We start from the raw sequence: 243,793 nt of genomic DNA on the forward strand, positions 1-243,793 counted from the left end.
AAGAAGAAGCTGGACGACCAGAGCAGAGAGGAAGGGGAGGGTGGGAGGTCGAAGGTTAGGGCTCTGTGTTCGTGTCTAAGTGCCCACCCTGAGCCAGGCTGGACACACAGCTGAGGCCTCTGAGCTTTTGGGACCATGAGGAGTGAGGCTTGCCAGGGGGCATGTGGAGAAGGCCTACCCAGTGCCTGAAGCTGAGGCAGCGCTTACTACAGGGGCTTGAGAAGGGGCATGGCCGGAGCTCGGGCCTCCTGAGCCGGAGAGGGAGTCAGGATTTGCTTGGGGAGCTGCAGCTCAGTCTTCCCTGAACCCCAGCCTCCTCTGGCTGCAGCATGAAGAGGGGTTGGGGGTGGGGACAAGAATCAAAATGCAGCCAGGGGGAATCTAACGTTGGAGTCAGGATGGCTTCAGAGCAGCTCTCATCCGCCCTGTCAACTTCCCTGTGTGCTGGCTCATTCCCGGCCACCCCCAGCCAGGCTGGCCCTCCAACCCCACATCACCCTACAGCTATTTCTCTTTATAGACTCCTCTTCCTCACTCCCTGTAGAAACAAATCTGGCATAAAAGAAGTCTCACCAAGGTCTCCAGCGTCCTCTGTGTTGCCAAACCCACTCTCTTCTCGAGCAGCCCTGTACTGCCTTCTTCTGGTACCTTCTGGGAGCCCCCGCCCCATCAGCCCTTTCTACCTGTCCTCCCCACTGGTGCTCTCCACCGATCCTCCCCACCTGTCCTCCCCATCAGTCCTCCCCACCTCTCCTCCCCATCAGTCCTCCCCACCTGTCCTCCCCATCAGTCCTCCCCGCCTCTCCTCCCCATCAGTCCTCCCCACCTGTCCTCCCCACTGGTGCTCTCCACCGGTCCTCTCCATCTCTCCTCTCCATCAGTCCTCCCCACCTGTCCTCCCCATCAGTCTTCCCCATCTCTCCTCTCCATCAGTCCTCCCCACCTGTCCTCCCCACTGGTGCTCTCCACCGGTCCTCCCCACCTGTCCTCCCCATCAGTCCTCCCCACCTGTCCTTCCCATCAGTCCTCCCCATCTGTCCTCTCCATCAGTCCTCCCTACCTGTCCTCCCCACCTGTCCTCCCCATCAGTCCTCCCCACCTGTCCTTCCCATCAGTCCTCCCCATCTGTCCTCCCCATAAGTCCTTCCCACCTGTCCTCTCCACTGGTCCTCCCCCAATCCTCCCCATTTGTCCTCCCCAACTGTCCTCCCTACTGGTCCTTCCCACCTCTCCTCCCCACAGGTCCTCCCCCCATCCTCCCCACCTGTCCTCCCCACCTGTCCTCTCCACCAGTCCTCCCCCAATCCTCCCCATTTGTCCTCCCCAGCTGTCCTCCACCGGTCCTTCCCACCTCTCCTCCCCACCTGTCCTCCCCCCATCCTCCCCCCATCGTCCCCACCAGTCCTCCCCCCATCCTCCCCACCTGTCCTCCCCACCTGTCCTCTCCACCAGTCCTCCCCCCATCCTCCCCACCAGTCCTCCCCCCATCCTCCCCACCTGTCCTCCCTACCGGTCCTCCCACTACATAATGGGCCACACCTTCTCAGTCTCTCTCCATGGCTGTTTTCCCTTTTCCCCACCCGGGAGGGCCTGGGTTAAGCCCCATCTACACCCCTCAGGATCCCCCCCAGTCCAGTCCCTTTGTTTTATTTATTTATTTATTTTTATTTTTTTGAGACAAAGTCTTGCTCTGTTGCCCAGGCTGGAGTGCAATGTCACAATCTCAGCTCACTGCAACCTCTGCCTCGCAGTTTCAAGTGATTCTCCTGCCTCAGCCTCCCGAGAAGCTGGGATTACAGATGTGTGCCACCATGCTCAACTAATTTTCGTATTTTTAGTAGAGACGAGGTTTCACCATGTTGGCCAGGCTGGTCTCAAACTCCTGACCTCAGGTGATCCGCCCGCCTTGGCCTCCCAAAGTGCTGGGATTACAGGCTTGAGCCGCCGTGCCTGGCCAACAGTCCAGTCCCTTTAAATGCCATTCCTATGGTGATAGCCCCACATGCATCTACCCAGCTCTGACCTCTCTGACCTCCACCCTGCAATCCTCTGACCTCCACCCTGCGATCTAGATGTTTGTCCGCCCACTCAACACCTCAGCATCTCAACAGCTTACAGGCTGAATCGGACAATTGCCAACAGCTCACAGCAGCACGTCCACGCTGGAAACCTGACCTCCCCTGTCTTCCCATTCCTTCAATAGCCCCCATTCTCCATCTGGCTCTGCCAACCCCATGACACCCTCCTGCCACACTGTGTTCTGCCAGGTTCCCTGGGTCCAGCGTGTAGCCCATTCCCACCCCAGGGCCTTTGTACTCACCATTCCCTGCACCTGTAATGCCCGCCCCGCACCGAGGTATTCTCGGGGCCGCCCCCTCACTGTATTCCACCTCAGCTCAAGCGTCCCCTCCTCAGGGTCCTGCCCTCCCCCACACCCGCTCCCCACTGTTCTCAGTCCCTTACTTGTTTGATTTGCTGTGTAGAAGCTATATTCATGTTCACTAATGAGTTGTCAGTTTCCCTTCCTGGAATTGGAAACTGCACTAAACCAGTGGAGCACTGAGCATCAAAAGAGGTCTCACCAAGGTCTCCAGTGACCTCTGTGTTGCCAAACCCACTCCATTCTCAAGCGGCACCGTACTGCCTTCTCCTTGTCCCTTCCGGGAGCCGCCCCCCCCCCCCCCCCCCCGCTGCTGTCCTCCGCACCTGTCTTCCCAACACACCACCGGCCATATGACGAACAAGATGATGCTCCATCTTGTTCACGTCTAGGTTCAAGGTGAGTTGTTGAATGAGTGAGAAACCGAAGCTGGTGGACACAGGTGAGACACCCAGCGTGGCGTGGGGACATCTGGGGGACCGTGTCGTGTTGGGACATTGTCTCCTGAAGCAGGACAAAGACCCTTTGTCCCCAGCCTTGGCAAGATGGTCCGAGTGCTTAGTGACTCAGTGACTTACCTGAGAGTTGTCAGGTCAGGGGGTGGCACTGTCACTGGCACAGGAAAGGAGGACAGCGCAGGGCCTGAGGAGCGGCCTCTGCGTCTGTGGAGCCTGTGCTTTCAGCCTGCGGGAAGAGCGGTGCGGAGCCGAGGTGTGGTCAAGAGCTCCTGAGGCTGGGCTGGGTGGCATTCCCTGGGAGATAACTTTCTGAGCTGGGAGTGTGAAGGAGGCACCACAGGCGGTGGGTCCTGGGCCCTGGGAGCCTCCAGGGGAAAGGTCCCTGTCCCTGTCCCTGAGCTGAGGCCCAGCTGCCTGGGAGCTTGGGGAGACTGGCCTGCCCAGCACGCTGCCTGGAGGAGGAGCGGTGAGGCTGGCTTCTGGGGCTGGGGGCTCAGCCACGCCTGCACGATGGCTGCAGAGAGTTCCTACCCGTCCCCCTCCAGGAGGGGGCCCCCGGCATGGGGTTTGAGAAAAACAAGTCTGACTCTGGGACTCAGGCCCAAAATGTCAGGGCTCACGGCCCTGTAAAGCAGGGCGCTTGGGGCTGAGGATTATTGGGGGCGGGGTGCACCAATCAGTTCCTGTCCCCTAGTGACTGTGCCCCTGGCCAGTGACCTGGCCTCCCTGAGCCCTGGAATAGGGTCCCACTTCAAACGCTGGCCGGCGCCTGCTGCCACTGAGTGCTTTAAGCAGTAGTCAGAGAGGTGGGGGCGGGGCACAGAGACAGCGAAGACCCCCACTCGATGTGTGCCAGGGTGCCCACTGGTGGGCCTAGGTGACGAGGATCCCAGGTTCCCATGGACAAGGGTGGCCATCTCCTGGCACCCCTGAGCTGCTGGCAGTGGAGACGGTGGATGGCCCCCACACCAGCCTTTCTTCATGAGGCATTTCCAGTCTCTCTTGCCCTCAAGCAGGTTCCAGTGAACATGTGTTGCTTGCTAGGACCTGGATCCCCCAGTCCTAACCCTAACCCTAACCCTAAGCCTACAGCGAGTCCAGCCCAAGTCCAGCCCAAGTCCAGGGAGCCATCTGAGGACTAACAGAGTGACTAATTATTAGAGACACTCAAGGACACCAACCACATCTCCAGATGCTGACTGCAATCCCCAGGATTGCATACAATAAAGGACATTTACGCACTCGGAGAGGGGCAGCTGTGTGGACTCAGGGTGCAGAACTGCCCATCAAACTTATTGTTTGAGCATCAGTGGGAGAAGACCTTGTCACCAACAGAGCCCAGGCTGGGGAGGGAGCTTGTGTGTCCCTGGTACAAACCTCATCTCCAAGAAGCCCCGGGAATGGAGGCTGGTGGCTGGGGTCCCAGGCTGTCCGCTGTGACCATGGCCCTGGTGCGGATGGGCCACAGCTCCCAGGGTCGCCCCAGTTGCAGCCTCCGCTGCAGAGGCTCCCTGGCAGCTGGAAAGAGCATCCCCAGTGGATTTGGAAACCGAGTCTCGGTGCCCTCCCAGTTTCTTCATCGTGTCACCCATGAGCACATTGCAATCATCATTCATGGGACCAAAATGCGCTACAGGGGTCAAAGCAGCCCCAGCAAATGCTGACTCTCCGCTTTCCTTTGTCTCCTTTAGACACAGCCAGAAAACTCTCTGCCAACTCTCTTCTAAAAACCTGTTTGGGAAATTATTTGGCAAGGAAAGTCTTGGCACACGCTGGGGGACAAGCAGGGCAAAGAGCTCGGAGCCTCCGCTCCCAGGTCTGCAGCAACTGGACAGTTCCTTGGGCCCTGGACCTCCCACACCAGCGTGGCAGGGTCTCTATGCACTAGAGAGGCCCCTGAGGGAGCTCTCCTGGCCACGTCGGAGCCAGTTGGTCCCACTGGTTGGAGATTTCCAGTCTCCCCCGAGCTCTGGCCCGTCAGCCTTTCTGCCACAAACCAACCCAACCACGTGGACGGTGTGTGGCCAACAAGGCCGCGGCTCCACAGAAGCCTCCTTCACTGGGGGTGCTCGGGCTGGAGCTGCCTGAACTTGGCAGGGCTAGGCCTGTGGGGCCCTGTGGAAGAGCAGAAGTGAGCCAGAGCCACCACTCAGCGGCCTCCAAGGCTGCAGTGGGTGGGGGGCTGAGACTCGGATTGGTGGTTGGAGAGAAGTCCAGGCGGTGGAGCTGGGAGCCAGAGGCTCACCTTTCTCCTCAGGAGGAGAGCTCGGGTGGCTTGTGCGGAGAGGTGGGGTGCTGGGGCATTCCCTGAGCTCCATGCCACTGCCTTACTTGTTGTGCCTCACTGAAAACATACCATATCCTTGTGGCATAGGCACCCATTTTACAGATGGGGAAACTGAGGCCCAGAGGTGCCATCACTTACGAGCTGCTCATCAGCAGAGTCTGGCCTCCAGGTCTAACGCCTCCTCCTGGCCTTTTAGTTGCTGTGGAGACAGAAGGCAGAGGGTAGGACCACAGGGGAGGACCTAAGAGAGGAGTGACGGTGACTCAGGGCTGGGAGATGGGGCTGCCATTGGAGGCACCCCGGAGTGGGAAGGAGGGTTGAGGTCAGAACGGGGAGGGTGTAAGTCTCTCCCACCCTCCCTGCCTCTCTGCACCTGGGGCTTGCTCTTCCCCGCCTCTCCCCAAGAGCTTCACCCAAGTTTTGTACTCCTGCCCTCACTGGCTTCATACCCCAAGTCTGCCTGGCTGGGGTTGCGGAGCAGGCCACATAGCACGGCCACTGTGGGCAGCAATGTCATTGTCCTTCCAGAATCCTTAGAAGCCACAATCCCACTGCCCTCTGGCCTGGCAAGGGTGTGACTGCCCCCAACCCCTGCAAAGGGGATGACATGTCTCTATTGTTGCTGTTGGCACCATGGCAGGAATTGTCAAGGGTGACTCATTCAGGACCAAATGCACAGCCCAGTGGATACTGCCAAGACCCTGCATTCATCTGCTGGTTGCAGGCGGTGGCGTTTAAGACCCACTTTATAAATCATGCCTGTGTGTGCATGGGGGATGATTAAAAACCCCACAGGGCTTTGGACAACCGTGAATACGTAGGGCAAGGGAGGCTGGTGCCCTTGCAGATTGAATGCGGATGTGCCCTCTGGGGTGGGTGAGGGGCAGTGTTTGCAGCTGGAATAGTCTTCAGGGGCTTTCTGTCCTATGACCTTTGTTGAGCACCTACTATGTGTCAGGTATCACGAGAGCCAGTGTGGGGTGGTGTCAAGACCCGGGGTTCAAACTCCAGGGCTGCCTCTAGCTCCCAAGTAATCACACCCAAGTAATTACACCTGTTTGGGCCTAATTTTCCTAATCTGTAACCAGGGAAGACCATCTGACTCACCAGTAGGACTTATGAGGGGAGGTATAGACACAGCAGCTGGCTCCCAGGCCCTGGGGAGCATGTAGTAAAGGGAATTCTCTCACCTCCTGGCCCCCATTCCCTCCCTTCTTGGGCCAGTAGAGCATGTGAGAACCTGGTCTCTGGCTCAACTATAGGGTGGTCCCTTTGCAACTCCAGGAATGGCCTGGTAGGTCAGCATTTTTCAGTACCTACTGCATGCAGTTGGCTGTGCAACATGCTGGGAACAAGAACGAGGATACACAGATAAGGGTTCTAGGGCTTATTGTCTTTGGGGCAGGGATTGAACTATCCAAGCCTTCTTGTAGAAGTGAGGGCATCTGTGGTACTGAGTGAGGGGCCCCTGAGGGGATAAGGAGGGACATGGGATGTAAGTAGCGGTAGACAGGGCCAGGTGGGGTGCCAATTTAACCCTTGGTGCCTCAGTATTCCCATCATGGGAAAAGGACCTTTCATCACTTTCTGAAAAGGAGCAGGAAGTAGTAGGAAAACCAGAAAGTGGAAGGTGGGACCTGTCTGACTTCAGGTCAGATAGTAGCTTGGCCACCTCCGCCTTCCCCAGTGACATCTGAGGGTGTCAGTGGAGCGCTGCTGTGTGTCCCCTGTCCACACGGCCCCTGCTGCTGGGCTGTCACTCAGCCCCTGCTGAGTGGGGTTGCTGTGAGTATTACAGCATTGAAAAGCTTGTCCTCTGGGAAGAGCATTGTGCCCACTGGATTGTGCCCACTGGCTATTACCAGTGTGCATTTTGTTTTCTCTCATCCTCAGAGTGGGGCTGCCTGCTCTTGCCTGCCCAGGATACTGATCAAGGGACAGAAACACTCAGCTCAGAGAGTGGAGGGTTGGCCTGGAGGTTCCCCAAAACTGGGACAAGAGGGTCTGATCCACCTGGGGAGGGGCCCTTCCTTCTGAAATCCCAGGGGAGGTCAAGGAGGGGCCAGTGGAGAACAGAGCAGAGCCAAGAGAGAGCCAAGGTTCCCAGGCAGTTTCCTGCAGGTAGCACCCCTGGTTTCCAGCCAGCTCTATCCACTGGTTCTGGACTGTGTGGGTGGGAGGAGCCCAACAGAAGGGGAGACTCAGCCCCAGGACAGAATCCTAGGCTTGGGGGAGGGGAAGCAGTGACAGGGCCATGCTATCTGAATTCTCCCCACCCTCATCTCCTGCGTCTGCTGGGCAATGCCGCCTGCACCTCTGGGGAGGGGTGGGGCAGTACAGGAAGACCCCGCCCCCAACCTGGGAGAGTGGCAGGCAGCCCCCAGCCCCGCCCCACATCCGTCAGCTCTTGGTTCAAGGCTGGGGTCAGCCTGAGGTCGCAATGCCTTTGTGTGTGTCTGTGAGGGGTGGCCCCTCTGTGGGCCTTTTTCACGTGGCTGCAGACCCTGCTGGACTTTCTGCCAGGGCCCTGGAGGGAAGGAGGGCTGTGAGCCCCCAGACGCTCCGACGCGGCCCAGGCACTATTCATCAGAGCCGATTTGATTTGCCAGACGGGTTTGGAGGCAGCCGCAGACAGTGAGGGAGGGCTGGCCTCGTGGGCTCTGCCTGGGCAGGTGCTGGCCCAGAAGTGCCAGCTCCAGGAGCTGAGCAGGGTTTTGCGGTGGACGAGGTTTCCTGACGTTGGACTTGTGACATGTGGCTATCTTTACACAAGAGTCTGGGGCTTGAGTAGCAGAGGGGCTGCCTGCCAGGGGCTGTCCCATCCTGTGCAGTGTGGCCTGGGGCGGTCACTTCAGTTTCCATCGGAAAAGGGACTGAGTGACAGCCCCGCAGCAGGGGCCGTGTGGACAGGGGACACACAGTAGTGCTCCATTGATGCTCTCAGATGCCACTGTGGGAGGCAGAGGCGGCTGAGCTACTGGAGACGGGGATACCGAGGCCCCAGTGGGAGCTCAGGTGAGGGGTCCCTTTGTCTCGTGAGAGCCCCTGCCCTCCCCAGCTGAGGCCTCAGCCTCCTCACCACAGGTTGCACCCAAGGCCCCCAGGGTGGGGATTTCTTTATCCCTTTGGGGTCCTCAGGCTCTGTTGTCAGGGAGCCAGCATGGACGGATGGCTCATGATGGGGGGCAGGTGGCCTGCAGCCAGTGAGGACAGACAGACGGACAGCAGCACACCAGAGCTCCTGCCTGGCAACCCTGCCCTCGGGCCAGCCTCCCTCACTTCCCTAACTCCTGATTTTTCATCAAAACAGCACACAGGCTCTTAGGCTGTCCAAGGTCGCGGGGCTGCGAGGGGAGCTGAATGAGGCCATTACGTTGGCTTCTAATGTCCCTGCGGCCGCAGCTTGAAAGCTGCCTCGATCAAGCACCCGGGACACTCCAATTTCCGCCTGTCCCACAGCGATCATATCAGGGCCTGAGTGATCTCCTTGCTGGCGGGCGGCGGAGCTGCAAGGGCAGCCTGTCGGCCAGGAGCCCCCACCCACACAGCCACCCCTGAGCCCAGCCATCCCCTCCCTCGGGAACAAAGGGAGTCGCAGGCCATGGCCGACAGGGCTGAGAAACAGCTGCCTGTAATCATCTCCCCAAGTCCCACCTGGGCCCTGTGCTGCCGTTGGGCTCAGCTCATCACTAGCTGGGCACCCTGTCATTCCGTTCTCTTTCCCGTGGAGGGGCTGGGGGAAGGCAGGAGCAGCCCTTACATGCCACCCACGTGAGGAGGTGAGGGGGCTCGACGGCTCAGGGGCTCAGAGGGGCAGCAGCCCTCCTCGGGCATCCTCAAGACCTCAGGCCTCTGTCACCCCCTTATAAATGGCCCAGGGTTCTAGGGAGTTGGCTGCAGCTGGGCCTCATAGCAGCCCCCAGCCTGCCAACTGTGGGCAGGAGCTTGGAGCCAGATGGCTTGGGGTTGAGAATGTGCCGGTGCCTGGAGGTCCCTGAGCCTGAGCCTCCCCCTAACCCCGGGGATCTCCATGATCGCCCGGATGTCAGCACGCAGTGGCTCATTTGTAAAGAGCTTTGTTTCTGAGCTGGTGGCTGTGGGATGAGAAACCAATTTTTAGAACTTGACTAAGCAAAAACAGGAAACAACCCAGATGTCCCTCAGCTGGGGCTGGATAAACAGGCTGTGGCCTGCCCCTGCAATGGAATACTACTCGGTGACAAAAAGGCGTGCGTCGCCGGAGCTGCCCTGCCGAGGCTGGCTCACAAGGCTGTGCTCGTCGGGTTCTGCTGTCGGCACAGAGCTCAGGCTGCCGTTGCCAGGGCCGTGGGGCTCCTTGGGGGGATGGAGTGTCCTATATCTTGATTATGGTCACGGTTACATGACCACATGCATTGGTCAGAACTCCCAGAGCTTCGGATGAAAAAGCGGCATTTTCCCGTATGTCATATACTGCCGGTAAATAAAACATTGGAAAGGGTTCTTTCTTTGCACGCGACACAGACAGCAGCCTGGAACGGGCCCAGCTGGGCACTGCTGAGAAAGCAGAGGCGGCTCCACGCTCACCGTGACAGCCAGGAGAGGACCTCACGCCGTCTGTCCCTTCATCCCTCAATGGGCCTGGAGCCCAGGAAGGGCTCTCGGGGTGGGAGTCTTCCCTCACAGGCCTGACTGCCCGTGGACAACAGTGGCGCCCTCCCCAGCACTTGCCTGGCCTGGGGGAGAGTGGCCGGCGGGGCGGGCCTCGAGTGGGGACTGGGAGGTGTCCTGGGGCTGAAAGGCAGGACTCCGTGAGGAGGTGCCCTGCTTCCATTGACATAACAACTGGGGAAGTGTCACTAAACTCACAAACAAGCCAACACCAGAAAGGTTAAGCCATGTGGGGGAGTGGGACAGAGGTCGAGGAGTGGCACCTCGGAGCCACTCAGCCCCTCGGCTTCTCTCCCATTCCAGACAGATGCCTTCAAAGGTCCTCGGCGAAGTAAACATTGGGACTCCCATTTCCTCCTGCACAGCAGCCACAGAGATTCCAGGACTGCTCCGGAGAAGGACCGGCTCCCTCCTTTCCTGCAGACTGGCTCCCAGCCTCTCCCCCAGGGCCCCCGACAGCCCTCTGCAGGAATTATCTGCCTGTAAAACAGCCTCTGTGGGTCCTCTCCTCCCTGAGAATCGCGGGCCTTTGCCGTGGCCCTGGTAACATGCAGCTACGTACGCTGGGGCCCCATTATCCTATTGGCCAATTATCTTATCAGCCACGTTAGATTGGACACCTGTCACTGAGTTACTTTCCCTGACAACAGAGGAATGGGGAGCCCCGGGTAGGCTGTCCTGAGGAGGCGCAGGCTGTCAGCTCCTATGACGTTCAGGTCAGGAGAACTGGAGGGAGAATGAAGGCAGAGCCACCCCCACTGTCTGTGGGTGGTTTGGGGCACGTCTGGAACTCATTCCCATTTCGCTGACGAGAAAACGGAGGCTGAAACCGCCCAGATAATCTCCCTGATGGGACTCAATGCATCCAGCCTGGGGACTCTTAACCTCACCTGTTCTGGATAATGCCCCCAGCCCAACCCAGGCTGCTCCCGGACCACATATATCAGTATCCCGGGGTGCAGCCTGGGCACCAGCATTTTGTAACGCTCCCAGGTGAGGGGCTTCCTGGGCCACTGACTTGACCCTCCTCACCCTCCTCAGGCCAGGGGCACTCCCTGTAGCATCTGAAAAGAAAATCATAGCCGAGATAACTCACCTCACACGTAATTTTGCAAAAGCGTCAATATAATGCCCTAACCGTTATATGGAGGAGGAATTAAAGGGAAATTGTATGATAAAATCATACGTTTTGCAATATGTAAAGGCTTGGTTCTGTCTCCAGGGGGAGCCCAGAAGCCCCACCTGAGGCGTGCCTAGGTCATCATCTCCCCGCGCCAGCCCCCACGGCCGATGCAGACAGGCTGGGCCTGGCGTTCCGGCTTCCAGCAGCTGCGCATGTGCCTGCGATGGGACTTTCCCAGGTGGTAAAGTTCCAAACGCAGCAACGCGTCCTCCCCTCAGTGGACACGGGAGATGCTTTCCTGGAAAAGTCAGCGAGGATTAAACGTGCAGCAAAGGTCCCCGGGGCATATTTTCTGAAGTTCTAGCTCAGGTAATTATAAGCAGCCTCGTCGCGTACCTGAACGTCTGGTGAGACCAGGGACGGTGTTACCTGCAGGGCTGGCCTATGTATTTACTGAAGGTCTTTGTGACAACTCAGAACAGCCCTTCCTGAGTTTCCAAAATGCCCCTTGGGGGTGGAGCCACCTAGCGTTCCGCCATTTTGATGTGTCCTGATGACAACAGACACTCTGGGGACAGGAGGAGCTTGCAGGGAGAGTCCCTTGCTGTAGGGCCTGGTGGGCCACCCGTGTAAAGCTTGCAGCCATCAGTGTCCAGAGGGCTGGAGACGGGTCAGGGTGGCAGGAACATCCCACAGAGAGGCCAGCATGGGACCAGTGCGAGGAGAGAGACAGAAATGATGTTTTAATGCAATGTTTTATTTTTTATTTTTTATTATTTTTTATTTTTTGAGGCCGAGTCTGGCTCTGTGACCCAGGCTGGAGTGCAGTGGTGCGATCTCGGCTCACTGCAAGCTCCGCCTCCCGGGTTCCCGCCATTCTCCTGCCTCAGCCTCCCGAGTAGCTGGGACTACAGGCGCCCGACACCACGCCCGGCTAATTTTTTGTATTTTTTAGTAGAGACAGGGTTTCACCGTGTTAGCCAGGATGGTCTCGATCTCCTGACCTCGTGATCCGCCCGCCTCGGCCTCCCAAAGTGCTGGGATTACAGGTGTGAGCCACCGTGTCCGGCCAATGCAATGTTTTAAATAAAGTTAATGCAAAATGAATGCAAGATATCTATGATGAAGGAAATACTGAAGTTTTAGAGGAAAAGGGTTGGTGGTCCTGACGTTCCTTTCTGCCCCAGGCTCTGGGTACAGGCAGGGCGCTGCCGGACACTGCTCTCTGACGGCCTCTCTCCATGGCAGAGGCCTCCTTGGCTCAGGGTAATGGAAACTTGGTCTTCTGTGCATCTGCGAGATCACATCTGGGTGGTCAGTAGCTCCCCAAAGACGGCTGCAGGGCTCTGGGGCTTGGGAAGAACGCTTGCGAGGTGGTTGTCCTTGGTTGGGTGTGTGGCTGACCCTCTTGGGGAGGTTTGCAGCCTTGAGGCCCCTTCAGGCGGGCACAGGGGTGGGAGCCACTGGAGGGTGCCCTGTGGGGCATAGGCATCAGGCAGTCTGGGCTGGCAGTTTTCAGCCCAGCCAGACGTGGGGCTGGTTCTAACCATCCTTTGCCCAGGCCACACTCAGACCAGTAAAATCCAAGTCTCTGGGGGTGGTGTCTGGGCAGGAATGTTTCAGAGTCTCTCCCCAGGTGATTCTACTGTTCAGCAAGGATTGAGAGCCCTGGGGACCCACCTGGCCCGCCTGTCCGCGTCTGGGTGACCATGCTTCTCTGTGGACAGTGCCACTGCCGCCTGTCCCTTTCCCAGAGAGTCCTCATGGCCAAGGTCTGTGTTCTTTTTTCCCAGCGCCGTCACCACCTGTGTTGTCCTCACGTGAAAGGTGGTCATTGAGATCTGCAGGACCGTGCCTAGTTCACAAACGGGGTGCCCACTAACGTTCTTAGAGTCTTCGCCTTGCGCTAGAACTTTCCAAGCGTGTTCTCAAAGCTCTCAGGGGAGCCCCGGGCAGTCAGCACTCTCCTATTGCCCCATTTGATAGACCTGGGAGCTGAGGGGCAGAGGGCCCAAGTCTCCTGGCCCAGTTCCCAGCAGGACAAGGAGAGAGGGAGCTGGAACCCAGGTCTCCATGCTCGCTCCAGCCCCTGCCCCACGTTCTCTCCCTTCAGGGTGAGACCTTTCCGTGCCCTTTCTACGTCACCTGGAGCCCGTGACGCCCGCTCATCTATCTGGCTGGAATCGCCGCCTGGCCCCTCACCACGGTTATTGCCTTTCGTGCCGAGTTGCTTGGGTTTGCTGTGTTATTGGCTCATTTTTCATTCTGCATCTGCAGTAGCCAGACTTGGAGATGAAAAGTGTGTGGCGCCTAACCATGATGAAAGAGGGGCGCGTGCGAGTGCCCGCGTGTCTGAAAAGGACCTTTTAGAGGCGGAGGAGCAGAGGAGGAGAGTGACTGTGGGCTCAGCTGGTCCCGTGGCCCCGTGGTCTGCATGGCGTGGCCGGAGCCTGGCCTCTCAGAGCCGAGGCTTCCCCAGCTGTGAGGCGAGACAGGGAGATTCGCCTTGCAGAGTTCTACGGCGCGGCGCGGAGCGGCCACTCCATAAGCATCATTGCCGTAGCTGTAATATGTTATCACTATAACGTATATCTATGAGTCATAAAATAATAGAACTATTTTATTTTGGAGATCTCTTAGAAAACACAAACAGGAGAAAGAACCGTGAAATGGCTGACTTGAGAATAGCTTCCGCTCCGATATTCAATTACCCTTCCCTCTCTCTCCCCCTCTCTCTCCTGCAATTTGATTATTTCGGGGCCCACAATGCACTTGTGCCAACATCTCTAGGCCTCTCCGGAGGGTGCACACAAGTGAAATAAACAGGCCTTGTCTGCGCCTTCTCTCTTTGGGAGTGGTGTGGGTAAGGAGACCCCCTACAAAGTCATTTTATCCCTCAGGTTCATGGGTGAGCAGGAGCGATGGGGACACAGCGGTAGTCTGTGTACCCTGGCGGTGTTCTCCCCATTCTGAGAGATTAAGTAACGCACACCAGGTTACAGAACAACCGAGGGGCAGGGCTAGGCTTCCAACTCAGGTGTCTGGAACACAGTGTTTTCCGTTTCAATATTCAGTCATCATTCAACAAACAGTGATCACATGGGTTCCAGGGCGCTACGCGTGGAGGGCCGGGCGAGCAAGAAGCCGGGTCCCGTGGCAGCCGCATTGTGGTGGGACAGTCAGAAAACAAACATAGGCCAGGCGAAGGCCCAGGATAACTTCACCACCACCGAGGGCTTTGGGAAGAGGCCCTAAGGGGGTGTGTCAGTGGCGATGGGGTCTGCTGCACGGGGCAGGTGGCAGAGGGCTCCTGGGGAGGGCAGGGCCGTAGACACCCGCCGCTGTCTCAACAGTTTGTGAAGTTTCCACATGGGCTCGTGATGTGGGGAAATGTGTGCCTTGTTCGAGCTACAGAGGAGATTGGGGTGCAGGTGCCAGCTGTTGGTCCGTTCGCCACTGGCCACCGTCTAGCCCTGCCCTTCAGTGGCTAGATCCTCATCAGATACTTGGGTGCCAGGGACCCAGAAGACCTGCCCCTTGCAGTATATGGGAACTCTGTACCTTCCTCCCAGTTTTGCTGTAAACTTAAACAGTTCTTACAAAGTAGAAGGAAAAAAACCCCACAAAACCCCAGCCCCCTAACTGGCCCCTTGGAGAAAATGGTGAGCCCACCCTGAGAAAAGGCCAATGCTCTGGAAATCTCTCTTGTTCTGTTCATGAGGCATCATCATGGGTAGGAAAGAAATGTATAGACGTTTCTGTGATACTTCTCTGCTTTTCCGGGGGGTAAGTACACCCCAAAGGGTATCTGTGCATTTGGAAGGTTTGCAGGTTCCGTGGTAGGCCTATTTCCTGCCAGTCAAGCAAGGCTCCCAATACTGGAGGCTTCCTCCGATCTGGTCTGAGACAAACGTGGTGAGTCCGTCACGGCGCAGCTCCGGGAGCCTCAGAAGCCCCATGGCCCTGGCAGCCACTGAGCGGCGATGCAGGTCCTGCTGCGCCTCTTTCCGGGCTGCCCTCCACCTGCACTCTGGCACCTGAGGTCTGTTGACAGTGTTGCCTCACCACGCATGGATGCTGCCATGTGGCAGGAGGCAAAGGTCTCAGCTTTTTTTTTTTTGAGATGGAGTCTGTCGCCCAGGTTGGAGTGCAGTGTTTTGGTGCATTCGGCTCACTGCAAGCTCCACCTCCCGGGTTCACGCCATTCTCCTGCCTCAGCCTCCCCAGTAGCTGAGACTACAGGCGCCCACCACCACACCCGGCTAATTTTTTGTATTTTTAGTAGAGACGGGGTTTCACCATGTTAGTTAGGATGGTCTCAATCTCCTGACCTCGTGATCCACCCGCCTCGGCCTCCCAAAGTGCTGGGATTACAGGTGTGAGCCACCGTGCCTGTCCTTTTTTTTTTTTTTTTTTTTTTTTGAGATGGAGTCTTGTTCTGTTGCCCAAGCTGGAGCGCAGTGGCGTGATGTCAGCTCCTCTGTCTTCCGGGTTCCAGCCATTCCCCTGCCTCAGCCTCTCGAGTGGCTGGGATTACAGGTGCCCACCACCATGCCCCGCTAATTTTTGTAGTTTTAGTAGAGATGGGGTTTCACTATGTTGGCCAGGCTTGTTTTGAACGCCTAACCTTTGGTGATCCACCCGCCTTGGCCTCCCAAAGTGCTGGGATTACAGGCATGAGCCACCGCACTCAGCTAACTTTTTTATCCCATTACCGAGGTGGACAGAAGCCGAGGAGGCTGGGACGGGGCGCAGTTGGTCAGTGGGGATTCCAACAGCTGAGAGGGATCCTGGGATCCACCTCACTGGTGGTCACGTGTGTCTGGGACCCTCCTCCGTGGCCCCGGGCCGTGGCAGACCTTCTCTCTGGGCAAGTTGCCGTTTACTGTGCAGCACTGACTCACTGGCGGAAATTTGGAGTGGGAAGTCTGGAAGGGATCTAGAGAAGTCAGGAGGGGACAGCATAGCTGGAGGACAGTGGGGAGAGGAGCAGGCCCCCTGCAAGCCTGGGCAGGGGGCGGCTCTGCCCCAGCCCCTACGGGTTGGATCCCACGGCAGTCACTGTCTGGCATCCATGGCCAGCGTACCTGAGAGCTTGTTTGAGCCGCCCTTAGCCGTTTATAACACATCCGCCCCATCAATGATCTCCAGCTTAATCTAGCTTTTCCCGCAGCCCCAGGAGGCAGGCTTCACCACTGCACTTCGGAGATGCACCAACCTGACCCCCCATCCTCCCACCGGCCACGGCCACCGGGCACTGGCCTGCCAGGCTCTGCACTGCCACTGTCAGCTGGAGAGAGAGCCGATGGCTCCTGGCACAGCCTGGAGGGTTAAAGGAGGCGCGGTGTCTGGGGCTGGCCCAGTGGGTGTCCCATGTGTCATGCTTGTGTGTCTGAATTTCCTTCATTAAAGCATTTGTTTTTATTGAAGTGAAATTAACACAGCATAAAATTAACTATTTTAAAGTGCACGATTCAGTGGCATTTAGTTCATTCACAATGTTGTACAATCACTACTTCTATCTGGTTCCAAAACATTGTCACCATCCCCCAAAAGGAGGCCTATACCCAGGAGCAGTCAACTCCTTACTGTCCACTCCTCATTCCCCAAAACCACCAGTCTGCCCCCTCCCTTCCCTTCCCCTCCCTTCCCCTCCCCTCCCCTCCCTTCCCCTCCCTTCCCCTCCCCTCCCCTCCCCTCCCTTCCCCTCCCCTCCCCTCCCTTCCCCTCCCCTCCCCTCCCTTCCCCTCCCCTCCCCTGCCCTGCCCTCCCTCCCCTCCCCTCCCTTCCCCGCCTTCCTGTCCCCTCCTGCCTTTCCATCCCCTCCCCTCCCCTCCCTTCTCCTTCCCTCCCCTTATCTCCCCTCCCCTCCCCTCATCTCCCCTCCCCTCCCTTCCCCTCCCCTCCCCGCCCCTCCCTCACCTCCCCTGCCCTCCCTCCCCTCACCTCCCTTCCCCTGCCTTCCCATCCCCTCCCCTCCCCTCAACTCCCCTCCCCTGCTTTCCCCTCCCCTCCCTTCCCCTGCCTTCCCGTCCCCTTCCCTCCCCTCCCTTCCCCTCCCCTCCCCTCCCCTCCCTTCCCCTCCCCTCCCTTCCCCTCCCTTCCCCTCCCTTCTCTTCCCCTCCCTTCCCGTCCCTTCTCTTCCCCTCCCTTCCCCTCCCCTCTCCTCCTTTCCCATCCCTTCCCCTCTCCTCCCCTCTCATCTCCTCTCCTCTCCTTTCCTTTCCTGACAGCATCTCACTCTGTCACCCAGGCTGGAATACAGTGGTGCAATCTTGGCTCACTGCAGCCTCGACCTCCTGGGCTCCAGCAATCGTCCCACCTCAGCCTCTTGAGTAGCTGGGAGCACAGACACACGCCACCACATGTGGCTAATTCTTTTGTATTTGTGGAGATGGATTTTGCCATGTTGCCCAGGCTATTCGCAAACTCCTGAGCTCAAGTGATCTGCTTGCCTTGGCTTTCCAAAGTGCTGGGATTACAGGCGTGAGCCACACGGCACCTGGCCTGCTTTCTGTCTCCAAGAATTTACTTGTTCTGGTTATTTTGTGTAAATGGAATCACACCGGATTGGCCTTTCATCTCTGGTGTCTTTCACTGAGCTTGATGTTTCCAGGGATCATCCGCGTTGTGGCCTGTGTCAGTGCCTCGCTCCTTCTCATGGCTGAATTGAATTCCATTGCAGGGATGAGGATGGGCCACATTCTGTTTATCCTTCATCCGGGGAAGGGCCTCTGGATGTTTCCATCTCTTGGCGGCGGTGAATGGCGCTGCTGTGAACCTGTGTGTATGTGGAGCTGCCTGGGTGCCAGTTTTCAATTTTCCTGGGTGGGCATACTGTAACCCTAGGGGTGGCACGCTGGATGCTAGGCTGATTCTACGTCTAACTTTTTCAGGAACTGCCAAACTCTTTTTCTCAATCTCTCTCTTTTTGGTAACATGTCTCAAGTTCCAGCTACCGGCTGTTTTCCATACTTTATTTTATCCTCACACTGACCCTATGATGTAGGCGCCAGTGTGGTTCTCATTTGAAGGACAAGGACACTGAAGCTCTCCAAGGTCAGAGACTTGCTGGTGAGCATGGCAGCCAGAGTCTCAGGCTCTGTTACTTCCATCCGGCTGCATTTTACACAGCCCTGGGGCCTCAGCCTCTTCCCGGAGCCCTCGTCCCCTTTGCTTCTGAAATGTTAGCTTCTGAGGGTAAGTTCCTCGGGAGCTGGTGAGCTTGTGTCCTATTTCTTCGCACCCCTCCCCGCCCCCGACCATGCACACAGTAGGTGTTTCATAAATTACTAGGGCATGACTGTTAACGGACTCTACCAGATTCTGGCTGATCCCCGGACGTGGCCTTGGCCTGGATAGACTCAAATCTCTCAGCAGCCACCGTGGGGGACCGGCGCCTGCTGTGGAGTTCGGTGAACTCCGGGTCAGCCCCAGTTTACTGAACCTCTTTCTGACTTAAAGGAAAATCGTGTGCTGTCAGGAGAGCCCGAATCTCTTACCTCTCTCCTGGAAAAATAGATCATGTTTTTTTCCTTCCTCCCGACCTCCCTCCCCCCTCCCCCGACCATAGCAAAGCAGATGTTAACTTTCCAATAAATGGGGGGAAAAAAACAGATGAGAGGCATTTAGCAAACGACAGCTCTATAGCTGAACGGGCTGGAGTTAGCACTCTGATTTCAACTGGGACTATAAAATTTTATGAGCTATTAAATTGTCCTAAACCTCCTTTACCATACAAACTCGAGTGTCTGAGATTACCCATTAAGAAAAAGTGGGTTACATCAGGAGAACTTTTACTACTTACACTCAATTGTGTTCAATCAATAAAACTTTTAACTTGCCGTGGTGCTCTGCGCAGAGCACGGGCCCCGAGGTGGATGGGCGTCCTGGGCAGGCTCCTGAACTTGGCGGAGCTGGACAGCAGGGCTCTCTGATGGGGTGGCTCACCTTTGAACTTCTGGAAGGTTCTGGCTTCTGCTTGGAGTCCCACGGTCATGACATGAATTGAGTAGGAGGTGTAGGCCCAGAGACCAGCACTGCCCATCCAGAATTCGGTAGGGAGCCCAGCAGCCAGACTGAGGCCCGAGTGAGCATGGGGACCTGAGCCCTCCTGAGAGGGATGGGGCCTGCAGGCCGGGGACCCTGACAGAGGGTAGGGTGTGTGCAGAAAAGTCTGGGTGGGTCATATGGTAAGGAGGACAGTGTTGTCACCATCAATGCACTGAGAACCCAGTCATGCACCGGCTTCTTAGGCCCCTCTCCTGTTTACAACAGGGCACTGAGGCCCAGAGAAGGCTCTGGCTATCCCGGGCGCATGACTGATGAACCATGAGCCGGACCCACTCCTGAGCACCAGCCTGGGGTGTTCCTGCCTTCCCGTGTGAGGCGGGGGGTTGGTGATCCTAAGGCTGACTGGGGCCCAAGAAAATCTGATTCTGAGGTGGAAGGCCCAGGAGAAGGCCCTGGATGGTGGAACCCTCACCACAGGAATGAGTGACGACTGGGGGTCCCTTAGGAGTGGGGGCCTTCTCTGAGGATGACCACCCAGCCAAACGACTGTTACAGGGAAGCAGCCCTCCCTAGACAGCTGTCCTGAGCCCTTGCAGAATCACACCTGGAGAAGCTTCTCCCCCTGCAGAACCACACCTGGAGAAGCTTCTCCCCCTGCAGAACCACACCTGGAGAAACTTCTCCCCTGGCAGAACCACACCTGGAGAAGCTTCTCCCCCTGCAGAATCACACCTGGAGAAGCTTCTCCCCCTGCAGAACCACACCTGGAGAAGCTTCTCCCCCTGCAGAACCACACCTGGAGAAGCTTCTCCCCCTGCAGAACCACACCTGGAGAAGCGCCTCCCCCTGCAGAACCACACCTGGAGAAGCTCCTCCCCCTGCAGAACCACACCTGGAGAAGCGCCTCCCCCTGCAGAACCACACCTGGAGAAGCTCCTCCCCCTGCAGAACCACACCTGGAGAAGCTCCTCCCCCTGCAGAACCACACCTGGAGAAGCGCCTCCCCCTGCAGAACCACACCTGGAGAAGCTCCTCCCCCTGCAGAACCACACCTGGAGAAGCTCCTCCCCCTGCAGAACCACACCTGGAGAAGCTCCTCCCCCTGCAGAACCACACCTGGAGAAGCTTCTCCCCCTGCAGAACCACACATGGAGAAGCACCTCCCCCTGCAGAACCACACCTGGAGAAGCCCCTCCCTCTGCAGAACCACACCTGGAGAAGCTTCTCCCCCTGCAGAACCACACCGGGAGAAGCCCCTCCCCCTGCAGAACCACACCTGGAGAAGTACCTCCCCCTGCAGAACCACACCGGGAGAAGCCTCTCCCCCTGCAGAACCACACCGGGAGAAGCTCCTCCCCCTGCAGAACCACACCTGGAGAAGCTCCTCCCCCTGTAGAACCACACCTGGAGAAGCTCCTCCCCCTGCAGAACCACACCTGGAGAAGCGCCTCCCCCTGCAGAACCACACCTGGAGAAGCCTCTCCCCCTGCAGAACCACACCTGGAGAAGCGCCTCCCCCTTTTGAAGAGGCCCAAGGAGGCTCAGGCCACAGCTAGTCTGTCTGACCGGATGCTCTGCCCCCAGGGGCTGTTTCCTGTGCCGGGTCCACTGCCCACCGGAACCGGGTGATCCAGGCTAGCCAGTCAGAAGGGGTCTGAGGCAGGAGGTGCTGCTCTGTTGGACGGTGGGAGGTGGGCAGGGCCAGAGCTTGGCTCTCCCTCAGAGCAAGGCAGATGGGTGCTCAACGGAGCAAACGCTGCGGCTCTGTGCTGTGGTCCTGGCCATGTCCTGTCATCTCCCCGAGTATCAGTTTCCTCAGCTGTCAGATGGGGTGGTGACCCTCGTTTCATGTTGGGTTCCTGGAGATGAGATGAGGGAGGAATGGGGTTGGTTTTGCCCGTTGTTCGAGAGAGGAAAGTGGGGGAAGTGGGTGTTTAATGGTGATCTGTCTGCATTGTGACCCAGGGGAGAAACTAGGGTGCCTGAGACCAGAACAGGATCATGAGCTTGGGGGGCTTCCTGAGGTCGGAGCTGCATTGGTGGGGGCAGGTTTAAGACCCGTCCTGCTCCCCAAGGGCCCACCAAGATGTGAGGAAGATGGAGGTCCCTGCTCATGGCAGGACCCTGTGGGAGGGCTGCCAGGCCCCAAGCCACCCAGGAGTCTTTCCCGCTTCCTAGGGTCAAGTGGATGACACCCCTGGGACCCTTCTGGGAACGAGAAATGGTCCAGCCCTGAGTCCGAAGCTCCATTCTGCCCCATGGCCCAGAGGAACCGGGCATTTCAGCTCCTGCTGTGGGGCTATGGTCTCCCAAACCTTGGAAGCTCCAGGGTGGCTGGGAGGCAGGGGTTTGGGGAGTCGGTTCCACCGGGAGGCCTGGCCCCGGCATTCTGGAGGGCTGGTGGCGCGGGAATTCGAAACCATTGTGACAGACCTGTTAGGCAATTCCCGTAGGGCAGACATTGTCTGCTGGGAGCTGGAAGTTCACATCCACTGTTTGGATAAGCTCAGCCACGGCTCCCTGTCACTGTTTACGCGGCCTGCTCCCATCTCCGCCAGAGCCACTGGAGCGTGCGTGTCTCCTGGCCGCCCAACCCCCTGCCTATTGTGACATCCCTGGGTGGGAAGCTCCCAGGCACCCTGGGGCCTCCTGGCTGGGAAAGGGCTGGGCTCAGAGGCCTCCTGGGGCAGCCCAGGTGGGATGGGGTTGGGTCAATTTGGATTTTGGGGTGTGTGTCGTGGGAGGGTCAGCATGTGGGGCTACACAGCCAGGCCTGCTATCTGAGAGTTTGCTCTGCCAGACGCCAATTAGCCTGGTATGCAGGACGGTGACCTCCTGCCTGCCTGGTGATAGATCCTTGGGATCCACTCCCAGACCCCTTTCTGCCCTCGCCAGACAACTGCTGGAGTCCCACGACCCAGGGACTCCAGGGGGTCAGAGGGTGCTCAGCTCCCCCATCTTAGCCCCTCACGGGGGAGGGGAGCAGGGACCTGCCTGCTGTCCAGACCCCGGGGATCTCAAACGAGTCCTGCCACCACCTCTCTAAGGTGCTTGTGGGGCCACTGGCCCCCTGAGGGCCTTGGTTTTGAGGAGAGAGGGGAGACTAGGGGAGCTTGGAGGTGACATGACGAGTTGGGCAGTGGAGGTTCACCCAGGCTGCCCCAAAGTCCAGAGGTCTTCCTTGGCCCGAAACTCCATGTCTTCAGCTACAGGGTGACTTCTAGGAGCCCCACATACATAGCGATGTGTGACCGGGGAGAATTCACCCAGATCTCCTTGGACATAGCTGCAGGGGCAGGGGATGGTGCTGGGGGGTGGGGGTGAGTCATTGGAGGGGCAGGCGCAGACTGGGAGGTACGCTGTGGTAAAGCTGAATGTCTTGGGGGTCTCTGGGAAGGGGCCCTGAGAGGAGGAGCTGTGACATCTGTTTTGGGAGCTGAGCTGGGAAAGGGTCAGTTCCGGGTGGTGGAGCCTGTGGATGGTGAGTGAGCTGAGCTACCTCGGAACCTTCGTCGGTGTAACTGGGGGCCGAGGAAGGTTGTCAGGCAAGGGGGTCATAGGCTGGCCTCTGTCTTTTAGGAGCCTGCGATGAACTGGGGTAGGAGAGATGGGCGTAGGGCCCTGAGCACTTAAATGACCACTCAACCCTGTGAAAAAAGACTTGGGGTCTTCCTTGGCCTCTGGAGAGTGGCGTCTCCTCTGGGTCACCTGTGGCACTCTCTGCCTTTAGCTGGGTGGCTGTTTGACAGCTAAGGGGCCCTGCCCAGGTGCAGCCACACCAAACCTTGAGCCAGGGGCACCCTGAAGCACCACACTCTGGGGCAGCGGAAGGCATTCGGTAGCCCAGAGCGTTGGAAGCTGCTCCTGGAGCACCAGCCCTGTGGAGGGAGCACCATCAGAGCTTCCTGAGGAAAGGGCCCTGGGGTTCGAGGTCTCAGGAACCTTGGTTCAGGTCCAACCCCATCTTTACTGAGAGACTTTCTGAGCTTTTACTTTGCACCTGCCTGGCCACCCGCCAAGCCTGCTCAACATGCCTTGTTCATCAAAATTTTGCCACTCTGGGGCCCCAACTTGGGCAGGGACCCCCTTAGGGCAAGTCTAGCCTATGCTTGCCTTCAACTCCTAGGGTAGAGCAGGAAGGGAGGCCCTGTCTGTCTGGGTGGGGGCTGGGAGGGAGAGTCTGGCTGTCCAGAGCTCCGAGGCTCAGCACCGAGACTGCACACCCTGCCTGAGCCTCACAGCAGCCTGCGAGGTCCGTGCTGCAAGGGTGGGGGCTGTACACAGCAGGACACTGAGGCACACAGAGGTTCCCCCATCCAGGCGACTGCAGCCTCTCCCCAGCCTGGCCCCTCACAGCCTTACCTGATGTCCACTGGACTGGGAGGAGGGACAAATGTGTACTTCTCCCTCCCGTCTCCGGGTCTGGTGGCCTCTCTGGTGGCCTCTTTCCTTGATGGCCTGGGTCACCCCCACCCCCTGCTCCTGGCTGGCTGCTCTGTCTTTGGGATGCCACTGGGTCCCGGGAGGGCCATTCTGTGGTCACCTCCCAGCTCACCCCCTGGCTCAGTGCTCTCGTTCTCTCTCCCTCAGCAGCCCCCTTGGGGGTCTCTGCCTGGAGAAATTTCCCCGGGGATCCATCTGCCCCTCAGTGTTAATTCTCGTAGGCCCTGGCATCTGAGTGCCCTACCCTTCTCCCCACGGGTCCACCGCCTGAGCAAGGCCGCATTCTATAAGGCAAGGGCTCTGTTGGGTATTTGAGGCAAGGGGTGGGGGTTGCTGGAGTCCCACCCCAGGATGCTGGGCTCCCCTCCCCAAAGGGAGCACCTTCTCCTCCCTCTGCAGGTAAATGCATGGCCTTGGGGAGGGTTGCCAGCCTCACAAAGTCCTTCATGTCCAGTGTAATTGCTGGGGAGTTGACCACCTGGACAGGGCCTTCTGAGGGCAGGTGGGGCAGGACTTGGGGCTGGACCCTGAGGCAGAAAGAACCCCTCTCACAGTTGCAGGAGGAGGAGCTCAGGTGCTGGCCGGGCCTGGCCAATGCCCACCCTGCCTCCTGTGCATGTCCAAGCACACCCCTGGCTGTCTGGCTGAACCCACCTCCCCTTTCCCTGCCACTCCACGCTGGGTCCCTGTCCCCCTTCCTCCTTTTTCCCCTTTTGGGGGGTTTAGCTGAGTCTTTGTCCCTGAGATTTAGCTTTTGGGACCCTGCGTTCAAAGCCCTGCCCCTTTATTGACTATGAGCTTGGATGAGTTTAGGTGACCTCACCTGGTGTCATAGGGCCCAGCTCCTGGGCAATGGGATCTGTGGCACCCAGCGACGGTAGGTCTAGGATGCTGTGCAAGCACTGTGGGCTGAGGGAGGGAGAGCCAGTCCTGTCCCGCGAACCCCTGGTCTGTGGGAGGAAGATGGTGTGGGCCAGGGGTTGGGTCCTCCTGCTGTCTGGTTGGCATGGCTCTGCCACTTTCTCACCTTGTGGCTTCAGCCCACCCCCCACCGGCTGGGACAAGCCTCTCATTGCTCTTTGGGAGGAGAGATGCCCAGGTGTTAGGCCTGTCAGGGCCAGGACAGCGCTGGACACATGAAAGGGTCCTTACTGCATTCCTGTCACCCGCAGTCCACTCAAGGCTTAGGACTTGGGGACAGGTCAGGGCACATCCCCCAGCCCCAGGCCTTTTGCCGTTTTAAGTGGGCTGGGGCTGCTAGAACCCAAACCGCAGTGCCTCCCTCTCTCACTGGCCACTTTAGAAAGTGGATTTATTGGCCTTGTGGTTTCTGAGTGGTTTTGGCTCACAGGTGCCCAGAGCTCAGCCCGGCTGGGGAGTCCCCCGCCCATCACTGGGAGCCAGAGGGGTGGACAGCCTGGCAATCGTAACACTGGCTGGCCCTGGCCGAACACCCAGTTCCCAGCTGCGCCTCTGACTGGACCGTCTCCCGCTGCAGCCGGCCAGGAGGGTGCCCCTCCGCCTCCAGGGCTGCCCCCGACGGTTCGGCTGGGGTCTTGGGGTTGACTGTTCTGGTACCCCCTGGCTCGGGCCAGAGGCCGCTCCTGGTTACAAGCTCAGATGTGGGGAGGCGTCTACCCCATGTAGGCAGAGGCGGGCTGTTGGGAGTCAGGGCTCTGCCTTTCCCAGCTAGATCCACCTCCTCCCAACCACGAAGGCAGGGGAGGGCCTGGTTCAGGTCAGGCAAAGATGGGGGCATCCTGCTCTACGGCTTTCCACCTGCCACCCTGGGAGGACACCCTCTCTCTGGGGCTCGGTCTTCTCCTGTCTCGGAGGGTCCATCCAGTCATTCACCAGGCATTAACTGGGCACCTACTGTGTGCCTGGTGCAGCTCCAGTCCCAGTTCTGGGATGGTCCAGTCCCCACTCCACCTCTCACTTTACCTCCTGCCATGCTTCTCCCTCTGGGGAGCTTTCCTGTCCTCCCCACCCCGAGTTGGGCCAGACATCCCGCCGTGGCTCCCCGGCCCTGCGTGTGTTTCTCCCCATAGCTCAACACCTCCTAGGTGTCCAGGCAGGTCCTGGTCTGCCCGTCCCTGGGTGAGGGGACCGGGCCCACATGGGGTGCTGCTGTGAGGCTCCTGGGTGCTTCTGGGTGAATGATGGTGGGTTCAGGGCCAGGGGGACCCGAGGAGGTTAGCAGGGTGAACCTGACAACCTCAAATAATCAGAGAGCCACCCTAGACCCGGCTGGACGCCCCTGCTGTCGCCATAGAGGTGGGCAGTGCCAGGCACCTTGCCTGGCTGCATAGACTCTGGGAGGGAGGCCACCCAACAGCTGAAGACACTTGGCCTTGGAGGGTGGAGCCACCCACCAGATCAACAGAGGGTGCCGGGGCTGATCTGGCCTCGGGACTGGTCCCCGTCACTAAGGCCGGCCTTGGCATCTGTGCCACACGGAGGCCACGCCTGCCCAGAACCTGGGCGATCCCCGAGCGAGTTCTGTGTGCCCTTGGCACCATCATTACAGTGTGGAGCTGTCCTAGAGGAGCTCAGGACCGCCCTGTGACGAGGTTCTGCCCTCAAAGAGCGCTGCACGCCAGGCTCGGTGCAGCTGTGTAGATGAGGGTCCCGTTCTCCACTGACCCTTCAGTAGCTATCTGTGGAGCCAGCTCCCAGCTCCTTCCCACCCTTGGGGGTGCTCGGCAGCCTGGGCTGAGAATGACGTTAATCAGGGTTTCCTCCTGGCTGGTTCCAGGAAGATTTGGGGTGAGGACGGAGGGGCTGTATCTGCGCTTAGGAGCCGTGCATCTGTGTAGACAACCTGCAGACACAGGCGGACCTGGGGCCCTTCCACGGCGCACACACACACGTGCACCCGCAGACACCACATCTGCCCATGGAGTCCATGGCGTGGGGCACACGTGCCAGTGGGGCTGTGGGCAGCTCACGTGCCCCCTCCTGCCGCCACCCGCCCTGGCAGCTGCTAGCCTCCTTTTGCAACTCTTGCGTTTATTTTACAGTCCTCTATATCGACAGAAGCTTTCAAAACACTTTCAACTTGTTTACCGAGCTGTGCAAGAACACTTTGTCTCCACTCCAACTCAGCCTTCCTTCCAGAAGGATCAGGAACGTGCCCGTCTCCAAGCGGCGCCAGCAGTGGCCCCAGCTTCTTAAAGGGCCTGCTGGGCTCACCTCAGAGGGGGCAGAGGGGCATTGGACAGAGACCAGCAGGCCGGCCTCTTGCCACCCTCAGGAATTGCCGGCCGCTGACACGGGGCTCCCAGGGAAATGAAGTGTTAAAGGGTTGGAGGCTGGGAACCAGCGCTGGGGCGACTGGAGGGGCAGCCTTTCACCCCGGCAGAAGGCTGAGGGGATTGCAGAGAGGACGGCCTCGAGTTCCTATCTTGTAACCTCTATTTGGCAAGATCGCCTCTCCCCGGGCACCCTCCGCTTGGCCGCTCCCTGAAGCAGGGCTGGGGTTATCGGGGCAGTGGGCCTTTTTCTCTGTTCCCATCTGCTGAAGGCCTGGGCCGTGTGAGAGGCCCCTGCACACGGGGCCCATGAGGCAAACCCCTACTGCTCCCCAGGTGACCCCCGCTTTGGCAAGGACCAGCTGACCCCCCCCGTCCCCAGGGCTGCCCTGCAGCAGGGTCTCAGTGGAGGCGGTGGAGGGACCATCCCAAGGGGCTGGGCCTGGCTGCCTGACCCTTTGTGCTGGGGGTCCTGGCTTCCCTGGGAAGGTAGAGCTGCCAGGTGGGGAGGGGCCACTTGTCTGAGACCCAGCTCCCCTCCTGCCCTCCCCTGGGGCTGTTGGTAATTTGGAGGAGTGACCTTTGTCTTGGCTGTCTCACGTGGCATCTTCCTGGAGCCCCTTTCCCTGCCTGGCAATCCCCCACTCCCCTCCAGTTTCCAGCCTTGACAATGGACTGTGTTGACATCCGGAGCTGCCCACCAGCAACGCCATTGAGAGCCCCAGACCTTTCCCTTCACCTCCTCCTGCTCCCCCAGGCCCTGCTGCCTCCTGAGCTCATGGCCCATTTGGACACCAGCCTTGTGGATGCAGTTCCACCGCAGTCGACATTAAGGAAATGAATGTTGAATCCACCACGGTCCTCCAAAGTCTGAGGAGGTTTGCCAGGAAACCACGCATATCCCAGGAAAACACACAGGAGATGGAAAAGCAGAGCCAATCCCAGAGGGCAGGATTAGGTGAGGAAACAAGCAGCATGACCATGCAGTTGGACTTGAGTGCAATGTTGAGCTTCCTGGCAGCCAGGGCAAAAAGGGAAATGTGACTGGAGAGGGGCTTTCCCTGTTCATGAGAGAAGTCTTTTATGGTATTACTTATCAGAGGGTCCTTAACTCCAGGCCTGGAAGAGCATGTAGTTTGAGGGAGATGCAGGCCAGATTCCTCCTGGGGTTCTTGCTTAGAGCAGTTGTGAGCGGGGCTGCCCTCACTTGAGGGTTCGAGCTGTGAGGATTTGCCACCAGCAGGGGAGGAGCCTCTGTGGGGTTGAGGGTCCCTGAAGTCAGAGCCTGGGTGTGGCGAGCCCCTGTGTGTGTGAGCTGATTCACAGTGGTCACTGTGCTCTGGCCCTCCAGGGGCTACTCAAGGACCCCTGAACTTCTCTATGAGATGACAGCCGGGAAGGCAGTTGGTAGACTAGCTTCAGACCCCGCCTGGCCACCTGACCACCACGAGGCCTTGGGTGGGTTCCGCCCCTTCTGGGCTCCTGGGTCCCTCACCCCTGACCCGCACTGTGAAATAGTAAGGGCAACCTGTGCCGACTCTGGCCCTGCTCCCTGCCAGTTTGTGCCCGGGAAGCAGGGCACTGCCTGCCCTCGTGGCTTCCTGCCCCTGCCCACGGCCACGCCGCCTCTCATGTCCTGGCACTCCGCCTCGTGCTGGAGGCGGACTTCACTTTTCCAGAGTTGCTTAAGTAGAAAGTAACTGGCCCGGGTGTTGGCATCTTGTTAACTTCCTTCAGCCCAGGCTGTGATACTGGGAGACACGGGGCCCAGACACCAGAATGGGCAGAGAACCAGTTCTTGGAAGCAGGGAGGGCCCCAGGCCCACCGTCCTCACCCCCACAGGGTGCTGCCAGGAGCCCAGCCTGGCAGCTGCCCTGGTTACCCCCCCGCCTCTGCGGCCCCCACTGTGGTGCAGCCCGTTCCTCAGCAGGGCGAGCTCGCTGTGTCTCTGGGGCCTCCAGACCCTCCTCTGAGGCAGAGCGGTGTGACTCCGCCCTTTCTCCTGGCACTTCCAGCCTGAATGGTTTCGGAAGATCCCATTTCTCCCGCCCGCCACCACCCATCAGGAGCCTTTCCTCTGGCCACCTCCTGTGCGTTTTCTCTTCTAGAAACCGCTGTGGACAACCTGTGGCTGCCGTGACCCAGGCAGATGAGGGTGGCTCCAGAACACACCAAGTCCTTCTCTTTGCCCCCCAGATATGAGCCAGGGTCTGGACTGGGCCAAGCTTCCAGCTCTCCAGCTGCAGTCAGGCTGGCCTGACCTGTTTCCCCGTAAGGCCTCTGGGACCTCCACTGTGCCCAGGAATTGGGTCTGACCTGTCTGTTCACAACCAGCCACCCACACACAGGCCTCAGCCCTCCCGCCTCCTCCTATAAGTGTGGCCAAGCTCCTGACCAGTCCCGAGAGCAGGGGCTGCCCTGCCCGCCTCCAGGGCCCAATTGTGTGGACCTCAGGGTTGATGCTTCAGGGCAGAACACCCGCAGGGGGCCAAGGGCAGAGTCTGTTGGGAACAGAGCCCTTGGTGGGGCACATAGGTCGGGGTCCCTTTCCCCGGGCTGCAGCCTCCTGGGGTGGGTGGCCGTGGGATGCAGTACAGCTCGACACGGCTGAGCCCACAGCTTTGAGTCAGTGCCTGCGCAGGCCTGGACAGGGGGCGCCTGGGCTTCCCCGCTGGAAACGGAACGGAGGTCTGCCCAGCGGCTTGCAGGTGACTGTCAGACATTGGCAGGAGGCCTTGGCTGGGAGGCTGAGGTCTGGAGCAAGCCCATCGATTCCTTTGGGGTCTGGAGCAAATCGGAAAAGCAGGAGCCCTCAGCCCCGCCACATACTTCTTAAGGAGTGGAGCGGGAGCCCTTCCAGAGCCGGGGCTGCTGCGGGCTACTGGAGAGGAGCTTGGTCTGTCCCCTCTGGCCCAGCTGGGGAGGATGCATGAGGAGGAAGCGCTGACTCTTCCTCAGGCCTGGAGTCACCTCCCTGTCCTCCTCGGCTCTCCCTGGATGACAGGTCAACTCCTGGCACCCTCTCGCCTCCGGCTTCCTCTCCTCCTGTCCTTCCCTACATGAATCTGATCATGCCACTTAGGACGGCGTAGCCTCCTATGCCTCTGCATGACCCTCCAGAGAATGACTCCCCAGGAGACCCCACGTCATCCCTCTTCCCGCTGTACCCTTGGTCCCGCCGCCCGCCCCTCTGCAGTTTGGCATACGCACCCCTGTCTGCTGGTGCCCCTCCTCCCCTTCCTGCCCAGCACGCCTGCCTTCTCCAAGTGCAGCTCTGATGTCACCTCCCTCTGGAAGCCTCCTGGGGTCCCTCCCTGACACAGGGGCAGGCCCTCCCCCTGCCAGTAGCGGCTGTGGAGTCCCAGAGGTGCTGAGGGACTGTGCTTTGACTCCCCCTCCCCGTGAGCTGAGAGCCCCTGGAGACCCAAGCCTTAGCCCAAGGTATCCTGGGCCAGGCAGGGACTGTCTGGCTGCCGGGCCCTTGGTGCCAGTCTCTTGTGGCTGGCACTGCCGTGGCCAAGGCGGGCGCCCACCTTCTCAGTGTCTGGGGTCATGCATGGCCCATCTCAGAGGACTTCACTGCCCCTTGCCGTCCCCCCGCGAATGTCTATTTATTTTGGTTTCCATGGCAGTGCCCTGGGAGCCAGGGCTCTCGCTCCTGGGCTGTAATTTTCCTCTTTGTTGCCTCTCCTCCTGCTACCCTGCTGCCCTCCACTGTGCCCAGGCCGGGGCTGGGGGTCCGGGACTGCCCATGAGCCCCAAAGGATGGGGCGCTGTGGATAATCCACACAGTTGTGCCTGGGGCTTCCCTGCCTCCTTTCTCCTGGCTACACAACGCCCTGGAACTGCTGCCCTGTTCTTCCCGCAACCCCCACCCAGTGAAGCGTCACCCCTCCCCGCGGGCCCCTCCTCTATCCCGACCCCGCCTGGTGCTCTGGACTCCCCACCGCCCCAGCCGAGCCTGCGTCTGGCCCTGGACCAGTGGGCCTGGCTTGAAAGCAACGTGGCCGTCTGGGCCTGGGCCGGGGAGCGATGTGATTTCCAGCTGGCCTTGGCGCTGCCCGGCGGGTGCAGGAGGAGGTGTGAGGGTGGGGTGCCCAGAGGGGGTGGGGGGCAGCGCTGTGTGCAATGCCAACAGAGGCAGTTTCACACTTATTTGGTTTCCAAGTCACGGAGTCACTGAGGTGGAGGAAAGCAGTTTGTGGTGAGTTGACAGGAGTCAGAAGCTGTTAGGATGGACCTGCCGGGGGCGGGCAGACACGCCTGTCCCAGCAAGGTGCTTGTGCCCACTGGACAGGCAGATCAAGTGAGGCCAAGAAGGGCTGGCAGGGGAAGCTCACAGGAGAGGGGTCCCAGCTGCAGCCCCCGATTTCGGCTCCAGGCCAGGGGTTGCTGGGCTGCCTCTAGAATGATTCACGCCGCGGAGAAGCTCAGGTCAAAAGTGCCTGGGTCAACTCAGCTGCCCACTCCCTGCAGCCTCTGCCCAGCAGCTGTGGCATCCCCCGAACATGCTGGGGGCCTGGGGAGCTTTGTGGGGGAGCTAGAAACACACTTGCTGTGAATGTTCCTCCCCAGTAGAGGCTGCCGGGGTGTGTCCTCACCCGTTTCTGATTTGTTCGCACAGAACTCCTTCTTCTGTGTGGGCTCTGCTCAGTCCTGATGGGTCTCCCAGGCCTTTTATCTGAGAAACAGGAAGCTGTGAATTTTGCTGGAAGAAAACTAAGTGACCAGCCTTCAGCCATCTGCCTTGAACCTCTGGGTTCAAGTGCCTCCGGATGGGATGCAAGGCCTCTCTGTACCCCCGTGGAGGGCAGGTCGGGGGCAGGGTGGGGACCAGGAGCCCAGGCTCTGTGCTGCCACTCTGGGGCCTCAGCTGTAGGAGGGGGTCATTGAAGGCACCTGGTGGTGCCTGCTGAATGGCCTCCTTTGACCTCTCCTTGGCCCAAACCCAGACCACCCCCCCGGGAGACTTTGGTGCCTGCAGTGCATCTGTCTTCGCTGGCCTGGGCCTGGGTCTCCTGTCCACCTCTCTGGCCGGGTGGCCCAGGCTGTGCCCGGTGAGGGTGGGACCCTGTGGGCCTCCATAGAGAGTGGAGTAGGGAAGGGAAAACAAATTCATCTGCATGTCACAGATGGGGAAACCGAGGCACAGTGACTCAGGGAAACGGAGGCACAGTCACTCAGACGGGGAAACCAAGGCACAGTGATTCAGACGGGGAAACCGAGGCACAGTGACTCACGCACAGGCACAGGGATTGGCTCCACCACAAACACACTCCTGTTTCTGAAGAGTTCTGTTCAGGAAAAGGAGTGGGGGTGCTCCTGGAGGGAGGGAGCTGGGACCACCCTATGTGGGGAGCTGGAGGGCGTCACTATGGTGGGAGGGAGGCCGTTCCCTCTAGGGAGGAGGAGCTGGGACCAGGCCCCTCTTGCCTCCCCAACCCTGCAGGGCAAGGGCAGAGCACCAGGCACCAGGGGCTGCTCTGTAGGGGGCAGTGGGCATTGTCAAGACCCCCATGCCCCAGAGGCCCAGAGGCCTTTGCCCGCAGCATCAGGATTAGTGAGTGGCAGGGGCAGTGTCCATTCTGCCATGGGCCTCGAGGGCCGGCGTCCACACAGCAGCTGCCCAGTGCTGGCACTGTAGCCTCTGATGCTGCAAAATAATTGTGTAGCAGCCCAGCCATGCGTGTGTCTGTGTGTTGGGTAATCTTTCAGAGAGCCGGGGTCCCCCGAGTGGGGCTCACAGGGAGAAGACCCGCATTGATTGGACTGGCTGCTGCCTCCCTCCTGAGAGGGTTAAGGTGTCTGCCCGGAGTCCCCTGCTGCCGTGGTGGGGTGGGCGTGGCCTCTGTGAGTGGCTGTCTTGGGTCCTTCCTGGTTTGGACCCCTCTGACCCCATCCAGTCCAGGTTCCCTGACTGACAGCCGCCAGTGGAACGCTGTCTGGAATTTAGTGGCCCCAGGAGGGGGAAAGGGACTGGAGTGTGACTTGGACCCTGGAGGAATAGCTCTGCTCCATGGTGGGGGTGGCGAGGGCTGACTGTGGGGTCTGATGGGACCACCGCTGCTGGAGGAGCCCCACCCAATCAGGTCGGGCACCCCCTCTTCTCCCTGACATCTGCCCCTCTCTGCCATTCCGTCCCAGGGGGCCCCTGCCCTGAACAACTCAGCCACTCCTGGGGTGGGCACGTGGGGGCTGCTCGTCAGGCCCCCCTTGGGCAAGGCTTGTGCTACTGACCACTCTCAGGTCAAACCCAGAGCCCCAGAAACCGCGTGTGAAATCATCTCAAGGCCAGGGAGGTCTGCAGTTCTAGGCATTCCTGGAGGCGCCTGTCCCTGGCCCCTGGTCCCTCCTGTATCCCAAAGGGACCATTTCCTCACCCCAGTGGTCGCCACGAGCCTGGCACTGAGCCAGACAAACCCGGACAACCGACTCGTGGGGGTCACCTCCCAGCCTCAGTTTCCCCTGTGGAATAATAATTCGAGCTGCACCCTGGGGCTGAGGTGGGGACCAAGTGAGATGGGGTCTGGAAGGAGACGGGGCACTTCCTCTTAGCCACCATGGTGAGTGTGCCTGATGGGCCTATTTCTCAGGCTGGGAAGCAGAGGCCAAGGGGAGGACTCCACTTCCTGGCTCCTGATTCTTGTCTTTTAGCCCAGCACAGGGCAGGTCCAGTTAAATGAAGTCATCATTTAGTAAGTGCCCACTGGAGCCGGCCTTGAGCCCGGGAACGGTGAAACAGACGGGAACAAGCCACAGTCACTGTTCTGGAGGGAGTTAATTTTCAGAAAGATTGCAGTAGGCATCGTCATCAAAGTGGTAGGGAGTTTGGGGTGACCCAGGCAGGAACCAGGACTGCCCGACCTCCCAGACCCACACTGGCGAAGGCAGTGGGGAGATGGGGACAGGGCAAGGGGAATGGGACAGCTGGCGAGTCCTGGGCCACGTCGAAGAATCTGGTCTCTCTTTTTTTTTTTTTTTGAGATGGAGTCTAGCTCTGTCACCCAGGCTGGAATACAATGGCATGATCTTGGCTCACTGCAACCTCCACCTCCTGGTTCAAGCGATTCTCCTGCCTCAGCCTCTGCAGTAGCTGGGACCACAGGCACGCGCTACCATGCCCTGATAATTTTTGCATTTTTAGTAGAGATGGAATTTCACCACGCTGGCCAGGCTGGTCTCGAACTCCTGACCTTATGTGATCCACCCGCCTTGGCCTCCCAAAGTGCTGGGATTACAGGCATGAACCACCATGCCCAGCTAAGAATCTGGTCTTTTGGCTGGGTGAGGGAGGATTACTTGAGTCCAGGAATTCCAGACCAACCTGGGCAACACAGCCAGACCCCCATCTCTATAAGAAATAAAAAAAATTAGCTAGTCTCAGTGGCTCACATCTGTAATCCCAATGCTTTGGGAGGCCAAGGCAGGAGAATCGCTTGAGCCCAGGAGTTTGAGGCTGTGATGAGCTGTAATTGTGCCCCTACATTCCCGCCTGGGTGATGAAGCAAGATCCTGCTAAAAGAAAAAAAAAAAGAAAAGAAACAGAATCTAGACTCTCTGCCAGGGCGAAGGGGAGCCTCGGGAGAGTAGCACAGGAGTAGCATTGCTGGGGTATTTGTGGGGACCACCTGCTGTCCCCTCCTGCTGACTGGGCCCCTCCTTCACCCCTGCCCTGCCTCTTCTTGCCACTCCTGGGTGAGGCTGGCTGCTGCCCTGCAAACAAATGTTCCCTGTGGCCTCAAAGAGCCCCTGGGGCTTGTGAAATAAGAGCAGAGTTTAGGAAGACCCCCCCCCGCAACACCCTGCCCCCAGTGGGAGCCCCTCCTGGCCCGGAAGAGCAGGGGTGCAGTGGCACTGGAGGGGAGAGCCTGAGCCGGAGCCTCACCTCCTCCCTGCCGACCTTGCAACTGGGCATGTCCAGCCCCTGCTTCCTCGGACCTGCCCCAGGATCCCAGGGAGGGGCGTGTTCGGTTCTCCATACTGACTGTGTTCCCGCTGCTGCTCTGTCCCTAAGGAGCATGTGCTTTGGGTGAGGTCTCCACTCTTCCCAGCTGGCCTGAGCCAGGCCATGTCCCATCTCAGAGTGCCCGAGGCTCCTCCGTAGAACGAGTTTGGTGCGGTTGGCTGCAGCTTGAGGCTCCAGGTGGGCTTGTCCCTCCCGCAAAGGCTCACACTCCATGTAATCCCAGAACTTTGGGAGGCCAAGGCGGGTGGATCACATGAGGTCAGGAGTTCAAGACCAGCCTGGCCAGCATGGTGAAATCCCATCTCTACTAAAAATGCAAAAATTATCAGGGCATGGTAGCACATGCCTGTGGTCCCAGCTACTCCAGAGGCTGAGGCAGGAGAATCGCTTGAACCCAGGAGGTGGAGGTTGCAGTGAGCCAAGATCATGCCATTGTACTCCAGCCTGGGTGACAGAGCTAGACTCCATCTCAAGGTACTCCATTACCCAGGTAGGGAAACCAAAGTCCCCGGGGGCCTTCCTGCTTCCGAGGCAGCCGGAGGCAGAGCCGCGGGAAGGGCTCCAGGGTGCCAGGCCTCTGGAGTGGGCAGTCCGCTCACCCCTTCCTGACCGTGCAGCCTGGGGAAGCGCCCTCACTCCTTCGCCTTCATTTCTTCCCCGTAAAACGGAGAGAAATCTTCTCTGTGGGGTGACGGGGAGCCAGTGTGTGGAGGTCAGGGCCCTGCCTGGGGCAGGCTGTGACTCCTCCTGGGGTAGCCATGGTTCCCCTGCCTTCCCACCCGGGAGAGACCTCCTCACCGTTGACATCGATTTCCCTGTCTCCCCCTCGAGACTGGTGGCCCAGGCCTTGCCCCCTGCACCCATGGCCTTCCTCCTGGGCCTCCAGGTGTACCAGGCTCAAGAAACTCCCTTCCGGAGTCTGAGGAGCACAGGGGTCCATCCATGCTCCTGAAGGGCTCAGAGCCTTGGGGAAACGTCTCCTAGAAATGCCCAGGGGAGGAGGCGGGGAGAGCTGGCCCCTCTGCTCATCTGTTTGTGGACTTGTCTGTGCTGTGTGCTTTGGATGCTTATGTGGTGGTTAGAAAGGGCGCTGGTAGGGGAGCCAGATGCCTTTCTGGCTGGGAGCCCTTGCGGGGGCCTCAGCTCCCCAGCACGCTCCTTCTGGGTGGGCAGAAGCTGGAGCCAGCAGGGCCTGGTGGGAACCCCTGAAGTCGGGAGTGAGCCGTGCAAACGAGCCCAGGCCCGAGGGAACAGGAGAGCTTAATTAGACCACAAGCCAAGAGGGAGTTGAGTGGAGGGGAAACTTCCTTCCTAATGAGGCCACAGCTGTGGGTTGATTTCCCACGCTCCGTTCAGTTCAGGGAGGGTTGATGAGGCACCTACTGTGTGCTAGGCTGGAACTGGCTCAGCATTTCCCAGGTGCACTGGCCCAGAAGGGGCTCCGCAACACGGGGTCCAGGCTTCCTGAGGAGACAGGGTGGGAAGGAGGAAGTGGTTTGACCGTCGAGAGACCTGACGGGCGCACCTCAGCCCTTCAGTCAAGGCCAGCACCAACCGCGGCGTGCCCCACTGATGGCGTGTCCCTGATGTGTGTGGGGAGAGGCTGTGTCGCCCCTATGCTCTTCCTCCCAAACCCACCACCCATCGCCCAGCCTAACCGCGAGGCACGCAGCAGACGGATCCCGCCCAGGGATGCCCTGCAGACACCGGAGCAGCGCTGCTCAAAAGTGCCCAGCATTGAAGACAAGGAGATCGGGAGACCAAGGCGATTACCTGAGGTCAGGAGTTCGAGACCCGCTTGGCCAACACAGTGAAACCTCGTCTCTACTAAAAATACAAAAGAAAAAAAACATTACCTGGGCATGGTGGCACACGCCTGTAGTCCCAGATATTTAGGGGGCTGAGGCATGAGAGTTGCTTGAACACAGGAGGCGGAGGTTGCAGTGAGCTGAGATCAGGCTGCTTCACTCCGGCCTAGGCAACAGAGCAAGACTTCGTCTCAGACAAAATAAATAAATAAATAAAAAGAGGCTGGGCGCGGTGGCTCACACCTGTAATCCCAGCACTTTGGGAGGCTGAGGTGGGCGGATTGCGAGGTCGAGAGATTTGAGACCATCCTGGCCAACACGATGAAACCCTGTCTCTACCAAAAATTCAAAAAATTAGCTGGGCGTGGTGGCGGGCTCCTGTAGTCCCAGCTACTTGGGAGGCTGAGGCAGGAGAATGGCGTGAACCTGGGAGGCGGAGCTTGCAGTGACCCGAGTTCACGCCACTGCACTCCAGCCTGGGTGACAGAGTGAGATTCAGTCTCAAAAAAAAAAAAAAAAACAAAAAAACGAAAAACAAAAACAACAACCACCACCACCACTAAGACAAGGAAAGGCTGGGAAACAGTCACAGCCAGGAAGAGCCCAAGGAGAGAAGACATCATGTGGTGTCCGGGATGGGGTTCTAATGGGGTTCTAGACAGAAAAGGGACACTAGGTAATGAAGGAAATCTGGCTAAAGTGGATTTTGGTTCATGATGATGTCCCCGTGCGGGTGGATGGCTGTGACGGGCCCCACGCCAGTGCGGATGAGGATTAGGGGCAGCAGGTCGAGGGGATGTGAGCGCTTTCTGGTCTGTCTTCTCTGTTTTGCTGAAAATCTCAAACCATTCTGAAAACGTACAATTTGTCAACCAAAAAGGGGTTCCAGGGCAAGCACAGGGGGAACGCTGCCCTGCTGTGGAGTCACTGGGCAACCCTGGGTGGGAATATTGGTGTTCAAGGCACTTTAGCAATCACCTGGTTATCAGCCAGGGCTCAGGCTCCAGAGCCCACGTCAGGTGGCTTCATAGGGAGCTTAATATGCAGCGGGTCCGAAGAGAGGTGTGTGGCAGGGTGAGAGTCGCACCCCTTAGGGGCCCCATGGAAGAAGGGGTCACCTGCAGGAAGTGAACCACAGAGGCTGCCCCTGCCAGAGGTGCTGCCTGAAGCAGAGATGCGGGCAGACACCTGGGCCTCTTCCTCCTTCCCACCCTCCCAACCCCGGCTGGAGCCTCTCAGGGACAGAACACAACTAGAACCTGGAAATGAACTTTGCTGGACCAGTGCCCCACGCTACTGAGCAGAGCAGGGAAAGTGCAGAAGGATCTGGGGTTCAGCAGACAGAGCCCCGGCATCCCCAGCGATCAAGGTCATTGCAGAAATGAGGCAGAATCAAGGCTCAGAGAGAGAAAGGACAAGTCAAGCTCACACAGCCAGGGAGAGGCAGAACCGGGACTGGAATCCGGGGCTCCCGCCTCCTCTAGTCTAAAGATGCTGCTATTTTCTTGGTCACCAACCACGGTGGGGATGTGATGCAAACCACAGGCCCTCTTCCTGGAAAAATGCGTGCAGATAAATCCTTGGTGCACAATCTCAAGAGATTCAAAGACTCCCTGCAGACCAGTCTAGGACCCCAAGCAAGGGTCTCTTCGGTGGCCCTTGAGTCAGTTCTGCCCAGAGATCAGAGCAATGTCAGGAGCCAGGGTCAGGTGAGACTAGAGAACTGGGGTCCTGTGGGCCCCGCCTGCACCCCTTTGGAGGAAGGCAGCCAGGCCGAAGCAATCGGGTTCGTAGTGGGGGCCTGAGGAGGACCTGGCCCTGTGCTTTCACACATCAAGTGCTGACGGCACACGCCAGTCTGATCACGACTGGTCCAGACTGCAGCATCTCCGTGGCTCAGGGCTCCGTGCTGCCCCTTCTGCGGCCTCCTCACCGTGGTGGCTGCCGGCTCCCTTATGTTTCAGGCTGCCCATCCTGAAAATAAACAGCATGGGAGAAATCTTCCTGCAGGGAGCCAGGAGGACACAGCAGCTCAGGAATTCAGGCATGTCAGGGCTCAAATCCCGAGTGTCACTTCCCAGCGGACACTCCTAGACCCTCCTCCTGGACTTGCTGTGAGCAGGAGAGGAGAGCCATGCAGTGCCCAGCAGGTGCTGGCTGATGTGTGGACCATGGCGACCATTGCTGCTATTTTTGTTATAATCACAAATATAGGCCAGGCGCGGTGGCTCAAGCCTGTAATCCCAGCACTTTGGGAGGCCGAGACAGGCGGATCACGAGGTCAGGAGATCGAGACCATCCTGGCTAACACGGTGAAACCCCATCTCTACTAAAAAAATACAAAAAACTAGCCGGGCGAGGTGGTGGGCACCTGTAGTCCCAGCTACTCGGGAGGCTGAAGCAGGAGAATAGCGTGAACCCGGGAGGCGGAGCTTGCAGTGAGCTGAGATCCGGCCACTGCACTCCAGCCTGGGTGACAGAGTGAGACTCCGTATCAAAAAAAAAAAAAAAAAAAAAAAAAATCACAAATATAGGCTGGGCACGGTGGCTCACGCCTGTAATCCTAGCACTTTGGGAGGCTGAGGTGGGCGGATCACTTGAGGCCAGGAGTTTGAGACCAGCCTGGCCAACATGGTGAAACCCCATCTCTACTAAAAATACAAAAAATTAGTCAGGCATGGTGGCAGCGTGTGCCTGTTATCCCAGCTACTCAGGAGGCTGAGGCAGGAGAACCACTGGAACTCGCGAGGCGGAGGTTGCAGTGAGCCAAGATCTCGCCATTGCACTCCAGCCTAGGTGACAGAGCGAGAGTCTGTCTCAAAAAAAAAAAAAAAAAAAAGAGAGAGAAATACAGAAGTTGGACAAGCGTCACCTCCGCACTCCAATCTTGCGTTTTGACATCCTACCTTTGGGATGCCTTTACAAACAAAATAATTGGGTAAAAGTGTCTTGTATTTGGACTCTGTAGTGCTGAACATAGTGTACGTGTGTGTATATATATGCATAGATATGTGTGTATATACATATGTATGTGTATATATATGAGATATGAATATAGTTAATTAAAATACCAATTAATGACTATTTCTTCTGGCTGTTATGGAGTAGCCGGCATAGATCAATACATGGACAAGCTGGGTAAAACACGAATGCTCTTTTTGAAGACACTGGTGAGCAGCTGAGCCAATCAGGACTCAAAGGGCTGAGATCTCAGCAAAAGGGGAACTGCGGAGACAGGAGCCAATGCTGTTGCTCGCTCTTCATTCAGGGGATTTCCCAACTCCTGCTGCAAGACAAGAGGCCATAAATGCCCGTGAAGAGGCAGGGAAGCCAGCGGAGTTTCACAGGGCTGACACTGGAGTTTGGACCTGTCAAGGTAGCCAAAAATTGAGTGGCGATCTGAAGATCCTGGGGAGAAAGGAGATGAAAATAAGTGAGTTTGATGCTCAGAGGTTTCCCTTCTAGCCGTTTGGTGGATGAAGGTGTGCAGAGCAAGAAACTAAGAAGCCCAGAAGCAAGCGACTGAGGTGTCAGAAGTTCTAGAGTGCCAGGGAGCCCAGAATTAGAGCTTAGGACTTGCCAAGGAGGAGAAGCTCTAGAAGACACTCCAGGCTCTCAGCCGGGATGCCTGGAAGCTGAATCACTATGAAAGGGAACCAGAGGTATAGCCAAGCCTTCACAAATGTCAAGCAATACCAAGAAACAGGACCTAGAGGAAAAAAATAATGACAGCAACAGCCCCGCAGACTGTTCAGCTAGTGGTAGCATCACAGATGGGCTTTCCAATTATTATTCGAGCAAATGGATGATGAAACAGAGAATTTTGCTAGACAACTGGAATCTATTACAAAATGGAAGTTCTAGAAAAATGCAATGATTAAAATTAAAAACTTAATAGACAGGCTTAGCAGTAGGCTGGGAAATAGAGTTTTAATAAAGTGAAATGATAAGTCAGGAAAAAGCTATGGTGGAACAGAGTGAGCAGAAAAGGATGAGAAACAGACAGAGCACGCCATATACATGGGGTCTGGGGAGCAGCTGCCTCATGCAGGTAACTGGAATTATAGGAGAGAGAGAGACAGAGAGAGAGAGAGAGAGAGAGAGAGAGAGAATAGGGAAAAAGCAATGTTTGAAGATAGAATGGCTGAGGATTTTCCAAAATCGATGAAAGAAAACAAACCCCAGATAGAAGCTCTCCACATGCCAAGCAGGCCAGGTCCAGGGAGAACCCACCTAGGCATATTATGGTAAAACTGCTGTAAACCAAAGACGAAAATCTTAAAAGTAGCTAGAGGTAAAGACAAATGGACAAATTACCTTCAAAGGGACAATAAGATTATTTCTCAGCAGAAATAATGGGATCCAGAAGACAAGGGAGCAACGTGTTTACGGTGCTGGAAGAAAGGAGCAGTCGGTCCAGAGTTCTAGACCCAGAGAGGAAGGACATCCCTCAGATACAAAGGAGACTCATCTCAGATCAGAGTTTTGGATGTGTCCATCTCCACCATGAGCTGGGGAAATCGAGGCAATGGAAACACAACTTGTGCCCCTCCATGCCCCTGGCACGTGGCAGGTGCACGCACACAGTGGAGGGAGACAGGAAGAGTGAGACTAGGGGTGTCCGTCCACCTGGCAGGCTGGCGAGACAAAGCTGAGTGGGGGGCACGGCGCCTGAACTGCTAGCTTCGAATCTCAGCTCTGCTGCTTAGTAACTGTGAGCAATGATTAATCTTACGTGTCAACCTGGCCGGGCGCAGTGGCTCATGCCTGTAATCCTGGCACTTTGGGAGGCCAAGGCAGGCGGATCACCTGAGGTCAGGAGTTTGAGACCAGCTTGACCAATATGGTGAAACCCCATCTCTACTAAAGATACAAAAATTAGCCGGATGTGGTGGCGCACACCTGTAGTCCCAGCTACTTGGGAGGCTGAGGCAGGAGAATGGCTTGAACCCAAGAGGCAGAGGTAGCAATGAGCCAAGATTGCACCACTGCACTCTGGCCTGGGCAACAGGGTGAGACTCCATATCAAAAAAAAAAAAAACAAAAAATAAAAAATAAAAACCGGCCAGGTATGGTGGCTCACGCCTGTAATCCCAGCACTTTGGGAGGCCGAGGCGGGTGGATCACAAGGTCAGGAGATCGAGACCACGTTGAAACCCCGTCTCTACTAAAAATACAAAAAAATTAGCCGGGCGCAGTGGCGGGCGCCTGTAGTCCCAGCTACTCAGGAGGCTGAGGCAGGAGAATGGCATGAACCCGGGAGGCGGAGCTTACAGTGAGCCGAGATCGCGCCACTGCACTCCAGCCTGGGCGACAGAGCGAGACTCCGTCTCAAAAAAATAAAAAATAAAAAATAAAAACCAACAACTTATGTGTCAACCTGAATGGGTTACGGGGTGCCCAGCTATTTGGTCGAACGTCATTCTGGATGAGATTAACGTTTGATTGGTGGGCTGTGTGAAGCCGATTTTCCTCCCGGTGTGAGTGGGCCTCGTCCAATCCTGAGTGGGAAAGCGTGGCCCTGCCTGACTGTGGAGCTGGGACATCGGGTCTTCCCCTGCCCTTGAACTGACGCTGACACCATCGGTGCTTCTGGGTCTCCACTTTGCCTGCTGCAGACGCTGGGACTTGCCAGCCTCCACAGTCACGTGCACAATTCCTTGTTTTATAGATAGGTAGGAATATACACAGGCAGCGAGGTGAACATATATCTCCTATCTGCCCTGTGTCTGCGGAGAATACTCACGAGTACACTGTGTGACCCTGGGCAAGTTACTGAACCACGCTGATTCCACATGATTCCACATGGACAGATGGGGACAGGAGTAGCACCCATCTCATCTGTCTCATAGGAGCTGATGAACAATAACACGTAAAGATTTTTGTTGCTCGATAAATACTAGCGATTGGCCACGTTAAGACCTTTAGCCCTAGACGATCACCAAAGCAAAAATGAAAGCAAAATAAACACTTTTCCAGAAAGATCAAAACAAAGGCAATCCATTCCCAACAGATGTAAACTGCAAGAAATACTAAAGGGGTTCTCCAGGCAGAAGAGAAGTCATCCCAGATAGAAACGTGGGTACCCAGGAAACAGTGAAGAGCCACGGAATGGGTGAGGATCCGGGTCAAGGTAAATAAGTACCGACTTTTCAAATAAGAATGATTTCTTGGCCAGGAGCAGTGGCTCACACCTGTCATCCCAACACTTTGAAAGGCCAAGGCAGGTGGGTTGCTTGAGCCCAGGAGTGAAAGACCAACCTGGGTAACACAGGGAGACCCCGTGTCTACAAAAAATTTAAAAATTAGGCCGGGCGCGGTGACTCACGCCTGTCATCCCAGCACTTTGGGAGGCCGAGGCAGGTGGATCACCTGAGGTCAAGAGATTGAGACCATCCTGGTCAACATGGTGAAAATCCATCTCTACTAAAACTACAAAAATTAGGCTGGGCGCAGTGGCTCACACCTGTAATTTGAGCACTTTGGGAGGCCGAGGCAGGTGGATCACCTGAGGTCAAGAGATTGACACCATCCTGGCCAACATTGTGAAAACCCATCTCTATTAAGACTACAAAAATTAGCTGGGCGTGGTGGCATGTGCCTGTAGTCCCAGCTACTCAGGAGGCTGAGGCAGAAGAATCACTTGAACTCAGGAGGTGGAGGTCGCAGTGAGCCGAGATCGTGCCACTGAACTCTAGCCTGGGCAACAGAGTGAGACTCTGTCTCAAAAAAAAAAAAAAAAAAAATTGCCAGGTGTGGTGCACACCTGTGGTCCCAGCTACTCAAGAGGCTGAGGTGCGAGCGTCACTTGAGCCTGGAAGGTGGAAACTGCAGTGAACTGTGATCGCACCACTGCACTCCAGCCTGGGCCACACAGTGACAATCTGTCTCAAAAAACAAAAGATTTCCTGAGGGCACATCTAGAGTATAGGTAGAATTTAGCATTCATGAGAACAATGCTACAAAGGCAGAAGGTAATAGACATAGATAAAATGTTCTGGCCGGGCGCGGTGGCTCAAGCCTGTAATCCCAGCACTTTGGGAGGCCGAGACGGGCGGATCACGAGGTCAGGAGATCAAGACCATCCTGGCTAACCCGGTGAAACCCTGTCTCTAGTAAAAAATACAAAAAAATAGCCGGGCGAGGTGGCGAGCGTCTGTAGTCCCAGCTACTCTGGAGGCTGAGGCAGGAGAAAGGCATAAACCCGGGAGGCGGAGCTTGCAGTGAGCAGAGATCCGGCCACTGCACTCCAGCCTGGGCGACAGAGCGAGACTCCGTCTCAAAAAAAAAAAAAAAAAAAAATGTTCTAAGTTTTTAGCATTGTCTGGGAAGTAGTGACAGTATTATACTAATGTAACCTCTATTAGAAGGTATTAAGTCCAGCATACATGTTATAATCTCTAGGGTAACCACTAAGAGAATGTTGAACTAACCAGCTAATAATGGGGAAAAAAAGAATAGTAAAAATACTTGATAAATCCTAAAATGTGCATAGAAGTAGAGAAAGCATTACATGAACAGGTGGAATGACTAGAGAACAACTGTAAATGGCAGATATAAACCTAAAGGTATTAGTGAGGACAGATGAGTGAAATATTTCAATTACAAGCCAACACTGTCAGAATGGATTTTAAAGTAAACAATAATATGCTGCATGCAAAAGACACATCTTAAATATATCAGGTCACAGGAAGGTTGAAAGCAGGCTGGGTGCGGTGGCTCACTCTGGCAATCCCAGCACTTTGGGAGGCTGAGGCGGGTGGATCACCTGAGGTCAGGAGTTCGAGACCAGCCTGGCCAACATGGCCAACATCGTGAAACCCTTTGGTCTACTAAAAATACAAAATTAGCTGAATGTGGTGGTGGCAGTGGCAGGTGCCTGTAATCCCAGCTACCTGGGAGGAGAAGGCAGGAGAATCTCTTGAATCCGGAAGGCGGAGTTTGCAGTGAGCTGAGATTGTGCCATTGCACTCCAGCCTGGGTGATGAGAGAGACTCTGTCTCAAAAAAAAAAAAAAAAAAAAAAAAAAAAAAGAAAGTTTGAAATAGAGTAAAAAGGTAGAAAGATGCTTTATGAAAATACTGACCAAAAGAAAGATGTCTCTGTAACACCAGCCAGTATAAACTGGGAGGCAAAAAGTATTACAAAAAATAAAGATAAACTTTTTTTTTTTGAAACAGAATCTTGCTCTGTTGCCCAGGCTGGAGTGCAGTGGCACGATCGTGGCTCACTGCGACCTCTGCCTCCAGGGTTGGAGTGATTCTCCTGCCTCAGCCTCCTGAGTAACTGGGACTACAGGCGTGCACCACCACGTCTGGTTAATTTTTGTATTTTTAGTAGAGACAGGGTTTCACCATGTTGGCCAGGCTGGTCTTGAACTCCTGATCTCAGGTGATCTGCCCACCTCAGCCTCCCAAAGTGCTGGGATTACAGGCATGAGCCACCATGCCTGGATAAGATGGACATTTCATAATAAAAGAATTACACCACCAGCAAAATGTAACAAACTTTTATGCACCTATTTATAAAGCTTCAAAATATGTAAAGAAAAATTTGGCTAAAAGGAAAAAAATGGACAAATCCATAATCACGCTTTTTCTTATAACCAATAGATCAAGCAGACCAAATATCACCAGAAATAAAGGTGATCCAAATATGAGGAACAAACTTGAACTAAATGACAAATATAGAACAAATATAGAAAAATGGTGTCCAACAACAGAATAGACATTTTCAAGTGCATATGAAACATCAACCAATACTGACCAAAACCGGGCCAAAAAAAACTAAAATAAATTTTAAATGATTGAAATCATTCAGAATAGGTTTTCTTACTATAAGATATGTAAGCTGAAAACTCATAACCTTCACAACAAAAAGAAAACTAGAACATATCCAAAGGTTTGGAAATTAAGTAGTAACATTTCAAATGGGTCAAAGACGAAATGGCAATTAAGTTAGAAAATATTGTGAACTATATGATAATTTTTAAAAAGCTATATTAAAACTTATGGGATGTGGCTAAAGCTATGCTCACAGGCAAATTTATAGCCTTAAAATAGCTGTATAAGAAAAAAGGCAGAAAATCAATCATGTAAGGCATTGTAGTGGATGCTATGATGTCCTGTCCAAATGTCCGCTCTAAGACTGAAGTGCCCCTGTTCCCAGCCGCTGGCCGCGTTGCCAAGCTGAGTACTTCTCCAGGAATTGCCTCTGCTGAAGGGGCTGCCTCCCCCAGGTTTAAGTCTGCTTCCTATAACTGGACGATACGGGAGCACAGAGTTCCTTGCTTCAACTGGGGACTCCAGAATCTAGAATGGGTCTGGCCTTGGGACCAACCACAATGGCAGGTCCCTCTAAGACAAAAGAGAAAGTGAACAATTGCGTCTGGCGGGTATATGCGCTCAGTCCCGTGGAGAATATACCTACTTCAGGACATGAAAAGGCGTGCCATGGAGACAGAGAATGCCGTTACCATCTAGACATCTGACAAAAGACACATCCAGGTGTGTAAAGAACTCCTACGGACCTATAAGCAGAAGACAACCAATTGAAAAAGGGGCATAAGTCTGAACAGGCACTTTTAAGAATTGGATTTCCGACAGGGCGTGGTGGTGCACGCCTGTAATCCCAGCTATGCAGGAGGCTGAGGCAGGAGGCTTGCTTGAGCCTGGGAGGCGGAGGTTGCCGTGAGCCGAGATTGCGCTATTGTACTCTAGCCTGGGCAACAAGAGCGAAACTCTGTCTCAAAATAATAATAATAATAATAATAATAATAATAATAATAATAAAGAATTGGATTTCTGAGTGTCCATTAAGCATATGAAAAGTTGCTCAACCCCACTAGGTATGAGGGAAATGTAAGTAAAAGCCCTGTGGTACTGCTAGAACGAGTCAAACCGAAAACATAGACGCACCCAGTGGTGGTGCAGGTGCCCCCGGAGCAGCTGGATCTCACACCGCTGATGGGTGTGTGGGGCCGCTTCAGTCCCCCACTGGAAAACTGGTGTTATTTTTAAAGCTGGACAGGCTTAGACCCCAGGGCCCAGCAATCCCACCACCCAGAAGCAGGCGGACACCGTTGGAACCAGACACAAAAACCGGAATTACGCACGTGTCCGTTATCAGTAGAACTGACACGTTCATCGTGTGTATTCACCGCTGTATACACAGCCCTGAGGGTCGACTCTGTAGCTACTCGCAGTGACACCGATGACATGATGACATGCGGACAGGAAGGAGCTCGGAAAGGACATCGGAGAGGATTCCACGTGCACGGATTCTGAAACCAGCAAGTCTAACTATGGCTTTGGAAATCAGGACAGTGGTTTTGTTGGGGCAGCTGATGGCTGGAGGATGGCTTCCGGTTCTGGTCGCGGCATATTGATCAGCATTTTGTGAAAACCCGTCAGGTTGCCCTGTTTGGGGGCGTGGTGTTCTGTGTGGTAGGTGCGGGTTAGCAGTTACCTGTTAGTGGCTGGTGATCTGGGCACTTGGGCATTCTGCCACCCAGCTCCCTCAGGCCCCTGACTGTCCACTGGCCTGTAACTGGTCCCCAGCTTTCCTGTCTGCGCAGCTGTGGACCTGGCCAGTTTGGGCCCAGTGCGTTTCTGGTTTCTGGCATGGGGTTTCGTGGCCTTGGTGTCTTGGTCTGAATGACCATGGTAGTCACAGCTTCTACTACCTGTTCTGGTGACAGCATCTTCCCCACTGTTTTGGACTGAACTGTGTCCCTCCAAATTCATATGTTGAAATCCTAACACCCACGGTGAGTATATGCGGAGATGGGACTTTTAGAGAGTTATAGTTAAGGTTAGATGATGTCATAAGGATTGGGGGCCCTAATCCAATAGGGCTGGTGTCTTTTAAAGAAGAGGGGCTGGGCACGGTGGGTCACACCTGTGATCCCAGCACTTTGGAGGACAAGGCGGGTGGATCACTTGAGGTCAGGAGTTCAAGACCAGCCTGGCCAACGTGGTGAAACCACATCTCTACTAAAAATACAAAAATGAGCCTGGCATGGTGGTGGATACCTGTAGTCTCAGGTACCTGGGAGGCTGAGGCAGGAGAATTGCTTGAACCTGGGAGATGGAGGTTGCAGTGAGCCGAGATCACACCACTGCACTCCAGCCTCTCTGTTTCAAAAAAAATTAAAAAAATAAATAAAAGAAGAGGAAGAGACACCAGAGACCCCTCTCTCCATGCACACACAGCAGAAAGGGCCTGTGGGGACACAGAGAGAGGGCAGCCATCAAGAGGAGCCCCCACCAGAAACCAACCAGGTCGGCAACGTGATCTTGGACTCAGCCTCCAGGACTGCGGGAAATGAGTCTCTGTTGTTGAAGTCACCCGGTCAACAGTGTTTTGCTGTGGCAGCCCGAGCAGACTAAGACCCCAGACCTAAGGGTGGCACTGGGGGAGCTGTTTCCTGACCCAGGAAGGCAGGGCCCACCCCCTCTGCTCCCACTTCGCCCCAGGTGGGCACCACTCCTCGCTGTGGGCACCAACTTGGGTCTCAGAGTCCAGAGGTTCTTGAATCTCAGCTCCTCCACTTTCTGGCCTCACTCCTTGGCCTCCCTGGGCCTCAATGTTCCTGGCTGTCAGAGGGGCCAATGGCACCTACAGCACCTTCTGTTGAGGATCCGGGCAGATGAATTGCCCCAGGGGAGCGCTCAGTGAATGGGGAGCCCTTGCTAAGTGGCAGCAGGCTGTTGTCTGCCTGATGACCTGAAGGCTGTGCCCCAGGTCCAAGCCCTTCCCTGAAGGGCTATGAGTAGGGGCAGGCACTGGAGTCCGGAAGATTGTCCCTTACCACACCCTTACTGTTCAATAACCCTTACTGTTATTGACTTCCATGTGGGGATGAGAGAAGGGTGGTCGTGCTGCCCATCCTCAGGGACAGAGCAAAACTGTCCGTAGGCTGGGCGCGGTGGCTCAAACCTATAATCCCAGCACTTTGGGAGGCTGAAGCGGGTGGATCACCCGAGGTCAGGAGTTCGAGACCAGCCTGGCCAACGTGGTGAAACCCCGTCTCTACTAAAAATACAAAAATTAGCCTGGCGTGGTGGTACATGCCTGTAATCCCAGCTACTCAGGAGGCTGAGGCAGGAGAATCGCTTGAACCCAGGAGGCGGAGGTTGCAGTGAGCCGAGATGGTGCCATTGCACTCCAGCCTGGGCGACAGAGTGAGCTTCTGTCTCAAAAACAAAAACAAAAACTGTCCCTAGGCAAGGCACAGGGCAGACCATCCTCCCTCTCCAAGTTTTTAAAGGAAGCCATTTATGGCATTGTTGCTTTTTAATTAGGCTTAGCAATTAAAGAACCAGGAAGATTCTATGGGTGGGGGCGGGGGTACAAGAGCGAGTACTCTGTCCTGGCAGGGTGTTCGGTTTCCCGACTCCACTGGGCACTGTCTCCAGGCCTTCCCAGACCGAGTTCTGCCTGCCCCAGGGCCTCCTGTGGGCCCCCATTGCTGGCGCCTGGCCGCAAGTTTCCTCTGCTCAGGTCCTGACTCCAGGAGCCTCCCGAGTGCCCGGCCCCTGGCTCCCAGCCCTGGGGCCCCTGGAGGCTCACTGTGCTTCTGTTCCATGCAGGCTGCCGGGCAGATTCTGGATTTTTAGCTGTGACAACCACAAAGCTGCGCACGATGAGACTGCGGCAGAGACTGCGTTTGGAGTTCTTCCCGTGTCTGCAACCCAGGCACGGATAGACAGCGATGACTTCGGGCTCAGTGTCTTCCAACAGCAAATACATAAGCTGACGAAAGTCACAGCTCTCGGGAGGTTGGTGCAGATTATATTTGTGCACTGGGTGGAAGAGATTCCTCTAAGTTTAATTATAATTTAAGTGTAAAATATGCGGCTTCTGCAGGAGTCTCCCGCCTTGTGCATAATTACCGCGCTGCTCTCTCCCGGCCACAGTTACGACGCCTCGGTGTGCAGCGAGCGATTAATTTATGGGCTGGTAATAGGCTAAAACAATATTTAAAGTCACTTTACCCAATGTAGCTTTTAAGGAGGGGTTGAGATAATTACTTTAAGACCCACTTTGATCCCTTGGTGTGGTTTCTGAGCTACTTCAGCCCTGCTCTTCCCACCCCGGACCCGTGCACCTGCTGTCAGCTGTGCAGGGCTCCTAGCAGCCCTCATTTGGCAGTGATGACGCACAGCCCAGTCAAAGTGGGCACCCAAGAGATAGAGGCCCAGGGGGCGCTGGCCCCTCATTAACCAGTAAGAGCAAAATTTATCGGCCGCATGGGAGGCTGTGGACTCTGAGGCTGGTGTTGCAGGAGAAGACATTGTACCGCCCCCCTGAGTCTTGGGTAAGGGACAGGTGCATTGGGGGTGGGCATGGAGCGTGAGTCCACCTGTCCCAGGAGATGTTTTGTGGCTCAGTCGTGGCCAGAAACAGCAGTGACCGGAAGAGAAATGTTCGCACACTTGCACGAAACCCTGGGCAGCCTGGCAACGTCCACAGGCTTCATCTTCCCTTCCAGAGGGTGTGACCCTGAAGCACAGGCAGAGGTTAAGAAACGGGCTGGGGAACCAGGACAAGTGGGCAGGTCGGGGGTGGCCCTGGCAGGAGGAGGTGTCACAGGGATGCTGCTGGGAGGAGGAAAGCGGGGCCTCAGTGACAGCGGCTTCCGGAGAGTCCCATGACTGCTGGGTTGAATCCGGAGAACATCCCTCCAATGCCCAAGCCTGGGGACTGCCCAGGGGAGGTGGCCCACAGCCACAGCTGGCCCCCCTCAGGAAGGATGTGAGCTTCAGGGCCCCGCAGAGCCGAGACTGGACGCCAGCTTTGCTTCTTACTGTCAGGGTGACCTTGGAAACCTCAGGCACCCTGTGCACCGTGCTGGGGGCGACAACAGTGTGGCTCCAACGTGCTGCCTGGGAACCCTGAAGGACCTTGTGGCAGCAGAGCCCTTGAATGCCTGCATCCCTGCTACCACACGGGCTCCTGAGGGCACTTCATGGTTTGCTCCCTGACAAAGGATGTCAGGGCATCCTCTTGTGCCGAGAGGCCGGTTTGGAGTGGGCTGGGGAGTCTGGCAGCTCCCAGGCAGTTAACTGAGGGTGGGGTTGTGTGGGGCCCACCCTAAAGTGGTTCCTGGAATCTGAACCTGCAGTGTGGACGTGTGTTCCTCGTTGGCAGCGAATACACGGGTCACAGAGTTCAGAGTGACATCTTCTGGAGCATAAGGGCTCCCTGCCCTGCTGGCTACTTCTTGAGGGCTGCGTTTTTATTCTTTGAAAGTCATGATAGGCCAGGCGTGGTGGCTCACACCTGTAATCCCAGCACTTTGGGAGGCCGAGGCAGGCGGATCACCTGAGGTCAGGAGTTTGAGACCAGCCTGGCCAACATGGTGAAACCTTGTCTCTACTAAAAATACAAAAATTAGCCAGGCGTGGTGGCAGGCACCTGTAATCCCAGCTACTTGAGAGACTGAAGCACAAAAATTGGCTGAACCTTGGAGGTGGAGGACGCAGTGAGCCGGGGTTTCGCCGCTGTACTCCAGCCTGCGTGACGGAGTGAGATCCTGTCTCAAAAAACAAAACAAAACAAAACAAAAAAAACAAAAAAACTCATTATAAAATGCTTTGTTTCCTGTATTCTTTTGGCCTTTGATATTCCTAGTGTCTCTGCTTGGTAAATGTTTCAAACAGTACATGAATGGTTAAAGGGATGAATTCATAAATCCTGGCATTGCCTCATTGGCAAGAAATTCTTGTTGGGGATAAGCCGGAAGCTGAGTGTTTGGCCTCCCTTAACTGTGTCCATGACTCAGTCTCAGAGCTGCTACAGCAATGGATGCTGGAGAGAGAGAGAGTAAGAGAGGGGGGTAGAGAGAGAGAAAGAAAGAGAGAAGAGAGAAAGAGAGAGAAGAGAGAAAGAGAGAAAGAAAGAGAGAGAGACAGGAGAGAGAAACAGAGAAAGAAAGAGAGAGAAAGACAGAGAGAGAGAGAGAGAGAAAGACAGAGAAAGAGAAAGACAGAGAAAGACACAGAGAGAAAGAGAGACAGAGAAAGAGAGAGAAAGAGAATAAGAGAGAGAGAAAAAGAGAGAGAAAGAGAAACAGAGCAAGAGAGACAGAAAGAGAGAGACAAACAGAAAGAGAGAGAAAGACAGAGAGAGAAAGACAGACAGAGAGAAAGAGAAAGACAGAGAAAGATAAAGAGAGAGACAAAAAGAAAGAGAAAGAGAGAAAGAAAGAGAAAGAGAGAGAGAAGGAAAAAGAGAAACAGAGAAAGAGAGAGAGAGAGAAAGACAGAGAAAGAGAAAGACAGAGAAAGAGAGAGAAAAGAGAGACAGAGAAAGAGAGAGAGAAAGAAAGAGAAAAAGAGAGAAAGAGACAGAACAAGAGAAAGAGAAAGAAAACAAGAGAAAGAGAGAGAACGAGAGAAAGAAAGAAAGAGAGAAACAGAGAGAAAGACAGAGACAAAGGAAGAGACAAAGAGAGAAAGAGATAGAGGGAAAGAGAGAGAGAAAGAGAAAGAAAGAGAGAGAAAGAGAGAGATAGAGAGAGAAGGAGAGAGAAAGGGAGAGATAGGAGAGAGAAAGAGAGAGAGATAGAGGAGGAGAAAGAGAGACAGGAGAGAGAGAGAGAAGGAGAGAGAGAGAAAGAGAAAGAGGGAGAAAGAAAGAGAGAGGAGAGAGAAAGAGAGAGAGGAGAGAGAAAGAGAGAGAGGAGAGAGAAAGAGAGGGAAAGAGAAAGAGAGAGTCAGAAAGAGAGATGGAGAGAGAAGGAGAGAGAGAGAAAGAGAAAGAGGGAGAAAGAAAGAGAGAGGACAGAGAGAGAAAGAGAAAAAGAAAGAGAGAGCAAGAGAGAGGAGGAGGAGGAGGACGAAGGTGAAGAGGAGGAGGATGAAGGTGAGGGGGAGTAGGAGAAGGAGGAGAGGAAGGGGGAGGAAGAGGAGGGGGAGGGGGAGGAGTAGGGGGAGGAGAAGGAAGAGGGGGAGGGGGAGGGGAAGGGAGGCAGTAGGGGGAGGGAAGGAAGGAAGGAGGGAGGAGGAGTAGGGGGAGGAGGGGGAGGAGAAGGAGGAGGAGGAGGGAGATGGGAAGGGAGAGAGTGGGGGAAGGAGGGGGGGAGGGAGGAGGAGGAGGAGGAGGAGGAAAGGAAGGTGAGGGAAGAATGCCATCTTCCTCCCGCAGGAGGCCAGCCTGGTGGGAGAGTGGGTGCTGTGGGCCAGAGGGCAAGGCTTTTGCCTGGAGGTGAGAAGATTCTGTGTGAAGACCGGGGCACTGTCCCCTTCCTCCCCTGCCCTTGGCAGGACATGTGGTCCACCTTTGGGAAAGTCACTTCCTTTCCTGAGCCTCAGTTTCCCCTTCTGTTCAGTGGGGTGGGAGAGATCATGTCTCACTTGTCTTTGAATTGTCTGGGTTGCTAAGTGCCCATTGACCACGAACATGTAGTATGTATACACCGAGGAATCCTACTCAGCCATATGGAGGAATGAAATGATGTCTTTTGCAGCAGCTTGGATGGAGCTGGAGGCCGTTATTCTCAGTGAAGCAACTCAGGAATGGAAAACCAAACAGTGAATGTTCTCACTTATAAGTGGGAGAGAAGCTTTGAGGATGCAAAGGCATATGAATGATATAATAGGGTTTGGGGACTTGGAGGAGGTTTGGAGTGGGGTGAGGGATAAAGGCTACACATTGGGAACAGTGTCCACTGCTCAGGTGATGGATGCACCAGAATCTCAGAAATCACCCCTGAAGAACTTATTCCTGTAACCAAAACCCACCTGTACCCCAAAACCTATTGAAATAAAAATAAATTTAAAAAAAAAGCAATGACAAGGGGCTTTTAAAGGTATTGCATTTCCACGTGGGTTCTCGTATGCTGAGTTGTAGGCGCCAGACAGCAGCGGTTATGTTCCCACCACCATGCTTGTGAAGGTGAATCTCAACCGGAGGAAACTCAGAGTAATGAAAATCTAGACTTAGAGAGAAAAAAAGAAAATATCTGGTGCCTTCTGCTATATACCTTGCTAAGGGCCAGGAAATACCTTAAGCATTTTATTTTATTTTTTCTCGACATGGAGTTTTGCTCTTGTGCCCCAGGCTGGAATGCAGTGGCATGATCTCAGCTCACTGCAACCTCCGCCTCCCAGGTTCAAGCGATTCTCCTGCCTCAGCCTCCCAAGTAGCTGGGGTTACAGGTGCCATGCCCAGCTAATTTTGTATTTTTAGTAGAGGTGGGGTTTCACCATGTTGGCCAGACTGGTCTCAAACTCCTGACCTCAGGTGATTTACCTGCCTTGGCCTCCCAAAGTGCTGGGATTACAGGCATGAACCACCACACCTGGCCAGCATTTTAGATAGGTTATCTCATTTCTTTTCTTGAACATCCATGCGAGGTTGGCACTGTCACCTCACCTCGGAGGATACGGCAGTTCCTGAAGGCACAGGAGTTGCCTGTGACCACAGATGAATAAGTGAGGGCGGCAGGCTCTCCTTTGCCAGTCTTCCTACATGAACACACTCACTGACTTTCTGAAAAAAAATCTCCGTCATCTGTCTTGGTTGCCCCCTGACACTCTAGGGTGCTGTGGATGGGCACGCAGTAGGGGCTCAGAAATGCTGGCAGTCACTGTTCTTTCAACAAGGCTGTGCAGGCCCGAGACAGGCTCAGAGCTGGTCCCTGCAGGCAAGGAGCATGAAGCACAAGCTTTGACACCCTCCCCTGCTAGCCCCCAGTGTGTGGCTGAGGCTGGGCTGCGGCGGAAGCCCAGAGTGGAGCCTTGGAGCCCAGGGGATTCCGGAAGGAAGGGGGCCCGGTGGTGGTGGGGGGGTGAGGGTTGCTGGTTGCGGGATGGGAGAGCTCAGCAGGGGGTCTGTCTGGAGAGGCCTGTCTGGCAGGGCCTTGTGGGGCCTCATCAAATGCACCTGATCCTGCAGGTGGGAGTCAGGGAGGCAGAGAAAGAGCAGTGGCGACTTTTTAGGAAACCATGGCCCAAGTGAACGCTGGTTGGCCCGGGCCTTGAAGTTAGTTCTTTGTTGAGGACAGAGAGAGATTAGTTCACCTGTCTGCACCCCCAGGCTTCATCCACCCAAGACTCTCACTCCTCTTTGGGGTGAGTTTTGCAGGCCCGGCCTGGTTGAGGGGACCAGCTCCAAGGGGAGACGGGTGGCATCCATGCGTCTTTGGCAAAGAGCCTCGTAAAAGGGACCGGGACTGAAAATCGATTCTCTAAAGCTGAAATCAATAACAATAACTAATATTAATACTGATGGTCCTCTCCCTACTGCACTTTGCAGCGGGGGAATGAATTGTTTTCAAGGATTAGCAGAGGCGGCTCTGCAGTGTGGCTGGGACAGGATCAGCCGGGAGCCTGGTGCTGGGCAGGAAGGTGGACCCAGGGGACCTGTGCAACCTGATACTTCCTCTGCCTTCAGTTCAACTTTTCCAAGAGCTGGCTTCCTCGTCATTGTCCTCAAATGAGTGGGTTCACCAGCTGCACGGCTTTTTGAGCCCTGTGGGATGAGGGGAGCCCATGACCTCAGGGGCTTAGGATCGGGGCACAGTGAAGGGGAAGAGGGGTTTGGGACATTTCTCTGGGGCCTGTGAGCTTCTAGCCTTGGCTTCTGCCTATGAGGCGATGTGAATGATGCCGTAGGGAACCCCGAGGCTGGAGTGGGCAGAGAGGGACGGCAGCACTGCACGGAAGTGGTCACACGGGTCCCGCCTGGCGTCCCGGCTCCCACCTGCTCTTTCTGGGGCTCTCTGCTGGGCGTATCCCGGATTGTGGGGGTCTCTTTGCTGGGAGTGTCTGGGACTTTTGTCAGAGTCTACAGAGAGGGGAGCCCTGGGTGAAAAGGGGGTGCCCAGATTTCAGGCCTTGGGGCCTCCACTCTCCCCACTGAGAGGAGCAATCACTAACTCCCGTTTTCCAGGTGCACAACGGGGAGCTGGGTGGGCCTCCCCAGGACCAGGTGTTTACGGGGCAGAGCAGGATTGAGAGCCACAGCCCTGTGTGCCCCGATGCCCCCAGCACTGTGCACCGGGGGACGCAGCATTGTTGAAAATGGTGTTGGAGCTTGGGGGATCTGTGAGAATAACGAGTTAATATTCACGAGGCAGGTAGGGATGGTGTTATTTTTCAGGGAAGACTCTGAAGACCGTGTGTGTGTGTGTATGTGTGTGTGTGTGTCCATGTGCGAGCCCACACACGGGGACATTTTGAGGACACAATTAGAAATTTTTCCTAGACAATGTTAGGTGGCTGAGTAGCCACTTTCTGTGTATAAGTTGGAAATCTGGAAAACAATATATACTGAAGCGTAGAACTGAAACATGAAAATTGAAGAGAAAGTTCAGGAATAGTCTAGTGAGAAGAGGAAAGAGAATTACCTCAGGAGCCAAAGAGGAGCTACTGCTGTTATTGGTCACTTAATGTGAGTCTGAGCTTCCTGGTAGCCACAGCAAGAAAGGAAAGCACAACAGGTTTTGCAGTTTTTGCCAATAAGAAGATGCACTCAAGATCCCCTAGAGGAGGAATTTTCCTGGTGTGGAAGTCCAGAATTGGTGATCAGATGTATCCTCATAAAAGAGAAAAATAGTCCATGCCTCTGGGGCTTTTTTCTGAGTCCTCCTTAGAGGCAGGGCCAGGTTTAATAAAGTTCCCTTGAGGTGTGGGGGTAGCTGAGCAGACACTGTGGCTTCCTGGCAATGGGGTCCTATGTGGACTTAGAGCAGAGGGAGCCGCAGGGCACAGGGCACAGCCCACCTCACTCCCCACTAGGTCCTTGGACCAGCTCGGTGGCCACGAGTACCAGGTGCTGGTTTAACCATTGTCCCTCCTCCCCCAGGACAGTGAATGAACGAGGGTCATCCCTTGGAGGGAGGAGGAATCATGGGGTGAGGGAACGAGGCAAAGCCCACTGGGGTGCTGCTGGGGTGGGGACTAGGAGAGACATGACAGCTGAGTCGAGGGTTCCAGGTAGGCCTGAGGCTGCCCGGGCTCCTGTTGGACAGGTAAGTGTAGTGGTGCTTTGTGGCCACACCCAGACCGAGCTGCACTGTGCCCAGACCTGGGCTGCAGGTGTCGGGGGCTGTGAGCTCTGATTCCTTCTGGAAATACGGCTCAGGGGGTGCGGGCTGCACTCTGGCCATTTTGTTGGCCAAGCGTCCTCCCCGCTGCCCCATTGCTGGGGCTCACAATCCTCGTCCACAGCCCTCTGGGCAGATGGCAGAGTGGGATGGGCTGTGGCCAGCTGCTCCTGGCATGGCCGGGCCGAGGGGAGGCAAGCCCTCCAGGGCACTGCATTGGTCCTTCTACCACAAACCACATCTGTTTCCCTCAGTGAGAACCATTAGTGAGTCCCTGAGCCCCCAGCCCCCTGACTCCATGGTGGCCAGAGGTACTGGCTGAGGTCTTGGTTTTCTCAGAAGTTTCTGGAAGGCCAGTGCCTGGCAGGGAAAAAGTTCAAAGCAAAAACACTAAAGAGTTGAACCCGGTCTCTCCCCGAAGTTGTTTGGATGACAGCCCAGGTTGGGAGCTCTGGGTGAGATGGGGCTGGAGGTGCAGCGGAGAACAGGGCACCCCACCTCCCCTGGCCCCCCGATCCCCAGCCCCCAGGCTCCCATGCCTTGGGGCTCCCTGTCCACGTACAAGAGGACCGAGCAGGCAGGAAGCTGGTGTGTAGCCCTGGCCCTGCTTCTAATGGGTGCCCGTGTGGTGCCAGCCATTGTCTCTGGGCCCTGGTGTTCCTGCTGTGGGACGGGGGATGGAGGCCATGGTCCCTGGGCACGGGGCAGCCCTGGGGAGGGCCTCTCCTTCAAGACGTGGTGCCCACTCTGGCCCTGGCTGCATCTGGCTCAGTGTTTGCCACAGGCCCAGGTCCCTGGCCCTCGTCCCCAACCCCCGTCCCTGGCTTCTCCCAGTGGGGGCCGCCCCTTGCCCCTTGCCCCGCTAGCCCTCTGGGCTGTGTTTACCCACTGTCCATCTGCCCTGATGTTGGCAAACAGACTGAGGCCAGGCCCGAGACGGGGGAGATAAGGCCTGGCTGATGGGACCAAAGGTGAAAGGGTCACCTCGCTCCCCTCCTGTCAGTTTATTTACTGTCCTCAAACTGTCACCTGCCCTCCTGGGAACACGACAGCCAAAACCATGAGGGTGTTTCCAAGGGCCCCGAGTCTCGGCTCCAGGAACCCTGTGGGCTGCTGAGCTGCTGAGGAGATGCACAAGGAAAACAGAAGGAGGGAAGGGGTTCCCCACTCACTTTGACCTGCACGCTCACGCCAGGCCTGGCCCCGGGCACACTGCTTACCTCCCACTGAGGCGGGTCTCAGGACAAATTAGAATCGTCAGGGTCACCATTTTTCAGATGGAAAAACTGAGACTCAGAGAGGCTGAGCTGCCCGCCCTGGGGCACAGGTGCAGTAATGTATAAGGGTCAGGATTTTAATCCCCGTCATTCTGATTCTGGAGTTCAAGCTCGTCAGGACAGCGCTGTTCTGCCTCCAAGTCTAGAAAGGACAGAGCAAGGACAGCAGCCAGCAGGCATGGACGAGGCGGGGCAGCCCTCAGGACCCGTCTTACACTGGCAGGCTCAGGCAGCGGGCAGCAGCTCTGCCAGGGCCGGCAAAGACCCCGCTGTGCACCGTGCCCATCACACAGACACAGACCAGGACAGAGCTTCCATTAAATACGGGAAACACAGCTTGAATACCCCCAAGAGCTAAGGCCGTCACTTCCCGGCCTTCTGGGCTCATTCTGGGCTTTGGGACTGAGCCTCGGTTTATCCTCTTCCTGGTATTTTCCATACTTTCTGCTTCACCCTCTTCCCAGGGTCCCAGTTGACAGAGGCAGAAATTGCTGAAACTGCTGTGCCCGGGGTCTGCCCATCCCGGGCCTGGGGTGGCTGCAGAGACGGAGGTGTTTAACTGCCAGCAGTGGGGACAGACCCGGGGTGTGGGGCCCTTCCTTGGAGTGACACTGATCAGCCACGGTCGATAGGAAAGCCACACCTGGAAGAAGCTTCTGGAGCGCAGGGAGGATAAGCAGGGGTCTGTCCTATGACCCCCAGTGATACCTCAAGGTTAAGAAACCCCAGCCTCGTCTGGGCACGGTGGCGCACACCTGTAATCCCGGCACTTTGCGAGGGTGAGATGGATGGATCACCTGATGCCAGAAGTTCGAGTCCAGCCTGACCAACATGGTGAAACCCTGTCTCTACTAAAAATACAAAAAAATTAGCCGGGCGTGCTGGCGGGTGCCTGTAATCCCAGCTACTTGGGAGGCTGAGAATTGCTTGAACCCGAGAGGTGGAGGTTGCAGTGAGCTGAGATTGTGCCACTGCACTCCAGCCTGGGAGACAAGAATGAAACTCCATCTCCAACAAAACAAAACAAAATGAAGAAGAAACCCTGGTCTCTGCCATCCGTGCTGGCGAGAGCTCCGGGGGCCATTCCCATCACACACATTCTGACCCCCCTCCCACTCCCTGCTTGCTGGGAGCCCAGAATCAGCCCCTGCTAGGGACAGACCCTGCCCCAGCGTTGCTCATGCTTCATGGTACAACCCCCTGCTCTGGGAGCCTCGATGGAGCTCAGGCCTGGACCCCCCCATCACACTCCACAGAGCCACCGCCCTCGACTCTGCCACCATACAGGAGCCACCGCCAGTGGTCTACAAGACCAGTGAGTGCCCGGCGCCCCCCCATCCAGGTCCTGCTCAGGGTGTCCCGAGGTCAGGCATTCACCTGCCTGCTCCTGCTGTGTGTTGCTGCCTGACCTTTTTTGGGAAGGAGGCAGTCGCCCGACAAGGGACCGTCTGTATATGACCAGAGACGAGGCCCGAGCAGGGGTGGGGACATTTCAGAGATGTGGCAGAGGTTCAGCCAGGCCTGAGCAGGGCCATGGTTTCACAGTGATCCTGCTTGCCCAGTGGGCTAAGGGTGGCCAAGCAGAGCTTACTTCTCCAGAGCTGAGTCCAGCACATATCTGAAATAACTCCCGCGTCCTTTCACCTGAATCCAGGTCCCCGTTCCTGCAAAGGGGCTCTGACTCCCCTGCCTGGGGCTGCAAACCCCAGTGAGAGATGAGGGTAGGGGCCACATGAAGTAGAGCTCCTTCCTACCACTGAGACACGGACCGCTTCTTCCCATCCCTGGCAAAATGTCGCCCAGATGCTCCTCAGATACCTTCTGTGATGGGAACTCACCACCAGCAAAGGAAGAAAGCGTCCCTTAGGGCCAGCGAAGAGCTGCCTCCTGGAGGCTCCTGTCCCTTGGCCATTCCTTTGTGGTTTCGTCCACCGTTTAGAGGGCCCACAGCTAGATGCAGGGAGGGAAGTGAGCAGGCTGAGGCCCTGGGGGTAGAGGTAGTGCAGGGAGCTAGAGGGACATGCGATGGGGCCCCCTTTTCTGGGACATGGGCAGGAAGCCTCTCCGGAAGAAGTGACAGGTGAGTTGACACCTGAAAGGTGAGGCCGGGTTGGGCATAAGAGTTTCCAGCTTAGGGAAGGCAGGATCTGTGGCAGGGTCATGAGACAGCTGGGTGCATTTGGGCGACGAAAACAATTCAGTGGGTCTGGATCCCGAGACAAACAGGCTGGAGGATGCAGAGGCTGTGACCCCAGGCTTTGAGGGTCCAGGCAGGGCTGATGTCTCCCTGAGTTGGGAAACGGCAGGGTCAGGCGGTGGAGAGGAGGTGGATGCCTCGACAGGGCACGAGGCACCCCAAGGCCCTGGCCTAGCCCCACCCTCCTCTGCAGACTTTCTCCAGGTACCCCACCCGCCACTTGTCCCACCCCCACGCTGCGCCCACTGCTTCTAGCGTGGCCTGAGCCCATCGGCTCCTGTCTTCCTCGGCCAGGACATGCTGTGCCCCTGCCTGAAGCACTGCTCTTCTGGCTAAAGTTGGTCCTGGGGTTTGCATTGCCTCCTCCAGGCAGTCCACCCAGTCTCTCAGGCCATTTAGGTGTCTTTTCTGTGCGTCTCACCAGCGTCTGGATTGTTTACTCTTCTGACACCCCCCAACATGCATGTGCGCGCACACACATACACACACAGGCCCTGGGCATTGTCTGCCATGACATGGGCGTGGCATGCAATCCTATGGGGCAGTGGTGGAGCTGCCAGGCTGGGGAGGGTGTCTTGGGGTGCTTGGCCCCGTCGAGGACACCCAGCTACCTCTGTGTGGACAGTGGTCCTCCTCTGTCCCTTTTAACTGAGCAGAGTCTGGAAGATAATGCAGAGGCCTATGGTGACCCCAGCCCCAGGGGGTGCTCAGGGCATCCTTCCCACACAGGGTCGGTGGGAGAATCTCAGAAACCCTCGTTGGAATTGGGGGTGGGGGTCTGTGTTTGCGTCGGCCCCTCTCCCAGGCCACGAGGGGATGCAGAGCAGTGTGTGGCATCTTTTTCTCTGAGAGTCCCCCTCTGGTCCAGCTGACACCAAAAGAGCTCAGTCAAGTTCTATGGGCCGCAGTCAAGTTCCCGCACGAGCCGCACCCACCTGCACCCCTGTACCACCCCAGCTGCCCTCCCACTCCCTGGCTCACAGCTCTGAATGAAAGGCCAGCTCCACCCACGGCCCCTTCCACAGCCTCTCCTCTCAGCTGCTGGCCGACCTGTTCCCAGGGACTTTCAGAAGCTCAGGACCAGGCCACCTGGAGGGGCTGGGAGACGGGAGGATGGGACCCTGGGCCTAGGCTGTGAGCTGGGAGGGAAGGAAAGGGCTTATTTTCACTCTTGGCACATTTGAGCCCCTCCCCTACCCCGAGCCACTCAGCAAAGGGGTGAACAAGGTCCGCTCTGGGGAGCGCTTTCTTTCCAGGGATGTATCAGGGCCAAGCCAGGAAGCCTGAGGCGGGTGGGGAGGGCAAGACAGCGGGAAGGAGAGAAGGAGGAGGTCTGTGGTCTGCAAGTGGGGTTCAGGGCTCGTGGTTTTGCTGTCAATTATTTGGAGTGTTTCTTTCACCTAATGAGCTGTAGTGTTTCCATGAGGAAAGAACTGCGGTTCCTTCTTGAAGAAGATGCTGCGGAGACCCTGGTCAGCCTGGCCGGGGCCCGGGAACAGCCGAGGGACCAGGTCTTGGCTAGAGTGTTCTCTGAGTTTCACGTGGCCGTGATTGCGTTCAGCGGCCCCTCTCCCTCCACTTCTGGATGACAAGAGGGAGGGTTTCTGTGTCAGCTGGAGCGGGCGGCCCTGGGGCTCCCGGCTCCCATCCTGCCCTCCTGTCCTCTATGGTGGCCTCCTTGGGCTCAGGAGAAGGGCAGCCTCTGCAGGTCTCTCCCTGCCCCAAGCTCAGAGTCCTGCAGATGCAGCTGGTAGCTGGAGACTCAGGGAGATGGCCCGAAAAATCAAAGCCCACTCCCAGCTCCACCACCACCTGGTGAGGCCACATGGCCAGGCTGGGCCTCAGTCTCCTCATCTCTGAAATGGGGATGGTGGAGTGTTCCTGGCAGTTTTCTGAGTGAGCAGAGCTAACCCAGGAGCCGAAGGCAGTGACAGCAGAGGCTCACCCGCACAGCCCCTGGCTTGTGGGATCTGCAGAATGGCGGCGGGGGTCACAGTGCCCCCTCTTGGCTTTTTGCATTTCTCTGGCCCCAGGAGGGGTCAGCTAGAGGTGCTGGAAGTTGATGCCCCTGAATAGCCCTCCAGCCAGGGAGCTGACGGGCAGGCGTCCCTCCTGGGGACAATTCCAGGGTGTGCTCTGCAGTCTCACAGAGGCCTGGGGTATGGAGCCCCCTTGCCTGCAGCAGATACCCACCCCATGAAGGCCCGTCCTTGTCCCTGTCCCTCCCCAGCTGCTCCTCACGGCGCTTCTGGGGGTCTCCACCTACACCCGCATCCTTGTCCCGGGGGCTGCTTTCAGGGGAAGCCTGGCTAGGAAAGGTGGTTGCTGGTTCATCACCCTGTGACCCGCAGAGAGTGGAGGTGACAGGACAGTGGCCAGGGCCCAGCCCCGAGAGTGCTGACTCCGGTGGGTGCAGGCAGAGTGGAGTGCCAGCACTGTGGGCGGACTTCTTAGTGGAGGTCCCTTTTGAGAAACTGGGAATGGTGGGTGGAGGAGGGAGTTAGGGGAGGCTCTGAGCTCCTGCGGCCCCCACTGCATTCCCAACCCGAGAAAGCTGGGGAACCAGGATGGTTTTTGACCCCCTGTCCCTGGACTGGGCAAGCCAAGACCCCTGTGGCCAGAGGGACCGTGACGGCTTGGCTGACACCTCACAGATTCCAGGTCGGCTCCTTTGAATGGTCTTATTTGTGCAAGTTAATGTCATGTCATTAGCAGTTGGAAGCCTCACAGGAGATTAAACATTAAATGGTGTGTGTTTGGAAATGTGGTCTCGTGCCCAGGGCCAAGGGTCAAGGTTGTGGCCCTTGGTCTTCATTTAGAGGTTCTCTAACAGACAGATTTTCTAAGTGGCCATTACTGAAAAGTGATAAACCAGCTCTACCTCCCAGGGTGCCCCCCGCAGAGATGAGCCAGTCCCTTGAAGAAACTCCCAAATGCCCCCACTGGGCTGAGAATCCCTGGGGTGAGGGCTGGCTGTGCAGGGCAGGGCCAGGGGCTTTCCAAAGACTTGTCCGTTTCCTAGGGCTGAGTCTGGCAAGTCTCCTTCCCAGGAAGGCGTAAGTCAGTCCCCATCCAGATGCGGGGATCCTGTGGCCTGGGACTGGGGACAGCAGGAGGGCACCTTCCCCACGGACTAGGAGTCATCCTCAAAGAAGGTGCCAGGTGTCACACATGGGTCCACAGAAGAGAGGGAAGGCAGTTCACCAGGCCAGAAGGACAGACAACCAGGGCCCGGAACCCCTGGTGGGTGGGTCACAAAAGGGAGCTCTGTCCATTCCTCCTCCTTCCCTCCCTCCCTTCATTTCTTCCTTCTGCAAACACTTCTCAAAAGCATCGGCTCTTGCATTGGGTGTGTGTGGGGATTGCTGATGTGAACAGGACGGGACAGGTCCCTGCCCCTCCAGGGAGCCCCCAGTCTAGAGGAAACAGACAAAGAAGGCTGTTGAGGTGCAGAGTGTTCAGTGCTTCTCAGGGACACACAGGAAGCATTAGCTTTGGGCTGTAGCTTGAGGACAGGTGGGATTTGGATATTTAGACAGGAGGGAAGGATGTTACTTCAGAACATGCAAAAGTAAGGGGATAGGAAGCAGCAGGGAAGGCTGGCAAGGGGCTCAGCAGGAAGCCCCTCATGAGATGGTGCAGGGACAGTGCACTGCACAACCTCGGCACACGGTCCTGTTGGCTAAGTTCCATCCACAAAGAATGCCTGTACCCTATGTTTCACAAGCATCTGTTTATGTGTCTGTGTCTGTCTTAGGGGCAGACACCAGGTTGGTGCATCGGGACCCTCTGGGACTAAACAGTAAGAACATGATAGGTGCTGAGTGAATTCTGAATGGGCAAATGGATGAATAGATGGATGGATAGATGAATGGAAGGGTAGATAAATGGATACCTGGGTGGGTGGGCGTTAGGATATTTGGATGGATGGATAGATGGATGAATGGAAGGGTAGATAAATGGATACCCAGGTGGGTGGGTGTTAGGATGGTTGGATGGATGGATGGATGGATAGATGGATGGAAAGGATGAACATGTAGATGGATGGATGGGTGAGTTGATGAATTAATGGTAGGTAGATATATAAATGGGTGGGTGATAGGATGGATGGATGATGGATAGAAAAGTAGATGGATAGATGGATGGGTAGGTATTTAGATGGATGGGTTGATGGATGAATGGTAGGGTAGATGGGTGGATAGATGGGTGGATGGATGGTTGGTAGGGTAGGTATATAAATGGGTGGACGGATGGTAGGGTAGATACATAAATGGATGGATGGATGGATGGATGGATGGATGGATCCCTTTCATCCACCATTTCTGTCTAGATCAGAAGTTGCAGGTTTCCACAGAGAGCTGTAAAAACCTACTGCTTAAGTCACCTCTGTTGGGTGGAAATGGACTGCTTGGTTTGTTAGCAAACGTTCTCTCAACCTTAAATGCAACCTCACTGAGGCTGGGTCTCCAGCTACTGAGGAGGGTGACACTTATGGGTCCCCCTGGTCCCCTTCATGGTGGAAGTGGAGCCCTCTCCTTGGGGTGCAGTTGCTGAAATCAGGTGGAGGTGGGCTCTTGGGGGTGAGGGTTCTCCTCCCCAGAGTAGTTCAGCAGAAGTGAACTCCCCAGACACACTCCCCACCCACTATAGTCCGACCAGAGGCTTGGCGAATGGGTTTGTAATCCCCAACCCTTCGGGAACTGGGGGTTCCTTGAGTACCTGCCCATCAGTACTTAGAGAAGCATCCATGCTCTTGTCAGTAGAACCTTCTGGAGAGTCAGGACAGGGCAGCCTTCAGGAAGTGGAGAGCCCATCCCCGAGCTTCCCTCCCAGAAGGAGAAGAGCTTGCAGCCAGAAGGAGGAGCCAGCAGGTGCATGGACCGGCATAGCTGGAGGGGCGCAGGGCTGTCTTCACAGAAGAATCCCTGCCTGACCCCGGGGGGTTGCACCTCCTCACCGGTTGTCTTCAGAACCCCTGGTTCTGCACTCTCATACATATGCCAGGCTGTGGACAAATTCGGGCTCATGTCCACATCTGTTGGCTGGACATGGTGTCAGCAGGCGAGGCCTGGGGTCGCTGAGGGGGCTGCAGAGTGGCCAGGAAGGTGAGACTTTGGGTGCTTTGGAAGAACAGGATGGTGTTCTTATGAGTGTGGCCCCAGCTGTCTTCCTAGGTGTCATAGAATTGACCATGACCTGAAATGGGAGCAGTTTCTGGAATGGGCGGGGAGGTGGTCAGAAGGGCAGGGAGCAAAGGCTCCCGCTGCTCAGGGTCTAACTCCTGTGCTTGTTGCTGTCCAGCCGGCAAGGCCTCCCACCCCCAAGGACTGGGGTCAGGATGGAGGGTGAAGGGCCGGAGCTGCAGCCAGCAGCATGCTACAGGCATCGCACTTCACCAGGTGAGGGCTAAGGTCACCCGCTTACCCTGACCTTGGCAACCGATTGTCATGCACGTCTGCATCATGGGACTGCTGCTCTCCAAGCGTCACTCTTATCAGGAGCCAGCGCTGGAGCACGTGAGGAGGGGCCTGTCATTGTGAAAGGCACCAGCGTCCCAGCTAAGCAGATCCCGGTGGGCTCCCTGCCCCTGCCATGGCCCAGCTCTGAGTCTTGGGCTGGATCATGCTTCTGCTTCCTCACCTGGACACTGGGACAGTGGAGTTTCCTTCTGCAGGTCATGGAAGGATCCAGGAGGGAGTGCTGTGGGCGCCTGTGAATGAGAAGGACCCAGGAGACGGAGGCGGCCCTAAGACTGTTCATAAATAAGTGGAAACCCGATCTCCAAAGCCAACCTTGCTTCTTACAGTGTCTAAACCTCACACACGTCCTGCCGTTTGAGTCTGCAATGAGCTGCCAACACCAAGCCCCTGGTGTTGCTCATCACAAGTGACCCTGAGCAGCTGGTCTCAGGAGCTCAGCTGCAGCCTGAGGGCCCAGGGTCACCTGCATCCTCCTGGTTTGCGTTGGTCTGAGAGCTGGCGGGGCAGGAGGGGAAAGCCCAGGGGGATGGGGAAGTGGCTGCAGCCCTCTACCCCACCTCCGAATCATGTCTCAGCGCAGTCAGACCTGGGCCTGGGAACTCAGCTCCAACACGATTTACAATTCAGTTGTGAAACGGGATAAAAATTTGACATCCCCCTTTGGGCATCTCGATTTCCTTTGTTAAAGCTCCGTTTCCTCCGAGTAAATTTATCTATGTCTAGATGAGCTTTTATGTTGTGTTGACAGGCAAGGGGCCGGGTTGTGGGAGGGTGGTCTCGACTGCTTTCCTTCTTCACTCTGGGAGAGGCTGCAGTGAGGACCCAGGGCTACAGCAGTCACGTTCGCTCGCCACGTGGGCTGTGGCCTGAATGGTGGAGCTGAACAGTGAGGAGGCGGTCCTGGTGGGAATCCCAGCTTCCCCGTTCACAAGCTGTGTGACCCTAGGTGGGTTACCAACATCTCTCCTTCTATGTGAATTGGGAATTTATAATGCAGGTACCAGGCCAGGGGCCAGTGCCTGGGACAGACCCTGAGAGCAGGATTCAAGACTGTGTGTGTGAGTGTGTAGGTCACCACTGTGGGCTACCAGAGCTCTATGCCACCTGGGACCATGTGAACAAGTGCAGAATTGGCATCGCTGCGTTTGCCCAATGCGGAGTGAGAGCTGGGGTGAGTGTCCACCCTTGCCCCGTGAGTGGCAGGCAACCCCTACAGTTCTGGCCTGTCCTGTGCAGGCAGTACTGGCTCATGTCCAGCAAGTGTCCTCAGGCAGGGCTCTGGGGGCTGGTGGTTAGGCCAGCCACAAGGCAATGGTGGGTGGAAAGGGTGTGGGTGGCTTATTGGGCTGCAAAACAAATTCCCACCAGCTTAGAGCTTCGAGCACCTCATGGCTGAGCACAGCCCTGTGGGTCGCCGTCTGGCACATTTTGTCTGGATACTCTGCTTAGGGTCTCGAAGGCTGAAATAAAGGTGTGTCCTGGGCTGTGTTCTCACCTGCAGCCCGGACTGGGGAAGAGCTGCATTCAGGTTGCCCCACGGGGCTGGCAGAGTTGTTTCCTTGCATCTGCATGCCTGAGGTCTATTTGTTTGCTGGCTGTCCACTGAGGATGCTCCCAGCAACTGCAGCACCCCCAGCTCCTTGTCTATGGTCCTCTCCAAAACAGGACATTTTGCTCGCTTAGGCCAGCAGGAGAGGTCTGCCATTGTCTAATACACTGTGACATCCTTTGCCTCTGACCTCCAGATCCAGATTTAAAGGGCTCATCTCCCCTTTGATGATATCAAAATTCTGATTAGAAGCCTAATTACATCTGCAAAGTCCCTCAAGTGTGGGAGGAACAAGTGAGTGTGATGGGAAGCACCCTTCATGGAGTGTCTTCACAGAGTGTCCTCACCCTTCACCCTTCACGGAGTGCCTTCACTCTTCACCCTTCACGGAGTGTCTTCACTCTTCACCCTTCACGGAGTGTCTTCACTCTTCACCCTTCACCTTTCAGGAATGCCTTCATCCTTCACCCTTCATGGGGTGCCTTCACCCTTCACCCTTCACCCTTCACGGAGTTCCTTCACGCTTCACCCTTCATCCTTCACCCTTCATGGAGTGCCTTCACCCTTCACCCTTCATGGAGTGTCTTCACCCTTCACCCTTCACCCTTCATGGAATGCCTTCACCCTTCACCCTTCATGGAGTGCCTTCACCCTTCACCCTTCACAGAGTGCCTTCACCCTTCACCCTTCACCCTTCACCCTTCACGGAGTGCCTTCACCCTTCAGCCTTCACGGAGTGCCTTCACCCTTCACCCTTCACCCTTCAGCCTTCACGGAGTGCCTTCACCCTTCAGCCTTCATGGAGTGCCTTCACCCTTCACCCTTCACCCTTCACGGAGTGTCTTCACCCTTCAGCCTTTACGGAGTGACTTCACCCTTTACCCTTCACCCTTCATGAAGTGTCTTCACCCTTCAGTGAGTGTCTTCACCCTTCACCCTTCACCCTTCATGGAGTATCTTCACCCTTCACCCTTCATCCTTCACAGAGTGTCTTCACCCTTCACCCTTCATGGAATGTCTTCATGGAGTCCTTCCTGTCACACTCACTTGTTCCTCCCACACTTGAGGGAGTCCTACAGGCATCTAGAATCCTGCCAACCACAGCAGGCACCAACCTTGTTTGTTCACATGGTGACCAAACAGCAAAGTCGTGGTCACCAAGATCTCACTGCCCGGTTGTAGAGACAAACAGAAGGTATGCACAAAATGAGATTCTAAGAGGCCTAAGCCTAAGTGGCTGTGAAGGTGAAGAGCAGAGGACCTGAAAGAGGTTGATGCGGCATGGTCAGGGTCAGCAACTCTGGGAGAGTAACTTTTTTTTTTTTTTGAGATGGAGTCTCTCTCTGTTCCCCAGGCTAGAGTGCAGTGGTGTGATCTCTGCTCACTGCAACCTCCGCCTCCAAAGTTCAAGTGATTCTCCTGCCTCAGCCTCCCGAGTAGCTGGAGTTACAGGCACACACCACCATGCCCAGCTAATTTTTGTATTTTTAAGTAGAGGCGGGATTTCACCATGTTGGCCAAGCTGGTCTCCAACTCCTCACCTCAAGTGATCCGCTTTGGCCTCCCAAGGTGCTGGGATTACAGGTGTAAGCCACTGCGCCCAGCCAAGAGTCCCATTGAAACTGAGTCCTGGAGGATGGGAAGGTGCTGGAGTGGGAGTGAGGGAAGGGAGTGTTCCAAGTGGTGAGAGCACTGAACAGCCCGTGCAAAGGCCCCAAAGCAGGGAGAGCCGTGTGCATCTGAGTAACAGAGGGAAAGCCAGTGTGACTGAAAGGGGTGAGCTGAGGGCAGGGGAAGGAATGGGAGCCTCCAGGGACTGGCAGAAGCAGCCATGCAGGACCCTCAGGGCCAACAGTGATGGGGGGAGGGGATACCCACCAGCTTTATCTTGAAAGAACTGAATTAAGGGCCAGCCATGGTGACTCACACCTATAATCTCAGTACTTTGGGAGGGCAAGACAGGCAGACCGCTTGAGCCCAGGAGTCCAAGACCAGCCTGGGCAACATGGTGAGACCCTGTCTTTACAAAATATAATTTAAAAAATCAGCCAGGCTTGGTGGAGCGCCCCTGTAGTCCCAACTACTCGAGAGTGAGAGAAACACCTGAGCCCGGGAAGTTGAGGCTGCCGTGAGCCATGATCGCACCACTGTACTCCAGCCTGGGCAACATGGCAAGACTTGGTCTCAAAAAGAAATGGAATGAAATTCTATAAGCACATCAGGTGCCAGCACACAGCCTGGCACTCCATAGGTGCTTGATGAGGACGGAATTATGAAGTGACCCCCATCCTCTGTGACCCTCTCCCCTAGGTGTGGGTGAACCCTGTAACTTGCTTCCAGCTAGTAGAAAATGGCAGAGGTGAAGGGATTGTACAGATAAATCCCCTACTCTGCAGGATTTAAGTTAATCAGAAGGGAGATGATGTTGGGTGGGCCTGGCCTAATCAGGGGAGCACCTTAGACACGAGCCCAGAGGCAGAGGTTTGCAGGAGCAGATTCCCTCCCCATCTCCCTGCTGCTTTGAAGATGGAAGCATCTGCGAATTCTACAGCCCCAAGGAAACGTGAGCAGGGCACCCGGCTCAGCCTTGCTCGGACTCCCGACCCACAGCAATGGTGAGGTCAGAAAAGTGTGTTCCAAGCTACTGAGTGCGTGGCAGAACAGCAACAGAAAACAGACACAAAGTGTAAGAATTCTTGCTCTTCTGACCACTGCCACTCTGGGGAGTGCACACTGTACCCAAACAGAAAGAGGCGGTTCCTGCTGCTGCCTGGGGTCACCTCACCCCTGCCATCTATGCATTAATTATTGCAATTAAGTTATGCATGCCAGCAACCCGCTGTTTGTGTTCAAACCCTTGCCTGTGGGCCGGAGATGCATGCTCTGCTGTGTCCACTCCACACTCCCACCGTGGCCGTGTCTCTCAGCGGTGCCGCCTGCAGAGCCAGAGTGCACTTCAGCATCCTCCTCAACACCAGGCTCTGGGCGGTGGCACCTGCTCTTCAGAGCTGCTGGAAGATGGCCCTGGTCTGTACCCCGACCAAGACCAAGCAAAGCACTGCATCTGGCACTGTGAAGCAGCCAGAAATGAGGGGACAAGGTCCCGGGGCCAGCAGGCGACCCCAGGAAGGGCAGGTGCTGTGCTCTGGCCCTACAGGAGGGATGGGGGTCTTGAGAAATGCAGAATATAAGCGGGGAAGGGGACTTCCGCCAGGGGAACACCTGCACCCGAAGCAAAGGGGCGGAGCTACAAAAGGGGCCCTTCCTAGGTGGACTGTGAGGTGAGTGGCAGGCACGTTCGCATTTGCTCCTGGTCCTCACAGGTGCAGAATCCTGATGCGGTTTACAAACAAAGAACTGAACCCAGCCTGTGTCAGTGACTTGCTCAAGGCCACTCAGCTGCTCAGTTGTAAATTTGGGGTCAAATCTAAGTCCATTTGACCCTTCAATTTGTGCCGAGAACCAGGATGCCCCAGCCTCCCAGGGCCCTCCCCCAGGCTGGTACAGATCCTGTGATCGAGCCCAGCTGCTCCTTTCCCGCCGCAGCGCCCGGGTCAGCGCAGTCCCTGCCAGCTGCTCGAAGTCCTCTGTAGCTCCCTGTGTCAAACAGTCCCCAGCCCTGGCCACTGCAGCTATTTCCTGCCTGCCACCGCCCAGACCTTGACTGCCCAGACCCTAACTGCCTGCTGTCCTGACTGCCAAGACCTCCTCTGGGAATTCTTTGCCTCCCGCCTCCAGCTCTGGCAGGGAGGCCGGCCCTGAGGGGTCCCGTCCAATGATGGGCCCCTGCGTGCAGGCGTCTGTAGAGTGGCATTCACCCCTACTCTGCATGGGAGGGCTGGAGGGATCCCCTGAGCCTGCTCAGCGCCGGGCCCTGCCCAGAATGGGTGATGGAACAAAGGTGTCCAGGAGGCTGGGTCATCTCCTGAGCTCCTGGACAGAGCCAGACATGCCTGCGCCACTGCCTGCCAGGGGCCTCCAGCCAGAAAGAAGCAGCGATGGCCCCGCGTTCTTCTTGCAGCCCCCACACAGCACCTGAGCGCAGCCCTGGGAACCCTGCCTGGCCTGCAGGCCCCCAGGAAGCCTGAGCTTTGGTGTGATCCAGCCTTGCCCCAGCCAGGAGGGTCCTGACCCTGACTACCTGTGGCTCTGGGACAGACGCTATCCACCTTCCTCACCACAGCCCCATGGGCCAGGGTCCCTGCTCCTGCTGGCTGTGCACTTGGGGCCTGGTGGCTTTGCCGGCACTCTGGGCATCCTGCTCTCAGGGTGGTCTGGAGCGAGTCCTGCCCTGATGCTGGGTTACATTTCGTTCTGTTCATTCACTCACTCGCGGACCCCCTAACCCCTTCATTTGCTCATTCTCTCCCTGGATCATGCAGTACCAGGCTCAGGTCTCCACTCACTGTGGGCTGTTGGGGACTGTGTGACATCTCCAGAACTCTGCCCAGGCCTGGCACACAGAGATGTCGCTGCCCTGAGGACAGAGCCCCAGTTCCTCCTCTGCCCACGCTGACCACTCTGTGCTCTGCCCATTTGGAAGGGACCGGCTCCCTTTGTCCACCTGCCTGCTTTTCCTCTCCTCCTCCTCCTCGTTCTCCTCCTCCTCGTCCTCCTCCTCGTCCTCCTCCTCCTCCTCCTCCTCCTTGTCATCTGCACAGCTCCTCCCATCATCCTTGGTGTCTCTTTTCGGATGCAACTTCTTCCACATAACCCTGCCTGATCTTTTCAGTCTGGATAAGGCCCCCAACATGTGCGCTCTGAGCTCGGCCCAGCCCAGGCCCAGCCACACATCAAAGCTGCCTATTGGTTGACCTGCCTTCCCCAAAGGCCCCAGGACCAAAGTCCTCAGGGGCCAGGACCCAATCACAGTCACCACTGCTTCCCTTGAGCCCAGCGCAGGCCTTCACCAAGTACTCAAGGGAAAATGAATGAATGAGGGAATGAACAAAGTTTTCCAGGAGTGGACAAGAGCTTCCTTTTGGATGCTGTGGGCCAGAAGGGGCTGCCCAGATGCACCTGAGGCCCATGAGATAGGGAGGTAAGAAGGCTACTCAGAGGAACAGGGTGATGCCCACGGGCCTGCCGGGGAGGGCGAGGGCACTCACAGTTGACCAAGTGGAGTGCGTGGCCCCCTGCTTGTCTCACTGGGTCCCTGGTCCCCGTCACAGATGACATGAGTTTGGGGGACACCGCTGGTGTCCATTCTGAAGGCCAGGGTGCCTGCACCTATGGGATCCAGATGGCACTTTGGGGACAGAGATGGGGGGCATTCCCCCAGGACAGGTGTCCCTCAAGGTTCTCACCAGGGACCACCTGACACGTGTCCCAGGGAGGGCTGTGGAGATTGGCCCCAGGACTGGAGTCTGAAAGGCTCCAGCTCACTGTGTGGACTTGGGCAAGTCCCTGTAGGACTTCGGTCTCTCCATCTGTGAAATGAGGGCTCCCTAAGCTTTCTCGACTTCCTTAGAGGGAGGTTGTCCTGTGTGAGCCACAAATCCAGACTCAGGACCCAAGTGGACCTGGGTTCAAATCCTACCTCGGCTTCATTCTTGCTGTGTGACTCTGGGCAGGTGGCTGAACCTCTCTGTGCCTGTTAATTTCTGACTGTGCCTGAGGGGAGGAGGAGCGGCGGGTGTAAGGGCCTGGGCAAAGGAGCTTTCCAGGTCAGAGAGCAGCTGTGCTTGTTTCTGGCTACTGCAGCCTCTCATGACAATAGCCTGAGACTCCTTGAAGGAGCAAGAGGGACTCCGGAAGTTGAGGAAGACCAGGCCCCTCCGCAGGGGGCGTGGCAGACTGGCTTCTGTGTCCCTCAGGGGCTGCCTTGGCACCCTCATTCTAGACGTCACTGGCTTCTTTTTGCAGGGTCCTGGGTTGAATGGGGTGGCTAGGGTCTGGACCTGGCTCTGTGCTAGTGAGGAGCAAACTCACTCATCACGAAGGTAAGCCAATCCTGCTCCAAGCCAGCACCGAGCAGAAGACGCAGGGAAGGTGGCCTGGTGGCCTCTGAGGAGACACAGCAGTTTGCTGTTTGCGTGTTTGGGACTGAGCTATGGAGAGCTCTGGGCGCCCAGTGCAGCAATGCACAGAGGAATTAGAGGGGATCGCAGGAAATGAGGATGGCCAGCGTTCTCCTGCATTTCCACACTGGATCTTCACAGTAACCCCCATTTTATGGAGGGGTCTTCTGAGGAAGAAAGAGGGTACACAGGGTTTGAGGGGAGGAGAGAACTCCTACCCTGCTCAGCGTCTGCCTTCAGGGAACTCCCCGTCTGGCAGGGGGAAAACGGCAAGAATACTAGCTCATCAGCGACCTGATGAACCGTGAGCCGAGTCCCATCCCTCCCTCCACGCAGGGGAGGAGCCCGGGTTTCGAGGTGTAGCCCCACTTCCAGCTTGTGGGACAAGTCGGGGAGGTTCCCTGAAGAGGGCGCCATGCAGTGTCCCCCTCTGTAGAATGGGGACAGCATAGAGTCCCCCACCCCCCAACCACAGGTTACTGCAAGGAGTCAGTGAGGTCAGGCCTGAAAAGCAGGACCCAGGGCCGGGCACCCAGGAGGCGTCTAACTATGGCTCAGCTCTCACTCCTGTGGCCGGATGGGGACAGACAGAAGCAGACACCTGAGGCCCTCCCTTCCGGCCCTGCCGTGACCCCAAACCCTGCAGGGCAGCCCTGGTCCACTGCCCAGCATGGTAGCCAAAACTTCAGGGTTTGAATCCAGGCTCTGCAGCTTCAGGCTCTCAATCTCCTCCCTGTGAGGTGGAGGCAGAAAAGATGGGGAGGGGAGGGGCTGCCTCATCAGTGCAGTGACCAGCAGACAGGACTGAGAGAGGGAGGTGCCTTGGGGATGGAGGGACAGGAGAAGATCCCCGGGTCCCCAGGGCTAAAGAGAACGCTGCTTGGAGTGAGTGAGCCAGACTGGGGGCAGCGGGGGAACCTCAGGGCATTCCCAGCCCCCACATCTCAGGGCAGCTTTCCTTATGCCCCTTCATATCTAAGAATAAGCACATCCGGGATGAAATAAATAGTGCGGGCCGGGCGCGGTGGCTCAAGCCTGTAATCCCAGCACTTTGGGAGGCCGAGATGGATGGATCACGAGGTCAGGAGATCGAGACCATCCTGGCTAACACGGTGAAATCCCGTCTCTACTAAAAAATACAAAAAACTAGCCGGGCGAGGTGGCGGGCGCCTGTAGTCCCAGCTACTCGGGAGGCTGAGGCAGGAGAATTGCGTAAACCCGGGAGGCGGAGCTTGCAGTGAGCTGAGATCCGGCCACTGCACTCCAGCCTGGGCGACAGAGTGAGACTCCGTCTCAAAAAAAAAAAAAAAAAAAAAAAAAAAAGAAATAAATAGTGCAGGGTGAAGGCCTCCCCTCCCCACCCACCGTGCTGCCGAGGGTCCCTGCTCCATCCCCCGGGGGGCCAAGCTTCCAGGGCTCACGATGCCCACTCCCAGTCTCACTGAGGATGGCGCTGGGACCCCGCCGGTATTTTAGAAGGCAGATTGGAAACGGGTATCTGAAGCATTTTCCTTCAGAAGAGTCACCCCAGGAGGTGCCCACCAGCTGTGGGAGGAAGTGAGTCTCCCGCCGCTAGTGGTAACCAAGCAGAGGTTAGAGAGGCATCTCTCAGAAGTCTCATGTCAGATTCAAGGCCACAAGGTAACCTTGGAACCCGCGGCCTCGGCGTTGACCTCACGGTCCGAAGGCCCCACTGCCCAGTGGATGCCCGAGGAGGCCCTCCCTGGCCGTCCACCCCTGCTGGCCCCAGACTCAGGCCTCGTCCCCTCCCATCTCCTCTTGGGAAACCTGACCCTCGGGCTACTTGAAAGAAGAGAGGAACTTGGGTTTGATGTTTTGAAGAAGTGGCTTTTTATCAGAAAGCCCTCTGGGAGTCTGGGGCCCACAACCAGGGACATTATCGCTGCTATTTCAAGGCAGGAAGAAAACTTAGGCTGATGGCCATTGAGATTTATGGCTTCCCCTGAGTCTAATTGCCTTGAATCTTTTTAACAGTTGGGCTAAGTGGTGCTAAGAAGGACAACAATGGCTTGGTGGCGCAACTACTCCCTCTGTTCCTCCCTCCCTCCCCTTTCTCTCTCTTCTCTGTCCCTCCCTCGCTTCCCTCCCCCCCTTTCTCTCTCTCCTCTTTCCCTTCCTCCCCTTCCCTTTCTCTCTCTCTGAGTCTCTCTCTGCTGGGGCTGAGGAGGCACAGGCAGCTACTGGCGTCCAGATGTCCGAATGCCCTGGGCTCGGGGTGCTGTGGCTGGGGGCCTGTAGGAGACGGGGTGAGCGGGCGGTGGCAATCCTGGCCAGAACAGGGCAGGGCTCTGACTTCCCAGTGGGCTGCCCTGCAGTGTCTGTGCTCCTTGAGCCTCCCAGGCCCAGGGAATGCTGCCCATGCTGTTATGCTGCATTCAGCTGGTGCTCAACACATGCACACTCTGGTTGTGCCTTGGCTGACTGAAGATCTGCCTTGTGGGAGCAGAAGTGGGACTTCGGGGCGCTGCTCAGGTCAAATAAGGAAGAGCTTTCTAACGGCTGCCTCAGTGGAAGTGAGACACCCATCTCCAGAGGCATGTAAGCAAAGCCAGACAACCTCTGGCATGGAGGCAAGAGGCAGGGCTTCTGCATCAGGGTGAGATGGAGCCAGACTTACTGGGCTTTGTAAGCCTCTGCTGGGCTCTCCTACGCAGTCGCCATGCCCCTGTCTGCTCTCCTTGTTCACTCCTCAGATAATTCAATGCCAATCACTTTGGCACTTCCCACCCCTCCCTTGCCCTAGAGGCTTCCCGGGCTGTCTCCCCACCCCAGCCTCCAACGTGGACAACGTGGATACCTGGTGGCCAGGTCTGGAGCACTTGGGGCTCTCTGGTGAGGGAGGTTGCTGGGCAGACCCCAGGGTGGAGTCAGGGGCAGCCTCCTCCCTAGGGCAAGCCGTGTTCAATGCCAGGCCCCTGGAGCCAGAGGCAACTTCGTGCCTGGATGGGGCAGGTGGCACTAGGGGGCCATACGGACTCCAGATGGTAGAGATGTACTAGTGCCAGGTGCCAACCTGGTTTCCTTGGTGCTGAGTGGCCGGTGGGTGCAGAGGCAGGCTGAGTACAGGGTCTCCTCCAGGCATGGTGGAGTCTCAGAGGCTCCTGCACAAAGGTCCAGCGGGGGCAGGTGGCGGGGGACCCCCAGACGACATCCTGACCCCTTGTAGCTTCCAAGGTTCTTAGGAGAGCAGGCTTGGTCCTTCGCTGTGGCAGGGCAGGGCAGGGGACTTGGTTTGCTCCTTTACTGAGCAGTGACGGCTCATGTGTCCTGAGCTTCACTCACTGCTCCCCAGTGCCTCATGATGAAGGCAGGGCCTTGGGTACGGTGCCCAGGTCCTCACTCCTCTAATAGGTCACTCCCTGCCTCCCACTGCGGGTGAGGAACTTCCCCGCCCAGCTGTGTTGGGCCTGAGTTTGGGCCTAGCCTGGGCTCAGGGACAGCCAGTCAGGTGAGTGGTGAGGCCGACTGGTGCACGCTTCTGCAGCATCTCACTCTTCTACGCCCTGCTGAGCTGTCCCGGCTGAGCATGTGCCACGGAGCCACTGGTCCAAGGAGAATGAGGAAATACAGGGAGCAGATCTGAGCCCAACCTGCGGCCTGGGGCGGGTCCAGCCGAGCACAGCTGAGCCTGCCAGGGCCACCACCCACCCACAGGCCTACAAGCAAGGAAACCACCATTTGCTGTCGTAAGCCACCTAGTTTTGGGGTGTTTTGTTATGCAGCAAAAACTGACTAATACACATGGGTACTATTATCATCATCCAGTGCCACCAGTGAAGAAACAGGCTCAGAGAGGGCAAGTCACTCCGCCAAGGTCACCCAGTTCTCAAATGGCAGACTGAGAGTCAAGCTCAGGCAGTCCCACCCCTCAACTGTCGCTCAACCTGCAGTTCCCCCTTCCAGGTAGAAGCCTGCCGAGCTCACCAGGCCTTTGGACAAAACTTCAAAATCAGTCTCTGGATTTGAAGGTTTCTGGGCAGACACCAGGACCAGATACATGTATTTGGCAAATGCCTCTCCTATTGCCCCGACCAGGATGGCTTCACTTTGTCCTTCAACATCGTGGTGGCCCCCAGTTGGACCTCGGCTGCGGCCTGCCTCCAGTCCAGCCTCCACCAGCACCTAGGGACCTGCTGAGAGTGTCACTCTCACCCTACCACACTCTGTAGCTCCCTAGCACCGCAGGATCCAGTCCTGGCGCCTGGCATCTTACTGTGGTCCACAAGGCTCTGCGACCTGCAACTTGCACATCAGACCTCGCTCACCACTCACACACATGCATAGCCACACACTCACACACGCTCATTCACACACTGCCACATACTCACCCACTCACGTCACACACTCACACACTTACACACCTGCTCATTCACACACTGCCCCATCCTCACCCACTCACACTCACCCACTCACATCACACACTCACACACACTCACACTCACACACACTCATTCACACGCTCCCACATCCTCACCCCCTACACAGATTCACACGTAGGCCCATTCACACACTCCCTCACCCACTCTCACCCACTCAGATTCACACACTCACACACACTGATTCACACATTCACACTCCTCATATTCCTCCTACACCCTGACACACTCAACCCAGCTCCAGCCAGGCTGAGCTCTTGGCTCCTGGAGCTCCCGGGCTCACCCCGCCTCCTAGCCTTTGTGGCCACTCTTCCTCTGCCAGGCGTCCTCCCTGGCCCTGCTCCTTCACCTGAGCTTGGCTGGTCACCTCCTCCTGGAAATCTTCCCTGGCAGCAGCCCCCACACCCTGCACATCCATCTTGCGTCTCAGCAGACACCCATGCCTTCCCTTCATGGTGACAGGAGCCCGTGCCCAGGACATAGCAGGAGTCCCTCAATGTGGGTGAGTCACTGGTCACCACAGAGCATTGCTGAGAGGACAGCTTGGGCCCCAGCAGCCCCCAGGAGTGGCGAGTGGTCTCCTTTGGAAGGAATCTGCCCGACCCGAATCTGGGGCTCGTGCAGGCCCAGAGGGCTGCTCCTGTGTGTTTATCCTCAGGGTCTCTGCTCCCCGCCAGCTCCCTGTGTCCCCAACCAACGCATCTGAGCCCTCCTTTCTCCCAAGGTACAGACACAACCTAGAAGATTCGTCCCCACTAAGATCCAGACACAAGTGACAAATACATGGAATCAGAATGTCTTTAGGCCAAGCTGCACTTTGCCACCATCGGCGGTCACAGGGGCAGCCATGGCCCCAGGGTTCCATGACTGGGGGTGGGTTGCAGAAGGACAGTCCCATGACCCACGTCCTGGGGGACCTCTGGTCGTACGGAGGCCTCAGGACAGTGGACTCTGAGGGACCCTGCAGGCCCCTGTCCTCCCCACAGAGGCCCCTGGCCCTCCACCTACATCAAGGTACCTGGCCCTGGCAAGGGCGGGGCTGGCAGGATCTTTGGGTGGCAGGAGCAAGGGAGGGGTACAGAGGGTCCGAGGTGTCCCTCCACCGTGGGCCAGGCAGACACACAAGCATGTGGCCACCTACACACAGCACGGGGCCTCACACAGGGCTGGGTGAAGGAAGCCAGACACAAAATAAGAAATTAGCTTGTTTGTTTAAAGCTGGACACAGGCAAAGGCCACCTCAGATATTGGGAGTCAGGAGAGGGGTGTGGGAGTGTGACTGGAATGGGTCCGGGGCGCTTCGGGCCTTGTAGGGGGCGGGAGTGGCTGCCCCTTGCCTGGGTGGTGCTTACACAGACCATGGCTTTGTGACAATTTACTTATTCTCTTTACACTTTCCTGTGTGTTTTCTGCATCTTGATGAAAAAAATAAAGGGTTGCACTTCAAAAGGAGGGTGGTGCCCCAGGCAAGCCCTTGGTGACCTGCAAGTCCCAGTTGCCTTCCCGGTGTTTGGGCTCCAAGCTGGAGCCATCCTCTCTGCCCTAAGACAGGGGTCCGGGTCTGGCCAGGTCTGTCAAGGCTACCTGCCTTCCCCATCTCCAGGCTAGGTCCAGAAACCTCTGTGGGGGCAGAGGTGAGGACGGAGACGGGGGCACAGAAGAGACAATGCCCTGTGAGAGTGGCCGGCCAGGGAGGAGACCCCTGGAATGGCGGGACGGGGCCTCCACCGGACGCTCCTGAGACAGTGTCCCAGCAGCTGCGGTAGAAAAGAACTCCCTGAGTCTATCAGTGCCCTGATTACCGTGGCTGACATCGGAACAGTCCTGGTGCTGGGCACGAAAGCACGCTCAGGTGAGACTGAGTGTCTCCGCCGGGCTCGTGTGTGTGGACGCGCACACACATGCACATTTGTGCTTATGGATGCACATATGCAGTCATGCGTGTGTGTGTGCGTGTGCACGTGTCTGCTCGTGTGTGCACGTGTCCACGTGTGTGTGCGCCGTGTCCCTGCCCAGTTTACACAATGCACACAATTGCCTCCAAAGAAATGGGATGTTCTTTAGAAAGAGGATGCTTTTTTGCATTTCAATTGACCGCCTCAACAATGTCCGTTTAATTAGTGTGTTTTGAAGGGGAAATGAAGGAAAATTATAACTCATCCGAGAAAATGGCTTGTACGTGCTCAGCTCTTCTTGCGGGTTCCGGTGGAGCCACCCCCCCAGGTCCGGCAGAGCCTGGGCCCAGTGCCGTCGACCCAGAGGAGGAAGGGAAGAGCTGGCATGGCATGGTCCCCGGGGGTGGGGGACACGGGGGACAAGGGCAGGTGGACACTGCGATCTATCTGGTGGCCGGGCAGTGAATGGGCTCAGACACAGAAGCTGCAGGTACCACCCCATCCCTTGTGAGGCCGTGTGAGGCAGAAGCAGTGCGGTCCAGCAGAAAGAGGACAGGGGCTCACTCAAGACCTGAGTTCGAATACCGGTTCTGCCACCGTCATCTGCGAGAACCTGCCAAGATTCGGTTTTCTTGTCTGTAAAAACATTTGTAAAATGGTGCTGATGGCTGTGAACTCAATAAAGGGATGACCAAGAAACGGCTTTCTAAGTTGTTGGCCTCAGAAGGATGTGGTAAGAGGCATCTCGAAGGATCCAAGGAAAGTCCCACATTGGAGCTGCGGCTTGGCCGAGGAGGCTCCGTGGCCTGGGGCCTGGGCTCCCTGCGTATACCTGAGTGCCTCCCGATTGCTCAAGACCACCCTGAGCCAGCAGGTTCTGCCCTCACCCTGCCTAGGGCTCCTGCCTTGAGGCTACCTCCAGCAGGGTCCTGAGTGCGGGTATCGGAGAGATCCACAAGCACAGCTCCCGGCCCCAGCCCTGGACACACCGACACTGAGGGCTCCAGTCTCTTCTCCAACCCCCAGGCTCTGGGCTCTCCCCACTGGCCACGTCGCCACCACCTGAGCTCTGGCCTGGGCTGGGGTGGGGAGACTTTCTCTCCTCCCTATACCTGCCCATCCCCTCTGCTCCTCTGAGCTCCCCTCTGCAGAAGCCAGAGGTCTGTGGGCGGCTGTTGCATGACAGGCTCCGGAGATCAGATCACGTCGAGGGGCGGCTCAATGTGAGGGTAGGGACAGTACGGGAACTCCAATTCTGGAAGAGCTGGAGGTGGGAGGCAGTCTGCATTCCCAGGGACCCCAGAACCCCTCCACTGACAACTCCACTGTCCAGTGAGGAAGGTTGCCCCTGCCCCAGCCTAATGGACCCCTGTTCGCTGCCTAATGGAACTATGCCTTCCCCATTTGAAGGTAGGGAAACTGAGGCCCAGCAACGTGGAACCACTGGCCAGCAATGGCACCCTTGGTAATGACAGGTCTGGGTTTAGGCCTCAACTGTCTGACTCCAAAGCCCCTTTGCTGTGTCATCAGGTGGGCAGTAAGAGGTGGGGGCTCCCTGCAGAGCTGGGAACTAGGACACAGACTACCCCAAGCCACTGTTCCCATGTGTGCCCCCTCCCCCCGGCCTTGCCCTCTGGCCCACTAAGTGTGAACGGCTGTGTTGCTGTGGCTGGCGTGCCCGTGCCGCCATCCTGCCCCTCCCCGCCTCTGCTGCCAACCCTCCCAGCGCTGTGTGCCGGCCGGGCCCGTACAGCTGCCTTCCCGGCCGCTGGCTTCCCCGAGCCCCATTGTTGGGCACCTGGGAGGTTTCCAGTTCTTTGGTGTATGAATAGCGTTGTTTTAACCATCTTGGCACAAGCTGTTTCTTTCCCCTCCCGCTCACGTTCTTTCCCTCTTGCAAAGGTTTGGGCTCTTTCCCTGACACGTTCATTCTCTTACTCAGCCAGGAGCTGGCGGGACGCCTCCCAGGAGAAGTTGGCGGCCAACCAGGAGGCCTCGGTCTCCGCCTCTTGTTGCGGGTGAGCCTGTCCTGGGAGCGTGGGGCTCCTGCCTCCTTGGCGAGTGAGTGTGCCCAGCTCTGAGCCCATTGCTTTACACGCACATTGGTTCAGTGAGGCAAGAGCCAGTGTCCCCATTTCACATACGAGGACACTGAGGCTCTGAGAGGTTCAGCCATGACACAGACGATGTAGGAGAAGCCAGACTTGACCCAGGCCAGTCTAAGCAGAGGCCAGGCTCAGTACCCAGACCCTGTCCTTGGGAGCCCCGTCTATACCCACCTGCCCTTGTGCCCACTGCCCTGGGTTCACCCCAGTCTCCTTGCTTCCCTGTCCCAGGAGGCAGGTCCCCCAGGAAACACAGGGGTCCTCCATGCCAGCCTGCACCTCTCCCCACTCCCATCCTAAACTCCTTCCTGGGGCTGGCAGCGAGCCCCCTGACTGGGTCATCTGGAGGTGCCTCCTGTGAGCCACCCATCACGCCTGCTCCAGGGCGGTCTGTGTGGGTGGGGACCTGAGCTCCATGGTGGGCTACAGGGCAGCACTGTGAGGAGCCATGTTGGGAAGCCCACGGCTCCCACTCCAGTGCCTCTGCCTCCCACCGCCCCCAGCCTTGGCAAGAGCTACTCGGATGGGCAGACAGGTGGACGTGTGGACAGATGGACGGGTGGACCAATGGATGGGTGGTGAGAGGATAGGCTGAGAGGCGGTAGGATGTGCCATAGAAGCCTTGGAAAGTGCCACAGGTGCCCTGAGAGGCTGCGTCTGCCAGGAGGGGAGCGCCCACCTGGACCCCATGCTCTGGTAGGTTGCGGGCCTTCTTGGTGACGGAATCTCAGCCCTCCACTGGACGTGGCAAGCCCAGGTCTCCCTACTTGCAGCCCGGCCCCTCCTGTACTGTGGCAGACATGACCGATCCCCCAGGGCTCGCCCTCCCACTGAGCCTGGCTCCCGGCCCTTCCTGGCACGCCAAGTCCCTCGGAGTTCCTCATGTGTTCTGGGATGGCAGGAGATGCCAGGGTGAGTTTCGGACATGTGAGACCAGAAGGAGCAGCTCCAGTGCAGCTCTGGACCCAGGCGGCAGAGGCTGAGCTCTGCCACCCCAGATCTGAGTTTCTGCTGAAAACCCAGGGGCTGAAATGCAAGTGTGCCGGGTGCCACCAGCCTGGAGAGCGCACAAGAGGCCCTGGAGGAGTGGGGCCCAAATTCATTCTCTGGTTGCCCCCCACCCTCCCTGTCTCCTTCACTTCACTTTCCACAAACACTGGGAGTCAGTGTTCACCCTAAAAGGTCCAGGGCCACAGGGAGAGGCCCAGCTATGCGAGGGCATTGTTGGGGGGCTCTGGGCACTGCCCAGCCACGTGAGGGCATTGTGGGGGACTCTGGGCACTGTCCAGCCACGTGGGGGCATTGTGGGGGGTTCTGGGCATCAGCGGGGGTGCTTGGTCCCCATGTGTTTGTGCTGGTGCGTCTGGGGCGGGGCCTGGAAACCTGCATTTTTCACAAGCAGGAGCAGGGGCTCTGGGGACCACCCCTACAAAAGCACAGCCCTGGGTGGTCGGCGCCCTGGGGCCCCAGGATAAGGTGCTGCTCTCCCCCCATGGAAGGTGCCAGCTCCTGGAGGAGTGAGCTGGCCATGGATATGTCCCCTGCAAAGCTCCCCTCGCCTCTGTGTGTCCCCAGGACCCTCCAGCCTGGGGTGGGTGTGTCCTACTACAGAGTCGTCGCTTGAACTTCACGGACCTCAGAGTCCTGCAAAGACCCCCCACCAAGTGCTTCTCAATGTGTGTTCCTGGGGTGGGAACCCACACTGCTACTGGGCCCGGGGCCTTGTCCGTTCCTCTGGGTGAGCCGCACCTTCCCAACACTCTGCCCGCTGTGGGCTCTGTGAGCCTCACTGGACCTGTGTCTGTGTGTGTCTGTGTGTGTCTGTGTGTGTCTGTGTGTGTGTCTGTGGTGTATGTGTGTGTCTGTGTGTCTGTGTGTGTGTCTGTGTGTGTGTCTGTGTGTGTGTCTGTGTGTGTCTGTGTGTGTGTCTGTGGTGTATGTGTGTGTCTGTGTGTGTCTGTGTGTGTGTCTGTGTGTGTGTCTGTGTGTGTGTCTGTGTGTATGGTGAGTGTGTGGAGTGTGTCTGTGTGTGTGTCTGTGGTGTGTGTGTGTCTGTGTGTGTGTCTGTGTGTGTGTCTGTGTGTATGGTGAGTGTGTGGAGTGTGTCCGTGTGTGTTTGTGGTGTGTGTGTGTCTGTGCGTGTGTCTGTGTGTATGGTGAGTGTGTGGAGTGTGTCTGTGTGTCTGTGTGTGTGTCTGTGGTGTGTGTGTGTCTGTGTGTGTGTCTGTGTGTGTGTCTGTGTGTATGGTGAGTGTGTGGAGTGTGTCCGTGTGTGTTTGTGGTGTGTGTGTGTCTGTGTGTATGGTGAGTGTGTGGAGTGTGTCTGTGTGTCTGTGTGTGTGTCTGTGTGTGTGGTGTGTGTCTGTGTATATGATGTGTGTGTGTGGTGTGTGTGTCTTTGTGTATGGTATGTATAGTGTGTATGTGCCTGTGTGGTGTGTGTGTCTGTGTGTGTTGCGTGTGTTGTGTGTGTGTGTGTCTGTGTGTGGTGTATGTGCGTGTGTGTGTGTGAAGTGTCGTGACCCATCTCAGAACCCTCACAAGGTAGAACCCAGGTATGCATATTTTAAAATTCTGAAGTCAGCTGGGCACGGTGGCTCATGCCTGTAATCCCTGCACTTTGGGAGGCTGAGGGGGGCAGATAACCTGAGGTCAGGAGTTCGAGATCAACCTGGCCAACATCATGAAACCCCGTCTCTACTACAAGTACAAAAAATTAGCCAGGCGTGGTCGCGGGCGCCTGTAATCCTGGCTACTCCCAAGGCCTGAGGCAGGAGTATCCCTTGAACCCGGGAGGCGGAGCTTGCAGTGAGCTGAGATCATGCCACTGCATTCCAGCCTGGGCAACAAGCGCAAAACTCTGCCTCAGGAAAAAAAAAAAAAAAAAAAAAAAAAAAAAAATTTATGAACTCTACCCCAATTACGAACCACTGACAATTCAGCTTCCTCATTGTTTTCATTTTATGTTTTTGTTTGTTTGTTTGTTTGTTTTTGAGACGGAGTCTCGCTCTGTCGCCCAGGCTGGAGTGCAGTGGTGCGATCCTGGCTCACTGAAAGCTCCGCCTCCCGGGTTCACACCATTCTCCTGCCTCAGCCTCCCGAGTAGCTGGGACTACAGGCGCCCGCCACCGCGCTCGGCTCATTTTTGTATTTTTAGTAGAGACGGGGTTTCACCGTGGTCTTGATCTCCTGACCTTGTGATCCGCCCGCCTCGGCCTCCCAAAGTGCTGGGATTACAGGCGTGAGCCACCGCGCCCGGCCCATTTTATGTTTTTTATTTATTTATTTTTAATTTTTCTTTAGAGACAGGGTCTAGCTCTGTCGCCCAGGCTGGAGTGCGGTGGTACGATCATAGCTCACTGTAGCCTCGACCTCCTGGGCTCAAGCCATCCTCCTGCCTCGCCTGCTGAGTAGCTGAGACTACAGGCACACAGCATCATGCCTGGCTAATTCTTTTTTTTTTACTTTTTGTAGGCGGGGCAAGGGAGGTCTTACTGTGTTGTCCAGACTGGTCTTGAACTCCTGGCCTCAACAGATCCTCCTACCTTGGCCCCCCAAAACACTGCGATATACCTTCTGTTTATTGTTTTAAGAATGTCATATCGCTAAAGAGAAGTCATGAAAAAATCATGTGTAATCCAACGTCCTGAACACGTGGGGTTTGTTCATTGTTTGCTGCTCAGCATCACTTGCCCCCTGCACCCATCCCCCACCCCCAAACAGTGCCGTCTGTCCCCCAAACAGTGCCGTCAGTGAAGCTTGCACTTGGGGCTTTGCCTGGCAGAACGACCGCCCCCCAGGCTGCCTGCAGCCCCAGGGAAGTGAGGCATTCTGTCCTGGGAGCCGCCTCCCAGGTGGGGGCCGCTGTGCCGTCCGCTGTGGCTGCCCGCAGGCCGCCTCTGCCTGCCAAGCCGGCCACACACAGCCCTTGGCTCCCCCTGAAAGTCAACAGACCCGTTTTAGCAAACGTGGAAGCCACAGAAAAGCAGAAAGATGTCAACAAATTGCCCGTTCCCCGCTCCGCCCCAGCTCCGCCACCCTATGGACTGTCCTTTTCCACGTTGGCTTTTACACAGTCCTAATAAAAGCACCCAGCCCGTCCTCCGAACCAGGGCCATACCCCAGGCCTCTCTATTCTTAGGACAACGTATGAACTGGGTCTTAATGATGATGCTCATTTCACAGATGAGGAAACTGAAGCGCCAGGACAATCTCACAGTGGCCCCGGGGCGGGGGACAGGGAACAGCTAGGGAGATGTGGCTGTGTGTGAACCCCGGTACCCTGAGCCCAGTTACCTGTGGGGCTTGTAGCCACAGTGGGAGGAAACACCTGGGAGAGAAGATGAGCGAGAGGAGAGCACGGGAGACATCTGGGTCTCCTGAGAAGTTCCCGGGGCCCCAGGACCAGGCTGTGGCTCGGGCCGGAGTGTTTCAGAGTCCCTCGTGTGTCCTGGGATGGCAGGAGATGCCAGGGTGAGTTTCGGATACGTGAGACCACAGGGAGCAGCTCAGTGTCACTTGTGCCTCAGTTTCCATATTAGTAAGGTGGGGCCAGTTGTCAGACCTACCTGGCAGGACCCTCAGGAGGACCCTATGAGTTCTGCTGAAAAGCACCCAGAGCTGTGCCCAGGTCAGGCAAGGGCACGCCGTGGCTCCTGCTGGAACTGAAAACGTGTCTTCTGCGGCCTCGCTGGAGCTCGCCACCGCCGCCCCCTCCGCCCCCTCCGCCCCCGCTCCGGCGTCCCTACTCACTGAGGCCAGGTCCCCAGGTTTTCTCGCTCCTACTGCAATGGCAGCGGGTTGCTGCATCCGACTGGGGTAGAGGCAGGGCCTCGACTCCAAGGAGCTCCCATATAAATCACCCCCATGTGGAGCAGCTCAGAGCACCAGGCCTTCAGGGCCCGCAGCACTTCACCCCCACCTTCCGCCCCGCCCTCCTTCCCACCCCTCCCCCAGCCGCCCTCCACTTCTCCCCTGGGCCTGCCTTTGCGGCCTGATCAGCCGGGTGGCGGACACGGCTGTCTTCCAGGTGAACATTCCTCAGAAAAATGACTTCATTATCACCTTCAGTGGCCTAGTGTTGGGGGAGGGATGTGTGTGGCCAAGAGGGGCAGGTTGGGTGGACGTCCCCTCCCACCACTCCTCCTGCAGCTGGGCCCAGGATGGCAGGAAGGCCCGAAGCCCAGGCGGGCAGGGACCCCCATCCGGGCAGGCTGACGGAGACAGATCTGTGGGATTAAGAGGCTGGAGGGAAATATTACATTATGATAGCAAATCACTCGGCTGATTGGAATTTAATTACGTCTCTTTTATCTTGGTGACAGTCACGCACCTGGGCTCGAGGCCCTGGCTGTTGAGCTGGGGCCAGGCTGCTGCCGGGAGGGAGGCCTTGGCCCCAGGGGATTAATGAAGCCGAATCCTCCCCTGCCCCTGCCCCTGCCCCAGAGGAAGCTGCGAGCTAACCCTCCCCTTCTGCTGGAGCGGGCAAGCCACGAAGGCGGCTGTTCCTGCAGAAGGTTGGGATCACAGGGTCTTGGTGCGGGTAGGATGGCCCAGGGGGTGTGGCCAGTCCTGCCCAAGTAAATCCAGGCAGGGCAAGCAGGCCTGGGCCAGACTCCAGGAGAGAGGCCTCCACGGGTGATCCGGTCAGCAGCAGGTATCTATTGGCTATCTTGGATGGATGGTGTGATGTTCCAGGTCCAGGATGGGGACGTGCATGACTTTGTGGCACCCCAGAATGGGGCAGGACAGGAAAGGGGCTGAGCTGGCTCTGGATAGATTGCAGAGGGCCAGCTGGGCCTTCTGGAAGCCCCAACCATGACCCTGCCCTGTTCAGAAAGCAAAATCCTGCTAATAGCCACTTCGTTTTGAGGACAGATGTATCTATGGATTTTTGGGAAATGGCTTTGATTTTAGACATTTTGACCACAGACCCAGTGAAACTCACTATTCTGGAGTTCCCATGGCACTCCCAGGGCCACTTTGTCCAGCAGAGGAGAACTCGCCTCCTGGAATGTAAGTTCACCAGAGATCTTTGCAGGGCACCCTGTCTGGGTCCTTCATGAGTGGTGACCCCTGGCGGGGGGCCCTCCTGGGTCTTGGTCTCCTCATCTGGAGAATGGGGCGAAGATCCTGAGCCTCCAGGTCTGGCTAGAGGTTACATGAGATGCGTTTTCAGTTCTACGGTGAGCCACGGAGCGCCCTCATCCAAGCTGGGCACAGGTCTGGGCGATTTACAAAATGAACTTGCTGAGCCCTTGTGAGGGCCCTGCCAGGTCAGTCTGACACCTGGGCCCACTTTACTAAGGTGGAAACTGAGGCACAGGCTGGTGGTGTCACCTCCCCAAGGCCACACAGCAGTTAAGAGGCAGAGCCAGGATTCGGGCCCAGGGCGTCAAGCCCAGATGTCTGCTCTTGGGGGCAGCTGTCTTGCCTTCTGTATCGAGCTAAAAGCAAGTGTCCCCACTGCAGACGTTATTAGAATTGTCATTTATACAATGATGGTTCCTTCATCAAACTATAGATACCTTTGCTGTACGAGGCAGCAAAGGGGGTCCGTGTAGAAAGGGGTGCATCTTGGGGAGGGAGAACAGGGTTCTCATGCAGGACCCAGGGTATGGATCGAAGACGCCAGGGTGCCCATGGCCCCGGGGACTCCCCTGATCCTCTGAGGGCCCCCTCTTGTGGTGGGGGTGCTCTGGGACTCTTTTGTCCCCCATTCGAGAATGTAGGGTTCAGGAGTTCATCACAGGGGGTGCTGTCCAGGCACTCTCCCTCCCTGTGGGGTCTGGGTTGGGTGTCCCCCTACTCTGTCCTCCCAAGGGTCGGGAGGGAGGCCACGTGGGTCTGTGTTCTGGACGCGGGGCAGCCTGGCAGTGTGCACACTGTTTCACAGACTGGTGGATGGCTGCACGTCATCCGAAAGGCGATCCAACAGCCCAGCTGCTAATGGCAGGGAGGAGAATGGTGTTACTGCGTTGGGGACATGGAAGTGGCAGGGTGGGCCTCCGTCTCCCACCCAGTTCCCAGTAAGGGGTGGACAGTCTCTGGAAGAGAGTGGGGTGGGGATGGGATGAAGCATGATTTGTGTGAGCATGTGTGGGGCACGTGTGTGTTTCTGGGTGCACACGGGTCTGCAGATGTGAGTGAGTATGGGGGTGTACACGGCCCGTGGGGTGCACTTTGAGTCCTAGACACCGGTGTGTTACGTGCCCTGGTGCGTCTGGGGCCATCCACAGGCCTGTGCAAATGTGTGGCCAGAAACATACTTGACATGCGTGCTCAAGGATTTGTACAAGGGCCGTGGACTTGAGGGAGTTTGGGGTACAACTGAGCTGGACAGGGAACCCTAGGTCTGTCACACACAGCCTCTCACCTGAAGACAGTGGACACAGCAGATCTACTGTCACTGTTGCCTTTGCCTTCTATGAGGAGCAGTGCAGAGTCCAGCCCAGTGTGTAGGCTCACAGGCACTTTCGTCAGCGCATGGAGCCGGTGTGATCCTCCTTCAGCTTCATCCACCGCAGCTTCGCTTAGGAGCGTGTGCTGAGGTGGCACACTACTCAGGGCTCTTTGGAGAAACAAAGCCATAGGACGTGAAGAGGCTTATTATAAGGAATCCGCTCACACAATGATGGAGGCTGAGAAGGCCCCATTCTGCAGTCTGCACGCTGGAGACCCAGGAAGACTGCTGGTGGCATTTGATCAGATCCTGATGGCCCAAGAGCCAGGAGCACTAGTGGTGTAAGTCTAAGTCCCTGGGCAGGAGAGCACCGATGTCCCAGCTCAAGTAGGCAGGACAAGAAAGCTCATTCTCCTCTCCTCGGCCTCTGCATTCTATTCAGGTCTTTGGCAAATCGGTGAGCCCACCCACGCTGGCGGACACCTGCTTTCCTCGGTCCAGCATTCAAATACTCATCTCCAGAAACACCGGCATGGACATACCCAGAAATCACTTCAAAAACATCTGGGCACCCCGTGGCCCAGTCAAGTTGATACATAAAATTAACCACCCTACGTGGGTTGGTGCGCAAACACGTGACCACTTGTCCCTGCTTGTGTGGGCTTGGGTGTGGGTGTATAGGTGTGTGCGAGCCCCTCAAGTTTCCTGGAGATGGATGCACGTCCTACTATGTGCAGCTCTACACACGTGTGCATACCTGTCTGCGCTGCAGTGTGTGCTCATGAGTACTGTCCCGGGTGGTGCGTTTGCACACTTCCGTGCTTGTACACCACACCTATGCATGCAGGGGTGTGTGCACACAGGCATGTTCGTGAGGGCCCGGTACAGCATCTCTAGGGACCACCGGCCATTGGTGCGGTCCTTCTCTCTCAGCTCACCAGTGGCCCAGACTTCTCTGTACAGAAGATGCTGTGTGGACATGGAGGCTGAGCTCAGCAGTCCTGGCCTCCACTGGGGTCCTGCTGGGCCTCAAGGTGCCACTGGGGATGGGGATCTCAGCCTCAGACGGGAAGGCTCTACTGGGGTAAGGGATGTGATGAACTTTGGGATGGTCAAAGGACTACCAGCGAAGTGCCCTCTCTGCCCGAGACTTCATTACAGAGTGAGTACAGACATGAATCAGGGTGTCCTGGGGCCCGCCCTATCCCTAGCCCTCAAGGGAGGGCTGGTAGCCCACGGTGGCCTCCTCCACCCGCTGCTGCCCTTCATGGAGGAGTCAACAAAGGCCCTGCCGGGATGGCACCAATGTGTTTGCCTCCCGCCCGTGGTGCTAAATTTGTCCCTGGTGTACAAGGACGCTCAGTCTCGTCGAAGGCTGACAGCCTGCACCTGGAGCTCCTCCCAGAGCCAGTGCCACAGCCACGGGGTGGGGCTGGCACCAAACCTCTCCTCCCCCACGGAGAGACCAGAGACAGCCATTAGCCCACTGGGCCAAGGCTTGCACAGGCTGTTCCGGTTCTTTTCTGAGGGACAGCAGAGGCAGCAGTAGCCTTTTGGAGCCTCCAGCATCAGACAGGGCTGTGCTGAAATCTAGGAAGGGAGCTTTGGGCAACTTGCTTCACCTCTTGGTGCCTCAGTTTCCCCACCCCTGCCTTGGAGACCTGAGGACAGGCATCCGTGTCCACGGTGTGGCGGACCTTGGCCATGGTGCATGCTCTGTATGAGTGGCCCAGGCTGAGGCTGCTGGGACTTGGTGCCTCCAAGTTGCTTCTGGAGGAGAGGCAGGAGGGCAGCCTGGGAGTCCCTTCCACTCTGGGCCTGGGGTTCCTCCGCCTGGGCTGGGGAGGAGTCAGCGAGATGGCGCGGCCGCCAGACAAATGCATGGTGGACAACTGCACGTTGCGTGAATGCGTGAACTCAGGCTCACCGGGCACCTGTGGGAGCCTGGCTACTGTCGCCCTCGGGACCCGGGCTCCACGTCTCCGTCTGTAGGCTGCCTCGTTCTGGCCACCGTGAACTGTTCCTGAAAGGCAACATTGCCCAGGACACATGTGCAGGTGGAGTGTGGCCAAACCTCCGGGCCTGTCCTTACCTTCTGGGTGTGGACCAGTCAGTGTGGACCACCTGGATTCCTCCAGGCAAGATGGCATCTGATGGGGCACCTGCCTCCCTTCCTGTGATGCTGAGCTCCAGGCTCACGCTATGGATGGAGCTTTGCTGGACACCCCGTCCCCGATGGGGGCTTTGGACAGCTTGTCGCCTCTTGGCACCTCGTTTTCCCCACCCCTGCCTTCGAGTCCTGGAAGAGATGTCTGTGGCCGCGGGGTGGTGGAGCTTGGCCTTGGTGTGTGCTCCATACCCAGCCCCCGCTGCAGGACCCAGGGCCGTCCTGGTGGGACCTGGGGATGCCCAGAGGGTAGAGGGGCCTGGCTCCAGTTGCCTAAGCCTGAGGCCAGTGTCTGGGACTGGGCCTTTCTGACAGTACAGGCTCAGCCCCTCAGCACTCCGCCCTCCCTAGTCCCTGCCGCCCCTCTCCATTTCAGCCTCTGTGCTTGTCACCATCTGGGTCCCTCTCTCTTGCCTACTCTATGTAGGTTACAAGGGCAGGGATCCAGTCTGTGTGGTTCACTGCAGGTCCCCAGCCACTGTAGGTGTCTGCGGAAAACTGGCTGAATGAAGGAAGGAAGGAAGGAAGGATTAATGAGCACGTCTGAGTCTGGAGCTTGGCTCTCCTGTGCTGCCTGTCAGTTCTCCCTGGAGCCTGACCTTCACCTTCAGCAGCGCAGCAGCTCCCGGTCTCCACGTGGTCACTACTCACCCCTGAGGCTCAGGCCCGGCCACCTCCGGGAAGCACACCCTCACCACCCAGCAGCCCTGGGGCCCCTGGTCTCTGCTGCAGGTTGTTCCTCCGCCTTGTCCTTGCAGTGAAGGCAGGGGCTCCTGGAGGGGGGACTATCCTTGTGGTTACCTTTGTCTTCATCTCCACTCCCCCCAGAAAGCACCTGTGTGAGCCAGGCCCGGGAGGCAGCACGCGGGGAGAAGGGCAGGGCGCGAGGCGGCCTGACGCTGCTGGACTCTGAAGTCTGTGCTTACCCCAAACACATGGCCAGGTCTGCAGCAAACCCCGAGGCACCGAAGGCAGAACAAAGACTGGCAGGGCAGCTTCTCGGGGGGCTGAAGCCAGCTGGAGCTGGGCCTGGAAGGGTAAGGGCATTCCTAGGGACACAGATAAAGGGGTTGGGGGAACCTGGGTGCAAAGGCAGGGAGACGGAGGGCTCAGTGAGAGCCAGGACCCAGGGGTCACTGGAGCAGGCCCTGGCAGCCTCCAAAGCCATGGGAAGGAGCAGAGGTCCCTGGGACCCCCTCACCTGATGCAACCCTAAGGGGCTGGTGGAGAGGAACCCTGGCCTCAGCCCCACCCGCGGGGGCTGCTTCCGCCCACGCCCTGCCCCCTCCACAGGCTTCTGTCTCTGCTTCCGTAGACTCTGTTGGCTCAGACTGCAGCCCTCGCTCTGCACCAACCCCCCCAACCCAAAGTGGAAACAGATGTGTCTGTTCACGCACACGGAAACGCACACACGAGCCGCCTTCACATCCAAATCCCCATTTCTGGGGAGAAAAATACAAGTGACAATAAGTATAAAGAGAGGAAAAAAATTTCCATTTCAAACAAGCGAAAGCAGTTTGCACTCCAGTGAGCCCGGGAGGAAGCAAGCAGCTGGCGGGGGAACAACACAGCGCCAGCTTCCCAGCGAGCCTCCGCGGGGCCTGGGCCTGGCTGGCGCGCGGGTGTGGCCCGGGGCGGGTTGGTCCGGGGCTGTCTCTTGCTCCGTCTGGGCATCACTTTGATTTCCAAGTCAGTTTGCTCCATCCAGTGAGCTGGCTCAGGGAGCTCCTGCCCAGTCGGTGGACCCCTTTCCCAGGACGCCTGTGAGGAATGTGAGTTGGAGGTTGGGTGTGCTGAGGCAGTTACGTGCCCTGAGGTCCACACAGATGCCGATGCCGCCAGGCAGCTCGGGCCTCACCTGGGCGGCTCCTCGGCCTTCCCTGGCCTGTGCACTGCAGCCTCGTCCACCCAGCACCAGAGAAGGCTCCACGGGGCGGGGCTGGGTCTGCGGTTTGCATCCGGAACAGACACGCTGCCTGCCTGCGGCCACCTCTCCTTCCCAGCCTGGTCACAGCTTCGATGAACTCCCGGTGAACGTGGAGGACTTCACGGCACTGGCTCCCCTGGAAGCTCTCTGAAGGCACTTCTTTGCTCATGGCACCTCTAGGAGGTCAGGGTGTGCGCTGGGCTCCGCCCGTGCCCTCAGCTCCTTTTCCCAGCCTGAGCTGATCGGACCACAGTGAAAACGAGCTGAGGGAAACCTGACCAGGAGGTCAGTGGAAACACCCTGATCTCCTGGAGGTGCCGCGAGGAACGGAGTGTATTTGATAGGTCGTGTGCATGACACGCTCAGGGCGACCTCTGGAACCCAAACCCTGGCTGGAAATGAAGCTTCCGGATGGCTCTCGGGATTGTTTTCACAGCCACCTGATCCCTGAGGACCTGACCCCTCCAGGTGGAGGCGGGCGCCCTGGACGCAGAGGGCCAGCTTCCATCGTTAGGAGGGGGTGTGCACTCGGCGTGAGACGGGCTCGCTTCCTGGCCTTGCTGTGCCCAGAGGTAACCGAGACCACTCTCCAAGTCAGTGGGTCCACGCGGAGAGGGGAGTCCCCCAGGGACTCTTTCAGGCAGCCCTGAACATGGAGCACACGGATGAGGCTCCCCTGCAGGTGGGGCTGAGGGGGGCGGGCAGGGCCTTGCCCCAGGCCCAGGCCGGCGGTCCACATTAGGGAAGGCAATCTGCTTTACTCTGCCGACTGAAACGTCAGTCTCTTCCAAAAACGACTTGAAGAAACCACCGGGGTCATATCTGACCCGGTATCTGTGCACCGTGGGGCCTGGACAGGCTGGTTGATGCCTAAAGTGAAGCAATGCACTTAGCATTGCGATTGGATGACACAAACCCTCTCCCCGCCCAAGGCCCTTACCAGTGCCGACGTTGCCCCACATGCCATCCCGTACCATCAGACAAGTGATTTTCTGAGGCTGACCATGGTGAAGACTTTGGGGGCCTTTACCTGCCTCTTGTGGCCACTTTTGTGACACCTCATAGTCCCCAGTCCCTGAAGACGTGAACTCACGCACAGCCCAGGTGACTGGCTGAGAGTGTGTGAGGCAGAAATCCTAAATCCCTGAGGTGCCAGCCAGGAATGCACCTGCCCCCATGGGTCGAGAGAGGAGGGAGGTTCCTCGGGAGGGCAGCGTCTTCTGGGGAACGGGTCTGGTGGACACAGTCAGGTGTCCTCTCGGCTCTGCTCCCCTTCTCACCTTTCCCCTGCAGCTGCCCAGTGCCAGTGCTCACACCCAGGACTCCACCAGCCTCCAGGTCCCCTCTATCTCTACCGGCCTCCAAGGCTTCTTCACACTCGACCATGGCCAGCCTCCCAGCCCTTCCATGGCTCCGCAGTGCCCTAGGTAAAACCCAGACTCAATGTGACTGACCAGACCCTGTGGGACCCGACTGTGCCCCTCCTGCACCCACCCCAACTCTGCCCACCAGCCAGACAAAGCCACCTGCTGCTTAGGGTGGGCAGCGACGGGCAGCATCCTCTCCGGCCTTTGCACCGGCCATTCCCTCTACCTGGGATACCCTCCCTGCTCTCCTGACCCCAGTCATCCTTTAGGCTGTTACCGCTTCTGACCTCCCAGGCCTGGTAGAGGCCTTGCTTGGAACTCCTCTTGTCCCTGACACGTCACGTCCACTTATAGGGACACAGGTCATATCAAATTAGGGTCCCCCCCCAACCCCAGCATGACCTTATTTTAATGAATCACACCTGCCATGACCCTATTCCCAAAGAAGAGCACTGTCTGATGTACTGGGGGTAGGGGCTGCAACGTATCTCTTCCGGGGAGCAAAGGCACCCCATAACGGATGATTTTGAGGGTTAAAGTGAAAATATTCACAAAAGCATTGCCCTGACCAGGCTCTAGACCTGGGAGGGAAGCTGGGGGTGTCACTGTGCGGTTCAGCTTCTTGATGGGCCACATGGCTTTGTCTCCTGGGGGTGGCACTGGGAGACTCCTGGGGAGCACCCGTCTCGAGGCAGCTCTGCCCTTTCCCGAGCACCAGGACGCAGACCCTGGCTGCCCACGCGCCACTCCCAGCTACTGGGGCCCATCTCCGAAGCTCCATCTTTGCAAAATCAGCAGGACGGTGCCTTGTACCCCTCCCCCGAGGTGTAACCGGAGCCTGCAGCCCTGCCCTGGGTCTGCAGCCCACCTGGCTTGGCACTGGACACCGCCTCTGTAGGGAACTGGGAGGCAGGCACTCCTCTGGTGCTGAGGTTGCTGTGTTATTTGAGGGTGCAAAGGCCGGTGGCGGCGGGGGCAGGCCTGGGGGAGATGCAGCGTCCATGGGTACATCTTCTTCCCACAGTCCCCCGCACTGAGCTCTGCCTTCCCTGGCCCAGGAGCCATAGCCCCCAGGTCCCTTTCATCTTTCCTGTTCCAGGGCTCGGGAAGAAAAGACAAACAAAGGTGTCAGCGGTATCATTTTTCTCCCCGTTCACCCTCTGGTCCACCCTTTTCTTCCTTTTATAATGTATTTTAATAGGGTCGACCAAGATGGATGGCCCCGCACTGGGATGGGCGGTGCCTGTCCCCTCCCGCCCCTGGCCCCTGAGCCTGGCACCGTGCGCCTAGAGCCAGGACGGACAAAGCCAGCAGGAGGAGGGGCGCGGGGGCTGGAGGCAGGGTGCCCGCTCCCTGCCCTGGGGTCTTCTTGAGAACCTGGTCTGTGGCCTCCTGGGGTGCTGGACCCTAATTCCAAACTGCCCCCTCTTCCTGCCTGTCCCAGTAGGGCACCCCAGCAGGCAAGAAGGCCATATATGGGGCTGGAGGTCTGGCCCCGTGCTCAGCCTTAGTGTGGGAGCTGCAGAGGGGACCCCCAAGCCTACTCCTTTCCCTGGCTGAGAGGTGAACTGACGCACAGCACACCCACAGGAGTCTTTGATCTTTTTAGGATGCGTGGGATCCCTTATTTAAACTGTCACGGGCTCCTCGTCCACTCCTAGTGTTCCTTCCCCATCGACTCAATTATTCACGTCTATGTTAATGACACAGATGTCATTATCCCCATTTTACAGATAAAGAAACCGAGGAGCGGGGATCGAGCAGCCGGTGAAAGGCCGAAGCAGCCTCCCAGCCCCCAGCCCCCGAGGCAGGCAGCAAGGAGGATTCACCGGACTCTCGAAGTCCAGGGCCTTCAGCCTCCCAGGCCCGAGGGCCACTGCTGTGCAGTGCTAGGGGCAAGTGGGCCTCCCTGACCCTTGGCTTCTTGGAGTCTTTGGCAGTGTCATGTAACCCCACCCCTCATGGGGAGGCTGAGGCTGGGAAGGACCGGGAACCCGCCCACCACGCCTTTGAGTATCAGGAAAATGGGGCTTGAAATGGCGGCTCGAGTTTCTGGGCCGACCCCGCCTCTTGCTCCAGGAAAGAAACTACTTTTGAAAATCCAAATGGCCGACCGCAAAGGGGGTCAATTCACACATGAAGCCAAATCCAAATGGAAACGCACAGATCGATGTTTCCCTTAACGAGAGAGTTGTTCCTCGGCGTCCGCAGGCAGTTTTCCCTCGCTGGCGTGTGGGGGTGGCTCTGCTCACAGGAGCTAAAAGACAGGAGCAGCCCTCATGTCCACCACCGATGAACGGACCAAGGATGCGTGGCAAGTGGAATATTACTCAGCTATGAAAAGCTATCACATGGATGGATTCTGTAAACTGTGCTCCATGAGAGAAGCCAGACACAACAACCAGTATACTATATGACCCTGTTAATATGAAGTGTCCAGAACAGGCAAATCTATGAAGACAGAAAGGAGATGAATGGATGCCAGGGACTAGAGGCAGGGGAGAAGGCTAAGGGCATGGAATTTCTTTTTCTCTCTCTCTTTCTTTTCTTTTCTTTTCTTTTTCCTTTCCTTTCCTTTCCTTTCCTTTCCTTTCCTTTCCTTTCCTTTCCTTTCCTTTCCTTTCCTTTCCTTTCCTTTCCTTCCCTTCTTCCCCTTCCCCTTCCCCTTCCCCTTCCCCTTCTCCTTCCCCTTCCCCTTCCCCTTCCCCTTCCCCTTCCCCTTTCCCTTTCCCTTTCCCTTTCCCTTTCCCTTTTTTTTTTTGAGACAGAGTCTTGCCTTGTCACCCAGGCTGGAGTGCAGTGGTGCGATCTCCACTCACTGCAAGCTCCGCCTCCCGGGTTCCCGCCATTCTCCTCCCTCAGCCTCCCGAGTAGCTGGGACTACAGACACCCGCCACCACGCCCGGCTAATTTTTTGTATTTTTAGTAGAGACGGGGTTTCTCCGTGTTAGCCAGGATGGTCTGGATCTCCTGACCTCGTGATCCACTTGCCTCGGCTCCCAAAGTGCTGGGATTACAGATGTGAGCCACTGTGCCTGGCCTCTTTTTTTTTTTTTTTTTTTTTTTTTGAGACAAAGTCTCGCTCTTGTCCACTAGGCTGGAGTGCGGTGGCGTGATCTTGGCTCACAACAACCTCCACCTCCTGGGTTCAAGCAATTCTCCTGCCTCAGCCTCCCAAGTAGCTGGGGTTACAGGTGCCTGTCACCAGGTCCGGCTAATTTTTGTATTTTTAGTAGAGACGGGGTTTCACCACATTTGCCAGGCTAGTCTCGAACTCCTGACCTCAGGTGATCCGCCTGCCTCAGCCTCCCAAAGTGCTAGGATTATAGGCATGAGCCACCATGCCCGGCCAGTGCCATGGAATTTCTTTTGGGGATGGATGATGAAAACTTTCTGGAGTTTGATAGTGGTGGTGGCTGCACAACTCTCTGACTATACGCTAAGAGCCACCTGCTTGGTCAGTTTAAAATGGTGGATTTTATGGTATGAAATCATATCTGTGTTTTTAGAAAGCCCTAAGGGGGATGTGATGGTTAATTTTATGCCAACTCGACGAGGCTAAGGGATGCCCAGTCGGCAAAATGTTATTTCTGGGCGTGTCTGTGAGGGTGCTTCTGGAAGAGATTAGTGTTTGAATCAGTAAACAGGGAAAGGAAATTCACCCTCACCTTTGATTGACTGATTGTGGCATCGGTCAATCCACTGAAGATCTGAATAGAACCAGAGGATGGAGGAGAGGTGGGTTCTTTTCCTCTGGTCTCGAGCTGGGACATCCATCTCCTCCCACCCTGGGATGTCAGATCTCCTGGTTCTTGGGCCTTTGGACTCAGACTGGGTCCTACACCATTGGCGTTCCTGGTTCTCTGAAATTTGGGCTGAGACTGGGACTACACCAGCAGCTTCTGGGACCTCCGCCTTACAGATGTCTGACCACGCGGCTTCTCAGCTTCCATAATCGTGTGAGTTGAGTCCCATCATAAGCCTCTTTCTACATCTCTACACTTCTGCCCTGCTCATTTTTTCTCTCCGGAGAACCCTGACTAATACAGGGGAGCTGTGGTCAGCCAGGGCAGCATTCTGTTCTCTGGTGCTTTCGAAAGTGGCGTGCAGGTGCAGCCCTGGCTCAGCCCCCGGAAGGGAGCTCATTGCAGGAGTGGGGCAGTACTCTTGGATGATGGCTTTGGAATCTCAGAGGCTCACAGCTGGAACAGAAGTTCTAAGCTCAACTCCTTAATTTGACAGATGGAAGACTGAGGCCCAGAAAGGGATGACAACTCCATGCAGAGTTTGGAATTCCCACCCCTCAGTCCTGAGCTCTTTCCCCAAAGATTGTGGTGGAAGCTGGGTGTTCTAACAGGTTCATCTGAATACCTAGAATGTGGATTCCAATCCTTCATTTCGTACCATAGGTTTGCATTCGAGTGTATACAAGTTATCTACTGACGAATAAGAAGCTATCCCTCAACACGTAGTAGCTATAATAAAACCAACAATAACCATTCATTATCTTCCACAGTTTCTATAACTCAGGAATTTGGGAGCAGCTTAGCTGGGCAGGGTCTAGCTTGGAGTTTCTCGAGAGGCTGCAGTCAACGTGTTGGCTGGGCTAACAGGACTTGATGGAACTGGAAGATCCAGTTCCAAGGGGCTCACCCACGTCTCTGGCAGACTGGTGCTGGCTGTTGGCAGGAGTCACCAGTTCCTCCCCACGTGGACCTCTCCACAGAGCTGCTTGAGTGTCCTTGCAACATGGCAGCCAGCTTCCCCCAGATCACACGACCTGAGAGAGGGCAAGTCAGAAGCCATGAGGTCTTTTATGACCTAGCTTCAGAAGACACACACGGCATTTCCACAACGTGCTATTGGTTACACAAGTTGCGGGGTCATCCAAGGGCGTGAACACCAGGAGGTGAGGGTCACTGGGGGCCATCTTGGCGTCTGCCTAGTACAAGTGTATTAAGTTTACATTTGAAGCCAAACTCTTTCTGGAGTTGGTGAGTGCCGTCTCTCAAGCCTTTGCTGTCGTTGTTTTTAGTCCTTCCAAATGCATTGATGATAATTCCCTGCGATTGCCCACACTGCACCAAATCTTGTGTGCATCTATCTGCCCAAGGTGGTATTTTAAAAGCTGCCTAACACTGTCTCTTTAGCAGGCGTGGAAGCTGACAAACCTGGGGAGTGAAGGCAAAAAATGTCCTCACGCACATCCTGTCCCGCCCCCAACGGCTCACACGGGACAATAAAGATGGAAGCAGATTGTGGCACTGGTGCTCGCGGGATGGTCCATGCCATGATAATCAACAGTGCTCATAAATCAGTAAGAAAGGCCAGGTGCAGTGGCTCACACCTAGAATCCCAGTGCTTTGGGAGGCTGAAGCGGGAGGATATAGCTTGAGGTCAGGAGTTCAAGACCAGGGTGGGTAACAACATGAGACACTGTCTCTACAAAAAATTAGCCAGACATGGTGGTGTGTACCTGTAGTTTCAGCTACTTGGGAGGCTGATGCTGGAGGATCCCCTGAGCCCAGGAGGTCCAACTTGGAGTGAGCTATGATTGCATCACTGCCCTCCAACCTGGGCAACAGAGTGAGACCAAAATAAAGAAAGGAAGACAGGAAGACAGGAAGAAAAGAAAAGAAAAGATAAGAAAAAAAAAGAAAAAAATAAAGAAAGAAAGAAAAAACAAAGAAAAGAAAAGAAAGGAAGAAGGAAGGAAGGAAGAAGGGAGGGAGGGAGAAAGGCAGGAGAGGGAAGGGAGGGAAGGGGAAGGGAGAGGGGGAAGGAAGGAGAGAGAAAGAGAAAAGGAAGGAAGGTAGGAAGAAAGGAGGGAGAAAGGGAGGAGAGGGGAGGGGAAGGGAGGGGAGAAAGGAAGGAAGGAGAAAGAAAGAAAAGGAAGGAAGGAAAGAAAGAGAGAAAGAAAGAGGGAGGGAGGAAGGAAGGAAGAAAGAAAGGAGGGAAGGGGAAGGGAGGGGAGAAATGAAGGAAGGGGAGAGAAAAAGAGAAAAAGAAGGAAAGAAAGAGAAAGAAAGAAAGAGAATGAAATTAGAAAGAAAGAAAGAGAAGCTGACTGAGCCTCAGGTCATCCTTGGCCTCTTGGGAGCCTCCTTCCTAACCTCCATGTGGCTCTGTGGCCTTGGAGGCTGACCCTTAGGAACTGAATGAACAACTCAGCCCTCCAGCCTCAGAGAGGCGTGTCAGGTATGGTCAGGGTATTGATTTCTCCAGCTCCCTCCCTGAGAGGTCACCTTGGGTGAGCTGCGTCATACCCCCTGCCAATGTCCCCTCCCTGCCCTGTGTCTCCGGGCTCAGGTCACTGCCTCCTTCCCTTCCGCTGGCAAGCCTGCGAGGGAACAGTCCCTCTTTTCTATCATAGCCTTGAGCAGGGCCCAGGCCTTGCAGTTTACTTGTACCCGTCACCAACGCTCCCTTCACCAGCACCTCTCCAGTTCCTCTCTGTGAGGGTGCTGGAGGTTGAGGACCCCGACCGATACGCATCTCAGGGGGAAAATGGGCACGGGGCAGTTGACAAATGGACCCTGCTCAGATAAACTCTGTCTCTCTGCAGGGGGATGCCCGGTTCTGATCAGTTTTGTGGATGGTGAGAATGTGAAAAAGAGGTTCACATACCTGAGTCATAAAAGAACTGAAAACCGCCGGGCGTGGTGGCTCAAGCCTGTAATCCCAGCACTTTGGGAGGCCGAGACGGGCGGATCACGAGGTCAGGAGTTCGAGACCATCCTGGCTAACACGGTGAAACCCCATCTCTACTAAAAAATACAAAAAACTAGCCGGGCGAGGTGGCGGGCGCCTGTAGTCCCGGCTACTCGGGAGGCTGAGGCAGGAGAATGGCGTAAAAACCCGGGAGGCGGAGCTTGCAGTGAGCTGAGATCCGGCCACTGCACTCCAGCCTGGGCGATACAGCGAGACTCCGTCTCAAAAAAAAAAAAAAAAAAAAAAAAGAACTGAAAACCAATCCTCAGCAAAACAGCAACAAATAGCTCTCAAGAATACCGTAAAGGTGGCAGCCGGGCCCTTCCTGAGCTCACCAGGCTGCAGGGATGCCGTGAACACACCTCCGGCCTACAGTTCCCTGGCCAGGGAGTCATGCTAAGAAAACAGCCCAGGACCCACAGAGACGTATGGACAAGGGTGTTTGTCAGAGGAGTTATCTTAGAGAAGAGCCGGGTTAATTGCTATAAATCTGTCTGCCAGACTCCGTTGCAACCATTACCAGTGAGAGCTTACGGGTATTTAATGAGACAATAAAATGTGTCTAATTGAAAATTAATTGAAAAATACTTATTAAGTTAATAATTTGGTGGAAAATGTACACTTGTAATTAATAATGAAATAATCAAATTAAATTAATAATTTAATTGAAAAACAGGGTAGAAAGTGGTAAATATAGTATGATCTGAATTATGTAAAAAAAGTATGAATTTATTCATGATAAAAAAGGCTAACAGGAAATGAAACAAAGCACAAATAATGGTTATTTCTTTAGGGTGAGATTTTTTGATTTTTTTTTTTTGTCTCATCGTTTATTTATTTTTGTTTTTTTTGTGTGTGTTTCTTATCCTTTATTTTTTAAAAATTTCTAAGCTTTCTCAAATGAATTTCTTTTTTCATTTAAAGAGGAAAGGACTTTAAAATTCATGCCTCCTGGGACAACATACATAGAAAGGTCCACTTCAGAAAGATGACCTAACGTGATGGAGATAATACCTCTTGCACCTGTGCCCTGTACCCTACAGTTTACCAATGCCTTGTCCTGCAGAGTCCCAAGGAAAGACTCTGACAGAGGCTCCAGAGAGGTGGTGACAGGTGACCAAGAGCGGAATCAAAACTAAGGAAGCAGGGCTGGACCATGGGATGGATGGGGAAGCCTGAGGTTAGCTCCAGGCAGATAAAGCCCTATAAACATGGTCAAGAGGGTAACCATATGGACCATAAAGAATGGCTTTAGGGGAGATGGTGGGAAATGAAGGTGTGTGGATGGATGGGGGTTTGCTGTGAAGGTGGCAAAGCTGGAACTTCTGCACCCTCACTTGTCGCAGGACCTTTCTGCAAGGCTGTAGACCTAATTTTAGATTCCTAACTTAGTATGCTTTTTCTTTGAGACGGAGTCTTGCTATCTATAGCCCAGGTTGGAGTGCCGTGGCGCGATCTCAGCTCACTGCAATCTCTGCCTCCTGGGTTCACGCCATTCTCCTGCCTCAGCCTCCCGAGTAGCTGGGACTACAGGCATCTGCCACCATGCCTGGCTAATTTTTTTGTATTTTTAATAGAGACGGGGTTTCACCGTGTTAGCCAGGATGGTCTCGATCTCCTGACCTCGTGATCTGCCTGCCTCGGCCTCCCAAAGTGCTGGGATTATAGGCGTGAGTCACCGTGCCTGGCCTTTTTTTGTTTGTTTTTTTTGAGATGGAGCTTCACTCTCGTCTCCCAGACTAGAGTCCAATGGCAAGATCTCAGCTCATTGCAACCTCCACCTCCGGGTTCAAGTCATTCTGTCGCCTCAGCCTCCCGAGTAGCTGGGATTACAGGCGTCTGCCACCACGCCTGGCTAATTTTTGTAATTTTAGGAGAGATGAGATTTTGCCATGTTAGCCAGGCTGGTCTTGAACTCCTGACCTTGGGCAATCAGCCTGCCTCGGCCTCCCAAAGCTTTGGGATTACAGGCGTGAGCCACCGCGTGCAGCCAGTATTCATTTGCTTAAAGAGGCCTGCAGATTGAACGCGCTTTCTGCCTCTCCCGAATCTAGACCTGCTCTGACGTAAACACATCCAAACTCCTGGTGCAGAATCCCTGGCTTAGGTGAGGCAGGTCCTGGGCACTGTCCCCGCCAGCACCCCCGCCCCCGCTCACCTCCATCCTCGGCACCCCCTCCCCATGGCAGGACCTCCTAGAGCCTGGTCCACCCCTCTCCCCTTCTGGATTGGGGCATTCAACCATGTGGCTCCTTCAGCTGGAAATGTGCTTCCCTTCTTTTTGCTTGGGTGCTCTGAGACTTATGCCAAGCCGCTTCTTTAGAAGGCCTCCTCCCTTCCCAGCCTGAATTAGGCATCGCCTCTGCCGTTAAGCCTCTTCCCCCAGCCTAATGTTCACCACCTATCCCTGTACTTGTAAAACCGTCAGCCCCAGGGCAGGAGCAGTTCCTGCCTCAGTCACTATTGTGTCCTCCGCGTCTGGCACTACCCCTGGCACATGAGGGATGCTCAACATTTTTCCTAAATAGACAACAGGGCAAAGGAATGGATAAAACCAGACCCTTCCCAATCCACGTGGCCCAAACAAGTGCCTTGTGCAGGTCTCCTAAGCCCGCAGGATCCCTGGAAGGCTATGTGCCTCTTGCTACAGATACCCTGTCTCTGATCCACCCAGCCCTCCTCTGCCTGCACTTCATACCCCGAGCAGGGCGTGGGCTCTTCAAGAAGCCCATGTCTGGCTGCTTCTTCCTGTTCCCCTGGTCTCCCAGCCGGACATCTGTCTGCCCACTTGGGGTCACTGAGCTGGGACTCATTCAGGCCGCTGGCCACCCTGGGCTTGGCAGAAGGGGCATCTGTTGTCCTCAGCGTGTGCCCTCTCCTCACCATCCGCTACTGTCCCTGGCCCCTGGCCCCTGCGATCATGCCCCCCATTGCAGCTGAGCCCCATGGTCAGGCGGGCCCTGCTGCTTCACTTCTGACTCCTCATTGTCGATAATACCCTATTAAAACTTGAAAATACATTTTCCTCCTGCCGATCTCTTTCCTTTTCATTTAGCAAACATTGATTTTTTTCCCCTCCTGCAGATGGAATAGAAATGAAATCACACACGTCTCTTTGGGGTGATTTAGTTGTCAGAGCCGGAGGCAGTGGGCAGATGCGGGCTGCTCTTGTCACCTCATCCACGGGTCGCTTCGTGACCTCCGACGGTCGTCTGGCCTCTCTCCTCTGCTGTGTCTCCCCACCCCCAGCTAGAAAAGGAGACCTTGGTGCCCCTGGCTGGGCGAGCAGGAGGCCCCGTTCACCAGCCAGAGGAGCCTCCTGGAGAGATTCGGATAAAAGCCTCTGTTAGAAAGCCCAGCTCAAGGTTGTGTCAACACCAAACACCGTGAAGTGGCAATTATCCAATTAGCTTGATCAGTGTAGACAGCACTGCCAGCTGCTGCTCTGCACAGCCCATCCTGTCCGTCTCCCGAACTCAGACAGCTGTGCAGGACCTGAATACTGGACGCAAGAGGCTGGGCCTCCAGGCACACCCGGGCTCGCCCTCTCTGGGCCCTGATTTCTCCACTTCTCGTTTGGGGATAATAAAGACTTCCTCACAGTCTGTGGTGAGGATTCATGGGCTGGCCTCAGCGCAGCCTCTGGGAGACAAGAGGAGCAAGTGCTTTGATGGTGACCACTTGGCCAGTGGTGTGGTGTAGGCCAATTGATACTCAGGGCCCCAGTGCCTCTCTCAGGGTCACTGTGGGCAAGCCACATTGTGACCCGGTTTCTTCATTGGTTCCAGAGGGATTCTGACAGCACTGGCCTCAGAGATGCATAAGCACAGGGTTGGTGCCCCACAGTGAGGGTGATTGCCATGAGGGTGATGATGATGGTGATGATGACCATGGTGGCGATGATGGTGGTGATGATGGCGCTGGTAAGGAAGATGGTGGTTATGATGTTGATTGTGGTAGTGATGATGATGTTGATGGTGATGACAGTGGTAATGATGTTGATGGTAGTGCTGATGGTGATGATGGTAATGATGTTGATGGTGTTGGTGATGGTGTTGGTGGTGGTGATGATGATGGTGATAATGACATTGATGGTGGTGGTGATGATGGTGATGATGGTGGTAATGACGTTGATGGTGTTGGTGATGGTGTTGGTGGTGGTGATGATGATGGTGATAATGACATTGATGGTGGTGGTGATGATGGTGATGATGGTGGTAATGATGTTGATGGTGTTGGTGATGGTGTTGATGGTGGTGGTGATGATGATGGTGATAATGACATTGATGGTGGTGGTGATGATGGTGATGATTGTGGTAATGATGTTGATGGTGTTGGTGATGGTGTTGATGGTGGTGGTGATGATGATGGTGATAATGATGCTGATGGTGGTGATGACGGTGATGATGGTGGTAATGATGTTGATGGTGGTGATGATAGTGATGATGGTGGTGGTGATGTTGATGGTGATGGTGATGGTGTTGATGGTGATGATGGTGATGATGGTGGTAATGATGTTGATGGTGGTGATGATGATGGTGGTAATGATGTTGATGGTAGTGATGATGGTGGTAATGATGTTGGTGATGGTGGTAATGACGTTGATGGTGGTGATGATGATGGTGGTAATGATGTTGATGGTGGTGGTGATGATGGTAATGATGTTGATGGTGGTGATGGTGATGATCGTGGTAATGATGTTGATGGTGGTGATGATGATGGTGGTAATGATGTTGATGGTGGCAGTGATGGTGATGATGGCAGTAATGATGTTGATGGTGGCGGTGATGGTGATGATGGTGGTAACGATGTTGATGGTGGTGCTGATGGTGATTGTTGGTGATGATAATGATGGTAAAGAAGCTGATGGTGGTGGTGATGATGTTAATGGTGGTGATGATGATGTTGATGGTGATGATGTTAATGGTGGTGGTGATGATGATGTTGATGGTGATGATGATGGTGGTTAGGATGTTGATAGTGGTGATGATGATAATGTTTATGGTGATGATAAAACCCCTTTCTCATGGGTTCACTGTACAGCCAGCCAAGGAAACAGACTTGTCAGAGAGCCCTTCCAGAGCAATCCCTCTCCTATTGAGAGGTGGAATCTAATTCCTCTCCCTGTGAATCTGGGTTGGCTCTGTAGCCTGCTTAACCAACAGGATACAGTGGAAATGATGTCACATGATTTTTAAGCCTGGCAAGAAGAAGCCTTGCAGCTCCCCTTCTGAGCCTCTGGGACATTCTGGGAGCTCTGAACTGTGACGTAGAAGGCTGACTACTCCGAGAACACCATGCTGGTTAGGCCATGTGCAGGAATTCTGGGTGACAGTCCCAGCCGAGCCCAGCCTTCTGGTCATGCCGCCAAGGAGCCAGACTTGTGCAGACAGCCCTGTTAGAGCCTCCAGACCAGCTGGCTGCCAGCAAACACCACCCAGTGAGCCTCGTTTACACCCCATGGAGCAGAAGCAGCTGGGTGGACCCCATGGGATTCCTGACCTACGCAACTGTGAAATGTAATGAAATGGCTGCCAGGAGCTACTAAATTTGGGGGCAATGTGTTCTATGACAATCGGCACCAGAACAGTGGGTCTGATGGTTCTGGCCTCAGCCACCTCTTAGACAAGTGCCATGGCCGCCTGGCTGAGCGTTACAGGCTTAAGCCCCAACCTGGGCCTTGTCCTGCTATGGGGTCCACAGTTTCCAAACTGTGGTTGTTTCTTTAGACAAAGAGCCATCCAGACCTCTGACTTCTCAGCATGGGGGAGGCAGGCATGTTGTGAGGCTGGCACTTGCAGAGGTGTACCAAGCCATAGAAGAAAGGCCGTGAAGGCCGTGTGTGGCCCCGGCACAAAGTGAGCCAAGAGCTGCTCCGGGGCCCTGGTGGAGCATGGTCACTCCAGAGCAGGGCAGCCCCGGAAGATGAGGCAGGCTGGAAGGTGCCACCCAGCAGCCCCAGGGGACCCCATGCTACCTACAACTGGGGACTTTCTCCTGCCAGGCCTGCCAATGGGGAGTCACCACAGGGTCCTGGCTGCCGGGGGCTTCCCTGAGAGGAAAAGGGGCATGGGCAGTGGAGAGTGATCAGAGTGGGAACAGAGCAGCCTGCCTGCCCCAGAACCTGCCTGGGGGAGGAGGATTTCCTCTCCCACCCATTTCATTTACAGATGAGAATCTGGGGGTTTGGACTTTGGAGACTGGACTGAAGTCATGCTCCTGGGGCCGGAACTTGAACCTAGGTCTGCCTGATCCACAAACCCGTGCCCTCTGCCTCTTCCCAGGATCACCTCATAAAAAATTGAGGGGTTTATGGTTATAAGGCAGGGTGCTTTCTGAAGCTCTTTTCCTCCTCAGAAGGCTCAATTTGGTTATGGCATGGAGCACAGCCCATTGATCTTGGAGCTAACTGAATCCCGCCCCTTTCAGTGATTAACTCCCCCCACCCACATCAGGTGAAGTTCAAAGTCTTCTCTGATCAGACACACCCAGTACAAATAGCTAATTGTATTTTAGGTGTTGGGGTGGGGCGGGGAGCGGCCAAATGTTGGAAAGCTTAGATGCGAGTCCAGGGGGCCCGGTACAGCCCACTGCTTGCTGTTTCCTGGGGGACAGGAACATTTTTTTAAAGACTCACAGGAGCTGCTTGTGGCCCAGATACAGAGCCAGACCTTGAGCAGGTGAGGACAGTGGAGAGTACGTCGACGCTGGGACCTGGGATCCCAGTGATTTTGATTTTTGACTGCCCTCAGGCCCTCAACTCACATACTACTGGTATGGGTGCTCTTGCCTCTCACTCCAGCTATACCTAGCACTGACAGCTCTAGCTTCTACCAGAATTCCCTCCAGGGTTCTGGTTCTGAGCCCTGGACCACACAGCTAGTCCCTCCCGGACCACAGACTCTCTTCTTAGGCACCCCAAAGCTGTCCAAGTCTGTATGGTTGCCCTGCTTCTTTGCTCTGCTTATGCACTGTCTTCCTGCCTTCACCTGGCACCTGCACCACGGACACCTGCATCATGGCACCTGCACCACAGGAGCAGACACCATGGGACCACACACCACAGGAGCCCACATCATGGAAGCAGACACCACAGGAACCCACACCACAGGAGCAGACACCACGGGAGCAGACACCACAGGAGCCCACACCACGGGAGCCCACACCATGGGAGCCCGTACCACAGGAGCCCACATCATGGGAGCAGACACCACTGGAGCCCACACCATGGGAGCAGACACCACTGGAGCCCACACCACGGGAGCCCACACCACGGGAGCCCACATCATGGGAGCAGACACCATGGTAGCCCACACCACAGGAGCAGACACCACGGGAGCCCACACCATGGGAGCAGACACCACTGGAGCCCACACCATGGGAGCCCACACCACGGGAGCAGACACCACGGGAGTCCACACCATGGGAGCAGACACCACGGGAGCAGACACCACGGGAGTGCACACCACGGGAGCAGACACCACTGGAGCCCACACCACGGGAGCCCACACCACGGGAGACCACACCATGGGAGCCCACATCATGGGAGCAGACACCATGGGAGCCCACACCACGGGAGCAGACACCACGGGAGTCCACACCATGGGAGCAGACACCACGGGAGTGCACACCACTGGAGCAGACACCACCGGAGCCCACACCACGGGAGCCCACACCATGGGAGCCCACACCACGGGACCCCACACCACAGGAGCAGACACTACAGGTGCCCACACCATGGGGACACAACAGGAGCCCATACCACAGGAGCAGACACCATGGGAACCTACACCATGGGAGCAGACACCATGTGAGCAGACACCACAGGAGCAGACACCACGGGAGCCCACACTACAGGAGCAGATGCAATGGGAGCAGACCCCACGAGTGCCCACACTAGTGGTGTCCAATGTGGCTCCCCACTCCCAATCTTGGGAGCTGATGCTCACTGGGCCACTGATCTCTCTCTATGATACATCAGAGTAGACCAGACGGGCTCTTATATCCTCCCTATTTTACAGCCAAGGAAGTGAAGAATTGGAGAGGGGAAGGCACACAGCTAACAAGTAGCAAAACCAAAGCTGGAATCTCCAGGGCCCACAGAACCTTCTGTCTTGCTTCCTTTGGTGACATATTGCAGGAGTAGGGGAGGAAAGCTCCACTCTGAGGGCACCTGCTGTGAACACTCACATGTAACTCTTTCTGAGAACACGTGTCCTAGCGGTGGATGGTTGGGTCATATAGGAGCTGGATATTTAACTTTTAAAAAATTGCCATTTTTTCCCCAGAGTGATGACACCATTGTCTAGTCTTGTGACCAGTATAGAAGAGTTTCAGTTGCTCTATATCCTCCCCACCACGTGGAATAGTCAGCCTTTGATTTTAGCCATTTCAGTGGGTGGGTGGTGATATTTCATGGTGGTTTTAATTTGCATTTCCATAATGAGTAATAATGTTGAGTGTTTTCTGTGTGCTTATCGGCCATTCATATATCTTCTTCTGTGAAATGTATGTTTAAATCTCTTGCTGTTTAAAAATTGGTTGGTTTTCCTACAATTGTGCTTTAAAAGTCCTTTATATATTCTAGATAAAAGTCCTTGTATGGGCCAGGCGCGGTGGCTCAAGCCTGTAATCCTAGCACTTTGGGAGGCCGAGACGGGCGGATCACGAGGTCAGGAGATCGAGACCATCCTGGCTAACATGGTGAAACCCCGTCTCTACTAAAAAATACAAAAAAAAAAACTAGCCGGGCGCGGTGGCGGGCGCCTGTAGTCCCAGCTACTCGGGAGGCTGAGGCAGGAGAATGGCGTAAACCCGGGAGGCGGAGCTTGCAGTGAGCTGAGATCGGCCACTGCACTCCAGCCTGGGCGACAGAGCGAGACTCCGTCTCAAAAAAAAAAAAAAAAAAAAAAAGTCCTTGTATGGGGCCAGATGCAGTGGCTCATGCCTGTACTGTCAGCACTTTGGGAGGCCAAGGCGAGTGGATCACTTGAGGTCAGGAGTTCAAGACAGGACCTGGCCAACATGGTGAAACCCTGTCTCTACTAAAAATACAGAAATTAGACAGGTGTAGTGGCAGGCGCCTGTAATTCCAGCTACTTGGGAGGCTGAGGCACGAGAATTGCTGGAATCCAGGAGGTGGAGGTTGCAGTGAGCCGAGATCGTGCCGCTTCACTCCAGCCTGGGTGACAGAGTGAGACTCTGTCTCAAGAAAACAAACAAACAAACAAACAAAAAAACACAAACCCAAACTCCTCAGTGTGATCTATGTCTGGCAAACATTTTCTTTCAACATGTGCCTTGTGCTTTTATTTTTACTGGTATATTTTGTAGAAAAAAAGTTTTTAATATTGATGAAGTATAATTTACCTTTTAAAAATTGTCATGATTTTTGTACTCTAGCTTACAGTCCTTTACTAGAGATTGCAAAGCTCTCTTTCTATATTTTCCTCTAGATTTTATAATTTTAGGTGTACATTTAGTTCTATGGTCCACTGCAAGTTAATTTCTGTGTTTCATGAAGGGTGGATATTTAATTTTTATGTGGATATTTAGTTGACACAACACCATTTGTTGAAAGCTTTCCTTTCAACCAATTTTCTATCAAATTGCCTTGGCACCTGTGTGAACAATTGATTGTATATATGTGGGTCTGTTTTTAGGTTCTAATATATTCTATTCCTATTCCATATATTGTATACATACATATGTATATGTGTATATGTATACATATGTGTGTGTATATATATAGCCAATAGCAAACTGTCTTGACTAATGTGATTTTATAGAAAGTCTTAAAATCAGGCACGATAAATCCTCCAACTTTGTTCTCTTAAAAATTTGCTTTGACTATTCTAGATTATTTGCAGTTTCATATAAATTTTTGAATTAGACTGTCAATTTCTATGAAAAATCATGTTGGTGTTTTGATTGGAATTGTATTGAATCAAATTGGGGAAATTGTCATCTTATCTGATACTTAGCCCTCTACTCCATGAACATGGTATGTCTATATTTACTTGTGCTTCTTGACTCTTTTCTCAGTACTATCTTGTTCTTTTCAGTACAGCATTCCTGGACAAACTTTGTTAGATTTGCACCTAAGCATTTTACTTTTTTTGTGCTATTTAAGTGGAATTTTAAAGATTTTATTTTCCAATTGTTTATTCCTAACAGATAGAAATAAAATAGATTTTAAAAATATTAACCTTGTGTCTTGCGACTTTGCTAAATTCATTTACTGGTTTTGATTGTTGTTTTGTGCATTCCCTGGGATGTTCTACATAAATACTAATTATATCATCTGCAAATAGAGACAGTTATACTTCTCTTCTGGGCTCTACATATTTTATTTCATTTTCTTGGCTTATAGCAATGTCTAGGATCCCTGGAACAATGTTGACTAGGAATGGCAAGAGAACATCCTTGCTTGTTCCCAATCTCAGGGGAAAACAAGTAAGTTTTTTACTATTAAATATGATGTTTGCTGCAAGGTTGTTGTTCTGTTTTTATTTCATATATTCTTTTTGTCAGTTTAAGGAAGTTTCCTACTATGCTTAGTTTTCTAAATGTGTTTAGTATAAATGGATACGGAATTTTGTCCATGGCTTTTCTGAATCTTTTAAAATAATCATATTTTCATATACTTTTTCTCCTTTCATCTGTCAATATGGTGAAATCTATTGACTGTTTTCCGAATGTTAAATCAACATTGCATCCCATTGGTCATGAAGTATCGCCTTCTTAATTTAATGTTGGATTTAATTTGTCAATATTTTGAAAAAGATCTTATTACATTTTTAAAATATGTTTTTCTTAAATATTTAATAAAAGGCTTGAATGATTGATAGAATTCACCAGTGAAACCATCTGGGCCTGGAGTTTTCTTTTAGGAAGGTTCCTGATAACAAATTCAATTTCTTTAATTGCTGTAGGGCTGTTCATATCTTCTGTTCCTTTTTGTGTCGATTTTGATAAGTTGTCTTTTTCAAGAAATAGTAGAATTTCCTCTACATTGTCATGTTTTTGGCACAAAGTTGTTTTTAGTATTCCCACGTATCTTATTAATGTTTATAGGGTCTGTGATGACAATCACTTTTTCATTCCTGAAAATGACGGTTTTTTTACTCTTTCTTTTTTTCCTTGACCATTCTAACTAAGGGTTAATCAATTTTGTTATTTTCAAAGAACCAGTTTTTGCCTTTGTCAACTTTCTCAAAGGTCTATTTGTATTTTATTGATTTTTTTTTTGCTCTTATCTTTATGATTTTCTTCCTTCTACTCACTTCTGACTTAGTTTACTCCTTTTTTATTTGTTTGTTTGTTTTTTGAGACAGGGTTTCACTCTGTCGCCCGGGGTAGAGTGCAATGACACGATGATAGCTCATTGCAACCTTTAATTCCTGAGCTCAAATGATCCTCCCACCTCAGCCTCCCAAGTAGCTGGGAGTTCAGGTGCATACTACCATGCCTGGCTAATTTTTAAAAAGTTTCTTAGAGACAGGGTCTCAGTATGTTACCCAGGCTGGTTTCAAAATCCTAGGCTCAGGTGATTTTCCCTCCTCTGCCTCCCAAAGTGTTGGGATTATAGGAATGAGCCAATTTACCCAGACTCTTTTTTTTTTTTTTTTTAAAGTCATCTTAAGGTGAAACCTTAGGTCATTGATTTTAGATCTTTCTTCTTTTCTAATATAAGCATTTAATGCTATAAAGTTCCCTCTAAACACTGCTTTAGCTGCATGCCACACATGTTGACATGCAGGGTCATTTTTCAATTGCAATTTTATTCCCTATTTTTGGACAGGGCAGGCTAGATCCAGAGGCCACGTATGTGGTATCATTTCCAGTCACTAGGGCAGAAATAGACCCATGATCGGGTGAATTCTTGCAGTGCTGGCCTGCTATGGGAGCACTGGGTGATATCACGGATTCCTGTACAAACCCCATTTCCCTTGGGCTCCCTCCACCCCAACATCTCAGACCGCACCAGCCTCTTCTCAGCAGCCCATCCCAGCCTCAGAAGTTTCCAACAACTCCTGACTCCCCTTTGGAGCAGGGATCAGTGCCTGTGGGGGATCTACACTGCTTGCCCCAAGCCTGCCTGCAGCCTGACCCTCTCTGTCCTTTCATTCTCTGCTGCTGTGGCATGACCAGTTAGCCCTGTCTTGTCACACCCGTTGTGCCATTGCTCCAGGCCGCTGGTCCAACCCACGAGGTGCCAGAGTCCATTCCTCCCTCTGGACCTCTATATCTTCCTGCATGAACTAGCAGTCTTGGTCCTCACGGCTGGCATGAGTCTCGTCCTTCTCCTTACTTGGGAAGCTTTGTCTCCTCCTCCTCTAGGCTGGCACTTGGTAATCACAGTGGTAGCACAACCCACAGTGCTTTGGTCTCCTCCTCACTCTGGTCCTTGCAGAGACTTTATTGCTCCATTATACAGATGAGGAAAGGGGGTTTGGAGGTGCTGAGAGCCTTGCCCAGGCTCATGGGCACATGACTCATCTACGGAAGCGTGGAAAGCGCAGGACAGGTCTCACTGCTGCCAAGAGCTGTGGCTTCCCAGTGGCAGGGGCAGCTCTTGGTAAGCATCTAGAAAGTTGGCTGGAGGCTAACATGGAAGTGGTGCTGGTGTCTGCTTGTTCTTGCTGGAGCTACTAGCTGGGCCCAGGGCTGGGCCTTCTGCTGTCAGAAGGAGTGCCTTCTCCTAAAGAGGCCCTGGCAAAGGCACAGGCCGGGGAGGCTGGCTCAGAGGTCTGGGACACATGGCTTGAAGGAGAAGAGTCGGCCTCCTTCCTTGGCCACACAGATGAAATCTGGGGCGTGTCTGGGAGTTCTCTTCCCCTCTTCCCACAGTCAAATTCTAATTTTATTAAAGCAAAAGTACATGATTTGCCGTAGATGGGCACTGCGCCCTGCTTTTTGGCCCTACAACTCCCCAAGGGGTGCCACTACTGGTGCCCATTTTACAGGTGAGGAAGCTGAGGCTCAGGGCTGAGACTTGTCCCAGGACACAGCCAGGAGGTGGTGGAGCCCAGATCTGCCCACTCCCATGGGCCAAACCACAATTCCCTTATCACATGGGGCTCTAACCCATCTTGGCATACCCTGGAGAGTGCTGGTAACTGAGGCATGGAGGCCTTGCCCTCTGAGTTCCATTTCAGAGGGGAAAAGCCAAAAGTTACCTGAGGCCAGTGGAGACCAGTCTCAGTCCCTTCGGAGGTAGCCACAGCGTGGATCTCTTCCCAGGACACACTGGCAGCCCCACACAAAGGCCTGAGAGCACGCTGGGGGGCAGTCCCAGTGCTGTGGGCACCGCCTGCCAGGACCCAGCAGACCCAGCACACTGGTGAGAGGGTCCAGCTGAAAGGGATAACAGACTTGTTCCAAGTCGGCAGCATCCTCTGAGGGCTTCGTTCACCCAACATAGCAAGGACATTCAGCAGGTACACAGGACACCTGACCTACCTCCCGATGCCAACAGCAGCCTTTATGGAAGGCCCTGCCACCGAATCTGGAAGGAAGGAGGGTGCCACCACGGCGCTCATTTTGGGCCTCCTGGATGCGGATTTAACCTGAAGTGCTTAGCAGGCCCCACTGGTTCTGCACCATAGCACGGCCCCCAGCAGTGTGGGGAGGGCTGTCTGTCCAGCACCTTCGCCTGCTGGACTGAAATCTAGCTTAGCTAGGAGCAAGGCTGACTGTAAAAGGAGAAACCATTCAGAGCAGCTCAGGCTGGTGGTCCGGGCCCCAGGAGGGGACTCGTGCTAATTCCTCTTCAGACGCCGAAGGGGGTAATCACAGGCGTGGCAAGGCCGAGAAATCCTGTTAGTCCTTTGCTCCCCAGGGCTCCTGTCGAGTGGCTCCCTGACAAAGCAGCTCCAGGGCTTCCTGAGGACAGCAGGCTTGAGGCAGGCGGTGTGGACCCCCCACAGGCACTAATCCCTGCTCCAAAGCAGAGTCAAGGGCTGGGCGGCAGCCTCCCTGGGCTCTAGAGACTGCTGGAAGCTTCTGAAGCTTGGAAAGGCTGCGAAGCCCTGCACACGGGGTGGCATGGGCAAGCCCCTCCCTTCTTCTGGAGCCTCAGAGTTCCCATGTGCAAAACTGTGGGGAGGGGCGGGGTCGGGGAAAGAGAAGACCTCCAAGGCGGTTAGGGTGGTCTTGGGTATCCGAGTCTTCCCCAGGGCAAGGGCTCTGCATTGCTCTCGGGTCCTCTGGAAGGCAGTCGGGGCAGGGTGAGGCCCCTGGCTCCTCTTGGGGTGCAGGGCACCATGGCCCCAGCAGCTGAACTGGCCTGGAGGGTGTTGGGGTGGATGTGTGCGGAGCTCCCCAGCTCCTCCCCTGAGGAGGTCAGGGTAGCTCTGCCCTCTTGGAGCCAGCCCCGACGGCTTCCCAGGCCCCAGCGGCACAGCAGCGGGAAGCAAGTCAGCCCCTCTCAGCACAATAGAGCCAATAATGGCACCATCTCTGCTGGAGAATGAAGCGCCTCAGGTGGCCACACTGGGACGCGCCACCCAAGTGCAGGTCCCTCTGGGCTCAGTATCCCCTTTCAGCAGCCCCTCAGCCTGGGGATCAAGGCCCTTCCAAACCTGGGCCACCCCAACCTCCGAGAGGCTCCCCACTGAGCACCCAAAGCACCTGTGACCCCACACCCTGCCAGTGCCCTTCCGTGCCCACCTGGCCCCATGCCTGCCCTTCTCCTGGTGGACCTGCCACCTCAACACCTGGACAGAAGGCGGCTCTGGTCCCTCATCTCCTTCTCTCCTTTGTCTTGTGCTTCAGGCCCAACCTCCAAGAGGCTCCCCACTGAGCACCCAAAGCACCTGTGACCCCACACCCTGCCAGTGCCCTTCTGCCGCCCACCTGGCCCCATGCCCGCCCTTCTCCCGGTGGACCTGCCACCTCGACACCTGGACAGAATGCGGCTCTGGTCCCTCATCTCCTGCTTTGTGAATGTCTGGTCACTGTGGCAGCCATAGGTTGGCACCCAGAATCTGTGTTGGACACCGGTGCTTCACCTGGTGCTTCCTGGTGTTCCCCTCCTCTGCCCTGTTCCCCTCCTCTGGCCTGTGTTTCCCTCCTCTTCCCTCCCGTCGCCCACAGGAGGTGCCGGAAAGCCTGTGTGGCGTTGGTGGGGTGCTGGGGTCCGGAGGAGCCCAGCCAGTCGGCTGTGTTGGAAAGAGACGGCCCTGAACAAGAGCCAAGCGGTTTCTGCATCAGCTTTTAAAACCACCGAAATGAGCTCACTTGTCATGCTGTGGTCCAAATATTTTGGCCATTTAGATGCAACCTTCTGTGCTTCTGAAATGAGGTGTATTATTAATCTCATCCACCCAGTGACAGGGTGGGCAGATCAGACAAGGATCCTTGCAGCGGGATGGGGAAGGGTGAGCATGTTCTTATCAGTGCAAAGCTGTGATGGAGTGCAGCCTGCCTGGGGGAGGGGTGGCTGGGAACCCCCTGCGATGAGGAGGGCATGGGCACGGGGGTTGCATAGGGAGGAGAAGAGAGGCTTCCAGATACACGGTTGCTGGCTTCCAGGATGTCACATGGGGTGACATGGCAGGGGGTTTCTGCAGATGGGATTCTGAGATAGGGCGATAGGGCCAGCTGGGATTGGCTGCAGGCTCTAGGAGTTAGGTTCCAGATGGATTTCAGACGGGACTTTCTTGCTAACCCTACTTTTTTTCTGATTATAAAAGTAATAAAAACTCGTTGAGAGAAGGAGGCAAAATACAAAAGAGTGTGAAGCCCCCATTGCTCCATTAACGTTCACCAGTGGGAGGGTGGGAGGTGTTTTCCTTCCAGATTTCTGTGTATACATTTATAACTGGCATCCTTTTGTGTGCAATGTTAACTGCCTTTTGTTTTCACTAAGCAATGTATTATTTTGAGCACCCATTTTGGGGGAGTAGACAGCCTGCACCGTGGTCAGCCCGCAGACAGGCTCCACGGATCCAGGCACCTCACAGGCTCCGAAGCCCACAAAGTGACCCCGCCCACGATGTCAGAGTAAGAGCGTGCCTGCTTCGCTAACGTTTCTCTGAACCTGGAGAGCGGAGAGGACCTGTGGCTGGGCTGCTGTGTGTCGGGGACTCTTGAGGACAGCCTGGTGGCCAGCTCCTTGGCACTGGCAGTTGCAGGGGCTAACCACCTTGTGACGGACAGCCCGCTTTCCCCAGGATCTCTTGGCTCTTCCTCTCTGCTGAGTTGTGACAAGGTGTGGGCTTGGTGAGGCAAGAGCTCTCCTCTCTTTCAGTGTCCATGTGGTCACTCTGACAGCAGGAATCCATACTGCCCTCAGCCAGCTCACAGCAGGAATCCATACTGCCCTCAGCCAGCTCACAGCAGGAATCCATACCCCCCCAGCCAGCTCACAGCAGGAATCCATACCCCCCCAGCCCCCTCACAGCAGGAATCCATACCCCCCCAGCCCCCTCACAGCAGGAATCCATACCCCCCAGCCAGCTCACAGCAGGAATCCATACCCCCCAGCCAGCTCACAGCAGGAATCCATACCCCCCAGCCCCCTCACAGCAGGAATCCATACCCCCCCAGCCAGCTCACAGCAGGAATCCATACCCACCCCAGCCCCCTCACAGCAGGAATCCATACCCCCCCAGCCCCCTCACAGCAGGAATCCATACCCCCCAGCCAGCTCACAGCAGGAATCCATACCCCCCAGCCAGCTCACAGCAGGAATCCATACCCCCCCAGCCAGCTCACAGCAGGAATCCATACCGCCCCCAGCCAGCTCACAGCAGGAATCCATACCCCCCCAGCCAGCTCACAGCAGGAATCCATACCCCCCCAGCCCCCTCACAGCAGGAATCCATACCCCCCAGTCAGCTCACAGCAGGAATCCATACCCTCCCAGCCAGCTCGCAGCAGGAATCCATACCCCCCCCCAGCCAGCTCACAGCAGGAATCCATACCCCCCCCCAGCCCCCTCACAGCAGGAATCCATATCCCCCCAGCCAGCTCGCAGCAGGAATCCATACCCCTCCCCAGCCAGCTCACAGCAGGAATCCATACCCCCCCCAGCCCCCTCACAGCAGGAATCCATACCCCCCCAGCCCTCTCACAGCAGGAATCCATATCCCCCCAGCCAGCTCACAGCAGGAATCCATACCCCCCCCAGCCACCTCACAGCAGGAATCCACACCCCCTCAGCCAGCTCACAACAGGAATCCATATCCCCCCAGCCAGCTCACAGCAGGAATCCATACCCCCCCCAGCCCCCTCACAGCAGGAATCCATACCCCCCCAGCCCTCTCACAGCAGGAATCCATATCCCCCCAGCCAGCTCACAGCAGGAATCCATACCCCCCCCCCAGCCAGCTCACAGCAGGAATCCATACCCCACCAGCCAGCTCACAGCAGAAATCCATATCCCCCCCAGCCCTCTCACAGCAGGAATCCATACCCCCCCAGCCCTCTCACAGCAGGAATCCATATCCCCCCAGCCAGCTCACAGCAGGAATCCATATCCCCCCAGCCAGCTCACAGCAGGAATCCATACCCCCCCCAGCCCCCTCACAGCAGGAATCCATACCCCCCCAGCCAGCTCACAGAAGGAATCCATACACCCCCCAGCCCTCTCACAGCAGGAATCCATACCCCCCCAGCCAGCTCACAGCAGGAATCCATACCCACCCCAGCCAGCTCACAGCAGAAATCCATACCCCCCCAGCCAGCTCACAGCAGGAATCCATACACCCCCCAGCCCTCTCACAGCAGAAATCCATACCCCCCCAGCCAGCTCACAGCAGGAATCCATACCCCCCAGCCAGCTCACAGCAGGAATCCATATCCCCCCAGCCAGCTCACAGCAGGAATCCATACCCCCCCCAGCCCCCTCACAGCAGGAATCCATACCCCCCCAGCCAGCTCAGAATGGCCCTGGGGCCCTGCTGGGAGGCACTTCTGTTCCCCTCCTGCCTTTCTGAGTGCAGAACTTCTTAAGAGCTGAGACCCAGGGTCCAACCCAGCCAGGTGCAGCTCATGGTGAAGAACCCTTCAGGCAGCTCCGTGCCCATGGGCTCAGGGTAGCGACCCGTCATCCCATCCATGGATGGACTTGGCCAAAACGGCCCTGGACCCACCCAGAAGACCAGGGACAAGTCTATCAATGCCAGGCCAATCTGGAAGTTTTTGGCCATGCTTAAATTAGTGAAGGCTGGGGCCTGGCCACGGGCAAGCCTGCCTTTTGCACAACTGCTGGACTCCCTGCTGAGCATGACCACGGGCCACGGGGCTGAGATGTCCCCTGATGGAACATGCCTTGGAGAGCCTCACCCTGGCCTGTCTAATGATCCCATTCACTAGGATGTTTATTGAGTGCCCATGCAGGGCTGGCCGGGGCTGGTGACTGTCCAGACATCTCGTTCAAGTCACACAAGGGTGCTGCAGGGTCGGCCCTTTCAGAGGGAGAAACTGAGGCCTGGGGTCTCGCCCGTTGGCCCACGGGGGACTCGGGATCAGAGAGCTCCGACCCCTGGGCCCCTCAAAGTCCAAGATGCCCTCTCCCACCACCTAGCAGGGTCTAGCATGGATATACAGGTGCGATTAACCTGGAAAACACCATATTTTTTTTCTCAAACACTAACTATCCCCAATCACAACAGCAGAACTTCAAACAGCAACCGTGCCACAAAAGCAAAATGAAGTCAGCTGACCCCTGGTGTGTAGAAATCAGATTTGCTTTTGTGGAGTCCGGTCCCTCCCTTGGCTGCTGGCAGGGCAGGGGGAACCTGGGGGATGCTGGTTTCCTTTCCTGGGCGTGTAGAGCCCTCAGCTGTTCCTACATCCCTGAGCTTCAGCATCGCAGGCCAGAGATACGGGGCTGGGGCCCTGTGGTTACTTCCAGGGTCGGGTGGTCTACAACTCTGTGGAATCTAGTGGGTGCCTCAGGGCAGGGGCCTAGTGGGCAGGCTCTGGGGCCCCCAGGTGGCTTCAAGCAGGGCATGACACCCCCATCTGACATCTCCTTTCCATGTTCAGGGGATTCGGGGAAAGGGCCTGGTAATTAAACCCTTTTAAAGCCCACTGACCCTGGGCAGTTGTCCAGGGCACGGGACCCAAGGCCTCCTGGTCCTATCTCCCTTTGCCTTTTCTAGGTCTCTGTCACCCCTGGGCAGGAGGGGACAGTGATGATGGGAAGGAGGTGAGGACAGGGTGACGTCAGCCAGCCCACTCTGAGAGTGCCTGCTGCATGCAGGGGTCCAGCAGGCTCTGCAGGGGAAGCAGGGGAGCCTGAAACCCAGGGATCTGCTGCCCAAGGGAGGCCCCAGCAGGAGGACAGCAAGTCCCTGAGTCTTGGGTGGGAGGCGGAGGGCCTGGTGAGAGCCCCACACGTAGGTGCTCCAGTGGCCAGCCCTGCAAATGAAGCAGGAGGCTGGGAACATGGCGGGCAGGGGCCCGGGAGGATGGGGCCAGGCCTACAGCTTAGAAAGCAGGCACGGATGCTTCTTTTGGCTCCTCAGAGATGCTCCTTCAGTCCAGCCAACGACCTGCCTATGACGGTTGTGCCTCCACCCCGAGGAGTGGCGCTGGGGCCAGGCTGCGGACCCCTGGCGCTGGAGGGCTGCAGGCGGCTGGCCATACTCCTCCTGGGTGATCTCATTTCCAGGGCAGCCCCTCCCCTCCCTGCATCTCAGCTCAAGCGGCTCCTTCCTTGGGGACCCTCCTTAGTGGGAGAAACAAAGGCCAGTTGTCACCAGGACCTGGCGATTCATCAGCCTCTGGCCTGGACTGCCCCTCAGGGAGTGTGGTGGCTGTCTGCTGGGGGCTCGGAGCTGGGGGCGGGCAGGGCAGGAGCTGGTGGCACAGTGATACGGGTGGGGTGAAAAGTGTCCCCCCCATTCTAAACTTCGGGGGAAAAAATATTTTAAAAGTGCTGCCCACCCTCTCCGTCCAGCAGAGATTTTTCTCAGTGTTGTCTTTGGTGCTTCCTACAGCAAAGCTTCCCGGGCTCCCTGGTGGGTAAATGCTCCTAAGCCTTCAAGGGGCCTTCATCCCTGGGGCCACAGATTCATTTCCTGATAGGTAAACCGAGGCCCTGGTAGGGAAGATCATTTTTTCTAAGTACAGAAGGACTGAGATGTCAACAGGTACCCTGGTGGCCCACTAGGACTTGGAGAGAAGCCACTGACCTGGTGGCCGAGCTGGGCCCCTTGAAAACAGTGTCTGGGAGCATTCTGATTCCACAGCTGTGCCTAGCGGGGAAGGCCGAGACTGGAACTCCCAGTTCCTGCCCTCAGCAAGCTCTGACCCTGGGAAGACAGGACCAGCCGAGGGCTAGAGGCACATGCAGGTTGCTGTGGGGTGCAGAGAAGCCAGCCCAGGGACTGTGTGTGTGTGTGTGTGTGTGTGTGTGTGTGTGTGTGTGTTGGGGGCTGGGGTGGAGATGGGCAAACTGCTGAGGGCCACATTGGAGTTTAGGCAGCAAGGAATGCAGAGTGGCCAGGTGTGGACGGCCTGCAACAGCAGCCTCTCCTGTGCTAGCCTGGGGGGCTCTTGTGGGAAGAGCTCCGTGCGGGTAGGCACGAGGGAGATGACGAAGGGAAGGGAGGGAGGGAGGGCCTGGTGAGTTTTGCTCAGGAGTTTGGACTTTATCCCAAGGGCAGTGGGCAGCATGAAAGAGTTTTTAAGCTGGGAGTGCCAGGGTTGGGGGCAGGGGGTGCCGCCTGCTTAGGCCAGGAGAGGCTGGGAGCAGGCTGACGGAGATGGAGAGGGGGCGGGGGCCCAGGCCTTCAGGGACCTAGCCACACGTGGCTGTCCTGAGGCCTCCTCGGGGAGGAGGGCAGCCTCATCAGACCCTGAGCTGCAGCCTGGAGCCATGCCAGGCCCTCCACAAGCCAATGAGTGGAACAACGTGTGCTGGGCTGCGTCTGCCCCCCCAACTCGCTGGCAGCGTGGGGGTGGAGGGAGCCGCATTTTAAAGTACAGTTTCTTTTGATGCAAGCACCAAGGGGCGTTAGGCAAACTCCTGGGCTCGGTTCCTCATCCTTCAATGCAAAACGACTCTTCCTTACGGTCCCGTCAATAACCGCTGCCATCTCCCCGCTGCTGCACAGGCCACATAGATCATATTTAAACCACATTGGTGGATGACAGAGATGTACGGATATTTTTAATCCCAACAGACTATTACGGTTCATATCATGTCTGTCAAATAAATATTATGAATCATTTCCCGTTATCTTTATGGGGGCCGCTCGACTACATCGGGGGGACCGGGCTCGGGGCCTTCCCGCACATCCATCCGCCTTGTATGTACACACATGTGCAGGGGGAGATGTATGGAGAAAGTGTCGATAATAAATGCCCCCGATAAAACACATAATCTCCTCGCCTGATGGGCGTCTGGGGGTGCACGGTGCAGAGGCGCCAGGGAGCGGCGTGCCACCTTCAGAGCCAGGGAGGCTGGGCTCGGCCCCAGGCTGGGAGCGTTGGCCTCCGTGTGTCTCCTTAGCTCCTGTGAGACAGGTTGTCATTCTGTTTCCCTGTAGTCATATTCTTATTTCTGTGATTAGCTGGTTCTTTTCTCTATTTTGTAGAAGAAGAGACTGATGTCTTGAGAGTGCCCTTGTCCAAGGGCCATGTAAGAGTTGGTGGCAGAGCCAGGCTATGGCCTTCTCCTCCTGGTACCTTCCTCAGCACCCTGTTTTCCAAGTCTGTCACCTGTGTCCCTTCCCCCTGGACTTTGGTCTCACCTGGCACCAGCTGCTCAGGCCAGCCGACCTGCGCTGTGAGAAGCAGGGAGGTGGTGCGGCTCATTGGAGGCTGGGGGCGGAGGTCAGTGGTTGTCTGGGGGCTTCCCTGGGGGTTCTGACCACTGACCTCAGCCCTGCATCTGGTGACTGCGGTGCCAGAGTCACCGCGTGGTCTGGAGTCAGTCACTGCTGCTCTCGGCCTCAGTGTTTCCATCTGGGAAATGGGGAAACCGGAGTCTTGGTCAGCCGGGGTGGGGTTAGAGGGGATGGTGCCTGGCAGTGTGCGGCAGACTGGCACCTCGGAGGCAGCTCGGAAACCTCAGGTTCCTCCTCTGCGGACTCTCAGAACTGCTCCCGCCCTTCTCTGAGCATCTGCGACTCCTCACAGCTGGTGCTGGGATTCGGTGGGGTTCCTTGGTGGCTCCTGGAGGGAACCCACTGTCTCTTGTCTGGAGCTGCCCTGAAATCCTGGTTCTTCTTTACAAACCAGCTCCTGTCCCCTTAAGCCTCACTCACCTGAACTCTTTGGCTCAAGCCCCCATTCAGCTCTCCAGAGTTCTGGAAGCAAGACCCCAGCTGATGACGGAGGTGGCAGTTGGCCTACGGAGGACCTCACCTTTCTCTTCCCCTGTACTGGTTTGGGTTTGGGGCGTGCAGGGCCAGCCAGCTGACTGCTACCAGGGCAGACACTGTCAACGGTGACTGCCCTGCAGGCCTGCAAACATTTTACCAGAGGCCCAGACCCAGGAGCAGAGGCGTCCTCTTCTCTTCCTCTCCCTCCCTTCCTGTCCTCTCCTCTCCCCTCCCTCCTATCCTTTCTCTTTCTCTCCTCCGCAGAATAGGCTGGAGCCCGGGTGTGGACAAGTGGCTTGTGTGTTTCCCTCTAGACTGATGGAGAGATGAGCTATGACTGAGAAAGCGGGTTGGGGCTGGGACCCCTGGGCCTAGTCCCAGTTCCACGTGGCCCTGCCGGGGGCCCCCTGCCTCTCTGAGCTTTCGGCTCTACTTCCCAGCTCGAGTCATCATCAGTCACCACAGACAAAAGGTGTTGGTCCCCAGAGGAGCCACAGCGGAGGTGAGAGTCCCCTTAGGCTGAGGTGCTTGGGGACAGATTGGGCCACCTTGCCCAGGAGTGCCCAAGCCCTTGGCCTGCCTCGTTGGAGGCCAAGCTCCCCAAACCCCTGTGAGGTCCTGCTAGTGACCAGCTCAGGACCACATAGAGCCTCTGGAAGCAGCTTAGCACCCCGTTGGTGTCCTGGGAACTTCTGGGAGCAGTCCACCCAGACATCAGCTTCCTCAGGCTCAGCCAGCACAGACACCGGCCTTTAAAAATATTATTCAACAAGCAATTCCCGGGACTGTTTACAAGACTGAGCCGAGACAGGCATACGAAATAGGCCAAAGTACCTTAAAAAGCATCCTTCAGGGAAATTAAAAAAAATTAAAAAAGACCCAAACAAACAAACAAAAAAAAAACAGAAAACAAAACCTTCTTAGATCACAGGTTGTGAATAAATGGATATTACTATAAAAATAGTTTTGGCTGTAGCAGCACATGGTGGGACGGCTGGGGTGTTTTTTTCCATGGCTGGCTCAGACCTGGCCATTTCATATGGGGCAGCCACTATCCTGGGAGGTTTCGTGTAGAATCATTTGCACCAAAAAGTTCCAAACTGAGGGGGAGGATAAAAAATAGTGGCCGCAGAAATAACAAGCGGCATCGTCATTTTCCATCAAGGACCTGGTGTGTTTTCGGCAGCCGAGCACCCAGGTCCCTCTGCCCCATGGAAGAGAAAGGCAGGGCTGAGAGCCACTCACCGTCTGTGGGCACGGAGGCTGGATGTGAGCCCAGATCTGCAGGACTCCGGACTCCGTGCACTCTCCACGTGGTCTCTAGAGCAGGGGATGACGCCTTCCGGTGTTCCTTAGGAACAGAGGGCCCTTCTGGAACCTTCAGCCTTCCCAGGAGGAACCCACGTGGAAATCTGTCTGCGTGTGCCTCCCCGACTCCAAGCACCAACAGCTCCTGAGTCTTGAGTTTTCGGGGACAAGGAGTGAGATGGGGCTGGGGTGGGGAGTACAGCGTGCCACACAGCCCACTGTTGGGAGGTGACCTCAGACACTTCGGCCCAGCCTTCCCACCACTACCTGGCATGTCTTGACTTGCCGGCTGCGACCTGCTGCTCCTTCCCTCCGCAGGCCGCTGCTCAGCCGGCCCTGCTGCCTGGGCGGCCGCTGCCTGACGGAACCTCCCTCCTCCAAAACCTGACTCAAGAATCAGTGATCCCAGAAGGCTGGAGAAGGCCTTGCTCTCCCAGCACTGAGCATACGCAAAGGGCCTGCCTAACTCAGCGTCATTTCATCATCATCATCACAATAACCTTCACACCAAGCTCCTCCTCCTGAGGGCCGACTCTCCATATTATCTCATTTAGTCATCTCAGTGAGTCTGAGGAGGGAGTGGTTGTCCCCACTTTACAGATGAGGAAACTGAGATACAAGGAGGGAAGTGACCCAGCCAGGCCACACGGTTGATAGGAAGTGGACCTGCAATCTGGCCCAGGCCTTGTCCATCTGGGACCTCCCCCCTCCACCTGAGTACAGTCAGAACGGGGCCAAAGCAGTGACAGAGACAGGCCTGGAACCAGCTGGGCACATGGCACTTGCGCAGTGTATGCTGGCGCTTATGGGGGCTCTTTCTCGGTCCTAGCCTATGTTTGTCGCCCCCTCCCTGGCAGGAGAAACTGTTTTAGAAGGGCAGTGGGTTGGGCCGGCATGCCATGTGCAGTGGGGAAGTGGGTTTGTTGTGGCTGTGACCACAGTGGGTGAGGACCAGGTGTCAACAGTGGCCCTCATCCCGGAGGGAGGGGGGCAGGCTGTCTGTTGGACAGGGTGTGTAAGGGGGACAGGGTGGCCTTTGGTAGGGGCCCAGGCATCAGTGAAGAGGCGGAGGAGGAGAGGGCTACCTTGGCCTCTGGCTGTGCTGGGGGTGGACTGCCCAACCAGGGCACTCCTGTCCCAAGTGGAACCAAGACCTCCCACCGGGACAGGCCACCGGACCCCTTGTGGAATCCAGCTCCAGGTGGCCCGACTTGAGGGGCACCCAGGCAGCAGGACACCTCTCTGGCCTTGGGCTGTTTTACCTCTGGGCGGTGTCATGCCTGTCCACACGCGGTCATCACCTCCTCACCTCCCTCCCCATTAGCGTCCCCTGACCCGGGCCACCACGTGTAGCCTGCGTGACTGGTCAGCCCCTGTGCCTCGCAGCCCGGGCCCTGAGGTCTAAGCGGGCAGCAAGCTCGCGGTGGGGGCGCGGAGCGTGGGCGCGGCCGGGCGCCTCGGCGCTTGCTCAGGAAGGCTGGGCTTGGCGGCTCGCAGGTACCTCACACCCAAACCCGAATTCCAGCCGCCTGAGACGGCGGGCAGCGCGCGGCGCGGAGGAGGCCCCAGCTGTCCCGGGGCAGGAGTGCTTCCTTTCGTTTTCAAACAAATCTGGAATTTAAAAGTCAGGCAGAGAACTACCCAGGGTATAAAAATAACCACCGGCCACAAAGTCTATGTCCAACTCCGGGCAGCGCCTGCCCAGCCTGCTGCCTTTGAAGAGGGGTCCAGGAGTGCGGGTTGATGAGGCGGCGAAGCGCGCGCCCCTCCTCGTTCCCGGTGGGCCCATGGGTCTCTCCGTGGGGGCAGGGCGTGAAAATGGGGGGTGGACCGGGGGAGCGTCCGGAAGACGAAACCTTCCCCGGACGAGGAGCTCGTCCTCTGGCGTTGGGGCTCATCGCCACTCCCGGCCTCAGTTTCCCCACGTGTCCGCAGCGGCGGGGTGCGAGGTACGGGTGCCACGGCCGTCCCGCCCCACTCTGCGCCTGCCGGGCCCGGGCCGGGGTCCCCGCGCGGCCACCGCCCGGCCGCTTTGTGTGGCCGCGCAGACAATGGCCCGGCCGCTGGGCTCCCGGCCCGGCTCTCCGCCTCCTCCGGGCCCTGTGCGTGCGAGTGTGTGTGTGCGCGCGAGTGTGTGGCGGGCTCGGGGAGGGAGTTCTGCTCCCGCCCCCGCCCCCGCCCCGCTCCCTCCGCGCCCCGCCCCCTCCCACGCCGCCTCCTCGCGGCTCCCGGGAACCCCTGGCGGAGGCGAACTCGCAAGTTTGCAGGGCGCTCGCAACTCGGCGGCCGGGCGGGCGGCGATCGCGGGGCTGCGGCCGAGGGGGCGCGCTCCGGGCGGGGCCGGGAGGGCGGGGCGCGGGCCGAGCGGTGGCGGCGGCGCTGCGCCGAGTCCGCGCCCGTCGCGGGCCCCCCGCCACCCCCCCGCCGGCGCCGCAGCGCCGCGGTCGGAGCGGGGCGCGGGCGCGCGGCGGCGGGGGCGCGGGCCGGGCGCGCGCGGCGGCGGCGCGCAGACACAAGTAGTTTACATTGTTGGGCGACTTTTGCAACAACTCGCCGCGCCGCGGCCTCCGCGCGCCGCCGCCGCCACCGCCGCCGCCGGCTCCCCGCCGCCCGGGCCCGGGCCGGCCGCGCCGGGGGCCGCCGCGCCCGCCGCCCGCTGCCTGCGCCGCCGGTCGGGCATGAGTTAGTCGCAGACATGGACACCAAACATTTCCTGCCGCTCGGTGAGTGCTCGCCGGGCCGGGCGGGGACGGGGCCAGGGGCCGGCGGGCGGGGGCCGGGGGCGCGTTGCCGGCGCGCGCGGGGGTCGCCGGCCCGGGCCCCGCTTGGACCCCTCGCCAACCTTCGCGAGAGTTCGGGCGCCGGGCCCGGAGGGGGTCGACCCGGGGCAACTTTTCGCGGGGCCCGGGCGGGGCTGGGCAGCGGGCGGGCGGCGGGGCCGGGGGGACGGGTGGCAGGTTCGCCCGGGACGAGGAGGGGTCTCCCGGTCACCGGCGGCAGCCTGCGCCCTGGCGCCCAGCTGCAGCCGGGCCGCGCAGAAACCCGGCCGGAGCGGGAGGAGCAACTTCTGCGCTCCGCGGCTCCGGCCTCCCTGGCCTGGGGACCGGGACGGCGCGCTGGGCCCCGAGCGGCCTCTGCGCCGCCTGCCCGTCGGGCTGCGGCTTCCAGCAGGCCGCTGGCCCTTGGGTGTGTGTCCGCCCAGGAAACAGACTGGGACCCTCTTATCCCCAAAGCAGCCCACGCCCGGGTGGGCAGGGTCCCCCGGGAGCTGTATGAACAGAACGTCAGACGTAGGAAGACCCCCTCCCAGAAATGGGGCCCCTCACTCTGGCAGTCCCGGGTGTTCTCCTCGGTTGGCTCTCCATTTGTGAGCAGGACAGCGCAGAGGGTCAGTTTCCCTCCTCCTCCTGCCATCCCGCCCGGTGGCTTCCTATCCCAGACTGCCCGCCAACTCCAGGCCCAGACCTGCCGAGGAGGAGGAGAGGGCATGACTGGGGCTCCCACCCATTGCCCTCCCAAGGATTTGGAAGCTAGTGAGAAGGGGGAGACTTTATAAATGAGCTCCGGGAAGGGTATTAATTTGGTGGTGGGACGGCAGCCAGGCTGTCAGGCCGGGTGAAGGATTTGTGCTGAATGGAAATTGAAACAGCTGATTATGAATGAAACCCCGCCATCCTTAGCCCCTCCTGCCCACCCTCCTTACACCCTGGGGTGCAGCTTGGCCACCCCAGGAGGTGCTCAGAAGCCAGTGTAGCTGCAGGGATGTTTAGTGAGATGGGACATCAAGGGGAGCCAGCATGGACCCAGCCCCTCCTGGATATGAAGGTGAGAGTCTGAGTACCCCTACTACTCACAGGCAGGTGTGCTGCTCCGTGACCAGGGCGGGGAGTGGGTTCCAGGTTTGTCAGACCTGACACTTACTCCCTAACTCTATCATGCTGGAGTAATGGGCTTGAGGCCTTGAATGAGCTCCAGGGCTCAGCCTCCAGGGGTGGGCGCTCATGCCCATTTTGCAGATGAGAAAACTGGCAGGGAGAGGCTGAGCCCCCAGGATACAAAGTGTTGGATTTGGGATTAGCACCCGCAGCTGGTGGCACTGCTGAGTGCGAGGCAGGAGGGAACGCTGCGCTGTCTGTGACTGAGTGCACTGTGGGGTGGGGGGAGCTGCCTTTCCCCCTTAAAGCTTTGCACTCACACATCTGCACACACACATCCACACATACAGAGCTGCGCTCTCCCAGGCGATTCCTCTGGAACAAGAATGCTCAGCTCAGTGTCTGGCCCCCGGACGTGGCAGGGGCCTGGCTGGTTGCACTTCAGCTGAGTACTGAGAACCGAACAGGTCCCTGTTTTTAATGCCCTGGATGGGACAGGGATAGTCCACAGAGTTGGTGTATGTAGGGTGAGGGAGCAAGGGTGCCCAGTCCCCATGGTGGCTTGCTGGAGTCCCTGTGAAGAGGAGAGGTCGTGCCTCTGAGCCACTGCCCCAGGGATCTCCCTGGGCACTCCCCTGCCACAAGGAAGCTGGGAGTCTTCTGTTCTCCAGCTCTCCCGACCAGCCCATGGCCTCCCAGGCAGCCCACGCCCCAGGGCTGAGCAGAGAGTCCTGGGCTCTGATTACATTTTATTTTTTTTCTAAGCTTGTGACCAGCTCTGAAGTCCAGAGCAGTCGAAGGTCCATTTAAGCGGTTACTTGTCTAAGCCCTTTTGTCAACACAGCCTAATCCCTCCTGGGGGTGAGTGGCGGGCGCAGGGCCTGGCTTGTCTTGGCCCGGCTGGCTGACCAGTCAGACCTGGGGCTGCTGGGGGAGACTCGGCCACCCCTTACAGCTGCCCAGCCACTTTTGGGGTCTGGGGTAGAGAGGGCTTCTTCCTTCCCCCATTCACTGCCGCTGGGACTGGTGGGCCAGGGGAGGATCCCTGTCAGTGCCCACCGAGCCACTCAGTGAGGGCAGGGATGAGTCCAGCATCCAGATCTGGAAGGAAAACAAGGCCGAGGGACTCGCCAGAGGCAGCCCCAGCTTCCTGGCCCTGCTGCCCAGGGCTGGCCGTGCTCCCACGCCTGCCGGGGAGAAGGCCCTGGCTGGCCTTATCCTGAATGGTGGGACTCAGGCGGAGTCCACGGAGTCCAAAGGTCTCAGACCACACCAGACCCCATGTGCCTGTGGAGAGACCCGCTGGCAAAGCTGTAGGCCCACTGACCACTCTTGGAGTCGGGGCACTCAGGGACCTGGGTGAGCTTGCAGCCTGGATGAGGGGCTTCTGGTAACATCAGAGCCCTTGGGACCCAAAATAGAGCACATTCCGGGTCCTCCCGAAATAACAGGGCCATGTGACTCTCAGGAGGCTGGACTTGGAGTCCCGCTCCGGCCTGACGAGGGCGTCTTTTAGCGTGGGCACTGCCTGATGGCCGGGTGTTTGTCTTGGTAAACTCTGGAGGGGCCCTGTTTGTTGACTGGGGAGGTGTCAGGGTGAGAAAAATGGCCCAGTCCGATGGTGGCCCTGGCCTTGCTATCCTCCATCCTTGCCTAGGGCTCACTGCTGGGCCTGGACCCGAGCACGCAGCTGTGACCCTCTGTCCAGATGTGGGTGGGATGAGCTGGGCCCCTAGGAAGGGCTGGTGGGGGGGCGGGTGCTCTGAGTCCCTTGGGGTGTGGGGTGCAGGTTGAGCCGGCAGCCCTGGTCACACGGGCAGCTGCTGTGACTGGCTTCCGGCTCTGCCAGCACCTGGTGGTTCTTCCAGCTGTGCCTGTCCTTCAGGGCCTGTGGGGGGCTCGCCTCCACCAGGAGGCCCCTCTGACTGCCCTCTCTTGACCCCTGCCCGATCTTCCCCGCGGCTGTGCGGAAAGTCTCTGTCCGTGGGCTTTGTTTCCTCCCCTGGGAAAGGGTGCCTGGAGGATTTGCTGTGGAATTACTGTGGGAACGGGGTACTCAGGGGTGTGCCCCTCTGCCCCTGGGGGCTTGTGCGTGTGGGGAGGCTCTGGCATCAGGAGAGAGTAGGACAGACCTCAGCTGCATGGAAGATGGTGTGGGGGTGAGGTGAAAGCCTTAAATGCCCACCCAGTGCCAGTGGAGGCTGCCTGGGAAGTTTCATTTCTTAGGTGACGTTTGGTTTTGCCATGGGTCAAATGTTTCAGGGCTGGGACCTCGGGTGAGCAATGCCTGTCCTCTGGAGAAGAGGGCACAGCTGTCCCAGCAGACACAGGACAGAGGCCCTCCCCAACCCCCAGCTGGCTCAGGGCTGGGGCACTGTCACTGGGACCCGGGCTTTGCAAGCCAAGACCTGCCCCTCCTTCCCTTCTCTGCCGGGCTTGAGTTTGTCTTTTTTAGCTGGCTTTGGTGGCCAGGGCCGTGGGGTGGCCCGTTAATTGGTGTGTTTTCATGGGAATTAGCCATTTGCTGGGCTAGGGGTGAGGCTGGGGTCTGGGGCTACAAGGGTCTGGGGGGCTGGCCTGTGGCTGTTGGGGGCTGGTGTCCATTTGGGGGTCACCTTCCAGACCTTTGTCCTGAGATTCTTAAGCTGATCAGTTTTAGGGTGCTATGGTGTGGGTAGAGGGGTCACTCTCCTCCCCCTGCACCTTACCCACCTGCCTGTGTGTTTCCATTTTATAGGGTGCAGCTCCGTCTTTCATCCTTCCTTCCCCTCCTCTGCCCCCTCCCATTCAGGGCCTTTGTCACCTGCAGGATGGAGGTAATGGTGGTTTTGCAGGGATCCCAGGATCAGCACCTTCCCAGAAAGAGGTTCCGACAGGCGGTGTCCCATTGCTGGGCGAGTGGTCAGGCCACCTGGGGTTGGGCCTTCTATCCTCGCTGCCTGCCTGGTCTGCTCTTTGGCCTCTTGGCTGTCCATCTGGAAAATGGACACACTCGTTGGCTCTTCCAGATGCTGGAGAAGGCAGCCTTGTGTGTCATAGGCTGACTGGGAGTTCGGGGAGTCCGTTCGTGGGTTGTCTCTGCTAGCCTGTGGCTGGGTCCTCTCTGTGCCTCCTGCTTGGGTTAGGGTGGGGCCAGGTTTCCAGCACTGGACCAGAGCGGGCCACGATGGTCGCTGGGACTGTCAGGTGTGGAGGAACAGACTCAGGAATAGAGGACGTTGGGGACACTGAGGTAGCCCTTTCTGTGGGTATAGGCCTGCCACTGGAGAGTTCTCACTGCTGCTGGGTCCCTGGGACCAGCCCTTGTGCCGCTGCAGGGACCCTCCTCAGAGGCCCAAGGAGGCAGGTGGAGCAGGGACCACGGTTTGCACACCCACCCGAGCCTGGTGCGAGATGTTCTGAGCAGTTGTGCCCCAGCGCCTCACAGACAGGGAAATTGCGCCCTAGAGTTACAAAGCAATTGTCTAGCTCAGCAGCTGAATGAGCGTGAAATGGAGCAGAAAGCAGCTAAGGAAAATTGGCCCGGCCACCGTGGGGAGAGCGGGTGCGAACCGCGTGCGGGGCCTGGGTGTGTTCACGCTCTCCGTCGCACACACACGGAGTCACAGGCTCTCACCTGGCACTGCTGGCCACCGGCCCGTGTCCTGGCGTGCCCGCGAGTGAGCCAGGCCTCATGGGGTCCCCCAAGGAGCACGGTGGTCCCTGCAGGATTTGTTCGCCTCCTTTTTTTCTACATCTCGCCAGCTTGTCCAGGACTCACCCTGCCCCCATGAAGGTGCCGATGGCTGCAGCGGGCGCCTGCTGCCTGTCAGGGACTTTATTTTTGGGACCTTTCGGAGATGTCACAGAGACAAGCCCACTTAGCGGATGGGGACACTGAACCCTGGGTGAGGTCTGTGGGCCAGCCTTTGTGTCCTGCTGTGAGGCCTGCTTTTTCTTAGGCACTTGACTAGCGGGGGGCTGCCTTGAGCTCCAGCTGGGAGGACCCGTGCCCAGAGTGGGGGCTGTGCTGCCCTAGGTCCTCCTGCCCCTCAGCATCCTCAGAGGCTGCTCACCGACCAGGCTGGGTCTGTGCCCCATGCTGGTTCCCGGGAGCGCCATTGCTGGTCTTGGCCCGAGTGAGTGACATTTTTGTTATGTGGTGGCACTGGGGGAGGGCTGAGGTCTCACCTTGCCAGCTCTGTGCCCTGGGACTGGGCATCTCGGCCGCTTGTGCTGGTTGAAGGCCCTCTCAGGAGTGGCGATCCCTTGATCCTCTCTCCAGGATTGTCCTTGGCTTGGGGTGGTGGCTGGGAGAAGTCCCCACTCCCAGCTGGAAAGCTGTAGTTGGGTGAGCAGCAGAGGCCCAGCCTGGAAGCTGTGGCTTGCCCACCTTCTCATGCCACCAGGGCAGTGCTGTCTGCAGCAAATTCCTAAGGGACCTGGGGGAGTGGACAGGGTGAGGTTGGACCCCGGGGTCCCAGGGCAGGGCAGGGGTGAGGTTCTTTCTGAGGTCCTAACCCAGCACACGTGGCCCACCCCATGCATGCAGGCGTCGGCCCCAGCCTTCCCAGGGTGACCTGACAGAGCCTTGACAGCCCAGGCTGGGGAAGCCGGGACTGCTGGTGGGTTTTTCCACACGTGGCTTAGGGAGAACCCCCTGGGTGCTGGCGTGGTCCTGCTGCCTGTGGAGGAGGGGTGGGGGAGGGGTGCCCAGCAGTAGGGACAGCAAGTTCTGGCCTGGAGTGGGTGAAGGGGGTGAGGACACAAGGGTAGGGTTGCAGGGCTGGAGCCAGGAGGGGGTTCATGTGGGAGGTGAGGCTGGATAGGGCCTGTATGCCGGGCGCAGGTGCATGGGTGCTTGGAGACCAGGGGATCCCAGCATGGTGCTCCTGGCTGGAATGAGGCCCCCAGCGTTGTGCAGAGGGTGGCTTGGCGGCAGCCAGGTGAGACCTGGAAGGCGGAGGTGACTTTCCAGGTGGCTCACGGGTTTCAGTTGGGCCTTGGGGCCCCTATGAATGGCCGTGCACCCTGGCCCTGGCTGGGCTCCTCAGCGTGGCAGCCTGGGAGAGGGGTGGAGGGTTCCTAGCGTCTTCCTAGGGGCGTAGGCCAGGTCCCTGGGCTGGCCTGGGGCTTGTCTTTCCTGGGCATGGGTATGGGTGAGGCACCTTTTCCCTGGCCCTGGCTCCACCTCCCCTCCCCGGGCACTGGATGAAGTGTGGGGCAGGCTGTCCAGGGGAAGCAGAGCAGCCAGGCCTCTTGTGGCCGGGTCAGGGATGCTGAGACTGTGGAGGGGACCAGACTTTGGGGCTGGGGGGTGAGACATTGAGGGGTCCTTGAGGGGATCAGAGCCTCTCAGGGTCTCTGTGTGAGGAGTTGCCACGGGGTCTGCCCTGCACAGCCCACATCTGTCTTTGATGATTGGCTTCAGCTCCGTCGCCTCTTCCAGGCGCTGCCTGCTGGGGCAAGGGACCCCGGGAAGCCCTTGGTCACAGACCTACCTCTGGGGTGACCCAGAGGCCGTGCCTGGCCTCCCTGCACCTCTGTTGGCCGTCTAAGCCATAGTAGTTTCCAGCTGGGCCTCGGTTTCCCCTGCTGTACCTGGGGCCAGGGCTGGGGGTGATGGGTGTTGGCTCAGACTGCTGTCGTGCGTGCGGGGTCTGGAGCCTCCGGCGCTGAGGGGAGGGGAGAGTGAGTTGGGCCCGGGCCAGGCCGTGTGTAAATCCTCCAGCCGCCATGGATAAACCCTCGGAGTTCAAAGACAACCCCGGGTGCGGCCACCGGCTGTAATGAGGTTACTGATTCAACAGGCTTCCTGGTGCTGCAGCCCAGAATGCAGTGAGGCTGGGAAGCCCCGGGGAGGGATCTAAGTATCCTGTAATTGACCAATTTAGCTTAAGTGTCCACACTGGCCCTGGGCAGAGGTCAGGCAGTGACAGCACAGGTGGCTGGAGTCACTGGGGTGGGCTCCCAACAGCTGCTGTGTTCGAGCCCCTGTGAATCGGGCGCCCCTGGGCCTGGGCCGCCCTGTGCCTCTGCCGGGACTCCCCCTGTCTGCTCTGCCCTCTCCGCCTGTGCAGGCTCAGCCTGCCTCCGCAGCCAGAGCCCACCTGCCGTCCTTGGTGCCCCGCAGCCCCCTTAGTGTGCACGGTATAGGGCTTGGAGTGGGGCTGCGGCTTTGGACTTGTTGCCCAGAGCCTGCGTTCAGCTCCCGCTGGCAAGCCTCCTGGGTCTGTGCCTGACTATTGCCCAGTTTTCTCCCACCCGAGGGCCGTGGGGTGATCCCACGCCTGTGTTTGGCATTGAGGCCGCTGCTGGTGCAAGTGCCTGGCGGGTGGGAGCTCTCCACGTGCCAGCCACCCATCCAACTTCCTCTTTTTTGCCAGGCTTCCTGAGGGCAGGGCCCTTCTGAGGTGTGGGCACCCCTGCAGCACCCAGTACAGATGTGCTGGAAGGGCTCGCTTGACTTAGAGAGTGGAATCAAAAGCACGTCTCCTGCCTGTCAGCAGTGGCTTCAGCACCTGTGCCTGGGGAGGATGTACCTGGTGCCTTGGAGAGAGGCTGGCTGGCCGCATCCAGCTCCTGGTTTCCCGTCAACCCAGGCATGGTGTCCAGAGGACCACCTTGGTGACCGTTTGCTCCTTAGAAGTAGGACTGGGCATTGGGCAGCAGTGTCAGTGACTGCCGCAGTGATAGGACGGGCTGTGGCGGTGGTGGTGTGTGCCTGGCCGTCCCTCGAACTCAGCTTTCTGCATGGTGGGGGCTGCTGTCTGACCAGGCTGCTGTGTAGCCCCAGGCAGGTCCCTTCCCCTCCCTGGGCTTCAGTTTCTCTGGGGGTCCTCTGGCTGTCAAAGCCTCTGCCTTGCCTTCCCGTCACCCTGCCTTTGTTCTGATGTGCTGTTGGCCATTGGTCAGGGTGGCACACTGGGGACCAGCTCCCTGGAACATGGCTCTATGCCCTCCCCAGCTGAGGGGACAGGACCTGGGCTGGGGTAGGGTCTGGGTTGCTGGGGTCCAGGACGCCATGGGCTCTGAGCCAGCCAGGGTGGGTCTGGGTCTGGATGTGTACTGGGCGTGTTGTGGTGAAGCACTTTTGGGATGTGAAGCTTATAATGGGGAAATGGTGGCCTGGGGGCATGGCAGAGCAGAGGCAGTAGGGGCCACTGACGAGTGGCGTCAGTCTCCGTGACGGTTATCACTCAAGGCCAGTCTAGTCCTTCTCTCTTTGGGCACTGACCTCTGTTGCCTGGAACCTTCTATGGTACCACATTGTCCCCAGCACGGAGACCAGGCCTTCACCTGGTGTCACGTGGCTCTGTAGCTTCTCCTCTCTCATTAGGCACCTCTCACTGATTTTCTCATGTCTAAAACTTAACTGGTGAGGTAGGCTGCCCCATGCGATGAGTGAGCGCCCCTCTGAGTCACAGGCTGTATGGCCCTAGGCTAGCAAATTCACCTCACTGGGCCTCAGTTGTCTCACGCGTAAACTGCCTGGGGAAGGTCAGGGAAGCTTCACAGAGGAGGTGATGTAGTTGGGCTTTGAGGGATGAGTAGGAGTTTGTTGGGTGGGAGGTGGGGAAGGAATCAAGGCAGAGAGAGTGGGTGGACTCTCTCCAGGGGGATCTGGTTACAGCCAAGGGTACAGGGAAGGGATGCCTGAGTGGGGGGCTTCCCTGGAGGGTTTCTGAAGGAGCTGACTGTGTGACCAGGCTCCTCTGGCCTGCCCCTTGCTGGCTGGCTTCCAGCTCTGTGCTGGTGCAGACCCCTGTGAGCACGGGGCTACGGTCAGCTGGCCTGGGACTAATTAACCTTGTGAGCAGCTCAGGCTGGGGGTGAGTCTCACTGCAGCCTGGCTGCCCCCAGCTGGCTTGATGTCCCCTCTCCTTCCCGCCCAGGTCTGAAGTGTGACTCCCACTGGTGCCCTTGTGTGGTACCCCAACTCGGGGCTCCGGCTTCCGGGGTGTGTCCACTGCTGGGAGGAGCGGCTGGGGCCCTTCCCCACCACCTATTCCTGTATCCCTTGGTCTGTCCCTGGAGTGTCCTGTGGTCCTGCCTCAGTCCCTGCCTCTCCCTGTGGGCAGCTTAGGCGCCATTTGCCTGGAGGCCCCTGTGTGAGTGCCAGGCTGTTGGATGGCTTCTCGCCCTCTCCCCACCCGGAGGGAAGAAAACAGCTCTGACCATGAGCAGAGTCCGCGGGAGGCGGTGAAGCTGTCCCTTCCCCACCCCTTCGTGGACTTTCTGCCCAGGATCAAGGTTGAGGTGCAGGGCAGGGAGGCGGGGACTTCGTCAGGGGTGCCAGGTCACTCTGGGCACAGACAGTGGTGAGGCGGGCCTGGCGGGCAGCACCGCCCGCACTGTGCCGGGCCAGTGGAGGGGTGAGGACTGGAAGGGCAGCGGGGCCTTCCTCTTCCCTCCCCTCAGTCTCCTGGGCACAAAGTCAGAGCCACCCGCCCTGGTATCCTGTGTGACCCACCTTCTCCCGAGGCTGGGATCACAGGAGGCGCCACCTCTTAGCGGCAACGTAGAGCTGGTCTCCAGGCCCCTGCAGACAGTGGACCCGGGCATTCTCACAGCCTACGTCTTCTCTGCCACATGGACTTTGTGGACTTTGTGGACTTTGTGACTTGGAACACATTCCTTCCTCCCTCTTGGTGTTGATTTCCTCATTTGGAAAATGGAAGGAAGGATACCAGGCAGAGTCCACGGCGGGAAGCGTGCCGCCGTACCCTGTGGCCGGCTGGAGCCTCGGCGGACGTCACCGAATGGGCGCTGCTTCTCTTCCCGTGGGGCCCTCAGACCTCACAGTCTTTTTTAACACAGGGCTGGCCCCAGGCACCCCCTCTCATGGCTGGGAGCTGGCTCTAGGTCTTCGTGGCTGCTGAGCCCACGGTGCCAGGTGCTGTATAAGCCTCGTGAAGTTTGTGGCACGAATCCATGCGGTCAGCCGACTGATCCCCTCAACCCTCAGGTTCAGAAATGTGACGGGGGAGCCCGTTCCTTGCAAAGTTGATTTCTCAAATCATGAACTCCCCTCCTTCTGGAGGCCGGTCCAGTTTCCAGGGAAGGGAAGTCCTGCTGTGTGTCTAGCTCGGTGTTGGTTTCTGGGGGTGGGAGTAGATGGGAGGGTCTGGGACTGTCCTTGAGGACTCCTTGGGCCAGCTGGAATCCCTGGGGGCCCTGGGTGGAAGCTGAGGCTGAGGCTCGGGGCTGGTAGGGGGGCACCCTGCCTGAGGCGAGGCCCCATCGTCGCTCAGTGTGTTTGAGATGTGGCTGTCGCCGGCTGCTGGACAGAGCCTGAGAGTCCTTGAACTCAGATTCCTACATTGAGAGAGGGAGGGGTGCTCGGCCCCAAATGCCTGCTATTGTTGGGGACCTGGCTCCTTCCACCGCTGGTTAGCACGTCTTGTTGACACTTGTAGCAGTGTGGGGGTCAAGGCCAGCCACGAGAGAAGAAGTAGCATGCCTCCCACCTGCCTGCTGTCTGTCCGTCCGTTCATCTGTCTGTCCGTCTGTCCACCCACATCCATCAGGTTCCTGCTGGCCACCAGCAAGGCCCAGCAGAGCCAGGCTTAGCCCTGAAGTGGGCAGTAGTGGTCCCTGGGGTCAGGTGGCCTGAGATGGACCCCAGTGCTGCCACTTGATGGTGTATGGCTTTGGACCAGATGTTTTAACTCTCTTTGGGTCTTAGTTGTGTTACCTGTAAGGTGTCCCTGACCCCAGTCTGGGGTGGAGATAGTGTGAGCATGGTGGTGGGAGGAGGTACTGGAGGCAGAAGGGACATGGAGGAGGCATTAGCGGCTCACCCTGGCATGCAGAGAGTTGGGGCTTTTGAACTGGGTCATGAAGGATGCGTAGGAGTTGGCCTGGGAGAAGCCAGTGTCTCGTCCTCAACACCTGTGTCTTCGCTTTGCGTCATCAAAGGCTTCCAGGGCAGAGCTCGCTGACTCTGCCTTCCCTTGCGTCAGACAGCAGTGCGCCTCCCCCCGGGGGGTCGCCCAGAGACTCTTGGGTGTCCTTGGAGCAGACGTAGAATGCAAAACTTGAACCTCTCTAAAAAGAAACGAGACAGACGGGTTTCGTTCGGTTCAGGTGGCCGCGTGCCAGCCCTGAGCGGTGGCAGGGGAGAGATGGGTCACTGCGCCACCAGTGCTCACGGAGGGCCCCTCTGTCCAGAGCCGCTCTGAGGATGTGACAGGCAGGTCCTTGCCCTTGTGGGCTGCCAGGCCAGTGGGGGAGATAGGCGGTCAGCGGCAGCCACAGACGACGTAGGGCTCAGGAAGGGCATGGAGGGAAACGCTGGGCAGTGACCACAGGGAGGGATGGAGGTGTCAGGAGCCCTGACAGAAGATAGGTGTGTGGTTATGCTGCGCTGTCCCGGGGCCTCCCTGGGCCTCCCTCCGGCTGGCAGGATGGGCAGGTGTGTGGGGCACGGCCATCGCCAGGCATTCGACCCCTGCTGGCTCATTCCTGGCTCCCTGTGGCTGCCGTTGGACGTGGTTTCTGAAGAACAAATGCCAGCCATGGTGGTGGAAGGGCCTTCTCATGTCAGGGGCCCCCTGGCTGCAGGACACAGGCCACTTCTGGTCCCAGATTGATGGGCCTCCAGCCCAAGTGGCGTCTGGGTCCCTCTGACCTGGGCTGGCATCCCCCAGGCCATGAGGTCACAGGAGAGGTCACTGCCACTCTTGCTGGCTGGGAGAGGCGTGTCCCCGCGTGCGTCTGGCCGCAGTCAGTGGCCAGGACCTGCCTGCGTGTGGACAGTTAGGCCTCCTGCCTAGGAAGCAGTGATGCTCGCCGGCTGCTGGTGGGGGTAGGGGAGGGGCTGGCTGCCGGAGTCCACGCAGCCTGGACATGGCTGATAAGCTGCGAAGTCATTATCGGAGGGGGCAGCTGGTGCCCCTCACTCCACAGCCGGCACCCCAGCCTTGCCCTAGGGCCAGACCCCTGCACTCTGCCCAGCCCTGTGGGTGAGGCTGGGGGAGCGAGCAGGCCTCTGTTGGTACTTGGGAGTCTCCAGGGTTCCCCAGAGCCCAGAGATCCTCCCTCCAGGACTCTGGAGACGGCCCCCGTGCTGCCCTCTCTGCTGACCCCTCTGCCCTCCCTCAGGTCTGCCTGGCCGCCTTCCTGAGAACAAGGGGACGATTGTTGTCACCACTGCTGTCTGCCTTCTGCTGTGGACGCCTTGCTTGGCACTGGTGGTGCCCACACCGGCAGGGACCTGGGGACTCGGAGCCGGACCTAGGTTGCCGCCCGTGTGCCTGGCGTCGGGGCAGGGCTGGTGGTCACCTGCCTGGGGTTGGCCCCATGGGCTCAGGGCCCTGCCTGCCTGTGCCCTGTCCATGAGGACCCTCTCATGCCCTCTGGCCAGCTCAGAGGCTCAGCAGCCTGGAGGGCTCTTGGCAGAAAGGCCAGGACTGAGGTGGCTGGCATGGCACCCTCTGGCTGTTCCTTCCTCCCTGCCCGGCCTTCAGGGGCGTGTCATCCTCCCCAGACCCTCCTCTGGGCACCTGGAGCCAGAACAGCATGGAGTGAAGGGACAGGCGGGCTCACTTACGTGTGTGGCTGGGGTTCCAACCAGGGTTTGTGCCTGTGAGCCCCTGTCTGCGTGTGAGCCTGTGAGCCTGCCTGTGACAGTGTGTGGGTGCCATGCCTGTGTGTGTGAGCCTGTGTGTGAGAGTGTGTGGGTGCCATGCCTGTGTGTGTGAGCCTGTGTGTGAGCCTGTGTGTGAGTGTGTGGGTGCCATGCCTGTGTGTGTGTGCCTGTGTGTGTGTGCCTGTGTGTGAGCCTGTGTGTGTGAGCCTGTGTGTGTGAGCCTGTGTGTGAGCCTGTGTGTGAGAGTGTGTGGGTGCCATGCCTATGTGTGTGTGCCTGTGTGTGAGCCTGTGTGTGAGCCTGAGTGTGGGTGTCTGTGTGTGTGTGCCTGTGTGTGAGCCTGTGTGTGGGTGTCTGTGTGTGTGTGAGCCTGTGTGTGGGTGTCTGTGTGTGAGCCTGTGTGTGTGAGCCTGTGTGTGTGAGCCTGTGTGTGAGAGTGTGTGGGTGCCATGCCTGTGTGTGTGTGCCTGTGTGTGAGCCTGTGTGTGAGCCTGAGTGTGGGTGTCTGTGTGTGTGTGCCTATGTGTGAGCCTGTGTGTGAGCCTGTGTGTGGGTGTCTGTGTGTGTGTGAGCCTGTGTGTGGGTGTCTGTGTGTGTGTGAGCCTGTGTGTGGGTGTCTGTGTGTGTGTGAACCTGTGTGTGTATGTGAGTGTGCACGCCTCTGCCCTTGTGTGAGCCTGTCTGTGTGCACCCGTTCGCGTGTGTTCCTCTGTGCACATCTGTGTCCGTGTCTGAGCCTGTGTCTGTGTGCACTCATGTCTGTGTCTGTCTGTCCGTGTCCCTGTGCGAGCGTGTGTCCGTGTGCACCTGCGTCCTCACGTGTCTCCCTGTGCCCGTGCTGTGTCGGCGCGTGTGCCTGTGTGTGCCTCTGTGTGTCTTGTGCCCCACACCTTCTGATGGCCCGCACCTGCAGGTTTGAGACTGGCCACTGCCCGTGTCTGGCTCCCTCCTTAGCTAAGGGTCCTGAGGGCTGGGGGTCCAGGACAGGAGAATGGGGAGCTGTAGGGAGCTGTGGAGGGCTGCAGGCAAATATATGTTCTAGAAAGACTTTGGCTGTTGTGGGGATGGTGGTTTGGGGCAGACCAGTGATGTCCCCCCTGACCTTTCAGCCAGTTCCCAGGAAGTGGCACAGGGGTGATAATTATCAAGCCAGGAGTGAGGGCCGAGGGGCTTTAGGAAGTGCCAGGGAGCACTCTGAAGCAGTATGTTTTGGTTCAATGGGGCTCATGTGGTACCAGCTCACTGCCTGCCCTCTGGCCACAGCATGGCGGGTATCACCGACCACCCGAAGCACTCAGATCCCTTTCTGCAGACACCTAAGCAGATGGTCTCGGTGCCTGAGCCTTGACCCACATCTCGTCCTGCAGCTGCCTGACTGAGCGATGCCGCAGTGCAGAAGCCGCACGCCGTCCAGGCTGGGCGGGTGGATTGGATGTGTGAGCTGTGGCCCAAGCGGTCCTCCCTGGGCCTCGCGCTGGGGTGTCTCAGCTCCAGGAGCAAGGAGCCTGTCTTCTGAGGAATTGTGTGCCCTGGGAGAATGAGCTGAGCCGATCCTGAAGCCAGGGTCAGTCACGCACGCTTTAGTGCGAGTGAGCCTCATGTGAACCCTGGAAAGGCCTCGCAGGAAAGGAGAGGAAGGAAGGCTTCCTCTAATTGTGTGGATGAGGAAATTGAGGTCTGAGAGCGGCACGGCTGGCAAGCGGGGCCAGCTGACAGCCAGGCTGTCTCCTGACCCTGGCCTCGTGCCCTCACCTCCTGACGGCCCACCTTGGGGCGGAGTGAGGGCACAGATGGGAGGACCCTGGTGGGGACAGGGAGAGGTGGGTGGCCGGAGCTGTGACCGCAGGCCCCGCTGTGGGCGGTGGTACCTGGAGCATGTGGTCAGCACAGCGCGGCACGCTCCCTCCCTCCCTGCACCGCAGCGCTGATGAGGAGGCCAAGCCACGGAGAGGGGCTCAGCTCCTTGCCTGATATCATGTGGCCAGTTAACGGCAGAGTCGGGATTCGAATCCAGATTCTTTGAATTCTCTTCTTTGAGCCGCTTCCAGCCTGGGGTTCTGGCACGTGGTTGGAGTTCTGGGGGCTGCTAGGGTCGCGGGACATTCCTCCTCTGGGAGGGACCTGGAGCCGAACCCTCCCTGCTGGCTGGGGAGGGGCCTTGCTTCCTACACAAACAACCAGGCCTGGCTGGAGCCATTTTATTTTTATTTCCTATTTTTACTTCCCCGTTGGCTCTTTTTAGCAACTCTGGGTGAGATAGGCCCCCGCCCTCCAGTCTCCACCCGGCTTCCTGGCCCAGGCCAGGACCTTGGAGGAGGCGTGGGCGTGGGTGGCCCGGGGTTGGGCCGGCTTGCAGCTTGGCCGGCACACACCTGGTGGCAGAGCTTCTCTCTTTCTGGGAGCTCTTCAGGGCGGCTGACCTCTTCCTGCCTTCGGGAAGCACCGTGGGGCGTACATGGTGGCAGGGGAATGTCTCGATGTGTGACTGTTTGTTGCCACCCCTCCTCTGGGTCTTGGCCGGAGGTTGGAGTTTGGGAGGTAGAGGCACTGGGCAGTGTGGCCTGGGAACTGGGCGCGTGACTGGCAGCGTCACTGCCTGGGGCCTGGCTGGGCAGGGCTGGGCTTGGGTTTGTTGAGGCTCTGCCCACTGCTGGCCTGGCCCCACCTGCTGAGGGTCTGCTGTGGTCCAGGGTCTGTGAAGCCCAACCCGGAGGTTAGGGGTGGTCAGAGCATCCAGCCAGCTGGAGCCTGCCTGTGGTGGGTGTTGCTGGCTGGGGGACGTGAAGACCCCGAATGGGGAGGCGTCTCCCTGAAGGCTCTCTGCTGGGCCTGGGGTGGGGGTCCTCATGCTGGCATTTGGTGGGTAGTGGATTCTGAACTGTGAGATCAGACTGGAGAAAGCCCAGGGCCCACTGTGGATCCCAGGCCAGAGTGAGGGCAGGGGCGGGGGTCCGGGCTGAGGACTAGCAAGCCACAAGGCACCAGGTGCTCCAGTGCCAGCTTGTGGCAAGCCCATTGCTCTCCCAGAACTCTGGGGGAGGGAGTTGCCCCCATTTACAGAGGAGGCCTGGGCTCAGGGAGGCTGAACTGATTTCTTCAAGGCCACACAGCTTGTGGGCATGGAGGGGCCGATCCTTGCCCTTTCCCTGCCAGGAAACTGAGGCATAGAGAGCAGGGGTCCCCCAGGTGGTCAGGCCCCAGAGGCCTGCACTTGGGACAGCGTGCTGTGTGGCCTCTTCCTGCCGTCAGCGGGGGACAGTGGGGCGGTGCAGGCAGAGTGGTAACAGCAGGGTGAGGGCAAGGGACTGCTTGGGAGCTGCTGTGAGCCCAGGCAGGTGGTGGGGCTGTGGGGCTGCGGGAGGAGGCCCTTGTGGTTCCTGCAGGGCCATGTGTGGTCTCCAGGGCTGAGATGGCTGGTGTGGACTGCCCTGACCTGGTGGGTTTGGGGGAACCTGGCCCCACAGGAGAGTGGACAGTGCTGTGGAGGAGGCTGCCTACCTGCCTTCCTGGCCCTTCCTGCTCTGGCTGGCTCAGCGGGTGGAGCGCAGGTGGTGGCTGTGGCCCTGCCACCGCTGCAGTGACCTTCCCTTTGGATGTGAGTGGTATGGGTGGCATGGCTGTGGATGCAGGCACGTGTGGGTGCCGGGGATTGTTGGGTAATCCTTTGATTAGAGGCCAGGAAACCCAATCCCACGGCCCCGGCGGTTGGGGGGACCTCCTTCTAGAGAGCCTGCAGCAGATTATGGGGTTTCCACTTGCCCTGCCCTGGGAGGCGTCTCGGGCCGAGAGCATTTGGCCTTGGGAGGTCTGGAGGGGTTTCCTGCCCTGGAGCCCAGGAAGCTGTCTGCGGCCCACCGTTCAGGACCCCACGTGGCCTTTTTACATGCCATGTGACCTGGGGCAGCGTGTTTATCTCTCAGTCTCTACTTTCTCATCTGTGAAGTGGAGTGAGGGTACTTGCTGCCCGGGTGGTTGTGAGGGTTCACTGAAGTAAGGCCTGTCCTTCAGTTCTTGCCTGGGAGCAGGGAAGGGTGCTGGCTGGGGTCCCCTCTGAACCTCTGTATCTTTGTCTGAGGGCTGGGAAGAGGAGTTTCTTCTTCCGGGTTCTGGGGGTCATGCAGGATTGCCCATCAGCATCCTGCAGCCCCTGGAATAGGGGGTGCTGAGTGTGGGGCGAAGGAGTGTGAGGAGGGCATGAGTGTTCTGTCTCACGGGAAGAAGCATTTTCTTGGGAGGAGTGGTTGCAGGGGCAGCTAGTTCTGGAACCATCCTAGGACCCAGAAAGTGCTCAGGGCCAGTAAGTGAGACCAGTCACTGGGTGCAGCCTTGACGTGAGCTTAAGGGGTCACGTCCCCTGTCCTGTCCCCATCTTTCTCAGTGACCAGAGGAGAGAGGCGTGTGCACTTGGTGCACTGTCACGGGCCTGCGGGCCTTGGGACCAGCCCTCCATCTGCCCGTCCCCAGCCGGGCGTGGCACTGAGCTGAGGGAGCCTGCGTTCTTCCTTCAGGCAAAGAGGATCTTCTGCAACTGTGGGAAAGAGTGTTTCCTCCTGGAAGGCGGGGCCGGCTGGCTGGGTCACCAGATGGGCTCCTCCGGCGCCTTCTCACCTTCTGGCCGGTCGTTGGCCCTCGTGACCCTACCACAGTGGGGTGGGCGTGTCCCCATAGACCCTCCCCACAGGACTCAGCCCTTCCTCATGGAGCCTGTCCTGCTGAGGTCCCTGGAGGCCATGCCCCATGTGGCCTCACCTCTGTGCTGCCTTTTACACCGTTCCCTCTGCCTGGCATGTGTGCCTGCTCTGCCCTTCTTTTTCCATCCTTGTAGGCCTGAGTCCAGCGTCCCCTGCCCTTTGAAGCTGGCCCCAGGGACCCGGTAGGCTGGGGCCCATGCAGTACAAATGTGGACAGGTCTGCCCCCACCCTGCCGTGGGCCTCCCTTTCTCCCAGCCCCCTCTGGCACCGACATGTACGGAGGCTGTGGTGTGCCTCTTCCCGGGGTGGAGGAGTGGGGAGGGGCTGGTTCTGCAGCTTGGGGTCTATCTAGCCTGGTATCTGGAGAGACCTGTGGGGTGCAGCTTCCTGCCCTCGCCGCCGGAAGGGGCTGAGATTGGGGTCCCGCCCCTTTGCTCCTGACTCAGCAGCTGCAGAGTGGGGGAAACTGGAGGTTTCTTGGCAAAACCCCCAACCCTGGGCACCCGCCCAAGGCTTAGATTCCTCTTACGAAGGTGGAAGCGGAGTCCTTGGTTCCTTTCTCCGGGGGCTCCCAACAGGAGGTTGGGACGGGGCTGGATCCCAGGCCCTGGGCCCTGGAGCCCTCTCCTCCCCACCTCCCGGGCCTCCGAGGACTGTGCTTCTCTGCTGCGTCGCCCTCTGTGGTTCCCCGGGGTGGAGTTCTCGCTGCCCCCTGGCCACGGACGCCCCTCCGTCCTCAGGAGCCCCCCTCCGTCCTCAGGAGCCAGGCAGGCCCCACCACTGTACCCCTTAGCAACCAGCTTCCCACTCTGACCCGCGTCTGCCTGGGTGCTGCCCTCTGCAGCAGACTTTTTCGGCTCAGGTCCCCTCGACGCTCTGTGGGCACTGGGCTTCCTGTCCCACCACACTGGTGGTAGTGATGGGACCCGGCCTCCGTGCGGGCCCCGTGCCTGGTGTGGACCCAGCAGAGTTGGGCGGCGGATGTGGAGTTGGGGAAGAGGGCAGCAGTGACAGCCATTCAGAGTGGGCTCTGCCTCCTGCACCCCTGCGCCGTGTGCCTGGGGACAGTTGGCCAGAATCGTGAGGCCCGGTGCTCGAGCTGCAGTGTAGACGGGTGGGTTCCCTACCCCAGGCTCCAGCTCTGTCCAGCTCAGCGAGCCGTGGCAGCCCCCATGCTGCTGGGACCACTGCCAGTGGCTGAGAAAATGAAAGTGGACATGCCCTGGAGGTTGTGGGCTCTGGTGTCCCCACCGGGTGAGTGAGGAAACTGTGCCCCTCTAGCTGCTCTGTGGAGGGCCAGTTGTCAGGTACTCATTACGTGTAGCTGCTGGGAAGGAGGTGGAACGTTTGGACCAAAGCCCTGATGGGTTTTTGTGTGCCCTTGGGTGGTCAGCAGTGGGGGTACCTGGTTTGTTCACTTCAGGCCCCTCCCTGGGACTGGCATGGATCCTCGTGGAGGGATCTGGAGTTTGGGGTTGGAGAAGCCCCAGCCTTGGCCTTGGTGGCCTCCATCAAGCAGAGACCAAGGCCACAGGCAGGACGGGGGCTCCGGCGGGAGCTCTGTCACTCTGGCATCGCATGGCTGGCGTGGCCGCACCCACCAGGTGTTCATCCAGGATCTGCTGGCAGCCCCGGCAGCCTGTCCCACCAGCTGCCTGCCTCCGTCCTCCATGGGGACTCGTGAAACCTGGAACCGAAAAAGAGCCAAGGCAGGAGAGAGCAATCGAAGTTGAAATTAACTGTTGCTACATCTCCCCAGCCCCAGCCCTGACACTGTCAGTGCAAAATGCGTGGCGGGGAAGGTGAAAATAATCAAAGTCTTGACTCTCTGGCCTGGTTCATTCATGACTAAATATGTGTCAGTTCCCGGCACAGGTGAACGTGGAATGGGTGCTCCCAGGTGGGACTGTGGCTGCTGCTGTGTCCAGATGTCCCCTCCTCTAGGGAGCCATCCTTGATTTCCCCATTCAGGAGGTCCTCTCCTATACCTGTGTTTCCTGATACACGTGCATCCTACAGTGTCCATGTAGAGACAGTTGAGAGTCAGTGCAGCAGCCTAGGCCACTTCTGGGGGGATGGGGGTTCCAGGCAGGATGTGGCCGGCAGCCCAGGGTGATGTGGTGTTGGGGGCCACGCAGGGTCCCTTGGCTCTACCAGTGCTGGCCCATTCTGAGCACCTGATCAGGACCATGCCGCCCTGCTCTTTAGTTCCTCCCGTTCCGCTGTGGTCCTGGGGGTGGAGTCCCAGCCCTGACCCTGGCATGCATCCTTGCCCTGCCCTCCCTGCCCTCCTGCGGCTTGCTGGGGACCAGCTGTGCTGACTGAGGTGATGTCTTCAACCGTCACAGCTTCGCATTTGCCATCCCCTCCCCCAAATGCCCTTCTGCCATTGCCCCTTCAGGTCTCCCTTGGCTGTTGGCTCCTCGAGGGGCCTCCCTGGACCCCTGGCTCCCGTGGCCTCACCCCAGCTGGTCCCTGTGGCCGGTTCTGCTTGTTCCTTCTCGCACTCCTGCCAGTGGCTGGCCATTTCCGGGCGTGTTGGGGACTCGTTCATCTTCCTGACTAGGACCTGGGCTCTGGGGACTGGGGGTGCCCAGGGACTGCAGGACCTGCTCTGTGTCCTGGCACTGCCCAGCTTCACATTAGCAGGGGAAGGAAGCCTGTGTCTGGGTGCCGTGGGTGGATGCCCCCAAGGGTGGAGCTCCCATTTTGGAGGTGTGCTGAGCCTTCACCCCACTGTCTGCTCGCACTCGTGAGCTGCTGGAGTCTGAAGCCCAGGGTGGGACAAGGAGCTGCCTTTGAGGGAGGGTCCTCCTGGAGGCCCCAGGGGTTTGGGGAGCCCGAGTCGGGACAGTGTGGGTTGGAGGAATCACAGCTGGGACTGGCTGGGACCCCACCAGTGCTTCACTGTTCCCAGCTTACGGAGGGGAAGGGCGAGGCTGGTCGGGGGCAGCTTGAGAGGCTCTGCCTCTGGGCAGCACATCCGGGGCCTGGCCCTTGCGGGGAGGGACCAGCTGTCTCTGTGGAGGTGGCAGGCAGGTGGGAGTGGGGTAGTGGCCTCTGTGTCACTGTGGAGGTGACGGGCAGGGGTGGGATGGAGGCCTTGCCATCACTCTGGGGGTGGCAGGCAGGCGGGGGTGGGGTGGGGACCTCACAGTCATCTGTGGGCAGGATGGGGCAGCCGTAAGGAGAGCAGGTAGAGAAAAGGGTTAAAGGACTGAGGGAAGTAATAATGTTTCTAATTTTCCTGTGTAATTTAATAAAAATGTAAATTGCCCGGCGGATGACGCGCCCTGCCACGGTGTTGACCGAGATTAATTGCGGGCGCTCATGGTCAGCCTGCCTTTGTCTCTGCGCCCCGAGCGCAGCCCGGCTCCTCCGTCTGCCTGGGAGGCAGACACCGTGCCGTCCACCCTGATGGGGACTGCGGTGTCCGGGCTTCTGCCAAGCAGGAGGGGGGCCTGGTCGGTCAGAGCCAGCCCCTGCTGTGACCCCACAGCCCTCTCCGGAGGAGCACGGGGCTGGGGGAGGACATTCAGGGGCCTGTGCTGACGGGCAGGTTCCAGGTATGCAGAGGGTCCCTGGCCAGCATGGTTAGGGAAGGCCCTCTGGGGGCTTGCTATAGGGGGACTTGTGCATGGGAAGGAGCAGCCGGTGGGGAGGTGGAGGAGGACCTGTCAGGCCAGGGGAATAGTGTGGGCAAAGGCCCCAGGGTGGGGCTCACTGGCAGGGGGTGGGGCAGTCAGTTAAGAGCTGGACGTTGAGGTCTGGCAGCCAGGAGGGGGCTAGTGGGTGACAGAGCCAGGCAGGGCATGGCCAATGGTGCTGGGCATGTCCTGATAGTGGTGAGCATCCTTCAGAGGCTGTGAGTGCCGAGTGAGGGTCGTGGCGGCCGGTGAGGACAGACCCTAGGGGCAGGAGGGGAATCCGTGTCCACTCGGAGACGGAAGCAGAGGCAGCCATGGCCATGACTGTGGGGGATGGAGGAGCCGGTTAGAGCCGTGGCCGACAGGCCTGGAGCAGGGGCTTGGGGTGACCCTGTGGTTTGGGCCCGCACAGTGGTACCGTTTCTAGGGACGTGAGGCGTGGAGGGGAGTCGGGGGTGTCAGGTGTGGAGGCAGTTTCGGTTGAGGTCATGCAGGACCCCTCGAAGGTTACAAGAGCAGTGCACATTGAATGCCAGGGCTCTGGGGTAGACCTGGAAGCCTCCCAGGAGGTGAAACCCCGGGGTCTGTGGTTGGAGCTTGGAACATTTTGGTGGCCCCGGGGTCTGTGGTTGGAGCTTGGAACATTTTGGTGGCCCCGGGGTCTGTGGTTGGAGCTTGGAACATTTTGGTGGCCCCGGGGTCTGTGGTTGGAGCTTGGAACATTTTAGTGGTCCCGGGGTCTGTGGTTGGAGCTTGGAACATTTTGGTGGCAGGGCCAGGGTTTTGAGAGGGAGGACAGAGCAGCGTTTGCTGGCGCAGCAGGCATTGTGGTGCGATGGTTTTCAGGATGCAGGGCAGTGAGAGCCAGGTGCAGCTCCTCTGAGCTCAGGCTGGCTGGGAGGGTCCCCGCAGCCCAGTTTTGTCCCAAGGTCCCCCAGGGCCCATGTGGCCGCTTGTCCCCTGCTGCAGATGGAGGCCAGTCACGGACAGAATGTTGATCTGGTCCCGGGGGATGCAGGTGGCCGACACGTGGGTTGAGTCTTGGCTGAGTTCAGCCAGGCTCGAACAGCCATGCTGCTGTGGGACTGTGGTGGAGGGCTGGCTCCTGCTCAGTGCTTCCCGGCCTACGTACGCCCTGTCCTCGGGGTCCTAGGCTGCATGGCACCTGCCCATCCATCCGCTGTCAAAGGCATCACGTGCCCGCTGTGTGCTGTCTCAGGCCCAATGCAGGGTTCGGTGGTCAGAAGACTTCACGTGCCTCCCCCGCATGCTGGATGTCGAGGTGGGTGACACTGGGCCTGGGGTTGCAGTCTCTGAGGGAGAGCTGAATGTGTGTGCGTGGCTTTAAAACACCCAGAACCCCCAGACCTTGGCAGGACCTTCCTTTGGACACCAGCTCTGTACCGCCTGAGTGCCAACCGTGGCATTGCGCCAGCAGGGCCTTGAGACTCGGGAGGGGCTGGCATATCCAAGACCCAGTTCTGTCACTTGCAGTGAAGGGCTGGTCCCCGCTGAGAAGGCTTGTGATGCATGGTAGGTACGCCGCTTCCCGGGAGGGGACCTGTGCTGTCCCTGAATTCACCGAGGGCCAGGAGGGGTCCCAAACACTGACCCGCCTCGTGAGGGTCTGCACAGAGGCTCTTGCAGGAGAGGGATCTGGCTGGGCCTGCAGACCCCAACTCCCTGCCCCAGCCTGGCCCCAAGCTCCTGCTTCCTCATGCTGGGCACCCGGGGAGCCCTGCTGACCGCTGCTCTGCACCTGGACAGCTGGGTGTCGGTGGTGGGCCTGCTGAGGGTAGCTCTGGACAGGGGTGCCTCGGCCTGGTGGAGGGCTTGGCTGAACTTGGTGGCAGGGAGGGAAGGCCTCTCCACGGGGAGCAGGAGGGAGGATAGGGATGGCTGGTTGGTGGGGGAAGAGAAGAGGCTGGCTCAGGTGGGCTGGGGTCTTCGGCTGCCACACGTGGCAGTGGCACTGCAGGGGCGGCTTGGCCCTGAATCTCGTGGCGGGTAGAGCATGCATGAACAGGGACCCAGCCACTTGGCGAGCATGGGCCAGATGGGCAGGGTTCTCAGGTGGCCCCATGCGTGGGTGACATCAGGAGACCCCACATCGGGCGAGGTTACCTGTGTGCCTGCTGACTTGTCTCAGGAGGTTTGGGGACTTTAGTTCCACCTGAATGCCCGTCTCCCTGGAGGCACGGGGCTGTGCACAGGGTTCCCCAGGGCTGGGCCTGCCGGGCGGTGTCCATCCGGGAAAGCTGCTTGGAGGAGGGGCAGAGCTGGGCTGGCTCGGGTGGGCGGACGGGTGCTGCAGGCTCTCCTGGGGTGGGAGTGGGGTGGACGGTGTGCACGATGTCGCCCTGCCTGTGACACCTTCCTCTCCTCCTAGTTGGGTCAGCTTCTGGTCGCGGCTGGTGTCTGGAGGTCCCCAGGCACTGCTGGGACCCCTGCGCCAAGCCCAGGACCCCTGGTTCATGCCTCTTTCCAGAGCACTCGCCGGCCTATGGTCGTGAAGAGCAGACCCGCCAGATGGCTGTGTGTGTGTTGGGGGGGTGGAGGATGGGGGTGCAGCTGCCCAGAGATACCAGGAGATGTCATGCCGATCGCACGCTTTGATTAAACAGCCTGTCTGGGGCCGAGTGGGCAGCTGGTCAGTGTCAGGCTCCCAGGGCAGGATGTATGGAAACCACCGGGGGAGGGAGGAACTGGCCCCAGAAAGCCGGTGGGGCTGGAGCCTCGGAGTAGCCTGAACACAGCGCTGGTGCATCGCCCCCTGACCCCCGCCTCGCCAGCTGCAGCCTTGGAAGGCCCTTTGCTCCTCCAAGCCTCAGTTTCCTTTTCTGTAAGGGGGGATGGCTGTCCTCGCCCCCTGGGTGGTGGCTCAGAGCTGGACATGCCATGTCACATGGCTGGCATACTGGTGACTGGGGTCCCCAGGGGCTGCCCGTGGGTGGTCAGCTCCATTTGGAGGCCTGTGGTTTCTGGCTAGCGTCTTCCACTGGGCACAGCAAGCCCCAGACGATGCTACATGAGGACTGTGTGGGCCCCTGTGCTGTGCCCGGGCTGTGCTCACCCACATGGGGAGCCTGAGGCACTGCCCACTGGGGCCTCCCTGGCCCAGCTCCACTCTGCCCTTCCCCATGGAGAACCAGCCTCCCCCCGGGAGCAGCTCCATCTGGGGCATTTTCATGCCTTCTGCTGAGGTGGGTGGGGGTGGGGATTGGGCCAGTGGCTCCGCTTTCCTCGGCCGCCTGTCCCCACTGCATGAGGAGACGCATTTGAGGGGCTGAGAGGCTGAGCCCGGGGCCCGGCCTGGCTTGGGTGGTGTCTCCCCTGCCACCTTGTCCTCATCTGTACGGAGGGTCAGCGTCAGCACCTCGGCCGTATGATGGTGCGGAGGCCACCTGTCCTGCACCCACAGGAGGCCCTGTGCCTCAGCAAGGGGGGTGCCGAGCTTCCCTCACCTGCCTAAGTGTCCCTTCCTATAACATGGAGCTCCAGCCTCAGACTTCATGGGAAGTGCGTGTGGCCTCGAGGTACAAACACGCTATTGTAAGCCCTCTGAATGCTTTGCTTAGGAAATCAGAACGTTGGGGCCCCCTTCTCCTGCACAGGCCAGGCTTGGGGCCGGCAGAGTCTGAAGAGGTGGCAGGTCTGGGGCTAGGAGGCCTGGCAGGAAATCATGGGAGGCCTTGCGGCAGTGCCTGGCTCTCTGGGCCGCGGCATCCTCCTCAGAGAAGGGACAGTTGGGAGGGTCACTCTCGAGGAGCCCTATGCCAGCAGCGGGCAGAGGGGAGGGCAAAGTGGTGGTCCTGGGCCCCGCAGGCTGGTTGTGAGGCAGACTGGTCTCCAGTCCCCACCTGCATGGCTCTGTTCCTCCAGATGCCCCTGACCCCAGCACCCCAAACTCTGTCTTCCCAGGTGGGGAGCCCCGACAGGGCAGGGATCCTTCATCTCAGGAAACGCAATCCCTTCCCTGGCCTGTGAATATTTCATCAGCAGATTAAAAATTGAAGCTGAACCATCCCTGCTCCTCCGGGAGGGTGGAGGAGGGGGGCCGGCTCCGTTTCAGGCTGGTTTGAGTATTTTTCTTGATAATGGAGCCGCGTCAATTAGAAAATGACATTGCTGGTTAAAATGCCGTTCTGCGGCCCTCTTTAATTAAGGCTGAGACGTAATAACCAATCCGCTGCTGCGAACGCATTTTTAACCATCAGAACGCGAGGTGAATGACATGGAGTTGGGTTGATCAGAGGGGGCGTGCGGGGCCTCGGAGAGATTTATGGAGGCCGCACAGCAGCTGCGGCTCTGGCAGGGCTTGGGGTGTGCCAGTGTGTGTTGGGTCAGGTGGGTCCTCTTTTCTGTGTGCACATGTACGTGCATGTGCCATGTGTGGGTTGGGACCAGAAGGGCCTGGGGGCTGAGGTTGAGAGTCCTACTGAGTTTGCCTGCATGGGCCGTGGTGCTGGAGCCAGAGGGCCCTCTGGGCAGCCCGAGGAGGGAGCGAGGCTGCACAGGCTGCGGGAGTCAGAGGCTGTTGAAGGCAGAGTCAGGCTGGGGTGCAGCAAGAGGAGGGTTCTGGGCATGGGATGAGGACAACAGCGTGGCCCAGGAGCCGCTGTGGGTTTGATGGTGCCTGGTGAGATGAGGAAAGGGGCAGACTGACTCTGTGCCTCCCGGGGTGCCTGGAAAACCCTGGGGAGGTGCGTGGGGGGTGAGGGGAGGGGAGCAGGAGGTGGTGTCCAGCCAGCCCCTCAGGTGTCTGAAGGATGAGCACAGGAAACAGCTGCCTTGGGGACCCTGGATGAGTCCGGGGCATGAAGAAGTCTGAGGAACCGCAGTCCTTCCCTGCTGCTGAGCGGGGGCCCTGCTCTAGGCCCCAGGTGGGCAGCACAGGGCCTGGTGGGGCTGTCCTGCCTTCCCTGCCTCGGCCCTGCCCAGCAGTGTGCAGACGGTGCGGGAACTGGCGTCTGTCGCGACCACCCGGCCTCCTGCTGGTCCTACTTTCCGTGGGTGGGGCTGAAGGTGCACCCTGGCTGAGCCCTGCAGCTCCCGGGCTGCTGGCTTGACACAGGGGACCAGCTGCCCCAGGGAAACAAGGTCAGGGCTTGCCTGGGACTGTCTGGGACGGGCAATGTGGGGGCCAGCATGGGGCGGGCGCCACAGCCGACGGCTCACATGCCTGTCTGGGCCGTGTCGAGTCTCGCTTGAGGTTGGAGCAGTCTCCCTTTGGGGACATCAGGGCTCTTGGGCCTGTCTCTGGCAGGGAGTCAGGAGCCCTGGGGACATGGGAGTTCTCTCCTGCTTCCTTGGTGTGAGGAAGTACGTCCTCAGCCTGCTCTTCTCTTTAGGGACTCTTGGTCCTGCCTTCTGGTGCCCACGTGGAAAGCCAGCTGGGGGGGCTGTGAAGTTTGTTGACACCCTCCCACCACCTGTGCTGTCTGGGCTGGCCTCTGGGGGTGCAGGCTGGGAGGATGAGCAGCCCCAGGTATGGGGTCCCCTTCTGGAATGAGGAGGAGGGGCTGGAACTGGCTGTTGGTGTGGCTGGTAGTGGCAGGCCCATAACTGGCAGGTTCTGGGGCTTGAGGAAGAATCCCAACTTTTGCTTTTGAAACAAGAGCAAACACCAAACTGAGCTCTCCCAGCTGTGGAGGAGGTGGGTTTGTTTTCTTCAGTAGATTTGCTGGAGTCCTTCTCAGGGGTATCCCTGGCGCCCCAGAGGTGGGATTTCTGATGGCCCATGGTTGTAGGAGGCCTCGGGCCAGCATACTGAAGAGTGAAAATGCAGATGGCCTGGGCCGTGAGTGCACGTGTGCATGTGTGCGCACGGCCCCATGCATTACAGCGCATGTGTGTGCACGTTAAGCCGGTGTCCCTTCCTGGGGCCCGGCCACAGGCACCCTTCGCTGTGAGCCAACCCTCGCTTACGTTCAAAGGTGTGTTCACTGCCCAGTGGTGCCCCAGCAGCTTCCACGGCCCCATGGGTCCACGAGCCCCTGCACATCCAACACTCCTCCTCCCCCCAGCTAGGAGGGAGGACGCTGGCAGCTTGTCTGCCTCGTCCCGCTTTCCCCAGGGTGGCAGGGCAGAGGTGCCCTTGGTGCAGGGGTGCCAGGCCCTGGGAGGCAGGAGAGGGACCCGCTGCCTTCTCATGCTGCCCATGGGCCTGGTTGACCTCCAGGCCCGCGTTGGGGCTGTGCCTGTGGGGTGTGTACCTGACCTCTGGCTGAGAATCTGGTGGGGCTCTGGCAGCCATACTCACCCACGAACGCTGCTGGTGATGAGCTCGGATGGCCTGGCTGCATTTGGGGAACGTGTCCCCAAGGCTGGTGGGGATGGGGCTGTGGGTGGATGAGAGCTCGGCTGAGGGTGCCTGGTGGCTGTTCACTGGGGATGGAGGCGGCCACAAGCTCCTGGGGAAAGGGGGCAGAGGCAAAGACGAAGCCTGGACTTCTCTGTTGCCACCGTAAAGTAACACTTGGGTCCGTGCCTGGGAAGGCCTAGAGGTGCGTTCCAGCCTGTGTGTCTCTTCTGACGGGTCGGGTGGGGTGCCTGGGACCCAACAGGGAAGGTGGGTTGGTGGATTGGTGATGTCTGCAAGGAGGGCTGTGGGGCACTCCTGCTTGCGAAGTGCTCCCCTCCTGGCCCTGTGGTCTCTGCGCTAATCTAATGTCACCCTTCTACCGAGAGCTTAGTACCACCGCTGTGTGTGTTCACTGTGACTTCTGCAGAATTTTCTGCCCATACTGCCGGCTTCTGGGTCCCCCTCCTCGGACAGTGTTGGTGTGAGGAGGTGGTCGGTGCATGTGTGGTGGTGGAATGAATGAACTCACCCGGATTGGAGCCAGCCTCACCCTGCCGGGGCTCAGTGGGTCTTACCTGGGCTGCCCATCAGGAACATGTGAAGGTGAGGAACTTTTAAGATTCCTGGTGCCCCGGCCACACCCCAGACCAATCAGATCGACAGCTGTGCGGGTGGTGCCTGGGCACCAGGGCTCCCTGGTGATTCTGTTGTGCCCCAGGGTGAGCCCACTGGTGGAGATGGCCTGGGCTGGGCATTCCTGGGGTTCCTCCTGCAGCTCTGCTGTCATCTGTTGTGCACTGGCCTTTGCCATAAGACTGAAATCTTCAGAGGCCCTGTTGTTGCTTGAAGTTTCAGATCTGGGCCTGCCTCCGCTGTCTTGGGCCCTCCAGGCTCCCCAGGCTGCAGTTGTCCTCGTCCTGGATTCGCCTCTCCCCTTCCCATAGGCCTATGTACTCCCAGTCCCCTAAGAGCGAGTGGAGCTGGCTTAGGGATGGAGGGGCTGAGAGGCCACTGGGAAGCTGTGGTTGGGAGTCAGGGAGCCAGTCTGGAGTTCTGGGTGTCGGGAGCAGAGCGGCTCATCGAGAAGCAGTCAGGACCGTGATCCCAGGAGGCATGTACATCCCATCTCCGGCAGGGATGGGGTGGCTCAGCTCCAACTCTGCCCACGTTGGCCTTTGGGGTTCAAGGCGGGGCTGGGGCTGGGCCACCCCATCTCTGCAGGCAGGAACCTGGCATCCCTGAACCCTTTCCTGTGTCCAGCTCCTTTCCGCCTCACCCCTTGTGGGCACCACCCCTGTGCATGCTGGGGGAGGACCTCGGCTGTGGGTGCTTGCATCTCTGCGTCCCTCTCTTTCCCCTGACCTCTGTCCTCACCTGCGGGAAATGCAGGCCCAGTTGTCCAGGAGCTGTGCTGTGGGTCCCAGGTGTATGAGCAGTGCCTAGTGTGCCTGGGCCTGGCATGGGTATCTCTGCCTCTCTGAACTCCCCAGCTGGACCGGGCACTGTTAACTGAAGAGCAAACAGTAAAAAGTAGCCTGACCCTTGGCCACTTATCCTCGGTCAGGGAGGTAGTGGACAGAGTCCCCGATTCTTCCCAGCCTCAGTTTCCTGATCTGCCGGTCTCCGAAGAGCTGGGAGGGTGAACAGAGATGAAGCCAACAGAGCTCACCTGCAGCTCAGCCAGCGCCAGGAACTGCTAACTGTTATTTTTGGTTAATTTTTCCTTGCCTGGGCTTCACTTCTCAGGGTGGGTTGGGAGGGAGAGGCACCGGCCCAGACTTACAGTGGAGGGGTGGGGTAGTAGAGTCCGGCTGGGAGGGGCAGCGCTGTCCACAGACAGGTTTTCAAAGCTGCCCTCTGTAGCCAGGCTGAGGACCCAGAGGCCAGGGAGCTGTGTGCACCCCCGCTGGGTGGGGGAGGTCCTGGGCCTGCTCCTCTGGAGTGTTCAGCTTGGAACGCAGCCTTGCCACATGTTGGAGGCAGGTAGGGACCTGGCCCATTGTGCAACCTGCAGCTGTGCAGGAGAATTCCTCCCAGGGCCCTGGGCTCACCCTGCCCTGGAGTCTGCATTCTTCAGGAAGCTCCGCAGGTACCCTCTCAGTGGGTCAGAGGCTTGGAGGAGGCCGGGGTCCGCGCCCAGGTGTCAGACAAGCCCTGGGGGAGGGCAGCTGAGGGGGTGGGGGGCAGCTCCCTGCCCTCGGGGTGGCTGCTGGGCCCGGACTGCTACAGAGCAGTGGCAGGGAGGTGCTTCCACGGCGCCCTCACTATGGGATCTGGCTCAGGCCTGTCCCAGGCCAGGCCTCCTTTCCCTGGTGACCTGGAAAAGCATGGATCCTGCTGGCATGTCCTTCCCTCCTGCCCCTGCCAGGTGGAGCAGGGTGGGGCCTTCTGGGGAAGCCACTCCACCCTCACCTGGCTTCCTTGCCCCAGCCCTGCAAGGGAGGGGAACTGTGTCCGGCTCTTGTAGGTGACTCTTCCTGGGGGAGCTCTGGGGCCTCGGGCAGGTCACTTCACCAACCGCAGCCTTGCTCTCCTCATCGGTAAAAAGTGGGGAAGGGTTTCTACCTTGGATTTTGGTAAGGGGGAGCCGTTGTTTAACTCCCACCGGAACACACCTGGGATGGCCTTGGGCTGGGGATTGCATGCTGGCTGGGCTGAGGAGCCAGGAATTACCACCTGTGCTTCTGCAATGCCCACCGGGGCTTCCGGGGTACATAGGGCAGCATGGTCTGCAGGATGGAGGCCCTTCCTGCTGACACAGGAGGCTGGGGAAGGTCTGTGGCTGGGGAAGGTCCGTGCCTTGCCCAAAAGCGTGTCTTATCACCCCTACCTCGAGAGATGGCCCGGTGCACTGAGCACCTACTGTATCCTAGCACTGTGGTGGCTGTCCTGCTCAGTGGCTCTTGGATTAGCCATCCTTGGCCGCCTGCAGGGGAGGACGAGTGTTCTCACCATTGTCCTGCCGTGGAGGGGAAGGTGACAAGCTTGTCTGGTGGCACCTGTGCCCTCAAAGTGTTGGGAAAGGGTGGTTTTCCCAGGTGGGGGCCCTTGCCCTGCCCCAGCCTCACGCTGCCTGAGGCCCTGCTCAGCCACCACCCTCGATGGCCCTGATAGAAAGTGTCTCCCAACACCTCCGCACCCTGCCTTTCTCCCAGCCTCAGCAGCCCTGGAGGTGGCCCGAGGCCCGTGCCCATGACCCGTGCTGGGCACCCCCAGGAAGCTCAGAGGACCCCAGGCAGAGCTGGGGAGGCGTGAAGGCATAGCCAGGGCGGAAGCAAAACAAAAGAAAAAAATCCACCCCTAAACCCACCCAACCCACACCCTGAATCTCCTTATCTGTGTCTCCACAGCCTGTTGCAATTGCCTGCTGTGAGTGGGTTGAGAAATTCGATGGAGCAGATAGTTGCCCAGGCACTGAGGCGTCTAGGGCGGTTGGACAGGTTTGGTTCCTGCCCCGGTGGAGGGCCCTTCTCCAGAACCCGGAGCAGAAACCTGGCCAGAGTTCGCTGCTGAGCAGGCCGCAGCCTCCCGCATCCTCGCCTGGGCTCCCTGCAGGTTCCTGGGAAAAGGGGACTTTCAGGGCCAGGGACAGGGGATTCCACGGAGCTGATTCACGTCTCAGCTCCTCTGCCGTAGCCAGCCACGTGAAGTCAGGCGCTTCCTGGGCCTCAGATTTCTTACCTGTGCTGGGGGTTGGGGGACATGGAGTTGGTGAGATCTGAATGTTCACGAGGACTGTCCACACCACAAGCGTAGTGGGAGAATCATGGGTAGAGGGTGGGAGACCCCCAGACCTGAGTCAGCCCCTCAGAGAGCCGTGGCCCTGGGTTTGACGCCAAGGGTTCGGCTGTGGTTTGTGCAGTCCCAAGCAGAAAGTTCAGGTCTTTGCTAGGGAATGCCCTGCTTAACCAGTCAGATATGTTACCCAGAACCTTCCAGAACACAAACACGCACCAGAGGTAAGCAGAATTGGCCACCCTCGGGGCGGAGCACCCGGGAAATTACGTGTTCTTAGAAAATTATGTGTAAATCACAGTTTCTTCATAAGTTTGTTTATTGATTTTTCCCTGGCAACCTTCACGCTGTCTGATCCTAGGGTGAGACCATGGGGGTAGTTTATAGCGGACCCCGTGGGCAGGGGGAGGAGCCACAGCAGAGGAGGAGGAGGGGGAGTGGGAGGAGGAGGAGGAGGAGGGCAGCATCCCGTCTGGGGCCTGGGATGCCCCCACAGAACACAGGAGCATGGGGCAGGGGTGGGGTGAGAGGCATACCCGCTGTGCTCCCCGACACCCCGGCTGCTTGCCGGACCGAGGGCTGGCTCCTGCAGCACTGTCTCCACGGGAGGCTGTGGGCCGCTTCCAAGAGGGCTACTGCAGGGTGTGCTGCCCAGGCCCCGGCCACTGCCGAGGACCGAGCCAGGCCTGAGTCTGTGCAGGACAGAACTGAAATGCCAAGTTCTGCCTGCGCAGTCCCTGGGGGGCTCTGGCTCACCAGCTGGGAGATGGGCACCAGGCCGGTTGGGCCACCACCAGCCACTTTCCTCCAGCAGCAGGCAGGCAGGCGGGAGCCACAGTGCAGGGCCAACAGGTCTCCCTCAGCCTGGGTGCGGTGGAGCTGGAGGGAGGGCTTCCTGGGGGAGGTGACAGGGAACATACGGGGAACAGCATATGCAAAGGCCCAAAACTGGGAGAGTTCCGGGGCCTGTACGGGGAGGTCAGGAGCTGAGCCTGTGCGGTCCTCAGAGGCCTTGTGCAGGGTCTGGACTTGGCCCTGTGGGTACCACCCAGGAACTGACAAGGTCTTGTTCCAGAGACTTCCCCAGAGGTCTGGGACCTGCTTTTCGGCTCCTGTTTAGGTGCTGTTCCAGCACAGCAGCACTGCCCTAGGCCCTGCTCTCCCCTCCCCGCCCCTCCCTGGTTGTCTGCAGGACTGGGCAGAGCCGTGGGACCCTGCCTGAGACAAGCAGTTTCCAGGGCAGGCCTGGGCCCCGGCTGGGGTCTCTATGGGGTGTGCTGGCTTTGGGAATGTTGGCAGGTCTGAGCCTGGCCTATGTGTGTGCTGCTTGCTCACATGGGTGGTGAGGGCTGTGGGCAGAAGGCCAGGAGCCCCCCGGGCCTGCTGCTAGGCTCAGGGGAAGGGCAGGTGGAGCCCTGGGGCCAACAGCCCCACGTGGCAGGGGATTTTCATTAAGCCCTGTGCCCTACTCCTACCCCATGCCCAGTTCTGGGAGGCTCACCAGGGTCCAGGGAGCATTCATGAAACAGCTGCGGGGGGCTGCCGTGTGGGAGAGGTCGAGAGGAGGGCCAGGCTGTAGCCAGGGGTGGAGGAAGCTTCCAGACCTGCTGTCTATGAAATTGAGGAAGGCAGAGGTGTTCTTCCTGTTTCCGGGGTCCCCTGCTCACATCGGAGGGCACGGAGGGTGAGATGTAAAGAACACGCGTGCCACTGAATAGCTGGGGAAACTGAGGCAGAGCCAGGGCCACCTGCCTTTGAGGTCCTCAGGCGTTGGCTGTGAGATGGGTGTGCTGCCGCCGCCAGCGGCTCTGAAGTGGGCTTCGAAAGCTTTGGAGGCCCCAGAGATAATTATCTGGCAATAACGAGCTAATTAATGGCTGTAGGTGTGCCCCGGCCCACCTCCCCTCCCTTCCCAGGCTCCCTTCTGCCTTGTGCCTCCCACCCTTCCCCATCCCCTGCACCGGGCGCACCCTCATCTCGGCGTGAACGTCAGTTCCATAAGTCGTCGTGTGATTCCCGGGGCACTGTGGCTTTGCCTGCTTGGAAGGTGAGGGTGCCCGCCTGGGGAGACCTGGAGGGGCTACCCTGACCTCTGGGGAGGCGTGTGACCCACCCCCTGCAGATGAGCCACGTGCGTTGTTTTCCCTCCCTCCCTCCCTCTGCTGGATAAATAGCACACACTGGCTGAGGGCAAGAGAAGCGTGGCCCTGGAGTCTGGACGAGGCCACTCTGTGGCCCCAGTGGGGTGGGGAGGTGACACCCAGCCCTGCCCCTCCCAGCAAGGATGTGGCCTGTCTGTCCTGGAAGGTCCTGGGTAGCTCTAGGCCCTGGTCCCAGCCCATTTCCCCAGGGGCTTTGCTCCCGAGATTGTCCTGCCGTGCTGGTCAGCTTGGTGGCTCTGGGTGGGCCTGGCCTGTGAGGGAATGGGAACAGGGAAGCTTCTGGAGCCGCGGGGGTTCCTGGGCTAGGGTTGCATGGGACCAGGAGGGGAATGGAGCAGTAACCAGAAGGCGGTGGTGTGGTGCGCCCAGTGGGCCCACCCGGCACAGATGCCACCGTGCTTTTGAGGCCACTGAGGGGCCCCAGGGCTTTATCTAAGGCCCCCGTGATTGCTCTGTCCTGCCTGGGGTGGGCCAGATCCCTGGGCAGGGCCTGGAAGCTGCCAGCTGTCCTCGGTAGCCTTGGTGGAGGGCACTGGGCTGGGTGTCTGCCTTCCCTGGAGACTGCACTGCCTGAGCCGGTGACAGGCTGTGGACCGGCCTGTCGGGTGGCAGGTCAGAGCGAGCAGGAAGCACTGGTTCCTTCTCCATTCCCACCCTGCTCGTCGCGGGAGCCTGGTGTGCCGAGGCCTGGGCTTGCCCGGCCCCACAGCCTTGTCGATGCCTGGAGTTCTGGGTTCGAGCTCTGGCTCTGTTGTGGCTGCAGGCAAGGCCCATCCTTCCCTTGGTCCCGCCGCCCACAGCCTCAGTTTCCCTTTCTGAAGGACTGGTATCAGGAGACTGTGGGCAGCCAGTGCCCGCCGTGCCAGCGCCCCTTCCGGCGCACTTGTGTTCAGGTTGCTTGAGGTTACCCGCCACTCTCTGGTCTGCGGGAGGCTCTTTTGAAAGCGGCACACCTTGGCTGCTCAGCCTGGCATTGCACGGGGGACATGGTGGCCACCGGGCCTTCGTGTGTTGGGGGTAAATCCAGGATCTGGGACCACAGAGAGAGGAGTTCTGGCTAGAATCTGCTGGAAGAAAGCCCCCTTCCAATTCCTGGGGCTCGTTGGATTGCGGGGCTGCCCCCAGGCAGGCCGAAGGTGGGGGGACCCTGAGGCCTGCCGGTGGGTAGTGGGGAAGCCTGCTGGGGGGAGGCTAGAGCCCTGGGCTCCCTGCAGGGGCCCTGAGCCCGGTGCAGGGCGAGGGTTCCGGTGGCCCTCAGAGCTATGGCTGACTCCTGTCTTCCCCCCTGGCCTGGGGTTCAGGAACCCGGGAGGCCTGGAGAGCTTTTGGTGTGCTGCCATCTCAGAGCCTGGTTGTGGCAAGTGCTGCCTCACCCCAGCCCTGCCAGGGATCTTATCTGACGGGCAGGAGCTGGCCCTTCGCTGTCAGACTGGACTTGCCCACGTGCCCTGCCATCTGACTCATCCAATTAATGCCTTGATCATTTTGCTAATTCCTTCAGCTGATTCTGGAACCTTTTCCGGTTGGGCACTGGATCTTGGAGCTGGGAGGGAACCTGGAGATCCTTTTCAGTGTCCTCATTTCACTGAGGGGTAAACTGAGGCCTCCTGGGAAGCACAACCTTGCCTGCCCTGCCTCCTCCTGGGCCCTCCCCTGAGCCCCCAAACCCTCTGTACTGAGGGCCTGCAGTGTGCTCGGCTCCCTGGGCATCTCCTTCGGGAAGGGCCCTTCCAAGGGCCTGCCTTGCCTGCCTGGCGCTGACTCGGTCATTTCTTTTTGTCTCCCGGCTGGACGGCTGGGACAGGGATGGTGGTGGTGGGAAGGTACGGGTGACAAATGAGGTTGTGGGCACTGAGGTGTTGCATCTCCTGAGACTAAATGCCTCCAACGTGCGCGATTCATCAGGGCCTTCCGCACCGTCAGTGGCCGTCGCCCATCATTTGCTGGTAATGAGCTTTTTCATACTGTAATTTGTGTCTCCTAATTGCCGAACAAGCACCTAATGGCTCTGATTAACATCGGAGGGACTCTGAGCTTCCGTGTTTGGGAGCAGGCCTGTGGCTTCCAGGACCGCCTGCCACCTGCCCGTGTGACTGGGGGAGGCAGAATGTTCCGGAACAGTGGCTCAGGGCCTGAGAACCATGGGCCTCCTTCTGGTCTGACCCAGGCAGGGGTTTCAGCGCCTGTCCTCAGGGCCCCCATCTGTAGAATGGGGACAGCAGTGTGTTCATGCCCTGGGGGGCCAAGGTGCGCACATTGTTCCGGCTGCACTGGGTTTCTGATGCCGCCGGGCTCCAGTCCTCCCCTCCTGCTGGGCTTGGCAGGGCTGCCACTGGTGGGAGGAGCCCCAGTCTGACTGTCTCCCAGCCTGGAGCTGCCCCCTGGCTTGGCACTGCCCTCTGTGCCTCTGTGTTCTCCCTGGACTGCCTGCTGGCTCTGCCTGCCCTGGGCCTTCTGTGCAGGTTGGGAGGGGATGGGCTCAGAGGAGTGAGCAGCGCTTGTCCGGGGCCCAGTACATGGCCGCTGCTCATGGCAGCCTCTGCCTAGAGCTCTCAGTGGCTCCCCTGTGCCCCTGGGGTAGCTCCCACCAAGCCTTGACCCTGGACCCCCTGCCTGCCTGGCTACCCCTCCTTTGAAGGCTGTTGCTCATCCTGCAAGTGCCATCTCTCCCTGGTGTGGCAGGGGCATCTCTTAGGCCCGCCTGGTTGGGCGCCCCTGCACTCTGCAGCCTGTGTTTCTCCGTCCATGCCACCAGCGGTGTTTCCAGCGGCTTGTCCAAGGTCTGGCTTCCGCAGACCCCGCCAGACCGTGAGCTTCAGGGGTGCAGGAGCCGAGTCTGCCTCATGGTCACAGCATGGTGCTGGCATGGCACAGGCCCTCATGGGTTTCATGGAGTGAATAAATGATGGTATTCCGGGGAGCAGAGCTTCCTCCTGGGAGCTGGGCGTGGGCTGGGCACGGGGCTGGTGGTTAAGTCGTGGATTCCTTCACACCTACAGACACACGATGCCGTCTTAGTCAGTGAGGCCCAGCAAGGCCCCCGTGAGTGTGCCCAGCTCTGCCCGCCCCACTTTCTGTCAGCCCCTCATATGGTCCCGGTCACCTCCCGGCTGGGGCGAACGCTTGGCTGGTGGCGCTTAGAGGAGGGGACCCACTTGCACAGGGAATCCTGCCTGTGTGTGCCCCCGTGCCCGAGTCTGCACTGGCCTCACTCCCACAGCGTTGTCCCCAGCCTGATGTGCCCGCTGTTAGCAGCCATCTCGGCTCCATTTGGAGACCTGAGCTCTGGGTCTGGGCAAATCCTTGCTGTTGTTAATTTGGGGAGGGTGTGGACGGTTGCAAAACAGGACCCCTTTCTCTTGCCGCTTCTCCCAGACAGAAGCTAGGAAGTGAGCCTAGGGCGCCACGTTCAGTAAGTTCACCTTCCCCGGTGGCTGTTGGGTGCCATGTTCTCCTTGTGCCATGTGCCCTGTGCCTTGTGGGTGCCATGTTCTCCCCATGGGGACCTTTTGGGAGTCGTCGTTAGTGATGGAGGCAACCCAAGTCATGGCCATGGGCGAGGGGGTGGGGGCCTTGTTGCTCTGTCTCCTCCCAGTCTGGCATGCGGCAGGGCTGTCGGGCCTCAGAGGTGTCCCCTCACTCAGGGAGTCTGGTGGTGGGCCCTGTCCACCCACCCCGTTTTCCTGAGCAGCGGGAGGTGGGAAGTTGACTCCCTAAATGGGAGTCAGCTTTCATACCTCTCTGGTTTCTCATCTAAGGCCCAACCTTCACGGGCCTGGTGTGGCACCATGAGCCCAGGCTGCTGGGCACGGTAACCCTCCTCTGCAGGGCAGTGTGTCTGTGGGGCAGTTTGCCTCTGTCCTGTTTCTGGGATGGGCCTACACTGCCCTCCAGGGAGGCCCTAAGGGGTGCAGGTGGGCAGGGTTGGCGATGGCAGCTTTGAGCAAGATGGGTGCTGTGCCGCACCTGTGCTACACTGGGTGTGGCTGGCACGGTTCGGCTGCTGTCTGCCTGAGCACCGCCTGTGCTGGCCAGCGCGTCTCCCAGTCCTTCGGACAGCCTAGTGGGATGCTCAGGCTGCCCTGAGCATGGGGATCCCAGAGCTGGAGGTGTGACCTGAGCACGGGGATCCCAGGGCCGGAGGTGTGACCCAGACCTCCTCATCCTGACCTCAGCTCCGGACATGTCACCATCTCCCCTGGGTTTAGCATTTTTTTTGGGGAATAGTTCTTAGCTTCCACTAAGAACTATACAGCCAGAAAAAAGAAGAGAAAGGGTCGTACCAAGAGCCTCGTGGTGGGCATACCGGGTCCGTCAGGTTTCTCCTCTCCCAGCTGCCCCTCCTCCAGCCCATTTTTCCAGACTCCTCCACAACTGTGATGTTGCCCATCTCTTTTCCCCCAAATCTCCAGCCGAATGTAGACACTTCCCACTCAGTGGGGTGAGGTCCACAGCGTCATGTGTAAGGTCCAGGCATCAGGGACAAGGTGCGAAAGCCGTGAGGTGGGAGCCTGTGCTGGGGCGGGAGGGAGGTCCGGCAAACGCCCACTGTGTGGGCGCCAGGGCACTGGTGGCTTCAGGGGGCTGCAAGTCCCGGCATATTAAATGGCCTCCGCCCCAGCATTGATGGGCAGCTGACCCTCAGACACTGACCCCAGGAAGGGCCTGGGGTCGGTGTCTTTGGGAACAATGTCAGCAGCAGCCTCTGTGTGGGGGTCCGGCTGTCGTGGGCCCTGTGTTTGGATGCTCCCAGCAGCCACCAGAGGGCAGCTTGCATCTGTGGGAAACTGAGGCCCAGACAGGCCAGGGCACAGTTCTGGTGGGGCCTCACCTGCCCTCCTGGCCTTGGCCCCTGCAGACCCTGTGGGCCACTTCCTGCCGGGGTGTGGATACGGTGGCACAGCCCTGGGTGCTCTGTGGCTCCCAGGTCCCCACACCCCCTAAGCTGGGCTCTTCCGGGCAGGGCTGGGGCAGTAACCCTGGGGTGTTCTGGGAGATTGGAGACCCCCCGGGGGGCCATGCTTTGCCCAGCCTGCCCCTGCCGACATTAGGGCTGTCTGGGACCCAGCTGGGTCCCTAGTGTTGGTGGCTGGGGGAGAGGAGCTGGGAGCGTGGACTCTGGCATCCCAGGCTGGGGCTGGCCTCCCGGCCCCTGGCTCGTGGCCCTGGCTTTGAACGTTATATAGACGAGGCCTCACGTGGGTCCCTCTCCTTCTGCGTAGCGTCTTACCTATGAGGAAGGTGAGGCCGGAGGGAGGTGTGCCCCATCCAGGTCGCCCAGCCCGTGGGCAGGGCAGGCCCACAGCTTCTGGTGAAAGCATTTCCCAAGGTGGGGTCTGGTATTGGCGGGAGGGGGCCGGGTGAGCCAGTGGCTCTGGGGCCGCCACAGAGGCGGCCGTTGCTGGAGGGCTGACAGCATGCCGGGCCCAGGAAAGCCCCTCGTGGGCCATCTCACGGAGTTCTCTTGAGGGCCCCTGTCTTACAGGTGACATAGAGGTTGAGGGTCACAGCCCCAGCCTGCAGGTGCCCGAGCTGAGAGCCCTCGCTCTCATGGTGGGGCAGCGCGTCCCTGGGTGAGTGACCAGGCGGCCTTGGGTCTCAGGTGAGCTCGGGGAGCGGGGCCCACCTTGCCTGGCCCAGGTGGGATTTGGCAGGTAAGGCTTGCCCCTGAGAGAGGCCGTTTGTGGCGGGTCCTGGAGTGAGACCCGGTGTTCTCGGCTGATGTGTGCGTTTGCTCATGAGTGGACCCGGCCGCCGTCCCCGCCTCCGCTCGCTGGCTGTGGCCTTGGCTGTGTGGACCAGGCTGGGGCTGCACCGGGGCCTGGGTGGCAGGGGCTGGTCTGCCTGTCCAGTGGCTTCTGTGACTTCTCTGGGGTCCTGGGCTGTCCCTCAGCAGGCCTGGGACTGGGCGGGGACAGTGGGGACCAGTTTCAGGTCTCTTCTTGGTGGCTGTTAACTCCGGGCTTGATGGAGCCCTGAGGGGGCCTGGCAGAGTGTCGGTGGGGCTGGCAGTTGGTGGGTGAGGTGCCCCAGGGGAAGGGAGGGCCAGCCCAGGAGGACCCTCCCATTACCCTCCGATGGCCTGCCCACCCCACCATTCCTGCTGCCCGGCTCAGGCGTGTCTTGGGGAAGGGTCCTGGGCTGACATTGGCCGTGGGGGAGGTGCACACAGATACTCAGCGCAGTTGTGGCTGCATCCGGTCAGGGGTCCGGCTGAGCGACCTCTAGGAGCCGCCTGCCTTTGCAGGAGCCGTGGGGATCGTGGGACATCATCTGGCGGCTGCCTCCACCCCTCCCTTTTTGAGAGGCGGGACTTGGCATCTTCAGCGTCTCCCGTGCCTCAGTGACAACCTGGGAGAGGTGCCGTCCCTGGGTACAGATGAGAAGCTGAGGCTCAGAGACACCAGGGTCCCAGTGGGAGGCGGCAGAGCCTCTGGTGGCTCTGTGTGGCATGTTCTGGGCTGTGCGTGGCGCCAGGGAGGGTGTCTTCAGCACGGGTGCCTGCTGGGTGGTCTCCCATGTGTGCCCAGGAGGAGCGGCACGGCCTCTCCCTCTGCCCACCCCCCCCATGCCTGCCCCCCTACCAGGTCCAGCAGGCCTTGGCACAGGCTGCAGAATTGCACGTGATCTCAGACGGTTCCCAGCTTCCTCCGCAGGGCGGGGCTGCTCCGGGCTCTTACACCAGCGCATCTGCAACTCATTACACTGCAGTGTCAGTGGCAGAGTGGCCTGGCCACGGCGGGCTCCCGGCGGGAGTGGAAGGGTCCCCCTCCGCAGCAGCCACCCCTGCCATGGGCCTCCAGGTCCCCGGGAGCAGGACTAGGCTGGCCTGGGGACAGCACTGCAGGGCCCAGCCAGGGCTGGGGCAGGGAGGAAGGGCCCTTCCACCAGTGGGCTTCGGCCTCCTCGTGAGGAGCTGGGTGGGGCCGGAGAAATCAGCTCCCGCCTGCCTGGTCTTCCTGCCTCAGAAGCTGAACCCAGGAAACAGTGTTGGTCAGAAAGACTCCCTGAAAATGAAGCGTGGCACCCCCCGCCATGCTCCACGTAGGCCACCCTAAGGTCCACAGAGGGACAAGGGTTAGTGTGCACAGAGACACAGGAGTTGAGGACACCTCCCAATCAGAAAGTGGTGGAAGGGCGCCAGGCAGGCTGAGTCAGAGATGTCCCTCAGGCTCCTGCTGGGAGAAGGGGCTGGTGGTTCCTGGGCCTGCGTGTCTCCACCCCTGCCCTCAGTGCCACTCTCAGCCTTTGCCCAGCACCAGGCTTATTATCCGATGGGTTAATTGGTTGAGATACGGGTCACCTCCCATAACAGTCACCTTTTTAAGATGTGCAGTTCAGTGGATTTTCATCCACACACTCGCACAGCCGCTACTACAGCCAGCTTTAGAATTTCGAAGCATTTCCACCGACCCCAGAAAGAAGCCCCGTGCTCGCTGGAGCCGCTGCCGTGCCCCGCCTGACCCCACCAGCCACTCCCCTGCCTGCCGCCTCTGTGGGTCTGCCTGGTCCCGCGTTTGTGATTTCCCTCGCTCTTCAGAGCAGTCTGGGTGCTGCGCTGGTTAGGGACTGAGTCTGCAGTGGGGGGAGGGCGGTGACCCTGTCCGGGGAGACCCAGCCTTGCTCCCCGGAGCCCACCCTTCCACTCTCTGTGGGGAGAGAAGGACACTGAGCCTGCCTTGGGTTTCTCCTATGTCCCCACATGCAGGGATGATGTGCCAGGGGCCGCTGTGTGCTCTTACCATGGTGACCCCACTTTACAGATGGGAAACTGAGGTTCAGTGATCGAGGAGCCAGCACCTGGAGCCAGGAGGTGAAACCCTCGGCTCGTGGCCCCTCGGCCAAGCGGTCTGTGCAGTGCGGTGACCCTGGCCGGCTGGGGAGGGCCCCCAAGGGGCACAGAGCCTCCTTAGCATCTGCAGCTCCCCCTCAGGTGGGGGGTGCCAGGGTGTCTCGTGGCCCCTTCTGGATCCTCGGGGTTCCTCTCCCACACCTGAGGGCCCGCCCAGCCTGTCTCTGGCAGCCGAAACTGGTTCCTGGGCCCCGGCTCAGCCAGCAGTTTTGTGCTGACCCTGCAGGAACTGCTAATTAAGCTAATAGTTCCCAGAGCTGCTTGACAGCAGCTGATGGTATCGGCCTTGCCGGAGATGCTCGGCCGATAAGCCGCTCCCTGCCTGCTCGGAGTAATTTGTTATTAAACACCACAGCTCGAGCATGCTCTCCGCTCTGGAGGTGCCAGCTTGCAGGGCCGGGAGCCAGTGGCAGCGGGCCTGGGGCTAGGGTCTCCTCAGCCCCCCCTCGGGACTCTCTGCCATACACCTGTGTCCCTGGAGAGCCCTCTGCAGGGGAGGGAGGCCAGGGTGCTCCCTGATGGATGGATGGTCAATGCCTGGCTCTGGCTCCCCCAGTGTCCCGTGTCCCCAGGGCTCCACTGATGGTCAGCTGGCCTTGACAGGCGCAGCCAGGTGCCTTCGAGGCGCTGTTCTGTCCAGTGGGCTTGAGGCCCCGTTGGGAAGAAGGGCAGCTGCTCGCTCTGCCCTTGCCGCCCATTCCCCTGGAGCTGGATAGCCCCTGCCATGGGGGCCACCGGTGCCTTCCCACACTGTGGTGTTCTGGAGATGAGCCCTGCAGGATGAGAGGCTCAGGCAGCAGAAGGCTCCGGAGAGCTGGCTGGCTTTGAGTAAAGAGTCAGGTGTGCTGTTCTGTTAGGGGGTGTGTGTCTGAATGTGTGTATAGGTATGTGTGACTGTAGGTGACTATGAGTGTGTGTGGGTTGTGTGTGAGTGGGGGAGTTACGTGTGGGGGAGTTATGTGTGTATGGGTTATGTGTGAGTGCATGGGTTGTGTGTGTGTGTGTTGTGTGAGTGTGGGGATTGTGTGTGTGTGGGTTGTGTGTGAGTGGGGGGTTGTGTGTGTGAGTGGGGGGTTACGTGTGTGAGTGTGGGGGTTGTGTGTGTGAGTGTGAGGGTTGTGTGTGAGTGGGGGGTTGTATGTGTGAGTGGGGGGGTTACGTGTGTGTGGGGATGGTTATGTGTGTGTGAGTGCAGGGTTTGTGTGTCGGGGGTTGTGAGTGCGACGGTTATGTGTGTGTGGGTTGTGTGTGTGAGTATGGAGATTGTGTGTGTGTGGGGGGGTTATGTGTGTATGGGTTATGTGTGGGTGCATGGGTTATGTGTGTGTGTATTGTATGAGTGTGGAGATTGTGTGTGTGTGGGTTGTGTGTGAGTGGGGGAGTTGTGTGAGTGGGGGGTTATGTGTGTGAGTGTGGGGGTTGTGTGTGTGAGTGTGAGGGTTGTGTGTGAGTGGGGGGGTTGTATGTGTGAGTATGGGGATTGTGTGTGTGTGGGGGTGGTTATGTGTGTGTGTGTTGTGTGAGTGTGGGGATTATGTGTGTGTGGGTTGTGTGTGAGTGGGGGGTTGTGTGTGTGTGGGGGGGGTTGTGTGTGTGAGTGTGAGGGTTGTGTGTGAGTGGGGGGGTTGTATGTGTGAGTATGGGGATTGTGTGTGTGTGGGGGTGGTTATGTGTGTGTGTATTGTATGAGTGTGGGGATTATGTGTGTGTGGGTTGTGTGTGTGAGGGGGGTTTGTGTGTGTGAGTGTGAGGGTTGTGTGTGAGTGGGGGGTTGTATGTGTGAGTGTGGGGATTGTGTGTGTGTGGGTTGTGTGTGAGTGGGGGAGTTGTGTGTGTGAGGGGGGGTTTGTGTAGGTGAGTGTGAGGGTTGTGTGTGAGTGGGGGGGTTGTATGTGTGAGTGTGGGGATTGTGTGTGTGTGGGTTGTGTGTGAGTGGGGAGTTGTGTGTGTGAGGGGGGGTTTGTGTGTGTGAGTGTGAGGGTTGTGTGTGAGTGGGGGGGTTGTATGTGTGAGTGTGGGGATTGTGTGTGTGTGGGTTGTGTGTGTGTGTGGGTTATGTGTGTGTGTGGGGGGGGTTGTGTGTGTGAGTGTGAGGGTTGTGTGTGAGTGGGGGGTTGTATGTGTGAGTATGGGGATTGTGTGTGTGGGGGGGTGGTTATGTGTGTGTGAGTGGGTTGTGTGTGAGTGGGGGGGTTGTGTGTATGAGTGTGGGGATTGTGTGTGTGTGTGGGTTGTGTGTGAGTGGGGGAGTTGTGTGTGTGAGTGGGGGGTTGTGTGTGTGAGTGTGGGGGGTTTGTGTGTGTGAGTGTGAGGGTTGTGTGTGAGTGGGGGGGTTGTATGTGTGAGTATGGGGATTGTGTGTGTGGGGGGGTGGTTATGTGTGTGTGAGTGCAGGGTTTGTGTGTGGGGGAGTTGTGAGTGCGGCAGTTATGTGTGTGTGGGTTGCGTGCGTGAGTATGGGGATTGTGGGGGGGGGTTGTGTGTGTGTGAGTGGGGTTTGTGTGCGTGTGGGGGGGGTTGTGAGTGCGGCGGTTACGTGTGCGTGGGTTGTGTGTGAGTACGGGGGTTGTGTGTGTGGGGGTTATGTGTGTTGGAGATCACAGCTGTTGTGTCTCCAGGGGCCTCTTGGATACTTGTCACCCGTTCCCTGTGAGCTCTCCACAGCCCCACCTTTGTGTCCCCTCCAGCCCCACCCAGGGCCTCCTCCCTGTGGGCTTGGGAGTCATGGGCCTGGGTTCGAGGTCCGACCTGCTCAGTGGCCTTGGGCAGGCCCCGGCGTATTGAGGCCTCTCGGGGATCCTGTCCCAGAGCTGCCTGGGTGCACCCTCCCACAGCCTCACATTCGGAGGCAGAGGCGTGGGAGGAGAGGCTGAGTCTGGAGGTCCCCTCCTCCTAGTTCAAGGCTCTCTATAACCTGAAACTTTACACACTCCATTTACACAGTCGCGTGAGTGCGGGTGCGTGAGCCCAGCTTGTGTACTGTGTACGCACACATGGGAGCTCGCCGTGGACTCTGTCTCCCGCCCGGTGGGATGAGCAGGGTGTGCTCAGAGCCCGGTGCACGGAGGAAAGCACAGTCCATTTCCTTTTGTTGGATTGGAAGTCGCAGTGGGGTGCTGGGGGCTCCCAGACAGGTGGGAACGGGGGCGCACTGCCTGAGTTCCCGGAACCCAGCTGCGGTCTGGTCCTTGGTCTTCTGGTGTCCCGGGTTGGAAGGACAATGGTCTGTCCCACGGCTGTGCCTTTGAGGAGCCCCGGAGGCCTCGTGGGGTGGTGTCCATCGCACGGGCCATGGGGGAGCACACACTCTGAGCTTGAACACTGGCTCCACCGCCGATTGGCAGTGTGACCTCGGGCAGGGCTGCACCGAGAGCTTGGCAGGGCTCTCTGGAGCTGCCCGGCTGGCTCCAAGGCCGTTCTGGTCCCTGTGTCCAGACGGGGCCCCTCACCTCGGGACCCCAAATTACTTTCTTCTTTGTGCACTGGTTTACTTGGTCTCTCCCCGTGGGGCATCACCTTCACAGGAGGAAGGCCAGGCCTTTGCCCGGTAGACGAAGGGCTCATGGTGACCCCCTCATTTGGGATTCTGTAGCTCTGTTGGGGCAGCCTGGCCGTGCCAGGGCCTTTCAGGGTTTCAGAGTGCTGCCTGCGATGTGACCTCCCTGGTCGTCCTTCCTCGCCACCCGCAGGCTGTCCCCGTGTGCTGGCTGGGCCCTGGGCTGCAGGCTGGGGCCGGGGAGATCTGGACAGAAGCATCCTCCCCTTGCAGCTCACGGTGTGGTGGGACCCCGTGGGCCTTGTGCACAGCTGAGCTGAGACTGCAGAGGGTCTGGGGTTGGAGGCGTCAGGGACACGATGCGTGCCCTCGCTCTAGGAGAGAACACTGCCAGGAGAAGGGTGGCTGGCCTGGTTGGTGGCTGCTGAGAGGCCGTCGCGGAAGGTGGATGGTCAGCAGAGTACAGTGTCCCTTCTTCCACTGGGTCCCACCTGAGGGAGTGGCAGGAGCTGGAGGGCCTGGGGAAGAGGCCACGTCAGCTTCACTTGAGGGCTGAGTGCCAAAGACAGTGTGGGGAGCCCTGGGCTGGCAGGCGGGTCACCCTCGCTCTGGGACACGCTCAGCGCCCTGGAGAGGGGTTTGCATCCGAAGCCGATCCCGCTTCCCCGTCACATTCCCACCCAGTTACGAAAGTCTTCCCTCCCGCCGGCCTCGTGGGGGCTGCTGGGGCTCGAGGCTGAGTGGGGTCCTTGCTGACCGTCTCTTCTGATGTGTGACTTTGGAAAAGTCCCTTGATTCCCCAGGCCTCTGTGTCCTTTGCCATGAGGGCTCAGGGTACCAGTCGTCTAGAGAGTCAGGGTGCCCTTGGGCAGCCGCCACTGTCTCTGGCCCCCCTGGTGTTTTTGCTTCACATTTAGGCCTTCGCAGCCCTGGCGATGAGCCCAGTTTGGTGTGGTGCTTGGCGGGGCTGCTGTGTGCCCGGCGAGGACCAGCTGGGCTGAACGTCTCCCCCAATGCTGATGGGGACCAGGCTTCTGGGGACACGTTCTCTTCCCATAACATGATCTCCCCTAGGCCTCGCCCCTCACAAGCTGGCAGAGAACTCTCGCCCCATTTCATGGCCATGGCACTGGTGGCTTGGGGCAGGGCCTGGCGGCCAGCTCTTGGGCTGGTGCCTCTGGTTCACTGGGCCTGTGGCCTGGCCCTTGGGGTATGGAGAACGGGCCTGGGGGTGGTGTGCGCTCCGTTGGAGCGATCTGTCCTTGTCTCTGCCTGTCCTGAGGATGAGGGTCATCACCTGAGTCGGGGCCGCACGGCAGCCATGGGTGCGTGAGTGCAGGGCCGGGCCTGTCTTACCCGGGCGGCGTGGCAGGTGGCTGGGCCAAGATGGCTTCGGCCCCTTCCTGGGCACTGCTGCATGTTGAAACCTGTCTGTGACGTGGCCAGCAGTGTTGAAATAAGGGCCTGTGCATTTCCCAACATCCTGCCAGCCTGGTGCAGGACTGGGTGCCAGGCCCAGCCTGGGCCTCCCTTGTGGGGTGCTCGGGCCCCACTTCCCTCCCTGGGGAGGGGAGGAGAGGCCACCTCGAGGGATTGACGTCAAGGCAGGGTGACATTAGTCTGGACCCACGGGATCTTTGCTACTTCCCCATTTTATGGAGGGGAAACTGAGGTGTGGGGAGGGGTGAGGATGGGGTTTGAAGCCAGGCCATCCAGCCTCAGTGCCGCTTGTAGACGCAGAAGGGCGTGGGGAGGGAGAGAGAGAGCCAGGTAGGCCAAGGGCGCCTGGCAGTGTGGCAGGATACACGCGCCCACTGGGGAGGTGGAGGGCCGCGGCCAGGGCCCCAGCCAAGGTCCTCCTGGACGCTGGCTTTGCTGCTTGGGGCTGGAGCATGGGCCCGTCCTGGGCTGAGTATGGGAGATGGGGTGGAGTGGGGAACTCAGGTGAGTGTCCCTCTTCCTTTGGCTGGAGGAGGCCTGGCCCTGGGACTGTCCTGTGAGGGGAGACAGTGGTTGGCCCCATTGGCGGAATTGATTTGTTATCACTGGGTTCCAGGCACACGGCTTAGAGGGCACACGGAGGCCTCCCCATCACCTTGGAGGGCACACGGAGGCCTCCCCATCGTCTTACGGGGTGGGTGTTATTAGGCTTAGTTTAGAGAATGAGACAGGATCAGAGAGGCCCACTGACCAACCTGGGTGCCCCCAGCAGGCAGGGGAACTGTGTCCGGGTGCTGGACTGTGAGGCCCTGTTCTTCCCGGGACTCTACCACCTCAGAGGGTGGCAGCAGAGGGCCCAGCGGGGCATGTGCTTCTGTGGGGCAGGCGAGTCGTGGCTCTGCTCTTGTAGGCTGTGTGACCCCAGGTGGTAGCTCAGGCTCTCTGGTCTGGCTTGGGCGCGGAGCTGCTTGAGGTCTGGAATCTGGCTCTGTGGTGAAGGGGCAGCAGGAGAGGGGCTGAGACCGCCTTCTTGGTTGCAGAGCTGCCATAGGCCAGACCCTCCTGCCTGCTGGGTGGGGCCTGGCATTCCAGGAACCTGTGACCAAGCCTGGCCTGGGCTGTGGCGTCTGCCCCGGGTTCGTCAGCAGGGGAGGGGCCCTGGAGACCAGTCCATTATGGATGAGGAAGCAGGCGCCCAGAGAGGGTGAGGAGCTGGGCTGGGCCACACAGCCAGGCCGCCACAGAGCCGGGGGCCATCAGGAGCCATGCTTTCTGGTAAGGCGGAAGTGTCTGGGGCCAGGGCGGGATGAAGGACTCCGGTCCCAGAGAGCAGCCTTTGGCACTGTTCTTTGGGCTAGGAATGGCAGTGACAGGAAGGGCATGGCCACCGAGATGCGCTCAGTTATGAGCACCTGCTGCCTGCCAGGAACTGTGGTCCATGTCCGACTGTCTTTAGCAGCTGTGTGCCTGCTGTATGCCGGGCCCTGCGCTCAGCCCTTCTTGTGTGTGGTCTCCAACCCTGCATGTTCCCAGGCCGTTGGCCCATTTTCCAGATGAGAATTCTGCGGTCCGGAGAAGCAGCGTTGTCCTTGGCTAGGAGGTGGTGAGGCTGTTTTGGACCCAGATCTTCCTGTCTTCTGGTGCCAGGGGTCCCCATCGTCTGTCTGTCACCCTCCCTGGGCCTACCTTCCGCATGGTAGACATGTGTGCAGGTCTGTCCCATCCCCCAGCTGTCTACAGAAAGGCCAGGGGTTGGCATGGGAAGGTGTCGGAGCCTCCTGGGTTGTAGCTGGAGGGAGGCGAGTGGCACCTCCTACAGGAAGCCCTCCTTGGTGTCTCCTCCCCCTTGCCGCATTACCAGCCGATAGCCACTGGGCTGCTGGAAAAGGCTGTCTTTCTGACTCTGGACTGGGTGCCCCTGGGCAGGGCCCACCTTTGTTTTCTAATTTAATTTAATTTAAATTGTAAAAATTAGAGACAGGGTCTTGCTTTGTTGCCCAGGCTAGACGTGAACTCCTGGGCTCAAGTGGTCCTCCCGCCCTGGCGTCTCGGGTAGTGGGGACTTCAGGAGTGCACCACCTCACCTGGCCTCCCAGCCTGTTTTGTCTGCCTGTTCCTAGCCCTGGGTTCGATGGGGGAAGCAGTGGCCTGATGGGCAGGTACTCTCTGAGTAGTGCATGAAGGCGGCTGTCCAGGTGGCTGTCTGTGGTGTCGGTTAATCCTCACGGCTTCCGGGAGTTAAAGGCAAGAGCGCCATCCGCTTTCTGAGGACAAGGACATTTAGACCCAGCGAGGCTGAGTCAGATGCCCAAGGCCCTGCCCAGCCATGAGCGATGCAGCCGGGACTCAAACCCGGATCCTCAGGCAGTGGCTGCTGTGCCCCAGTGGAGCTTGAGCCTGGGCAGTGGTTGGCACTCACCACCTGTGGGATGGGTGAGGAAAGGCCAGCCTGATGGTCACTGCCACTTCCCTAGTGTGGGCTGTGCCCGGCCTGAGGGTGGCTCTGGTCCCCGGCTGTCCTGAGGGTTAAGGGGGTGAATCGCACACTGTCCTCCTGGTGTGGGGTACGCTGGTCACTGGTCACAGGGATCCCGGCCCTCAGCCCACGCCCAGGGCCACTCTTTCCACAGGCTGTGGCTTGAGGGAGGCCCCCGGGGCACCTCCCCGCTCCAGTCGTCCTCCCAGACCAAACCCCCACAACCTCCACATGTTTAGCCCCGAGAAAATGCCTTTCCGTCTGCCTACCCAGAGAGCGGCCAGGCCAGCAGCTCCTGGGGAGACGTAGCAAGTGGGTGGCAAAATTTAGACCTTTTGCCTCCTGGCGACTTCCTTCTTCAGCTTCATTTCTACAGAAGAGGAGATAGAGGCTGAGGGAGGTTGTCTAACCTGCTTGGGGAAGCACAGCGTGGCTAGTGCCTTGTGTTACTGCTTGGGTCTCCTTGAAACTTGGCACCTACTTGGCTAGGTCTTAAGGACTGTGGAGACTCCTGCAGCCGGCGCCGACCTGGTCCCACTATCCTGTAGGTCTGTACTTGTCACCTGCTATGTGCCAGGCACTGGCCAGGGCCCAGGCTTTCACAGTGGAGTGGCCATGGCGCCATCCTCAGTAGCCATCAGCCTTGGCACCCAGGGTGAGGGGCTGGCTGTGCCCTGCACTGCAGGGAGTGTTCTTGAGTGGGTAGGTAGGAGATGAGACCCCTACCCCAACTGAGAGACTCTGGGAAGGCTTCCTGGAGGAGGTGTTATATAAAACGGAGCCAGGCTGGAGTGAGCCAGGAAACAGGTGGAGGAGTTTCAGACCCAGGGAACAGCATGTTCAAGGCTAGAGGCGAGAGAGCCTGACATGTTTCTGGAATGACCCAAGGCTGGGGGCGGAGAGCAGGCCAGGCCAGAGCACGGGTCACTGTGGGGAGGTGGGAGCTGCCTGCTGCCTTCCTGACCTGGTGCCGGTGGCTGTGACTGGCCGGGCACCCCAGGAAACCTTCCTGCCTCCAGAATTGCAGTGGCTTCTGGGGTCTGGGAGAGGGGCGATCTTCATGGAGGGCGGCCAAGGGCTCCTGGGTGGGCTGTGGACACTGCGAACAGTTGCTCCAAGCAGTGGGCAGGGGATTCCGGGCAGGTCCTGGCCCTGGTTCATCTGAGGGTCAGCCCAGAGATCGTGTGTGGATCATCGGCCTGGCGGGAGATCTGGGAGTGACGCTGGGTCGGCCGTCTAGTTTTACAGCCGGGGACACGGGCCAAGGCCAGCGGGCAGCGTGGGGTGGCCAGCAGGTGGGCCCCGCGCCGGCAGCTTTGGGCCCTGTGTGGGTTCTCAGGGCTGGAGGAGAAGCCTGAGGGCTGGGGCGGGGGCGCTTTGGAAGCAGCCGCTCCCTGGTGTGGAGCTGGAGCGCTGGCTTCTGGCCGGAGAGCATTCTCGGTGTGAGAGTTTGTGTTAGTGGCCGGGGGGTTGCTGAGAGTCTGTAAAATACTCCCCGAAACAAACAACAAACACCTCGCGTCCTGCAACTCAATGGCAGAGGCCGCTCAGAGAAAACAAGCTGCCGCCCATCCTCCCTCCCTCCCTCTGCTCCTCACCCCACCCCCCAGCGCCCGCCAGGCTCACAGCCTGCTGGCCTCCCTTCTCCCCATGTGGGCAGATCATAGCAAGCCTTGCTAGTTATTAATTTTTTAAAAAGAAAAATGGAATTCAGATTTGTGTTTCCTATCAAAGTTGATACCTTCCTTAGGAAGGAAGGCACCCTCCCGCCTTCCTTCAGCCCCTCTCAGCCAGGCCTTCTCGTGGAGGCCCAGAGGGGCGCCCTCAGCCACGGAGCCTGCCCGTGCCAGCCGTCGCACCTCGCAGTGCCCAGGGTTGTGGGAGTCTAGGAGCTTTGGTACCTGGAGGGGTGCTTGTGCTCTGACCTGTGCGTATGCCTGCGTGCCCTGTCCACACCGCCCCCGTCTGTGCCCTCTCCTTCCCCCGCGGGGGCAGAGGTCCCTCTAGTGCCCCAACCACAGCTCCCACTGCTGCCCTGTCGCACCCTCTGTTCTCTTTCCTCCCCCGCCGCCCCCCACACTCTGCTCACACAGCCTTGGGCTCATGATTCGACAGCCCGGCCAGCTGCGTGGCCTCGGCCAGGGCGACCTTTGTGTGTTGGAGCCTTGCCGTGTTCTCTGTCTATAGAAGGTGATGCTTGGGGAGCTTTCAGAGAACCAGTGAGACCTGTGCTGGCTGGCGCATCTCGGGTGCTCAGCACGTGGGCAGCACCCTCCCTGGCTGTGTTCTTGAGGGAAACTGGGCACTGGGCATGGAAATGAAAGCGTGGTAGCGAGGGACCTCCTGGCTCCTTGCAGCCGAGACCAGTCAGGGATGCAGCCCTAGGGATCTGGCTGGGCCTGTGGGCTGCAGGGGCTCAGGAGGGAGGGAAGGGGCATGGTGAGGGCACCTTGGGCGTTGAGTCTCCAAGGGAGTGCAGGAAGCATCTCCTTACTTGTGGCGGGCAGTGAGCGGGCTGACCTCTGGGCCACATGTTCACCAGCTGAGTGTGTGTCTGTGTGCCCTGACTCCATGGCCGCCCCCGTCACTGTCCCTGACCCGTCAGTCGGGTTTTCCTGGCAGCCCTGTGGCTGGTGGCCTAGGGGCCGCCCCGTGAGGGGCTGGCACTGGGAGTGGGGACCTGGCCAGTCTTGGTCAACCTTTGGGGATGGAGCCCCAAGCTCGCTGCATCCGTGCTGGGTACTGAGATCACCCATTCTCACCCTCTCTGTGCTCCGCGTTCATTTCTGGGGGCCTCTGGCAGTGTTGGGGTTACTGGTCTCGGCCAGCCCCCAGGGGTGTTGGATCCTTGATGGCGAGCTGGCTGCCCTCCCTGGGCCACGTGCTGTCCCACATGGCGTTGTCCCCATCACTGCCTGACCAAGGGCAGGTGGCCAGGAGCACGCGAGGCCCGGAGCATGGGAGGGGCCCCCCAGTGTCCAGCACGGTTGTGAGGCTGGGCCCTCCTTAGAACTCAACCCTGTGTGTGCTGGCATCATTGGTGCTCGGGAAGGCACGCGTGTCCTTCCCGTGCAGCTGGGTGAAGTCGCTGTGTGTGTGTGCCCTGCAGCCGGCACTCCCACACCCCCGGCTCCTGCAACCCCTTGGAGATGAACGCTGTCCCAGCTTCCCTCTCCGGGACCACCTCTGTCTCTTTTTGGCCTTTGTGAAAACAGAGGTCAGTTTGGATGTGGGGGTCAAGGAGGAGCACTCTACTCTTGCAGAGATTTAACATTTTTATTCCAGCCTCCAGCTTCGGCCCGATTTTCACCGTCTGTGTGTGCATTTTGATCTGTCACATTCTCCTGTTCTGCACACCAGCTTCTGTCCCCAGGAAGCCATCTTGCCGCTCCCCCCGACAATCTCCATCAGAGCCAGTATGGGGGACATTGCGTGAGCTGATGGGGTACTGAGCGGGGACCCTCCTGCTCTGTCCGCCTTGGAGGGGCTGTGAGAGTCCAGGTGTGTGCGGAAGGGAACTGGGGCAGGTGATGGGCAGCTCAGCATTGGCCGATGCCAGGCCTGTCCCTGAGAATCCAGGTGTGTGCGGAAGGGAGCTGGGGCAGACCTGGCCCTCGTGCTGTCCTCCTGGAGTAGTGGCCGTGGGGGTGGATGGTGGTGCCCTGGGTGATGAGCAGGTTTCGCAGTGACTGTGGCTGGGAACGAGGAGCCAGCTCGGCAGGAAGCTGGCAGCCACCCAGGGTTCTGGGCAGGGCTGGGGCAGAGGGTACAGGCAAGGCACAGAACTTTGGGGGTACCAGACCACCCTGGCTGCTTCCTGGGAGATAGTTCTTGGCTGGATGCTGTCATCCTAGGCAGATAGGCGAGTTCTCCGTCGGCCAGGTCGGCGTTGGGGAGCCAGGCCAGTGCCAGTGTTGCTGCCGTCACCTGAAGGTGTGTGTACCGGCCAGCACCTGTGCGTGGGGTCCTTACCACTGTGCGGTTTAACCCTTGCCACCCAAGAGGGCTGTGGCCACCTGCATCCAGAGCGCAGATGGTGAGCAGAGCCGGCCTGGTCCCATAGGGTCCCGTGCCCTGGAGGCGAATGTGGGTGCTTGTTGGTTTATTTGCTTAGGGGCAGGCTCCTGGGTGCTGAGGGAACAGGCTCTGGCCCCTGTCACCTGTCCCAAGGAGCAGTACCTGGGGCACGTAACGAAGTGGTGGCCCTCCTTGCCCCTGCCAGCCTCAGAACTGTGGCCCTTAGGCTGGGTCGGCCGCTCAGAGTCACAGGAGGGGTGGGTAGGGAGCACTGACCCCAGGCAGCGGGTGCCATCCGGTTGCTTCCAAAGGCAGCCTGGAGTTGGGGTTTGCCGAGGGAGGCTGCTCTGCAGACCCCAGGCTGTGAAGCACCCCAGCCTTGCAGGGGTGCCTGCAGGAGTCCGGGCAGCCTCAAGGAGCGGCCTCTGGAGCCTGGAGGGCAGGAGCCAGGCCATCCTTGGCTGTGACTTTGTTTTGTTTCCTCAAGTCAGATTGTCCTGCTTCATCCTGTGCCCGGAAGAGAGGTCCTGCCACTGTCCTCGGGTGGGGACACACGTCTCTTGCCTTCCCTCCTTGTGGGTGGGGGTGGACCTCAGCCGCACCCATTTGTCAGTCAGCAAACGCAGCTCCTGCTGGGTCACCTGCCTACCAGCTGAGCTCCTGGATGCAGCCCAGCCTGTGGGGCCCAGCCGGCTCCTCCAGCCCTGTAGCTCATCCCCACCACACCTTCTCTGCACAGCAAGACCTGGAATTATGCTGTTCTCGGTTGGACCTGCTTGTCCGTGCTCAGCTGGGCCTTTCCTGATCCCTGTGGGCTCCCCGAGGGCGGGGCTCGGACCTGCCCCGTCAGCAACAGCTGCTGCCAAGGGCACAGATGCCCTGTGCGTGGGGTGGAGATGAAGGAGGGCCGGGAGCTCCGTGACAGACAGTGGGAGGGGAGGCTGGCTGTCCTGTGGTGAGCTGCTTCTGGGGCACCCTGAGACAGGGCCTCCCTTCACTTCCTGGCCATCCAAAGCATCTGTGTCTGTGTCCGGGAAGTCGAGGAGGGCCCCTAGGACTGAGTCGCTGCCCATCATGGACCGTCTGTGGCAGGCACTGCCAGTGGCCGTGGCCCAGGGTTTTGGTGGGTCTCCCTCATCAGGGGCTTGCTCCAGGTCTTAGACAATGCCCCCATGCTCCCTGACAGCCGCAGGGTCTCACCCTCCTGCTCCAGACCCTCTCTGACACCCCACCCCCTGCGGTCCTGGGAGGTAGCAGGACAGTGGCAGTGTACAGATGAGAAGACCTTCGGCCCAGCCTGGGCGGATGCGTGGGTCCAGCTCAGCCTCTCTGTGCCTGTGGTCTGTAGGGACCTGGGCCCAGCTGCCCCTAAGGATGGAGCTCAACCTTCCCCAGCTCTAACCCTGGGGCCTTGTGTGGGAGGGGCAGTGGCCCTGGGATCTGGCCTTGGCGGCTCCATCCCCCTCTCCAGGACAGCAGAGCCTGGAGGCATGCAGGTCTGTCCATTGGAGACTCAGGCCTCCCAGCCTGCTTGCCCTGGAGGGCAGGAAGGCCTTGGGGCTGTCAGAGCTTCAGGATTAGGGACTCCAGCACAGCAGGGGCTGCCTTTTCTGTGCTCCCTGCCTGAGCACAGCCTTCCTGCCGTCTCCCCTGCAGCCCCTCTGTTGCTGTGGTCGGTCATGCCGCCTGAGGGCCCAGTGTGGCCTTGGCACTACCACCGTCCACCAGCGGCAAGTCTGGGCAGGTGCGTGTGTTGGGGGTGGCCGTCGGCGGTGTAGGCCGGAGGTGGCGTGCTGGCCCTGTGAGTCACACCGATCCCAGGAGGGGAGTGGGGGTGGCCAGGGCACTGTGAGCTGGCGTGCTGAGGCTGGCCTGCCCATGGCTTGGCCTGGGGGCAGGGGTGGGGTGGGGTCCTGCCTGGGTTCTCCTGGAGAACCTGGGTCGGGAGCCAGGAGCCAGATCAGGGCTGGGGGCTTTGCGTGGGGTCGCATGGGGGCTGGGGAGGCCACAAGAAGTGAGGAGCCTCCTATGAGCCAGTGGTTGCAAGAAGCAAATGCTGCCTCGCAGGTAGGCGGCCCCACTGGGAGGAGGCTGCAGGCTGGGAGGTAGATAGGACGGGCCCCTCAGTGTGATGGTTGGGGTGTCCGGGGACGGTACCTAGGAAGGGTTGGTGACCCAGTGCCGTGGGGTCCCTGCTCTCTGTGGCTGCCTTTGTGGCCAGGCCTTGGCCCTCCTGTTGCTGCCCCACGACACCTGGCTGTGGGTTGTCCCAGCTCCTAGGCCAGGTGGGGAGTGAAGCTGGCCACCGAGCCTCAGGGAGCACCTTTGCAATTCCCTGGCACCCAGGTCTGGCCCAGGTCTGAAGCCAGAGGAAAGGCCTCCTCCAGAATCCAGGGCTGCCTGTCCTGAGGTCAGGGGCTTTGAGCTGTAGGCACCTCCTACCCATGGCCGGATCCCCCACTGTCCATCTGCAGTAGAGACAGCAGAGCCCCCGGGAACCCCTCCCAGCAGCTGAGGGTTCAGGGGGTGCCCCTCACTACACCGGGGAAATGTGGCCCCAGGGGGGCAGGAGGTGCAGGACCCGGTCAGACAGAGACTGAGTCTGAACCCGGAGGGGCCTCGGGCCAGCTCCGTGATCCAGACAAGGGGTTTTCCTTCTCTGAGCCGCCGCTGCTGCTGTCAGAGCCCGCGGTGGGCACTGATTTGAAGAAGGACAGACGTGGGCTGGGGGGGTTGAGGGAGGCCCTGGAGAGGGGGACCCTGGGGAAGGAGATCTTGGAGCTGCAGAGGCTTTCAAGAGGCAGGGGTGCGGGAGTGCGCAGCCAAGGTGCCTGGCCTGGGCTGGGTCCTGGGTCCAGGGGTGTGGCTGGGCTCACCTGCTGGTAGAGCCCTGTCCGGAGGAGTTAAGCTCAGACCTTAGCACTGACAGCGCTGGGGTAGAGTGCTGAGAGGGGCTCTCTCAGGGCTGTCACTCACGCCTGGGCCCTGTTGCATCTTCTAAGTGTCTGAGCAGGAGAGGGAAGGCTTCCTGGAGGAGGTGTCCCTGGCAGGAAGATGCAGAGGGAATGACTGTGTGTGCTGTAAGGGCCAGGCCGGGGGCTGAGAGGGGCTGGTGGGAGACGGTGGGGGCTGGGTGGGGCAGGACACTATGGTCTATATGGTAGAGAAGGTGGCGCTGGCCTTGAGGGATCTGGCCGGCAGGTAGGCCAGTGAATGACCGAGCTCCTCAGGTGGCTTTGGGGGTGGGGCCTCCCGGCTCTGCCCGTTTTCTTCAGTGGCCCTGGTTAGGGCTTTGAAGGGCTTCACTGCAGATTAGCCCGGCCTCCCCGGGGTGCTCAGCAGGGTGTGCCACAAGGTGCTCCCTTGTAAAGTGGCCACAAGGTGACTTCGGCGTGTGGGGCCCACAGGATGAGTTGGATGCAGCCTCCCGGTGGGGGCTGCTCAGATGAAGACCATACTTGTGGGCAAGCGAAGCCACCGCCTCCTCGATGTAGCAGTCAGCGGGGTCCTCCCCACCTCCCCTCCTCTCCCTCTGTCCCTGAACCCAGGAGTTTGGGAGAGGCCAGCGGGCAAGCTGGGCACTTTGCTCTGTAATGACCCTCCACCCCCACCAAGATGCACACAAGCCCTGCCAGGATGTGGGGGGCAGGGCAGCGGGCTGAGCCAAGGTGTAGCCGCTGGGAGATAGTGTTCCCCGCCCCCTGGGCTGGCACCTGCCTCCCGACCTGCTGCTCCCTCTGCCTGCGCGCTCGCTGCCGGCTGCACGTGGGGAGGAAGGAAGAGGTTTGGGTGGTGTATGTGTGTGTGCGTGCCTTTGACTGGGCTCGGAGGGCTCTGGCTGGGACCCAAGCTCTGGCCTCCAGCACCTTGGCTGGAAGGAGTGAGGCCTGGAGAGACAGTGGGGGCTGCAGTGGGGCTCCCTGGGTGCCAGGAGCTGGGTGCTGAGGAGACCGGAGCTGGGGGCTGGGGCAGGGCCAGGGCATCTGGTGGGAAGTCCTGCCCTTGCAGCCTGTCCTGTGGGAAAGCCCCTGGCTGCTGTCTTGGCTTTGCTGGACTGGCAGAGTGGGCCAGAGGCTGGGGACTGGGCACCATGGGCCCCTGTGCACTAATGGAGCAGTAGGTGTGTGGGATTCACAGGGTGCTGGGGTGTGGATTCATGAGGGCGGGGCCTTTTGGGTTATGAGTCAGCCCCCTCCAGTTATCCAGGGTGGGGTGCTGAGGCCTGGGTGGGTAATGTGAGGGTGGGCTGGTAACTGTAACCGCTGGCTCTCTGGGAGACCCTGGTCTGTGGCGTTATCCTCTCTGAACTGGGAAGACACGTGCGTGAGAACTGGTCCCGGGTGGCCTCTGGTTCTGGCTGGGGAGGCCCCGCCCACCTGAGGGCAGCGTTCAGCGAGTGTGGACTCTGCCCCGGTGCTGGGCGCAGAGTTCTTGGACAGGCCGAATGCACGCGTAACTTCGGGCTGTCTGGACAGGGCCTGGTTAGCGAGACCGTGGCTGAAGGGCCCAGAAGGGGCTGCGGTGGGATTGGAGCCCCCTGGCTGTGCCCCGGGGCAGGCCCTGGGCTGCTAGGATCTCATGCCATGGGTGGCTGGGCAGATGTGGCTGTATGTGTGCACAGAGGTGGGGACGGACAGGGTGGGCCCATCTAAACCCGTGTCCTGCCAGAGGGTTGCCTGGTGTCAGCACACACGGGTGGGCTGGGAGGGGCTGAGAGCCCAGGCCGCCTCACCCCAGAAGGGCTTGCCGTGGGGGTCTTTCTCTCACTGGTGAGCCACGTCGGGGTGAGGCAGGATGGAGGTGAGGCTGTCTTGTGTGGCCCGAGCGGGTGTGGCGGGCTGCGAGCCTGTTGCAGGTCAGGATGTGTTCGGGGGCCGGCACCAGACCTGCTGAGGTGGGAGGTCAGTCTGCGCTGGCTCTGTGAAGGGCCTTGCAGTCTCAGACCTTGCCTGTCCCCTCTGGGGCTGAGGTCAACCCTGGGGCATGGTAGGGATGGGGACACGGACCCTCATTCCGAGTCTCATGAGACCGTGCCGCTTCGCTGTCAGTGAGGCTCGTTGGGCATAAATGAAGCACATCGATGGGGTGAGGGCTGGAGGTTCCCATGGGGGCCTCGCACCCCCCACTCCCCGCCCCACTCTGGGAACCAGGCCCTCAGGCAGCTGGTGAGGATCTGAGGGTCATAGCTGAGGTGGCAGTTGGCATGGTGGCACGGTGTGCCTCTTGGGAATAAAGCTTCGATCTGGGCTGCGTGAGGACAGGTAGGTGGGCTGTGACCTTCACTCCAGGCAGAACCGTCCCGTCCCCTTGTCCGTCCGTCGGACGAGCTTGTCCAGGTTCCAGGCCCTGAACCAGACGAGCAGAGAGCTGGAAAGTTCCGAGGAGGGAGGAGGGACCCCGGCCAACACCCAGGAGGCTGAGGGACCGTCTGGTCTGGGTCTTGATGGAGCCAGGCCTCGGGGGTTGTTTGTGTTGTTATTATGAGACTAGCAAGTGCCTGTGGTACAGACACCAGCTCAACAAAAGCCTATCTTCTCCTCACTAGAGCTGGGAGTCCCGGACCCTCCACACTGTCACCCCTGGGGGAGAGTCCCGGACCCTCCACATTGTCACCCTGGTGGGGGGAGTCGCGGACCCTCCACACTGTCTCCCCGGGGCGGGGGGAGTCCTGGACTCTCCACACTGTCACCCTGGTGGGGGGAGTCCCGGAGCCTCCACACTGTCTCCCCGGGGTGGGGGGAGTCCTGGACCCTCCACACTGTCACCCTTGAGGGGGAGTCCCAGACCCTCCACACTGTCACCCCTAGTGGGGGAGTCCCGGACCCTCCACACTGTCACCCCTAGTGGGGGAGTCCCGGACCCTCCACACTGTCACCCCTAGTGGGGGAGTCCCGGACCCTCCACACTGTCACCCCTAGTCGGGGAGTCCTGGACCCTCCACACTGTCACTCCGGCGGGGAGTCCTGGACCCTCCTCAGTGTCACCTCGGGGACCTCCCGATCGCATTGGAACTCCAAACTGGGCAGACATTCATGGTGACCTGCTGCACGTGGCCGGGCTGGCAGTGCAGAGGAAAGCGAGCTGTGCTGGGGTCCCCAGTGACTGAGGTTGGAATCGGGATGTGGCAGCAGTGGAGACACCGGCAAGCTCGGGACAGCCCAAAGCTCGGGAGACTTGGGAGTTCAGTGGGTTCTGCAGAGCGTGGGCTCTTGTGGTGGGTGAGACCCAGGAGGGAAGGGACCTGCCCTGGGCCCCTCAGCTGGCAGGGCTGTGGCAGGCCCCTCACCGTGCAGGGCGTGCTGTGGGGCAGGGGCCAGAGCTGGAGGAAGAGGCCGAGGTGGGGCTGTAGTGGGCCGTCACCCGGTCAGCCTGGCGGCGAGGGTTCTCTGACCCTTTTCTGTCTTCCAGGAGGAAAGGAGCTCTCTGTGTCCCACCTGCCGCCTTGACGCTGATGCCTCGGGGTTTTGGGGGCAGTGGGTTTCCTTGTGCTCAGGCAGGGCAGTGCCCTCCTGTGGTTCAGGGCCAGCCTGGCCTCCAGGCCTGAGTACCACCTGCAGAAGGGTTTTCAGACGGGTGTGAGCGTGTGGGGGTGCCATCACGGGAGAATTCTGGTTCCCCTCCAGCGCTGCGTGACATCTTGGTGGCCTGTCCCCAGCACTGGTGGGGCAGGCAGGAAGCTCCTGGCCTGGGATGGGCACATACGGCGCGTGGGCTGTGAGTCCCTGAGGCTCCGAGCTACCCCTGCACAGCCTTCCTTGAGGCCTGGTTCCCGGGCCGTGGCCTCTGCAGCCTGGGCAGGGCAGCCTGTTGTGACAGAGCTGGTTGGGTCTCAGGCCTCCTGGGTGGGTGGGAACTGAGGACCCCCACTAGCATGCCAGGGGCTGGCAGGGCTGAAAGCTGCATGTCCACACCCCCACGCTCACTACCGGCGTTGGGCTTGGCCATTGGCTGATGGGCCACAAAAGGCATTCTGTGCCCTGGAAGAAAGCCCTCGTTGTGTGGCTGGAGGGAGGCTGGGAGCCATGAAGGCCCCCTTCCTGCCCCCGTGCCTCCTCAAGCCCCCCAAGGCGGGTTCCATCCAGAGCTGCTCAGGCCCTGCCTCACCAGTATCCGAGGCTCTGCTCCATTCCGGCCCCTGCCCTGCCAGGCCTGACTCCTGGCCTGTTTCCTGGACTCAGGCCTCTGCGTCCTCCACGCCCCCCACAGGACACCCCCCAGGACCTGTGTGCTGGCCTCTCCAGGGCTCCCTGCTGAGTGTGGCCCTTGCTGGGAGCAGGTGGGGATGTCATGGTGGGGACATGAGGGCCTGGGCGAGCGGTGGCGGCCCCCAAACATTGCCTGGGCTTCTTTCAGGCCACCACTCCGGGCCAGGACAAGTACAGGCACCCTGTGTCCGGTTATCCAGCACTGTTGCATGCCGGCTGGCACTGTGCACCCCAGCACGCAGATGGGGAATGGGCTCAGCCAGGTCACCTGATCTGCCTGCAGTGGGCAGCTGGCTTGGTGGAGCCGGATTTGAACTTGGGGCTGCCCAACGTCCGGGCCTTGCCCTTGTCCTGCCCCGGCCCCTGCTGGGTGGCAGACCATCTGCTGCACCAGCTGCGGGCGTGACGATCGTGTCTCGGATTGAGGAAATGAGGCCGGGGTCCTTGTCCTCTTCCAAGAAGCTCTTGGCTTTGGCCAATGGCAGCCGCCTGTGGTCACAGGTGTCTGGTTGAGGGTGGGGGACCGGGCGGCTCTGGGAAAGGGGAACTGGGCTGCCAGGCCAGCATGAGCACCACTTGCTCGCAACCAGCTCCAGGCTGCCTGGAAGAGACTCCAGCTCTGCTCAGCTGCCTCCCTCAGGCCCCTTCCTGCCCACCCAGCCGCCGCACTGCATCGCCCGAGGCTGTGGGACCCTGAGCCCCCCGGCCGGTGGCCGATGGGGCCGCCCCTGTGGTGGGACCTGTCACCTGCTCTCGCCATGAGGCTGCACCTTCTCGCCTCTCTCTCGGGCAGTGGCCTGGCCTGGCGGGCACGGGACCGCAGGTGGCTGGCAGGTGAGGGCCAGGTTTGGTGGCTGCTCCATGTGGCCTGGGAGGGTGCCTGTGTCTTGCCTTGGGAGTGTGGGACTCATGGCAGGTCTGCTGGGGCTGTGGGGGAGAGGATCTGGGGACCCAGGTGGGGAGAGGCTGTGGGGGCCAGGTCTGGGACACCCCGCTCCGTGGAGTATACCTGTGGCCTGGTCACGGCTGCTCCGTACGTGGCCGTGCTGAGCGTGTCTTGGGAGCATTCTGATTCTCCCAGGCTGCCGCTGTCAGCAACAGATGAGCAAACTGAGGCTGGCCCTGTCCTGCAGCCCGAGGCCAGGACCACTGGATTCTCTGGTCACCTCTGGGTGTCTGGGCCTGAGGACTCCTTTCAGGCCACTTTGTTCCAGAGGAAGGACCCGGACTCTGGGCTCTGGGCAAGGGTGGGAGCATGGGTGGTTCTCCTCCCTCTCCTTACCTTGAGGCTCTGTGGAGGACCCCTTGGGGTCTGCCCCACTGCCATTTTAAAGATGAGGAAACTGAGGCTGGGTGGTGGCAGGGACTTGTGTAGCCGGAGGGGTGCAGTGGACCTGACTCTGTTCTCCTGAGCCCAGCATTGGGACACTGTGCCAGAGAGCAGCAGGGAGGTTAAGCGACCAGACTGGGGGTAAACGGTCAGCTTCTGCCTGCCCTGGGCCGCTGCTGTGGCTGCGGTGTGGGGTGGGTGAGAGGGGAGAAGTAGGGGCAGCCCTTCTCTGCAGGGAGTGAGGGGGCTGAGTCGGAGGGTCCCCACACCCGTCCTACTGATGGAGGCCAGAGCCGGCTCCCGGCTGCTCGGCCCTGCCTGGCCCTGGCTCACGTCCCGTTTCTTTTTCATGGCAAGGAGGTCTGTTAATTGGCATGCACAGAGTGCCAGGGCCCATGTGGAGTGCTCATGTGTCTTCACAGACGTCCCTAGAAGGATGCGCTCTCGGCGCCCACGGTACAGGAAGACGGGCTCAGTGCCGTGGAGAAACTTTCCCAAGACCACGGGGAGCCTCAGGGAGGGACTCAGACCAGGTCGGTCTGGCCAGGGTGAAAGCCTGGACCATCTCGATTTCCCCAGGCCTTTTAAAACTCCTTTCGCAATGTGTAAATATTTAGCCCGGCCTTCCTCAGCATTGCATGGGCATTGATGGACGCCAGGTGAGGCTGTGCCGGGCAGTCTCTAGGAGCCACTTGGTTTTGGAGCTGACACCTGAAATAGAACACAGTGCACCTGGGGACTGCGCAGTCCTTGACCAGGGCCACCTGCCTTATGGAGCCGTCCATGAGCGTTTCCCTCATTTTGTGCTGTCAGTAAGCAGCAGGTGTGCGGCCTGCCTGCCCCACACACTCGTCCGGGCACCAGCCCTGACTTGCTGGTGACCATGAGCCTGTCCTGGGCGTCTCTGGGCTCAGTGTCTCCCCTTTTCTCCCCAGCACCTGCCTCGCTTGGGCTGTCTGGGGTGATGGTGAAGGCACGTTCCCAGCCTGACTCTGGGAGCCCAAGGTTTTTTGAAAGCCCCAGCCTCTTGCAGCAAAGAACTCCGATTTCTGTTTCGGAGGTGACATTGGGGAGTTTGAATTCAGATCCCTTCGGCAAGTCTTCCTGGAGGGCAGGAAGCGCTTATCTCTGCGCCCCGTGGTGACCACAGAGAGGCCTCTTCAGCTCTTGGCTTTGGTGTACTCATCTGTAAAGTGGGCGCAGAAAGAATTTTCCAGGTCAGCTTTCTTGATGTGACAGGAGGTTTGAATTTGTATTGTTACTTTTCTGCAGAAAACGTCCTACGCTGTTAGACTGTGTGCACCTCACTCAGGGGTCCTAGGCTGTTAGACTGTGTGTTCTTCACTCAGGAGTCCTAGGCTGTTAGACTGTGTGCTCTTCACTCAGGGGTCCTAGGCTGTTAGACTGTGTGCTCTTCACTCAGGGGTCCTAGGCTGTTAGACTGTGTGCACCTCACTCAGGGGTCCTAGGTGTTAGACTGTGTGCACCTCACTCAGGGGTCCTAGGCTGTTAGACTGTGTGCACCTCACTCAGGGGTCCTAGGCTGTTAGACTGTGTGCACCTCACTCAGGGCTGAGGATGTCTTCGGTGTTCTCAGCTAGAAGCAGTGTGTGTGTGTGCACTTTCGTGCACAGGCACATGCGTTGGGGTCACTACAGGCATCTGGTGGCCGGGCCAGGCACTCTCAGCATCTCCTGAAGCACACTTACTGTCTCTCCTGGGGATGACTTGGGATGTTGTTCCGGTCGCGTGCAGGAGTGGGACCCAGGGTCTGTTGTAGTTTTGGCTGCTGGACTTTGATTCGTACACCTTTCCCCGTGGCCTCGCGGTGATGGTCCTTTCTCCCACGGTTACCTGTGTCTGACTGCTTATCCTCCGGGGAGTCATCTAAAGCATCAGCTTAGTGTTGTGTGTGAAACTGAGTGAAAGGCCCTGAGCAGGAGCCTCTCCTGTGAGTCAGGCGCGGGGAGGTTTTAGCTTCTGGAGTTGGTGGCCGCCATTCTGGGCGCATCGGGCTTTCCCGGCCCCTCTCCCTGGTCTTCCTGCACCTGGGTGAGGAGGGGAGTCATCCTCCGCTGTCCTTCCTCTGCCCCCTCCTCCTCATGAGCCAGGTGACAGCCGGGTGCCCTGGGGCAGATGCTGAGGGTCTCCAGGTGTCTGGAGGCTGTGCGTTCTCTGGAGGGATGGTGCCCCCTCCTTGCTTGGCGGGGGCTGCTGCTGGATGGACTGTGTGGGGGTCAGAAGCCCTGGAAGGCACATTTCTGGCTCCCCTTCTTCCTGCTGGATGCCCCAGAGGGCTGAGACCCGGTGACCTGCTGAGGAGGCAGGGTGGCCTCAGGCCTGTGTCCTCTCTACCCCGTCCCCTAAGCTGGGTCTTCTCACCTCCCTGCCAAGCTCTGGTCCCCCAAGGAGGGATTTGGTCTCCTGGGTCCTCTTTGGAGAGTCATGTCCGCCACGTGGCCCGTCCTGTCGTGGATGCCCCCAGCTCGCTCCCGTCCCCTGCCCCTCTGGATGGTACAGAGTGCACGTTGTTCCCATTGCACGGAACCCGTTTTCCCGGATCGGTCAGCGGGGAGAAAATGGTGGAAATGCAGTTTTGTTGGGTTCCCCGCACACGTGGATGCTGGCTTTGGTCACCCCCTGGGGGTTGCTCATGGGATTCAGAGAAGTGGAGGTTGGTGAGGCCAAGCAGGCTGGGAAGGGTGCTGAACAGGGACAGCAGAGGGCCAGCCCCAGGGGGTTAGGGGGCCAGGGCTTGGGTGCCTCTGTCCTGGGCCGGGGGCTTTGGACTTTGGGGGTGTAATGGGGAGCCCTGGGACAGCAGAGGGCTAGCCCCAGAGGGCTAGGGGGGCCAGGGCTTGGGCACCTCTGTCCTAGGTCTGGGGCTTTGGATTTTGGGGGTGTAATAGGGAGCCCTGGGAAGTTCTGGTGGTGACAGAGTGGACATTCTGCCAAGTGACCAGTGGAGGAGACAGTGGTTGAGAGGGTGTGCTGAGCTGGTCTTAGCCTGGCCTGGGCTAGGTCTGGACTTGGCCATGTCTGACTTTGCCTGTACAGGGGGCTGGCAGACATTCCTGTGGGAGACACTCTGTGGATGGAGTCACCCGGAGTCTGGAGAGAGACTCCATAGCTGCCACCGGCCTGTCCCTCCCTCCCCTTCCTGCCGAGGCCCCTGGGGGCTGCTGGCTAGGCTCGGAGTTGCTGTGCACGCTGGCTGCAGCCCCGTCTCGGGTTCTTGGGGCTGGGCGCTGAGGAGCAGAGACGCTGCCTGCCACCTGTTCCCCCTCACGTCCGCAGAAATTTCTTTCTGCGCCCACTTTACAGATGAGTACACCAAAGCTAAGAGCTGAAGCGGCCTCTCTGTGGTCACCACGGGGCGCAGAGATGAGTCCTATGAGCGCTTCCTGCCCTCCAGGAAGACTTGCCGAAGGGATCTGAATTCAGACTCCCCAATGTCACCTCCGAAACAGAAATCGGAGTTCTTTGCTGCAAGAGGCTGGGTCATTCAAAAAACCTTGGGCTCCCAGAGTCAGGCTGGGAACGTGCTTTCACCATCACCCCGGACAGCCCAAGCGAGGCAGGTGCTTGGGAGAAAAGGGGAGACACTGAGCCCAGCGGCTCGTCCACTCCTGCTGCCACAGTACCCTGATACGTGCCGATTGGTGTGATTGGGAAGGGGACACAGTGAGGCCTTGGGTCAGAGCCTTGGTGAGGACGGGGGTGGCCGTCCTGGGGACAGCGGGCCGGGGCCTGCGCTTGTCTGGATTCCCCGGCAGGATTTCCTCTCAGCCTCCTGGGTCGGCATCTCCTTGGTGCAGGGTGGAGCCCACTCCCCTCTCCCTGGGCTTAAGGAAAGGGGAGGGGGAGTCTGGCACACAGTGGGTAGGGGCCCGGGCCCCCCTAGAAGTGGCCAAGTTCAGACCTAGCCCAGGCCAGGCTAAAGCCAGCTCAGCACACCCTCCTCTCCATTGCCGTCCCCTCCACGGGTCACTTGGCAGGATGTCCACTCTGTCACTGCCAGAAGTTCCCAGGGTTCCCCATTACACTCCCAAAGTCCAAAGCCCCTAGCCTGGGACAGTAGGTGGGGTGCCAGGCTCTTCACAGCAGGCACGGCAGCCGGGAGGGAGGTTTCTGAGGCTCAGCCTGTGGCGTCTGTGGCCACGGGCTGGTTTGTCTCGCCCAGAGTGGTGACGAGCCTGACCCGGGCCCTCAGCAAGTTTCTGTGGGGCAGGAGGGACGCGCTGAGGCTGAGCTCGGAAGAGGCAAGTCTGGGTGCGGTTGAGCCTCTGGGCTGGTGCGGGTGAGCTCCGCCGTAGCCCTGGCCCTGGGAGTGGCAGAGGCAGGGAGGGCGCCCATGCCAGGGCTGTGATGGGGGAAGTCCTGCTTAGCGGGCTGACGTCCTATTCTCGGTCTGTCTCATGGGTGAGGCCCTGTCCCCAGTCTGCAGATGCCCCGCCAGTTGGGCCCCTGCCCATGACAGGCACCCGGCTAGGGTGTGTGGGTGGCGAGCCTCTTCTGTGGGGAGGATGCAGCGTGCTAGGGTGGGCCTGGGCTTACGGCACGGGTGTGGAGGGGGTTCTTGGAAAGTCGGGACCAGCCGGAGAGGGCCCCCACTGCCAGCCTTGGGTGCTGAGCAGGTGCTGTGTCCTTCGGGGACTCCCTGCCTGGACTCTGTCCATCGCGCGGCCCCAGCGGCTGTGCCCTGCCTGCTTTAACCACATCTGCAAGTGGTGCTGCTCCACCGGCCATGGGAGGACTGGGGACATCCCCCAGAGAGGCCGGCCCCACGCCAGGCCCCAGGACCTGCCTGGGGGAGCGTCCTCTGCCGTGATCTTTCCAGAGTCCCCGACTGAACCGTCGTGTAGGACTCCAGCCTGGAGCTGCCCACGCTCCACCACAGGTGGGACCTGAGGGTCTGCAGGTGTGTTTCTGAGCCAAGTGGCCGTGCACATGAGGGTGGAGAGGAGAGCTGCCCTGAGGGTGGAAAGCCCGGCCGTTCCACGACAGAGCTGCTGGCAGCGGTGGTGGGGCCTCTGAGCCACCAAGAGACACATGGCTCAAAATGAAACAAGAATCATTTATTTTCCTGTTGAAGGGAAACTACCCCGAGGAGCCCACAGGCTGGGGGCCCCCTTGCCGCACAGGCGGGCTGTGGGGCAGGCGGGGTTTCTCCAGGAATTCCCCTGCTTCCCACTCACCCTCCTCGAAGGTCTGGCCCTGTGGAGGTGCCAGAGACAGTTCAGGGGTACGGCCTGGAAGGGAGGCTGCGGTGCCCAGGAGCCCCTGCCTGGCCCCGGAGAGGTGAGCGTCCTGCCAAGTCCCCGGGCTGGTGCCTGTTCTCCAAGGTGGGCGTCATTGCTGGAACTCTCAGGGCTCATGGGCGTCTGCTGTGTCTGGCTGCCCTGGTGGTCGAGGGGTGGCCAAGGGGTGGACTGAGGCTTCAGAAGGCCAGAGCTCCAAGCTTTGGCCCAGTAGCTCTTGTTCTGGGCTTGGAAGCATCTTGTCTCCTTGAGCCCCGGTTCCTCCCCTGCAGGACAGGCGCAGGCGATGCTTCTCCCCGTTGTCACACTTCTGTGAGCTGTGTAATGAAACATCAGCCTGGCGTGCACCTGCAGTAGGTGTTTGAGCTGTGGGAGCTGTGGCCTACAGCAGCTCCTCTACCACCTGAGGGAGTCTGTGTGTTTGCAGGGGGCCGTGAGAGTCACCCGGCTCGGTGCAGTGGGCAGGGCAGGCCCCGGTGTCAGAGCCTCCATTTTGCGGTGGGGGAGGGTGGGAAGGACGTCACACATAGGCGATTGGGGCTCCCAGCTTCCTGGTGGCCCCACGCCTTTGATCATGCCCTTTCCGTGACTCCGCTTCCTCCCATGGGGACTCTGCCAGGACTGGGGCTTGACTCCCACCCTCCTGGCGTGTGCCCCGGACGGCAGTCGGGTGGTCTGCTCACCATGCCTCGCGGGGAATGGCCGTGCAGGGGCGCAGGTCAGCTTGCTGAGTGTCTCCAGCTTTGTGGCTGGAAAGCAGCTCTCAGGACTCTTTCAGGGCCTCTTGGCATCTTTCTAGGTGGGTGGCCTGGAGCCCGCTGTCTCCCTGCACCCCCACAGCAGGAACTCCTTTTTGGGAACCAGTGGAGTGAGAGTGGCTGGACAGGCCTGGCCCTGGAGCTGGGCGATTTCCATCATGGCACTCCTCTGGCTTCCTCCCTGGCGCTGGCTGGTCCAAGCGCTCCTGACTTCTGGGTATGACCCTGGGATGGGCGGGTGACCCCGTTAGTGAAGCTACATGAATTCTCGCTTACCCCAGCCATCTTTAGGCTGGGGGGATGTGGGTGCTTCTGGGTAAAATCAGATGCCCTGTAGCTCTCCTAAAAGGGCCAGCCTCAGATTTGGGGTCCCTGGTCCTGGCCCCTGGGTTCAGGACTTCATTCTGGCCATGCAGGCTGCACCTTGGGGATGGGCGTCCCTTGAGGTTTGTGCCTGTCGGGTGGGTGCAGGAGTAGCAGCTGCATTGGGAGCCCGGCCCTGGGCAGGCACTCTGGCCTGGGGCTCTGAGTCCCACAGCTACTGGCCAGTCATTGCCAGCTTCTCAGCCCTCTGGGGACAGACCCTGCCTGCTTGTCCCTGTTAGGGGTCAGTTCTGCAGGTGGTCACTTGGCTTCTCCTAAAAAAAAAGAAAAAAACTGCCTTGCTCTGGGAAGCCCTGGAGTCATGGGGAAGCGGGAAGTGACAGTAGGCAATTGGCATTTCCTGAGCCAGCGTCTGGGGCAACTGCGCCAAGTACAGGGTGAGCCGGGCAGGGAGGGGCGCAGCCAGCTCTGCCGTCAGCCTGAAGCCACGAGCGGCCTGGGCGCTCTTCTCCCTGTAGCACTGGGGCACACACAGGGTGGTGAAGGGGGCATGACACAACCAGGAGGCTGGGTCACAGAGGACCAGGGGTCTGGCAAGGGTTTGGCCTGCACCTCCCAGCTGCCTGGCCCAGGTGTGCCCCCCTCATCCCCGTCTGCCTCTAAGCTGTGAAGAATTTGGGAGGGGATGCAGCTCTGGGGCTGTTTCTTCTGAACCATGGTGTTTCAGGCAGCCTGGCCCCAGATTAAGTGTGCCCCTTAGCGCCTGGGGCATCCCTGGACAGTGGCCACCATGGGCATCTGGCAGCCCCGCCAGCCTGGTGGGTGATCGCAGCAACAGCTGCAAGACTTGGGAAAGGTGGCTCGTGCGTATTTGGTTGAATGTAGCTGAGCGTGGTGGGAGGCCTGTGGCCTCAGCTCCCATGGTGGGCTTCTCGGGGGAGTAGGCATGGCAGGGTGGGGTTCCTGCAAAGACCCTGGCCCTCATGCTTCAGTTAGCAGGTGTCTTCATCTGTCAGCTCTGTCTCGAATGCTTCCTCGGTGCAGGCGCTGACTACTCATGGGGAGCCCCCTCCTGACCACCCTCTTCCTCCTGGGTATGCTTCCCACTTCCCTCACTGTGGCTGGGCTGCAGCTGTACCTGCCACCACCAGGTCTAACCTCAGCGCCCCTGGGCTGTATGAATGGGCTGTGCAAGGGTGACAATCAGCCTGAGCACCACTTCTTGTTCTTCCTTCTGCCCCTGGTCAGTCCTCAACTTGCTCACTATGGCCAAGAGGACCCAAAACACCATCCCCTTGCTACTTGTGACAAAACTTGTCAACCTCTCTGTCTGGGCTTCAGCTTGCCATCTGCACAGTGGAGCAGGGCAAGGGTTTGCTTAGCTGATAGTGATGGTGATGATGGTGGTGATGATGATGATGTAATGATGGTGTTGATGTTGGTGATGGTGGTGATGGTGATGATGATGGTAGTCATGGCGGTAATGATGGTGATGATGGTAGTGATGATGTAATGATGGTGTTGATGTTGGTGATGTTGGTGATGGTGGTGGTGGTGATGGTGGTGATGATGGTGATGGTGGTGGTGATGGTGGTGATGGTGATGATGGTGATGATGGTGATGATGATGGTAGTCATGGCGGTAATGATGGTGATGATGGTAGTGATGATGTAATGATGGTGTTGATGTTGGTGATGTTGGTGATGGTGGTGGTGGTGATGGTGGTGGTGATGGTGGTGGTGATGGTGGTGGTGATGGTGATGATGGTGATGATGGTGATGTTGATGGTAGTCATGGCGGTAATGATGGTGATGGTGGTGGTGATGGTGATGTTAATGTTGATGGTCATCATGGTATGATGGTAGTGGTGATGGTGGCAATGATGCAATGATGGTGATGGTGGTGATGTATATAGTGGTGGTAACAATGGTGGTGATATTGTTGGTGATGGTGGTGATGATGGTGATGTTAGTATTGATGGTGGTGATGATGGTGATGTTAGTATTGATGGTGGTGATGATGGTGTTGATGTTGATGGTGGTGATTATAGTGACTGTAATGATGACAGTGATGGTGATGGTGGCAGTGATGGTGTTGATGTTGATGATGGTCACGGTAACTATAGTGATGGTGGTGGTGGTAATGGTGGTGATGATGATGACAGTGATGTTGGCGATGATGGTGTTGATGTTGATGATGGTCATGGTAACTATAGTGATGGTGGTGGTGGTAATGGTGGTGATGATGACAGTGATGTTGTTGGTGATGATGATGGTGTTGATGTTGATGCTGGTGATGATGGTGATGTTAATGTGTGTTGGTGATGATGGTAGTGGTGATGGTAGTGATGGTGGTGATGATGGTGGTGATGTATATGGTGGTGGTGATGGTGGTGATATTAATGTTGGTGATGGTGATGATGGTGATGTTAGTATTGATGGTGATGATGATGGTGTTGATGTTGATGCTGGTGATGATGGTGATGTTAATGTTGGTGATGATGGCAGTGGTGATGGTGATGATGGTGATGGCAATTGTAGTGATGGTGGTGGTGATCATGACGGTGATGATGTTGGTGGCAACGGTGATGTTGATGGCAGTGACACTGCAGATGTGTCATTGCACACTTGTTCGATGCCTTCACAGACATCGCCCTAAGCTGAGTCTTATAGTTTTATAGATTATAAAGATTATAGACTTATAATCTTATAGATTATAAGTTTTATAATCAAGAATGGTTTTCTTGCCGAGGCCCTTTGGGCCTTGATGGGGTCCATGAGGGGCCACTGCCAGTGCCCTGGGAGTTTGAGGTCAGTCAAGACTGAAGGGTGTTAGGTTGGTGTCTCCTGACTGAGGCTTGGGGAAGGTCAAGGTTTGAGGGTCACTACTCCTCGTTCTCATGCCCTGGCAGCTCGTGGAGTTCTCTGGGGGAGGGCCCTGGCAGGGTCTTGTAGGTCTGGGTTGCAGATCTGCCCCTGCCTTTGAATCCGTCTCCCCTGCGGACTGAGCTGCCTGGCCAGCTGCACTTGTATGCTACATGCCTCAGGGGCCAGAGGCCTCAGGCAGCACCTCTGGGCCCCTCATCTTAATGTCACGCCCCCTCACTACCCTGCGTCTCCCAGTCTCCCCTTGTGCCAGCCCCTGATCTTGCACTGGGGAAACTGGACAAGGTCCCTGCCATGGGGGCCTCTTGGGCTGGGAGGGCAGAGGGGTGGGAGGCAATGTCAGGGGGCCCCATGGAGCTCAGGGAGGGAGAGGCCAGTGTTTGGCTCCTCCTGGGTGAGGGGATAGGGAGTCAAGATGCTGCTTTCTTCGCGTTTGTGCAGGGGTGGGTGATCATAAAGGTGGGTTTGGTATTCAGAGTCCTTGAAGGTTTCTTGGTCACGTGGAACCTGGGGGACCAAACTTACGGAGGCAGAGGCGGGACAGGAATCCCCGCCTCTGTCTGTGCTGGCTCTGCAATCCTGATCACTCCCAGCTCCCACGTGTCCATGGGGCTGGCAGGATTGTGGCATTGTGTCTGGGCAGACCCAGATCTCTGTCCCTCCCTTGGCGGAGTCCCGCCTGGCCTCACCGTGGCTTCCTGTGTCCACTGCTGCTTCCTTCTCACCCCTTCTGTCCTGGCCCACTGGCCAGCCCTGGGGGGCTGATCATGGAAAGGCCTGTCTCACTGGGCCCTTGGGGCATCCCTGTGTGTGTCACGGAAGGTTGGGTAGGGCAGGGCTAGGGAGTAGGCCGGCCAGGGGTCTGTGTGGGGCCTGCAGGGCACCCGGGAGCCGGCAGTCCTTAGGGCCACTTCCTGGGGGTCTTGTGAGCAGGTGCAGGCTACAGTGAAGGAGATGCACGCGTTGGTGTGTCAGGCCCCATCCTCCTCTCTCCTTCAGAGTCTGGGTGGTTCTGGGGCACCCCGGCTCAGAGCAGGGGCCTGAGTGTCCAGGTTCCTGCAGGTGGATGACTTCATAGTTCTGGCCGAGGGAGGGGCTGGACCTCCCCATGGGGGCCCTTGACATTGCCTTCGGGGAGCTCCCCCATCAGACACTCCTGGGGAGGCAGGCCTGGGTCTCTCCTGACTTCAGGAGGGCCAATCTGGCCTGTCCTCAGATGGGGCTGAGATTTGGAGCCGGGGTGTTGGTTGGGGAAAGGGCAGGGTAACCTCAGAAGAGCTGAAATTCCAGCCTGGGCCACCTGAGCTGTAAGCTGACACCTGGCCTGGAGGCCACGAGTGGGCCATGCTCCTGGGGCTGGAGGTGACAGGCCTGAGTGTTTGCCTGCCTCTGCAAGGAGGCGGGAAACAGATGCACAGCAGGTGTGGAGAGCCCATCCTGCCAAGGGCCCATAGGGCCCATCTTCAACAGCCTCTGCTGTCGGCATGCCCATTTTACGGAAGGGGAAACTGAGGCTCATCTAGGTTAAGGGGTTGCCTAGGGTCTGTCCATCAGGGAGCAGTGGGTCCTGTGGGCCCAAGGGTAAGCAGAAACCCGTTCTCACCATGGCCGGCACTTCCTATGTTGGGCACGGCTGCCCGCCCCACCCTGGTTCCTCAGGGCCCCTCACCCTCTGGGGCTTGCGGACACTTCCTTCCTCTTCCTCCTACACTAACCACCTTCAGCTTCCCCCAAACCTTGACGCGCCGTGGTCCCTGCCACGTCCTCATCCCAGTCCCCGCCAGCGCTGCCCTTCTCCCTCCCCTGGGTGGCCGGGGGAAGCAGTACTTCCGGAGGTGGGGGCTGGAGGAGGGCGATCCAGGAAGCTCTGAGGGCTCGCTAGCTGCTTGCCACGGGGTTTCAGTTCCAGGGGGGTCCCCAGGCAGGTGGCACAGGGTTGCAGGGACATTGCAGGGACGGGGAGCAGGCAGGCTGAGGACCAGCTGTCATCTGGGTGCTGGTTTTCCCAGTAGGCTTCCTCACTGCAGGCCGAGCTCCTCCCCCGTCCTGGGCACCCTGCCCTCCCTCTGCACCATCCTGGATGCCCCACCAGGGAGCCCACGGGACCCCACCACACGCTCCCCCATTTGGAACACCGTCCTTCCCTCCGCCGGGCTTCCTGGGGCCCCGAATTGGATGGTCCGGGTGTCCTCTGTTGTTCATCTAAACAGGTGGCCTGATCCCTTGGTCCCAGCCTGTGGCCTGCTCAGACCCTGCCACGACTGGCCCTGCAGATTCCAAAGGGATGTGGAGACTTGAGTTCCCCTCTCCAAGAGCCAGAGGTTCCCTGGCTGCCCAGGAGGGGTCTAGAGTCCTGAGGGCTCACCCCCGCCCCAACCACAGTCGGGCTGGCATTTCCTGCCACCTCCTCTGCCTCCCCCGCCTGCCAGGCAGAGGCCGGAAGGGAGTTGGTGGGGGTTCCCCAGGCTTCCTGCTCTGGGGTCCAGGCAGCAGAAGCATCCTGGCACTGGTGAACGTTCTGGAGGGAACTGTGCAGCTTAGGAATTTTGGTCAACAGGGATGTCCCTTCCCACTTCCAGCAGACCCTCTGGGATGTGAGTGTCCCTGGGGTCCTGAGTGGTGCCTGCATACACCCGTGGTGGGAATTCACCATCTTGGGGAGCAGCCTGTGCCATTACTAGGCAGCAGTCAAGACAAAGAACATTCCTTAGTTCAAGTTACTAAACCTGCCGCTTAGCCCCCGATACTCAGGATCTGCCATGTGAGGGCCCAGGGAGCTGCTCTGTGCCTGCCCTGGGTGCTGGGCATTCCAGGGCAGTCATCTCTGGTACATGGCTTTTGTTCCCGGCTCCAGGTATCTGCACTTTAGAGTCAGTTTTGTGCCAAGGGGGCGATCACTCCACCACTTCCTCTGTGCAGGATAAAAATCTAGTAACTGTGTGAGGCGCGTTGGCCCATGTAGGGCTGCTGGGCACTGCCCCTGCCAGGATCAGGGCCTGCTTTCTTCTCTTCCATTTAGCCCTGGAGGGCCCTGTGGGCTTCCTGAGTCCTCCTTGCTTGGAGTTCGGAGTCACACTGATTGCATGTGGTCCCTAAGGGGGTACGGTGGGTGTGAGGGGTGTGAGGCTGTGCGATTGTGGGGCCCTGTGTGGCTCAGGTTCTGAGGTTGCCGGATCCCGCCATTCAGTTTTGCCACTCAGGCCCCTCTGCCACTCCCTTGAGCGGGGAGGGTTGTGTGTCTGCTGGCTCCCAGGTTGGGTCTGATGCTGTCCCTGTGGTCTGGGTCACAGAAGCCAGTGGAGACCAGCTGGTGACAAGCGCCCCTGCAAGTCCAACGTAGGAATTTTTTTTTTTTTTTTTTTGAGATGGAGTTTTGCTTTTGTTGCCCAGGCTGGAGTGTGATGGCGTGATCTTGGCTCACCGCAACCTCTGCCTCCCAGGTTCGAGCTATTCTCCTGCCTCAGCCTCCCAAGTAGCTGGGATTACAAGCATGCGCCACCATGCCTGGCTAATTTTTGTATTTTTAGTAGAGACGGGATTTTGCCATGTTGGCCAGGCTGGTCTCGGACTCCTGATCTCTGGTGATCCACCCGCCTCAGCCTCCCAAAGTGGTGGGATTACAGGTGTGAGCCACCACGCCGGCCCCAAAGTAGGGTGTTTTAAGAATAACGCCTGTGGGAGCCACCTCTTATCAGGGGTGGGGACGGATAGATGGCCTGGAAGAGACAGAGCCCGCACGTACATGCACAGGGCGCTTCACTGCGAGTAGAGGATGTCGAGGCATTTTTTGCCTCTTCTTTTTTAATATTTTCTTCCTGACCAAAAAGCATCTCTCTCCAGAGGATTCCAGAAAACACACCCAGCCTATTGTCACCCAGGCTCTGGGAAGGTGTCTGCTGTGGACAGAGTCTGTGTAAACAGGAAGGGCTGGGAACGGGGCCCAGGGGCAGCTGGCTTAAATAATTCAGCTCCTGAGGTGGCCTGGAAGGCTGTCCCAGAAACCCTCCAGTCCCCTCCTCCAATTCAGAGTCCCCTGACTCCCCAGTCTTCCCAGATTACATCTGGAGCAGGGGGTGGGGTGGAGAAGCTGAAAGAATCCAGGAGTGACTTCTCCCATGGCCTTAAAATTCCCGTCTTCTTCCCAGAGACCAGGAAGAAAGGTGGGCGGCCTCCCCAGGGGTGCCTGGGGCCTCAGGTCGGGCCACTCCAAGGCCTGGCTTCTGAATGCAGTGCTGAAGTCTGGGCTCCCTGCATGGCCTGGCCTCCTCCCAGGTGCTCCCAGGGCTGCCCGGTGGAGATGCCTGCAAAGCTGATTTGTGCACAGTCGTGCTTTCTTGTCCCTTCTGCCTTGAAGTCAGCATAGTGCTTCCCTGGGTTGACCTGGATAGGGAGGGCCCAGACTGGGTCCAGGCTCAGCCTATGTGGACTTGGGGCCGAGCAGAACTCACTGCTGAGTAGGTGTGCCTGTCTGCATTTCACAGATGAGGAAACTGAGGCTTGGTAAAGGAAGAAGCTGACTCAAGTTTCCTCTGGCAGGGGTCAGCTGAAGGTGGGTGAGGCAGGGCTGTGATGAGGCAGCTGTGTGGCATTCCCAGGGTCCCGCAGTGCCCTGGTGGGCATGGTAGTGGTTGGCAGGCCTAGGGGCAGCTGCAGGTTTCTGGGAGTGTGCCTTTGGGGCAGTTCTCATCTCACACCTTCTCCATGCCTCAGTTTCCCTGTCTGTCACAGGCCAGTGGTGGTAGCTTCTCTGAGAGTTGCAGGAATCAGTAACATCAGGTTATGCAGATATTTCATAGACTTATGTGAGCAACCTGATTTTGTGTTTGTCCCGTCTTGGAAACACTCTTTTGCCTGCCTTCTCTTGTCAGTGCCTAGCTGTTCTCTCTCTGGCCTTCTGCACCTGGGGATTCTGGATGTGGAGACTTCTGGGCTGCACGTGTTTGACATCTACATGTGGGTCCTGCCTGTTCTCCTGGGAGTTTAATGACTAATAGGGCTGGTTTGCAGTACCTGTCTTTGCCAGTAGGTGCCACCAACATCTGGTTCTGGAATGCCTTAAGTCTGCATTTTTAGTTCAATGAAATGGCTTATTCCCAATATTGTGAATAATAAAGGTTTCCAGTGGGTCAGGCAAGGCTCATTTGCTGGTGGGGTCTGTCCCCAAGTGCAATGGGGCACTAGTGACAGCCAGGCCCATGCAGTGCTGGCTGAATCAGGGCAGTGCTGGCTGAATCTGGCATCCAGGCCTCCTTTTTGCACCTTGCTTCCTGGGAGGGAAGCGAGAGGGGGTGTGTGGCGCAGGCCTGAGGCTGCTGGATAGGAATGGGCAAATGCTCCTGAGCAGGGGTGAGCACAGGGTGGCAGAGCCTCTGTGTTCCTGCTGCCTCTGAGCTGGCCTTGGACAGCTGCTGGGGGCAGCAGAGCCGTGTGCGATAGGAAGAATGCCGGCTTTCGATGGGGTCAGGACTGACCCCAGTCCTGATGCTGCCAGGTGGTGGTGGCATCCTAAAACTCATGCCATGTCCCCCCAAGACGCAGGGTGCACAGGAGGCAGATGCCCGTGAGAGACCTGGCCCAGGGCTTCCTCTCGCTCTAGCCTGGCACCCAGCAGGTGGGCCAGTGCCCTGAACACGGCTGCTCTGAGGCTCGGGGAGGTGAAATCTTCCCGGGGCTGTGGACGGGTGCGGCCAGGGGTGTCCCCTGACCTACAGCATTTGGGCTCAGTCATAGCCACTCTGTGTGTTCATGGTCCTGCTCGACTCCTCAGAAGTGCCTGTGATTGCCGCAGGTCAAGGCACGGAGGGCCGGAGAGGCCGTTCTGCAGATGGGAAGGCTGAGGCTCGGAGAGGAAGAGTGGCTTGCCCCATGTGCCCAGCCCGTTGGAGGCAGGGTGGGGGCAGGCAGGCAGTGCCTCCAGCTCCCAGCACGTGCTGCTGTCTGTGCTGCCTTGGTTGGGCTCTGACATTTCCCAGTGGTCTGCTCAGGCCCATGGGCAGTGGATTCGCCACCTAGGAGCCTCCTTTCCGCTGTGCCAGCCTCCAGGGTGCGGGGGGCGGGGGGCACCTCCTGAAGCACGGTCGGGGCTTTGAAATCCGAGATGAAAGGTGGGAGTTTGGGAGGTCCCAGCCTCTCCTGTGGCCTCTGTGGGCTGCCCTCTTGCTCCTGGCACACACCCAGGCCTGGCACGAAGCCACTCAGCAGCATCCAGCCCACCACCCACACGGGAAGTGCCCCGTTCCTCCCCTCTGGTCCCCTCAAACAGACCTCAGAGCGTGGAGCCAGGGGCCTGAGCGTCTGCTGCCCGGGCTAACACTGCTGTGGCACCTGAGCAGGCCCAGGCAGCGTGGCCTGCTGGTTAGGGCCACAGACATGGCAGTGGTCAGTAGGCGCTGCCAGTCCTGGCTTGGCCACAGGCAGCTCTGAGTACTCGGGGCCTGGCTTCCCGCATCTGTAAAATGGGAGAATCACAGTGCTCACTGTGGACCTCCCAGATCCACGAATTCACCCACACTCAGCACTGACCAGGTCCTGGTACACGGCAGGTTCTCGGAGACACCAGCCTTTATGCCTGTCATGATTCTTCCCAGACCTTCACCTTGAGTCCCTGTGGAGATGGGCGGAGGGGCTGACTGACCAGTCCCGCCCACCAGCCCCTCCTCCCTCTGCTTTCCCAGGTGGAGGGGGCTGGAGTGCTGGGGGTTGGAGCGACCCAGGCAGGCATCCTGGGGCTCACTCACAGTGGGTTCTTCCTGCGTCTGCCGCAGGCCCAGCCTAAAGCCGGGGTCAGGCGCAGAACAGTGTCTTGGAGGGGAGCTCTGGGCACGCCTGGCCCCTAGTGAGTGTGAGTTCGCGTCAGTGAGCTGTGGAGACCAACGGGGCCGCCTGAGGGTGCCGGGGTCTTCCTGTGGGTGCGTCTGTAGCTGGGGAGGCAGGTGCCTGGTGAGGCCCGGCGTCACCTGCACTGACCACTCTCCTGCGGCTTCTTGTCTTGCAGATTTCTCCACCCAGGTGAACTCCTCCCTCACCTCCCCGACGGGGCGAGGCTCCATGGCTGCGCCCTCGCTGCACCCGTCCCTGGGGCCTGGCATCGGCTCCCCGGGGCAGCTGCACTCTCCCATCAGCACCCTGAGCTCCCCCATCAACGGCATGGGCCCGCCCTTCTCGGTCATCAGCTCCCCCATGGGCCCCCACTCCATGTCGGTGCCCACCACACCCACCCTGGGCTTCAGCACTGGCAGCCCCCAGGTGAGTACGGGGCTGGGGCAAGGGGAGGGGTGGGCCTGGAAGTGGGGCCGGGGTGGGGCTGTGGCTTCAACTGCAGGGCAGCCGCCTCATCTCGAGGCCTCTGGGAGGTAGGTGCTGTGGTCTCCCGGCTTGAAGCAGAGTATACAGAGCCTCGGGGAGCAGCCTGCCGCGGGGGTTTGAGCCCAGGTCAGGCTGACTGCTGAGCCTGGGCCTTTGGATCATCAGCTGAGGTGCCTTGCAGCTGGTTCTCCGCCCACGTGGCCCCCTCCCATGCTGGAGACGCAGGACTCCTTGTTCCCATGACTGGGGGGCTCAGCAGAGAGAGGCTGTGGCCTCCCCCACGCCTAAGCCTGCTTCCCCAGAAGCCTGTGGCCGCGCAGCCCGGGTCCTCCCCCGAAGTCTCTGCTCACACCCCAGCCAAAGGGCCCCCAGGGAAGGCGTGTTCGGGCTCAGGGCAGCTGCACCCTGCTCAGGGATGCTGGCCCTGGGACCTGCAGTGGCCGGGTGTGGCAGCGGTGCTCCGTGGTCTTGGCTCCCCCATGGCTCTGTGGGCGCCTGGCCGTCTGTGGGGTGTGGGGACCTTTTCCACAGTTGAAGTTGGCTCAGTCGCTTCTCCAGCTCAGCCTGGCCCTTTGGGCTGTGTCTGGATCAGGAAGGGCTGGTGCCTGGCAGAGCCTGGCACAGTCCGGGTCTTGTCATGGGGAACTTGGAGACCTGGTCCGTGCTTCCCTTCTTCCTTCTTACCCCGAGTGCCTCTCGTGGAGTTGTGCCCAGCCCTGGGGTGTCCCGTCTGTGAGGGTGGAGGGCGAGGCTGGGTCTCCTCCCCTGGCTCCCGGTGGTTGCTTATGGATTTCCACCTGGCTGGCCGGAACCTCCCGGACTCCCACTCGGCCCTCCCTCTCCAGGGGCTCCCCGGATGAGCAGGGGTGCTCCTTCTGCTCTGAATTTCTGTGTTTGGGTTTCACCCTTTGTCCCTAGTAGCTGAAGGCTCCATGGCAGAGTTTTGGTGCCATCTCGGGACAGCCCACCAGGGTGGGACTCGCCCTAGCAGCTCCTCTGCCCACATACAGCTGACAGTGCCACATGTGTCCTGCGGGCTCCCAAGCCCCCTGCTGCCCTGCCTCTGTTTACCTAGGGCAGGCACTAGGCCCAAGGGATTGCACGTGAGGGGGCCAGGAGGCAGCAGATGGTCACCTAGCCCCAAGCCGCCGTGCTACTTCCCAGGTAGCCCAGGACTGTTCCTGGACTAGGACTGGGCTGTGGTTGGGGTCTGGAGCCGGCCTACCGCCCATCCACCTAGGCCTGTTCAGTGTCGGTCTTGACCTCCCGAGCTCCTTTCCCCTCGAGAATCTTACTGGCTTTCTGGGCCAACCCCATCAAAGCCCCTCTGCTCTGGGGGATGTGTGCAGAAGAACTGGGGCCTCTGTCCGTGTCCCTCTCATATCACCTGGCCTTCCAAAAGCAGTCAGCAGGCCCAAGGTGCTGGCACGAGGAGGTCTGGTCGTGTTATTTTTAGCACACCAGCCCTGCCGCTGCTCTTGCTGGCGGCACGGTGCCCTGTGGCGAGAGGGTGATGAAGACTTGGCTTCCGCCTGTCCCTTGGCTCACTAGCCAGCACCTGCTGGGTCTCAGGGACCCAGGATGCCCCTTGCTAGGTCCTCCCAGGTCTGCCGCCTGCCCTGGACCCCAAGGGGTCTGTTGCACAGTAGGTTACCCGCTGCGGGTGGCAGTGGTGCTTCCAGAATTCTCAGGGGTGCCTGGTGTCCTCGGCGCTGTTGAGCCCTTCTCGGGGAGGGGATGGCAGCACTAGGTGAGGAGGTTTTTCAGTGCTGCTTCTGGGCCGTTCTCTGTTGTTTCCTGTGCAGCCAGCTCCTGGCACAAAGTAGGGGCTCGTTGAAGCCAAGTTGCTTGGGAGTGAGTGGTGCAGGTCCCTTTGACACTGGCGAGGGCCCCCGAGGTAGGTGTGGGTGAGGAGCAGACGCGGGTTGCCCCGGACGTTCCCTGCCCGGTCGCCGTTGGCGTCGGTCTGCCGTTGGGCTGTGGGTCTCACCCGCAGTTAGTTTGCCGTGGTCTGAGGCCCGTGCTTGACTTGGCCCTGGCTCCCCAGAACCCATAGCTCCTTCCCTGGGGGTTGAGTCCAGCTTCGAGGCCTCCGCAGTTTGTCTTGGAACCCTGGGGTTCCTCACATTCATGGGAGTGTGAGGACGGTTTCAGGAGGGATGTGCCCCCACTCCTAGCCCCAAAACCACAACCGCAAAGTCAGAGTCGCTGGAGTCAGAGAGATTCTCTGACTTCTGCTGCTGTTGGGGAGGGCCAGGCATTGTGCCAAGCACGGCCTTCTGCCTGCTCAAATCCACGGCAGGAAGGGCCTTCCACGTGGCCGCGTCCAGGCCACTTGACCCCTCCTGGCGGGGAAATAGGAGTCTGGGGGGGCTTGGGTAGAGCCAGGCCAGACCGCAGCTGCCTGGCCCCTGAGCTGTCCCAAGTCTCTTCCCTGGTCTGGAGGCTCTACCAGAGCAGGCCTGGGGGACATTCCCCACAGTGTCCCAGAGCCTGCCTGGCTGCAGCCGGCGCAGCTGGGCACGTCGCAGGTATTGGCGGAGTGAGTCGGCGCCAGCTTCCACACAGTACTTCTGAGTGCCCAGCCTGGAGCTGGACTTGGTGTCAAGGCCTCTGAGCTCCCGGCAAGCCTCCTGACAGCAGCGCCTGCCGGGGACCTGTGGGGCTGGGATGGTGCACAGGGAGGGTGGACGCTGAGCGGGCTTCATGGGGTGGGAAGCAGGGCAGCACCGGCGCCCACCCACCAGGGACTGAGGTCAGAGGGGAGTGTGCAGAGCTGGTTTGCTCCTGCCTTGTTGGACAGATGAGGCCCAGCAAGGCCCGTGGGCCTGCTCCTGGCGCAGGGTGGGCTTTCCCCAAGTCCGGGCTGGTGGAGAGACCCTGCAGGGGCTCAGGAAGGAAGGGTGTGGCGGGTGTGAGGAGAGAGCCAAGAGACGGGCAGGAGACCTGGGTGGGGCATTGAGGCGGCGGGAACTGAAATAAGTGCCAAGGATCTGAAAGGGGAAATGGGATGGCCCCCACCCTGGCCATGCATGGAGTCCTGAAGCTCCAGCAAAGCAACAGTGACGGCCTGGCTCTCTGGGGAGCTGGAGCAGGGAGTGTGGGAGGAGACCCTGGAGAGCTGGGGGGCTGTGGAGACCGCTCAGGGAGGGACAGACCAAAGCAGACCCCGGGGGTGGCCCTGTGCTGCGCTCCAGGGGCTGTAAGCCAACCTGAGGCCCAGCAGCCTGGGGTGGGAAGGGTGGAAGAATGCGTGCCTGGCCTCCCCGTCCTGGCACAGCCTTGCTTCTGCAGCCTGGACCATCTTCCAGGTGAGCCCAGAGAGGCAAGGTGGGTGGCCTGAGGGCCTGCAGCCAGGATGGGTACCTCAGCCCGGGCTCCGCTCTTCTCAGACATGAGGGGGCTCCCCGGGCCCTGGGCTCATTGGGCTAGCCAGAGCCTCTGATCTCCCTGAGGTCTAGGGGAGCCAGGGATGCACCCTGAGTTCAGCACGGGACCTGGCTTGGCCGTGACACTGAGAGGGAAGGTGACCGTCTTCCATTCTGTCCTGCCTGGAGTCCCTTTCCTGGCCAGGGCTGCTCTGGCGCTCCCTCAGTTTACCCAGGGCAGGTGCTAGGCCCAAGGGACTGCACATGGGGGGCCGGGAGGCAGCACGTGGATCCCTACCCACCCTAGGTGTTTTGGGGCAGCCTAGAAGAGGAAGTGCATGAGTTCCTTTGCTTTGTGCTTCTGAGCAACCTGGACCTGCAGTCACGGCCTATGCTCCCTCAGCCTCTGGCCCAAGGACCCCCTGCTCACATGCCTCGGTGCCTTCCCAGTGCTAGGGCACACAGCGAGGGTGCCCAACACTTCCTGCTTGTGGACGCTTTTGCTGCCCCTGCTCTGACCTGATCCCGCCCTGGCTCTACCTACTTCTTTCCTTTTTTCAAACAAGCCCTTTGCTTCCCCACCTCTGAGCACTGGTGTGGGGGCCCTTCTGCCTGGGACCCCCCTTTCTTCCTCCCAGTCCCTGGCCCGTCTTCTCCCGGAGACTTGAGTCCTCACTGTAGCCGCCGGCCTGCCTGTAAGACAGCGAGTTGTCTGCCAGCTCTGCTCTGAGCCCTGCCGCAGGGAGCGACTCAGTTACCTGCACATCGGCTCTGAGAGGCACTGGCCGGGTGCGGTGTCTCACGCCTGTAATCCCAGCACTTCGAGAGGCTGAGGTGGGAGGATTGCTCGAGCCTAGGAGTTGGAGACAAGCCTGGGCAACATAGTTGAGACCCCGCCACTATTTAAAAAAAAAAAAAAAATAGCTGAGTGCAGTGGCATGCACTTGTAATCCTAGCTACTCAGGAGGCTGAAGCAGGAGGATCGATTGGGCCCAACAATTCGAGGCTGCAGTGACTATGATTGTGCCACTGTACTCCAGCGTGGGCGACAGAGTGAGACCCTGTTTTGGAAAAAAAAAAAAAGAAGTAGGCACTAACGTTGTTCCAGTTTTGCAGATGAGGAAACTCAGGCTTACAGTAATTAAATAATTTTCCCAGTGTCCCAAGAGAATGGAGGAGGCAGGCAGAATCCGGAGCCAGGGATCCACCTCTGGGGCCTCCAGTGCCTCCAAGTGAGACAGCGACTAGACCAGAGAGCCCTGGAGGGCCGGGCAGGGCCTTGTCCGCTGCTGCATGGGGCAGGGCCAGCCGGGCACTTAGTTTGGGCGAGCTCTGTCCCTCCAGGGGCTTCACTTTCGCCTTCCGCAGAGTGGGGGATCATGTGTGACCTTGGCCAGCCCCTGACATCCCTGAGCCACAGCCTCTGCATCTGGGGTCCCCAGGGTTTTCCATGCAGGGAGTGGCAAGTGTGGGTGCAAAGCCCAGGCACCATGCCCCTCAGCAAACATCTGGGGCCTTCTCTTGCCCCTTCAGTTCCCTCCCTTCTCTGAGAAGCGCACCTGGTGCCTGTGGACATGAACACTGGGCATTTGGCGAGTCACACGGTGGCCACCCGGTTCTCCGGTGACTGGAGCCCCCACTGTGGCACCCCCACTGTGCTGAGTTGTCACGGGGGACCTCCTGGCCTCTTGCAGCCCACCTGAGGCCTGCGGGGACCAAGCATCCTCGCAAAACCTCACAGCCCACCTGGGCAGACCGAGGAAGAACTTAGAAGCCAGAACCAACTGGGGCTGGAAGACTCATTCCAGGCACCGAGGCCCGTGTGGAAGGAGGCTTTGGGGTGGTTTTTGCTTCGCTTGCATTGAGCCTCAAACTCTTCCTGTCCCGTGAGAAGGGGGGATGGGATCTGGAGGCCTGAGGAAGGAAGGAGGGGAGCTTCCTGCGCACAAGCGGTGGCAGGGGTTTGCAGAAGTGGAGGCTGGGGGCTGCCTGGCCGAGCGCTCAGTGCTGTGCGCAGCCGGGCTGGCTGGCAGGATGCAGCGGGAAGCGCCTGTGGGTCCTCTGCACTGACTGCAGAGCTGGGTGGAGGCAGCGGAACCAAAACTGCTGTGTCACTGCACGCTGCAGCTGTTACCAGGGTGACCGGGTGAGTTTCCCACGCTTGCCCGGGCGGCAGCGTGCGGGCTGGCGGGTGGGGCGGAGGGGTGTGCGGAGAGGCCAGTGGTGTCGTGCCACCCGATGCCTGGGGGTGTCCACTCCCCTCTCCTGTGTCACGTGACCAGGACCCCTGCCCTGCGGTGTGGTGGGGTACATGTGTGGTTCTTGGAGGGTCCCCAGCCCTCCTCCGTCCTGGGGACTGGGCCTTGGCGTCCTCATCTGTGGGTTGGGACCCCCCAGAGTGCCTGCCTCATGGAGTGTCCGGGGGCACCCAGCAGGGCTGGGCACTGCCAGGGGCTCAGTAATGAGAGGCAGCTCTCATTTAGGTGGGCAGTGGACGGGGGGTGTGAGCAGGGACCGCCCATGTGTTGGGGGGTTGCCCAGGGGTCCTTTGCCACAGAGGCCTGGGGTCTGCTGTATGCGAGTCCTGGGGTTGCTGCAGCCTCTGCTGGCCTCGCTCAGCACGCACAGTGGCCCCCCTGCTCCGGAGCAGCGTGGCGGGTGGGGGGTGCGACCCTCTGTAGCCTTGGTGTCTGTGTGTGAAGTGGGGGGTACGGCTGCACCATCCTTGCCGCAGGGCTCTGGGGGACGTACGGACGAACCTGGTGTGCACCCCACTGACCGCTGTGGTTGCCCCCCCAGCTCAGCTCACCCATGAACCCCGTCAGCAGCAGCGAGGACATCAAGCCCCCCCTGGGCCTCAATGGCGTCCTCAAGGTCCCCGCCCACCCCTCAGGAAACATGGCTTCCTTCACCAAGCACATCTGCGCCATCTGCGGGGACCGCTCCTCAGGTACTGCTGCTGTGGGGGCCGGTGGGACAGGGTTGTCAGGCCACTGCAGGGTCTGGAGGCCTCCCCAAGTCACCCTCCTGTGGGCCAAGCAGGACCCAAGGCCAGGGTGCAGGGAGGCAGGCGCCTGGGCCATGGCCCACCTCCAAGGCTCCACGAGGCCATTCCAGGGTTCTCACGTCTGTGGGACAGCGTGTGTTGGGTGGGATGGGGCACAGGGCCACCTGAGGCTTCCGGAGAGGAGGTGGCTGCTGATGGCAGGGTGAGTGTGGGGGCAGCCAGCACCGTGCCTCCTCCCTCGGCTGGGTCTGGGCAAGGGGCCTGTGTTGTGCCACTGCCCCCCACAGCCTGAGAGGGAAGAACAGGCTTCACGGTGCAGACACAGAGCAGGTGACTTGCCAGGGGCTCTGGTCCCTGATGAGCTGGGATTTATCCCTGCCCCACTCCCCAGTTGTCCTCGGAGGAGCAGAGAGGGCAAGGCCAGGGCCCAGTCTGAGCCCAGGCAGGGGTCTGGAGACCAGCAGGTCCCTTCCTGAGGCCTGGCCCGCCGGCTGGCAGTGGCGGCATTGGAGGCGGGGTGGGCTGCCTGCCGGCGCGGTGGCTGCTCCCCAGCCCTGCCCTGCCGTGCCCTGTCCCGCAGGCAAGCACTACGGGGTGTACAGCTGCGAAGGGTGCAAGGGCTTCTTCAAGCGGACGGTGCGCAAGGACCTGACCTACACCTGCCGCGACAACAAGGACTGCCTGATTGACAAGCGGCAGCGGAACCGGTGCCAGTACTGCCGCTACCAGAAGTGCCTGGCCATGGGCATGAAGCGGGAAGGTAGGCCACGGCGTCAGGTGGGGGCGCGGGCAGGTGTTGGACAAACAGTGGGGCCCGGGCCTACGCATGGACACCCAAGATGGACAACAGGGAGCGAGTGGCCTGGACAGAAGCACAGCAAGGCCGAGGCAGGAGTGGCAGCGGGGCCCGAAGCGTGGGTGCACATGGGCCCTGGGCGGCATTTTCTGGCTGGCGTTGGCTGTCTGGCGAGGGGATGGTCAAGGAGACCTTCAGGTGGTGCTGCTTAGGTTGGAGAGGTGGAGCAGGGGCGTCTTCTGAGCTGTTGGATGCCAAGGGTGGTTCCGGGCCGGCTTCCTCCCGAGGCCAACTCTGCTGCACCCCTGCAGGGCCGCCGGATGGCCCCCAGGCTCTTGGAGCAGTTCCTCCTTTCCTTGCATTTTTGTGCCGGTCTTATTAACAAATCTGTGTTGGGGGCGGTTTGCAGGGAAGGTCCCTCCCCCGATGTCACTGCAATTGTCAAGTCAGACCTGGGTCAGAGTCCCGGGCCCCACGGGCGCTGTGACTTCCCAGCCCTGGCTGGCTGTGGACCTCAGTGTCTCCATCTGTCACATCCCCTTTCCTTCTCAGGTTTGGCGATTCCTGGCCTCCGAGTGGGTCCTTGGGTCATGGTTTTCTCACATGTTTGCGGGTGTGCCTCGATTCTTCCCATTGGGTCCCATGCCCTGGGCTTTGTGGGGGTGGGAGCTGCTGTCTGGGGTGAAGATCTGCTGGTCTGTCCCCGTCCCCCCAGCTCTGCAGGACGCCCTTCCTCTGTCCTCTGCCGTGCTGCTCCCAAGGCCCCATACCTGTGTGGCTGGTGTGTCTTCCTTCCTCCCCGCCAGCCCATGGTGGGGTCCCCAAGCAGGATCCAAGCCACTGTCTCACCATCAGGGATGTCCTGAGTGGTAGCCCTCGTGCTGCAGTTTCATTTCATCATCTCTTGTGTGTGCCGTCTCAGCCTTCACGGTTCTGTTGAGAAATCAGCGCCTCTGCCGGGCCCCGCCCTCCCGCAGGGTATCCTCCTTGGGCCGTGAGGCTGAGTGCGACGTATGGGCTGGCGTGGGGTCCTTGTGCCCGCATAGCAGAGCTGCCTTCGAGGGCTGGCGTGGCCATGCCCAGTGTTGCCAGTCAGGCCTTTCTGATAGGGATGCATGTTTCACAGAGTGCTGGCGTGTGCTCAGGCCCACCCTTTGCTGTGCAGGCTGGGAAACCTAGGCCAGAGGGTTCAAGCCTTGTTCAGGGTCACATGCTGGGCTCTGGCTCCCATCCATACCTTGTTGCTTTCACCAGAGGGCAGAAGAGCGTGTGCCCAGCCTGGAGAGGTATATGCCCAGCCTGGAGAGGTGTGGGCCCAGTCCGGTTCTTTTGGGTGCCTGGTGTGGGCAGGAAGGCTTGCTGTGGTGGCAGGTGCAGCTTTGTCCCTGGAAGATGGAAATTGGGACAGTGGCAGGCACTGGTAGGGTAGGCAGTGGCCAGGGCCTCTGTGCTCAGGCGTGGAGACTGGCCTGTTCTGGGGTGGAGGCCTGAGGCATGGCCGGAGCCGGGTGGGGAAGGCCTTGTGTGCAGCCTGAGCCTGGCAGTTTCCGAGAGGATGCCATAGCACAGACAGCTTGGTTTAGCCGAGACCACTCTCAGATGCTGGGGTCTTCAGGAATATGCCTGTGAGCTTGGTGGTGGATGAGAGCACTGTGCATGGCTGGTGCTGGGCCTGGGCCTACAGCAGTGAGCTTGCTGTCCTTTGGAAATGATCACCAGGCTGGGCGCGGTGGCTCAAGCCTGTAATCCCAGCACTTTGGGAGGCCGAGACGGGCGGATCACGAAGTCAGGAGATCGAGACCATCCTGGCTAACCCGGTGAAACCCTATCTCTACAAAAAATACAAAAAACTACCCGGGCGCGGTGGCGGGCGCCTGTAGTCCCAGCTACTCAGGAGGCTGAGGCAGGAGAATGGCGTAAACCCGGGAGGCGGAGCTTGCAGTGAGCTGCGATCTGGCCACTGCACTCCAGCCCCGGCGACAGAGCAAGACTCCGTCTCAAAAAAAAAAAAAAAAAAAAAAAAAGAAAGTGATCACCAGATAACCGAGGGGGGGCCCCAGGGTGCAGCCGGTGCAGACTTAGGGGAAGCTCAGGCACTGTGGGAGCCCAGAGGAGGCACCTGACCCTGCCTTGGGCACCCGGTGAGATTCAGGCAGGCAGGAGGGCTGTTGACGCCTGAGGAATGAAAAGGTGTCGGCACCGCAGGCCTGATGCAGGGAGCAGTGTCCATGAAGTCTGAGGCTGCCATTACACCTGGCCCTCAGAAGTCAGGGCTGGCCTTTCTGAGCCCTGTCCCGGGCCCTCCAGGCTGCACTGACTCCTTCCTAAGGCCCTGCAGCCTGGTCATCCATGTGCCTGCGATCATCAGAGTCCAGCTGCCTGGGCCCCCCAAAGCCTGGGGATGACACCCCATCCCATCTCAGTGGAACCGTGCAGTGTTGGGGCTGGGGGGACCTGGAGTCACCTGGTGAGACCCCTCCCCTGGTGCCCATCGGTGACTGGGTCCTGTTAGGAGCCCCCCCATCTGGGGGGCCACCCTGGACACCCCTTTCCTGATCCCCACGCGTGGTCTCACTCACCTCTTACCTGCGAGACAGAGAAATGGGGTACAGAGAGGTGAGCCGTGGGGAGGTCTCAGGGCCAGCACCAGGCGTGGCGCCTGTTTCTTGCCGGTCCTTCCTGCTCTCTGTCCTTCCTCTCGGCTGTGCACAGCCCTGGAGACCGGACTTAGGGCTGTGAGAGAAAATGCTGCTGTCAGTGGACCCCCTCCCCTTTGCCTCCAGCAGGATTCTGAGGCAGGAACTTGCTGCGGAGCGCTCTTGCCCCAAACACAGCTGCAGAACTCAGCCTCGGCATGGAGGGCGCCTCTGCGTGGGCGGCGAGGAGGCAGTGAGGCCCCCGTGCCAAACGTGCCCTGCTGCCAGTGCCTCTCCTCGTGCACAGGGGGGGTCTCTTGCCTCCCCTACCCTGGCTGTGTGGGCTGCACAGCCAGACCTGTGGAGCGCCTTACTCTTGGGCAGGGACAGGGCCCCAGGTGCAGTCTAGGCGCTCGCCCTGCAGGGACCCCACACAGGACCAGTGGCTGGGAGGGCTTGGGAGGCACCCTCCTGCCCCGCCTGCATCTGGCTCCAGGTGGGTCCTGAAACGTGGAGCCTCCCTCTCTCCTCCTGGGGCAAACCCCTGCAAGGAGGGCTCCCTGGCAGCGGAGGGCAGGGCTGTTGGCTGCATGGGTGGGGCATTGCAGCAGCCCTGGAGAAAGCTACGGGGCCAAGTTGGCCAACGCTGGGTGCCTGTGGCCCAGAGCATGCACGATGGGAGCTGTCGGCTCTGGGGGCTGAGCCCTCCTGAGTGTCAGGCCCCTGGCAGGCAGCTACGCCCACTGGCCTTGATGCCACATGGTCCCTCGGCCTGGTTTGTGGTCAGACTCCTAGAAACTGAGGGTGGTGCTGAGGCGTCGCATCCCAGTGCAGTGCTTCGAGGACATCGCCTCGGGTTGGTCCCAGGGCTGGCTGAAGGCAGGATGGCCCAGGTGCCCCCATGCGGTGACTCTGCCCCCGGCAAGGGCCCACTCTGGCTCTGGGGCAGATGGGTTCCCACCCCTATGCTGTAGGGTACCACAGGCTGATAGCATCTCCGGTTGGGCAATAGGGCCTGCACGCGCAGGCAGCCACCAGGAGGGACTCGTTCCGCAGCATTCCCGGGACCAGGGGTGGGCAGAGGTGGGGGGACGTGCGTGGTGGGTGTTGTCCCTCTGCCAAGCTGAGCCTGGGCCTGTTTGCTGAAGCCGGGGGTGGCAGGGCTTGGGGGCCCGGAGGCACACGTGCTGTGATGGGGAAGACAGGCCTCACGCTTGGGGGTTCCCAGTCTGATGGAAGAGACCTAGCTTCCACCCAGGGTGGTGGAGAGACACTGGCCTAGAGGGGGCAATGCCTGCCCCCCATTCTGCTTCCTCCTCCTCCCCCAGGAAGGCTGCTCCCCATTTCCTCCCTGCCTGCCTTTGCTTCCTGTGCCCACCCTCCGGCTCTGAAGGATTGGGTGTGGAAACAGCAGTGTCTGGCGTGTGTGCATGTGTGTGTGCACGTGTGTGTGTGTGTGTGCGTGCACTGCAGGGATGTGGCTGGCCCCACAGGTCTCTGCTGTGGGAAGGGAGCCCCGGCTGGGCTCACGTGTGGCCCTCTTGCCTTCTGGCCTGTGACACTGGGCAAGCGACCTTGCCTTGCCCGGTCCTCAGGTTCCTCATCTGTGGTGGGCTGGAGGCATCAGGAAGACCCCTGAGAGCTTGTGATGAGAGTGCTGTGCGTGGCTGGTGGCGGTCATGTGTGGGTGTGGGTGTGGTGTGTCTGTGTGGTATATGGGTGTGGCTGTGGTGTGTATGTGTATGTGGTGTGTGTGTGGTGTGGTATGTGTGTGTGTGTGTGTCTGCATGGTTTGTGTGCACGTGTGTGTGCACAGTTCTCATGTTCTGATGCCTTGCTCTAGGTTGAAGCCCTGGAGGGAAGGTAAGCCACTCCCTTTAGAGACTCTAGTTTGCCGTGTGGCCTCTGGCACCGCTCTCTGGGTCTCTGTCGCCTCACCCTTAAGAGGAGGCCAAAATGGTTTGGCGGACTTCAGTCCTGCCTATCTTGGGCCCAGCCCCGGGCTACACAAGGGACAGAGGAAGGACTCAGCCATTGCCACTACCCAAGGCAGAGGAGCCAGTGGGGCTGGGGATGCCCTTGGGCCCCGACATGCCTGTCTCGGAGCCGTCTGCCCTTCCCCAGACCCCCTCCCTCCTGCTCGACCCTGGGGGGCTGTGGCAGGTCAGAGATGTCCCTTGCTTCTGAGGGGCTGCTGCACCCCAAGTCCTAGGCCAGCTTGTCTCCAGAGGCCCGGGACCCCACGGATGCTGGGGAGGGGCCGCCTGGGCAGGAGTCTCAGTTCTTCCTGGGAGCACTGGGCTGCGACGTGTGAGCCTCCTCTGCCTCCGAGCAGCCTCCTCCCTGCCTCCACTCCGCCTCCTCCAGCCGCTGCGCTCGGGGCTGGAGGGTAAAGAGGCTCTGTGTTTACAGACGCCTCCCGCCCGGCCTCCGGCGCCAGCGGAACATGAGTCAAGCATGACTTCGTCTAGAAGGTGATTGTGCTGGCAAAGCATAAATCCCGGCCCCTCCTGCCCCCCAGCCTATAAATAAAGCGATCATATTTATAATGATGCTGGGCAGAGCTGCCGGGCCCTTCACAGCTTCAAAGTGCTTCACAAAACACTCGCTAATTAATTCTCGGCTGCCCTGGCGGAGGAGGCAGGTGCCAAGGAACCCAGCCCCAGGCGCCTGGGGAGGAACTGGCAGCGAGGCCCCTCGCTCAGGGCCACCCTTGTCTGGGGCTCCCCATGCCCTGGGGCTACCTCTGAGCAGGAGAGAATCCCTGGCACTGGGCCGGGCTGGCGCGTGGGGTGGGAGGCTGCGGTGACAGCTCTGAGCACCTCCAGGCCCCCCGTGTGCTGGCACTTCCTCTTGGAGCCATCCTGGGGGTGAGCGTTGTCATTCTCGTCTTGCGGACGAGGGAGCCGAGGCGCAGAGAGGTCAGGGGACTTGGCCGGAGCCATACGGCTGCTCGGGCTGTGGCAGGCTAGCAGGCTAGCAGGCTGTGTGGGGCTGGGGTTGTCAGATCCCAGGGCCTGCAGCTTTAGGCTGCTCACTGTCTTGAGCACTCAGCCCTGCCCCTTTGGTTCTCAGAGCCTCAGCTTTTCCACTGGGGAGACAGCAGTGCCATCTGTGTCTTGGCACTGAGACTTTAGAATGCTGCCCTTGCTGCCCATCCTTAGGGTCTCAGGGACCTGGGCCAGTGGAGGTTCCAGTCCGCCTCAGCTCAGATGCTGGCTGAGATCTGCGTGTGCGGGTGCTTCCTGCCCCGGGGGCTGCTCAGCGTGGGTGTGGTCGGTTCTATAGGCTCAGGACCCTGTACAGAGGGTTGTGTCAGTAGTGACCCTGCCCCGGATGAGCACTGCCCTCTGGAGGGCTCATGGAAGTCCCATGTGGGGGCTGACTGGAGCGTTCTGCAGCCCCTGCCAGACCGTTGCCATTTGCCCACCAGCCCTGCTCGCCATCCTGCCCCCACCCACCATCGGGTTTCCAGTAGGGCCAGGCCTGTGTATGTCGACTGCGGGGTCCCTGGCTGGCCCCTCGGCCTGGTTGGTGCATCCTGAAGCCAGGGATGGGCCTCCTGGCCAGAGTCTCCCTGTGTGGGTGGAAGTCCCTCGCTCAAGCCAGTGGGCCACGCTGGAAACTGCTGGCACAGCGTGGCTGAGAGGCATCCACGTGCAGCTGTTGCAGAGCTGTGGCTGGTGTGAAGGGAACCACGCAGGGCTGGGGACCCTGGGCCTGGGGGTGTGAAGGGAGGGGCTTGCAGAGCCCCGAGACGGCTGCTCAGTGGAAACTGTGGCTTCGGGAGAAAGTGGTGGCTGACACCGTGGCGGGTGGGGCAGGGAGGGTGCTAGAGGCACAGATCGTTCTCCCACCGTTTTCCAAACCCATCTGGAAGCGAGAAGGTGGGAGGGTGGGACGAGACATGGTCAGTCCATGGGTGGCTGGTGCCTGCGAGGACCCCAAGGCTTCCAGGTTTGTGTTCTGCCCACCCTCGAGACATCCTGGACACAGACCCAGAGAGGTGGCAGCTCCAGGAACCCCTCCACCAGGCCATACTCTTGGGCCCTTAGGAGGGCACCGTCGTAGGCCTTGGGCTCTTAGGAGGGCACCGTCCTAGACCAGGAGGAGAAGGGGCCTGGGTCAGGGACTACCCAGCCCAGCACACTGGCAGGAGGACACAAGGGAGGGAGGAATTGCCCCCAGGTCCGTGTCTGAGCTCGGAGGAGATACGGCGGGAGGGTCATTTCCAGGGTGACAGTGGAGAGGCCTTGACTAGAGTAGGGGCGTGGAACTGTGCTGGACAGAGGTGGCTGCAGGACCGGATGGTCCCTGTTGCTTTCCTGGCTCTGCTGTTTACTCACTTGGACAGTCATTTTCTCTGTCTCAGCCATAGTTTTCTCATCGGTACAATGGGGTAATGTGAGTGCCCACCCTGTGGGGCTGTTGGGTGGTGGATGGAACAGAAGGAGGAGGTGGTGGGGTTGGGACCAGAGCCCCAGCTCAGGACTTGCAGGGAAGGGGACGTGTCTCGGGGGAATGGCCCGTAAGCCAAGTGGATGCTTCTGTACAATTTCCATCTGGGTCCCACTCTGCCTCCCGGCACTTCTGGTGAGGGGTCCCCAGATAGGCTGACAGAGGGGCTGAGGTGGCTCCCTCAGTGTTCAAAGTGGACAGTCGAGGAAGGCAAATCCAGGTGGAGGGAAGCTGGGGGCAGGAGGAGCCGCATGTACCTGGGCAGCCAGGGCTCATGCCTCAGGCCCCTTCGCTGAGCGCCCACCCCCGGGGCTGATCAGAGTCAGCTGACTGGAGCCCATGCCTGATGCAGCTCCTGCTGCCTGCAAGCATCGCTCTGTTTTACCTTAATGCTCGGCCTCTGGTTCCACTGGAGTGGCTGCTTCCTGGAGCGGATTGAAAGGCATCTTGGTGCCCTGCTTGGGGCATAGTCGGTGGAGCTGGGTGGGCCTCTGTGGGGCCAGGGTAGGGCTAGGCGCCTGCCCTCCGTTTCTGGCAGGGCCTAGTGTCATTGGGAGGGGCGTGGGGTCTGCAGGTGCACGGTTTCCTGCTTACCCAGGTGTCTCTGAGCCTGTCACCTCCTGGATATTCCCCTTGTCCAGGCCCTCAGCCAGCATGGGTGCCCCTGTGCCGCCTCATGTGTGTGCTCTGCTCTGCTTCTGGGCCTTGGCAGGGACCGTGTCTCCAGCCTGAGCCATGATTCCTCTGCAACCTCCTCCTCTAGTCACATCAACACCTCTTCCAGGAAGGCTTCCTGGTTCTCCCTGAGTCCATAGACCATTTGGGCCTTTCTCACCCCATGTTGAGGTCCCTGCTGCACTGTCTCCTGCCAGGCCCCAGGCAGGCTCCTGGTGTGAACTTTAATTGGAATGAATGCGAGTTGGCTTCTGTTCTCAGAGCACACAGCCACACGGCCAGGCATGGGGCAGAGACGGGGTCTCCATCACCCAGCGCTGGTGGGGATGCCGGTGTTGTGGGTGCGTTGGCTGGCAGCTGGCACCACCCGGCCAGGACAGCTTTCCCTGGGAGCCACTGGCCTGGCTGAGTGTGGGGCTGACCTGCACCTCCCGGGTTGTAGCCGTGCAGGAGGAGCGGCAGCGTGGCAAGGACCGGAACGAGAATGAGGTGGAGTCGACCAGCAGCGCCAACGAGGACATGCCGGTGGAGAGGATCCTGGAGGCTGAGCTGGCCGTGGAGCCCAAGACTGAGACCTACGTGGAGGCGAACATGGGGCTGAACCCCAGCTCGGTGAGTCACCGCCTCTGCGGGGGTGGGCAGCCCCACCTGCCTCAGTTTCCCTCACTCACCCTCCCACCTGAGCAGCTGATGAGCCAGAGAGGTCCTGGGGGCTGCCCTGGGCCCTGTGGCCGCCTCAGCTCAGCCTCTTACCCGAGGTGGCCCTGTGGGCCCCTCGCCCCAGCTGGGCGGCACCCTCCTCTCCTGGCCCATGCACGGGTGGCCCTCGGGGCAGAGTCCAGGGGCCAGGGGCCCTGCAGCCACATCCTCCTTCTCGGCCATCTCTGCTGGGGCCTCAGCCGCTGTGTCCCTTGGAGTTTGGCCTCTGTGGGTGCAGAGGCTGTCCCTGCTCCCTGGTGCCCCTTGGAAAAGCTGCGGGAGGAGGCCAAGCCCCGGCAAGAGGCTCTGCGGGTTGGTTCCAGGGCTGGCTCTACCCGCAGCCGTGTGGCCCTGGGCAGGTGCCCAGCAGTCTCAGTGGCTGCCATAGACGCAGGAAGCAGCTCCGCAGCCCGCCAGCTGGTCACCCCCATGCTGACCCTCCTGTCCCCCCCACCCCGACAGCCTCAAGGGGAGGAGAATTGGGTGGGCCACAGCCCTGCTCCCAGGCTCTTCTCCTGGGCCGGTTCCAGCTGGTCCTGGAAGTGTTGGATTCAAGACCCCCTGGCCTTGTCCTCCCCTCCTTGGACCCTCCCTGTTACTGGCTCCCTCCCTGTGGCATCTTTGCTTCTGGCTGTGGCCTTGCCAGGGAGGGTGGCACAAGTGCGTTCTGAGCCCCTCCTACCCTAAGGCCCAGGAACCTGCACTGCTCGGGACCCGTTGCTCCCTGGTGAGCTTGTCTGGCTGGGAGACCCCCCGTTGTCCCAGGCCCCACTGAGGAGGCAGCTCCAGCTGTGCCCGGGGTTAGGCAGGTGAGCTCCCGGTCGCCTGAGTGAAGGTTCAGAACTGTGCACTAAGCTTCCTGCTGCGGGGACCTGGGTCCAGCTGGCCCTCAGGGCCCCTGCATCTTCACCGCGGTCACCGTGGTGTCCAGTCTTCACCCGTGTCTCCCTGTGGGTTTGGGGCTGGGACCAGAGCCCTGTGGCCACCGAAGACCTTATACAGGCCAACCATGAGGTCGCCTCGACCTTTGTCCCTCTGTGGGTCCAGGCACACCAGCCTGCCCTCCATGCTGGGTGTGCCCTGCAGGTCACTGTCCCCCTACCCACCACTTCCCTGCCCCTTCATGCTTGAGGCTCCCGTGGCCTGGAGCTAGGCCCTCTGGCTCTTCCTCAGGCTTTGGTCTCAGCTGAGGTTACCTCTGGCCTTCATTTGTGCCCCTGCCAGGATGGGGACTGCCCCTGTGATGTGGGCTGAGAGCACCTGCTCTTTTCTCTGTGGCCCCTGGCACCGGCCATCACAGGGTGAGGTGTGATCACAGGATAAGGTATGTGGTGGGTTAATTTCTGCCCCCACGAAGCTGTTGGTGACGGCTCTGCTGTTCTCACCACCAGCTTCGGTCAAGGACAGCGACCCACCCTGCTGCTTGGCACTCACACAGGGCCCATACCCCCACTGCCTCTGTCTGTCTGAGGGTGGGGGTCTGCTCTTGTCTGAGGCCCCGTGGCTGGGTCAGGACCACCCTGCTTCCCTGCCCTTTCCGGATAGGACAACCCATTGCCCTCACGTCCCCGGCTCTGCTCAGACCTCTGCTCTGGCTACGGGGACTGGGGCTGCCCGGCTGGGGAGAAGGTATGTGGGACCCTGACAACAGGCACCTTCTTTCCGGAGAAACCGTCCCCGTGAGTGACAGGCGCAGACCCACCCCCAGCCCTGGCTGGTCTACACACCTGCCGTGCCCCGCGCCCACCTCACCAGCCCTGCGGAGGGCAGGAGAGGGAGGCTGGCTGTGAGGGTTTCATGATCCAGCAGAAAATCCAAAAACAAGTTTGGCAGATGCACAAAGGGCTGCCAAGTTTTTATTTTGTGAAGGACACTATTTGGGGGGAGGGAATCTGCCATCTGCTCTCTCCCTCACTGCATCAAAGTTGAGGGAGTTTAGAGAACCACAAAGGCAGGCAGGACTCGCTGGGGATAAAGGACACACCTTCCACGGGTCCAGGGTCTCTCTGTGCCCGCTCACTCCCTGCTGTGCCTGAGCTCACACTGAACGCTCCTCTGTGGCCTGGCCTGGGTCCAACTTCCAGAACCGCTCACTGGGCCCCTTCCCTCAGATGGGCAAACTGAGGTCCAGAGAGGGGGCAGCCTGCCCAGCGTCGCGGTCCTGGTGCCTGGTTTCTCCCCAGCGCAGGGCAGGGCCTGGGCAGGTCCCGTGGACACTTCTAGGCAGGAGTAGAGCCCATCCATCACGCGCCTTCTGTTACACGAGGCACGTTGGATCTCCAGGCGAGAATGGGAGGTTCACAGAGGTTAATCCTTTCCTGAGGCTACACAGGGAGGTGGAACTGGGTTCCTGCGCTGTCCCTCCCTACCTAGGGGACCCCCTCCAGGCCTAGCCCTGCTGGTACTGGAGTCAGAGCCTCACACCTGCCAGGAGTGTGCCGCCTCCTCTGCTCCAGCCTCCTGGCTCTCCAGCCTGCCACATTCTGCTCCCTGTCCCGGCTGTGCCCACTGCAGGCACATGACAGATGGTGACCCCTGTGCCCACTCCTGCAGAGGTCCGAGCCAGCCTAGGAGGGCTTGAGGCTCTCCTTCCTTACCCATGGCACTAGCCTGTCACCTGGGCCTGCTCTGGGCCCTGTGTTGCCTGGTGAGTCTCTGTGCCATTCCTCGGGGACTTTCTTATTCCGCCCTCAGAGGCCTTTCCTGCCGGGCGCTGCGTTTAGTCTGCACGTCTGTGACGAGCAGGTGGATTCTGTTTGTGGAAGCTCTTCAAAGGGAGGCATTTTTCTCCTTGGCGGATGCCCTGGAGTGAGGGATCCCCGAATCCTGTTGACAGTCATTACTCCTGCAGCGGCATCATGGAGGGGGCTGTCGTCTGAGTTCCCCTTACTCAGGACACAGAAGGTCCATGACCCAAGCCCCACCTGCCAGGATCTGGGGAGGGCCCTCCCCTCCGGCCCTGCTTCAAGGCCGCCTGGGTCCCCTCATCTGTGAGACTGACTGGCCCCCTTCCGGCTAGGGCTTTCCAGAGGAGCCGTGAGTGCCGCCCTCTCTCTGTGCCTGGGGCCTGGTGTCTCAGCCGAGGCGCCTGCCCTCCCGAGCTCCCACATCCATGTCTGCTGGAACATGAGAGGCCAGCCCTGTCCCCAGGGTGGGCCACCGTGACCATCAGAGACGAAGGCGGTCAGTCCCACCCCGCTCCAACACTGCCCCGTATCCGATTTCCCCAGCTCCCCGCGCCTGCCTCCCAGAGCTGTGGGAGAGACTCGTGTGTCCTGCCGTAACCTAGTGGCTGGAAACAACACACATTTTATTATCTGACTGTTCTGTGGCCAGACAGCCAATATCAGTCTTGGTGGGCTGACGTCAAGGTGCCTGCCGGCTGGCTCCTGCAGGCTCTGCTGGGGAGTCTGCCCCTGCCTCTGCTTCTGGGGCTGCCGCATTCCTTGGCTTATGGCCTCTTCCTCCACTTTCAAAGCCAGCAGCGTCTCTCTCCCCTTGGGCCCCAGCGTCTCTGATGGCATCTGTTCCTCTGACCCTCCTGCCTCCCTCTCACAGGCCCCGTGCAATGACCCTGGGTCCCCCCCAGTGGTGCAGGCCCACCTCCCAATTTCAGGCCACACCTAATCACCTCTGCCAAGCCCCATGTGCCATGCAAGGTCGCATAGTCCCAGGTTCTGGGGATTGGGAACTGGGCATCTTTGGGGGCCGTATTCAGCACCCCGCATGGGCCCAGTGTGTGGGGCAGGGCTGGTCTGGCTGTGTTCTGTCAGTATACTGGCTTCTGGGACTGAATGTCCCACTCTTATTCCTCCACTGTAGCCGAACGACCCCGTCACCAACATTTGCCAAGCAGCCGACAAGCAGCTCTTCACGCTGGTGGAGTGGGCCAAGCGGATCCCACACTTCTCAGAGCTGCCCCTGGACGACCAGGTCATCCTGCTGCGGGCGGGTGAGTGGCGGGGCCTGGGCGGGGATGGGGACGCCATGCAGATGGGACACTTACCGGGACACTCCTCGCTCCCGGGACACTCCCCCATCCCGGGATACTCCCCGCTCCTGGGACACGCCCCCTTCCTGGGACACTCCCCGATCCTGGGACACACTCCTACCTCCTGGGACACTCCTTGCTCCCGAGACACTCCCCCCTCCCTGGACACACTCCTCCCTCCTGGGACACTCCCCCCTCCCAGGACACTCCCCCCTCCCTGGACACACTCCTCCCTTCTGGGACACTCCCCCCTCCCGGGACACTCCCCCCTCCCAGGACACTCCTCCCTCCTGGAACACACTCCCCCCTCCCAGGACACACTCCCCCCTCCCGGAACACACTCCTCCCTCCCAGGACATACTCCTCCCTCCCTGGACACACTCCCCCCTCCCGGGACACTCCCCCCTCCCAGGACACTCCCCCCTCCCGGGACACACTCCCCCCTCCCAGGACACACTCCCCCCTCCCGGAACACACTCCTCCCTCCCAGGACATACTCCCCGCTCCCGGGACACTCCCCTCTCCCAGTATACCCTCCCACCTCCCAGGACACTCCCCTATCCCGGGACACTCCCCCCTCCCGGGACACACTCCCCCCCTCCTGGGACACACTCCCCCCCTCCCAGGACACACTCCCCCCTCCCGGAACACACTCCTCCCTCCCAGGACACACTCCTCCCTCCCTGGACACACTCCCCACTCCCGGGACACTCCCCTCTCCCAGTATACCCTCCCACCTCCCAGGACACTCCCCTATCCCGGGATACTCCCCCCTCCCGGGACACACTCCCCCCTCCTGGGACACACTCCCCCCTCCCAGGACACACTCCCCCCTCCCGGGACACACTCCCCCCTCCCGGGACACACTCCTCCCTCCCAGGACACACTCCTCCCTCCCTGGACACACTCCCTGCTCCCGGGACACTCCCCTCTCCCAGTATACCCTCCCCCCTCCCGGGACACACTCCCCCCTCCCGGGACACACTCCCCCCCTCCCGGAACACACTCCTCCCTCCCTGGACACACTCCCCGCTCCCGGGACACTCCCCTCTCCCAGTATACCCTCCCACCTCCCAGGACACTCCCCTATCCCGGGACACTCCCCCCTCCCGGGACACACTCCCCCCTCCCAGGACACACTCCCCCCTCCCGGAACACACTCCTCCCTCCCAGGACACACTCCTCCCTCCCTGGACACTCTCCCCGCTCCCAGGACACTCCCCTCTCCCAGTATACCCTCCCCCCCTCCCGGGACACACTCCCCCCTCCCGGGACACACTCCCCCCTCCCGGGACACTCCCCCTTCCCAGGACACACTCCCCCCTCCCGGGACACACTCCCCCCTCCCGGGACACACTCCCCCCCTCCCGGGACACTCCCCACTCCCGGGACACACTCCCCCCCTCCCGGAACACACTCCCCCCTCCCGGGACACACTGCTCCCTCCCGGGACACACTGCTCCCTCCCGGGACACTTCCCCCTCCCGGGACACACTCCCCCCTCCCGGGACACACTCCCCCCTCCCGGGACACTCCCCCCTCCCGGGACACACTCCTCCCTCCCGGGACACACTCCTCCCTCCCGGGACACTCCCCCCTCCCGGGACACTCCCCGCTCCTGGGACACACTCCCGCCTCCCGGGACACACTCCTACCTCCCGGGACACTCCCCCATCCTGGGACACTCCCCCCTCCTGGGACACACTCCTACCTCCCGGGACACTTCCCCATCCTGGGACCTCTTGTGGACTATATGGGACTGTTGGGGGAAGGGCCTGGGGCCTCAGTTTCCCTCCATCCCTCATAAGGAGGTGTACCATGCGGGATCTCTCTCAGTGGCCTTCAGAGAGGTAATGCGCTGTTGGTGGAGATTGGGGGGCTCTGAAAAAGGAGGCTGGGTGTGTTCAAGGGGCTGCCCAGGAGGGCCACGTGCTCTCTGCCCTTCTCCTCCCACTCCAAGGCCGCAGCCCTGTTTCCATGCGGAAATGGTGATGCACGGAGCCCTTGCACAGAAATGCCTGCTCCACACACAGCACAGTCCCCGTGATGTCATGTGGAAGCCAGGACGGTGGCTGGGAGCTCAGCTTTGGGGTTTGGGGATCAGGTTGGCAGTGGAATCCTGGACGGGGCAGGCCCCCCACCAAGCTGTTTCCCCACCTGGGAAGGGGGTGTGAGGGACGTGCTGATTGAGGCTGGTTCTTGCTGAGGCACCCAGGGTAGCTGTGAGGCCAGGCTGTTAGTGGAGTCTCCTGCTGGTGAAGCAACACGTTGGGTGCCCAGGTCTGCCCTCACTGCCCGGCGGTGGTGCTGGTCACTGTCCCATGTCCCCCTGGGCCCAAGAAGCCAAGCTCCCTTAGGGCCAGGTGTCCCAGCTGCCTGGAGGCTGCAGCACTGTGGGCTCCGCTGCCTCAGCCTGAGGGGGGAGCCTTGGCCCATACAAGGTGGCTCCTAAGCGAGAAATGGAGAAGGCACAGCCAAACGGAGACAGGCTCCCTGTGAAGCAGGGAATGTTCTGGAAGCTGCTTGGGTCAGGGCTGCGACCACACAGGCTGTGTGTAGAGGGCTTGGTGCCGCCGCCTTCCTCCCAGAAGGACTCTTCTGGCCATATTGGGCCCTGCCGGATGAGCCAGGATAATCTGCCATCTCAAAGTCCTTGACTTAATCCCGTTGGCCTCGTGTCTGGTGGGTCCTCGCCCCTCTGGGCCTGAGGCATGTGGCCGTCTGCTGTTGTGGGCTCAAACTTCTTTCAGAATGTGGTGCGTATTCCGCCTGCCAAGGGAACCCTGCCCTTGTTTGCAGGGGCTCCCCCAAGAGCCCTCGGTTCGGAGCCCCTGGCTTTGCCAGCTACAGGCCTGCCTGACCCCAGTGGTCTTTGGAGAGATACCCAGCGGTTTTGCTGAGAAAGGATGGTACCCCCCACCCCGCCACAACCCAACAGGCCTGTCCAGAGAACAGTCGGCCGCGTGCAGCTCTTTTACTGGGGGATCTCCAGATGGTCGTGCGCTGGGGCCCAGGCGTAGGTCCGAGTCAGGTTGGCTGGCTGTGTTCGTCGCCATATCTGTGTGGTGCCTGGCCCTGCGGTCCCATGTTCTGACCGCTTCTGGCTCCAGCATCAGCCTGTGTGGGGGGAGCGTGGCGGAGTGCGGTGCTGAGGGCCTGTGAGGCGTGATCGTGGCGGGGTGCGGTGCTGAGGGCCTGCGTGGGGTGGTTGTGGCGAAGTGCGGTGCTGGGTCCCCACTGAGGTCCTTGCTGACCTGTGTCCAGCGGGCCCTGCTCATGCTGCCAGCTTCGAGGGCCACATGGTGAGGTCTGGAGCTGCACTTCCGGCGTGAGTCCCAGCCCCACTGCCCACCAGCGGCTGACCTTGGCCGAGTCACTTACTCTCGGTGTCTCATTGTCCTTGCGTGTTCTGTCTGCCAGGGCCGGCAGCTCACCCATCAGGTGGTCTCCCCAAGCCCCTGTAAGGTCCATTGAGGCACATGTCCAGCTCAGACATGGAGCACTGGAGTTGGAAGCCTGCACTGGCCAGGTGGCTGGAGAGGACTTGGGTTGACCCCAAGGATACACTCTGCCTGGCTCGTATTGGCTGAAGGGCTCTGTCCCCCTTCAGGGGGCTCAGGTCAGGGTCCGTGGCTGTAGCCTCTGGCTGGTGTTGGCTGGAGGACTCTGTCCCCCTCCAGGGGGCTCGGGTCAGGGTCTGTGGCTGTAGCCTCACTGGGGACGGGGGTGCGGTCCTGCTGGGCTTTCTTCTGGCAGGAGGCAGTGGCGGAAGTGAGGCCCCGCCCAGCCCTGGCAGGTGCAGGGGGGCACTGAGTGCTCCCCCATTATGTCCCTGTGCTGGGCCCTCCCACTGTGTTCCCAGCGCTGGTGGGGGAGGTGACTTCCACTGGGCGGCAGCAGCGATGGGAATGGGTGCCCAGACCTGGGATTCCCACCATTGTGAGAGCCATTGGCCGTGCAGGTTCAAGGCCCAGGGTCTCTGCTCACTCAGGGGAGTGTCCACCTGTGGCTGTCAGTGACACTGAGCTGGGGTCCAGTGGCCACAGTCCTGCAGGGGCCCAGAAACTGGTGGAGGATTCCAGCCGGGCTGTGGGAGGCTAACATCACGCGTGTCTTCTCCTGCCGGATAGGGCCCCTTCCTTGGGGTGGGCTCCTGCCCCACCTGTCTAGGAGGCCTTCAGAAATAAAGCATTAAAATGAATAGTTTTGGCTTGTTCCATGGAAGCTCCGAGTCACACCCTGACGCTTGTGTTTGTCAGATGAGTAAACTGAGACAGGGCCGGGTCGCTCACAGCTTTCAAGTTCCTCCATCCAACCTCCTTCCCGCCTGCCCCCTCATCCCAGGCTGTTGGGTTCTGAGTCCGCGTTAGCTGCTCCAGTGGGGTCTTCCGAGGGCCTGGGCTGCACGGGCACCTCCTGCCGTGGAGGCGGGGTTTGGGGGGAAGAGGCAGGCCTTGCTGGGCCGTGAGGAGGGAGGAGCCAGGCTTATGTAGCAGGCCCGAGGTCCCCCTGTGGGGACAGCGCACCACTTGACGTCCCTGGTCTTGTTAATCCTGCCCACCTCACCGGCCCAGGACACAGGGGAAGCCAGGCTGGGCTCTTGTCACTGCCGCCCTGGGACGGGATCGTCATCACAAGCCCCATGGGGACAGCAGCTGTGACTCTGGGGGGCCCTGCCCTGCCTCATGGGTGTGGACTCATTTAACTCTCCAGACCACCAGGAGTAGCTATTCTCGCTGTCCCCTGTGCTGAGGAAGTGGCAGCTCAGAGGTGAGACAGGAACGCGGCTGAGCCAGGTTGGAGCCCGAGGCCCTGGCTTCCCCACGTGACCCTTGACTCCATGCTTTTCCTTCCAGAAGTGCTGTCCAGGGATCCTGCAACCCCAGCAGAGGCCCTGGACGTGTGGGCAGGGCCACAAGGGATCTGCAGGCGTAAGTTCCTTGGGCAGGGCCAGCCTCTTGAGTTGGAGGACATAGTGACCAAGGGGGCAGCTCCAGGCAAGACTCTTGGTCCTGCGTTTGGAGCCTGGAGTAAGACCTGGTGTCCCCTGCATCACGGAGGTCCTCCTTCTGAAAGGCCAGTGCACCCTGAGCTGTTAAAAGCTATGGCCGTGCCAGGCCCCCACATCGCAGGGCCGGGAACTCTCCATGCAGCAATGGAGCACTTAGGAAGGTGAAGACGCACCCCAAAGGTTACTGTAAAACGGGTTCCTCTCCCGTTTTCTCTTACATCCGAGAAGGAGGAGGGCAGCTTACAAAGGTGTGCGGGGCAGGAGAGGAGAAATAACCCAGTGAGGACATCGGGATGGAGGGACGGGGGACAGGGGAGCTGAGATGCAGGCGGCGTGCCGGAGGGTGCAGAGAGAGACTCCGCTATGTTCTGTCCGTGTGTCTGGGGTCCTGACCTGTATCCTGTGCTGAGGGCCGCATCTCGGCTCAGCAGCGTGCACCCAGCCGTGCACCAGGCTCCTCTGCTGGGCACACCAGAGTTTCAGAGCCAAGTCCACCCTGGTACCTGCTGGGTGGCCCCAGGGGCTCTCAGGGCAGTGGGAGGGGAGGGGCCACCGCTCCGGTAAACCCCCAGACCTGGAGGATGTGAGGGAGAGAGGCGGGCCCCGGAGGCCAGGACTGGCCAGGGCTGGTGGGTTTGGGGCCAGCTGTGCCCCAGCCCAGCTCTTGTCCTCAGGCCCCTGGGTCCCTGCCCCTGGCCACAGGAAGTTTGTCCACACCGGGCCTGGTGTGGGAAGGGAGGGAGAGCCCTTTCCTGGGAGAGCGTTTACTCTCACTGTGTCAGACCCAGTACCTCTCAGCCTGGGAAAACCTGACAGGCTGAGCTGTAGGAGGGGCAGGAGTGGGAGTGGGCCCAGGGCTTCTCTCCGAGTCCCTGTGTGATTTGGGGCAAACCCTTCCCCTCCCCGGGCCGCAGATTACCCACACATCAGATTGAGGGGTTCATTTAGATCAGAGTTCTCCTAAATGTGATGCTGCAGATGTTTCATGGGCAAAAAAAAAAAAAAAGGGTTCTGTGGTCAAAGAAAATCTGACTGGGCAGCATGGAAGCTGTCTTCGTGGCTGACTCGGCTGAGCTCTGGGATGCCACTGCACACTGCAGCCTTGGGGTGTGTTTCCCAAACCGCCGCCCCAGGGAACCCCACTGTTCTGACTCCCCATTGCAACGGGCTGCCTGCTGCCACCTGTCCCGCATCTGTGACGGTATTTCCAGCCCTGGCTTTTCCATCAGACCGCCCGTGGTGCCATCTGCATGCTCCCACGGTGGTGGGGCACAGACCCCCACCGTTCCTCCCTCATTTTGGTTGCACAGCCTGGGGCGAGTCGGGTGCCATCCCTGCCTGGTCTGTCAGCACACCTGGGCGGGGTGGCCTCGGGGGTGGGACTTCCCTCCTGGGGCCCTGGGATTACTCAGTTGTGAAACGGGGAGAATGGGGGTGGTGACACCTGCCCCCGGGGTCCCCACGACGGGGTGGGTGTGTGCCGGGAGGGTGTGGTGGGCGGAGCCGGAGCTGGCACGGTGGTCCCCACCAACTTCTTGCTGATCACTGACCGCCTCATGCCTCAGTTTCCCCCTCTGTAAAACAAGGTTAATGCCAGTTTTCCAGGATGACAGTTGGGATTAAGTGGGAAATTCATGACAGTGTCGGGGTAGAGGCTGGAGCCTCTGGAGCGCTCGGGGAGTGCAGAAGGTGCTGAAGGTTACTGTGTGACTGCGGGGGATTCCCTGTCACCCTGTAAACGGGAGCCGTCAAAACAGTAACGCGTGTGCACGTGAGGGTCCCTGACTGTGTGACTGCAGGTGATTCTGTGTCACCCTGTAAACGGGAGCCGTTAAAACAGTAATGTGTGTGCACGCGAGGGTCCTTGACTGTGTGACTGCGGGTGATTCCGTGTCACCTGGTCTCTAGGAGCCATTAAAACAGTAACGCGTGTGCACGCGAGGGTCCCTGTTGGGGGCTTTCTTCCTCCCCGATGCCTGCTCTGCTTTGTCTGCACTGGAACCTCATGTTGAGGGATGCTGTTCGTAACTGCTCGCTCCCCTAGGGAACCCCCGATGTTGAGGGACTGCTGTTACCTAACTCCCCACCCCCAGGGAACCCCCACTATGTTGAGGAGCTACTGTTACCTAACTACCCCCCCCAGGGAACCCCTTGATGTTGAGGGACTGCTGTTTTCTAACCTTCCCCACGCTGGGAAACCTCCCAAAAGACGCCGCGGCTCTCATGCACCTGCCTTCCGTTGGATAACCTGCTGTTTGGTGGCATTCCACGAAGTGCACACGGATCCCCGAGAGTTTGCTCCTGGGACCCTGCAGGCAGCAGTGGTTCTGGGGACACCCTGGGAACATCGCTGGGTGCTCTCCCGCGTGCTCTGTGGCAGGAGTGTCCTGCACGCACAGGAGGAAGCTTCCGTGGGCACATGAGTTTGTGAGCTCTTGGGTTCCACAAAGCTCAAGGGACTTTGTGCGGGACTTCTCAGGGCCTGTTGTGTGCCGGTATGGTGTACTGTAGAAGAGGCATTAGCTGGGTATGGTGTACTGTAGAAGAGGCATTCTCAGGAACCTCTTTTCTGTGGAATATTTCGTGGGATTTGGGTTCCAGAGCCTGTCAGGATGGGTCTGTGACATGCTGGCTCTGTGGGCTCCCACCAGGGGCTGGGGAAGGGGCGAGCCCTGTGGGGCCTGGAGACAGTCAAGTGACCATGTGCCTCCTCCCCAGGCTGGAATGAACTGCTCATCGCCTCCTTCTCCCACCGCTCCATCGCCGTGAAGGACGGGATCCTCCTGGCCACCGGGCTGCACGTCCACCGGAACAGCGCCCACAGCGCAGGGGTGGGCGCCATCTTTGACAGGTCAGGGGGGTCCCAGGAGGGGCGAGGGCGCTTTGCTCACCTCCACTGCCAGGTGAGCTGAGTTCAGTCGCCTCAGCCCCCATGCACGTCCTACCTAGTAGTATTTCAGTGCATGAAGGGTGCGCACGTGGAAAACAGAGAAAAGCACACGGAGGAGGCTCAGAGCCCCATGCCAGCCCTGCCTCTGGGGCATCTGTAACCACAGGGAGCGCTTGGCCTGTCTCCCTCCAGCTCTTCTTTTTTCACGATCCCATGTATTTATCCGTGGGAAGGAAAGCTTCATTTCTCTTTAAAGTGATGATACCATAGATGCAGTTTTGTAAAAGTGTCAATTCCGGTTGGCACATTGCAGGCTGTGTGAGGCTGGCACGGGAATGCCGTGGCAGCCCAGGGCGTGGTGCAGCCTAACGCCTGTCCCCGTGCAGGCAGGGGTGTCGGACCACAGTGCTTTACGCCTCCCAGCGGAGCATGGGCTGCACCTCAGCCACTTCTCAGGGGACACACTGCAGGAGCAGCACTGGCTGCAGAGCCCGCCGTCATCCGGGCCTGGGTGGTCCATGTCCATTCACGTTGCCCTCCCAGAGCGCCGGCCAGCTCGGCTCTGCCAGGCGAGGCGGACAGTAGCTTCCTTGTCGCTATCGCTGCAGTGTGTCTCTACGAGTCCAGAGAGCCCACTGGGCCTTCTGGGGACCGGATGTCAGCTTCAGCTGGAGCAAGAAGGCTGGGGAGGGGCGCTGCAGGGTCCTTGGTCAGGTATCTGCAGCACAAGGAGCCGTGGGTGGGGAGGAGCAGGCCACCTGGAGAAGGTGGCCCCTGAACATGAGAGCCCTCACGTTAGAGGTGAGTAGAGGTCATGCACTGGCAGTTACAGGGGACGGATGCCCCAGCAGCAATGCCCCAGGGGGTGGTTCAGGTCCCTGCGTCCCGAGGGTGGTCCTGAAACTTGACCTCCATGGGATGTGCCAAGTGCAAAAGGGTTTGTGGCTGCGGATGGTGGGCAAACGCTGGTTTAAACAGTGTCCTCGAGGGTCTTCACTGCAGGACTTGTCAGGGCCTTTAAGAAGTTAGTGTACAGGAGGGTCTCCACGGGGGCTGCAGGGGGGGGTGTTTATTGCCCACAGCAGCTTCCTTAGGGGGGTACTGGGGATACGGCTTTGGGAAGCGAGGCCCCAGCCACTGGCCCAGCTGACAGTTTCTTTGGCTGGCAGGTAGAGAGATGGCGATGACAGAGGTCTCAGGGTTACATTCTCTGGGGTCCCAGAGCAGTGACTACAGAGGCCCCAGCGTTTCCTCGCCTTTTGTGCAAGTGGAATGCAAAGTCTTTGCCCTCAGTGGCCCAGGCCGTTTCCATGCCCGCTGCCCTGCCCCTCTGCAGCTGTGTGCCCCTGCCTCAGAGCAGACATCGGGGGTCCCTTCCAGCTCCTGTTCTGTCCCACCCTGTCCTCTGGGCTCCTTCAGATCTTCTCCCAGGAATCAGCCAGGGCACTCCCCATTCTGCAGACCTCCAGGGCCCTCCTTGGCCCACAGGGGAGAGCCCAGGCTGCTTAGGCAACCATCCGGGCCCCACCCGGTCACCTCCCTTTCCCCTGCTCTGGTCCACCCTCAGTTCCTGGACACAGCAGTCGAGCTTGGGGTTGGTGGGCAGGCTGCTGAGGCTAGGGGGCCCAGGACACTGCAGAGGCCGATGGGATTCAGAATCCAGCTGCAGGAGTGGGGCGGCTGAGTCTGAATCCGAGAATGCTCCCAGCGTCTCCATGGAGGGAACTGGCGGGTTTTCCCTGTGTCGAGGCTGGTGGTTTTTTTTTTTCTGGTGATAAGAAGTGGACATGCCTCCCTTTGGCAGCTCCCACCCAGGGAGATCAGGCTCTGGGGAAAGGTCTCTTCCTGGACTGAAGGGAGCGACTGGGGCTGTGGCTCGGGCAGGGGCTGTGGCTCGGGCAGGGGCTTTGCCTCAGGTGGTGCTAAGTCTGCAGCTGAGGAGGGACAGTGGTGGCTCTTGCTGGGCTCAGGACGGGTGGACTCTGTACCCCACGTGCAGCTCCGGCTCACCTCAGCTTAGCTGTCACGAGGTGCCTCCTTAGCCTCTAGGTTCCCAGAATAAAGCCCCACAGGCAGACCTTGAGGGAGAGGAGAGGAGCCCACCCTCCGGGCGGGGGTGGCACCCGGGCCCAGGTTCCAGCCCACTCCCTCTCGGGCTGTCTGGCAGTCCTTGCCTTGGCTTGGCCCATCTCAGCCGCCCTCCGGCTACGCCGGGCTTCCCGGAGACCTTGGGTATCTGGGGTATGGCCTTGGTGAGGACCTCGGCCTGACTGGGACGGGGTGTCTGCCTCCTCCTCTGCAGGGTGCTGACGGAGCTCGTGTCCAAGATGCGGGACATGGAGATGGACAAGACGGAGCTGGGCTGCCTGCGCGCCATCGTCCTCTTCAACCCCGGTATGGCCTTCCCGCCTCGAGGCTCCTGACCCCGTTCTCTGGTGGGGCAGAGGCACCTGGGCCTCCTCCCGGCTGCACCTCTTGGCTGTGGCCGCACATGAGGCCAAATCCCACTCTCCTTGAGCTCGGCGTGCTCCCCTCCCAGTGGAAGTGTGGCCGTGCTGCCTTCTGCTCACCTTGAGGGCCCGCCAAGGGAGCGTGGCCCCTGGACACAGGGGGACCCAGCAAGGCACCTGTCATGAGGGGCTTGGTGGTGCTGTCTGGGCTCCGTGGTTCGCCGCGTTCACCATTGTGCATCGGAATCCAGACTCCGGAAGTGGCCGGCTGTGGTTGTGAACTTCCAGTGCTGAAGTTTGGGAGCCCCGAGCCCTGCAGGCTGGGGATGGGGTGGGGATGGGTCAGGCCTGCCAGGTGTTCAGAGGGGACCAACCTCATCCCCGAGCCTCGGGTCCAGGGTGTTTCTGGGGCTGGGCCCCTGTGGTTGAGGAGAGCAGGGCTTGGGGCTGTGGGGCTGGAGCTGGGCACAGGCCTCTGGCCCACAGTGCAGCCCTTCTGCAGCCTCTGGGTTCTCGGCTTGAAAAGCCGCCTAGGTGCTACCCCTTTGCCCAGCAAGTGCTGACACGTGCCTGTTTGCTCGGCATCCTGCCGGGCATGGGAGGGCTCTTCACGCTGCTGGGTAGGGCTTGCCTGCCCAGAGCTTGGGGTTTAGAGGGTCACGCCCACCAGCAGGCGCCCCTGGCACATGAGGACAGGAGCACGGTGGGTCGAGGGTGCGGGCCACTTCCTCCGGGAGCTGAAAGTTACACAGGGGCCAGGGGAATGGGAGGCACGGAGGTGGGGTGGACTGGTGGGGGCAGCCTAGGCAGGGTCTTGAAAGTCTTGCTAAGTCTGGGTTTTCTCTTGGGGCCACAGGGAGCCAAGTCCCGAGGGGTTCCAGCTGGGAGGGAGCTGTGGGTTTGTGTGTTTGGAAACTCAGCTCATTGCGATAGGGGTGGGCGGCTGGGGTGTGGAGGGGGAGGTTTGGGGCTGCCGTGGGGAGCTCACCTGGGCCGTGGTGGAGGGAATGGAGCCCTCTCAGCTCCTGGCCCTGACCTTGCCCTTTGTCAGACCTGGCTCTGAGGGACCAGGCCGGGATGGAGATGGGCGTCTTCCTGTGGGGAGAGCTTGTTTCCAGGGACATTTTATCCCTGTAAAATGTGGGGAGGCTGTGCATCCAGGCCATAATCCTGCCGGTTCGGAGGCTGAGTCACGCCACGGCTCGGCCCGGCCCGAGGAATCCCCATTCAGGTCCTGTGTGGTCTGGTTTCTAGAGCTGGGGCACCAGCGGGACCTGGGCACGGGCCTGCAGGGAGGGTGAGATTGTCTGGCACAAGCAGGGTCTAGGCACAGGCTTGCAGGGAAGGCGAGGAGACCAAGGCACAGGCTTGCAGGGAGGGTGAGGAGACGGGCTAGAGCTGAGGCAGCTCAGGGAGCCAGACATGTTGCCAGGGAGCCCCAGGACATGGGCCAAGGTGGCATTCACATGGGGTCCCTTGGCCTTGGAGGTGTTGGTGGCTGTAGTCTCAGCCTCTGTCCACTCTGGGCTCTCGAGTCTGGGTCCTGAGCTCAGCACTCCACGAGCATGCCGAGGATGGGTTTCCAAAGGGTCTGGGTGCTCCTGGGGGCAGCAGTGATAGCTCCCATCCGTGTCATGGGGCTGGGACCCAAGGGCAGCAGAGGCCTCCGTTGTCTCTCCCAGTTCCCATGGCAGCTGGAAGGCAGCAGACTCCTGACACTTTATCGATGGGGAAACCGAGTCTCTGGAGGTCAAATAATTGACCCAAGGTCACATGGCTGGCAAGTGGCAGAGGCGAGCTTGAACCCAGAGCAGCCTGGCCTGGCCATGGATTCCACGGTCATCCCCCTGCCACCAGGCTCTGGGGGAGCAGGCGGGGGTGTGTCCAGCGGCGTCCCTCACACCACCTGCCTTGCCCATGGTAGGGCAGCTTGGGAGACCCCACACAAGCCTGGGTCCTGGGGGCGGGTGCCTGGAACACACCCAGCTGAGGGCTCTGACCTGTGGCCTCTTCTCCTTTCAGACTCCAAGGGGCTCTCAAACCCGGCCGAGGTGGAGGCGCTGAGGGAGAAGGTCTACGCGTCCCTGGAGTCTTACTGCAAGCACAAGTACCCGGAGCAGCCGGGAAGGTGGGTCCCGCCCTGTCCCACACGCACCCCAGACTTGGGCTCTTGTCTCCAGAGCCCCCACCTTGCTGCAGGGCTGTTTTATGTGAATGAGAAGGTGGCACCCTCCCCAGGCCCAGCCCGTGCCAGCAGGTCCTGAGCAGGCAGCGGGAGGTCCTCCAGGCCAGTGGGCTGTGGCAGGCACACCCCACAGGCTCACGTGATATCCCCACCGGAAGGATTACCTCACACCTGGCGCATAGTAGGTGCTTGTCTTTGTCAAGTAGGTAGATGAAGGCTGTGCTTCACCCCCCACTGCGCTCCCCTGCCAAGCAGAACCACCAGAGGTCCGGCGGCACCCGCACATAGTAGGTACTTCACAAGCATGTGTAGAGTGGATGGCCAGATGCCCACACATTCTAAACACTCTCTACAAGTGTGTACAGAATAGGCAGCCGCGGCCCACGCGCAGAGCTCATCCTTCTCCCCTGCCCAGCTGTGGGCCCTGGAAGGGCTGGGGTTCTCTCGTTTCTGAGTCCACAGTGCTGGGTGCACAGTAGGTGTAGAAGAGAAGCATCTGTGGATCCCTCCGTTTCAAAGTCAGCTCTCCAGAGTCTTCTCTTCTCTCGAAAGGGGCATCTCCTGGCCTCTTGATCCGCAGACTGTGGGTGGGGGGTTGGGGGAGGTGGGGCCCAGCAGGCCTCCTAGGACACCCAGACCCTCCCGCCACCAGCACATACACAGTTAACCGTGTCCCCGCTGCCTGCTCAGCCCTCATCTGGCTTGGTTTAAAGTGAAACTTCCCGGAGGACGAGGACAGGAGGGGGTGGCAGGCAGCTTATTTTTCCTGGCTTTCTGCCCTGGCCCATCTCGCCAGCTCAGCAGAAAACAGCTTGTTCTCTGGCCGGACTCCAGCCTCTGTGCTGTTTTTGCCTTTAAAACAAGGACTGTGAGGCAGCCAACCACAGAGCTTTTCCCTGAAAGAGAGACTTCGTTAATAATTAATGAGGTCCCGCAGCCCCTGGAGGGGCCGTGTGGAGAGACTCAGGCCGTGCACAGGGGCTTGGGGCAGACACGGCCAGCCAGAAGGGACACCTGGTCCCCCCTGTCCTCAGCGGCAGCTGCTGCTCTCATGCCTGGCCCTGCCATCCCTCTTCCCAGAGCCGCAGACTTCCCCCCCGCCGCCCCCGCCAGCCCACTGGTGCCTGCCCCAGGAAACTCCCCGGGGTGGGCCAGGCCCTGAGGAGCAACCCATGCTCCCACCCTCCCTCCCCCGCCAGCCTTCTCTGACCAGGCTGTGCCCAACACCAGCAGAGCTATTTCTGCGGAAGGGGTGGCCCTGGTCTGAGGCCCACAGCCCTGCACGAGGTGCCGTGGGAGGCACTCATGGGGTGCTGACGCTGTATGGAAAGGGGCTTGCCCCAGTACACAGCTCCCAAGTCAGGCCCGGCTCCGCCTGCAGTGGGGGTGCAGCCTGACTCCCCCTCCCCCACCTGATGCCCTTTGACTTCTTGGTTACCCACCATGTGCCCTGCCTGTTCCCTGCGACTCACCAGTGTGCTCAGCAGCCCTTTCCCTGACAGGCCCCGCAGTCTCTTGCTGCAGCCAGATGCATTGCTGACCTCACACCCGCTCCTGGCTGTCACGGCCCACATTTTTCCATTTTTTAAGAGACAGCGTCTCGCTGTGTTGCCCAGGCTGGTGTGCAGTGGTATGATCGTAGCTCAGCGCAGCCTCAGCCTGGGCTCCAGTGGTCCTCTGTACAGGCATTATGCACCACCACGCCTGGCTGCTGTTTTCCTCTTGTTCTTTTGTAGAGACAGGGTCTTACTGCGTTGCCCAGGCTGGTCTCGAACTCCTGGCCTCCAGCCATCCTCCCACCTCGGCCTCTCAAAGTGCTGAGATTACAAGTGTGAGCTATCATGCCCAGCTGCCCACAATTTTTCACTTCTTTACAAAGAACTCTTCAGCTTGCCATAGGCAGCTGCTGTCTGGCCCCTGGCCCTTCATCTCCGTCCTCGGCCCCAGGGATCCCCCTTCACTCTCTCCTGGCTCTGGGATGCCACTGCCCCTGTTTCCTTCTAGCCTCCCCTCCTTCCTTCTGGAGGCTTGGCACAGGCAAAATCAGGGCTACAGACCAGCCTCGGATGGGTTGGGCTCTCAGACACAGCCCCATCCCCAGGGAGGCCTCCAGGTGCCAGGGCAGAACTGCCCCTGCTCCTTGCCTGGCCCTCAGCAGACCCGTTCCCTGCAGGTTCGCCAAGCTGTTGCTCCGCCTGCCGGCTCTGCGCTCCATCGGGCTCAAGTGCCTGGAACATCTCTTCTTCTTCAAGCTCATTGGGGACACGCCCATTGACACCTTCCTCATGGAGATGCTGGAGGCGCCGCACCAAATGACCTAGGCCTGCGGACCCACCCTTTGCGCCCACCTGGTCTGGCCACCCTGCCTGGACGCCAGCTGCTCTTCTCAGCCTGAGTCCTGTCCCTGCCCTTCTCTGCCTGGCCTGTTTGGACTTTGGGGCACAGCCTGTCACTGCTCTGCCTAAGAGATGTGTTGTCACCCTCCTTATTTCTGTTACTACTTGTCTGTGCCCAGGGCAGTGGCTTTCCTGAGGCAGCAGCCTGCATGGCAAGAACTAGCGTGGTGAGCCCAGCCAGGCGCCTCCCCACCGGGCTCTCGGGACGCCCTGCCACACCCCACAGGGCGTGGGCGACTCGCAGGGTCTTCGGGCCCCAGCCCTGGAGCTGCAGGAGTTGGGAATGGGGTTTTTGTTTCCGTTGCTGTTTATCGATGCTGGTTTTCAGAATGTTCGTGTGGCCCTCCTGTCTGGAGTGACATCTTCACCTGCTCTGAATACTGGTGCCTGGCCAGCCTGTGACGGCTTCCCCCTCATCAGGAGGAGGGGACAGCTGGGGGCGCAGGCTGGTGTGTCGTCAGCAAAGACCTCAGCCGCCTCGGGGATGAGAGGGGACTCGTGGGGCCAGCAGGCTGCCCTGTGCTCTGAGTGAGGGGGAAGCAGCCCCTTTTTCCAAAGATAACTCACAGGTTTGCCCTTGAGCCAATGAGAACATGAGCCACAGTCTGTGCAGGGTTTTGGGGCCACCTCCAGGCTGCAGGGACAGGGGTCACTCACCACCCCTCAGTTTTCTCTCTGCCTTGGTGTCCTGGTTTCAGACTCCCTGCTCCCTGTTCAGACCGGAGTGCCCTGGCCCCTCCCCAGCCTGAGTCTTCTTGCTCTGAGGGCTGGGCCGAGGCTTGTCCTTGGTTCCTGCAGGGCTGGCCCCGGCTCAGGTGGGTGGGGTGTCACCACCTCACTGGCCTTGCTGGAGGCACAGGGCTCTGCTGACCTGCAGCCATCCGTGAGGCCCGCGGGGATGGGAGGGGAGGAGGGTGGCCTGTCAGTTTCCCTCAGAGCGGGCAGGTGGCCTGGAGAAAGAGGGGCTCAGGAACTGGGAGTCTCGTGGGTGGGGCAGATGCTCCGCGGCCTGGAGTGGCTCTGTGGGGGCGTTGGTGGGACCCCCGCTCAGGCTTTCTCTCTGGCTGCCAGTTGTGTCTAAAAGACTTGGAATCTGAGAACCCTGAGTTTCAGCGCCCTCGGGCCTGGGCCACACGCAGGCCCTGGTGGGACCCCCCAGCCTGGTGGTGTCCACGGACAGCGTTGTTCACCCAGAGCCTTACTTGGGAGCCTCACTGAATGTCTGCTCTGGTTGAAGGTGGTGGGGGCTCAGCCCCGTGCGGCCCGGCGCTCCTCCCACAGGCTCTGCCCCCGGGCTCCGGTGGTGTGGGGACCCTCTCAGGTTGAACTCGCCTCTTTTGCACTGGAAGGCCCTCCCTTTGGCCTGAGTACTTTTCCTAGTCACGCCTCAGTCCCGTGGACCCAGCGTTTGTCAGTCGCAGGTGCCTGAACGGGGGATGGATGGGGGGATACAGGAGGGGGCTCTTGTCTTCCCGGGAGCAGTCTAGGAATGATGTGGGGGAGTGGGTGCCTTCTCCAGAGTCTTACCCCACCTGGAGCGGGGGCTTCCTCACTGGGGAAGGGAGCTGCCTAGGAGGTTGGACTGGGAGGCAGTGGCTTGGAGAGGCAGTTCTCCAGTCTCGGTGGGGAAGAAAGTGTCCATTCTTTTCCTTCCTGGATCTCCCAGCCAGAGCTGAGCTGAGGCACCTGGGTGGAGCCTGCAGCTGAGTCTGTGCCCGAGACAGAGGCTGTCAGAGATTCCACAAGCCTCTCCTTCCTGCCCCCCTCCACCCCTGCCTCCTTCCTGCCCCCCTCCACCCCTGCCTTTCAGCGTCGTGGATCCCCAGAGGTGGCCCCCTGCCCAGTCAGCCATCCTGAGGCAGAGTGTTGAGCCTCACACCTGTACCAGGTCCCTGGCCAGCTGGGCCCCTCCCAGGCACTGCCAGGAAGCCCCAGCTGCCCCTGGGGGGTGTGGTGGAAACGGCAGGAGGGTGCAGGCACTCTCGGGGCCCCAGTGGTGGGAGCGTGAAAAGACCTAACGCCAACACCTGGTGCCTTCTGCAGCCAGCACCCACCTATCCGTGCCGGGACCCTTGGGAATGCCCGCGGCTCCAGAGGAAGAAGCCCAGGGACGGGCCTCCCTTGTGGGGGGTCGGCTTCTTCTTGGGAACTTGGTCGTTTCCGGCGCTGGCTGGCTGGCTGGATGTAAAGCACTGAAGCCCCCCCAGGCCGCCAACCCCTCAAAGCAGAACCGGACCTCCGTGGCCCCGGCAGCCTTGCCCACCGCTCCACGTGTCCTGGGCTCTTCCTGCCCCTTTCTCTTCGGCCTTGTGGTTGTACAAACTGTGCTGTTGGTTTGCAAAGGTGACGCGTGGGGAGTGTGGCGCATCACTGAGTAGAGAGGTAGAGTTTCTATTTAACCAGACCTGTAGTAGTATTACCAATCTGGTTCAATTAAGGTGATTTTTTTTGTAATTCTTATTTTGGTGGGACAATCTTTAATTTTCTAAAGATAGCACTAACATCAGCTCATTAGCCACCTGTGCCTGTCCCCCGCCTTGGCCCGGCTGGATGAAGCGACTTCCCAGCAGGGCCCCCCCTTCCCAGCGGCTGCTTCCTGGGCCCCCGGGGCACTCCGGCACCTTCAGGCAGGCACCTCAGCTGGTCACCTTCCGGCTTTGCCGTTCAGATGGCGCTCCTAGGCTGAGGAGTGAAGATGCCACAGAGCTGGGTTCCCCTAGGCTGCGTCGGGCACGCTTGGAGGCTGGCCTGCCAGGAGCTTCCACCCTGGGGCCTGTGTCAGCCACTGGCCCTCCACACCCCGGAAGCATACGACCTCTGGGAAAGACAGCCCTGACCTTCGGTTTTCCAAGCACGGTGTTCCCCAAGAATTCTGGGCTGGCGGCCTGGTGGCAGTGCCTGAGATGGCCCCGAGCCCCTCCCCATGGGGCACCCAGGAGGGCCCTGCCAGAGTGTGCAGCCTGTGGGTAGTCGGCTGGTGTCCCTGTCGTGGAGTTGGGGCGCGTGACCTGGTGCCCGTCCACGCGGGTGTGCGGTGTAAACATGTATGTGCTGTACAGAGAGATGCGTGTGGAGAGCCGCACGCGAGTGCCACGCAGGAGAGGCGGAGCGGTTACCAGTGTTTTGTGTTTATTTTTAATCAAGACATTTCCCCTGTTTTCCTATAAATTTGCTTCGTGTAAGCAAGTACATAAGGACCCTCCTTTGGTGAAATCCGGGTTCGAATGAATATCTCAAGGCAGGAGATGCATCTATTTTAAGATGCTTTGGAGCAGACAGCTTTAGCCGTTCCCAATCCTTAGCAATGCCTTAGCTGGGACGCATAGCTAATACTTTAGAGAGGATGACAGATCCATAAAGAGAGTAAAGATAAGAGAAAATGTCTAAAGCATCTGGAAAGGTAAAAAAAAAAAAAAAATCTATTTTTGTACAAATGTAATTTTATCCCTCATGTATACTTGGATATGGCGGGGGGAGGGCTGGGACTGTTTTGTTTCTGCTTCTAGAGATTGAGGTGAAAGCTTCGTGCGAGAAACGCCAGGACGGACGATGGCAGAGGAGAGGGCTCCTGTGACGGCGGCAAGGCTTGGGAGGAAACCGCCGCAACAGGGGCGTCTTCCTTGGGGGCAGGAGGGTGGGCCTGAGGCTTTCAAGGGTTTTCTTCCCCTTTCGAGTCATTTTTAAAGCCTCACTCTGTTGCGTCCTGTTGCCGGCCTCCCTGCGACTGTGACTGAAACGCTTCCCCGTACGATTGTCTCTGAAACATCGCGGCCGCAGGTGCCACGGTTTGACGGACAGTGACGTTAGAACGGTGGAAGAGAAGCACGCAAAGGGAGCGACGTGAGAGGAGAAACAAAATATGAGCGTTTAAAATACATCGCCGTTCAGTTCATTTGTTCTGTGTGGGGATTTTTTTTTGTTTGGGGCGGGAGGGTCCGTAATCAGTCCCCACCAGCCCGCCCTCCTCCCCACCCCACCCGCTGGTCCTGTGCGGCAAGGCCGGCGTCCTCTGTGGGCCACGCCCCGGGAGTTCTCTCCCTGTCCACTGGGCTCTGCTGCTCCTCCAAGGGGCAGGGGACTGGGGCCTCCACGAGGGTGTCTGTCAGCAGCCACGGGCACCGGGCCTGTGGGTACCTGCAGAGTGCTAGTGTTCCCACCTGTCCTTCACCGGGCTGCCTAAGCACTCACACCTCTGCAGCCATGCTGGCCTGGGTGGGCAGGAGGTGAACCCAGAGGGCCAGGGAACACACGATGTCACCCAACTGCCCCATAATAACAAGTTAATGATGCCCCATCTGCACTGTCTCCTGTGATAAATGCCCTCCGTCTCCATGCTGTCTGGGGCTGGGCTGCTCCCGGCCTGAGGTT

At 59.0% G+C, this 243,793-nt stretch overlaps 1 protein-coding gene, 1 long non-coding RNA gene and 3 pseudogenes across 7 annotated transcripts; 4 read left to right on the forward strand and 1 right to left on the reverse strand.

Moving 5' to 3' along the window:
• Positions 1-122,037: 122,037 nt before the first annotated feature.
• Positions 122,038-126,626, reverse strand: LOC119620165 (uncharacterized). The gene is made up of 2 exons (XR_005236616.2): positions 124,465-126,626; positions 122,038-122,860 (listed from the first exon to the last, which is right to left on the reverse strand). It is a non-coding gene; the product is annotated as an uncharacterized lncRNA (long non-coding RNA).
• Positions 126,627-127,044: 418 nt separating this feature from the next.
• RXRA (retinoid X receptor alpha) lies at positions 127,045-243,317 on the forward strand. 6 transcript variants are annotated; one of them, XM_008005736.3, is made up of 10 exons: positions 127,045-127,250; positions 204,553-204,803; positions 211,031-211,181; positions 211,819-211,998; positions 220,246-220,415; positions 224,325-224,454; positions 232,223-232,355; positions 234,697-234,788; positions 236,867-236,972; positions 239,203-243,317. In XM_008005736.3, exons 1-10 carry the CDS (start codon positions 127,223-127,225, stop codon positions 239,348-239,350), a joined length of 1,389 nt encoding a protein of 462 aa, XP_008003927.1. In that variant the 5' UTR covers positions 127,045-127,222; the 3' UTR covers positions 239,351-243,317. The 6 variants fall into 6 exon arrangements, with proteins under 6 accessions (XP_008003927.1, XP_072878187.1, XP_072878186.1 ...); XM_073022086.1 differs by lacking the exon at positions 127,045-127,250 and adding an exon at positions 148,214-148,232; XM_073022085.1 differs by lacking the exon at positions 127,045-127,250 and adding an exon at positions 169,189-169,206.
• Positions 224,474-228,694, forward strand: LOC140713023 (uncharacterized; annotated as a pseudogene).
• Positions 240,019-243,317, forward strand: LOC103239667 (uncharacterized; annotated as a pseudogene).
• Positions 241,504-243,317, forward strand: LOC103239927 (uncharacterized; annotated as a pseudogene).
• Positions 243,318-243,793: the final 476 nt, after the last annotated feature.

The sequence above is a fragment of the Chlorocebus sabaeus genome, chromosome 12 (assembly GCF_047675955.1).
Source record: "Chlorocebus sabaeus isolate Y175 chromosome 12, mChlSab1.0.hap1, whole genome shotgun sequence".
NCBI classification, from domain to species: domain Eukaryota; kingdom Metazoa; phylum Chordata; class Mammalia; order Primates; family Cercopithecidae; genus Chlorocebus; species Chlorocebus sabaeus.

What these genes read in the sequence shown, in the direction of transcription:
- RXRA (XM_008005736.3), top strand. Translation starts at nt 127,223, where the DNA reads ATGGACACCAAACATTTCCTGCCGCTCG. An exon ending in CAAACATTTCCTGCCGCTCG is followed by an intron (nt 127,251 to 204,552) that starts GTGAGTGCTCGC and finishes CTTGTCTTGCAG; the next exon opens with ATTTCTCCACCCAGGTGAAC. An exon ending in GTGGGCGCCATCTTTGACAG is followed by an intron (nt 232,356 to 234,696) that starts GTCAGGGGGGTC and finishes CCTCCTCTGCAG; the next exon opens with GGTGCTGACGGAGCTCGTGT.